Genomic DNA, 223645 nt, shown 5'->3' on the forward strand with positions numbered 1-223645 from the left:
TGCCTTCATGTGTATTTGCAGCTGTAGAATATACACTGCACCAAAGTGGCACCATACTGGATTGGAAAACTCCCTCTTGTTCTTCTCTCACACTGTGCATTTCTGTACTGTGATCTTTCTAAATATTCTGAAGTCACATGAAGGTTTGACTAGAAAAATGTGATTTTTCTTGTTGATAATCTGCAAATCCTAATCATGATGTGAATGTGAATTGTATAAGGAATTTGTATGTTCACACAGCTTCCTGGTCTATCCAGGAGAACTTCATTTGCAATAGTGTTTCTGGAGTACAACCTTATGGGCATTGTCTTAATTTTTAAAATAAATGAATGTATCATCATTGCACTAAGCATGGATTACAGAAAACTGCAGTCTTTTGAAAGACAAAGCAGGAAGCAGGGCAGTATGTACTTAGAAACAGGGACCCAGCGTTCTACTGAGTCTTAATGTAAGGAACCTCGAAGGACCAGAAATCAAGTAACTTTGAAGAGTTCTTTATTTCAATGAACTTCATGATACACAAACACGCAATGCAGATTCTGAGCTCTCCCTAGCCTGGGTGCCTCTTTTACGGGCAAAACGGCTCCTCCCCGAACTCCCAGCTAGAATTCCCATGACAGAAAAAAGGCAAGCTTCAAACATATATGATAAGCGCAGACAGCAAGGTTAACTAACACGGCTATCCTGGGCAAAGAGCCCAGGCGGAGGAATGCTCCAAGGCCAAACTGGCTGAACAGAAAAACACACCTCAAACCACAACCTTACACTTAACTGGGGGTCTGTCAAGGTCAGTATTGACTACTCTGACTGGTAAGGATGTCCAGTATCTTGGGTGGGGGTCTTTCACATCACCTCTGTTAGGTTTTGGAACCTTAAGTCAATAAATGGATTCTGAAGTATTGATCAATAGCACTTATTGAAGAGGTATCAAAGCACCATACTTGGCAAAGCCAGTTCCAATGAAGTTGGCATCCACAGTCCCCTTTATCCCCCATTGAAAGCCCCACACCTGGTTTCCCAAGAGGTTGTGAAAAACAGTCTTTAGAGCTAAGGCATCCCAAGGTCGGCAGCAGATAGCAAGAGAAAGCCACCTTGCTTCCTGCCCTATGAGATAATGGATGTAACATAGTTCTCATGGGACAGAGGTACCGAGGAAGCCTAGTTGTCTGCAAAGCACGTGAAGCCATAAAGTAAAGATCAAGGAAACAATGCACAGATGGCAGTGGATACATATAGCAGGCTGGTTACATATATCTTTCTAGTGGCATTGGTTTGTTATTTTAAGCAGTTACATGGTTCTGGGAATGCATCTCAATCACCTAGATAACATCCCCCTGACAACCTCCTATTTGGTCTTGTTAACTGGAGATACCATAGATTGGACCTGGGATCTTCTGTTTGAAAAGCAGTTGTTCTACCACTGGGCTACAGCCTGTCCCCATTCATTCTTTGTACCATGGCTCAATTAGTGTACTGCACAGAGAACTTGTATGGAAAAAGGAAAGGAAAGACCACAGGTTGTTTAATAGTCTAATGATGTGATCTCATTCTGTCCATACAACTTAATGAAGCATTTCATCTTACAGTATGAAGTATCTTATCTACAGGCTTTTGTATTTCGTCTTTTTGGTACCTAAAAGATCTGGCTTGTTATAAGCCCAAACTCTCTTGACTATGGAAATTAATTAAATAGCGAAACTTTGTACAGTATTTGATTGTCATTGGCTTATCTCTTGAAGTGGCAGGTATAAATGTATACTCAACATTCAAAAAACAATTTAATAAATTCCTATTTATGATGCTTGGATTGAAGTAGAGATATGAACTACGAGTTCTATAGCATGAAATTACACAAGTGCCATTTTGTTTATTTTATTACAACGCTTGTATCCGCCCTTCCTCTGGGTAACATAAATGCAGTTATTGTCGCCACAGTCCTGTAGAATGGCTTACGTTCAGGTAAAAGACGATCTCTCCAAGACCACCGAGAGTGTTTCATGGCTGTCTGGTTATTCCATAACAGATAATCCCAGTATAAGTTCAGCACTCTGTCCATCATAAATTTTTTGGTTTTCTACCAAGCAGAATTTTACTTTCAGACATCACCCCAAGAGCCAGTAGTGACCCAGTGCTTGCACAGGGGACTACCTTTACCTTTAGCTGTCATGCTGAATATCAGTGTAGTGTTAGTAAATGCCAATGTAGAAACAGTTTTAGCCTATCCAGGGATTTTTTATTTTATTTCTAACCTGCCCACTCTCCCACCACAATGGGAGCTTATTACTTGAAAGTCATCTGCTTGCCACGGGAGGTGGAACTCTGTAACAGAATGTGCGCTTGGTCCCACTACAACTCGCAAATCTTGCGTATGCTAACATTTAACCTCCACATCAAACGTTCTCCATTATACTAGTCAAGAATATGTGCTTATGCAGTTATCGGTCCTCACTCCACTTATCACAAAGAAAGCCCTATTGGAATCCAGTGGGATCTACTTAGGCATAAGTATGCTTAAAATGATGTTGCAAAGTGATTAGATAGACGTGGGCTATAAAATGGTCAGCACTGATTGATGTTAAAAATCCACAGATCTTGAAAGTAAGGAAGAAATTCCTGAGGGTAGTAAAATGGTTAATTATCTGCTAATTGTTTAAATGGTTAAAATGGAATGACTCAACTGTAGGGCGTTTGGAACAGACTGGTTTTAACAGAAGCCATTTTTGAAAGCTTCTTTATCTCATTTATCAGAGCTTATTAAAGGAGAGGGGACTTTAGGGGATCATTTGGTTATAGCTGATTCTCCATTAAAACCAACAAGCAGGAACCCACAAAGAATAGCAAGAGGCATCTCATTTCCTCCTCCTCTTCCTTTTTTTCCTCTTTCCCTTTCCTGAAAGCCCCCGTGGCCTGTTTCCTTTTTCCTACTTCTGTCACACATTCTTGGGTTGCCAGCCTCCAGGAGGGGCCTGGATATCTGGAATCACAGCAGATTTCCCAACCACAGAGATCAGTTCTCCTTTAGGGTGACTAGCTCCAGGGTGGGAGATTTCTCGAGATTTTGGTGTAGAGCTATGGAAGTGTGAAGTTTGGTCAGGGAAGTGATCCAGCAAGGTGTAATGTGATAAAGCTCACCCTCCAAAGTAGCTGTTTTCTCCAGGGGATCTATGTCAGTTGGAGAGCTGTTGTAATTCTGGGTGATGTATAGCCTACACCTGAAAGTTGGCAACCTCAGCTCCCATAGAGGAAATGGCTGTTTTGGAGAGTGGATTATACCCTTCTGAGGTCCTTCACCTCCTCAAAGCCCACCCTCCCAAGGTTCCACCTCCAAATCTCTAGGAATTTCCCAACCAGGAGTTGACAACCCTATCTCCTTCCCACCCAACAGCCATCCTACTTTAATCAATCCCTCTACCTTAAATTTCCCCTTCCTATCTTGGCAGCCTCTGCCTAAGAAAGTTGTGGCCCAGTTGTGTGATGCCAGCCACAAGACCAGGTCCACTTGCATGGAAGGGAATCCTTAAGCACTTGTGAAGTGGTACCTCATTTTTCACTGTATTCTCCTCCCCACTTTTTCCCTCCTCCTGGCACTCCCTATATCTTCCCCACTTTCCCTGCCTCATTCTTTCTTTGTCAACAGTTCACCCACCTTCCTTTAATCTGCCTCCAATCTTCAGCTATATATTTTATTTATTTATTTCATTTATTTCACCTTCCTCCACAATGTTGACCAAATCAACTTACATATACACCTCTCCTCATTTTATTAACATAACAACTCCGTGAGGTAGGTTAGGCTGAAAGTATGTGACTGGTCCAAAATCACCCAGTGAACTTCCACAGCAAGATGGCAATTTAAATGTGAGTTTTGCCGACCCCACTCTGAGCTTTAACTGCTACACCATACTGGCTTTCATAGAGTGACTGTTGTTGAACAGCAGCAAGGAGCCAGATCTGGCTGAGTCATGGAAGACTCAAAGTTGCTTTCAGTCATCTTCCCTCCCCACAACAGGCATCTTGTGAGGAGTAGGTAGGGCTGAGAGAGTTCTGAGAGAGTTGTGACTAGCCCAAGGTCACCCAGCAGGTGGAGGAGTGGGGAAGGAGTGGAGGAGGAGGTGGAGGAGTGGGGAATCAAACCTGGTTCTCCATATTAAGAGTCCACCGCTCTTAACTGCTACATCATGCCAGCCTAGGACGGTGGTGGCGAACCTATGGCACGGGTGCCAGAGGTGGCACTCAGAGCCCTCTCTGTGGGCACATGCAAACAGAGTCGTCCTCCCCCACACACATCTAGGCTGGCCTGGGCCGCTGGGCTCAATTATTAGCATTAAACCTAAGACCTAGTTTTGGGGAAGCAGTGTAGGTAACCCTGTTAAGCGCTGTTAAACCCCACTTTTCATGCGAAGAACTAAAGCGCAATCCTTTACCAGGGAGTAAGCTCGGTTGCTAGCAATGGGGCTTGCTTCTGAGTAAACCCTCCTAGGGTCGTAATTCACCTGTTGGAAGAGTTGCATGGTTGCTTCAAAGCAAAGCCACCGACTACCACCAAGCTTACTCCTGAGTAACGCGCGCCTTGAAGCCAACCGTTTTTTCTAAACTAAAACCTCAGTACTCAGGTTAAATTGCCATGATGGTACACTTTGGCGAAGTCAAATAGAGGTGGGTTTTGGGTTGCAAGTTGGGGTGCACTTCGGTTCCCTCGAAAAGGATTCCTTCGCATCACTGGCTTAGGATTCTTTGAGGCCTTAGCCTCCTTATGTAAAGGTTTGATTCTGCTATTTGCTTGCTTGCTATTGTATATGATATAGAGACAGAATGTCAGAATCCCAAAAACAGCAACAAACTCATGTAGAAGAACAGTAGTTTATTGGTAATGAGGATCTTACCTGGAATCAATTACCCAGGTTCCTGGAGATTCTGCCCACGAACCCCTATAGTTAAAAGCAGAGTGCACCCCCATGCGAAGCTGGGGAATCGCAGCTTCCAAAAGAAACTTTCCTGCAAATGAGATAACAGTGAAGACAGCCAGGCACTGACCTTGGGCAGCACCTGGTACAATATAGCATCACACAGAAGACAGAGAAAAGTCAGTTAGAAATGCATTTAACCCATTCCACCACCCTCAGCATCCAGAAAGCAGCAAAGGCAAATCCCGTAATAAACAGGCCTCCTGACACAGGTCATGTTAAACAAGGTCACTTTTTGAAGGGCTTGATAATGGTGGTTGCTTTTTTTTTCCTCACAGTAATGAGATAGATTCAGAAGCCTTGTTCTATCACTGAAAGAAAATGTGGGGGGAAAGTCAATTATTCATTATAATTGGTGATATGCTTGTTTTCTGTTCTTAAAAAGAGTTAAGCAAAGGTAGAGATAGCTTAGGCCTGAATAAAAGTGCTCGGGGGGGCATTTCTGATATCACTCCTTAAAATCAAATTGTAAGCAGCAGAACAAATTATTTAGATTTCAAAGCTAAGTGCCCTTGATTTTCTCTTAAATGTTTTATCACTTTGGCAGAACAATATATTTCCTGCACCTTTCCCATATACATAAATATTCACTACCTTCCTTGTCTCCATCATCAGACAGTGAGCTCAAGTCCATAAGTATATGCCACAATACCTAAGGTACTTCAGCACTCTTTATTGATTTTCTGTCATTCCATTGGAAGAGTCAGATCAGCTGTGGTGTATTTCATCTTGCCTCAGGCAAACGCTAGTAATAGCTTCAAATTTAAGGAACAAATCAATAGTGTGATTTTCCATTGTCTGCTACCTATCCTCAGCTTCTAGAATAATAATTTTCTCTTCCTCTATCACAATTTAGCCCTTAAGCTCCACAAAATATTCTCCCCTCTGCCATTTTACAACAACCTTGTGAAGTAAGTACTGCTGAGAGAGACATCCATCCTCACCATTGCCACTCATGGGAAACAGAACATTTCCATACCCAGTAAACCTGCAGTAAACCAGCTATTCTAATACTTTTCCTTGACACTGAATTATTTAGAGATGCTTGATAACCTGCCACAGAACTTTCTGGCTTTCCTTCTCATTGACCATAATGTGTCTAAAATTCAGCTATGATTTCCAGTAGGGGTCTAAGAATCTTCTTGTGGCAAATTAGGTTCATTTCTAACACACAACCTCACTGGTAAAATGTTGGGCCTACTTTTCCACATATATTAAAATGTAAATTTATGAAAATGCTTTCCTCTATATAAATATTTTCCTAAAAACAAGGCCTGTTATAGTTTCAAATGTGGCCTCAAGATTCTTGTAGCATCAAAAGCAACCAGATATTCCTGGGAAATCTCAGATATAGATTGGTGGAAGATGCTTTGTTTACCCTGATTTAATCAACTTCTGAAGTGCCTATTCTCTGTGGTTTAAACACATAAGCAAACCAAGCTTAATCTGCATTGTTGCAGCTAGCCAAAAATCCACTGCTTAGTTTTAGCATTAATCATTTACTTTTCGCAATGTTTCTTTCACAGTATTAGGCCACAACTAGAAAAGAACATTTGTGGGCACCCTCTGCTCAGATTACACAGCAATTATTTTTAAAAGGAGCATTGGATTCATGTACAATTAATTAATTAAAATATGTATATTCAAATCAAATAATTTTTATTACAATCCAAGATCAGCAACCACAAAAACAATGTTACAAATCAGTCTTACAAAATGTAGTCAATAAAGTATTGATCCATATAAAATATACATGAAAATGACAGAATTATTACAAATTAGCCATTTTCTTTTGCCTACACGTATGCTCCATTGTTCCCATCATCAAAGTGTGGTTCAAGAAAGTTTACAAAAGAAAGTGTAAATCATACTGCACAAATGTGTTTAAAATATTATAAATACAGACACAAAACTACCCAAAATTCATTGCTGCAGCACTTACACAGCTTCACAAACATTATTTCCATTCAATTTAATTGCCCTCCAAAACCTCTTCCTAAAGTAGGTGGTGATGGGACTATGGAAGATTTAAGGTGGAGGGTATTCAGGCCACAATGCATAAGTAAGGGAAAATTGATCACTCCAGATCTGAAAGTCCACCTGTAGGACACGACTGATGTTAAGCAGGGCTGAGAAGCCAATATATAATCTACTGTGCTATGTCCACATGGGGAGACAAATGTGTACTCACCACTATTGTTTAAATGGGACAAGCTATTTAACAAAATTAAATTACGTTATAGGCAAAAATTAACAAGTCAAGCACCAGCATGGTTGGATACAGTGTCTTTAGATTTCCTAGGGAGCGAAAAATGTCATGGTAGGGCATCTGGATCCAAACCAGTTAGACACTGGAAGCTAGATTCATCTTCCCCAAACTTGGCATTGAAATCACGCATTGCAAATAACATCTTACGATCCCATGTCTGACACAAAATTGAGATATAATTAGAAATAGATATAAATTGAGATATAATTAGAAATTTGGAGCCAGCATAGCTCACACTTCTATTTGAAGAGAGGGAGGAAGACATATATTAGTTAGCAGTAGGCTAAAAGAGTTCATATTCAACAAAAGGGCCTGAGCTGAATTTTCACAAACAGATAGAATCTTGACCTTGACTCCCATATTGGCAGCAAGTAAAAGAGCCAGCCCAGCCTTATACCTTTCCTTTCCACCAGATCTCAGAGCTGGAACACAATGAGTTGTAACCTGGAAAATAGATAGGAGAAGAAGACCACATTTCTTGCAAAGAAATAATGTCAAAGTTCATCAAATGGTTGCAAAAGTAAAAATAGTATCACTTTGATAAGTTCCCTCATATGTACCAATTTATCGAAGAGACAGACCTTCCTGAATCAAAACATGATTATTTGAGAGTAAGTTAATGAGACTTCCTTCTGAGTGTATACCACACTGTAACTATTATAAGATCTACTGACCATACATAAAAATCAGAGGTAAGATGAACGCTGCAACAATACCCTATCATCATTAATGCAAGGCAGGAGACAGACATTTTTAAGAGTCAAAAATGGGTTTTGTTTTCCCTTTCCCATTGCTGCTTTTGGTGAATCAGGTTTTTTAAAGAACCTTCAAAACCTGTTTGAGCAGAAGTAAAAAAAAGGGATGCATCTGTATACCATGGACAGTTCTCTTTCTTTGACCTATAAACTCTCTGCGGGGGGGAGGGGGGTCATTTATTTCTATTATATTGTGAGGGAAGAGGGAGATATTAGTGAAAATGAAAACACTTAAAAATACTTTGCTGTTATGTATGTCTGGTCAGTGGCATGCATTGAGTAGGAACATAAAAAAAACACCAGCTGCCACTTTTTTCAGCAGTGGATAATTCTCAGTGTGTGGTTTCACTGAGGCCCGCACATGCAGAATAATGCCTTTTCAATCCACTTTCAATGCACTTTGCATCTGGATTTTACTGTGTGGAATAGCAAAATTCATTTGCAAACAACTGTGAAAGTGGATTGAAAGTGAATTATTCTGCATGTGCAGAAGGGGCCTCAGACTCATTGCTTTAAAAATAGTATGTGGGGAAAATAATCTGCTACCATGTATATGCCTACCAATCCTATCTTCTTTCCATGTATTCTGATTTCAGATAATCAGTTTTTACCTTGCAGTTGTAACTATTTCGCTTGGAATAAATCTGTTAAGAGTTGGAACTGGATTGCCTGGTTTCCCAAGTGTCCACTGAAGCAAATGTTTGTCTTACAAAGTGCACTCTGGGACAAAGCAAAACTGTTTTAAATTACTATTTCTGGATTTTTGCAGCCAGACCCATCCGTTTCAATTATTATCAGGGACATACCCTCCCTATTTCCTGGTATCTATATATATATGAATCTAACAGTGTGTTTGTCCCTGATGGTCTCCCTCAGAAGCTGCTGGACGGATCGCCCCCAAATTTTCACAGGACGTTCCTCCCTATTGCGGGCAGGTAATCGGACCTTCAAATCACCGAAAGTCCATACCTGAGCCAGGTAAAACATCTTTTTCCTGGCGCACCAGGCCATGAAGCTGTTTGTGTTCAACTGTCCCCCTTAGAATGTTCGTGCAGCCTGTCTGTGGCCTGAGGGCTTGGTATGAGGGCTTAGAATGTTTGCGCAGATGACCAGAGATGAGCAGTGAAAACAGTAAATAGGTAACACTGGTAGGTAATACGAATGAAAGTGAAACACATACACACTTTGCCGTGTGAGACACCAGGTGGGGTTCCAGCTCATCCTCACACACCTCACTCTGCCCTCCCTCATATCCAACCACCACTTACCCACTTCCTCACCCATATTCGCCACAGCACTCTTTTACTAAAAGCGAGCTGGAGTTTGCCTTTTTCTTCTAAAAAAATCCACAGGGTGGGGGTGAACCAACACTACCGACTCCGCTTCTTTTGCACATGGCCCTTTACGAACCCAGGGAGCTGGCCTCCATCTGAACACCTCACCACCCTGCCTCTGCTGCCTGACTGGGATAGCCTGCTTGCCCCAGTTCTGCCTTACCCAAGCCAGGACTGTGTGTGTCAACCAGCCTTATGGACAGCGGGATTCACACTCTGGACAGTTCCGTTGTGGAATGGAAAGGGTTACCTTATACTAAAAAAACAAGACATACCATATAACAATATGAATTGAAAAGGGAAAGAGGGATTCCATTTGACCACCCCAAAAGGCTATGCTGGGGATCATTGGACCCGCATGGACATCTGTGTGGGTTGTGGACTGTGATGAGAAGGACAATTGCCACAGCAACGTGTGGCCGGGCCCGCTAGTCTTTTAGTAAAATACTATCCCAGTTTTGGCTTCTGGGGAAAATCTTTTTACAAATGCTGTTACCTGTGATTAGGTGAGCACATATGTAGCTATCCTTAGTTGCAGGATATAAGTGGATGAATCTTGATCATAGTGTATACATAGGTACATGCATCCCAGTCAATGACAAAGGAATCTGTACATTTTTATCCCACCATTCCTCTTAAGTTCAGGGCAGCATACAGTCCTCCTCCACTGCTTCATTTTATCCTCACAACAATCCTGTAAGGCAGTAAGATTGAGTGACTGAACTCAGGTCACTCCAAGATCAATGGCTGAGGGGGGAGTTGATTCCAGATTGCTCCACTCCCAATCTAACCTTATGATACATGTGCCAACGTTTCACACACTGCAGCCATTGGACATATTTTAAGTAGAATAACCTAAGTCATATTTTTTTTAACAAAGGAACAAATCATGTCTTTTTTGCCTTTACCAAATCCAGAAATAATGGTCATTAGTGTGAGAAATGGTATATTATACCAGGTCCCCATTACAAAAGAATTTTATCAAAAACCCAAATCTATTATAATAAGGTTGCTAAACCTCCAGGAGAGGCCTGGAGATCTCATGGAATTACAACTGATCTCCAGTTGACATAGATCAGTTCCTCTGGAATAAAAATAACTTCTTCTGAGGGGGGAACTCCACGGCATTATATATTATCCTGCTGAGGTGCTTCCCCTCCCCCAACCTGCCCACGTTCCACCTCTAGATCTCCATGAGCTCCTCAGCCTGGAGTTGGCAACCCTAATTAATACTGTTTGTTAAGACTAATAAAAAACACATCACTTGACATGTTGGAGAATCAAAAGCTTGCACCATGTTATTTTATTTGGTTTTCCGCCGATCCCACACTTTTTTTTTCAAATAAAGCGCCTGTGAACGAGTTGGAGAATAAAGAAAGCGCAAGAGAAGTAGTCAGATATCTTTTCCCTTGTCCGTAGCAGCCTTACATTCTTTCAGTTTTATTTTAGGCGATTTATATGTTGCCTCTCCAGATACCTGTTGTGTATCTGGACAGTATGGACGTTACACAGGCGAGCATCTTTTTATGCCCCCCCCCCCCACGCGGATGAGTTGCTGGTGGGTTTGTTTGGACCCCCCGCAACGCCATGTAGAACACGACGGGCTGAAGCAGCTCCTCCTCAGCCTCCCACAAGCAGCCGGCGACCAGGGGCTGCCGACTCCGTCTTGTTTAGGAAGCGGCCCTGTTTTTCACACCGCGCAGGCGTGCCCCCTTCTCGTTGCCGCAGCGAAGCTTGAGTGGGAGGAGGCTCGGGGCTGCCTGCCTGCCTCTGCTTCGGTCACCCGCTCAGCCCTGCGCCCCGCATCCATCCGGAGCTTGCAAAGTAGCAACAGCAGCAGGAGGTGGAGGAAAGGAAACAGCCGCCTGCCTTCTCTGCGGAAGCGAAGCGCTCGGCTTGCAAGGGCCCTTAACATCTGCCCCAGCCCTCCTCCTTGGCAGCAAAGCAGCCGCTGCTGGGCGAGCCAGGATGGCCGTTCCGCTGACCGACAGCGAGAAAAGGAAGCAGATCAGCGTGCGGGGCATCGCCGGGCTTGGCGATGTGGCCGAGATCCGCAAGAGCTTCAACCGGCATCTGCATTTCACGCTCGTCAAAGACCGGAACGTGGCCACCCCGCGGGATTATTATTTCGCTTTGGCACATACGGTCCGAGATCATTTGGTGGGACGCTGGATCCGGACGCAGCAGTATTATTATGAGAAGGACCCCAAGGTAAATGGTGCCCCCGGGGCAGGCTTACGTTTCTGCTTTCGCTCTCCACCCCCCACCCCTTGCCAAAACATACCCAGTCTCACGTATGCAAAGGCACGCAGGGCGACCTCGCCGGCTGAAAATTCCTCCTCTGGGTGTTGTTTTTCCATCTGCCGTTTCCTTTGCAGGGAAATGGTGCGCCAAAAACTTACCGGAGCGTGGCGAGCGGGAATTCCCTGCCCTGCACATACGGTCCACGCGGGAATCAATGCCAGCTCACTCCCCCCCACCCCCGGGTCCCCGGGTGCATTTTAAAGTGGCTGTGGATTTTCAGCCACGGGGATCATTGATGGGTTTACCAAATATGACTGGCCTGTCGAAAGACCTGGAATTTAGAAGAAGGAGAGGCGCAGACGGGCTGAATGAAACACTTTTGGCTGTTGCTGTTCAGTAAGGCCAATCCCATGATATTTTTTGGCCCCTCAGGCAAATTAGAATGTTTCCGCCATCTCCCTTGTGCCTTATACTAACTGTATCATACTAACACATGCACAAGTCTAGTTATCTTTGACGGAGTAGACTTGTGTTTGGGCTATACTACTTAAGGCTGGAGGTTGACTTATCATGGTTGAATGATCTTTCACACTAATCCCCGCCCCCCTCAACACATTGCAGAAAACGAACACAGCAGGGAGAAGGCTCACCTGGAAATCTCCCTGACACTTTTATTTGGAGTTAACTTTTTGTGTGTGTGAAAACAGCATTCATTTAGGCAGAAGTGGTACAGTCATGACACAGGTTTCCCATTTCATGGGAAACTAGGCCTAAGTAATCAAAAGCTGTCTGAAGTGCTACTCTGCTTTTGCTTTTAATTTCTGTCACTTTATTGGGCCTGTGTTCTTGAAAGCCTGTGGAAATCAGAAGTATATCAATTGTGTGTCTCTCCCATCATGAGGAGAGATCGCTTGACCCATAAATTTCAATGCTGCCTGTATGCACCTCACCCAAAAGTGTAAGCAGTGGCTTTCTCTCTCTAAATCATTTATTTACCGTACATGATTGCGGCAGATGCCCTGTAATGCAGGTCCCCCCAGGCCATCCTAGAAAAGAAGAGAAAAGTGATGGAACTGGTGAAGGCTTTTGTATGTCACTTTTCTTTGGAAGCACTGAGAGGTCGTAGGAGTTAGACATGTTGTTCCATACAGATTTAATTGAGGTAGGAATGCTTGTATTATGGCATGAAAATGTTTTGAAAGAAACGGTTTCCTAACAACCAAACACTTACTTTGAAAGGCCTTGAAGTACCTGAAGGCATTTCATAAGAGGAAAAGGTTACTTTGCTTGATGAGTGGATCCATTTAGTCCAGCACTCTATCTCCATAAATGGCCACCTAGATGTTCCTTGGGAACCAAGGCAGCGTAAGGCATGCTGAGGTACTAAACTATGCCTAAAAGCTCCCTAGCATTACTCCTACCAAGGTAATCTATTAATTTTCAGTATTTCTTTTGTATTTAGAGCTCCTAAACTGTAGCTTATTTAGCTTTTACATAAATTCAGGTGTGCTCAGGTAATTCACAAGCCAGGGCATGATAGAGGTAGTCAGTCTTCCCTTTGGTTGGTCCTCAACATCTGCTATACTTTGTCCCACCAAAATATCTCAGGAGATTTGTGAATTAATCTGCATTTCCTGGACTGTCTTTGTTCTAGAATGCTTCACTTGGGTCCTAGGGCTTACCTAGTTCTGTCCCCAAGGCACTTGGACCCAAACTGAAAATTCTAGAACAAAGACCGTTCAAGAAAGGGCAGATTAATTCACAAATCTTCTGAAATCTTTTGGTGGGACAGAGTATAGTCAAAGATACCTTTCCTCATGGATGTTTGGTCTTACTATCATGTGTGTTAGACACTGGTATATCTATCTGCCATAAACGTATCAGTACTATGTTTCTATCAGCATATTTTGTGGCAAAGAATTCCAAAAGTTTTTGTGCTGTATTTTTTGAGCTTACCCATTCAAACAGGTTCATTAGATGACCCTAAGTTCTGGAGAGAAAATGATTTCTCTCTTTTCATTCTTTCCATACCATCAAGGTTTATTGCCAGTTTCTCTATCTTCTTCTGCTCCACAGTAATAAGAAAACAATTCACTGTTTGGCAGGTAACTCAGAGGTTGCTACCATCATTCATCACAGTAGTGGGCAATTCCAGCAGCAGAAGAATACACTTGGGAAAAGAACCAGGTATATTGCAGGGATAATATGGGAATGCCTAAAAACTAGGTTCTATTCAGGGGCATTCCTGACATTGAAAGGTTTGATTGATAGAAGGGAAAGAGTCAGATGAGCAGGAGGTGATCATGTATATAGTTTGTATTGCAGGATTCAGCCAACAGTACATTTGCTCTTGTACTGATAAAAATGGGTTCTAAACAAAATGACACCCTACTGTGCTTCAATGCATGTAGACACGTTTCAAGGACAGAGCTCCTCTTAATTCAGTTAGAGAGAAAAAGGTACCTGTAGATGGAAAAATATCAGATTACTGAAATCACAGTTCATTGCTTCAGTGCAGAGTTTGCAAAGAAATCCTAAGATAACAACTCATATCTTGAAACATGAATTCACTTTCCTAATCCCAGGCCTGTATTTTGTACCAAGCAGCATTCATGGCCTTCAAGTGAATGAAATCTGCTTCATCGCTGATGGTTTTGAATCATTCAAATGTACTGAATTGTTGTGAGGAAAAAATTACTCCCATACTGATAGGTCTGTTAATTGCATCTGTTATTGTGTGACTACTTGTGTGTGTAATATAAAAGAGTTTAGCTCCGGCAAGAAATAAATTCTGCTCTTGGGTGTTGGGGTTTGCCCTATGAAAAAAAATTTAATAAGTGAAAAAAATTGTGCAGTGACAAAAATTAAACATCTTTCTAGAATTATAATTATGTACACAGCATTGTCCATGTATGTGGTTCTTTACAGGTTACCACTGTCACTGAAAGGAGGGGTTCCCGTTCCAAAGAGTGTTTAATCTACATTTTTAAAATGGAGAAGACAAGAGAGAAGAAGGAGTAATAAGACATAAAGATTAGCAAATACAGCACAGAGTTAGGCTCCCTTTCTGTTGGGTATGAAGAATAAAAGAGGTGCAAGGAGGTTTTTGACTGAGGAGGGATTTGGAGGGAGACAGCCACAGCTGTGGTCTGGGAAGATGGTCTGGCAACAGAGGCTGCAAAGGAGAACAAATGGACAGAAGTAGTTAAGAGAGCAAGAGGCTGTTGGATGGCTGTAGAGTTCCATGAAAAATGCCCACAGAAAAAAGCCCACAGTCATGAATTCCCACACAGAAAAAAGCCTACAGAGGAAGATTCCCCTATGGAAAAATATAACTAAAATAATATAAATTATATGATATAATAAAAATGGGCAGGAGGTGGCAGAAGCGACATGGGCAGCAGAAGAGGAGGGATGCAGCAGAAGTGGCAGCTGGGCGGCAGAAGTGATGGGGGCAGCAGAAAAAAACTGGTATTAGCAGAATGGTAAGCAAGGGGCGGCGGCAGCGGGAGGGCAGCAGAAGCAGAGAGCAAGTGGCGGCGGAGGGGGGTGGCCCAATCCCCTCGTTACACTTGAATGTGGTCTTTTCCCATGTGGACATTTTTCTGTGTGGGCATTTGTGAATGTGGGCTTTTTTCTGTGGCATTTTTCCTGTGGACTTTTCTTCTAGTCACCCTATTCAAGATATCAGAGACACAGCCCAGCAGAGAACCTTCATGCGCCTCGGATGAGAGTCTTCATAGATCTATCAATTAGCTTGTTGCATTCTGTTCTGCTGCCTCATTGCCTCTACCACCCAGAAAAAGCCCACAGGGAAAATGCCCACAGAAAAAAAAAGTCCACAATTATGAATGCCCACAAGAGTTTGCGAAGGCTTGTATGACTGCAGGGAGGATTGCCTTTCCACACACTGAAGTCAAAGGGTGTTATTTTCAGCTGTGTGAGAGTCTCCTCAGGAAAATATTTTCTTTGAAGACTAAGTATGAAACTAATATTAACATATTACACTGAAGTCTCTTGCAACATTAGCTTTTTTCCCAATTGAAGGTATGAGACTTGTTTCTGATAAGCTTGCTGCCACACTGGGGGGTGGCGGGGTGGCAGCGCCCCGGGCAAAATGGCTATATTTTGCTATATTATGTTGTTTTTATTATACTTTTTAGTTATATATTTTTATAATTTCTGTTATTTTAATTATATTTTTTCCACGTGGGCATTCATGACTGGACATTTTTCTGTGTGGGCCTTTTTCCATGTAGGCATTTTTCATGGAACTCTTGAATAGATCCTAGTCGTACAATTAAACTCTGCTTGCTGTACCCCAATATATCTGCAGAAAATTGAAGTCACTCAGATCTGGTCTTGCCGGAAAGATATGTTAAGGTCATAGTAAGATACATCAAGCGTGTCTGGTTTTCATATTATGTTCTGGAGAACTCTGTGGTTTTCCAGAAACCTATTGGGCAATCCTCAGAGCATTATTGAATGGGCACGTTTTGCTGAAAAACAGTGCACTCACTAATACCTGTCTTCTGCAGTGTGCAAGCTGCAGAGAAGTTCTGGGTGTGTTCTGGGGATCTGTTAAGGTCAGCCAGGGCTGGATTCACCTTGGCATATCCTCTGTAATATACAAGGGTTCTTTGACAGAAAAGCGTACTCAGCCACATGATTCCTTTTTAGTTCTTCTGATACTATGCCAAAGCCTGTGTGTTGTTTGCGCTTTACACTGATTTACACTTGCAGTATGCTGTAGTGAGAACCAGTATGGTGTGATGGTTTGACTGTCAAAGTAGAATCTGGGTTATCCAAGTTCAAATGTTTGCTCTGCCATGAGTGACCTTGGGACAGTCACACACACTTAGCCTAATCTGTCTGGGGAATTCAGATTAGCCTGTGCACTCCCACACACGCCAGCTGGGTGACCTTGGACTAGTGACAGTTCTTCTGAGCTCTCTCAGCCCCACCTATCTCACAGGGTGTTTGTTGTGAGGGGGGGAAGAGCAAGGAGAGTGTAAGCCCCTTTGAGTCTCCTATAGGAGAGAAAGGGGGGATATAAATCCAAACTCTTCTTTTTCTTATTCTTCTTCTAAGTCACAGGAGGATAAAATGGAGAAGAGAACAATGTAAACCACTTTGGGTTCCCAATGAGGAGAAAGGCAGAGTATAAATGAAGCAATTAAATGCCCCTTGATGCTGCATGCATCATTTGATGTATATAAACATATGAATTCTCCTTAGGTGACTGTAATGTGGATTAAAAATAGAAGCTATACTTATCTGATGTTATGAGGTAGTTAATTCTTTATGCAGGTATCAAATCTGAAGAGTTGTATTCAGAAATCAGTAAATTTGATGACTTGAAATGTTTGTCCAGCAGAAGAAAACCTTTTTTAGATTAGGGAACAGCTCCTATTACTGTTTACCAAATGAAAGTCGGTAAGATTCCACTCTTAGTGACCTCTTTGTTTGTAACAGAGGCGCATTATCTGAGAATAAATTCAGTGGAACAAAGCTATTAATATTTTTGAACTGGTGCATCTTATCGCAAGGGAACAAATATGCTACATCATTCCTCTTACAAGAGTGGTGACAGAAAAAAGAGAGAGAGGAGCGTATGTAACTACTTCACATTTTCAAAGCAAGATGGGACAGAGCTCAAGGAATTATGCTACAGTCATGTTAATTTGTTGCAATAAAAGCAACAAAAGGGTCTTGTGGTGCCTTCAAAAATTTACTGTGTTTAAATCTGTGTTCTGCCCCGAACTATGACTTCAGCCCTTTGGGACTTCGTTATGTCATTTTGTTCTCAACAACTGTTTTTCAAACTTAGGCCAAAACTGAAGATGAAAGTCTGACTAGGGCTTTAAAGGATGTTATGCGGCCCTTTGCTATCCCCTTCCCACTCTTCTTCAGGCCACGTTCCTAGCTGGTCAGCCATTTTGTTGATCTGTGGAATAAAAGATGTATATTATAGATCCCTGGTTAATATAGGAATGGCACAGTTTGTTCCTTAATCACTTCTAGATCAACTTCTGAGCCATCAGGAATAACTTTTAAATGATCGCCATTTAAATGAAGGAGGATAGACTTCTGGGAGCTACATAATTATTTTCAACAGCCTTGGCAGTTCAATGGGTGGAACCAGTCACAAAATAAACTGTTACAAAAATGATGACATTTCAGGTGTTGGGCTCAGATGAAGAAGCCTTTTCTCTGTTGTTTTCCCAAAGCAAATCATCCCGAATTGTAACGTGCCTTTTTGTGGTAGGGGATGTACAATATGTTTCCCCTAGCATAGGCAACTAGTAGCTTTGATACCTGGGTGGGGGTGGGGGGTTAAATCACTGAAAGAATTATTTCCCCTCTAGAGGAAGGGTACATTTTTGAGGGGGAGGGAATTTTAAAACTGGAATGCTGGACGCCACTCATATCTCTATTTCACTGAGATTCATTGTATAATCCTTGGAATTAAATTTTTAGTTTTTTATCGCTGCTTTTAAATGTTTAACTATTTTATATTGTTACCCTTACATGCTGTACACCACCCAGAGCCCTTCGGGGATGGGGCAGTATAAAAGCCTAATAAAATAAATAAATAAAATAAATACATTTGAAGGAGGAGGGGAAGCACATGGGTGTTGGTGCGGTTTTTCCATTCAGCACAAAGAAGTGTGCGCGTGCGTGTGCCCTTCGCACAACACAGTAAAGAAGCTAGTATGGTAACTTCAAAAGGAAGGAAAAGAGGATGAGTCTGGCAGCACTGGAGGATGGGTGAAAAACTACTTTAATTTCTTGGAGTGACTTGTCATTCCTGAATGACTTCTGTCCACTCTTGCCCCCCTTGATGTAAATCACTGCACAGCTTGAAAGGTCCCTGGGTAGCCTTGGGAAATCAACTAACAAGAAGGTGAGCGGAGGAGAAGCTGGGATTACTTTGAGCACTCACTCACAAAGTGTGGGATACAAATATATCAATAACCCTCTGTTGTTTTATGCATTCATAGGCCATTATGTGGGCAGTGGTTGATGGTGCGTTGTCAGGTTTTTAGGTGGATGACATGCACTTTCTGATCTGGCAGGCAGTAAAAAGTTGGCACTGTATTTATCTTTTTGTCTCTTGTTCCAATATCGTTTCTGAATCTAAATAGACTTCCATATAAAGTTATAGAGGATTAGCATGCAGCCTTAATCTGTTTGCTGATATACGATGGCTTAGATACAGTTAAAATGTTATGCAAAAAAATGGGGCTAATTCAGGCTACCCTTTCAAACTAATTATGCAATCAGAGAAATAGAAATGTGCCTGTAGTTCCTTCTATTCCCTCCAAATCTAATTGTTGGAGCTGATGATGACTCATCTCTGTGCGGCTCTTCTTTCACTGTGTTTCACCTTTGACAATGAAGCAACTGGAGAACAATCAGATGTGCTTTGGGTTTCTGAGACTGTCATTTAAGAACGAGATTGTGATGCCAAACTTTTAAGTGAAAAGGACACTTACAAACCAAAATAACTGGAGAAAGTGAGGAAGCCATTGTATTGCCATTCTGTTGATGATTAAGCACAGTTAAGACTGTTATAGTGTAGTGAAGGATAGTAGCTTTATGCTCATATCTGGCCAGAAAACCTTCTAAACAAATTATCTATTTATAGCAAGGAATTGCACAAGATCAGGAAACTCAGCACTTATTAGAGACATAACTTTGTAGCTTGGTTGTTTGTAAGATTCATCTGTAGAAATTGTATGTTTGTTTTTATCTCTGTATAATTTTTCTATACCTCTTTTAGCCAGAAGATACTTCACACCTAAAAAACAAAAAAAATTCCTAGAATGTATTAAAATATCTGATCAAACAATGTGCAAAAAAGCATCTTACAAACATTAGCACATGTGGTATGTGTGATCCATGTAAATGCTTGAAGAACCTCTCTCATTCCCAGTTCTCCATCTGTAGTGTGGGTGATAAGTCCTTATTTCTGTCTTAAAGTGTTGATGAAAGAATATTAGCAAGATAGGATTGTCCTATCTGAAGCAATCTCTGTCAAGCACTGTCTGTTATTATATAACCTATACCATAAACTGCTTTTGAAAGGTCCACCCCCTTTCAGGTTTAAAAACTGCAGTGCCGAACTGCATTGCATGGGACAGGAGTGGGAGGAGGTCAGGAAACACAGTTCCAAAGCCCTCTTCAGGCCACGTGGTTGTAGAAGTAGACTAAGTTTTATTAATATATATCTTTACAACAGTTTTTGTTTCCTGTTGCAGTTGCAATTTCTATAAACAGCACACAACACTTCTTCGGTGTGTCCCTGCAGTGAATCAGTACATATTTATTTGTTGGACTACTTTTAGATACTTTCCTTTGTCTCCTTAGCTACAGCAGTGCAAGCAGAGGCACGCCCCACTTTGGTCCGCTTAACAAAGCATAAGTTCATGCCAAGCAGAAGGGAAGAATGGAGAAGCTGTGACCCAACCTGTCTCTTAACAAACCCCCAAGTCTCCGTGTTCTGTTGGCACAACATTGTGCCAGGTCTAAGAATTCAGGTTACTCCATTGGCCTGTACAAGACGCCACGGACTGCCTGTGATTTGTGTGTTCTCCAGAAACGTGTTGGTGGGTACAGCTGGAACATGCAAGAACTTGAAGAGAGGGTGTGGACAACAATGCAGATGTTTGGTATCACAGCAGGGCAGGAGATGGGGCCAGATTCCAGCAACAGAGCAAAGAGTGATGTGCACCCTTGGAGAGCTGCTGAATGATCAGGGTTGGCTCTTATGCTCTTGTACTACAGTCTATTTACTTTAGAATAATCCTATTAAAAACCAGCATTTTAATCTCATTCTTCCTTTATGAATCTCAGGGCCTTGCTCTCTTTCTCCATTTTATCCTCACAGTAGAACTACAAGATAGACAAGGCTGAGAGAGCTTGATTGATCCAAGTGAGCTTGATAAGTGAGTGGACGGGCGGGATTTGGACTCGGGCCCAAGTTGACATACTAACCTGGTTGTCCTTTTGGTGAGCATGGCACAGGAGCCAAGCACTTGGAGGCTAGGAAACAGAAGGAGTATTAAAGTGGTGCATACAGCACTCAGCACTAGCCATTGAAGAGCTGCTCTGCTGGGTCCCTCTTCTAGACTTGTGACAAAAAACAGCAAAGATTGTTGGACCAGGGAAGATGGCAGGGGTGGGGGACTGGAGAGAACGGGACCCCCCCCCTTGCAGTTACGACTGGGGGAAGTTTGTTTGTTTGTTTCTTTACATCCCGCCCTTCCCAACAGGGCTCAGGTCGGCAAGTTGTTGTTTTGTGCCAATTACAAGCCTGACCAGTGTATTTCTGTACAAAGAAATGGGCATGAACAGAAATCTTACTAACTGGGTTTAAGAACACAAGGAGAGTCCTGCTGAATCACACTAATGGTCCATTTCATTTAGTGTCTTCTTTACAACAAGGGCATTGTGAGGGCAATACAGTTGTCCCTCCTGCAGTGTGAAGGTTAGGGGTGCTGCACCCCTTTAATCTGGAAAACTACACAAAATTTTACAGTGTTCCTTTGTGCATCAATGTTCCTTTGTGCAGTGAGGCAGCATGGGTCAAATAGGGCTGGGCTGGCAAGGCGGTGACTGTGGGTTTTTTTCATCGTGCTTGGGTTGAAAGGTGGAGTCAGGCGCCGACCTGTGATCATCTGAAACCGTGACGTGGAAAGTTGCAGTATGGGAGAGACAACTTTAGTCCTCTCTTGCTCTTTGTCCCTTGCAGGTGGTATTCAGAGAGATTCTGCTTCTGTATATGGAGATGTCACGGTTAATATCAGTTCATGAAATGCTTGAGCAGAGCACCTGGCTGACCAAGGGGCTACTTAATGTTTTCCTTTATATTCTGCACAGCCTGTATCACCTGAATGCTTGCGGTGCAAATACCGGGAGAGATGAAAAAATAAGGAGAGGTAGACAATGCCTCGTGAAAGAGTGTGTAAAAAATCCAGAACATGCCTAACAAGGGAGGGGGAGAGGGCAGTGAAGATGGAACAAGAAACCAAGCAGAAGAAATGCCAGAAAAACAATCTGAGCCATAATTGCATTGAGTCAAGAGTGGAGCAAGCTGCTGTAAAAGGTGGCCTTGCTTACCACTGTGATAGCCACCAAGTGTAAATCAAGCTCATGAAACATCACTGAGGTCATCAAAATGTGTGTCTGAGTAATCATGAGTGGGTGAAAACAAATAATCTCCATCTCCTTGCCGATTGCTTTCACTCCATTTATCTCTAAATGGAAAGCTAGACTGAGCGCTAATAAATATTTTAAAATTCCTTAAGTGATCTAGATCCACCAATGATTTTATTTTAATCCTCTGTGCGTGCTTGCTTGCATGTGGATTGTCCTAAAACAAGTTCCATTAAAAGAATGGCAGAGCCGGTGGAAATGAAGGCGCTGAATACATTAGTTCAGGCGCTCAGTAGGACCTTGGCCATTTTAAAATTTTATAAACAATATTAAAAAATAAAAGGAACATTATTACAGACAAAAGTAGTATGTTAAGCTTACTTACATCTAGCAACATCTAAAGCTTGCATCATCAAATATTTTGTTTAAGAATTTCAAACCTAAACAGATGTGAAAATAACAATTTTCCTTATCCTGATGACCGTTGTTCTCCCTCAGACCTTGATCTATATAGTCCAATAAGACACTCCATTTTTTTCTAAATCATGTAGGTGATCTGTTATGCATCAAAGTTGTTAACTTCACATCAGATAATGCAAAGCAGGCGGGAGATGACATGCAGGGTTTTCTATTTTTGCAGAAAAATAACATGAGGTTAGTTCTCTCCAGACTTTCAGAACCACAACAGGCATGGATTGTATGCATGAATATCCCCTGTGTTGCTAGGAAATAACCAGCAAAGGCAGTACACAGATGCTTGTCTTCCTCCACTGGGTCAGGGGTTGCAAGGAAAGAGGAAATTAGGCTTAGTGGACAGCAGGCTGCTTGGCTCATGTTCTGTGAGCTGCCTAAAGACTGTGTCTCTGCTGCCAATAGGTTTATGAAGGGAGGGGGGGATTGAGCTTTCTTGGGGATTTTTTTGGCAGGTTCCCACTTGCAGTGCATCTTTTTCATGTGCCGGTTTATAGTTTTCTTTTTGCCCAGACCTGAGCTGGTTCAAAGAACCCAAGAGGTGGATATCCAGAATTCAGGAAGCTTTGCTGCCAGAATTTCCCACCTAGGGAAGTGTTGGTGAAGCTCCCTCACCCACACTGACCTCTGTGTTACCTCGCCAGTCTCGCTGTACCATCTGGCACAGCTTTTGCACTGGTCACTATGGTATTTAGGAGCTCATCTCCAGTTAGTATATAACACCAGCCTTGATCCAAGAGTGTGTTTTCTTTGTACTAAAAACAGGAGTCCTGTGCTGACATAACTTAAATTTTACAGGCTGTATACATTATAAAGATTAGTATCATTTTTTTCTTTATTTTGCATAATTGGCTCTGCTTCGACCTGTCTTGATTCCTGTAGTTGCAGTCCCACTTTTGCTGATTGGAAACTTTACTGTCAATCCTCTGGAGGTTTTATCCTGTGTTATTCCTGTGCTTTTCAGCCATAAAGATTGGAAAGGTACATTAAAAAAAAAAGAAAGCTTGAGGCAAGTACCCCACCCAAAGCCACTTTCACTGCCTTTTCTGTTCTAATGCAAAATTGTGGAATACACTATCGCCCTTCCCTCATCTCTAGAATGAACGTGTATGATAGCATCACCACTGTTGCCGGTTGCTGTATCTGTACTGTATCAATGTGGATCAAGACAAGAAAACTTGCATTGCCTTTCAAACCTAATGACGCTTTCCCACTTCTTTCATCCTAGCGTATTTATTACCTATCTTTGGAATTCTATATGGGCCGAACACTTCAGAACACGATGGTGAACCTGGGTTTGCAGAATGCCTGTGATGAAGCAATTTATCAGGTATGCCATCCCTTAAGGCTTTGTTTGACATTGCTGCTTGTGAATTGATTTGTTCTGTTCCTGCTCCAATGCAAAAAAAAATGGTGGTAAAATGCTGGGACCTTCTCATGTTGCAGTAGGTTAATTTAGGCCTAATATTAGGAACAAAGGGTAAGAACAACAACCCAAAGGGGAATTGTGGAATCTTCACTGGAGAATGGTGCCCGATATGTGGCTGCATCCATCAGTGTGTCTTGACTGGGGAAAAATAAGTCACATGTATAAGTCACAAGAATTCAGAAAAAATTACCTTTTTTAAAAAAAATGAGCTTCTAGCCCTCATGGTGTCTGTGAACAATAACATGATGCACCTGTGTTGTAATGTGTGGTTCCAGCTGGTTTCTGAGCCTGCAGGCTACAGCACAAGGGTGGAAACTATCTTAGCATAACTTCAGGGGCCAAATACAAAGAAAAACTCTTCGGCACCTTAGAGAATTCACAGGTAGGAGCTAAACTGATCTCATGCATTGTCGAAGGCTTTAACTGATAGTAATCATATTTGCAGAATACTCAGTGTATGATTTCCTGGCACCACTGCTATGCTGCTCGTTTATGGATTTTCGTCTCTATTTCTAGTAAAATATGGGGTGTTTCCAGTTTAGCGCTGAGGTGTCAATTTCAGTTTTTATTATTACAAAATTTCTAGAACACCTATCTCAGTGGTTGCGAACCTTTGGCACTCCAGATGTTATGGACTACAATTCCCATCAGCTCCTGCCAGCATGGCCAATTGGTCATGCTGGCGGGACGTTTCAGTGCCTGTAATGTCAAGGTGCTGGAGTCTGAACAAATTACAACTCTGATTATCGAAAGAGTAAGAGGAGGAATTACAAAAGTAGCAGAAACCAAAATGATCCAAAAATGACAGATTAAAACAGATTAACAGTGCAGTCATGAAGGAGGAGCCAAAACAAGAGGCAGCACATGTGTAAATGTCACTTGTGGTGGCATAAGGTGCATCTACGCCCGTGCAGAGGCACTTATGCCAGAACCTGGTTGGTGTCCAGGGGGTGTTCCTGGGGTCTGGGGCTTGCTTTAGTCCGCTTCCAGAGCCCTTTCAGCATAGATTTACACCAGCAAAAAGATAAATGTAGCCCATGGAGCTTCATAGTGCAATTCTACAAGGGTTAGGGAAGTATCCCTGTCAGCTTGCTGATTGCAATGCGGCAAGCCTCTTCGGAGGCTGCATGGCTGCGCCTTCCATAGCCACAGTAAATTGCCCCTGCCCTTAGGATTGCACTGCCCGACATCTAATCATGTCACGGGAAGACAAAGTCATTCTAAAACTGACTGCAGTCAGTGGGAGACTGTGCAAATTCATCCTTTCTCTCTGTCCCTCTTTTTTATGTCAGCCTTTTGTTCCTTAATACCCTTCACTGTTTATTCTTGTAACTGGAGATCAAAATATAGTCGCGGAGAGCCCAGTTAATTTTTACAGCCTTCTTGGGTTTCAGTCCAACCTGTCTGAGTCGTTTATTCTAATATTATTTGCTGAAAGTAGCATGACTCATGAATTCCACTCCTTCTGGCAGAGCTGCCATAGTGTTTTCACTCTGGACAATTATCTTATAAGAGTTTGGAAAATAACATATGGCTAAGCTCACAAGCATACAGACATTTCTTGCAGGACAGGGAGAAGGGGGTAAAGCTAAGGGAGATGTTCCAGTCTAAGATGTTCATGATGGAAAAACAAAGGCAAATACGTCCATTGTCTGTGAAGCTCAATTTCATACTAATTACAAGAAATGGCAGTATGTAACTTTAAACAGCAGGATGGAGCAATGGCAATAAATGGTTGATTTTGTAACTGTTATCGTTATTATTAGGTTATTTACAGTCCACTAGCAGATATTGCTGAAAAATATCTGGAGAAAAAGGAGACAATAATCAAATTAAGTAAGCATTGCGGACCCTGTTTTAAAATGGCAGTCTTTATTTGCACTACGCGTACACATGCATTGTATGCTCATACTGGAAGTACCTGGTTTGGTAGTTGGTTCCGCCCCCTGCCCCCACCCCTGGAGAATACAGTATACAATATAGTACATAGTTACAAAGCTTTTTCCTATTGCAGTTTTATCCACAATGGATAATGTTGATGTGGTGTTAGGCCCTCATTAGGTAATGTCCTGGTTCAAATCTCGGCTCAGCCCCAAAGACTTCTGGATTATCTCGGGACAGTCATTCAGCCTAACCAGGATCAGAAGGGTTGCCCTTTCCCAAGTTCCTTGGAGTCTCATAATTATTTAAGTCTGGTAACACCTTAGAGACCAACACAATTTGGGGAGCATAAGACTTTAAGAGCAATCTGGGAGGCTAACTGATGAACTTTGACTCTTCTAAAAACTTTTTAGGAGCTACTGAGCTTGAATCTAGCTGTTCTACTGCAGACTAACACAGCTACGCAGACTAACACAGCTATTACTCTGAAACATTTCTTGTCTCTGAAAAGAAAACCGGCCAAGGGAAGTTTTCATCTCCCATAGTAGTGAAGTGTGGCTAATTTGTTTGTGTATTTAATCTGTTATTTCTCTGAACTGTGGTCTAACTTAATTCAAGAAACAAAAGCTTGCCATCCATTGGCAGAAGTCTGTTTTTAATATTTTATTTTCATTCCTGTGGCAAAAACACAACAGTAGTGAAGTAGTCTCAAAAATAAATAGGTGTGCCTGTAATGTAGCCCATGGAATCAAATTTGTTGTCAACATTTACAGTCCTTCACTGATTAATCAACTATAGCTATAGTGCTGGCCTAAGCAGTAACACCCTTATAATCACATCAACTTCAATGAATGTAGAATGTAGAAAGGTATAACTCAGTTTAGGAGAGGTCGTTAAATCCCCTGACTAAATCTATTGATTAACCTAGACTCAGCTCCAGTAAAAAGACTGAATTGTTACTAGTGTACAATAAATAGATTTCGCTAGAGGATTTTCTCAGGAATTTTGTATTTTTGGTGCTCTCCTAGGTAACAAGATAATACCGCTTGTTTTGCTTTTCACAATAGCTTGGATTGGACCTGGAAGAGCTCGAAGAGATTGAAGAAGATGCTGGCCTTGGCAATGGAGGCCTGGGGCGTCTAGCAGGTGAGTGGTGATTTTGGCAAGAATCCAGTGCTGTTTTTCTATTCAACAAGCAGAGGGTGACATGCAGAGAAAACTGAGAACTCTTAGAGCCCTGCTGATTTTATTATGTACTTGAGTGTATGTTTATGTCACTCTGATTTCACTGGAACTCAGGGAGGCTACCTTTATTCAGATCTGATATAGCAGTAAAACTTATGAGATATGAACCGGGAAAATGCTTGGTTTACAATTCATCCCCAGCCATGGGCCATTTATGTATTCACTACTTATCCTGTAGTTGTTTGCTTTACAGTGGGTTTTTTGTGGTTTTGGGTACAAATTACCCTCCTGCAAAGTGTCTGTAAGTGAACCAATCTGTAACTTAGTATCAGATTGCAAACTCTGAACTGGTCCTAAGTAGCCTGGCATTGTGTGGTGGACAGAGGACTGACTTTGGATAAAGCTCCTGTTCAAGTTAAACACCAGCTGCTGTCTCAGTTAAATCTACCTCATGGGGTTTATGTGAAGATATAATGCTAGGAAAGAATCCAATGCTGAGCTGCTACAATCAAATTGGAGTAAAATGTCCACTGAAGAGTGCACTGGAGGTGAGCAAGCATTTTCCGTTGTGGCAACAGCAGATGCCTGCCCAAGACAGATCTTCTTTCCCCATTTGCGGTAGGGTTGCTACTGAACTCAACACATCCTGTCTGCCCACAGAAGCAGCAGCAGGAACACATAGGGTGTGGGTCAGGAATGATGGTTGGGAACGGTGCAGGGCCTAGTGGAACACAGCTGCCTCTCTCCCCCCAGGCTTGCTCATGCCCTCTAGCTTCCCAGCAGGATTCCCTCTAGAGCAGGGGTAGGGAACCTGCGGCTCTCCAGATGTTCAGGAACTACAATTCCCATCAGCCCCTACCAGCATGGCCCAGTGGCCCGTGTACTGACAGAAACTGATAGGGGTGCTCAGATTCCTGTTTATCTGAAGCCACAGGTTCCCCTACTCTAAGAATCAAGGAATCTCTAGCAGTGGCTGGAGGGCCAGCCAGGGGCCCCAAATAAAGTGTAAGGAGGTGCAAGAGCTGACAGTTCTGTCCCCTGCACTAGGAGCTGGGCAAACAGCACAATCACCTGCACGATGGGCAGCAGAATCATTTTCTGTTAAATGCATAGCTTAATTATTTATACAGCCCCATTGGGCTGGTGGGGCTCTGGAGGAGAGGGCTCCAAAGGGCTCTGGGATGCCTGGCTGTTCTGGCACTTGTGATCGTGGTCCCTGGGCTTATAGCTGCCTGGCTGGTGGGGTCTTTCCCAACAGCTTCTGAAAACCGGGGGAGGAAGCAGCAGCATCTCCCTCCACTCCTCTTCTTTCTGCATTGGACAAGATTTACTGTCTAACATGTTCCCTAGATCATGTCAGTTTCATAGGGCTTCACAGGGTTCATTGCTCCAGTGATACACCTTTATTGTTAAAATGGAAGAGAAGCCCTTCTGATACTTTAAAAAAATAAATGTTTGTAAACCACCTCAGGACCTGTCAGAACAAGAGATGGATGTGCCCTAGAAATGGATAGATAGTGGCTACCATTAAACCCTAGACTACCTAATGAGGGCCTAACACCACATTACATTTTCCCCTTGGTCCTTTATGAGCTCATATGATAAAGTGTAAATTTTAAGTTCTGTGGTGGTAACTAAATCCCAGACATTCTGCCCCATGCCATTCTGCCAATCTGAACAGGCCTTGGGGGCCTTTTTTGCCCTCTGGGGATTCTGTGTGCACTAAAATGGCAGATTCCTAAGTTTCCCCCATCAGGCAAATAATGCCCTCCAGAGCTGTTTTGGATCATGAAAATTGTGGTGGTGGCGGCGGCTTAAGTATCCTTGAGTTTCAAGATTTAGCCGAAATAAGAATCTGGGTCTTCTAACTCGATACTTAATGCCAGATTGCCTGTGGTTTGAGGTCTGGTTCCCTTTGTTCTGTCCCTTCAGTATGGAAGGCCAGGCTGGCTGCAGTGTAGAGCAGGTGATGGGGAAATTACAAATTTTAGCAGTGTTCAGAGAAGGAATCCAAATCACTACTAATTATCTGTTAGTAGGTATTTGGACCCCTTCTTTGAGCCCAGCTAAAATTTACAATTTCCCCATCATAGCCCTCCTACCTGAATGGGTCAAGACCTGTGCAAAAAGGTGACCTGACAGGCAGAACAAGGTGCATACCAATCCTTATCTTGTCACCACCAATAGGTGAAATGTATTCCCAAGACGGTATTTTCAGTGCTGGTCCCCAGCTTACCCCAGGAAGTGTGCTAGGTGCCCCTCATTTACAGCCCTTTGAGAAGCTGTGAAACTGTAAGGAATTCCATAGAAGCAGAAATAAAAGGCTTTTTGGGTGTAAAAGACCGTTTATTAAGACATCTTAGAAAGCTCACGTACACGCAGTGGCAGGAATGAGACCTCCCGCCAAAAACACAGGTTATAACTCACTGCATCCCATTCCCCTCTCAGTTTCCCATGGGAGCGAGGGCCTCATCTCCCTCGGAGGAGGAATAAAGGTCTCCGTCGAAGAAGCTGGCCCGATAAGCCAGCTGTGGAATGTAGACAGTCAAAGGTCGGGAGGCTGGCCCACGTCCACATCAACACCATTGAATCCTTTACACTCCTGCCTCCCTTAAAAGACTTCTCCCCAGGTTTGTGCCGGAAAGGCCCGATGGAAAGCAAAACTGTGAGAATGAGGGGCCGAGAGCGTCAATATTTTCTGCCAGATGAGACCCATTGATTATACCCAGAGAATACCCACCCAAAAAAGAGAGACCAAATATTGCTTAGCGTTTCGCGGTGGAAAGAGTCAGGATAAAGCGTCAATCTCGTAATGCTTGTGGCCATCAATAATGAGTCGGTGGGGGGTCTCTCCTGGCCCGGGTCGTGCCAGGCATGGGAAATGGGAGCCTCCTTGAGTAAACTGGAATGGAAGACAGGATGGATGTTACTAAGAGAATTGGAGGCAAGTCCAATCGGGCAGTGACATCATTAATTACTTTAGTAATCTGAAAGGTCCCACGAATCTTTTGCCTAATTTTGAAAATTTATGCACGTCTCTGAGGTTTTTGGTGAACAAATACACCCAAGAAGCCCTGCATGCAGAGGGAAATCCGGTGCTTATCCGCTTGAAGTTTTTGGGAGTCTTTAGCCTGTTGTAGAATAGCCCTGGACCATTTTCCACCTCACGGCCGAAGAAATCCATTGTTGGAAACTCGAGGAGGATCCAATGCTTCGCCAATTGGTTGTAGCAAAGGGAAAGAGCGACCGGACACAATTTCAAAGGAGATCTTTTTTGTACTACTATGAACCACATTGTTATAGGCATTACTCTGCAAGCGGAATCAGCTCGCACCAATTGTCTTGGTGATAGTTGGTGTAACAAGCGTAAATACTGCTCCTAGGGTTCTGTTAAGTTCTCTCCGACTCACTTCGTCACTTTGAGCGTGGTAGAAGGCGGCGACCCGGCCCCCAACAACCCTAGAAAAACTTTCCAGAACTTTGAAATGAATTGGGGGCTGGAGTGGGAGATAACCTATAGCGGTGGTGTAGGCGGTAAACATGCTGAGCCGGGCAGACATGCTAACTTAGGAGCCGGAGGGGATGGAAGCACAGAGAATAAAATGGAAAAAACTGTTTAGAAAATAAGTCCACCGCCGCCGAAGACCGTGTTGCCATGACTTTCTGGCAAATCTGTAATAAAATCCATGGAGATGACTTCCCAGAGTGGAGGCCACCGGGAGAGGTTTCAGCAGACCATGGGGTTTTCCCGGAACGTTCTTGGCTTCAGCACAAACAGAGCAACCTTTAATATACGTCTCTCAATGTCCTTGCGCATCGCGCGCCACCAGAACTGACGGCGGGCCAAATGCAGAGGTTTTTTAGAAAGCCAAAATGTCCAGCCCGGCGGTATGGCAGGCCTCGAGAACCTGCTTACGGTGCGTGCCAACAATCCCCCCGCCGTAACGCCATTCTCCAAACGCGGGTGGGGGTCACCTTCCTCCGTCGAGGGCTCCAGCAGCCACGCCTCCCTCCGGTTCCGGTATTAGGAAGAGACCAGGCTGGGAATGGGAAGAGAAGGAGGGCCGGATATCTGAGATCGGGTGACAGCCAGCCCTAAGTGGGAGGGGGAGAGAACAGTCGCGTGGAATGTCGATAAAGGCAGCTCCACCCCCCTCGGGTAGGCGCATCAGCCAGTTTATTGGTTTCGGGGAAAAAGTGGACCGTGAAAGAGCGAGAAAAGAAATCGGTTGTAGGAAGTTGCGCCATGAGGACATCTTGAGGGGGGTGGAGTGGAAGGCCAAGTTCTTGTGATCCGACCAAACTTGAAAGGGGTGTTTAGCCCCCTCCAGCCGAGTGGCGCCAAGTGGAGAGTGCTACTTTGATGGCCGCAGTCTCTTTATCGAAGTTGAGGCTCAGCACCGGAGAATTTCTTGGATAAATAAGCTGCGGAACCAGCCTACCATCTTTTATTTTTCTGCAACAGGGCTGCCCCAGCTTTGTCGAAGGCATCCACGTGAACCACAAATGGGAGATCCGGATCAGGGTGCTTCAGGATAGAGTTCGGTAGTAAAAGCAGATTTTTTAAAAGCTGAAAGGCTGTCTGACATTCTTTAGACCAGGAAGGGGCCCCGGGTTTGGCAGTCAATGGATCTTTACCCTGAATGCGTAAGAGGTCTGTGAGGTGGGAAAGTCAGTTCAATGGCGAATTGGGGTATAAAGTCACGATAGAAATTAGCAAAACCCAGAAAAGATTAGATCTCCGTTCTGGTGGTCGGGGCAGGCTACTGTAGTTCCGCAGCAATCTTATCAGGATCCATCTTAGAGGCCCACCGGTGAGATCCGGTAACCCAAATAGTCAATAGAGGTTTGGTGGAAACAGCATTTCGAAAGTTTGGCAAAGAGAGGGAGTTGTTGAGCAAGCGTTTCCAATACTTCTCGAACCAACGCCTCATGTTCCTCCATGGTTTGCGAATAGATTAAAGCGTCATCTAAATACACCACTACTCCCTTGTACAATAACTCATGGAGAACTTCGTTGATCGGGGGGCCATAAAAGCTCCGGGGGCCCCACTTAACCCGAATGGCATTATTAAGTATTCAAACTGTCCAAACTTGGTGTTAAATGCAGTCAGGTGTTCATAGCCCTCAGCAATTCACGGCTCTATAGTAAGCTTCTCTCAAGTCCAACTTAATTGAAGATGAAGTGCCTTATGCGTCTAGAAGGTCCTTGATTAGCGGCAAAGGGTATTTGTTGGACAGAGAGACTGCATTGAGTCCTCGGTGTCGGTGCAGAGCCGTGAGAGCCATCTTTCTTTTTTTACAAACAATGCAGGAGCAAGCGTGTGTGTGTGTTTGGTAGCCCTTCATATGAACCAGCGAGCGAGGTTCTTGTCTAAGAAGCCGCGAAGTTCCTTCTCCTCATTGAGACTCATGCGGTAGATTCTACCTTTGGGCAGCTAAGCTGGCTGTAATGCGATTTTGCAGTCAGTGTCTCTATGGGGTGGCAGCTGATCGCATTCTTGCTCCTGAAATACTCTGGCCAAATCTTGGTAAGCGATTGGAATAATACGTTAGAATCGGGGAGCAGTTAGAGCGGGCATCGCTGATGAAGCTTGGTGTCCCAGGAGAAGCCGAGTTTTCCCCCCAATTCATGTGTTCGCGAAGTCCAGTGAATTCTAAGATCGCCTTTCTTTCCATAAATGAATTTTGGTTCATGCAGCAACGTGGCATTTTAGAACTATGGAGTGTTTGTACTGGTAGCCAGAATAAAACTAATTTTTCTCCCAATGGTGTTGAGGAGGACCGATTTCGCGTTTTGAATTGGGCCGGTCCTTAAACTCCCGAGAGGACTGCCGTCCATTTGGAGTGAATGGTATGGGCTTATGGGGGGACTTGGTCACAGACCCAGTTCACCTCTCCATACACCTGGGGCCGCATTAAGCAATGGGAGCAGCCAAGATCTACAAGGGCTGAGGCTATATCACGAGAGTATGCGCCAAGCGGGGTTGGCCAGAAGCGGCTTGGATTGTGATAGAGCTGCCTTCACTCACAGCGTCTGGAATCCGAACCCATGTCCATAGGGGGGGGGGGCTGAAGGCCACACAGCTTCCCCCACCTCTGGGTCGCCTTCAATAACTGCCTTAGAGCAGCGCCTGTTGGAAGGCGGCCCGGATGTCGCGTGGTAGTGACGGCAGCAGATGGGGTGCTTGTAGCAACCGGAGCGGTTAGCTTCTGTTTTTTCGGGCAGTTGGCGGCTAGATGACCTGGTCCTCCTTGATAGAGACACAATCCCAACCCGGCGGCGGCGGCTCGGAGGTGAAGATACCGGTAGAAGCTGACTGGAAGCAGCAGTAATGAGAAATTCGCGGTAGTGGTGCGTAGTGGCGGGTTTTGGAAATTGGCCCGGCGAAAGCGTATTCCAAGCGAGGCGCCACTTGGGATCCCAATTCGATCCAATCAGCAATAGATGCGGGGGGATCCGAATTAAAAACACCATTTCCATAGCAACTTGCCGTCGACAGCATCGAAGTATTAGCATTTCATGCCTCTCCACAGGCCACTCAGGAGGGAGTCGAGCAGCCGCCGCTGAAAATTCGCGGGCAAATTCTGCAAAACAGCGGTTGCCTTGCTGGATAGATTTGATGGTCGCGGATAGCTTCATTTTCAGCATCCGGATCTTGGAGGCGAGCCCTTAAGGCTTGGAGGAATCGCGGGCACCGTCGCGAGTATCCTCATCTTACCCAGGGTTCAAAAGAGTCACAAACCGATCGGCTGCCGCCCCATCCAGGACGGAAACCCGATGTCGCCGTATTTTACCGGCGCTCTGACCAGTATAAATCTATCATAGTCCTCCATGTGCCAGGCGCCGAGTTGCAAAGATGAAGTAGGGGAAGTTTGGAAGCGGTCCCATCGAAGCGGGCAGGTATTGGAGGCCTGTGGTATCCCCTCTCCGCGGCCCCGCCAGAAGCCGCCAAAGGCGGTGGTGTGCGTTCTTGAAGGGGCTGGAATCGGTGGAGGTGGAGGTACCAACGCCGGTGCCGCTGGCGTTAAGCGGAAGCTCGGTCCTTGGAAGGTGGCAGGACCCAACGGCGTCGCCCCTCACAAAGCGGCTGTGCCAGTGACAGCCGGAGACTCCAACTTAGGTTGTCCTGTTCTGCTGCCAGCACAGTTCCCTCTCCAAGGCAGCCAGCTCTCTCTCCTTGGGAGATCAATGCATCCCGGTCTCTTTACGAGTTTTCACGCTCTTGCTGCAGCTGTTCTCGTTCCTCTTCCCATAGCTGCCGTTCACGGGCCATTAATGCTTCTATTGGGCATCTAGCAGTCGACCCACTTCCTCATCCCAGCTCTCTTTCGATGGGAGAGGGAATAGATCAGGAAGGGAGTGCATACTCTCCGGACTCTCCCTCTTCTCCCTCTGACGCCAGGGCGTGGAATTGCCCACCGGTGGCTCCACGGGACATCACCAGATCCAGCTGCTAATCCCGGGATCACGGGGGGCCACGGTGGATTCTTGGGAAACATCACCAAAATCACGAGGGAATCCAGGAATGCGTTCAATGGACTCCCTCGTTGCCGCATGAAAGGTGAAGTCAGACCCGTCTCCTCTCCGTGACAGGCTGCACCTGAGGTTTAATAATCCACATGGAAGCGGGCAGATATCCGATCCACAGGCGCTCGATCCGTAGACAGCTGGCATTCAATAGCAAGTCCACATGATAAGCCTCCCTCGTCCCTCGTGCCCGACGGAGAAAGGGAAAACTCGTAATACGTCACGAGGGGCGGAAAGAGTTACTGAGACCCGTTCTCCCGCCGGTTCCTCCAGAAGGCTTCGGAGCCCTCTTTGGGGGCTACCGCACCTTCCACAGGAATATTCAACCTCTCCATGCCGAGACACCAGAGGTCCACTGCACTAGGAATATAGATGAACTAGGATTCCTGCCACAATGTAAGGAATTCCATAGAAGCAGAAATAAAAGGCTTTTTTGGGTGTTAAAGAGCCGTTTATTAAGACATCTTAGAAACTCCGCGTACCGCGCAGTAGCAGGAATAGGAACCTCCGCCAAAACACAGGTTATAACTCACTGCATCCCATTCCCCCTCCCGGATTCCCATGGGAACGGGGGCCTCATCTCCCTCGGAGAGATAAGGTCTCCGTCGAAGAAGCTGGCCCGTCGCCCGCGCTGTGGAATGTAGTCAAGGTCGGGCGGCTGGCCCGTACATCAACACCATTGAATCCTTTACAGAAACCTTATTTGTTCTTAAAGTTCTTTAGAGGTTTTATACTTTAACCTTATTTGTGTTAAGTCTATTTCTTGCTCTTTGTTATTTCATTCCTTTCTGCTGGGGCAGCCTCATTTGTGGCTTCAGTGCTCTTGCTGAGTTTTATTATCTGAATTGCTGCTTTTGGTTTATGTTGCTTGTGCTGCTATGTTTTATTCTATCTTTTCTAATTTGGTCTTTTGTTTTATACTTGGATACATAATTTCCTTTGATTTTTATATTGTTAGCTGCCTGGAAGGTTGATTTGTATTCAGTAGAAGAGCAGAATAAAATGTTTCTCTGGGTACTTTGCATCTTTGAGATGTGTGATATAAATGCTAAGTATAATTATTCAGTTTTATCATTGTGACTGTTTGATACCTAGGGCAAGTTTTTTATCTCTCAATCCAGTTTACAATGCAGTTATGGGATCCATGTTTTGGTCTGTTGAAAAGCCCTGTGGAAATCATGACTACATGCAGAGATGTAACTTTGTTTCATTCGGGTTCTCTCATGCATTGAACACAGCCCAGATTTAAATGTGGATGTAGAAGATGTCCTTACTTTTTTCTCAAGAGAGGAAGAACCATTAGGATGTTCAACAGTGAAATCCCAGTGATACTGCATTGTTGCCTAATCTTTGCACCGGCCCTGAAAATGGCCTAGAAGGGAAACAGCTGTGTGAACAGTGCTCCAAGTACTTTGAACGAACTAAGTTACAAATCTTCCAAAACTCTTTTTGGCTTGGATTATCCCTTCTAGGAGGTTCCTTTGAACAGAGAAACCCAGGTGGCTTGCCTTGTCTTCTCTAGTTGTATCACAATAAACTTTGCTAAAAGCCTCACACACACACACACACACACACACACACACACACCCCATCTTCTAAAGCTCTGAAGGGTTTTGTCACAAACAGACCTGTGGATCACTGAAAGCGGAATGTGGAGATTTTGTGGAATGTGGGTGGATTGGAATTACAGCTGTTTGGGCCAAAATTAATATTAATTTGATATGTTCAAATAGGGAAGTTGTCCGAGTCTGTCGTAACAAAACAACGGAGTCCATTTATGCATTGTAGAAAACCTTGATTGCTTGCTGAAACTGCATTCATTCTTTGCTGTGAGGAATCTGTAAACTAGATCTAGGGATCCGTAATGGGTCCCCGTCCTCTTCTCTGCAGACTGCCATTCTCAGAATTTTGTAGAAGCAATTAGAGTTACTCTGGTTTGATTCCAAGATGTATTGGCAATGTAGATATGTTTTAATATGTATTTACTTCAACATGACATTTACTTAAAAATCCAGTTGTGCTCAAACTGGATTCTCACAAAGTGGAAGCTACTTTCTGTCTGCTATTTTGACCTGGTACTGGCTGTCTTTTGACTCTTAAACACAATCACCTAGTCCTAGGGCAGTGGTGGCGAATCTATGGCACTCCAGATGTTCATGGACTATAATTCCCATCAGCCCCTGCCAGCATGACCAATTGGCCATGCTGGCAGCGGCTGATGGGAATACTCAGTCCATGAATTTATCTGGAAGAATACTCACCTACAGAACTACCACCACCGGACCAGTTTCGTCACTGGGTAATGGCTTCTTTTTTGCCTTTTTCGATCTACTTAACTGCCTGCTAATGAAAGTTTGGTTCATTGCCATTTCAGCTTGCTTTCTCGACTCTATGGCAACGCTAGGACTTGGGGCCTACGGCTATGGCATCCGCTATGAATTTGGCATTTTTAATCAGAAGATTGTTGATGGCTGGCAGGTATGTTTGGTGAAAGAACAATATTGTCTTAATCTGTTTCTGGCTTGGATTTCATTTTTTTCCCTAGAGATCCCATGTTCAGGTGAGAGCTGAGAAGGTAGACATTTTGCCATTGCTGTAGAAGCTGTCCAGGCAATTTGAAAAAAGACAGCCCCTTGAGAAAAAAAGACAGTCCTCTCTGGTACCTGAGGGGCACGGAGTGAAACATGCAGTGAGGGCATTTTGGAAGAAGCTATACCTGCCCAGCTGGGAACTCTACAGATTTGGCAGATGATAAAGAGACTGGGTAGTCAGTGCCTGTACAGAGATCAAAGGCCTGAGAAGTTCTATGATAACAAGCAATTTTATCCTGAGTCCATGCAGCCCAATTACTGACTGATCAAGCTGGCAGGTATTCTCCTAAGCTCACAAATCTTTTCTTGCCCTCCTACTGAAGATGATTTGAAGTAGAGATGTTTGAATCTAAATTTGGAGTTTTCTGTCTACAGAGCTGCTCAGTGGATGAGCAGAGAAGATAAACCTATAGGGCTGTGGTGGCAAACCTTTGGCACCCCGGATGTTATGGACTACAATTCCCATCAGCCCCTGCCAGCATGGCCAATTGGGAATTGTAGTCCATAACATCTGGAGTGCAAAAGGTTCGCCACCTCTGCTATAGGGTGTTCAACCAGTGTATGTCACTTACCTTGCCAGGAAATGCTGAAACTGCCCATTCTAAACAAGCAAACCCCAAAACATAACCACTGCTTAGGGGTTTCTTCCTCAAAAGATGGTCTGAAACCATACCTAGCTTCCACAACTGACTAAAGTTACTGCCTTATAACATGGGCATCAGAAAATTGTCTTACTTTAGGAGAAAATTTAAAGAGAGTTGCAGCTTGGTCCAAGGATGCCCGTGAAAGAACAGACTTGCATGCGCCCAGCACTCAGCTACCGATTTAAGCTTCGCTTTCAAGGTGGAGGCTGTGTTTGGAATTCATGATTCGAGGCCACTCGCCTGAAAATTGTCTTCAGCCATTGGCATTGCCCATATGGAACCTGCAGCTGGCTGGCAGTGCACATCTGAATCTGTCCTGCAGCATTGCTTACTTTTGGGTGGGTGAGAGGGTCATGGTAGGAATGAAACAGCAGAAATGCTCTCGTTGAGATTGGCAACATCCCACCCCTGCTGCTCCCTAAAGGTCAAGTCCCGTTCCCTGTGAAAGCTCCCTTGGAGTGCCCTATTATAGACAATGTGCAATATGCTGATAATAAACATACAAATATCAAAAAGTTTAAATTTTGAGAGAACTGAGGCAGCCACAGTTGCTTCCACCCATCCCTCACCTATCAAAACATGTCCTGAACCTATGAGAGTGGGGAGTGGATGTGAGGACTACGGAGAGGAATGGACTAGAGGAGTCATAGCTGACTTCTCTACTGTTCCTGGAGAGTTAAAAAAACTGCATTTGGTATCTAGGTTGCAGTTCAAACTGAACTGTAGCCCCTACTTTCCAACCATTGCTCCGCCTTTCTCTGTATTCCTATTCTGGCTGCCATTTTTTATTATACAGTTTGAGATACAGATTGTGTGGGGGCTGTTGTGAACATCTGAAGCACAAAACAAGTAATAGTCCACAAGGGCATCTGGCAGGGCAAGGGAAAGCATGCTTGGCTAGCCCCACAGTACATGCATTGCATTTAACACAAGGAGGAACAAGTGGAAAAAAAGTTTGTTCCATCTTCAGATGTTCTTGACATCCATTGAGGAGACTCTCCACGCAGTGGAACTTCCTTGATTAGCATCCAGGTTATAAAAGACGTTAGCCACACTTTTTACATTACCATTGACTGGTAATGGGCTGGACAAGATCTCTGTATTTTGCAGAGCTGGAAACCCTTTGTGTGAGGGTAACTTGCTAACTAAAGCACATCCTGTCTCACCTTTTCTTAAGGTAGAAGAAGCTGATGATTGGCTACGTTATGGAAATCCTTGGGAAAAAGCCCGCCCAGAGTACATGCTCCCTGTGCACTTCTATGGCCGAGTGGAACACACTCCAGATGGCGTCAAATGGGTTGATACTCAGGTACAGTATTATCGGGTTCTTTTGGGAGAAGGCACAAATTAGGAGGATGAAGCACTGCATAGTAGAATTCATTGTAGAGATGACTAGAGATGCAGACTTTGCACATCCACTGATATGTGTTACAGCAAACATAATGATCTAGTAAGTAGTAAATAACAATTGTAACAAGGCTGAAAGAGTGAATCATACTGTAAATTCTCTGGCACTATGAGCCTTTGTACATGAACCATAGAAACATTTAGGACATGCCACTGTCCTCTCCCACTTCCCAACAGCTTGTATCTTGAACACATTGTTTCTGGTCTATAATTAAAACATCACCTTTTCCAAAGTGTTGCCGTTAAGCCTGGGGTTTGACTCACCAAACAACAACCCCAGTGGAAACAATGGTATTGTGTAGGCAGGGGGCTGAGTTACCCAGACAAACCTCTGTGCAAGTTTTGTTGGTAGTGCAAAGGAATTGGCTCAAGGACAAAACAGGACATCCAAAGGGAGACTTGGATATCTCTTTAAGTCCTCAGAAGATCGAATCCTGTAATTTTTTTTCTTTGCAAGCCCAACATTCAGAACAGAGGTGTTTCCCTCTGGAGAGAAATGCACCTTACTGTGACATGCCTCTGGGGATGGCAGCCATAGATGCGAGTGAAATATTAGGAGCAAAAACTACCAGACCACAGCCACACAGTCCAGAAAACCCACAACAGCCAGTTGATTCTGGCCATGAAAGCCTTTAACAAAGCCTTTGACAAAGATGGGTATCTTTTTTCCCGCCTTTGAAGTGCTGATAACAGTGTGGGCAGGCTGGTTTTGATCAGAAAACCCATTGGGGATGGAAGATAAAACTCATTTACTCTCCCCATGCTGCCTATCTGAATTGGAGTCCTGTGTGGCTGTAATTCATCTTTGAAGAAGATACTGTGTGACCCTTATACTTCCACTGCATCTATTTTGACTCAATGGCACCTTTAAGACTGACTAAATTATTTCAATGTGATTTTCAGGAAACAAGAGAGGTCTTCATATTTCTTATCGCTTATTTATTTACTTAGGCTTATTAAGCCTTAGAGGGTTTGTAATTTGCCTTTGAACATGATAGTATTCAAGGCTTAGAATAAGTAAAATAAAATACAGTGTACAATAACAAAAGAAAGTAAACAGAGTATCTAATAAAAGCAAATCAGCTTTGTTACAGTAAGCATATAAAGACTTTGTAGTTTTATCTCTTAGTATTTAGCATTTTCTTTTAATTTAGAGTTTTCTGTTGCAATTTTGTTGAGACAGACTATAATAAAGAACCTTCTGAGTTGATATTTTAAAACCAGGCTAAAATCTATAATATTTTAATAATAGCGGTGCTGACTGTCTAAATAGACTGCCTCTAGAAAAGGGCAGAAAAACCTCATTTGGGAGCCTGGGAAGGCAGTTGCTCCCATAGCCTGAGACCCATCAAGGAGGAAATCCAATCTGCCATGACCTCTAGCCTAACAGAAGGTGGAAACATCAAAAGGCTGTCTTGAACTGGATCTTGAAGGCAGGGAATACCTATGCTAGAAGATGCTCCCTCAACATACTAGGCCTAGATGTATTCACTTCTTTCTGCTGACAGCTTTGCAACCTATATTTGGCCTACTATACCTGTTGCAGATTCCATGATAATTTTCACATATTCAGGAGTCACAGTGATTCATAACTGTTCAGACTGATTTATGTAAACTGACTCAACCGTAGGAGAAGGTAGTGTGCTGATTTTTTAAATGAGTGAACATTTTTCCCTTGACAGGTTGTGAGCTACTCATTCAACTGGGTTATGCCCTTGAGAAATTCAAGTAAGGGAAGATAAACTGAGGAAGCAACCATTCTTTGATAGAGAATAAACATTCAGAATAAACATTTATCTTGCTGAAATTTAGAGGGGTACATAACTGGATTGTGAACCTTGGTTATGTTGGTCAGTTTCCTTTCTTCCAAGTTGCTTGGAACAGTGTGTTAACCTCACAGTCCTGTAAGATACGTCAGACTTTGACAACATGACTTGCCCAAAGCTGCCCTACATTGTCTTGGCTGAGTGGACATTTGAATCTGGGTTTCCTACTTTGAAACTTATTGCACTGTCTCTCTCAAAATCTATGTATGCTGTACTTGTTTCTTTACCGCTTGCTTTCCCCCAAAATAAATACGGTCTCTTCAGGGTATGGCAGAGCTTATTTCACAACATGTCATTCTGAGTTCACTTTTGGGGTTTTAAATGTATTTGAACGGTGCACTGGCACATATCTGGATTGTTTAAAAGGTACTAGATTTGAACCAGGATGTAGCAAGTCAGCACTTGAAAAGTATTAACTCGGGTATGTCAGGAAATTTTCTCTGCTTTTTCTTGGTGTGATTTTAGCAGCCTATATCATGTTCCATTTATGCATTTGAAGTGCATTTTGAAATATAGACAAAAAACCCCAGGTAGCCATAGTGGTCCGTAGCAAAATCCAAAACCAAAAGCTATGCAATGCTTTTTCTTAAGAATAATATAACACAGCACATTGTGCAAGCTTTTGAAGGGACCACTGGAAGTTGTTACGGGATCAGAGGGAGGGAGAATAAACATTCTAGGCCACAACCATTGTGGACTTTGTGGACAGGCTGCAGAACTCATTCAGGGAAATAGTGGATTTGCCTGGTGAGAATTTAGCTCAAGCCCAGCACTTGGAGAAGGTTGGTATAAGAATTCACATCTGCAGGAGTTTAAGGAAAGCAGTTGAGTCATGGTTTTAAAACCTCACCGGGCTTACAAGCTGTCATCTGCTGAGGAAGGGCTGTTTTCAGTGAGGAGGAGGGTGGGGGAGTTGAACTTTCTGATTTCAGGTTCAGATCCAGTTGTCAAATCATTACACTATCAAATCAACATGAACAAACCCTTTTATCACACAAGATTCATGGAAGAAGAACCTGGAGAAGGGGAGAGGTCCTCTCCAGGAGGGTTGGAGAAAGGGATTTGACATGCTGACAACCAGGAAGTGAAGCTGAGGACCCAGTAACCCTAAAATTGCTGTTTATGTCGGTGTCCTGCAGAAGATTGTTTTGCAATGCCCAGTGGCTAGGTGCCCTGTGAGGAGTAACATAGAGAATCTCTGTGGAAGGAATGTTTTCAGTGTATGGAATGTTTTCTTTATATTGTGTATTGTTTTCCTAATTGATTCCTGCTTTCATCTCAGGCAGGTGGAGCTCATCTTGAAAAGCAGGCTCTTGTACAAACAAAGCTTTTCTTTTTCTTTGAGAGGGTGGTATGATGGATGGAAGGCAATGGGACAGGAGGTGCTGTAACAGCTATGGTCATGGAAGAGGACACTGACCTCTGTGCCTGGGTAGATGTGGGAAATGTCCTCTGTGGATACAGGGCAACTTTTACAACTGTTAGGGAAACCACCCCTTTGATGTATTTACATCTCTTAATTGAAGGGTCCATGTTCTGGCTGGCTTGAGTTGCAGGACTTTGCACCCAGATTGGCTATGGATCCTGTGAAGTGGTTTCTGAAAAGGGGAGCTGTCCTTTTTCTGGATGTGTGCCTTTGATATCTCTCCTTTGTTTGTCATGAAGAGTAACAGAGGGGAATGATACTGAAGAGGTTTGCAGATGCACAAGGGAGGGGGCATCACATTACTCACAAAGACCAGCTGTCCCATGGATTTTAAGCAGCTAGTTAGTAGTTTTTATTTTATTTATTTCGCTTAGTACACCCGGACGTGTTCTTATAGTACCCTGAATTTGTAACTTGTAGAAACAAAGTTGTTTAATTAGAGAGAGTCTGCATATGTCATAACCCACCTAACTTGGCTACTCGGCATGCTATAGTAATGCACCTTTGTGGCATCAACCTCAAGGGACACATGAAGAAGAGTTGGTATTTATACTCCTCTTTTCTCTACCAAAAGGAGTCTCAAAGCAGCTTACAATCACCTCCTGCCCCCAACAGGCACCTTGTAAGGTAGGTGAGGCTGAGAGAGTTCTGCGAGAACTGTGATAAGTCCAAGGTCACCCAGCAGGCTTTATATGGAGGAGTGGGGAATTAGAGTCCTCCACTTATGTGGAGGAGTGGGGCATCAAACTGGTTATCCTGAATAAAGTCTGCTGCTCTTAATCATTACACCATGCTGGCTCTCATGAGAAAAGAGGTAGGCTGGTTTTTACCTAAGGTGGTGGCAGCCACAGGAGGGGGTGGGGCAAAACAGTGCCCCCCAAAGGTGACAGAGCTAACAACACTAATTTCAGGTCAATGTAGGGAGACATTTTTGTCTCCCCTTAGGATGTTTAAATGACTCCAGTGGGCAAAGAGTGTGCCTTGGCATAATTTTGACTGTGCTGCTGCCCAGATGTATCAGGACATGTTAGTACTTTGCTGACTGACTTTTTAAGCTTGAAAAGAATGATTCATACAGTCTGTTCAGGCGAGACAGCAATTTACATCTCTGGCTGAGGAAGTGGGAGCTTCTGTTGAAACAGGGGAATATTACTGGATAACCTGACTCTTTGCTTCCAATTTAGATATAGACTTTATTGTAATCTGTTCATTTGTTTGTTGAAGTCTCTAGAAGACATTTGTGTAATAGGTGGATTCTTGCATTTGATATTGTTTCTGCTTGACTGTTTCACTGCTTTTTGTATTTTGACTTGTGTACTTTATATTAAATTATACCACACATCATCTTTACATTGTGCAAGTATATACTTGATTGTGGCCCTTACTATAGTGTTTTCTGTTCTATTTGATACTTAGATGGCCACACTATACTGTTCCATGTGTTGGATTTTGCATAACAGATACATGTGGCCATTTTAACTAAAGGTTTGGGGGGGACAGTTGAGGAGCATTGTTTAATTCAGAGTTGACTTACAAATTGGTGAATAAGCTATTTGTTCTCAGCATGCTGTTATTTTTCATTATTGCTGCCTTACCTGTTTGTCTATGAGAGTGTCCATTCCCTGATAGTCCCCACAAAAATGGATTGGGCATCCACCATTAGGATCACATGAGATTTGTGGGAAGGGAAAAACAGTGATGTCACAACAGTGAGGTGCTGGAGACAATGCAGCTTCCTTTCCAGGTCAGGGGTTGGGAGCTGCCAATCCTAGAGAAGGGACTGGTAATTCAATAGGTAATTCTTTCATTATTATAATGCTCCAGTACTGCCTTGCTTCACCTCCTGGCAAACTGCTTCACCTCCTGGCAAACTGAAATAACCCTAACCCTAACCGCTGTTTTGCCTCTCATCTGATGCATTTTCCTTTTTTCTAGGTAGTACTTGCCATGCCTTATGACACACCTGTTCCAGGATACAAGAACAATACGGTCAACACTATGAGACTGTGGTCTGCCAAAGCTCCCAATGACTTCAACCTTGAAGAGTGTAAGTGCTGCCTCCTTCTGGAATCTGCTATCTTGTTCTTTGTTTTTTATCTTTGGGAAATGTGGGTTGCCTATTGCTAGAGGAGGATTCAAAACTGGATTCAAGCAGATTGGAGGTTTGGCTTGATTTCAGAGGGTGGGTAGAATATAAACCACTCTGTATCTTTCCTGCTGATGCATTGCTTAGCATATCAGCATGCACTGAAGCAGGAACTGGTGGATTGGCCCCAAGTCATCTGCAGCAGATAGGCCCCACCCACCATGCCTGCCTTGAGTGTTTTCTTCCATCTGAATCTGCAGAACAAAAAGAGCTCTAGATTTTATGTCTCTTGTGTACAATGTATCTGTTCAAGCAGTTTCCTTCTTTCTCGCCTGATTTCTGGATAGCTGTGTAGGAAGGTTCTGTATTCATTGTTTCTTTACTAGTCAGTGTGTCCTCAAGACAACCAATATCTTGTGTTACTCCAAGATGGCTGCTAAGATGAGGAATCTTGAGGTTTTTCTGGGGCTCATGAAAATTAATGCCAGAACAAAACTGTTAGTCTTTAAGTTGCTGTAGGACTTTTGGTTGTTTGGCTGCAGCAAACTTGCAGAGCTATCTTGCAAAAATGGTAATTGGCAGTGGTGTTGCTTGACTGAAAGGATATTCTAGGTAACACAGTAGAAATATACAGTTACTGATGTTTTGCATTTATAGCGGTGGTTTGGCTGTTCTGTTCTTTCTCTTGATATAGTTAATGTCGGTGATTATATCCAGGCCGTGTTGGACAGAAACTTGGCTGAAAACATCTCCAGAGTACTATATCCAAATGATAATGTGAGTTAATGACTTATGCCACTGGAACTCTCTCCTGCTAAGAATATGCAGCCTGTTGCTGTCTCCTGCAGAGATGGCCATTTAATTTAGTTTGTTATAATATAGATCCTATATATGTACAGAGAGAGGCTTTCCTAGTTTGGTATGTTGGTTAGTTAAGAGAATATTCAAGGGAATATAGTATGTATATCTATGTATTGATCAGGGTCTCCATGTGGTGTCCATGAGCACCATCTCACCCACCAACTCCTTTTCTGGTGCCCACTAAGTGTTTTTTAGGAAGTGGGTGGGGCCAGGTAGAACTTTCACCCAGCAAAGCTTCTGATTGACACTTAAAGATTTGATTGGCTATGAGGATTTTTTAGCCATTGCTTTGACAGCAGCTGTCACCACAGCACAAAAATCTACACTTTGTTACTGTAGTTAAGCTGTGGCAGCCATTTTGTTGCTGTATCTCACCATTCTGTATTAGAATTCCAAATGTGTGCCCAGGCTCAAAAAAGTTGGGGACCTTGGTACTGATTATTTGAATTACATAAAAGAAAAAAATATCCTTGTGAATACTTTTAAGCAAATCTATTGAACTGAGCCCTTCTGATTAACTGTGAACTGATTTTATCTTGTTGGTCTGCTACTGTCATAGATAAGTCTTCAAAAATGTTTTGCTCCATGGATTAATGGGCAATTTTATCTATTGCAAGTGCACATTTTCCCAGTGATTGGTTCATTCTGCTCTACTTTTCTTGCTTTTAAAAATACTTTTCTCTTATCCGTAATCCTTTTTCTTTGAACGTAAATGGATTATTTTGTTGTATACCTTTCAATGGAATTAAGCATGACTGTTTTTACTTGGATTGGGGCCTTTGAGTGCAGCACAGAGAAAAATAAGTGAGCTTTAAGTAAGTCCCATTGATTTCCTGGTGATTTCCTGAATGGATAAGCAAGTTGTTACTTTCTTGAGGTTCTGTTCTACTTGTCCAATGGTTAACCAACATTTATTGCAGAAACCTTCAAAAAGAACTATAATTACATTCTTCCAAGTCTGTGAATTAAACATAGCTAATTGTTTTGGATAAAACTTCTATACTAAAAATGGAATTGAGGAACAGAGGCATTGGAATTTTACTGTAGTTTATGTCCAAAGTTGCATTTCTTCTAGCTATTAGTACATATTAAGTTCTCCTAGAACCTTAGGGCAGTTATGCCATCTGGAAGGGCAAATGGGGAGGTGGAAAGGTGCTGCAGAGCTCTGCAACAGCCAACTCGCTTCTGAGTACCACTTCCAGAGTTGTGTTGGCCTAATGTGAAGGCCAACATAACTAGGGGTATTCCAGGAGGTGGAGCCAACATTAGTTGACTCCCACCTGGCTTTGGCCCCAGGAATGCCAGCAGCAGGTGGCATAACTCCGTTTTGCCCTATGGAGGGCTTTGGGGTGGCTGAGAAGAGTTGTTGTTTTTTTAGTTTTCTGCCTCCTTTCATCATCAGAAAGACCTCTGAAGGCAGCAGCACTGTTTCTACTCTCTGGAGGCGGCATCATCCCCACTCTCCGGAGGTGGTGGCTTCATTCCCAGCCGCCTTGTGGATTGGGCTGTGGATTGGGCTGCCCATGATAGATAGAGATGTTCACCTATTTTCTATTTTGGAAAGCCCCTAGGTTGCTCTAAGTATTCAATAAAGAAGAATAATCATAATAATTTTGCTGTCCAGTGGGTACTGACTTCATTGCTTTGGATGCTACGAAGACTGTCATGGATTTCTACAAAAGTGTCATTTCTCTCCACATTCCTAAGTTCTTTGAAGGGAAAGAGCTGCGTTTGAAACAGGAATACTTTGTGGTAGCAGCCACTCTCCAGGATATTATACGACGATTCAAGTCTTCCAAGTTTGGCTGTCGGGACCCCGTCAGAACCTGTTTTGAAACTTTCCCTGACAAGGTGAATACTAGGGCTGAACCAAACCAGTGATGCATTCATGGTAACAGAGAATACCTCTGTTGCCAATTTCCTGCATTTTTCAAAAATGAACTAACATTTTGAAGTGGCAGTGTTGCTTCCAAATAATTCTAGGAAGCAGAACTGTGACCATTATCTTTGTTTTGATATTATTATTGTAATAATATAAATAATTGTAATTGCATTAGTAGTAATGCATCTTTATAATTCGTATGATTATTATTAAATGCACAGTTTAATTAATTATACAGCCAGATCAATTTACAACATGCTTTGCTGCTTTTTATTTGTTCACCTCAACCCCCCCCCCCCCTGAGTTTAATAACTATTCCTGTGTGATTTGTACTTCTATATTGTGTTCTCTTAGGGTCCTAAATTCCAAATTGGCCAATTGATATTAGCGAAAGTTGGGTAAACTTACTTTTTGCCCTTTTTAGTCTTTATGTTTTGTAAAAGGACTTGGATCGAGCCATAATTTTGGTAGATGGGAGGGATTTGCATCAATGATGTGGGACTTTTACTATTCTCCCCTCTTTCTGCAGCCCAAAATGTTGCTCCTCAGGGATGGATCAGAGGTCTGCAGCAAGAGGGGAGAAATTGGCAAACCCTCTCCCTTCCCCCCTTCCATTCATGGAAAGCTTCTGCTAGATTGAAGCGGATTTGTATGGTTGTACATTTCATTTTACATGAGAGTCTTCTCTTGTTCTTTTACATAATTTGGAATTTTTGGAGAGAGTGTTTTCATTTTTCTTTATAGATCTATGGAAAAGGGTGAGCACTGTTGGAAAAGTGGAAAGGGAAAAGGCTGGTTCCGTTAAGAAACAGCAGATGGGGGATGAATTGAGGTGGATTTGAATACATTGGTATCTAGGGTCCAAAGTTCCCATGAGCCAAGCTGCCTTCATGTCATGGGAATGTGGAAGAGTTTTACAATAACAGCCTATCTGTTTTGCAGGTTGCCATCCAGCTAAATGATACCCATCCTGCCCTTGCTATTCCTGAGCTCATGAGAATCCTTGTTGATGTTGAAAAAATGGATTGGGATAAGGTGAGAGGAAAAAAGGAAACAGCAGAATTACATGATATTGAAAATTAGTTCTTAGACTGTCCCAAGATTACAGATGATAGCTCAGCATAAGTACCTACAGGCTAAAGTACACATTTGGTGGAAAATATGTGACTTTAAAAGATGGATTACCACTGAACAGTTGTAAGGCAGTTGGGAGGGGCTTGAAGCAGAGAAGTATAAGCAGACATTTGTCATTCACCTCTCCCTCCCAACACACACACCTCTTCCTCTCAGTCACTTTTTTCCTAAACAGGCTCTAAAGCTAGAAATGAGAAATGCAGCCTAGTGAAGGAGTTGCTTAGCTAAACAAGTGTGATCCCAGTCAGTGCCTTCGATGGGAGAGTTTTGGTAGCTGCAAGTGAAAAAGCAGAATATGGGGGCCAAATTAGATAGAATGGACTTCCTAGATTTTTTAAATTGAACAATCCAACTGTAGAGCTGGCTGAGCCCTTTCTTCCCCTGTGCTGTTTTCCCAACTTCATGTGGTCCTCCCTACTGGGGGAACTAAACAGTCTAGATTATACACATGCTTCCCCCAGTAGGACAAGTAGCAGCCCCTGGGAGGGTCATATGAAGTCAGATACTAGCATACAGAGAGAGGGTTAAATTCTCCTCTCCCTTGTGCCCTAGCATCGATCAGAACCATATTCCTTGTAGAGACTATTTATATTTTTTGGAAAATTCATTCATGGATGTCTCAGCATCTTCTCTAATTTGGCCCTGAGTATAGTAGACAGTTTTTTTCAAAAAAAAACTATTTAGGGTGGCACACTGAGACTGTTATGCCTTTGCCATGTCACAAGCTGTATAGTGCTTTGCTGAGGCCACAAACCAACAGCTGCTTATTTGCATCTTCTGGTACCATTGAATCATGATGTGGTTGCACTTGACAGGTGGTAGATCAAGACTGGCTTAACTGGCTTGTCTATCAAAGGATACTTTGGTGGGCAAATCAGATTTAGCCAGCTGTGATCTTTTTTACTCATATTAATCCTCACATTTTTTGCCTTAGGCTTGGGAAATCACAAAACGAACCTGCGCTTATACCAACCATACGGTGCTGCCTGAAGCCCTGGAACGGTGGCCTGTCTCTATGTTTGAGAAGCTCCTGCCAAGGCACCTGGAGATCATTTTTGAGATCAACCAGAAACATCTGGATGTAAGGAGTCTGAATCGGAAAAATCGGAGTAATTAAGAGAATTGATAATGCAGGAAGCGAGCAGGGGTTGGTTGTCGGAGAATAATAATAGCCTGAATGCTGAAACAAAGGAGCCAGGGCTCAGGGCACAGCTTTATAGGGCCAGGTGGAATTCTATTGGTCCTTTGTGTCATTTGGTCCCTGCTAAATTTATTTTCTGCAAGGTCCTCCGACTGAACTGAAATAGGGACAGCATGTTCCATATAGTTCCAAGCTTATTTATTGTTTTTAGATGCTTTACAGTTATTTTTATCTGAATTGGTTTATATTTGAACATACTTGTTAGCCTTCTTGAGAACGTACTAGGTGGAAAGGTTAAATAGCCTAAATAAATACATAGGCAATTGCAGTACAAACCTCTGGCCATTTGCGATGGTAGTTCTGTAGCATAGCAGAAAATAGGCCTGGAAAATCACAACACAAACAAAATTCCATGTTGTCACAGAGATGAAGGTGCCGGGGTCCTAGAGTCTTCCTGGAGACTTACAAGAATGACCTAAACAGTTGGAGCTTAGAAGCTCCTGAGTAGCCTGATGTTACTAGGAGTAGTCAAACTTTTCATGTCAGGCATCATCTCACCTTCATTTGGATAATCCCTTGACTTTGCTGGGAACAAGTGTTACCATTTGCTTGGCTGTGGTACATTGTTACCTTGGATAGCTTGCATTCTTACCATTTATCAAAATAAATTACTTTCATAGGTTAATACCAATCATTCAGTGCATTTTGAGGAGTCTGAGATTTGCATTGTTACCACATGAGAAGAATCGTAGAGCTGGAAGAGGCCATGCGGGCCATTCTAGTCCAGCCCACTGCTAAGTGAAGAATGAGCCTAAAGCATGCCTGACAAGTGCTCGTCCAATTGCTGCTTGAGGACTGGCAAAATTCTCCTGTGTGAGCTGCACAGACATACAGATCCTGATTCTAAATCTGTTCACACTCACACATACCCCACCTAGGGCAAATGGCAGCTCTGTGGGGTCATTTTTGTTCAGAAAAATGCTGAGTGAGAAGACTCCCCCCCCTCCTTCCTGGTATATTTTTTTTCTCAAATTTAAAAGCACAAAAGTGGTAGGAATTGTTTCAGTCAGAAGGGAGAAATGGTACCATTCTTCACCTGGAAACTCTCTGAGACTAAAGGTTCCCTGAAAAGTACCCCTGGTATCTAGTTACTACTGTGCAGGATCTCCTGAGAACCTCTAGACTGACCTGCTGACACAGTAGTCTATCAGTGTAATACTAGGTCAATAACAAAATACTAAAATGAAAAGCATTTGCCCTAACTAGGCTGAACATGTTGCCTGTGCTGTATCTGGCTCCTTAGAGTATGTGCACAGTTCTTGTGACAACAAGAAGTTGAAGGAGTCCTTATTGCCCACACAACTTCCTGTGGACCCAGTTTTCACTGAAGACTGAAGACAAGGGGAAATCCGAAATGTCCCGATATTTATGCCAAATGGAATTGGACCTAAGCCAGCCTCCTTTCTAAGAATGGCAAGCAGATTTCTCCAGTCCCATGCAAATCCCCATCTTTAATGTCAGAGGCTGCTTTTGCCAATCAGAGCCATCTCACATATATGCCCAACATCAAGCACCTAGAAATGTCTCTGAACTACCATGACAAATCAATGGCCTGGTCCAAACTGGATTGTCCTTTGTCTAAAAGGAATTAAGGCTACCACGATGGTCCAATGTGGAATGGAAGTGAATAGCTCATTCTGATGGAATCTCTAAGGGTCCAAGATCCCACGCTCTCTAGGTATCATTCTTGAGCCTTACCAAGTTTTAAGAATTCTGTCACTGGAAATCCTGGGGCCTTGTATAGTTTGGTCCTGGTTTAAAAGGTTTGGGAAACTGAATGCACATCCTCAAGGCAGCTGGTTTTCTTCTTCACATTATCCTGCATTCATTGTCCCAGTATAAGATTCAGTAATGTAGCTGTGATTATCAATATTCCCCCTTGCCCCCTGATAGCACGTGGCGGCTCTTTTCCCGGGAGATATTGACCGCCTCCGAAGGATGTCTGTGGTTGAGGAAGGTGACTGCAAGAGGATCAACATGGCCCACCTGTGTGTTATTGGTTCTCATGCAATCAACGGTGTGGCCAGGATCCATTCGGAAATTGTGAAGAATTCTGTGTAAGTCCTGCTTGTTTCTCCCTTGCTTGTTTCTGGTGTAGGCCCAGCTTGGGTGTGTGAAAGCAGAAGGCAGACCAGGACTGTGGTGTTTCTCCAGGGATCTGGGAAGGAAGCTTGTTTCTCCCTTTCTCACGCATCATTATGAAATCTGTTACATTTTGCATGTTTGCTACTTTTGCTCTATAAACATGGTTCATAAATGAGAAGACCAAACAGAATTTGCACACTTGTGGTCTGCTGTGCAGCCAGCTTACCTTCCTGTCAGATGTTGTTTTTCATTGTACACTTATTTTAGCTGCTTCTGAAGTCACTGCACCCCAGGTCATAGAAGCTCCATAGCTTCTAAAACCTGTTAAAGCATGACTTCTCTGCCCCTTCTGCTTTCCCTTCGGAGGAACACAAGAAATGTTATGCTTGTTTTGGGTTTCGGGCTCCTCTCCCGCCTACAGCTCTTCTGCCTTGGATCAAAGAACAGTTTTTGTTATTTTTTCACAAAAATTGTGTGGTCCATTGCATTTGCGATAGACAACAGATGGCATTTCAAAAAGAAGCAGCAAACAACCTCCGCAGATGGAGGTTACCCAGAAAGGAGACTGAAGGAGGCTGGTGGCTAAAGTGGCAGACCAGATCTGTGTGATAGGGGGAACTTTTCTGTTGAGACTTCCCCTTGTGCAGAGGAAGCCAAGGGATAGCTCCAGTGCAAAGCACACAGCCACACCGCAGGAGGTGAGTGCATAAAAGGCCATAGTCTTTATTATAACAACAAATGATCTCTCATTCATTTTGAGTGAATTTGTAATATTGGGGTAATGTGGAAGCTTTTGAACGTTAACCTTTTCTGCATGAGTTCTTGACAACCCATCTTGCTGCCAACACATCTTGCTGCCAAATACAATTTTTTTTTGTTTAAATGCTGCTTGTTTTTTCCTCTGTTTGGTTCTGGATATGTTTTCACTATTTTTCCTCCACCATTTTCCTGAGCACTTTTACCATATTTTTCCTATCCATTTCTGAGCCAGCTTCCCTTAAGCATGAGATCATATTGATACAGTTTTTATTTCTCCTCCCCACCAAACACCTGGCCCTTATCCACGTCCCTGTATAGTCTCCCAACCTCTCCTTCAGCCATTTCTTCCTCCTCCTTGTCTTCCATTTTTGATAGGAATTGTAACTGGGTTGGAGCAGCAGTGGCATAGTGGTTAAGAGCAGGTGCATTCTAATCTGGAGGAACCAGGTTTGATTCCCCGCTCTGCTGCTTGAGCTGTGGAGGCTTATCTGGGGAATTCAGATTAGCCTGTGCACTCCCACACATGCCAGCTGGGTGACTTTGGACTAGTCACAGCTTTTTGGAGCTCTCTCAGCCCCACCCACCTCATAGAGTGTTTGTTGTGAGGGGGGAAGGGCAAGGAAATTGTAAGCCCCTTTGAGTCTCCTACAGGAGAGAAAGGGGGGATATAAATCCAAACTCCTCTTCTTCTTCTACATCACAGATGATATCCCACCACCAGTAGGAATAATATGTTTTCAGTATCAGTGTGTGGATAAATGCAACTGAAGAGACTAGGGGGGAAATAATAGGGGAATTGGAGATATGTGAAATGATTTCACAGAAAACTTTTCCAACACACAAGATTTGACGGCTGGGTAAGTGGTGCATGCAAAAAAGACCATAGTTTTGATTACACTGACAAGATGCTATGGTTAAAGCACCATGTTGCAAAACATGGTGTTTGCATGATACACAAGATTGTGTGGACTGTGCCACTTCAGGGACTGAACCACTGATGTTGAGGGGTCAGTTTTTGACTCATCCCCATGACAAACCTACCATGTCAAGGATAAGCTTTTAGTCTTTGACATGACATTTAATTTGATCCTGATAGCCTTAAATGTTACATGGCTTAATTTTTTTCAAAAATGTTTTCTTAACCCATGCATTTTAGGTTCAAAGATTTCTATGAGCTGGAGCCAGAGAAGTTTCAGAACAAGACTAATGGTATCACTCCTAGGCGGTGGCTTCTGCTATGCAACCCAGGGCTCTCTGATGTCATTGTGGAGGTGAGTCATGAGAGGCTTTTGTGCAAGAGAAGAGAACTGGGGACATGATGCTGGGAGATGAAGCATAAGCAAGCTTTCACTGGAGGCTTTACAAGTAAAAGGGCAAAAAGCACTTGTGGCTTTCACTTTGATTATTCTTTTGGTGTTGAAGTTGGATCAGATCATTATTGGGACCATGAAATTAACAGTGAAAGGATTCCTGCTTGGTTGAAACTTCCAACATGAAACTTGTTTCCCAAGATAGCCTTGTGTAAAAGTTAGCCTGCAGAAGGCCACCACCTGACCCCAGATATATGGATATAAATATAAAGGCTGGTCTGGATTAGCTAGCTAGCCAGCTTCTATAATACGTGGGCATGGTTTACAGACCAGCCCATCTTTTCTGTCTGTACTACAGCTCTGTTATTGTGTGTCTCAAGGTTATAGTGTTTTGTCTTAATGGTCCCTTTTCTGACAAGTGTTGTCCCTGGTTTTAGAATGCACTGTTTGAGAGGCGCAATAATGAGTATATACAAACCAACAATTAAGTGAACCATTAAATCAAGGATTTCTTTCTCTTAATATCACAGAGAATTGGAGAGGATTTCATAACTGATCTGAGCCAGTTGAAGAAGCTGTTGGATTTTGTCAATGATGAGGCCTTTATCAGAGATGTAGCCAAAGTTAAACAGGTAAAAGTTGAAGAGCAGAGTCAGCTGTAAATCAGTGGGAATGTAGGCTCGGATTCTTAAGGGATGATGGTGTTGGGCTTGTTGGTGCTTGACTTTCTTGTAGTACTAGCACATCTGGGTCCTTCAGATAAGGTGTGGGGAAACATGCCATTTAAAAATGGACACACTGGACAGTGACTGTTGTGTGGACACCAAAAGTTTCTGCTGGGTTCCTGGACTCTTTGCTACTATTAAGAAAGGTCATACAATAAGATTTTGTTACCTAGTTGTATGGAAGCTGTTGCAAAATATAATAGAAATAGTTGGATCCAGATTAATTTGGCAGTTTCCACCAATTTCCCCTTCCCTGCTGCAGCCCCTCCTCCTGTCATTCCTCAGGATTACCCCCCCCCCCGCCCCCAGCAGCATTTTATGGAGATCAGCAGGCTGCAGTGGGAGGGGGCTGGAAAGCTCCATTTTGCCACTGGAAATTTTTTTCTGGATCTAATCCATCATGTCTTAAAACCCCAAATTCAGAAACCTAAAAGAAAAGTGTTACCTTTTAGGTTTCTCATTTCTTAACTATTATGAAAGGATGGCAGTTTTCAATGTTTCATGGTACCAGGGCAAACTAAGTAGATGTCCCAGTTTAGCTTCTTTTAGTTGACAGCATTGAAGGTTTTTGAACGAGCATTTTCATTTGTTTGGAACCCAAGTAAGTGTAAAGGTCGCTAGAAGTATGAGAGAGACCACCACGCAGAACATCCTATCACTTCTAATCACATGCCAGAATTTTGACAAATGGCACTGATTAAAGTCAGCTCTCATATTGATACAACTGGCTACTCTTTTAATTGTGCATAATATGCAAATAAATGGTACCCTTCCAGCTCAGCATACATTCCAGATGTAGCGTTTCAGTGCTGGACAAATCCAAATTTTATAATAGATCACTATCTCCTTTTTGGGAACTAGTTGTTAAGAGCTACGGACTCTAATCTGGAGAACCAAGTTCAATTCCCCACTCCTGCACATGGAGCCGGCTGAGTGACCTTGGGCCAGTGACAGTTCTCTCAGAACTCTCTCAGCCCAGGTGAAGGTGGGCAATGGCAAATCACCTCTGAATGTTGCTTGCCTTGAAAACCCTACAGCAGGGGTAGGGAACCTGCGGCTCTCCAGATGTTCAGGAACTACAATTCCCATCAGCCCCTACCAGAATGGCCAATTGGCCATGCTGACAGAGGCTGATGGGAACTGTAGTTCCTGAACATCTGGAGAGCCGCAGGTTCCCTACCCCTGCCCTACAGCATCACCATAAGTCAGCTGTGACTTGTCAGCGAAAATAAATCTTTTTGCGTTGGTTTTCATTTTTCTTGTTATCTGTTTCATGACATTGTATTCCAGTCCTACAGACTTTAGGAAAGGAAAGTTCCTTCACTGTATCTGTGAATTACTGCGGAGGTTCACTAGTCATCCCAGTGTGATAACATTAATGTTTTCTAAAATTCTGATTTGGGGCCATTCCATGGATAACAAGATAGCGAATCCAGGATTGCCACCAAATGTATGCTTTAGAGAGCTGCATCCAATCTTGCCTTTCTGATTATTGAATTTATATGATGCATTTGTTTCCAGATACACGTTCCTGTCTTTCCTGTGTTGCATTTTTAGTATATGATTTTCATAAAATGTAGCTTTTCATAATGTGTAGAGGGGCTATAAAGAAGGCGGGCATCCGTGTGCCTTCATTCAGCTGAGCTAGAACTGGATGAGAACTCTGTTCTTGAACATAATTACCATTCCTGTGTGTTCCACGTATGGTAGAGAAGAAGAAGAGTTTGGATTTATATCCCCCCTTTCTCTCCTGTAGGAGACTCAAAGGGGCTTACAATCTCCTTGCCCTTCCCCCCTCACAACAAACACCCTGTGAGGTGGGTGGGGCGGAGAGAGCTCTGAGAAGCTGTGACTAGCCCAAGGTCACCCAGCTGTCATGTGTGGGAGTGCCCAGGCTAATCTGAATTCCCCAGATAAGCCTCCACAACTCAAGCGGCAGAGCTGGGAATCAAACCCGGTTCCTCCAGATCAGAGTGCACCTGCTCTTAGCCACTGCTCTTAGCTACTACGCCACTGCTGTTGCTAGTGTCTTAGCTAGACACAGACTTCTATACATCCAAGCTTAGATCAGACTTGTTTTTGGATTTTTTACTTATATGTCCCAGCTTGTAACATCAGTCTCTAATTCCCATTTGCTAGGAGAACAAGCTGAAGTTCTCTGCTTACTTGGAAGAACAATACAAGGTGAAGATCAACCCTTCCTCATTGTTTGATGTGCATGTCAAGAGGATTCATGAGTACAAGAGGCAGCTCCTCAATTGCCTACATATCATCACTCTCTATAACCGTGAGTATTTTAACTACCAAAGCAGTAATTTCCAGGACAAACTAGACCTATAGACATGTGACTGCCACTGAAAACAGCCATTGTGTGCCACTGAAGACAGTCACCCTTGTTCCCTCTGTAATGTTTAGAAGAACTTAACTCATGTCTTGATAGCATGGCATTCTGTTTGCCCATAGTAATCTAACAGGGCAAACAATACATGAACAGCTGTTGTCGAAAACAACAGCTATACATCTAATTCCATCTTCCTCCTTCATAGCATCTTGTAGAACTTATCTCATGCTACAGAGTTCTGAGTTTCCCCACTCCACCTCACTAGTTGCTGATGTGTTCGACAACAGCTGTTCATGTATTGTTTGCCCTGTAAGATTACTATTTTCATTGCCTGGACAACATGATCTTATTAAGGCCTTGTTCTGTAAGCATTCTGTGCGAAATGTTCAGTATGTATGCAGATTTAAAATGGCGCTCATGTCAGGTCATATCCTTAGCCTTCTGGGAAGAAGCAAAAAATATTCCATTGAAAATACAAAAACTAGATGTTCATCTATCTGTGTCTGTGTATCATCAGATGGAGCACACAGATCCTCTTAGTAGATGGAAAGTAGGGGGAAAACATGGCAGTCCTTGTATGAAGGAGGGGTTTTTTTGCTGCCAAGTCACATCTGGCTTGTGGCAACTCCTGACAGAATTTTTCAAAGCAAGAAATGTTCAGAGGTGGATTGCCATTGCCTGCCTCTGCATCATGACCCTGGTATCTCTTCCAAATACTTACCAGGGTTGACCCTGCTTAGCTTCTGAGATCTGACGAGATCAGGCTAACCTTGGCTGTACAGATCAGTATGAACAATACTGAAGATTAATTTTAGTTGGGCCCAAGTTGTCCCTTTCAATGTCTGTGTAAAGGTGCATTAGGAATAGCCTTAAAGCAGTGGACTTAAGTATGTGCTGCCAATGCACAGTACCAATTTTGTCAACTTTTAACACATCTAATAGATATCTACAAAAGTATAATAAAATCAAGTGGTGTTCTAAGTTTCCAATTCAGTAAAATTTAAAAAAACAGACAACAACTGTACCAAGATTTTTCTCAGTTTCTGGTAAGATGGCTCATGGATCTCCTCCCAGAACCTACCATAACAGAAAAGAACTTTGAGCAGATCTGTCTTGTTGGAGCCTCCAGTCAGATCCTTCCAGCAGAGGTATTTGCAGTGTGCTTTCCAAGAGTTCCTGTAAAAGAACCCTTGCTCAAAGAGCAAAGTCCAGCCAGTTTACTTCAACTAACTGCAGTATTTCAGGGTCTGTGCTCAGATACTCTGAGCATGGATGTGCATTTCTCCCTTTCACAGCAACTGCATGCTGCAACTACTGGTTACCATTGGGGTTACCTCTTCAAATTGATTATCCATACAGAAGGGCAGGGATTGTCCATAGAGAAGGGCAGATTATCGATCGAGAAAGGCTCTGCAAGAGAAAGGAGGAAATGCTGACAAATCTGAAGATTTTACAGCCAGCTGCCTTATCCATGCATGAAAATGAAAGGGACTTCCAACTTGGGAGACTTTGATAATGATGATAATGACTCCATAATGAGTCCAGAAAATCTAACAAGAGATTGAGACTGACATTTAGAAAGCAGACATGAATCTTTGCTTTGCAAGTTCTCTCAGACCACCCCACCACCTTCCTCTAAAACTGATCACTGTATATTTTCAGCTGAAAAAAATATCTCCTTTCACAGGAAACTATGCAAAGACATTGAGTCAGATAAGAGAGAGTTGCTTGCTAGTGAGTGTCTTGAAGTGCTCTGAAAGTTAATAGTTAAGTTGTGGTGTTAAACTTCATTACAAATTACGAGGTGCGTACAGTAAAGTGACAATAGAGTCTTCTGTTCCGCCTCCTCAGTTTCCTGCCTCAAACTCTGGTTTAGGCCTGTGAAGCAAGTCAGATCCCTTCTGGTTGAGTTTTGTCTGTCTCAGTGTTCTGATTTCAGTTCCTTAACACATGCAGCTTGTATTCTCCTTCCCAATTAAGAACAGAGACAATTTTTAATGGTTTTCCAGTTGTTCTTAGGGATAAATGCATCGTATATAGAACTTGCTAGTTTATTGGTCAAGATTTGTAAGTGTTTAACCAAAAGAGCGGGATCCATTTTGCTCCATTTCTTGAGGCAGTGGTCTGTATGAAACCAGGAGCTTTGCAAGAATCCAGGAGGGCATCCAGGAGTTTGGTCAGCATCTTATCTCGTTGAGGGAAAGGCTGGCCACTTGTTCTTTACCAAGAATCTAAAATGAAAAGTTGTCCTAATCTAGAAGGATGGAGATATTTTGCAGGAAGTATTCTGTTATGGTTTGAACATCTTGTGTCTGATGAATGATAGGAGATAAACCAGAGTTGCTGAAATTATTGCCTTTATCTGTGATATTCTTAGACTCGCACTGTTAACACAAATTGCTAAATCCCACTCACTGAGCTAGTTCCTTGAAGAAACTGTGACACTTGAAGGGTATGCAGTGTTGCAATGTTTGTGAATGTTTGTTCTCTGTGAAAAGGGGCCATCAGACGTTCTTAGAAATGCCTGTGTTCCTTGTCAGCTTCATCCTTACAACTGCTTTACTTTTTTCAGGTATTAGAAAAGACCCCAAAAAATCCTATGTGCCAAGAACTGTTATGATTGGAGGAAAGGTAAGATGTTTATTTCTGCTGTCCAGAAGTTATGGCAGTGTTCCCCAAATTTCAAATAGTTGACACACACTCTCTGTTCCCAGTTAAATTACAGGCGCTGCCTTACACCTGCAAAGGTTTCCTTTTAGATGTATCTATTGTGGCAGCTTGCTTTTTTAAAAAACCACCTGCCTGGCAGAGCAGAACAAACAGTTTGGTCCAGCATCAAACCTCACCAGGGTAGGACAAGATGTGATCAAGGGCAACCTTTGCAGTTTGATCCAGGAACGCTTCACCAGTATGATGCCAGTGAACAAGCCTGGGAGGAGAAACAATGGCTCTCTGGGCCCAAGTGTTTTGAGGCAGGGTAGAAGACACAGGAGAAGAGGGTGGATCTTAAGAAGTGAAGATTGGGCTATAAAAAGGAAGGAAGGGGAAATGGGAGGAGGCTGCTGGCGGGGGAAGAATACAGAAATAGGAGCAAGTTGCAGCATCGTGACTCTCCTTCTGTGTAACACAGTGTGACCCCCTGTGGTGGGTGAAGTGAACCACATCTTGATAAATAAAGTAACTGACATAAGGAAGCAGTGATTGGGCTCATGAACTCAAGGCACCATGAATTTTCATTATGATTTTTTTGCCCCCACTCATTGTGTTCCTGCATGAGTCACAGATATGGGCATGCCTCATAAGTGGGAGTCCAAAGTGATGACTCACAGGGAGATCTCTGAGGGAGGATGATTCTACTGCATTTCAACATGCAGTTACCCCATCATACCTCATGCAGAAACCCAACCGAGACTGACTGGCAGCAATCAATGCCAAAACAGTGAAATAAATGGAGGTACTATGGATACTCGCTTCTGTACAACTCATTGAAACTTTTAAGTATTTATTGCATAGCATGGCAGTGTACCCTTGCACATAATTCTGGAATGACTGATTTAAGATGATGTATCTTTGGTATTTCTAAGCATCTTTCATTTGGACAGAGGCTCCTAGGGAACATTTGTCATGGAGTTGCTCGTCTTATGAACATGAGCTTTTCCACCCACACTTTTTGAATTGACACGTCTCTTCTGCATCCAGGCTGCTCCTGGCTACCACATGGCAAAAATGATTATTAAACTGATCACATCCATTGGGGACGTTATCAATAACGATCCTTACATAGGAGACAGACTGAAAGTTATCTTCTTGGAGAACTACAGAGTGTCCCTTGCTGAGAAAGGTAAGATGGGCCTAACCCTAATTTCAGGATCTTCTATATAAGAAAGCAAGCAGTTTCTTTTGCATTACCAGCTTTCTTTCATGCATGGGAGACCTCAGAAAGCCCCTCAGAACCTATATGGGCACTCAGAGCCACGGGAAGCCAGAGGCAAGCAACGCAGTGCTCTGATCTTGCTATGAAGTCCATTGCAGTGATACGTATGTTCTTTTCTGGTCCTTCATCTCCTAGCCAAGAGCAGAAGGATGCAGCAGAAGGCACATGGAGAAGCACTTGGAGGAGGGGGGCGGGCAGGAAGAACATTGTTTCCCAGCCTCTCTCAAATGGGGAAAACCAAATGGAGAGCATGAAAGAAAAGCTTTGAAGGGGGAGAACTTGCGCGCCTTTGCTAGAGGCTGAGGTTTTGGGCTGTAGCTTGCGCTATATTAATGCAACACTGCAAAATGTTTACCGTTCTCTTTTTCACGCCATCCCAGTGATTCCAGCTGCAGACCTATCTGAACAGATCTCCACCGCTGGAACTGAGGCTTCAGGAACAGGAAATATGAAATTCATGCTGAATGGAGCCCTCACCATTGGAACCATGGATGGCGCCAATGTGGAGATGGCAGAGGAAGCCGGAGAAAAGAACCTCTTCATTTTTGGCATGCGGGTGGAGGACGTGGAGGCCATGGATAAGAAAGGGTTTGTATGAACAGCGGTGTGAGGAAGGCGCAATAGAAACAGGGCTGAGTACAGATTATTATTTCTGTGGAGTAGTAGTTTTGCCTAGTTGATAGTTGTAATTTTTTCAATCTTCCAAACTGCTTTCCCCACTTTGTATGCTCACAACAATGTTGTAAGGTAGCTTAGGCTGAGCAATAGAGCCTGGTTCTCTCCAGACCCAGTCTGACAGTAACTGCTACTCTACACTACCTCTGCTTTAGTGTTTGTAGTCATGTTTTTATTTTTTATTTATTTATTATTTAAATTTCTATACCGCCCCATCCCCAGGGGCTCTGGGCAGTGTACAACCAACTAATACAACAAATTCAGGAGCGAACAATAAATAAGCCAGCAACAATCCATAGGCTCCATCATTAAAACATACTAAAACATACTAAATATTATTAAAACAGCAGTACTCATAATAAAAGTTCTTGTTCTTGTTCCAGTAGCTTGGAAATAGTAGAAATAAAATGAAAGGAGGGATTAACTGTGAGGGAAGGGTGGTGACAATAAATCCCATTTACATCTTGTAAAATTATGTGCGTGTGTATTTATATATTTGCACATATAAACCCTGAGATCGTTTCCCAGGTTCTAGGCAGAGAAAGCTTAAGCTGTTGAAAGAAAAAAATAGATTGTAAAAGTGGGGATTATTTTGAAATAGTATAATTTTAGCATTCATCATGTATTGCATATTTTTAGAATTTCTAAATTCCTAGCTGGTATAGATAACATCAGTTTTTATTTTTCTGTTGATTTTTATGTATATCAGATCCCTCGATCTTATACTGGTCAAATCTTTTTCTAAGAACTAGTCTTGCTGCCGGCTCTTCAGCTTCTCTTGGGGGTCATCTTTAAAGCTTCCCTTGGGCCCATCAGTCCATAATCTGGGGATTTTTCTTCTCGAAGCAGAACACCCGCAGCAATTTGCATTCCTTCAAAGGATGCAGGGGTGATTTACAATGAACTGTTTTATTTTCTCCCTCAGGTACAGTGCCAAAGAATACTACGACAGGATCCCAGAGCTCAGACAAGTTATTGATCAAATTAGTAGCGGCTTCTTCTCACCCAATGATCCCGGTTGCTTCCGAGATGTTGTCAATATGCTGATGTACCATGACAGGTGAGAGCCCGCAATCCAGTGTCTTTGGGATCACTAACCTTTTCATGAATGAAACTACTTCTGAGAAATGACAAATATCTTGAGATACTCCCTTGTTCTGGCCCAAAAACAGAACATAGATTAGGAAGAACACCAGGAATGCATCTAACAGCCGAGAAGCACAGAAATAAAAATCCTATGAAATAAAAACCTTCCAAAAATCTGTAGCAGATCCTTTGACTGTCTTTGACTAGGCCTTATAAGGAGGTCATGAGCTCTCTCTATATATATATATACACTGTACACTAGTGGTAGGCCATGGCACACGTTCATAGAAGGCAGATCGATAGAATTAATGCCTTTGGGGTTTCTTTTGCAACCAATGAGCACTGCATTTGCCTTCTGCAGTGTGCCATTAAGTACACCCCTTATCACCGAGAGTGAATAGGTGTAACATGCATCTCTAAACACTGAAAACATTATATTCTGGATATGTACCAAGGAGTCGGCGATCACCAACATGTCCTGATATGAGTCAACCGTGTGTTTAGAGGTGTATGCCTTCTCTTCATGCTCTGATACTTGTCCCCTGCTGCAGTAAAGACTTCAAATATATCTGCTTCAAAACATGTACTCTGGGCCTCTGGTGAAAGATTCAGGGGATAAACTAGCCAGGATGTCAAATTCTATATTTGAAATGTTTAGTGCTAAATCTAAATGTGTTGTAATCACTCAGCAATGATAAAAAATACTTCTGTACATGATATTGGGGGCGGGGAGTCGCATCAAGTCACAGCTGATTGATGACAATCTTGCAGCGTTTTCAAGACAAGAGACATTCAGAGATGGTTTGCCATTGCCTGCCTCCACACTCCTGGTATTCCTTGGAGATCTTCCATCCAAATACTTCAGGGTCGAGGTTGAGAGTGTGTGACTGGCCCAAGATCACCCAGCAAGTTTCCATGGCACAGTGGGGATTTGAACGTGGGTTTTCCTGATCCTAGTCTGACACTTTAAACATTACACCAGGCTGGCTTTCTCTGAACATGTTAAGGGCATCAATGAAACAAAAAGTGTTGAGGCTCAGTCAGTGCAAAAGACTTTCAAGACTGCTGCCAACCACATTTTAAAGCATGTAATATATTCTTCAAATGCTCTGGCTTGGATGGCACAGACTAGCCTGATCTCATCAGATCTCAGACATTAAGCAGGATTGGTCCTGGTTAGTAATTGGATGGGAGGCCACCAAGGAGTACTGGAGTCATTATGCAGAGAAAGGCAATGGGAAACAACCCCTGTTAGTCTCTTGCCCTGAAAACACTACTGGGTTGCTACAAGTCAGCTGCAACTTGACGGCACTTTACACTCCCCCCCCCCCCAATCTTTCTCAATCTTTTCTCAAATATATCAAACTTAAAACAGCATCACAAAACAGCAAAACAGCAAAAATGCTTTCTAAGTCAAGCCTGCCTGGGCACAGAATTCTACAGAGAGGGTGCCACCGCAGAAAAGGCCCTGTTCCATATCACCATAAGTCTTACTTCTGAAGGCACCTAGAATGGAGCTTCAGTCCTAGATCTTATAGGGGAATATCCTTGGTAGTTAAGAGATACTGAAGCCTGTATTGATTAAAGCAGAACTTCTGCTTGTTAATTGCCTACAATCTTTTGTGCCTATGAGTGCATTAAGCTCAGAAGAAACAGCCTTCATCCCATTTCCTTTGTCACGTCCTTGTTTTAGGTTTAAGGTGTTTGCTGATTATGAAGCCTATATCAAGTGTCAAGGACAAGTGGACCAGTTGTTCATGGTAAGAGTTTATTTTTTCACACTGTGACTCCTTTGCTAGCTGATAAACAAAAGGGCTTCTTTGTTAAGCAGGTGGAAGACTCAGCTAAGCTTCTCATTCCATATCATACTAATATGGAAATCACTCACTGTATGGATATTTAAAGGCAGGGCTGTCTGTAAAGGACAGTGGCTGTTGTGGTCTTCCTTATATGCATTACTTCTTTCCTTAAATGGCTTCTGATGTCACAGCAGAGGTAGATGCACTGTTTTCTTTGCCTCAGGCTGTTGGCAGAGAGTGAGGCTTACCAAGAGCATCACCAAAGTGTTATGTCTTGAACCTCAAAGCAATAAACAGACTCTGTATTGTTGATCAGTAGTGTTTATTGATAGGCATTGAAGCACCCAGCTTGACAAAGCCAGTTCTGGTGAACCTGGCTTTTGCTACCCCCTTTATTCTGATGTTAGTCCCCCCATCCCATTTTCCCAAGAAATGTGAGAAAGAGTTAGTTTGGAGCTGAGGCGCCCCGAGGTCGGCAACAGATAAAGACAGAGAGCCACTTGGCATCCTGCCCCCATGAGATAACGGAAACAATCCCGGTTCTCATGAGACCAGTGTCAGGGGACAGCCTAATTATGTACTCAGTGTGTGAAGCCATAAAGTAAAGATCAAGGAAAGAATGCCCTAGAATGGCAGTGGTAACAATTACATTGAGTTTGGAATGCATCTCAATCACCTAGATACAATCCCTCAGACACAAAGTCTGTGCAGAAAACATCTACAAGTCAACTCTCCAAGCTGTTGAGCCAGACAGTTCAGGCAGCCCCATACAGTCCAGTTCAATGATCCTGAACATTCAAAGTAAATTTCAACACTGAAAAAAATTGGGTGATCCAAGAGGAAATGTAATGTTTGTTGCAGGGATTCTCAGGTGGGAGGGGCTTTATAATGCTGGGAAGTGATAGTTGTGGCAGGGGGCAGTAATGTGATGCACATTGATACAAAAAATATCCAGCTTTAATTATAGGCTAAAAGGGTCTGACCTTGCTGAGACTGACAGGGGGGAAAGGCCTAGGAGTTGTAGTAGATAACTCAATGAAAGGATCAACCTAATGTGTTGCAGTGTTGAAAAAGGCAAACTCTTGTGTCAGTAAAAGCAAGGCCACTGACCATTAAAGGATGAACGGAGGCCATGATCCCTCTGCAACATTGTTTTCAATCTTTACTTTTTCCCATAAGAATGAATGGCAGCAATTCACTTTTACAAGGGAAAGGGGTGCACCTGGGATCACCACCCGGACTGGAGGTTAAACATCCTGGCAGAGGCATACAGGATCCAAACAGTGCCCAGAGACAAAGCCTCCTCCGGGCACCCCCCAGGAGCCTCCCCAATCCCTGCTACACGGACCCTGGGAGGGCAGAATGACCTGGCCCAGGCCACCTGCAGAGTGTGTGGAGTTAGGCCTCCCTCATCCCCCCCCCTGGTCTGCCTGGAGATCAGGGAGGTGTTTCTGTCACCCTGCTTTTAGCAGGCCCAGTCCTGCCTTCAACTACGTTTTCAAGTTATGGTGATAATTTCAACAACATTCCCATGAACCTTTGCTAAATATTCAAATTAATTATTTGCATATTTAGCAAAGCCTCATGGGTATGTTGTTGAAATACTCACCATGAGTTGAAAACATTTCCCAAGGCACTATCCCACCCCCACTTGTACCAATTCTGCCAGCGGTTGGCTGAAAAAGCAGCCTGCTCTGGCTAGGCTGTTTCGGCTCCATACTTTGTCAGAGTTGCCTCCCTTGGGGAGGCTGACTCTGGTCACATGGGGGGCAATTTTGCGCCCCACACATGATCAGATGGTGTGTGCCCAGAGACATGGGTTACCCCATGTCACTGGGCAGATACACCACTGCTTCCTGGAGTCCCCCATGTTTCTGTCAAACTTTGTCACCCACCAAGTGTGTCCCAGATGGTCCTCCCCCCCCCCTTTTCTGTGTAGAATCCATTGGGAATTATGTGCTCCAGATCTTGACTTGCTTCATTCTAGAGTGTAGTGGACCCACGACAAATGGATATTATGTGTATTATGATAACCTTGCTGCTGATGTCCCCAAATATCAGACTTTCCAACACACTGCACATTTTCTTCCTAGAACCCCAGAGAGTGGACTAAAAAGGTGATCAAGAACATTGCATGCTCTGGCAAGTTTTCCAGCGACAGGACAATCACGGAATATGCCAGAGAAATCTGGGGAGTGGAGCCTTCTGCTGTGAAGATTCCCCCACCCAACATCCCCAGGGAGTAATCAGCTGCAGAGATGCATGCAGACACTCTGGGCGGCTTGCCACTGAGGAGCTTCTGCTTCCCCACAGATTTTCCGCAGATGACTTCAACGTGCATTTTACCACTTGTCAATAGTCTCATATTTATAAAAGACATGGAGGTTACTTGAAGTGAGGATGGCTGGTCCTCCAGCTGAGGGTGGTGGTGATGGGAGAAGAGATGTGGGGAAGTGTTGACCAAAATCCAGCTTACTATTGGGAGGGGGGAGGACAAGATCTGAAGCAAGGAGCTCAAATCAGATTGAGCAATTCTCTGTGTTAATGCTCACATTTAACCAATCCAGTTTATTTGCATGTGTTTTATGTCAAGAAGGTACCTAAATTTTCAGACTCTTACGTTCACCTCAAGTCCTCCTGCTTAGTAACCAAGGAGTTTCCTAAGTCTATTTGGCTGTAGTGGGTTGAATTATTCCCTCTGAATAAACAGGTGCTACCCTCTGGGGGAATGCTACCAAAAGAGAGCCCTTTTATGACACCCCCACCCACCCCCAAGTACATTTTCCCAGTTCCTTGTCATGGATTTCTGTTCCATCAGTCGTAAACCCCTGATGACCACATGTGGTTCTCATTAACCATTTCAGTGAGCAATTTGCATGCACTGTAATGAATGATGTTATTAAGAATATTTTAAAATTAATTCCTTGGAAGAGTTGGCCATGAGACATGTGAATAGCATTCAACAATGTTAGCATGAATGATGTTAATATTGTTGAATGCAGAACAGCCCATTGTGGCATTATTAATGAAAGGCTGCACACAGAATACACTGTGAAAGCACAAGGGCCTTCTCTTGGCACCATCTTTGTAAGGCCAGACCTACACCATTTATGACCCATAAAGCTGAACAGAACCCACCAGACCTGTGTTACATGATCTGCCATGTGCTTGACTATCCCAAGGTGAGCAGTAAATACGGGATGTTCATTGTGTAAGCTTCATTTGACGTGGCAACTTACAAATGGAACAGCCCTTTCAAAGTAGTCAAGGAAAGTTTATTATAGTCTCATTTCTGCTGTAGCCAGAAGTTTGACCTTGTAGCAATCCTGTCTCCATTTCCAACTCAGTAGCCTTCATGTCTCAGCATGTCTCACATTCCTACCTTAATAAAATAAAAAACTCCTGCTACTCGAAACATTTGAAGTTTTAACTTCAGGTAAACATTTGCTTTATTTTGTCTGTATTTGTTCTCCCATGTGAGCTGGTAACTGAGCAGATGACTGACATGTCAGTATATAACTGTTTGGGGAAATTTGCAATTTGGGGGAGATTTTCCCATTTGTGCCTAGACTGGCAATGTAATTTGCACTTTTTAAATGTAAAATGCCAGCATCTGAAGTGCAGGTCACATGGATCTGCTGTCCTATGAAATTCTAGAACCAGAGAGTTCATTAAAAATTGCTAAATTTTCTTTTTCAACTGTTGGGAATTACATCTCGCTAGTATTAGTTTGAGGAATTGTTGAAAAACTCATGTTTTCTTTTATTTCTTCTTAGACAAATGTCTCCAGGTGACAAATCTGTACCTGTGTTAATGGATTGCAATTATGTACATTTTGAACAGGAGGTTGGCATGCTCAGTAGAAACAACAATCACCTGTTCAGTAGGAAAGTCTTATCCACATGGGTGACCTGCATTATCAGAAATGACCATGATGATTCTGTTGGGAAGCCCACCTAAGAATTCAAATGCTCCCCTGTGTGCTGAATCTTATAAATCAATTACCATGTGTTAATAAAGAAAAAAACAACACCCAACTAGCTTTTTCAGCCATCTGACATAGCCCCATGGGTCCCCTTCTGCCATCTACAGTGCTCCATAAGTATCAGTAAAATGATGTATTTCATCCCTTTCAACTTCTGTCTTTGCATGAAAATAACTAGCAACAGGTAGAAACTAAAGGCTGGCTCATTCATACCTATGACTTCATTTCTCTGCACTTGTTTTCTGTAGTCCGCTGATGGCTGGAAATTGAGCTGAGTCAATTGAAAACTATTGCTTTTGAGGAATGACCTCTCTATGGTGTAATATTTGTCTTGGACCATTTGCAGATGTAGATCATTTGATGTTGTAATCATCCAGTGAAAAATAGGTCTGTGCAAACATAGCCAATAGACATTTGAGACAAGGGCTAGCCTTAAGCAGGTAGGCATTTCTGAAGCCACTGCTGTGTTTTGCAGAGCATTCCATTATTGTTCCACAACCACTGCAGGGCTAAGTACTGTGCTTTGTTCCAGGCAAGTCCACCTCCTCTGTCCTGATGAGTTGCACTCCATCAGTCACCTTGATCTCATAACTGACCCACAGGAGCTCCCTATGTGTCCCTTGCTTGCTCTCCTGAAGGGTTTCCCCATTCACTGCCCTGCAGCAGTTCTGTTCACATTTCTTTGCACCTACAGAGTGGTCCCTCCATTGAAGTGAATAGGGAGCCTGCGGAGGTAACGCAGCACAGACCAAGTTTGGGGTAGAGCATGTCACATGGTCTTGAATCATTTGATTAAGAACAACAACAAAGAAAGATTTTCCAGGGCACAACTGTATGTAAAATGCCAGCATCCTAAGAGCCCCCTAAGCTGTTAAACTCAATCCTTAATGTTTTACATCTGATATCTGTTCCTTTGTTTTTGTATCAGTCTTGTCTTACTGTCTGTGCAAAATTTCAGAACAAGATTTAGTGTTCTTTCTCAGTTGTCAAGAAAATGAATTATGAGAGAAAAGTGAGGGTTTTGTTTGAGCTTTAAACAACCAGGGATTACATTATTTTTTTCACCCACTCAAGGCACACGATCACTGTTGAGCATAAGCAGTCCCATAAAACTGCATATTGACAGTCCCAAAATCTCTCTGGGTTTTTGTTTTTGTTTTGCATTTTGGCTGATAATTTTTCATAGTCTTGTTGCAATGTTATTGTCTTCATTTTAGTACTGTGAGTCACTCCTACCTACAGAAGATGGCATGTTTTAAGGCAAGACATTGCAGTAGACTTAAACAAGAGAATTTCCGAATTACCAAAATACTCAACTGCTTGCAAAATAAATGTGTTCTTATCACTCAGCACTGTGGGACTTTGAGTGTGTGTGTTTATAATGTTCCTGTTATTCTTGTGTGCTTTCATCATTATTAAAACAAATTGCACATACTTCCACACGCCTCTCTCTTTATTTCTCTAGGTCCGTGTAGAATTTCAAAATTTACTGTTTTAGAAGAGTGCTATTCAAATTAAGAGGTTAGAGAAGTCGTCCTCAGACATTTTGTTTAGCTTTCACAGTATTTCTAGCCTACATTTTGGTAAATTGAGAGTGGTGTGCTGGGGGTTCCCAAGACATGTACCCAGACCCCTTCCTCCTTTGCTTCTGCAAGGGCACCACATCAAGGGCATCCAGTCACTGGCTTTCAAAAAGCCCTTGCCTGTCAGGGGCAGATCTGCATATGTTGCAGAAGATTTGGACTCTGAAGTGTGGTAGGATTCACATTCAACCTATTTTGTTTTTTGTTTAATTTTATTCTTCCCCCAAGGAATCCAAAACAATGTGACATGATTCTCCAATCACCCTTTTATCACAAAAAGTCTGAGGAAGGCTAGAAAACGAATGGCCCAAGAACAGCAAGGAAGCTTAATGGCTGACTGGGAATTTCACCCTGGCAAGTTTTCTACAGAATGCCTCATTCAGCAAACTCAAAAGAGAGGAATGCTTTTCCTGAACTTTGTATATACAGGTAGACAGCTTCATGTTTTAACGTTCCCATGCAAAGAAGGCTTCCTCTGCATAGAAAAAGCATGCCTAGGAGAAGACTACTGCTACCTTCTCCCCCATTCTGCCATCAATGTAGAGACGCCATGGCAAGCAGTAAGTAATCTACACAAATATCAATTATGAAATGCTGGACTAGTAAAGCTAAATTAGTTTCCAAAGATTTAAGCCAGTGTAGCCAGTCAGTGTTCTAGAGGTTTCCTCCATCGATCAAGTAAGAGGACTGTGGCTCAGGTAATATCTTCAAATATGGATGAGTACAAAAATTCCAATTCTTGAATTCTGTCAGAATTTAGATGAATCTTTCCAGAAAAACAACTTGTTGGGATGTTTCATTCATTTACAAAATGTACAATATATTTGTATGAAAGTATTCCTTTTGAACTGCTGGAGTGATTTCTGAAAATGTGAAGCTGAGAACTGATTTCCCCTTTGTTACCATGACCTTAATCATTATCAGTTATGTGGCACCAAAAAGCTATCCCAGCCTGCCTCTCATTATTTCAGGTAATCAGCTGCAACACCTGGAACAGCCCCTTCCCATCATTATTGCTTTGATATATTTGGAGACCCATATGAATTATTATTCCCATCATGCAGGCACTTCACTGGCTACCCATCAGTATTAGCTATCACATACAAAGCCCCTCATGTCCTTGACCCCTCACATTTGCAAGACTGCCTCTCCCTCTATGTTTCACCACAACAGTTTAGCTGATTGGAGCAGGTCTTCCACAGGTGCCAACCTGCAATTGGGCAAAATCAACAACTATGCATGTGCCTTCTCCACTGTGGCCCCTACCTTATGGAATAGCCTGTCTGAGGAGGCTTTCACTCTCCCTTCTTTCCGCAAACTTTGCAAAGCTGAACTATTCAAGAATATTAGTTATTTATTTAAGTTGCTTAGTCACTAGTAGAGAAATGGTGAAGTTTGCAGATAATACAAAATTATTCAGAATAGTGAAAACCAAAATGACTGGGAAGAGGTGCAGGAGGATCTCCACAAATTGGGTGAGTGGGCCAGAATGTGGCAGATGAAGTAATGTGATGCACATTGATACAAAAAATATCCAGCTTTAATTATAGGCTAACAGGGTCTGACCTTGCTGAGACTGACAGGGGGGAAAGGCCTAGGACTTGTAGTAGATAACTCAATGAAAGGATCAACCTAATGTGTTGCAGTGTTGAAAAAGGCAAACTCTTGTGTTGGCGATTATTAGGAAAGGGATGGAAAATAAAATGGTCGATATTATAATGCCCCGGTATAGATCTATGGTGCAGCCTCATTTGGAATACAGTGTACATTTCCAGCCACTGGATCTCAAAAAAAGACATTGCAGAGCTGGATAAAATACAGAAGACAGTTGGAGAGTTTAGCACCTTCTCTGTGAAGCAAGGCTAGGGGGACATTCTAGAGGTTTATAAAATTATGCATGGCTGTAGAGAGTTGGAAGAGTGAGACAAGGATCTATGACTGACCTTAATGAAACATCACGGGCAGAACTGCGTACCCCACTGATGCATCTCTTCTCACATCCAAATCCAAGGCATAATATTTAACTAATGTCTCTGCAGACAACCACAGCTCTCCCCACTTTCAGTAAACCTCTGAAACCCAGTGGCAGGAAGCAGTATAAACAGAAAACCTCAACTGGTATGCTCTGTTGTTGGAGCTCCAGATGAACTGGCTGACCAGTGTATCAGACAGAATGCTGGACTAGATGGACCACTGTCCAGCTGACCATCCTCAAGCAGGGCTCCTGTATTGTGCTCATGGGACCCAGATTCAGCTGTAGCTTATCTACCTGTGCAAGGATCTCTGCCCCTCACAGAGCAGCCCACACAGCCCCCCAAATCCTATTCCATGGGCAGGGTCTCTTGTCACCCAAGAACAGGATTCCAACGACATTTTTGAGCTGCTATGAGAGGTAGGTCAGTCCCTCTAGGGCAGGGGTCTGCAACCCACAGCTCCAGAGCCGCATACGGGTCTTTCAGTCTTATACTGTGGCTCTGCGTGGCCTGGAGGTTGGAGGGTGGCATGGCCGGGTCCCTCCAGAGCAACCTCCATCCCCCCCTCTGCCATCCCCACAGCCACCATCCCCCCTCTGCCCCACGGAGGAGGTGGCTGCCTGCTCCATCGGGCAGAAGGGGTTTCCCTGCCCAGTGCTGCTGCCTCCTGCAGCGTGAGAGGCGGCAGCACCTGGCAGGCCGTAGCCGCCATCCCCCCCTCTGCTCCATGCAGCAGGTGGTTGCTTACTCTGTTGGGCGGAGGGGGTTTCCCTGCCCGGTGGCCCAGCCTCCCAGCGCTGGAAGGAAAGTTGAGTGGAGGGGCCAAACCGGATGCAGCTCCTTGTGGAGCTGCCTCTCTGGCTCGGTAGATCTGTGGGGCCGTGGAAAATGGGTCCAAAGGGCTCTTTGGGTGGTAAAGATTGCCGACCCCTGCTCTAGGGCTAGAAATGTATGTGCCTGTGGAAACACTACTTTGAATCCCTTGTTTGGTCCCAGATCTGTAAAAACTGTTTTGGCCCTACCCCATTCAAAACAGCTGTGTCATACACTACTAGATATTACCCTTCAAAGAACACAACTGTAAACCTTTACGGAATATGTTGGAACCTTTAGGGGTCCCCACTGCCAGCTCTGGAGGGTGAGGTTCTAACACTCTTCAGCCAAAGCCTGAGTGTGATCCTGAAATCCTTATCGATGGAGACCCAGGCCACATTTACAGCCAAATCAGCTTTTTTCCATCTCTGCCAGGTTAAACAGTTTGCTTCCTATCTATTGGGTGCAGACTTGGTTACAGTTATCCATGTGACTGTCACCTCCAGGCTAGATTACTCTACCTTTCTCTATGCTGGCCTGCCCTTAAGGCTGCTCCAGGAACTACAATTGGTACAGAATGTGGCAGATAAGAGTACTCAGTGGAACTCCAGTGAAAGAGTATTTATTTATTTATTTATTCATTCATTCCACTTTTATACCGCCCTCCCCCAAAGGGCTCAGTACCGTATATAAGACTCGTCCTCTACCAACTGCACTAGCTACCAGTTGAATACCAAATTGTTTTCAAGGATTCAGTATTAACCTTTAAGGCCTTGAGTGGTCTGTGACCATCGTACCTTCAGGACCACATTTCCCCTTATTCCTCATGGAGGACCCTTTGGTCCTCCAACAGCAATCGCCTGGTGATCCCCGGACCCAGTGCATACAGCTGGCTTCCATCAGAGCCACGGTTCTTAAGGTCAAGGCTCCCAACTGGTAGATCTTATTGCCAGCGGACATCAGGGCTCTGCAAGAGATCCAGCAGTTCTGCAGAACGTACAAAACCAAGGTATTCCAATGTGCCTATAGCTAAAGCTGCCATGAATCCTCGTGAATTATGTTTGGCCCCATAACTCTCTTTACACTCCTCTTCACGCCCAATAAGATTTATATGACTGGGCAAAATTGAGATTTTACGTGGGCAAATGATTTGATTCCTTGCCAGCAAGGAATTTTATGAAATTTTTAAACTATTCATTATTTAAGTCATTGTTTTATGATTGTTGTTAAAAATGTGTTAGGCTTGGCCTGGGCTGGGAAGGGGGGGGTATTAAATCAAATAAATTGAATAAATAAATCTGCCACACAGTTGTCTGGCTGGCACCTAAAGTGCAAGTTCCAGGTCAAATGAGTTGGTGGAAACAACTGCTTGTAACTTGTGCCTACACTTCTCCAGAGCAAGTCACAACAGGCCCACCAACATCATTTTTCTAGGCATCCTCAAATACAAATGTCTAAGGACATAACTTCTGAGCCCTGTGATCATAAAACTTCACACAAAAAAGCCAGCACAAAGTCAGAAGTCATTTGTTTTAATAAAATTACACACTTTTAAGTAAATATCTCCATTTCAATGCATGTTACTGGTTTAATAATTGGAGTGTGTCAGAATAAACAGCACTGGTGCATGCTTTGGAATCTAATTTCTTTTTTGCATAGGAGGAGTTAACATTTCCACATCAGTTTGTACTTCTTTAATCACCAAGGTGACAGCAGCAGCATTAAGACGGAATGTACTATCTGTTTCAGCAAAAAGTCAAGAATTTCTGTCCTGTCGATGAAGTAAACAAGTGCCAGGGCCGGGGGGAAGGGGTGGGGGAGGAGGTAGGGAAGAGATAATTTTAAGTGGCACAATCAGCTCAGAGGTTTTCATGAATTAAAATCTTGGTCAGCTTCACGAAAGCAGAAAACCCCAAAGCAAAGAACAAGCTACTGTCTGCTCTGCAATTACAACAAATCTGTAAGGTAAGACTTTGATACATGCGGAACTGAGTATTCAGTATACAGATGCTATTAGCGAACAGTACCCTCTAGGTGAAGAATTCACTTCTGCACACAAGTATCTAAGACTACTATGCTTGTTATTGTACATTTGGGGAATGGCATACTACAGGGCCAATTCCACAGTGAATCTAGGGCTAATTAACAGCCACCTGCTTGGGTCCAACAGCTACAATGACTGTGATTCATTAGTACTACTTGCTTCTGATGGAAATGTCCCCAACCATCGGCCATGTATGTCTGCATAAATGGTGACTCAGAACAGTGTAAGTAGCATTGGTGGGAGTATCATCTGCCTTTGTGGAAGGTGTAACCAAAGTCGTTACACTACAAATGGCTTGGCTCCAGCCTGCAGCTGAAGAAACAAAATTGTAGGACCAGGGTCCAAAAAGAGCACTGCAGACTCTAATGCCAGGTAACTTCTCTGGTGTTATATTGAGTGAATATCATACAAGGAATTTAAATTTTTCAAGAACATTCAATTATTGACATCTGTTAACATCAGTCAAATACTAGTAAGAACATTCTCCAACAAGACCATTGAGCTAGCTGGGCATCTGGATAAAAATCCAACCTTGTGATTACTTTTATGGCTCATGGCTTCTATGAAATGAAATTAAATGCACAAATGAGTCATAAACCAATAACACCTGACACATTGAAACATAACAAAGAAGCTCCATAATTAATGTGCACTTACATGTAATATTATTAAAATGTTTATATCAAATGCAGGTCCCCTTGGTGAATTTCAGGGGCCAGAAAAACCATTCTGTGAAACTGACAAGAATGAAAAACCATCATCAATAATATTTACAGCAATGCTCACATAACTCTTGTAGCCTGATCCCTAGTTAGCATTTCAAACTGCAATCCGCTGACATTCCTGTAGCTTCTGGCAAATGTCCTTGAACAGAGGAATGTTCAGCTCATATTTAACAGATACAGACAGCAGCTCACAGGAGCAAGTAATTAAGAAGTCCAAGATAAGCAGAATAGTCTATGACTATTCATTTCACAGAAGCCATGAGCCATAGAAGTAATCATGAGGCCAGATTTTTATCCGGATGATTGGCTAGCTTGATACTCTTGTTAGAGAATGTTCTTACTAGTATTTGGTTGATGTTAACAGATGTCAATAATTGAATGTTCTTGAAAAGTTTATAACACCAGAAAAGTTATCTGGTTTTAGAGTCTGCATTACTTTTTTTGGACACTTGTCCTACAAGTTTTTGTCACTTCAGCTGCAGGCAGAAGCCGTTTGTAGAAGAAGAGTTTGGATCTATATGCTCCCTTTCTCTCCTGTAGGAGTCTCAAAGGGGCTTATGATCTCCTTTCCCTTCCCCCCTCACAACAAACACCCTGTGAGGTGGATGGGGCTGAGAGAGCTCCGAAAAGCTGTGATTAGCCCAAGGTCACCCAGCTGGCGTGTGTTGGGAGTGTACAGGCTAATCTGAATTCCCCAGATAAGCCTCCACAGCTCAAGTGATAGAGCGGGGAATCAAACCCGGTTCCTCCAGATTAGAATGCACGTGCTCTTAACCACTATGCCATTGCTGTAGCGTAATGCCTTTGGTTACTTCTGTATTACACTGCCCCCAAAGTATTATACCCTTGTGGCAGGTGTGGAAGAGAAGAGGATGGTAGAACTATGGGAGCCTGAAAGTCACATGGCAGGTGATTCAAGACCAGCTTTGCATCATCTTTAGCTACTTCTACACAACATTAAGTGAGCTAGAACTTTCCAATTTACATGGGCAAATGTATTGTTCGCTTTTAAAAAATTTGGTAAACGTGTAATGCATTGGAAAAGCTGGAAGTTACAGATATTGCCACCTGCCCAGTGACTCTAGCCACAAAGGTATCCATTTTCCCAAGTATCTAAAATGGACTCCAACAGTCCCAATAAAAGTGACCCATGATCAATTTTGTGAAATATGTGAGAAATCTGGCCAAGGCAAATCATTGTAGGGAACATGAAAAGTAGATTCAGTGTTGATCAGTAATTATAACTTTGAGGACTGCAAAGATGGCTTTCTGAACTAGGTGGAGCCTTTCTTTGTGCCTGACCTGTGCCAATGGAGGAGAACATTCAAGGCTAGTCAGGAAGTCTTCATATATCTTCAGTTCTTAAATAATAAAAAGACAAAAACAAAGCCTATGTTCAACCTTTAAGCAGAAATTATACAGTTTTAAGGAACAAGAATAAGGCTTATTTGTAGAAAGTGTTTAGTTTTCAGTACCTTTGGTTGGTTTGGATAAAGTTGAGGGCTTCATGCAATTTTTGTTTAATTGTGTTAGTATTTGCATTGTTCAAAGTGTATTGAAGGAGAAAACCTGTGTATTCCCGATGAAAAACACAAGACATCCCAAGCTAGGTTTTCTTTTTATGTTGAATTTCTTGTATTTAGAATAACTGAGAAATTCTGATCATCTATAATGCACCTGAGTATTTTTAGCAAATGGTACATATATATTTATGAGCAAAAAAACACATGATTACTAAGGATGGATATCAATTTTCTCACTCCCAAAGTGCTTATGTGTGTCTCTGATTAGAAGAGACTGGAAGACATCTTCACCACAGTGGAAAAATGAGTTCTCTTACCATCTATACTTGGGCTTAAAAAAATCCTTCTCTTTGCAAGAAAAGAAAGAAAGAAAGAAAGAAAGAAAGAAAGAAAGAAAGAAAGAAAGAAAGAAAGAAAGAAAGAAAGAAAGAAAGAAAGAAAGAAAGAAAGAAAGAAAGAAAAGAAAAGAAAAGAAAAGAAAAGAAAAGAAAGAAAGAAAGAAAGAAAGAAAGAAAGAAAGAAAGAAAGAAAGAAAGAAAGAAAGAAAGAAAGAAAGAAAGAAAGAAAGAAAGAAAGAAAGAAAGGGTCCTTCAAAATAACTGACTCCATAATTTGGAATCAATGCATTTTACATGACAGTGCATCTAACAAAAACTTGTGCATCTAACAAAAACAGTTCAGAGATGAGGGGAAGCAATCTCTAAAAGGATGTGTCTGCTTATGAGGTACAATTAAGAATTTTACTATGAAAATAGGGAAGGAACTTTGAAAGTTTGAAACCAAGGCAGTGGAGAAAGGAATACTTCCTCACAAATTATCCCTTTCAAATAGTTGCCTCATTTTAAACAATTATTTTTTCAGGAATTCTTCAATTCAATGCTTCCACAACATAAACAAAAAAAAATTCACAGAACTAAATTCTACTGAAAGAGTCTGTAATATAGGTTCGATAGGTGCACCACTGAAAGATTAAGCGTTATATTCTTGTAGATAAATCACACTTCATTTGCATTCCCAAAGGTTTCTTCATCTGAAGAAGTGTACAGTACCTCACACCTTTTTAGGAAAGTTCACAACTTTCACAAAAGTTGCCATGTCTTTCTTGTGCTTGAATTATTCAGATGCGTTTGGTTGTCTTGTCCTTGTTCTTTAAAGTAAAAACTGAAAAAAAGCTAACTATATTCTCCTTTTCTTCATACTTAACTGTTCCAAGGGCTGGGTGTCCAAGGGTATGCAATAGGACTGAAGCAAGAATCTGAGACTTATCCCACGCCTGGGTTTTTTAAAAGTGGCAATTTTTTAAAGTGACACAATTTTAACTCTATCATGCAGGTATTTCCTCAGTGACGATGATGCTCATGTTCAATTTTTCCCAGGAATTCTCTAAGAACAAGAAAAAAGAGGAAAGCGTCAGCAGTTTTTAGAGAGCCTGTGGAGAAATGGCTCCTCCCCCCCATTTCTGTTTTTTCCTCCCGTCCTCCCATCAGGTATCATAGATTTGGAGGACTTAGACATTCCAGAGGAACATCAGGAAGTGCTACCTGACCTAGGGGGAAAAGATATCTTGACCCAGCCTGACCAGGTCAAAGGAGGGTGGGTCTGGGATCTGATAAACTGCTGGGACAGGTGAGGTTTCTTCTCTCTTTCCTTCTGCTGGGGAGCAGACCTCTTGCTTTGACTGTGAAGGGTGCAGCCATTTTTGGACCATGTGCTCAGTCAGGTAATGTGAACTCTTTGAGAATTGCAACCTTCTAAGTTTTACATGCCTACCCTATGTTCAACAACTCTTGGTTAGGGTATGTTAAGAGATAGGAGCAGGGGATTTGCGTTTATATTGCCTTTGCTTTGAAAACCCTTGCTCAATCTGGTGCCCTGCTAAAAGATAACTGACTTCTATTTTTAATAAATACTTTTAAAACCTTAGATGTGGAGAACAGTTCTCTGTACCACGAATGCCCCACTGTCTCGATTGTGCTATCTAAGTAGGAGGAGAGAGAGGAAGGCTGAGCAGCTTTTCCTCAAGGATCTCCAATCTACCCTGTGGAACCCAGGAGAGGGGAACCAAGGGGAAACTGAGGCAGAGGCCTCATGGTTGGAAAGGAAGCTGGAGAATCCTGATCTTCCCCAGTGGGCAGTTCTCAAATGATCAGTTGGTGGCAGTGGTTTACCCAGAGAGAAAGCTAGCCCTCTCCAGGAAAAGTTGGCAACCCCTGGGAGAGTGCAGAGAGCCTGCTAGGCAAAGCAAGTTCATTTTGCCACAGAGCCGAACACACTGATCCTTCATCTTCATCCATTGTGCTCACACATGACCTTTCCTGTCCTGTATTTTCAGACACTGGCATCAATTGGGAGTCTTTATACTTGCATTCTCTTACATACAGGGTGACATCCCACTTTCTAAGATGGGCTCACAATACTTACTGTGGTCTCTAGTAATGCATTTGGACTGGGAAGCCGGGTTTCAAACTAGGGTTGAGAAATACCGAAAATATTCGGTAAAATTTGGATTTGACTTTATTTGGGTACAAAATTATCTGTATACCCGAATAAGCTGAATGCCATATTTGGTATACCCGAATATATTCAGATATCCCAAATAATTTGGGTCCATCTTAACTTTTTTTGTATTTTAGGTGTTTTTTAGGTTTTCAGCCTGTAGTGAGTGCATTTTTAGGCTAGTGGCACTAAAATTGCACCAGGCGACTCTCCTGATGATACCACCCAAGTTTGGTAAAGGGTTTATGGGGTCCAATTTTGTGGACCCCCCCAAAAGGGAGTGCCCTCATTGTTTCTAATAGGTAATGGGGGCTACCTCTTTGAGGGCTACCTCTTTGAGGGGGAATGGGAACTATGCTACAGCTTTATCTCTCTCATCATGTGAGATGGAGACAGGAGATTTTTTAGCACTGGAGTAGCTCCAACGGGGACATCTGGGGCGGCCCGCCCTGGGCGGGCTCCTGCCAGGTCATCTGGGGGGCGGCGGCGGCTGCTGCTGGCTGCCGGTTGTGGCTGGGCTGCTGGGCATGCCTGACCTTGCTGGGGCGGACGTGCAGCCCAAGCAGGCCTCCTTGTGGGCATGCTGAGGCTGCCTGAAGGGCGGGGAGTTCGAGGGGGCGGGCCCACAGATTGGACAGGCACCACATGTGACCTGGTGGCTAGCAAATGGCTAGCAGAGGAGCAATGGAAAGGCTGCCCTAAAGGGAGCCCTTTCCACTTCCGTGAGATATTAGCAGCCCCCAAGCGCCTGCCTGCCGGAGCCTGAAGACAAACAACAGGTCAGGTAAGCAGCAGGCACTGGCTGGCAGGCAGCCAGCCTGGCCTTGGATCTGGCCGGGCGGGCAGGGGTGGCGGCGACCCGCTGTTTGGTAGGGCTGGGGGTGGCCTGGATGACTCTCTTCCTCCCCTCGACTGCTCTGGGGGTGTTTGGTGCGCTCCGTGGCCGGCAGGGCCTTCTGCAAGGATTTTTCTCCTGTAAGAGAGCTGGAGACTTTCTTGCAAGCTCTTGTACAGGAGAAAAATCCTTGCAGAAGGCCCTGCCGGCCCTGGAGAGCGCCAAAAACATCCCCAGAGCAGCCGAGGGCAGCCCCAGCCAAGTCTTGATGGGGTGGGGCGGCGACCTGCTGTTTGGGAGGGCAGGGGGTGGCCTGGGCGACTCTCTTCCTCCCCTCGGCTGCTCTGGGGGTGTTTGGCGCGCTCCATAGCCAGCAGGGCCTTCTGCAAGGATTTTCCTCCTGTAAGAGAGCTGGAGACTTTCTTGCAAGCTCTTGTACAGGAGAAAAATCCTTGCAGAAGGCCCTACAAGCCACCAAGCACGCCAAAAACATGTTCTATAATGTGATGGTGACTTTGAGATGACCTGGTGCAAAAAAATCATTCACTGGTAGTAGTGGTGGAGGGCAGCTGCCCATACGGGGGGAGGGGGGGGCGCAAAACTCAGATTTCGTCCTGGGCTACATTTTCCCTAGCTACGCCCCTGTTTTTTGGATTTGTTTTACTCTCTCTTCTCATTGAAGAAATTCCCAGACAAAGAGAAAAGTTGAATAACGATCCACAGACCTGCTTATACTAGAAGTTGACAGATGGCAATGTGTGTGTCCAGTATAGTCACCTAGCTGTTTTAGACTCTTCACCACCCAGGACATGGTATGAGTCAGAACCCTTTTTTTTTTTCAGTAGCCCTTCAACTCTCAAAGCATCACATGTACCAGGGGAGAGAAGGAGAATGTACAATCCTCTCTTTTCAGCACTCAAACTTGGACAGATTTGCCAGAAAGCAGTTATTATTGGATCCATTCTGGAAACAGACCCTTCCTTTCCAAAGTTGTGATTCCAGTTCAAACTCCAGTGAAAACAGAACACTTCCCCATCTCTAAATGCAGTGTGAGCACAAGTCCTCAGTGATGTGTGTGATACTGAGATTTTATGATCAGCATCTAAGAGCTCCAGTATTAAGAGAGAACCTTTTAATTACCGTAATATTCGAGGTAGTTCTGGGCTCTTGTAGATATATTTATGTCTGTACCCTAGGTCTGTGTGAAATGGAATGAACTGCACTTTGTGATCACGGAAACTCCGAGATGGGGCAGCAATGCTGTAGAGCTGTAAAAAAAATGGGATAAAAAGCAAACGTAAGTCCAGGAAACACAGAGAGGTTGCCTAAGTAATCAGAACTCCTATACAAATAAATTGTTTGTTGCTACAAGTATCTTTGATTTAGTTAATTAAGTAACAATTTAAGCCATACTAGTTTCTCCCTTTACCAGAAACAATAGTGCTACAATATTACTACTTTGACCACAAGGGCTCATAAGACAGTCAGTATCAGTTAATATTCTTTAGCCATCCTTTGACCACTATTCTCATAACTGGAACCAGCTAGTAAATAGTAAAAACATACAACTTCCTCCTGCTCAGCTGATGAACAGTTATGGATTACAAGGAACCCAATCCACAGTCACAATTTCTAGAATTAAAATAATTTCAATTTATTGAATACTAATAAAGACAAAAATGCCCCAAGCGTCAAGGATTCAGCAAACTAGTCTGCTATAAAAAAGACAATTGATTATTGTTGGACAGGGATGTAGGTAAGTTCTCGAGATCAACCCCCACATTGCATGTCTGAAGCCCCCCCCCCCCCCCCGGTTGGTTTTTGCATTTTAAAGTGGTTTTTAGGTTTTGGCCTGCAGCGGGAGCAGGTTTTAGGCTAACAGCACCAAAATTTCAGGCTATCTTCAGGTGACACTCCTGATGATATCAGCCATGTTTGGTGAAGTTTCGTTCAGGGGGTCCAAAGTAATGGACCCCCAAAAGTGGTGCCCCCATCCCCCATTGTTTCCAATGGGAGCTAATAGTAGATGGGGCTACCTTTTTGAAGGTCCATATCTTTGGACCTCCTAAATCAAACTTCACCAAACCTAGGTGGTATCATCAGGATAGTCTGCTGCTGATACCACCCAGGTTTAGTGAAGGTTGGTTCAGGGGGTCCAAAGTTACTCCCAAAGGGTGTGCCTCCATCCCCCATTGTTTCCAATGGGGGCTAATAGGAGATGGGGCTACACTTTTGAGAGTCCATAACTTTGGACCCTCAAAACAAACTTCACCAAACCTGGGTGGTATCATCAGGAGAGTCTCCTAGAGATACCCTGAAAGTTTGGTGCTGCTAGCTTAACAATTGTACCCCTGACAGCAGGCACCCCCCAAATTTCCCCAGATTCTCTTTTTAAATCCACCCCCTTCGGCATGGATTTAAAGTGAGAATCTGAGGTCCTCAGTTCAAACATTGAAAGTGATGCTGTTTCAGGGTGGGGGAGAATCCACCCCAAAACACCATCACTTTCAATGTTATTTTTACTGTGGACCCCAGATTCTCCCTTTAAAATGGATTTAAAAGGAGAATCTGGGCTCCCTAATTTAAACACCGTTGAAAGTGATGATGTTTGGGGGTGGATTCCAGTGTCACAGCAGCCACCCATAGTGGGTGGGGGTGGGGGTGCACAAACCTCAGATTTTGCACAGGGCTCCATTTTCCCTAGCTATCCCACTGCCTGGAGGGGAGAGAGAAGGGACTGCCAGCTGCCAGCTGGGGAGCCCAGCCGGTGGGGGGGAGCAGGTCACAGGAGTCTGCCATCCCTTGCCTTGGAGAGCTGCTTTTTATAAGCACTGAGGCCATGGGCGTGGCTTGGAGAGGCGTGGCCACACCCCCAGGAGTGGGTGGGGGCAGGGCCTCGCCCCTGAACCCTCCCCCCATAAAAAACCAATACCTATGTCACTGTCGGAACAGGAAACTCTGTTAAAATCATGTCAGAATGAACATATAAAAGCCTGCAATTAATCATGACCTGCATGCATAACTTTGTGTAAGATGGGCCTCTTGAATGGGCAAGTCCCTGCAACGCTCCCTATTCTCCAAGGGAAAAGGCCCATCTCATCCTTCCTTTCAGAAGAAAAATGAGTAGCCCTTTTCTGTTCCAGGCTGTCCAACTTCAAATCAAGTGAGAAGCCTTCTAGCAAGAGATCAGGGCAAGTATGACTTAAATCAGATCAATTTAAATCATTGACTTAATTAAGACTAGATTTAAATCATGGTCTTCTACATAAGGACTCATTTTTTGCTGGTATAATTTTAATATTTACGAGACAAAAGGTTTCATTTTCAGGTTAGCTACTTTTTGGATGAGTTTTACAGTTCTATCAAAAATTATTGATTTGGTTATACTAGTAGAGATTCACAGGTAGATAATCACGACATTATTGTGAGGTGAACTATCTCCAATTTAATTCGAGTCACCAGGCTTTGCATTTCTTTGTTGGGGTGTTTGGATTTTGCATGCGTGCCTGTCTCACCCAAACGCAGAGCAACTTCATTAAAATATTCCCTAACTGGGTCTCTTTTATGGCCTGCTGCCATAACCATTTTCTTTTCCAGGGATAGAATAATATGATAAATCTCAGGCTATACACACAAAGATCCCAAGACTTGCGGAGTATTTTGTTCGAAAGGTTTCACTGCCATTTTTAGTGCTTGCCTCTCCCTCCTCACATTCAGCTCCTAGTGTAGATCTATTTCACTCCAAACAATGAGAGAACTTCTTGCAGCTTAGCACATAAAGTAAGGGAATTCTGTGTACATAGATTTGCAAAGGAACATCGGCATTAAGGTCTTTTTCTCAACTCTGAATGCTTATTTTATAACATTTTTGCAGTGAACCCAAGGCACTTCTTCTTTGCAGACACAAATTCACAGTTGTGAGAACTGCAAAATCAACCATCTGTGATAATATCTTCTAGATGGAAAAACTGCCATAAATAATTTTACAGAACCCCTGGAAGAGCAATGGATTCACAGAATGGATTCATAGAATTAATTTTCCAAAATTTTAAACACTGCATTATGTAGTCTCATGCTACATAATTAAAAAACAAATCCTCATTTCATTATGAATAGCCTTTGGATTATAATGTCTCTTAAATAGAAAACTATTTAAACTATCTTTAGATAGATCATTTTTCAAAAAGCATTGTTTTTTTAAAAAATCTTATTTTAATCTTCAAAAAATCATTGATTTTTATCAACCCTGCAAGAGACAATCGCGATCACTTTACAGTTCTGTGTGAATGCCCACATTGAGCGTGCCCCTTGAAGTAAATGTTCAAGTCCTTCTGAACCATGTACCTGTGCTTCCAGGCTGCTTATCTTTCTGCCTCCCTCCTTCTGTAGAACTATATCAGGTCAGTAGCCTCCATCATTGTGATATATTTAACCAATTCCTAGTATAGAACTAGGAAGGAGTTGCTTCAGAATAATTTGCACAGAGTTTTTAAAACTTGGAGTAAATATACACAGAACTTCATTTTTGCTTTTGCCTCATTCCCTGTGCAACAGATTACACCCATTTCATTCCCATTAACTTTGTACTAGTGCAGTGATGGCGAACCTTTTTGAGACCGAGTGCCCAAATTGCAACCCAAACCCCACTTATTTATCGCAAAGTGCCAACCCGGCAATTTAACCTGAATGCTGAGGTTTTAGTTTAGAAAAAAACAGTTGGCTCCCTCTTCCTCCGCCCCACCCGCTCGAGCAGGGGCCAGCCTGCTCTAGCCTCCAGCAAGTCCTGCGCGCACTGCTTTGTGCCTCTCTGGCATCATTGCCTCCTCTGCCCCCCCCCCCCCCGGGCAGCAGCCACCCAGAGCACAGGCACCAGGCTCGCCAGCCAAGTCCTCCCTGCTCACCGTCGTGCTCAGTGGCCCAGGCCAGCCTAGATGTGTGTGGGGTGTGTGTGTGTGTGTGTGATTTTCCGCCCCCCCCCCCACATGACGAACTCTATGTGTGCGTGCCCACAGAGAGGCCTCCGAGTGCCACCTCTGGCACCCGTGCCATAGGTTCGCCATCACTGTACTAGTGCAAAGGCCCTGTATGCACTTAGGCAGTAACAGGACAAAAGGCAAGAGATGCTTCAGGGCCATTAAGTTATATGTAAAGTCCTGGTGAGGGGTAATAAAAACAAGAGACAGAAAAAGAGAAAGAGAAAAACTGATTAAAACCAGACCCTGTCCATGGTGCTATCCCTGGCCCAAGGCTAAACTGTATTTCCCACATGCAAACAGATATAAACCAAACTCTGAAACCTGCAAGGAAGAGCCGCTCTTGAAAAAGGAGCCATTTTCAGAGAAGTGGGTGAGCAGTGAAAACAGGTACTCAGCACTTTCCTTGCCTACTACTCTTCTACTGCTTTAAGCAGCATGATGAAAGGAATTGCACTGAATTGTGCCTTCAGGAGTTTCCCCCCATGAACCAAAGGTATCAGGGCTGTGTTAAGTCCAGGATTATATGTAATCTGGCACACAGATGTTGATTTTCATGCAGCCCTATCCCTATAATGAGTCCTTTCCTAGTTCATTCAGGTGGGTAGGCATGGGGAACTTGTAAAGTACCTTCTTTCCAAGATGAAACGGCACAACTGGATCATCTTCAGCATGAAGAATAAGCAGAGAGCATGAAATATGCTTCACACTGTCAAAAAACCACAGCAAATATTGTTTGCATTACTTATTGAGATCTGCTAACACAATCAACATATTGCCTGAAATGAGACCGAGCCTATGTTCTCCAGCCATCATGGATGGAGCAGAAACAGAGAACCTCTTAAACCCAAGTGTCTCCAGTGTAAGCACAATTTGCAACATTTGCATTCTGGCACTGTGACAAACTTGGATTTATTTCTGGCCTTTGCCAGGCGTCTGAAGCGGGATTACACTGCTAAAACAAATGACGACCTTTCACTTAACTTGAAAAAACCCAGACTTTTAAGTAATTTATAAAAAAGCTGAGCTCTAAACACAGAGCCAGAACAGCAGGAGGAAGAAAGCAAGCAAGCAGATCACCTATTTGTGTTTGTTCCAAATGATGAGAAGTGGCACTTCCTGCACTTGTAAACAGAAGACTCTGAAGAGGAAAGATTGTCTTACGAAGCCCAGAAATACTGCTCAGTCAGTCCTGAGTGACCATTTGAAGAAGACGGGTGACGTAATTATAGCAAGCAACCAAGCAAGAGGAGCAAACACCCTCAAGTCTCACTATAAACACATCATCAGATCCATTACATAATTGCAGTGCTGATTATCAGTTACTTTAAAGACAGTTTAACCCTGTCTTTCAGGCTACTTAACAAGTTTAATGATTGATCCATTCCTCTGGCTCTCATTTTCCTCCAGTGCAAGAGAACAGCTACCATTGAATTATATGAAGGAAAATAAAAGAAGTGCTGGGGGGGGGGGGGGGCGTGGCAACATTTCCATTATGCCACTGACAAGGGCCCAATTGTATGGGCATGCCTTGTGTGTCCTCTAGAGTTCTTCTACGCTCATGGTTGATCATATAATCATCTACACAGGAAGCAGGGCATTTTCTTCAACAGTTTATCCCCCAAATAATTTGTGTACCATCAAGCACTAGCCTTGCAGAATGGAATACATTCCTTGCCTTTTCTTTTGGCTTTGCGTTTTGTTGAAAACAGTATCCCACAACTCCCTAAGGCTAAAATGTACTGAGGCAGAATGCACAGAAGTGATTCCCTCTGTGAAAAGACACACAAGCAAGTTTTCTCGACCCAGTAATATAGAAGGGGGTTATATCTTACTCCAGAAATAACTGACACATCTATATCCACAAGCATCAAGGAGAAAACATCGCAACTCCAAAATTCATTTCTCACTGGTAAGTACCTATATGTTTTGGCAGATAAGGCAGTGAAAAATAGGCAAAGAAAAGTCACAAAAGCCATGCCCAAGTTGGAATATATTTAACCACATCTATCCAGGCAGAAGGGAGAAGCCTGAATGACCGTATCACATGATGAGGTTCCCCAATGTGGGCACTCATGCCATGCTTCAGCAAAGTAAGCAGGGTCATTATGAAGGAAGAACTAGCGACTGGTTGCCTTCTTCAAATAAAGGGCTTTCCCCCCTTGGATCCTCCCCATCACTCACTGGAAAAGGACCCTGTAAACAGAACTAATGGATCAACTGTGAGGTGCTTGGGAGCACTACAAGACCACTCTTTCCCAATACTCCCCCAGTATTTAGCTTCCCTTTCCCCTATTGGTCATTGTATTCCATATGTTTAAACATGCATGTGTTACTGCCCCTCTCCCTGCTGGTATCTTCTGTATGCATTCTTCCTCTTCCTATTTTCTGTCTTTGTATGTTTGGCTCTGCCTCCTGTGGCAGAAATTTTGTAGTTGTGCATACCATTCGGACTCAAAATTCCAGAAGAGCCCACAGGCTCACAAAGGTTGGGAACTCCGATCATGTGATATGGGTTGGCATGAGAGAAGATGCAACTATCTGGGAATTTTATTGTTTTCATAATGATCTTGGCAAGATAAATGGTTAGTAGTTTCCTTGCTAGGCTTTTTCCTGGCAAAAAGAAGAAATATTAGCTTTCCTGGGATTTCTCTGCCACAAACCTCTTTCTTCTTTGTACACCAACTAGCAAAGGCCAAGTGCATTTCAGGACACATAGGCAAATGGCCCATTTTGTGTATACTCCCTAGGCATAAATTCTAACTCCTCACATAGAGAACTGGGGGGAGGGGGTCAAGGGGCAGAGTATCAACTTACTTTTCATCATTTGCAAATTTAATTCCACTAGAGGTGATCGGGTCAAGGAAAAACCAATCAAATCCTGGAAAGTACCTATATATCTGAAGAAAAACATTAACAGGTATGTGAGTGGTGGGTATAATTATTTAGAGAAAGAGTCATATTATATACCTAAATAAAATCTAATTAAACATGAGCAGCAACCACACACAATTCAAAAGGAAGATGCACTGCCAGCAACATTTCCACAAGACTACTTGCTTTGAGCGGGCTGTTTTATAGATGTAATCTAATTTTTTCTTTCCTGTTATACTCATTGTCATGACCCTCTAATGACTTAGCCAGGGTCCTGCCATATTTCTTTCTACAGAGTGCTCACAGAGCAGCCTTGAGAATTGTTTGCATTTCATCTAGCCCAGGGGTCTGCAATCTGCGGCTCTCCAGATGTTCATGAACTACAATTCCCATCAGCCCCTGTCAGCATGGCCAATTGGCCATGCTGGCGAGACTGCAATAAAGTCAGTAGTTCATGAACTACAATTCCCATCAGCCCCTGTCAGCATGGCCAATTGGCCATGCTGGCGGCATGAGCTGGATTTCTGAAGCTACAGGCCTGATCTAGCCTGTACCAGTCTGCATCTCATCTTTCCTGGTAAAGGTTCTGCAGCTGGGAAGTGGGGTATGGTAATGGGTGTCTATTTCTTGCCAGGTTCTCACTGTCTGAAGAATGTGTGGAAGTGTGTAAGTGTACCTTCCTGCTCAAGGGGAGAGTAGGGAGGGGGATGTGAGTGTAACCTGTCCATTGCAGGGGATATAATGATTTGCCTGTTTTAATGCATCCAGTTCTGACACCATAAGTCAACAGCTTTTCCACACTTGTAATCAATAAATAAGAATTCTGCGTTCAAAGTACTGATTCATTATTGGACAAGTCTGGATGATTTATGGATGATTTTAAAACAAGGATGCATATGAAGTATACTTCTCTACAGAGTGAAAAGATTCCTCAAGATCACCACCTTTACCCCAACCATTTTTTACTCTATGTTCCTTTGTGGTTTAAAATGCAAAACTAATTTGGAATTGTGAGTAAGCACACACACCCCTGAAATTACAGCAAACTCTGTTGACAGAGATGTAGCGAGGGGATCTGTGCCCAGGGCACATGTGTGCACTGCGCTCCTGCCATGCCCTGACACGCCCCCGGACCAGCATGCGCTCGGGGCAAGATGCCCCCTCCCCCCGGCATCTTGCCCCGAAATAGTGGACATCAATTATTTTGCAGAATGTTCCTAATAAATGGCATCCCTTGAAAATGAGGACTGGCAAACATTATAGAGGAAAAGAACACTACACAGATCTGGAAAATGCAACATTTCAAAAGTCTTGTTCAACAGATTGCTCATGGGCCAACAACTTCAGATACACTAGAATTCTTGGTGTAGCATGTGCATATGAGTTACTCATATATGTCAGATGTGGAAGACAAAAGTTCTAGCATACAAATCTCTACTTGCCACTGAAAAGGGATGGCTTCTTGCCTCCTCACGTATATTTGTAAAAGGAGATTCCAGTATAAGAGCATCTGGAGGAGTTTCTGAAAAACAAAATTAAGCAGATTATAATGCTGCCCATGGCAGACAGCGGCCTCTGTGCCAGGCCCACTAAAATGGCTCAGGGTTTCAAACCAGTAGTGCTTGGTGCATTGCCCCCAAAGTCAATGACATTTACACAACTCAGTAAGAAACCAGACCTACACAATCATTTGCAAACAGGGCAGACCTTCACTTTAGGAGAAACTGAATTGTAGCCCACTGTGTATTAGATATCTCATTGATATTCGTTGCAGAATCCATCTTGAGTCTCAGTGAGAAAGTGACTTTGTCTTTCTGATCCCTACATAGTGAATGAACAAAAGTATGCAATGGACCACATTTTAGGGATCAGAAATACAAAGTTGCCCAACTGTTATCAATGGGATTTAGTCTACCACCAGGTTTTTGCAATAGAGCACAATAAAACTGTATATCCAGTCATTCAGATTTGATTTAGTATATTTAGTTGCTACTAAAGTTGGATCATCTTGTCAGGACCTGACACAAAAGTGACAGCACTTTCTCAGTTATCTTGAAAGCTTCTGAGCATTTCACCACTCTCTATAGGTTTACTCCATATAGCTTAAAAGATCTAGCAGCCTAATACAGGAGCAGCCCAACCCTAATGGGTGTGTGTGTGTGTGAATGGTCACAGGGAGCAGCAGAGGGCTGTGTTGATGCATTTGCACCCTTTGCCAACACAAGGGGCACCTCTGCCGATGGAGGGGGCAGAGACACTGGTGGCCAGCCGCTGGAAGTTGGAATCACCATGGAACAATGCTAGTGTCCAGTTGGATGCTGACAAACAAGAGGGCAAGGTCTTCCTGGGGGTCTAGCCCAGACCTTCAGACTTATGCTGCAAGAAAGTGCAGCCTAAGCCATTATCAGCAATGGAGCAATTTGGTTGATGGAAGGGAGTTCAAGGTTCTCTGTGCAGCCAAAGCCCCTTTGGAGGTGGTGAGGCACACCCTCACCCTGCTGCCTCTGACTGCCGTAGCACTTCTCCCCCCCCACCACCACTGAACTATATGGCGCTGATAATATCTCTTGGGGGGGGGATTACAATTTTTAAAATGAAGAAATAACACTGCAAACTCTTACTACTGCCTTGAAAGACAGAATAAAGGTTGCAATATGAAATATTCTGATCCTGCAAAACAAATGTTTTACCTCTTTCGCAGAGACGCCTTACTAGGTTGGTTGCAACTCTAAAAAGACAGAAAGCATAAACCTAGAGTTAATCATTATTAAGAGTTAGAACATCTACCCTTAAATGATTTGACATTCCAATCCTGAGTAAGAATAAGAGCTAAGTTTGGCTTCGCACAGTGAGATTTACTTCCAACAGAGGTGGAATTCAAGATGGGCCTGGCCTCTTTAGTTATTTAAGAGAGCATACTCTTGTGCAGTTATCATCTTGGGTCTCAACCGTTTACTTATGTTAGGGATATAAAAGTCTTAGGAAAATTAATACATTTTTAAAAATTGACATTTAACCAAGAGATTCCAGTTTGGTGCTCAGAGCGCACTGGTGCTGGTCTAGAGCAGGGGTAGGGAACCTTTAACACTCAGAGCCATTTGGACCTGTTTTCCACGGGAAAAGAAAACACTTGGAGCCGCAAATAATTTTTGACATTTAAAATAAAGATAACACTGTATATATTGAGTTTTTTTACCCGCTCATTCTGAGAAGCGCATGGATGCGTCCGCCCTGCTACCTGCAGGGCGGGCAAGGATGGGGCCAGCGGCTCGGCCTCGTCGCTCCAACGGGGCGGGCGAGAGGGGAAGCCGGGCAATTGGTGTGCCCGCCCTGCTGCCTGCAGGTGAGGGCAGGAATGAAAGCCAGCGGCTCGGCCCACCCTACCCTTTCGGCCAGAGCAAATGAGAGGGGAAGCCCGCGGCGCCCAGCCCAGCCGACTGCGGGCAGTTGGTGCGCTTCGCCCTGCTGCCTGCAGAGGCGGAGGCAGGAGATGCTTAGCCGGTGGCTCGGCCTCACCGGCCACTAAGGAGAAAGCACACCAGCCTTTCGAACAGAGTGAGGCGAGAGAGGAAACCCGCTGCGCTGCTTGACAGCAGGCAATTGGTGTCCTGCCCTACTGCTTGCAGGGCCAGGCAAGGGGATAGGGCCCTGGCGGCTCGGCTCGTGGAGCCGCAGTGCAAGGGCAGAAGAGCCGCATGCGGCTCTCGAGCCGCAGGTTCCCTACCCCTGGTCTAGAGTATGGCAGAGTGATAGGGGTGGCCTCACTTCATTAGTGGCGGCTGACCTTCTCCTTGAGGTGGAATCCCGCCCCTGGGAGTGCACAGGATTGCAGCCAAAAGGCCAGGTATTGCTAGGGGACAGCAATCCACCTAATCCTATAGCAAGCTGTCACCGCTGTTGTGCAATTTAAGTTCTATATTTTAGTCTAATAATCTTAGCCTTGGGAAAAATACTGACATGAAGAATTAATATTTCCGAATGTTAACCGACAGACAAATAGGTAGGTAGGATTAAAGAACCATGAACCAAGGAAAGCAGCTGCTAGAGCTGTTCTACAAATTATTTCACAAGAGTTTATGCACCATTGTAATACATCAGGCTCACAGCTGTTCTTCAGCTTGTGAAAATGGCTGCACAGCCTACTGTACAAGCAAAACTCTCAGGATGTCATTTCACTTTTCTTGCATGATGCTCTAAGCGTGAAGAGTAAAAACAGTCCTCCTGGCAGTGAAAAATGCTTTCTACATGTCGAAGAGCAGTTTTGGGACTCTAATCTGTTATTTGTTATCTAGTGCTTCTTAGACTCTATTTAAAAGAACGCTAAGATTTAAGGTAATGGATTGGATCTAACCAGCTTTTCTGCTGGTGAAGAAGGAAGGAGGGAGTCTCTGATCACCAAAAAGGGGGTCATGGGACCTGCAATGTGGAACTGGGACTGCAGCTGGAAGGGGAACCGGCCAAGGTTGAGGGTAAAAACTGTCTGGATTCAACCCATTGTCTTCAAGAAGGTAAATATTTGAACTGCAATTTAAACGGAACAACACTTTTAAGCTCTGTATTCACCACACCATTTGTCCTTTATTTCAGACTCAAGAGAAACTCTTAAACATTTCAAAATTTGCAGTTTTTCCTTTTTGCCCTTAAAGAGAAAATAACAAAAAAGCATCACTTTTTCTCATTTTGTTTGATAGAACAAGGAACCCAATCTATCTTGATATAAAGTAACATCTAAATCAAACCTGAAAAGTCTTTTCCCTCCCCAATATTTAATTTCTGTGCTTCAGTTCACGTAGGATTTTCCTGTTTTGCTCTTCTGCAACCACTCCAATTCTTATGCAAAAACAACCAACAGCCTCAGGCTGCCTGAACTGCTTTGACCGCAAATAAAGCTCTTCTGTTTGGATACATTAGTGTGTTTGGCAGCATTCCAGGTGAACCATGCTGTCGATTGGTTCAAAAGCACATATGCACCATGGAACAAATAGATTCACTGTATTTGAATCTGAGTTCACTGGGAAAGATTCGGGAACACTCCCATTCCAGTGCAAGGAAGAAGTACAGACCAGGAAGGAATACAATAAACATTAAAGGGAAATACCTTAAATAATGTAAGTATATTAAAATCTTGTTTTGTACTCAACAGAAACATCTTCCACAACTGTCAGATGAATATACTCAAAACCCCATAATGGTCCACTGCTAACTTGTTGGTTTTTTTTAAAAAAAAACAATTAAATTGAGAACGCTACCTCCAAATCCCTGTGCTGTTCTCCCTAAGGCATTTTGCTGTCTATATGACACGTTATTTTGTAGACATCTTGTAGAACTGGTCAATCTAGAAACACTGAGTAAAGCCTGACTAGTTTGAACTGAGGTTATCTTTGAATGGAGGACAGACATATAATGTGCTAACAGTTGGGCTGCCCTTTATGATTAGATTTTGGCTGCTAAAAACACATGGGGGCCTTGTTAGGAACAAGGTGCCATAAAAAATCCACTACACACCAAGCATCTGCCCAGGCTCCCTATTCTTTTTTGAGCTCCACTGGACTGGAACTAGATTTGCAAACCAATAAAAAGCACCATCTTGGAGTTACTACCTGCAGATTAAGCTCAGGTGACAAGGGGCATCCTGGATGGTTGTTCTGCAGCTGAAGAATTCCTCTGCCCTAGAGCAGTGATGCTCAATGTGCCTGGTGTGAGGCTCCACCCCACTAAAGTTTCCTGGTGCTCCTTGTTTCTTTCCCTTCCCACTATGATTCCTGACAGGCACCAAGTGATAAAAAAAATTACATCAGACACTTTTGTCCAGCATGTTTTATGCTACAGTAATTCCAGGGAGTGGACAGAGCTCAACAGAAGGCAGGAGGAGAGAGAGAGAAGTAGAGAACCATTTTCTGTATGCCGAAAGCTCAACTGTCTGTGCATTTGGACTACCTGGTGCCTCTCTCCTGTGCCTAGCCCCTTCACTTGGTAGCAGTGTGGTTATCTGCCCTCTTTGCCCTGCTGCCTCAGTGGGGTGGCCCTGATTCCTCATCCCCACCACTATGCCAGCCTCATCACACAGAAAGAAGGGCAGTTCTACATTCCAGGGTTGGCGTAAGTGGAGACATCTCCAACTGCCACACTCCCCAAACCTCTCCGAGGCCCCCTCCTCTCCTCCCTGCTCTGAACAGCTGTAAACGAAACGTTGCTGGTTCCCCTCTTATTACCCTTTACTGCCTGATCTCAATAGCTGTTGTTGGATGCAGACGAGGGGAAAGACTTTGGGGCAACTAACTGTAACTACTGGACTACCTGGTCGCCAGAGAGGTACAAAAGGATGACGTCTGTTGTGTCGCTTGTGTGGCACAACTAGGAGGGAGAAGAGGAGAAGGACAACTGTGGGAGGGGACTGTGGCTTAATTCAGTGGATAGACTTTTAAATGGTCCTCCATGGCAAACATGTTTTGGTGGTGCCCAACAACTCACTTGCCACCCCCCTCAAATCACCAAAATGCAGCTTTCAATGCACACCCAAAAATACTCTCAAGACTCATTCAGTTTAGATAGTTGTGTAGCTGGCATCAAATCCCCTCCCAGTACAACACATGTAGATTTCCCCATATTTCTCCTTCTCCCATCAGTTTCTTTTGACCTGGAGGATGCCTGGAGTTGTGGGACTTACATGGATAAAAAGCCACATTTCTCCCAATTCCCTTGTTTCACTGTAGCCCAAATAAGGTGTTCAGTTTTTTGCTCATACAGGTCCCACAACTCCAGGCATTATCACCCTAGGGATGAAAAGATACTGCAGGATCACTCATTTAAATACTGCAGGATCACTTCCATTAAAGGTTGGTTGGAAGCAATAAAGGGTTGCTCATCCTAAACAAGAGTTTCTTCATTAGCAGACTTTCCTCTTTGCCCAAGCATTTGATTAGCCTCCTTGGAAACTCCCTCTCCAGCTGCTGGTTGGGGTGTGTGTGTGTGTGGAATGTGGGTTGGGGTTATTTTAATGTTATTTTAATTGTTGTTTTAATTGTTATACTTTATTGTTGATGCTTTATTGTGGATTTTTTTGTTTTTAACCTGCGTAAGCCACCTGCAGAGATGCAGGTATGAGGGTTATAAATTTCATAAATAAAATAAAAATGTCCCAAGCTACTCCCCAGTCAAACAGTTCTAGAATCAGTGGTTCAGGGTTAAAAGGTGAAAGACTCTGCCCCCAATACCAGATGTAGCTAAGGCACACCCCTGTCAACTAGAACCAGCCAGGAAAAGGAGTGAGGAGGAGAGGGTCCACCCACCCTGGGGAAAGGGGAGAGAGTGGGAGGGGCCCCATCATCTGGTTGAGGCCCACCCGGCCTGGGGAAAAGGGGGGAGGGTACCTGTCATCTAGTTGTGGCCCACCCAGCCTGAGGTGAAGGGTAGGGAGGGAGAATGAAAGGGAACCATCATTTGGTCATGGCACACCCACCCTAGTGGAATGGGAGGGGAATGGAGAGGGGAAAGAGGTTTTTAGTTTTTAGGCAGTGACAGAACAGGCAGAAGTGGCCAGTTTTTAGGCAGTGACAGGACAGGCAGAGCTTCCCTTGGGCAGCTAGCAAGTCATTGGTAGGCTTGTGGTTAACCAGCTTGCAAACCATGTCCCAGAACACCTGAAACAGAAGAAATTATGGGTGTTTGTGCACAAACTGCTTGCCTCGAGGGTGTTTGCTTCAAAGTGAGATTTTTCTGTGGTTTTCTGTTTACACAAGAGACTGGGCTGCAGTACTCACATAATTCTCAGGTCCATTCAGCAGACATACACTTGTCCATAATAACAGCTTTTAAGAAGGCACCTTTTACAATCACCTTACAACCATCAGCATTAGCTAATGGAGAACAAGAAACTGAAACCGAGAGCTCCACCCAGTGGGAACACACTAAATCACACAGATAATAGGGGAGGAGCAGAGTCCTTTTGCCTGCACTACTACATTTTCAAAGGATCCTTCTCTTCTTATCTAAAGCATTCCTGCCAGTCCAACAGGTACAGAAGTTTAAATCCTCCATACCTTGTTTTTCTGCAAAATCCCCCCTCTTTTTCAGGAGTCCAATAACTCAATAAATCAATCCTTTGTTCTAAAGTTAGACATAACGAGTAAAAAACACTACACCAAAAAAACCCCAATGCCCTTCTGATTGTTAGAAATGATGGCCAGAAGAGCCCATTTTGGAGGCTGCCTCCTCATCCTTTTTTTCTGGCATCTGATAGCTCAACAGACCAGTCATTTGCTCCAATGTTAGACCTGCAATGTTTAAAACACACACACACACACAAAACCCCAACGCCCTTCTGATTGTTCGCAAGTGTGGCCAGAAGTGCAGAAAAAAACTGCTGCTGGGTGAGCTGAGGAAGGCAGGAAGAAAAGCAAAACCACATTTTGCCAGCATTTAGAGACCACGTAGCTTCTCTGCTCTGCCTCTCAGTGATTTCGGTGAGGACAAAAAACAATGCATAAAGGAAGGTCTACAGCAAAGGGAAGGGAAGCTGGCTGTGAAGCAGAATGCAAGTGCATAAATGGCCACTACCGTATATCCAAGTGACCAGGAACAAAATCAGCTTTAGAGTTCTGATAACCTATTGTTCTGAGGCTACGGAGAACTACTTCACAGAGAAACATATCCCCTACAGTTCTTGAAAGCCATGATAATTAAACAAATTTAGAACAGGTTGTAATTTGTTGTGTATGTATCTTGTAAAAAGAATGTTAGCAAAACACAAAAACATCTAGGATAGCTGGGGTTATCTCTACTAAAACTTTATTTGAATATAAATTTGCTTCCTAATGTCTAGTTCACTTCTATCCCAAAAAGAGATAAGGTTTGTCTAATTTTGCCTAATTTCCAATGCACATGGAATTTTAAGAACTGTCAAAATCTAGCCTATAGTAACTCATCATGTAGAACAGATTCTGGCAGATCTTTTCAAAAAAGTATAGACAAAAATGTGCTGTAGCAAACCACATAAAATTTGGTGCTATCTAACAAAAAGTCTGCAGTGATTGTCCTTTGGCATTACACCATCATCCCCACACTATGCATTAGTCCCTTGTGCTATTCCAAAGGCCGGCCTAGTGCCATCTGGAATCTGAAGGCTTACCCAGTGCCCAAGGAGTGCCCCCATATATAAACTGGATTGTCTCCACTTCTTGCTTTTATCCAGTCAAAAACATGAAGAGCATCATAAGTTAGTCCACTTTCTGAAGGACTGCCAATTGAGTCTCCCCAGCCTGAAAGAGAAAATTATTTTATTTCAGGAATCATATTCAAAACCATTAGTCAAAATAAAGTGTCTGGGTTAAAGCTGAAAAATAATGCTGGCCCAGGAATCTAACCCAACATATCAGCTTTTAAATTGCCTCTCAACAGTTTAGACTTTGTAAAGATGCCCCTTAAAACAAAAGCACACCGCCAAAATATTTCAGCATCTTTCATTCAGTTTAGTTCCATGACAGTCTCAGCATTTTGAGGCAGGAGGGGAGGCTCATATGCTAGTGGCACCAAAATTTCAGGGTACCCTCAGAAGACACTCCTGATGATACCAGCCAAGTTTGGTAAAGTTTGGTTCAGGGGGTCCAAAGTTATGGACCCCCAAGTGAGGTGCCCCCATTCCCCATTGTTTTCAATGGGAGCTATTAGTAGATGGGGCTACCCTTTTGAGGGTCCATAACTTTGGACCCTCTGAACCAAACTTCACCAAACCTGGCTGGTCTCATCAGAAGAGTCTCTTTATGATACCAGCCAGGTTTGGGTGAAGTTTCTGGGTCAGGGGATCCAAAGTTATGTGACCCCCAAAGGGGATGTCCCCATCCCCCCATTGTTTACAATGGAAGCTAATAGAGTAGATTTTCCATTTCTGATAATATCCCTCTTAAAATCTAAGTTGGGTTACATTTGGACATACAGATGATGATGAGGAATCCAGTTTTGGAGGATTTTAACTCTTGTGTTTTAGCTTGGTTGCTGGTTGAGCTAAGGTTTTTGTACTTTTAAAGTTATTGTTGAGACCATATTGTTCTTGTTGACCCTCTTTTCCACTTACAGAGCCAGTTTACTGTTTTTCTTTGAAATAAATATTCAAAAACATTTAACCTACTGATGCCTCAATTGATGTAATTTTATTGGCATCTATTTTTATTTTTGAAATTTACCAGCAGCTGCTGCATTTCCCACCCTCGACTTATACGCGAGTCAATAAGTTTTCCCAGTTTTTTGTGGTAAAATTAGGTGCCTCGACTTATATGCGGGTCGACTTACACGCGAGTATATACGGTATGCCAATAAAGGCTTGTTGTTGTAGCTGAAAATTTGGGAAGTTTAGTTAAGGAATGGATGTTGAGGAAACCTGGTTTTGAAGGCGGAGAATGGACGAACTCTACTGAGAACAAAACGCAAAAGCACAAACCCAGCTAAAAGGATCTTACCTCGATAATCAAATGTGACTACATGATAGCCAAAAGAACTCAGAACCTGAACAAACACAAGACAAATGGTAAAATTACAAAAGGTGCTATATGATTTTTTTAAAAAGCATTTTAACACAGCCGTTTCCCCTGACCTGCTATTTTTCCATACAAGGAAAGGTTTTGTTTGTTTGTTGTTGGCAGTCATAGTGGGGAAGCATTCAGTCAACCAAATCTCCTTACCTGCAAGTTCAGGCTATGTTCCCATTTAATACATTAAGATAACCCTGAGAAAGCAGTGTGGTGTAGCAGCTGATGTGTTTGACTACGACGTGGAAGATCTGTGCCCAAACCTCCCACTCAGCACAAAGTTCAAGGGGTGACCTTGGATCAACCACTCTCTCTCAGCCTGACATACCTTACATGGCTGTTATAAGAATAAAATAGGAAGAGGGGGAAGAAGTATGTTCATAATCCTGAGCACCTTAGAAAGAGGGCATGATAAAAATGTAGAGAGTGCAAGTCAAAGATGAATGGTATGAAAGTGAACCTGTGCTTTATAGGTTTTCCTTACAGAAGACAAATAACATATATCCAGCAAGTCCGGATAGCTGAGTTATTATCAGAATTGTATACATAGTGTTCAGGCTGTCTGAATGACAATATTGTAAGCCGCCTTGAGTCACAAACAAATGAATGAATGAATGAAATTCTCACCTTGTAAAGCTCCACACGGTGTTCTCCTCCTCTATTTAAAAAATGGGAAAGTACACATTGGTTTGTGACTTTTTAAAAGTCAGACAGTTCATATTTCATGATTTCTTGAGAAACACCCTGACTTTTAACATGAATCTAACTAACTATACAGTACTAAATGTGTGGGAAACTGAAGCATGCGAGCACATGAGCATACAGAGTCAATTCTTCCTTTGGGAATAAAATTCATTTTTACCAAGATCAAACAAGTGATCCAGTTTTTAAAAATGTGGGAAACAACACAATCTCTATTTGGTGCGTACAAAAGGGAGCAGAGTTTAAAAAACAAGAAACTGCTGAAATGCCATCTATTCCAACAAGAACATTTCTTACATCACACACTGAAAACTGGCTATGAAGAAAGGCTGGATGTATCGCTGAAAGATTCCACAGCTGGAATCAACAGGCTGTTGTGGGTTTTCTGGGCTGAGTGGCAGCTGTGGTCTGGTAGTTTTTGCTCCTAATGTGTGATGTAAGAAAACAGCTGGCTTCTTCAGAGGCATGTCATGTTAGGAGAGAAACACATCTTACCTCGACATGCCTCTGAAGATGTGGCCACAGACATGGGCAAAACGTTAGGAGCAAAAACTCCTACACCTACCACAACCACATAGCCCGGAAAAACCACAACAGCCAAGAGAAACTGGACTTTTCCTGTTTCGTTCTTCCCCTTTAATATTTTAATCTAATGCAGAAACAGCCTGAGATATTTTGGTGTCTGCAGCATAAACAGTGCCTCCAAAAGGTAGTGTAAATAAACAGCTAACTAACCGACAATTTGTTGACTTTATGACATATTACATCTGTCACCTGAAATCCTAACTTGATCTAAACCCTTAGAATTGAAAAAATGATATCCTTTTTGAAGCTGACTCATTTTTAAATTTCTTACCTTGTACCTCCATTTCCATGCAAGTACAAGATTACAGGGCTATTAGAACCCAACGTATCCTCATACCACAGTTGGTCCTTTCCTTGAGCATCCTTCCATAAAGCTGCAGGAACTGTGTGCCTAGAAGCAAAACAGCAAATCAGAAATCTCATTCCTTCTCTACACATTCCATCTACAGATTTCAATGACCCAGATCACTACAAAGGAGACAAAACTAATGCATTTATGTACAAAGTTCCCTCTAAATAGAATTCTTTTGCTTCAGCACTAGGAACACAAGGGCAAGGGGCTGTTCTTCCTTGGACCACTACCCACTGTGGAACATGACTGCTCATGAGGCTGATGAATTTTCACCACAATTCCTTCTTACACGCAGTTTTCCCAGAGTGTTTACAGAAGGCCTTGTTTATTTGTTTAGGAACAGCTTTTAAATATTACAACTCTGAAGAGTTCTTTCATAGTTATGCTATTTATATGCACTCTATGGACTAGTGTTTCAAGCACAGGTCCATTTTAACAATGAAAACAGGGCTAGCCATGAAAAAGGCAGCCCTGTGTCAAATTCAAGCTCTCTCTGTAACATGCAAGATCAGGTCTCTAGATCATTACAATATGCGTTCACTCACTGTTTGCTGCTAGCAGTGTAGAGTGAGGGCAGAAAAATGCTGTTTGAAACAGCATCGAGATGGCAAGCTATGGGTAAGATATTAACTAGCTTCAGAACTCTTTATAATGTATACTCAGTTTCTATGAGCTCAGGATAACATGCCAGCTCTTCTAGGCCAGATCTTCCACAGTCAAAGCACTTGTTAGGATGAATGGATGAATTATATATGTTATTATAGCTTTCCAAGGTCTCAAGCAGTGGTCTTTCCCAGACCTTCAACCTGATATTCTCAAAACAAAAAAAATACCAGAGACTGAAGTTAGAACATAATGCTTTTAAAGCATGAGTTCTACTACTGAGCCAGATCCTCTCTCAACATGGAGAATATGCATCTAATCTCCTCTCTGGAAGCAGCCTTGATATCTGAATTACATTATAAAACAAAACACCGCAGCAGGATACAGCTACTATAGAAGCACGAGCCAATATTCCCCAGAATGAGTGTTCTCGAACACAGATAACTGAAGAGTATGGCTATTACAGACCTCCTGAAAACGTGGAAGATCATCAGCAAAAATGTATGGTACAATTAACATTATTGGACATTTTAGAGCATGTTTATTTTCACTCTTCAGTACTTCCAAATAGTACTGCATTAACTGGTTAGTCCCAGCAACTTCTCACTTCCTTTTTAATCTAAGATTATCCTTCAAAGTTTTATATCCCATTTAATTACAGTAAGTAAGCAGCTTATAAACCAAGGATATGGCTCAGTATACTTAAACTGGATCCTTTTTTTTGGTCATCAAGTTGCAGCTGTCTTCGGCAACCCCATAGGGTTTCAAGGCAAGAGGTGCTGAGAGATAATTTGCCATTGCCTGTCTCTGCCTCGTGAGCCTGATCTTTGTCGGAGGGCTCCCCTCCAAATACTAGCCAGGGTCAGGGCTGAGAGTGTGTGAGTGGCTCAAGGTCACCCAAAAAGCCTCCATGGCATGAGTGGGTATTTGAATTCGGGTTTCCCAGGTCCTAGTTCGGCATCTTACCCTCTATACCTCGCTGGCTCTCTCTCCTGTACTTATACCAAGCACCACATTGCATAGTAGTACTGTGACAGCAGTCAGAGGACTGGAAAACCAAACTGCAATGTGTAAAGGAAAAAATGGGCTATTTATTGGAAATTCCTTTCCTAATTCTTCCAGCATTAAATTCCAATTTTCAAGCAACATTATCAGAGAATTTTCCAATCACTATGTGGCCTGTATCCAGACAGACTTGAGGGTATGACAAGGTGGGAGGGAAGCAGGAAAAACACCGAGCCATCACATTTAACCAGGTTAGAGCCCGTGCAGCGGCCTATAAAATCTAAGAGGTAAAATGTCAGATTTGGAGTTTAGGAATAAGTTGGCCAATTCTACCCTTTCTTTTTATTTTCCAGATTTTCAACTGATTAGATTCAGATTAACATTTTCTTCAGCCGTAGCTCCTTCTCTTTCGCCTGTCTCTACTACTCTTATCTTTCTTTGGAAGCATCCTGACATACTTTCACCTTACAAATTTAATTAATTTATCTCAGAAAGGTGTTTTCTTTGGTGCATTTATGGATCTTCTGTGACGGATGTGGACAAGACCCTGGGTCTGTGAACGCTACTACATGTACCCTGGATTGTTGTCCATCCTGGCTGCTAAAATCATGTAATGACCATATCAACAAACCATTAGTTATTAGAATCCAGTCACTAAGTCATGACACCTTTCCTCAGTCACTCAAAGAGGGGGCTATCCATTACTTTTTAAAAATCCCTACAGAAAAAGTATGTGATTAATACTGCCTAGTCTCTATCCTAACCTTTCTGGGAAAAGTCACTGAGAAAATTATTGAACCAACTACAAATCTTCCTGGATAACTCATCTGCCCTAGACCCTTTCAGACTGGTTTCAGGCCAGGCTATGGGACAAGGAGGGTTATTCTAGCTTCAGTTGATGACCTCCATCTAACTGTAAAACAAGGCCATGCCTCTCTGTTGCTGTTATTGGATTTATTTGCAGCTTTTGTTACAATAGAACGTGCCATGTTGCTGAAACACTTGCTAAGATGCGGGACAACATTTTAACATATGATCAGCTTCTGTTTGTTCTGGTGAAAAGATGGAGGATAATTAATAAATAAGAATTTAACTGTGGGTGGTCTTGAAGGACACTTCCCTCCACCTCAAATGAGTCACGTGATAGTGCTCCTGCAAGTCACTTCAATGCACAAAAAACAGTATTTCGTGCAATCATTTTTCAAAGAAATTCACATGTATTGTCACAGTAATCCTAGTCTCTAATCTACCTTACTACTTGCAACATGCCTGCAAGTCAAAAAAATGTAATGGTGAGCATCAGACTAGGATCTGGGAGACCCAGGATCAAATCTTGAGTTTGCAAAGAAGCTCACTGGGTGACTTTGGAACAGTTCCACTCTTTCAGCCTAACCAGGAAGGAAGAACTATCTCTGTCTCTCTGAGCATTCTGGATAAAGGAGGGGGAATGGCATCACTTTTGGCAAATACATTACTCTTCCCTCACAGCTCATGGGGAATTGATTGGGGTATATGTGTGTGAGGGGAGACAACCTATTGAATTCGTAGCATGGTACAATTTGATGTAGTGCAGAGTGGTAAATTGCAGTACTGCAGTCAAAGCTCGGTCACAATCTGGGCTTGATCCTGACAGAATTCAGTTTCAAGTGAGCCTTTCATGTTCCCAAGGTAGGTAAAATGAGTACTCGGCTTCCTGAGGGTAAAATATAGACAACTGGGAAAGGCAATGGAAAACCACCCCAGAAAGTCGCCTGCCTAGTAAATGTTGTGATCATGTGACCACACCCCAGGGGTCAGTAATGACCCAGTGCTTGAACAAGGGACTACCTTTACCTTTATACAATTTCACATGGAGTTTTTGGACTGCAACTCAATCTTCCAGCAATTACGAGACACCAGCTCTTGATATAACAGGCACTATGACTAGCTATGGGAAGCTCTTCTTGGTTCAATTCAATATTCATGATTTGTGAGTATTTGGAAAAAGACATTCACTGCTGTCTCTTCCAGCTTGTAACACTGGCACACACACCCAGGGAACTGAAGCTTGCATCACCTGCTGAGGCTGAGAGCCATTCAGGAGTTCTGACACATGACCCAAAGAACCACTCCTCCGATATATAAAACTGATCACAAGAGCAAATGTGACTGCAAAATCTGTCACATAAATGACATCAACCTAAGTTTCACTTAGACAAAGTGGTTAATGTTATAGAACTTTGTGCACACACCAACAAAGTGGCTTTGTCAGCATGAACACTGACTGCAGACATGCAAAAATCTTGTTCTGTTTTAAACAGTTATGCCCTGATTCTGAAAAGGTGTTTGAAGGTAGCTTAAAAGCAATAAAAATTATAATAATCTCCAGATACAGCCAATAAATAAAACTGAAAAAGGAAACAAAACAGAAATAATGGAACAAACAAAACCCTAGACTTCAAGCACTCTCCAGAACCAAAATGCCTTGTCTTGTTGTCTGAAAGCCATTTAAAATATAGCCTTACAAAATCATCTGAGGACAGAGTTCATTCATTCATGTGCCATTGCTAAAATGTCCTGTGGTGCATAGCCAACCTACTGCAGCTCAGATGGCACAAAAACCCTTCTGAGGCACAGGAAACATTTTGGGGAAGTGACAGTTCACTCATAATGCAACTTAGTATCACAAACTGGATAAGTCAGTATTCATAATTATCTCATTTGAAATTTCAGCAGAAACATCTCTAATTACTAAGAAGTAACTTGTGGATCCAGTGTGGCATAGTGGTTTAGAGAAGGTAGATTCTTAATCTGGAGAACCAGGTTTGATTCCCCACTCCTCCTCATGAGCAGTGGAGTCTCATGAACCAGATTTATTTTTCCTCTTCTACATTCCTGCTGAGTGACCTTAGGCTCATCATAGTTCTTCGGAACATTCTCAGCCCCACTTGTCTCACAATGTGTCTGCTGTGGGGACAGGAAGGGAAGGAGATTGTATTGTTGAAGGCTTTCACGGTCGGATTCAACTGGTTGTGGTAGGTTTTCCAGGCTGTGTGGCCGTGGTCTGGTAGATCTACCACAACCACCATAACCAGGAGAGGAGAAAGAGGGGGTACATATCCAAACTCTTCTTCTTGTGAACTCTGACCTGCTTATGTATTTGGCCACAATGGGACACCTTCCTTCCATCTCCCTGAGCAGAAATTGTTGCGCTCATCCCAGACAAGTGTGTCCCAACCATGTGACCCTTTGTTTTGCCTTAGACAGAGACTCTCTTTCCATATGTCTTGGATTGGAAACCTCTACCTTTGGTCACACAGGGAGTAAATGCTCTCCTCTCTTTGGAAACTGAAACCAAACAGTGTGTTTTTTCAATAGAAGAGGACCAATTCCAGTTTTTCTATGCTTTTTTGGTGAAGGAAGTGATTCAGCCCAGGAGGTATTCATTTATTTAAAACATTTCCATGCTGCTTTTCCACCCAAATCACAGTTCTCAAATCAGGATTACCTATAACCTGAGGGCATAACACACTCAGAAGCAGCTACTGTTGTGGCAAGAAGATACTTGACTTAGAACCTCTGATGTTTTGTGGTTGGCTCTGTCCTCATAACTGTTTTCAAGTGCCACTTATAACCCTTTCTCAAAATTCCAAAAGTGCCTGCAGTGTGAACAAAGTTGGGAAACTCTATACTACAGAAATCTAGGCCATTCCATCTTAGCATGGGAAGCAGTCCTGACTTACTAAGTCTTTGCCACTTCAAGGCAGAATCTACAAATAAAATTACGGTAAAGTTTTCAATTTTGTTTCAATTTGATTTTCATACACTACTGAGCTTAGCCCAGAGAATAGTATCTTTCAAACGCTCACAGTATTCCCAGCCACAAATAATAAATGTATACAAGGAAAAGCAACATTTGCAGGAACACTCATTTAGACGCTCAAGGTTTTCCTAGTGGTTATATCAAAAGCATGTCCTTCACATGCATGATGGTGAAAAGATTCCAGCGAATGATGGGATAGACAAGTGTTCCTTACCAGGCTCCAATAGTTACACCCTCTTCTGGCTGTAGGTAGTAGTTAAAGGTGTGGTTTAAACCTTGATCCTGGGGTCTTTTCAAGTCAATGAAGTAGGGTGCCCTCACTGAAATAAAGGAATCAGAAGAAACTCGTTTTTATAGTCTGTTCACCAGCTGATTGCTCTAACCGCTATTATTCAAACATACAAAACACAACAATGGCTACCACAATAAAGCAATCACTCAGGCAAAACAAGGAGGGAAATGGCTATGAAGTACTAGACAACTAAGCGATAAGGTGGAGGGCAGGAAGATTTGTTAATGTGTGTGACAAATGAAAAGAAAAAAAGAAAAAGCAATTTGATCTAGTAAGTAGCTGTTTTCCTTAGTACGTGGTTATCCTCAAGGTATATGCTGCATATTCGGAAAAGCTTGATAAACCATTGTAATTCATTGTTCAGATTAAAAGTGCTCTAATTCCCTCCAATGGTACTCTGAAAGGACACAAAGAAACCCAAGAACACAATGTGCAATTATACAGAAGATCCTAAAACAAACAAAAACCTAGAACCATCTATAAAACAACTCTGCATTCAACCTGAAACTTCATGAAAGAGTCCATGCACATCATCTTGTTCAGCTACACAGCTTCCAGATGCAAACCCTTAAAAAGTAATAGCCGCTTTCCCGTCCCCCACCCCCACTCACCTCGTCCTCCAGCGTCTGTCTGGAGGGCTGCTGAGGGTTGCTGGAGGTCGGAGGGCAGCATGGATGGGTCCCTGCAGCCCTCCAGACCAACGCTGGCGGACGAGGTGAGTGAGGGGGACACAGAAGAGGCGGCTCCGTGCAGAGCCACCTCTTCTGTGCCAGCCTCTGTAGAGGCGGCTCTTACGCTCCGGTGCGAACAGCTCCCTCCCCTCCACCGGAATAATTTCTGCGTTTGGAGAGGCGCCCTTTCCGCTGTGCAGAAAGGGCCATTCATTCCAGATCACAAGCAGCTCTTTAAAAAAAATTGCTTGTGAAATTCTTTTAAAAATAGTGTAACTATTGCTCACCAAGTGTTTTCTGCGCAGCCATGCATGGGAACTACGAAGGCATCGGCCAGCCATGGGGTTGGACTACTAAGCCTCTAGAAGGTTTTTAGCCCCTGAGGAGTGCTCTCCCATCCTCCAGTCTCAAGCCAAGACTTTCCCACCCAAACAGTCATGTGAAGGTGGTGAGGAACACACCATTCCCTCAGTTCTCCCTTTCCTGTTGTAGAGCTTACATCCCAGGCCAATTATGCCCACAGCAGGGAAAGGAGGGAGGGATGTGTGCCTGTATAGAAGAGACTCGATGAACAACAGTTACAGGTAAGAGTAATGTTGTTTTCATTGCTGGGTCATCAGCGCAGACCCACATGGGAGATTAGCAAGCTCACTTATGAGCTAATCAGTGAAACAGATTGTAGCACTGATTTTCCCAAGGCTGCAGCACTTATGGAGTTTGCATCTAGTGTTTCAAGACTGTCAGTGAAGTCAATGAAGTAGCTGTCCTGAAGGTCAATACTGCTCAGGAATACCGCTGACAATGCCTGAGCCCTGGTAGAATGTGCTCTAACCTGGAGTAGGCAAGATCTCCTCACTGATTTATAAGACAGTTTGACAGCAGAGACAGGCCATTTGGGAATGGTTTGAGAAGTTGCTGTCTTGCCCTTGTTTGAACAAAGGAAGCATTCTTGTCTTGTATGAAGGTGGATGTGCAATGCAAGTTAAAAAGCAGTGCCTTCCAAACACTGAGTGTGTGTTATGCTTGCTCTGCAAGAGTCGGCAAACGGCAACTCCCATCTGCCCTACCCTGGCCCAGCCACAGGACCTCTGCCTTAGATGGATTTAGCTTCAACTGGCTTTGTTTCAATCACTTCACCACAGTCTCAAAGCGACTGGCCAAAACCCCTAAGGCAGTTTCTGGATGACTGTCCATCAACAGATATAGCTGCGTGTCATCAGCATATTAGTGACACCCAAGACCAAAACATATAGATGCTAAACAACATCAGAGAGAGAATCACTCCTTGCAGGATCCCCACACCACCAAGTGAGATGTGGAGATGCTCCATTGACCCACCTTGATCCAGGTGTCTCTGGAGATCATCAATGAGAGTCATCTATTCCATGACCAGCGCAGAATCGGGATTGAAATGGGTCCAATACAGAGATTGTGAGAGTTATAAGGTTATGCTGCGATCCACAAAAAACAACCTACTCATGGTTCCTGGCCCAAATGGCATTCAGCTGGCCTCAATCAGGGCTAGGATGTTTTTAGCCCTGCCCCCCAACTGGTAGAACATTCTATCTAGTGAGCCCAGGACCCTTTGGGATCTGATGCAATTCCGCAAGGCGTGTAAGACAGAGCTGGTCCACCAGGAACACGGTTGAGGCAGCTATGGCTTTTTTACATTCGAAAGGCCTCCCACTCCTCCTTTTTGTGGTTTCAATTGAGATGTTGTTCTAAGAAGTTTGCAGAATTTTAGTATTTAAGATTAGGCTGTCTAGATGCCATCTATGTTTTAAATTGTTTTTACGTATGATTTTATTGTTTCACGTTGGAAGCCATCCTGAGCCACCCAGATTTATATAAACTGAATCTTATTACATAAAAGGCTAGCTATGGTGGTGACAACTCACTTCCAGCCAATCACCATGCACACATGACTTGGGAGTAGGGCTTACAAAGAATGGGTAAAATACTAAACAAAAAATAGAAGGATGTAGAGGTAATTTACTCTCTCATGTGCTCACCCTTCTACCCCACTGCTGACCAGTTATGTCTGGGGTTTGGGGATCCACCCTCCCCAGATGCCTCCCTGGCACCACCCCTGCCCCCCTGCAACTGAACTGGGGCCAAGAGGCAAGCCAGGGATGCCTGGTATGCCAGGGAGAAGAGCCGGCTCACCAGGGAGAGGCAAGGCCATACAGCTCGGTCTGGGGGTGGAGCCGGGACCGATGCACAGCCAATGACCAGCCAGACAAGCAGGAGCTGGCACTGCAGAGTCCGGCAAGCTCCAGAGAACCGGCGGGGCCACCCCAAAGCCTAGCTTGCCTGAGGCCCCCAGATGGGGCTGGCAGCCGCTGGCATTGCCCCAGGCAATACCGGCAGTTCCCAGTGAGGTTGCTAGAGGCCCGACAAGACCCCGATCGCCTGGACGGGCAAAAGGCGGGGTCCAGGTGCCACCAGCCAACCCTGAGGCAAACGAGTCCGGATGACTTGGAGAGGGTGGGGTATGACACAGGGAAGAGGCCTGCAGTTGGCCGGTTGGGGGAAGGAAGGAGATGTAAGAAAGGGGAGGGAGAAAGAGAGAAGAGGGGGAGTTGGTGATGCAGGAGGTGGAGAAGGTGGAGACTGGAGAGAAACGGAGTTCAGAAACAGCTGAAGGAGGAGAGGGGAGTGAGGGATATGAGCAGAGGGGCAGAGGCTGCAGAAGAACTGCAAGGAGGGGGTTACACTAGAGACAGTCAGGTCGCCTAGCCAAGCTGTGGGCACGTAGACACCTCAGCACAGAAGGCCAGCAGCCCAGGCCTGAGAACAGGTTGATCAACACCCAGGTAAGGGAAGGTGGGGCTGGGGAAGTGGAGCACCACAGTTTAAACCCAATAATGGCCAAGAAATTCAGTGAAACCATGCAAAATGATGAAATGAATGAATGGCTAACAACTGGGAAGACATACTTGATTCAGAAATATCCGGCCAAAGGGACAACACCTGAAAACTGCAGGCCAATAACATGTTTACCTGTGATGTTCAAAGTGCTCACTGGCATAATAGCAGACAATATCATGGACTACTTGGAAGCTAATAACATTCTGCCAGAGGAGCAAAAAGGGAACAAGAGGAGGAGTAGGGATATGAAAGATCAATTCCTGATAAACAAAATGATAATAGAGAACTGCAAGAATCGATGAACAAATTTGCATATGGTCTGGATTGATTACAAGAAAGCATTCGATTCACTATCTCATGTTTGGATCATGAAATGCTTGGAAATAATTGGTGTCAGCAAAAACATATGAATATTCACTGAAAAAGCCATGAGACAGTGGAGAACTGAATTGACAGTCGGAAATGAAAACTATGGAACAGTCAACATGAAGCAAGGAATTTTCCAAGGTGATTCACTATCACTCTTATTGTTTAACAGCGCCATTCATTGTTTATCAGCACCATAACAGTGCTTTCAAAGAAAACAAAGTTGGGATATCAAATTGCCAAAGATTTAGAAAAAAACCTCACATTTGCTGTACATGGATGATTTGAAGCTATCTGGGAAATCAGACACAGAAATCCAATAACTAGTGAACACAGTTCGAATATTCAGCACAGATATTTCGATTGAGTTTGGCCTGGAAAAGTGTGCCACTGTGGCAATAAAGAGGGGCAAGATCACTGAGAGTGACAGAATAGAAATGTCTGATGACCAAATCATCAAGTGCAACCAAAAGGAAGTCTATAAATACCTGGGCATTTTGCATTTGGATAACATCAAGCAAGGGTGAATGAAGACTGTGGTCAGCAGAGAATACATCCAGAGGGTCAGAAAATTTTGAAATCCAATACCATCAAGGCCATCAACCCCTGGGCCATATTCATCATCAGGTACAATGTCGGAATCATCAACTGGACATAAGTTGATTTGGATGCATTGGGTAGAAAAACTCAGAAGCTCACAACGCACTATCCATGTAGCGATACTGATATACTATACCTTCCTTGGAGATCAGGTGGCAGAGGGTTACTGCAAGTAAAGCAAACAGTGGAAGAGGAGAAACATGCGATGGCCGATCATGTAAATGAAAGTCAAGAACAGGAATTGATTGAAGTGAAGAACAGACATTTACTAACCAAACAGGAGTACAGAAAAAATGTGATTAAAATGTGGACTGAAAGTTGGCACAACAAAGCATTGCATGGCCAATGTATGGAGAAAATCAAGGATAAGGTGAACAATAAAAAGACCTGGCTATGCTTAACAACTGGAACTCTGAAAAAGGAAACTGAATCACTGATTTTAGCCACTCAACAGCAGGCCAGTAGAACAAATATGATCAAGGCCAGAACAGAAAAATCCTCAGATGATGCAAAGTGAAGACTGCAAGGAAGCTGACAAAACTGTAGATCATGTAGTCAGTGGCTGCAAAGAGACCGCTCGCACTGAGTACAGACAGAGGCACAACTTAGTGGCCAAGATCATCCACTGGAATTTATGCAGGAATTAAAACATTAGGACAGCTAAAAACTGGTAGGTACAGAGAAAGTCATGGAAAATGAGGTCAAGATCTTGTGGGACTTTCGAATCCAAACAGAAAGTGTTGGCACATAATGCATCTGACATTACTGTGACTGAGGACAAGAAAGTGACTGTCATCGACACAGCTGTACCTGGTGATAGCAGGGTCATTGAAAAAGAACATGAAAAGGTCACTAAGTACCATGATTTGACAATTCAGATTCAGCGGCTATGGCACAAACCAGCTGAGGTCGTTCACATGGTAATTGGCACCCTGGGTGCCATTCCGAAAACACTAGGGCGGCATTTGAGACATCTTCAAATTGACAAAATCAACATCGGTCAGATTCAGAAGGCGGAAGGCCCTGCTGAGATCCGCATGATACATTACAACCTCCTAGGCCTCCAGGTGAGGCTCGCACTGTAATGAAAGACCAAAAACCAGTTAAAGAACATATCATATGTGGTAGAAATTTGATGTAATTCAGGATTTCTAGTTAAAAATTTATAGAAATATTAAGGGAATTCTAAAAATTAATTTGAAATTTCAGCCGAAATTACTTTTGTTAAATATGGTGGATTTTCCTATGAACAAATCATACAAAAATTTACTTTTATATATGTCACGGCAGCCAGACTTCTGATCACAAGAAACTGGAAGAAAAAAACTGCACCACTAATAATAGACTAGATACATCTACTCATCAACTTCTCTTCTCTAGACAAACTTTCAAATCTACTGAAAAAAAGTACAGACAACACTGTAAATATATGGCAACCACTTAATAAGTAATTGCAAACTAATTCTGATCATGTGCCCCCAAATATGTTAAACTATCTCTATTGTTGAAAAATGGACAATGGGATTTTATAACAGCAATATATTTAGATAACAATTTGACAAAACAGCCTTAACTGGAAGGATTTTCTTGTTTATTATAATAATAATAATTATTTCTATTTCTACTTTTTATTTTTCTTTCTCACTCTTTTTATTATAGTTTTTTCTTTCTTTTTCAACTGACATTAATATTTGTTGTGGTTTTTGGTATTGAACAAATACATTAATATATGATATAATGATGATGTTAATGGAAAGAATGACAGACTAATGTTAACGCAACTTATGTCTGGTTTTTTGCTGCAAACTAATAAACATTATTTTTGAAAAACCAGTTAAAGAACTGGCAGCTGTGATATTACACAAAATTAAATAATAATAATTTGTCAGTGCAGTTCATGACAAAGTCCTCTGCAATATTGGATGAAAGAGGGGTGACAACATGTCTAAAGGCTCTCAGCTCAATTACATTTATATTCAACACAGATTCAGACTGAGACCATTTTCCCCAAACCACAGAGTTGCCACTTTATGCAGCCCAACCACTCAGTGACACATCCGTGAAACTAAAACATGAAGGAGTGTGCCCAGATCAATAACTGGTACAGATTGGAATCACTGTTCCATCATATGAGGGATTTGATAACAACTCTTGGAATAGACAGCCTATGCCATTGAGGATCTAAGTTCAGATGCATTCTAATCTGGAGGAACCGGGTTCGATTCCCCGCTCTCCCACTTGAGCTGTGGAGGCTTATCTGGGGAATTCAGATTAGCCTGTGCATTCCTTTAAAACAATTTTTTTTGTATTGTATCATTTGAATTTTACAGTTTATAGTAATTTCCTTCTTCATACATTTTCAAACAATACTTTCCCCCCTTTTCTCCCTCCCCTCATTACTTCTTCATAGTTTTGTCACACAAACAGCAGTAAGTTCATTCTCTGTAGCCTCTTCTCCCATATTTCTTCATTGACTCGAGCTTCTTTCATCCAGTCCACGTATATTATCCATATCTTCAAAATTTCATTCTGTTTATCTTGCCACGTCTTATTTTTGGTTAATATATCGAAAATATCAAGTGTCACTTGTTACCAAATATATTCTAACCATTTCTGAAGTGTCCATTTTTGCTTTTCTTTCCAGCCCAAGGCTATTGTTGCATGTGCTGCTTTAATCATTATTTTATACATATACCTATATTGTTTATCCACCCTTCTGTCTTCCATTACACCCATGAACATTAAGTCATTACTTAAATCAATATTTATCTTCACCAGTTTCTCGATATATAACAATACAATTGTCCAAAAATTTTTTACTTCTGCACATTCTATCCACATATGGCTATAATATGCCTCTTGGTCTCCATATAGCCTGTGCATTCCCACACACGCCAGCTGGGTGACCTTGGGCTAGTCAGAGTTCTTCTGAGCTCTCTCAGGCTCACCTACCTCACAGGGTGTCTGTTGTGGGGGGGGAAGGGCAAGGAGATTGTAAGCCCCTTTGAGTCTCCTACAGGAGAGAAAGGGGGGGATATAAATCCAAACTCTTCTTCTTCTCTTCTTCTATGCATTTTGGGAGCATATGTCAAGATCTTCTCTTGCTTGTAATCTGCAGAGCCACTTACTTCGTGATGGGTCATCATTACATTCCAAATTTGCCTACCAGCAGTAGACTATGACATAGATTAGGTTGACAGAGTGTATGAATACAATCCTTTGCCAGGGATCTGCAACCTTCTACAAGCAAGGGATCAACAAAACAGCCAACATTACAAAAACCTATTTGCATATCTGAGACTATAACTGATAACCAACATGTTGATTAATACCCCATAAAGTTTCCATAGTCCAAACACTAGACTATGTTGTCAGTCCTTTACTAGGAATTGGTAAGTGGGGATCTCACAATGGCTGATTACGCCAGAAATGCTTACCTCACAACTCTTCTCTGTGCAATGGGCTTGCAGAGGTCTCTCCTCACATTTCTCTGCTTGAGAACTCTACTTCTTCTGGTTTTCTTAACTCCACCCATCAACAGCCTTAAAGGCACAGATCTGACTGATATTCTCTTCTCCCTCCTTCCCCTGCACACACACTCTCTCTCTGCTACTGCAAGACAGAGGCTTGTTTTTAAAATAGAAGCTTGTCTGAAAGAAAGTATTTAAAATGTCCTCCTTATCATCATGGAGAGCAGCAGCAGAGCAAGGGAGGTGGGGTAGAGCATGAAAGAGACCCTGCTAGTGCCGTTCAAAAGCAGACTCTGTTGTTAGTACACTGATAAATCGATACAAACATTTAAAGAAATAGGAAGGAGTTGGCAACAGTCGACAGAGAGGAGGGGGAGAAAGAAGTGTGTAAAGCTGTGTGAGAAAGTGGGAGGGTGAGACTAGGCAATCTGGCTGAGGTGGGGGCGGGGAGAGGTCCATGGCAAAGCTGTGTTCACCGGTAGATCTGCCCACTCTGGCTGTGAAGCAAAATTAAATTTGTGTCAGAAGGTGTCTCACTTGCTGCAGAGAGAATAGAAAATAAAAGTGGGGCTTGAGGAAATACGTCCATACAAGAAATCTTGCCGCGACCCACATTTGCCCCCATCATGCAGCAGATGCCTTGTGCGTAAATGGCCAATAAGTTATATATGTATATAGAAGAACCCTACACAATTTCTACTGGTGAATTAAAACAATCTGTGCAAGGTTCTTGAAGGAGAACTTTGGAGCAGTAGCCTGGAAATTCTAAATAAACAAATTCTCACTTAGATTACTGGCAACGTTCATTTCCCGCATTATTTCTGTAACACCTCTCTAAGAAGCCCTTCAATCCCACAAGAATCTTTGTTTGCCATTCCTTTTATAAACTGGTTATTTTAGCACCCTCCCCCCCAGTATACCTTAAGGATTTCAGTTTCTGTACTGAAACAGCCACATTGTTCTGTATTACACTATATTTGGATCTTGAACCACAGATTGCAGGCACATTCTACATTTCACAGGAGAGAACACGAAAAGTAGAGGTGCCAGTTTTGGCCACATGACTTCATGCAAGATGTACTTCCATTCCATGATCAAGATAAGAGAACAGGAGATCTATATTCAGATCCCACCAGACTTGCTGTAAGTCCTTTGGCAAGCTGTTCTTGGCAGGCTGCAAGGATCACCCCCCCGCCCTGCCCAATTAACTCTAAATTACCATTTATCAGTCATTATTGGTCTCATTTGCTGTTATACTCGCTGACTTTCAGTGAATTCAAACCTGATTTGAAAACAACAAATTTTTTCTCCTGACAAAGTTACTGTGAAGGTAGGTACATGAGGGAATATTAAATATTACCCAACTTGATACATAGACTGGACCAACCACAAAATACACAGGATTACTTTAATCCTTTAATAATAGGTTACTACCAACACAGTTGGTCAAAACAGATACTTATTAAATGAATTTCCTGTTCTATCCATAAGATTTGGGGCAGGATTTATTTTTTTAAATGTACCTGTTTTATTGTATAATGTAAGATACAAACCTCTATAATAGCTTTCTTTGAACTGGCATTACTTCATATCCTTAGCAGAAGAGATAAGAACACAATAGATAGAAAGAAGGAAAAGACCCTGGGTCAACTCCTCAACATTGACCCTACTACTCTAAGGCAGAGCTGCCTTACAGTAAACAAATACGGCTGCCGTTTTGCTGCCTAGGTTGGACTTAAGTGATCCTACCTAGAACCTCTGCATGTACACAGAGAGCTAATGAGTTTGTCTCTGTCACTAAGCAAATTTAATTCTGCTGGGTGGGTGGCAGTCAGACTAAACCACCACCAGAGCCAACAATGTACACTGCATTCTATAAAGGAATTAAAATTAAAATTGGTGTTTGGGTGTGCAGGTGTATGCTTGAAGTAATTTGGAGACTACGAAGGCAGTCTAAGGAGTCAAGAAATTGGAGTCAACTCAGACATTCTTATTAGAGACACAAGTACTTCATCCATATACTGTTATTACATTGTCTATAAACTGCTTGATACATATTGTGTTCTCTTCGAAATATAAATGGGGTGAGATATGGTTGCTAAATAAGACGGTCAGGATGGGATGAAGGACTTTTCCAGAGAGTCCCATTAAATATTATTTTTCATTACTGTATTTGCAGATCTATAAAAGCCAACAGGGAAATTCCAATATATCAGCAGGTATAGTATTCAGAGGAGCACAGAAGATATTACAGGACAGGGCAGCTAGAACAATAGTATCCTTTCACTAGCTGGTACTAGAACATTCCCTGTAGACACAAACAAAACAAATTCCTGATAGCATCAAGAGTTCCTTATATCAGCACTTTACAAAAAATAATAAAATACTGGAGGTTGACAAATTCAGATTCTTTGTGACACTGGACATTCAGTCTGCATGATTTTGTAAACTGATCACACAATAATTGTGTATTCTAGGTACCCAGAAGAAGTAAAGAAAGTCTATTTTCTTCTGCTCTTTAGTGAGACTGCAAAACAGAATTGTTTAGAAAGGCCTCTGGAGTAGAACGAAGGGTTTATGATAAGGTCTCTTTGGAGTTTTACGACTGGGTCTGCTGCGTGACCAAACTGATTATAGTTGGTTGATTTTATAGTAGGATGTATATTGATTGTTTGAAAAATATTTATTTTGTTTTATGTCTAGCTATGAAACACTTTGTGTCTTGACTTTGTCAAGCTAAAGGCAGGCACCTAATTATTTTGAACAGATAAACAGATGGTTCATCTAGTACTAAGTTTCACCAGGCGTGGAAGAGAAAAGGTGGAAGAGTTGCTACCACCTCATTTTGAGATGAGCTGGGTACATTTAGGCAAGATTGTTGAGGGCATGGATTAGGTGGTGACAATGGCGCATAAAACAGGTGAAAAGAACTGCACGTGAGTTGTGTTCAGAGAAGGTCTTCAGCAACATGAGGCAATTCAAAAGTCTCATATTCTACACAAGTCTGTCAAGGACAACGAGATGTACATATATGTACATCCATGTACATATATAACAAGTGGAACCATATCTGATTCCACATCAAAAGGAGTGCATGGCTTAGGGTAAATGAACATTTCCCATTGCTTCACTCCATTTTCTACTCAACCAGAAATGGTAGTGTGACACTCTTAATGTTTTTTAAGTCATCAAAACACCCTGCAATATACAGGAATGCAAACAAATTTGGGGCTTTCACATGCTTATGGGGCTATCGCATAAGCCCTGAACATACTCTGGGACACCTTTATTACCTCAAGTCACTTCACTATGGCAGCACTCGTAAAGCCTAGCCATCCCTTTCTCAGAAAGCCTGTTGTAGAAAGCATTGTCACTTCAGCAGGAAATGATAGAAGCAGAATTCGTCCCAGAACCAAGGCCAAAGAAACAAATAATACTCAAAACATTGCCTATTGGAGAAAAATAGCACCGAAGTCACTATGTAGGATTGTGATATCCAGTCATAGCTTTCCCAAATTCCACAACACAGGATATTGCATTAGTGATGAGACACATACCTGAGAATGCCAATCTCAGTGGGTGCATGAAACAACCTTCAGATGTATTAACACAGGTATGCCACTCAACTGACTGCCTACTCTTTGACCGTAGTAAAAATTTTCAAATATTACGATTAAGCCAAGAATGCCTTGGTGTAGGTGGCAGTTTATCTTTTTTAATTTCATTGCAGTATCATTAGTTAGATGTTCACCTCTAACCTAGCAGCACAGAAAAAGCATCGCTATTTGTCACCTAGATGTTCACCTCTAACCTAGAAGCACAGAAAAAGCATTGCTAATTGTCAACTGCTATTACTGTGGGCATTTCCCAATAGGGAGCAGTGGCAAAATCGTAACATTTGACTTCCTAAGACAATGTAAATTCTTTAATATTTTCAAAAGGTTCTTTCATCACTTTAACGGAGACAGCTAATTCATTTTCGAATTACCGTACGCCAATATTTGACTGGTCAATTGGCTCAAATGTCCAATGGATAGTAAAGAAACCAGTTCTGAAAACTATGCACTCCTGCTCCAATTCACTATGTTTTAGAGGCCAATTGACTGCAAGTTAAAGAATGAATGAATGAATTTAGTATACTGAATAAAAGCAGAAACTCTTACTAGATCTATACTCTTTGACAGTCATTGATGTATGAATCTTTGTTGCCAATCATTGATACAACCTACTAAGGCCAGGGAAAGTCAAACTACAAGACAGATAGGAGCGCAGCTGTGAAGAATATTAGTAGTGACATAATGACAGAACAATACAGATAATCTAGAACAGATGCAGGCCATTTCAATAAAATCAACTTTTGGGTATAGCAAGTCAGTAAATACCTTGACAACATTTGAAAATACACTCAGAAAAGGTTCTTAAGCAGTTATGAGGGGGAAATAACATTACAGATCAGAAATTAGGGAAAGAAAACAATGAAGAAAAACAATGAAGATGAGAAAGACAGTTAAGATTTTCAGTATGATTCAGAAACCAATACAGCAAATTGTTTCTGCAATTTAAAAATTGTGTGATGCATATTAATAAGAATTTCTGAATACCTGATTGCTAAAAAAAATGGTCTTGATATAGCTCAGCAAAAGCATTTGCCCAGTCATAAAAGCCAGAAAATGTTACATGAGGGCAGGTGAAATTAAAGTAATAAATTCAGTACCGTGATATATACAAGTGTGATGCTACCTTAGGAAAAGGCTCTATGAAACTCTAGTCACCTTTTTAAATTTTAAATTCAAAGGGGTGAAAGAAGAATCAAAGAAAGGTTAACCATGGGAAAATAAGTTTCGAAGCATTACTTTTGTGGTTGGAAGAATGATGACAAAGGGATACAGTCACTTTGGGACTGCACTGTAATTTCAGTTGATTTGGAACAGAGGATGGGGCAGAACATATACTGTTTGGAGGATCTCCCTTTGCATGGATAAGGGATCCTGACACTGTATTTTGTGCAGTGTGTTATGGCCTTCAGAAGGGACCCTAGTCCGTTTCTCCACTACGAGACAAAATGAGTCATTCTTCACATTCATTTAAGATGTTTGCCAAACCTCTCATTCAGAGATAACACTTCATGGAAATGGCAAGCACATCAAATAACTAACCTTTATCATAAGAACTGCCAACACCTTTGAATCTTTTTGATGAAATTCAACAGATGAAAGATTTCTAAAATCCTATTAAAAAAGAATAATCTTTTTTGTAGAAGACAATGTAGAGGCTTTGTTCCAAAAGTCAGTAACCCATTTATCAAGTTTCCACATGATTTTAAGGCAAAGCAAAAAAAACAAAAAACAAAAACACAAAAGCGAATCTTACCAAAATTTAGGAAGATGAGCTTTGCCTGAATACCAGGACAAAGTTTTACTATAAATGGAATGGCTATGTACACTCCCAACAACCAGATTACTAGCTTCCGCAATCGAAACCACATTCCATGTCTCCTGTAAAAGAGGATGGGAAAAAAATAAAGATCACACAAAGATCAAGAAAACTTTGAGCAAGTGCTCTTACAGAGTCAAGAGGATGGTGGGTACTGTTTGTGAAAAATGAGATTGCTTGGTTCAATTGTTTACATACATGAAACTACATCAATTTGCTTAAAGGTCTGATGTACAACTTATTTATTTATTAACACATCATGGTCAATTCATCTGGAAGATACTTCTAATAGTTGGCTGCATCCAGAGCTTTCCCTGCTGCGGCCTCTTAAACTCTAAAACCCCTGCTGGTTCCAGGGACACCCAGTAAAAGTGCCATGCATGATGTGAGGGCGAAAACCAGCAAAAATCGTACTCCCCACAAATACTCTACTAGCAGAGGTTTCTTTCTCCACCAGTGAAAAGTGTCCCAGATCCAACTTCATGCTTGCATAATGCGAACCTTATATATGGCACTTAACATCATAATAAAGACATTGATTTCTCAACACAGGAAGTTTACAAATTACATTCTGATAGCTAGGAAAACAGAAAGGGAGCGGCAAGAGCAATATGAGATGAAGATGAGCATGATTAGGAGAAAATGATGTTTTTCCTATTCTGCTTACATTTCAGACAAAATCAATTCTATTTCTTGAACTACTCTGAATATGTAAAGATAGGATGCACCTACATGTACATTTCAACCCTGACCTGGATGACTCAGGTTAGCTTGATCTGAAGCTAAGCAGGGTCAGCCCTGGTTAACATTTTAAATGGGAGACCACCAAGCAATGTCAGGGTTGCTATGCAGAGCAAGACAATGGCAAGCCTTTGTTAGTCTTGAAAACACCATAAGGGTTGCCATAAGTCAGCTGTGACTTGATATAACTTTACACACACACACCCCACAAACATTTCTGCAACAAAAAATGTGCTAGAGACTTTTTTAAAAAAATGAAAAGAGAGCCCAATATATATTTTAGAGTAATGGTATAGCAATATAATGACATACATTGCTGATTAAAAATGAAAAACTACCAGGGATACCTATTAATTGCCACTCTATCTTAATAGCCACAGAAGCAACAGAAAAACTACATGGACCTATGCACATATGGGAAACACCTATGTGTACATTGTAAAGTAAATATTACAAAAATACTTTAAGCCTCCACTGCCCTCTCCTCCAAAGGGAACCAATCCAAGTAAGCTACCACTGAAATTTCTTATTGTTTGGAGAAGTGGAGTACATAACTATCTACTGCCATGAAACAAAACCAATAAAATGTTGCTGATTGTAGTCAAGTGGCATCTAAGAATGAGCATGGATTCTGGCTGAATCTCTTCTAACACTAAAAAAACCTTAAAAGCTTCACAAAACATCATTTTCCAAACTATTCTCTGGAAGAAGCAAATACAGCAAAGATGAGGGGTTCTTTTTTGTTGTTGCTATAATGCAGGGTGGAAAAATCCTTCATGACAACACTACACTTTATCAGGTTAATTTAGACCAGAGTTTTTAAACTGAGGTCTGTTTACATCAGGTAAATCCAAACAATCAGAGGATAAGGTTTAGGCAACTTCATACACTGTGGGTTAAAAAAATATGAAACCAAAAATCTGCTGGAATAATCCAGAAAGGAATAAAACATCAACAGGAAAAGACTTCATTGAGAGACATATTACCCAAGCAACTTCGTTACTCAAGTAGTTCAGACAAGAACACATGATTATTAATCATAACTAGTCACTTCTGCTTTGTGTTGAATGAGAATCTAGCTTGAAATGTTTTCCTACAAGACAGCTTCTCCTAAAGAGGCTCAAACAGATATTTTAAATCAAAACAAAACATTAGAAAAACTCAGGCAGATAGATGCTCAGAACTGCTTCTCATTCTCAAACTTGGGAAATTCAATCTGGGGGAGGGACTGAGTCCCCCTCTGGAGCTAGTGTATCCCCGCACCAGCAGAAATACCCTTTCCACTGGCGCAAGCGGTAAATGCGCTGGTGCCACACAACTCTATGGCACCCAACTTATAAGCAGCCAGGTGCCACACAACTCTATAGCACCTGACTTATAAGCTGGCTCTGTCGACCAGGCTTACTGGCGCAAAACACCATGCTGGCAGGACTAGAGGTGTTCCGGGGGTGGGGCCGACATCAGTCAGTTCCAGAGCCTGATTGACTGCCTTGCACCAACAGAGCCACCCACAGAGATATATCTATATTCCCAGCTATGGGGGATTCTCCTCCTTCTTAAAAAAAACTTTTTAGGGCTTCCCACACCATGGGAAAGTCCTTTGGAGGGGGTGAGGCAGCGCCGGAATGGCACTGTCCCCGCCCACCTGACAGCTCTGGATTACGCTGTAAATATTTCAAAATCCTACTGTAAAATTAGCACATGTCTTCTAAAAACGATTGTATGTACAATTTAGAATCTACTTGTTTCACTTTTTTTTCCAGGGTAGGAAGGTCACAAGTATTGACATTGCAGAATTTAGGAACAGTCTGAGAACGTATGGCATGGAATGTTATGGTTGATTTTATTCTTATATTTCATAATGCTGTGAGCCGCCAAAAGCCTGTTGTCAGGAAAGGGTGGCCTGTAAATCAAATAAATCAAATCAAATACAGATATGCAGCACAACCCCTTGATGTCAAGAATGCAACTACAATTGACATGCTTTTTGTGACAATAAAAGGCGCTGTAGCTAACCCAAAAGGTTACACATTATATTCATAGTAGTTATACCCACATTCAATCCATAAAAACTTTATCTAATATTCCTGGATAAATATATGAAAGTGCATGTCCTTTGGATCAAGGCCTGCAAACCAAATGTCTTACAGATAACAAAGGAAGGATGTCTGAAAGGGAGAATTTATTACATTTTAAAACCTTTAGAAACTTGTTAAGAAATCCAGTCCTGGCCTCTTATCACCAGCTTCCCAAGCCACAATAAAGTACCTCAAGCAAAACCCTCTTTCACCAAAAAGAGAGTTAACTTGACTAATGGTCACATTCTGTAGCAGCACAGAAACCTCAGCTGCTAGGAGAGGTGAAGAGGTGGAAGAAACACAGTGAGGGATAGATTTAAAATGCAAACAATAACCAAATTTTATTATGGAAAGGACCCAGGGATCTTGAATGATTAAAGACCACTGTGCTAATCTATCCAGTGCTAATCTATCCAGAAATTGGCAATCAGTGCCCTGTAGTCATGCCACCTGTTTTCTCCTGGGTGGAGAGTTTGGGGGACTGACCTGCCTGTTTAGAACTGAGGGAGGAGTGCTCTCCCCACCTCCATCACATGACCATTTGGGCAGCCAACCACCCTGCTCTTGTCTCAAGATGGCACACCAAGCACTCTGAAGCTTCTGAAAGCTTACTAGTCAGTTCTCGTTGGCCAGCCTGCACCTACACAGTCCCATAAGAGATTCCACTGAAAACACAATGATGAACATGTCTTATACCCTCAGCCTCCACAGGCTTAAATACACTTTAAAAAGTCATTATAAACACAGTTTGACTAGTACTGTGAGAAAAAAATAGGTGATAATTATGAACACAATGTACACACAATTACTGGAGGCCTGAAGCCAAATATATTTGCTACACTGTGGTAATTGGGGAAAAAATGAATAAAGGTACTCATACTCATTACTGCAAGAAATTCTAGGGAATATTAATAAATGAATAAGAACAGTTACCAAAAAAATTGTAACAGGGATTGTATATACCTGAACAAAAATTAGGGTTACAGACGGCGATATTACATAAACAGAAGCAACTGGAAGAGAAGTTGAACAAAGATTTTAAATGACTGCCCTTGAAGAGGATTCAGAATGTAAACTACAACTGGCAATAGAAAGCTGAAGCAAGAAGGCTTACTGGAGGAGGTTATAAGCACCATATCACTCCAGTCTTGTGACATTTACACTCCCTGTTTGCTTCCAGGCCCAATTTAAAGTCCCATGTGGCTTTAGCATAAGCATACAACCAAAAAAAGTTCCTGGAATAATATCTAAACACATTCACAGTTCAAAATAGATACAAGCCCAGATTCTTGTCATTGTTTTCTAGTAAAAATATTATGCCAAAGAATGAAAGCAAGGTCCATGTTGTGACCAAGCAAATAAACCAGGAAATATATTAACTCACAATTTTCAACAGTTAAAAAACCAAACATCAAAAAGTGATAAGTCCATCTTTTGTTTCCCCTCAGCTGAAAAACGTGTAAATTACTACATTGAAGATTCTCAAAACTGAACTGTTAAATCAAGATTTGAAAGTTATGACTTCTACTATGGTCAGAAGAATTAATTCAGTTTTGTATACTTATTTCTAGAGGTGAAAAAAGATTGATCAAAAGCCACATGTTCAAGATCATCAGGAGATCACTACAGAATTTAAAGATGAACGATTTTATAAAGGGAATGAAGGAACTAACATCAGTGTTTCTTGATGCTGAAAAAAGCTTTTGGTGCTGTAGAGTGAAGATATCTTCATACAGTGCCTAATAAAATGGATACAGGGAAAAGCACCATTCATGGCTGTAAAGCCGAGGATTAATTTGCCCTAGGCGCGAGACAGTTCAGGCCATCTGAATAGTAACCATCCAATGGGAACATGTATTGAAGGGACTATATAAGTAATCCTCACCCGTATATAAGTAATCCTTATGCAAGTATACAAGTAATCCTTGTCCCTATATACGTAATCCTTGTTGGCTTTTGTTGCCTGCTGTCGAGAATGAGAGAGGAGCAGGCCAGAGCTTCAGAGATGCAAGAACAAGACTTACTGAGACTTGGCAGTTGAGTGACAAATTGTTTGGCTGAGTGGAGGTGAAGAGTTTTTTGTTTACTTGAATTCCATGCAGTGAAGAGTACATGTAGTGGCTGACAGTCAATGAATGGAAGGTATAGAAGTGAACCCCCTTTTTCCTTTTCCAGCTAAGCCTCCACCCACCCCCTTCCAACCATCACAACTCCCCCCCAATCTGGTTAGGGTACCAGTTGATTTCAACAGGGGCGTATCTAGCTAAAATGAAGCCTGAAGCTCACCCTGTGTGCCACCCCCTCCAGGAGAGACCCAGGAAGAAAGATCCCCACCCAGGGCACACAGACTCTGAAGTTGAGCCCAGTGGATCATGCCTCAGTGTTGCCCCACACCCAGAGGCGTGCCCCATTTAAAAGAGGGTTCTGATGAGACCCTCTCCACTGTAGGGTGGGGAAAGGCCTACTGTGTTGTTTTCTTGCTGCCTCAGGAATCCATCAGTGATCCGGCTTAGATATATCCACTCAAAAAAGCCTAAGCAATGCAGAAGAAGTAGGCTAAGGAGAAACAATGCAGTCACTTTACTGCAATGAACTGTGCCAGCATCAGGAGGAGGTCTTAGTGAATTTTGTGAGGGTGCTGAATTTAGCTGCCATTTCCTATGGAGTGACCTCTAAATTGGTGCCCATATAGTGACCTGGGGCCAGGTGGCCATTTTGTTAGCCCTCATTGGCACATCTTTATCACCCCCTCCCTGTGTAATTAAAAATCATAACATTAAATACATATTTTGATAAGTAAGGGACAGAAGAGGGACAGAAAGCGGGAGAGGGGGAGATAAAAGTAGATAAACTGGTGGGTGTGAATGAAGCAGGAAAAGGGGAGAGGCTATGGAAAGGAAAGATAAAGCAGTGGGGAATAGGAAAACGAGATACTCCCTGCTTGTAGATTCAATATTCCTACAAAAGACTTCAAGAGAAATATGTTGTAACAGATCACAGATCATGTTAACAGTTCATAGCTCAGTAATCTCTACTTCTAAGCCAATTCTACCCACAACTATTTTTCCTTAACCCCATAAAGGCACAGAAAAGAAAAACAGGAAATGAAAATTATTCTGGGAACCAGAGTTTCGAGGCAATTACCTCAAATGGTCTGGATGTCATCACAGTCACCACAATTAGTCTCTGGGTTGCAGCCCCAGTTGAATTTGAAGCCCTTTTGTACATCTATCTACCTGCAGAGTTATGGAACTGTCACTGGCTGTTATAAGTCTTTGAATGATCCCATAACTTTATTTATCCCACAACTTTGTCTCCCAGCATTTCATTGATTAGGACATAAATATATTCCATGGCATCTGCTAAATAGTGACTGACTTTGGCCTTGTTCCAGACAAAGTTAAAGAAACTCACCAATCAGATGAGGCAGCCTGATAAACCAAACAGAACTGTAACTGAAAGACCGCCTAGTCAGCCCTGGAAATCAATTTAGCACTGCTTCTACCTCACAAATTTTCTTCACTGGCCCAAACATACCTGTATATTATGCACGACTCAAGAGAAACAAAGGGGACAACTTTTATAATGCTTTTGTACCTGTGGCCAATGTTAATGCATCATAAGCAGATAGGTAATAATCATGTTCACAAGGTACATTAGAAATATTTGATAGGAGCACTCTTAGAGGAAAATGGTGGAGCAGGTCTTTTCCCATCATCCCCTAAGAGTCTTCTGCCCGAAAAATCCTAAGGACTGGGGGACCTTGCAACAAAATTCACCATAGTCTAAGTGATAAGGGGAAAGAAGGGAAAAGAGACCCTCGTTCATGCTGTTCTGCGGATGCAAGCCACCAATGGAAGAGTGAGAGGGAGGTGACTGTGCATGGTTTCCCTTTCCCCTAAAGCACAGGTGTCAAACTCGCAGCCCTTCACATGTTATGGACTACAGTTCCAATCATCCCCTACCAGAATCATCCATAACATCTGGAGGGCCGCGAGTTTGACACCTATGCCCTAAAGCATCCAGTATTTATAATGTGAGGTTCTTAGAATTGTTAAAAAAGGATTTGGGGAGCAGGCAGGGAGTTGTTTCAGAAACTACTGATCCCAGTTTTAATTTACACCACTACAAAGAGAAGAGAGACATTTCCTTTGTGAGCAAAGCAGACAGCTTGTTTCAAATCTTGTGCAAAAATTCTGAGGGATACCACAATCTCATCTCAGTGTCTAAAGCCATTAGCTCATTGTCTTGTAAAAGTAAATAGGGAGTATTAAGTCAAAAGCGGAAATAAGGCACAATTAAAAACTGGTGATTAAGTTTCTACTGTGCTCTATTCAAAGTGCTGGTTATGATCTTCCTCATCTAAAGTAGTACTTTATGTGGCACTGTTATTTGAAATAAGGTGGACATCCAAGCAAAACAGGGCTTTTTTTTTCTGTAACCATGCCTTGATAATGGAGCACATTCTCTCCCCCTGACACCCCCCACTTTTTAGCTGATGCTAAAGGTTTCCAGTGCCAGCTAGAAAACTGCTTACTAATGTAAGCTGTGTATTTTTTTAAAAATGTAAATCTGCCATTATTGTACGGTGGTATCAACCATTTATACTGGTGGAATTAGTGGTATCAGTTGTTTACACTGAATTTTAATTTTCTATCAGCTGTTCTGACCACCCATTGGTAGAGAATGTGGAATAGAAATGATATAAAGAAATTTTTCAAGAAAGAAATGATTGAAATATTTCCACAGTTATCTACTTCCTGTCACAGACTTAAGACTAAAAAAATTTAAAGCGCCAGGGTGCATGCAGAGTAAGCAACTAGGGAAAGAAGGAAACAAGCGATCTTACACCCACAGCAGAAAAATAAAACAGGAGCTCAAAAGGATGAACTTCCCACTGCTACTTAGAGTCATAGAGGTTGATGACTAACTCTGCCTTATTTCTTTATGCCACAGGGGAATACTCCCAGCAATAGAAAGGCAGCTCACAGGTACTTGCCAGTTCTTACTGGGCAAGGAAGTAATCACAACATGAAAAAAAAAAAAACTAGGTTTCCCCCTATGAAGTTGTATGTATGTGCATGTATTTTAGAGAGCTACCAAATCAGACTATCCAGGTCAAGTACTGCTTACTGGAAGAGGCTCTTCAGGTCTCAGGAGACATCTCCTCTACACAGTATCGAGGATTCTTTATTGAGAAATAAAACAAATCACACAGCCTACCACCAACCAATAATCTCTAAAAGGAACTGAGCAGTTGATGAAGCTATTTACTTCTGTTCGTGAAAACACTAAATAATTACTCCCAGTGGATATTGTGACTACTGCACTTCTGGGATGAAAAGAACAGTCAGGGAATTGGCTTCTAGTTCCTTGGCTCGTCTTATTTATTACATTTTCTCCTTCACTGTTTCCAAATAGCCGCTTCTGTATGTATGCCTATAGGGTAAAAATTCTCAAATATAAAATGAGATTTCCTCCCCACATATAAGCACATCTGCCCCTGCTGAGTCACATACAAACCCCAAAGAAATTACCCAAACAATACAAGCCTGTGGAATCTGTGAACCTTCTGGCAACTTGAGCCTGCTTGACAATTATGATCTTCCCCACAAACCTTACACTGTAAAGTTAGTATCTACCAGAGCAGAAATGTCTTGCTTCTGGCATCTCATCTATGAAACTCCCTTCCTGTAGCTATTCAGTAGCATCAGGCTTTAAGATGAAACATTTGCTTGAACTTTTTTGTACTGTTGGTGCCTGACAACATATGAACTGCCCTGGTTGTTATTTTTTAAATGCCGGTTCTGATCTCATTTGTTTTAATTGCTTTTATATTTAATAATTTGATATTTATTACTTTTCTGGTTTTTTCTTCTGGTTTCTGTTCCTTTGGGTTTCACTGCAGCTTTCACTGGCAGCCCCATCTAAGTCCACGCTGTCCTGTTGCTCCCAAAGGGGCTTCCCAGAAGTGTGGGAAGGCTTCACAAGCACCCACTGGCCTTAACAGACTTACCCACTGGCCTTAACAGACTTACACTGCCCAAAAGGGTTGCGTACATCTGATTTCCTGGCCGCTGGTGCAATGTGTCAGTTTCTCCCCCACTAATGTCAGCTCCTCCTCCACCATGCCCTCAGTCCACCCCCACTACACTGCTGGCAGGGTCATTGGTGCAGTGTCCAGCACTGCATCCTACTGCTAAGGAGGGTGGCGGCAGCCACACTGTGGTGGTTTCACCCTCCCACCAGGGCAAGTGCCCCAGAGAGGGCAAATCCACTACTGCAGCTGCCCCACCATTCCATGAGCAAACCCCCCACCTCTGGATGGGACTGTGAATTTTTTTGCCTGAATTTGTGGGTTCCTTTCCCCTTATTATGCTTTACTGCTTAAGTTACGTAAGCCACCTTGTGGAATTCAGCCAAGAATGAAGGATATAAAGATTTTTTAAAAATAAAATAAACTGTTTACATGCCACATAAGAAGAGCCCTGTTGGATCGGACCAGTGGCACATCTAGTTCAGAATCCTGTCTCACAGTGGCCAATCAATTTATCTGGAGGGACAATAGCAGCACATAACCTTCCCCTCCTCCTGGGATTGGTATTCAGAGGTCTACGTCCTCTGAATGTGAATATTCCCTTTAGTCAAGATGGTCAGTAGTAATTGACAGCCTTAGCCTCCATAATTGTCTAACCGCCTTTTAAAACCATCTACACCTGTGCTCATCACTATATAATCCTGGCAGTGAACTCCACATTTTATAGAAAAGTTTAAGTTTCAAATCATCTACCTGAGTTGCTTCACCACATGATAATTTTATAGCAGAAAGTGACATGGAGCATTAGCACAACTGTTTTGTTTTGTTTTATTGGTCATAGTAACAGAGATAGAGAGACAGACTCTTCCTCAAGAAGCTGCAGTTTAAATTTCAACAGCAAGTGAAAACTGCCGACAGGGCAAGAGAAGTGTAACCAAATACAGCTACACATGCTCAGACTTTATTTGAAGATGAGGACAAACAGGATTTTTTGTTTGTTTCCCAGAAAAGGTGAGTTTGGAAGAAAAATTTGAAAAAGGCAAATAGATAAACTTGGGCGAATGGGTCAAGTTTTTTGGTAAGGCAAGAGACTTTTTGAGCACCCTGATGGTGTTAAAATGATAGTCTCCAGTCTGTTCATCACGAGGTTCTTCAAGTTATATTGGAGATCAGCATCTTATCTGAAAAGTCAGTCATTAGTCCTGCCAGGTTTTTTTATGCTAGTTATTTCCTGCAAATCACTGTGCAATTCTGGATGTAAGAAGTTCTTTTATAGCAGTAAATAAAGGAAAGCAGAAAGTGCACAAGAAGTATAGAAACAGAATATTTAACCAGGCACAAAAGGATAATCACGTCAGTCAGTGCACAGAAATCTAGCAACAAAATATATAAGGCTTCAATACCATTTAAAAATATGTCAGCTACATTACGGAAACAATTTCACTTCAAGCACCTCCAGCAATTCAAAAAATGGAGCTCAGTGTGACCTTACCTCAAGCATAATATCAAACTGACTCAGTCACAAAGCTGAACAAGGTGCATTGCCAGCTAACTGAATGCAGACAAAAGGACGTGAAGGTCATCTTGTTAGGCATTTCCAAAGGACATGACAGACAGAAAACAGTAACTTTGTTTTTCTAACCGGAATAAGTACCAACTAAAAAAAAAAGCTGTCTTAGTAATTGAACTGCTTGCTTAAACAAGAATAAAAATACACAGATACAAAACCTAGCTACCAGTCACTTTTCCACACATTTTATAAGCTTAAAAAGGGACAAATGTTTTCAAATAGGTCTTTCAGTAAAGATGGTATGTGAAAAAACAAAGTGACTGTTGGCAGTACTTGTAAGGGTAATAATTTCATATCTTGTGCAGTGAGAAGGGTTAAACTATATAAAAACTACACCTCGATGCCAGACAGTGTAATCCCAAACAGAATTACACCATTCTAAGCACATTAACTTTAATGAACTTAGAAGGGTATAACTCTGCTTAGCACTGCACCATAAGGAACCTACTTTGTCCAAAGTATTCCAGCTTTCATTTCACAAAAAATGGCGGCATTTATGAAGACAAGTTCAATAAGTACCGCAACAAACAAAACTGAAAGACAAGGAGAAAACTGGAAAGTTTTTTAAAGTCCATTTTTTTCAAAAGTTGGTCCAAGTTTGTTTTGTGACCAAAACACACTTCTGAACATTAATATTGCGAAATGCAACACCTGTGCCAATTGTACTTTGACATCCAAGATTGGGATGATGATGCAAGTTGCACAAAATTTACATGCAGCTATAACACAGGAACTGTGGCCTTCTGATGAGATCCCTAATTGACCTTTCAATGGTAAGTCATCAAATTGGGGGGAGGAGGAGGTTCTAACATGGAAGTCCAGAGAGATCTTTTTTCTACCAAGGATGTAATTATAAAACAGCTCATATCTTGTGGAACAGGGACTGAGACAGCAGAAACAACTCTGCAAGGGCTTAATCTCTTGATGATTAATCAAACATAGGAAGACCTAGAAAATTCAAATGATATCAAATTATAATTATCAGTATTTTTTTAATCTTCAATGATCTTGTCATTGTGAACACAAACTGTGGACTGTTTCACTTGACGCATAACTGCCTGCAATAAGGAGGCAGGCTGTGCAAAGATGTTTCTGTGTATGAAGTGCTTGCTAATAGTGAAAGAAGCCTGTGCTTTTTTCTGCCCTCTACACTTTGCTGTCTGACAAACACAAAACACACAAAAATGTGATGAAAGGCTAACAGCACAATCTTCACTATCCTGGGAGTAAGCTCTACTAAACATATCAGAGCAAGATGCTGAGTAGGCAGGTTTAGGACTGTCTCCAAGAGACCCTGTATTATTTTTATATTCAGATGTAAGCCATCTTGAATACTTCAATTGAAAACCCAGGTATAAATTATCAAAATAATAACAAATGAAACAGATAGAAGGAGGAGGCACGAGAGCTACTCATATCAAATGACTTAAGAAATCCACGCTGAAAAAAGAGTGAAAAAAGACTGACTGTGGAAATGAGTTACAATAATAAATAAAGCAGTTCAGCACCCTGTTATCTATAGACGACAAGTTCCAGATAGCAGGACTGAGAAGAACCTCTTACTGATGCCCTGGAAAGTGGATGTCAGAGTAGTAGACAACTGGAAGAAGTTAAATCATAAGCTGATTCAGTGTACAGCATTTCTGTGTTCAAATGCTTTGATTAGATTAGAAGTTATTAACCTATACTAATTTAAGGCAATGTTGATAAGTTAGCACCAAGATGTCTTCCTTAAGTGAAACAAAATTACCGGTAATCATTCCTCAACCAATGTTTACCATGAAAGTCAGGAGGGCATCTCCTCATGTTCTTAATATCAAGGCAGAAATGTATGGGAGAAGGTGATCCTTTGGATACCCTGGTCCCAAGCCATGGGCTTTAAAGGGAAAAACCAAAACCTTGAATTGAGCATGGGAGTTGACCAGTAGTAATTGCTGTAGTGTGCAGGACATATGCTCCCAACAGCTAGTCCCCACCAGCAGTCTAGCTGCAGAATTCTACAGTAGCTGCAGTTTTTGAACACTCTTCAAGGGTAGCCCCAAGTAGAGCACATTGCAATAGTCTGGTTTAGGCAGACTAAGGCATGGATTGCTGTGGCTAGATTGGATGCAGTTGACGCATGGAAGTTGGGCAAGTGCAGTCACCTATCAAGCAGCATTCCCAAGCTGCAAGCCTGGCTTTTCAAAGGGATTATAACTCCATCTAAGACAGGGGAGATGTAAAATCCCTGGTCTGTCTTTCTGCTAACTCTGAGAACCTCGGCCTGGTCAAGATTGTTTCAGCTTGTTCATTCTCATCCAACCTATCACTGACTCCAAACACTGGTTAGAACCTTGTAGCATTCACATATTGACCACATCAGTCCTCATATCTCTGATGACTTTTCCCAGTTGTTTCATGTAGATATTAAATAGCATAGGGAATAAGATATAATGATATAGCATCCTGACAGGTCAATGGCTGCATGGGCAGAGCAGAATTTCCTCAACACTATCTTTTGAACTCCCCACCCTGCTGACAGGACTCAAACCACAACATAATACTTCTTAGTCTCAGTGGCAGCTCGGTAGGATACTATAGTCCCGTAGTGGCGAACCTTTGGCACTCCAGATGTTATGGACTACAATTCCCATCAGCCCCTGCCAGCATGGTCAATTGGCCATGCTGGCAGGGGCTGATGGGAATTGTAATCCATAACATCTGGAGTCCCAAAGGTTCGCCACCACTGCTATAGTCAATAGCATCAAAGGCCACTAAGAGATCCAGCAGACCTAGCAGGGCCACATTCCCCCTATTTAATTCTCAACAGAGATCAACCAAGGTGACCAAAGCTGTCTCTGTTCCAGATCCTGACCTGAAGCCAGATTAAAATGGTCCAGAAAATCAGTCTCTTCCAAGAATCCCAGGAGCAGTGAAGCCACGGTCTGCTCTAGTGCCTTGCCAACAAATGGAAGATTGCAGAATGGCTGGAAATTTTCTAAATGCTCAGGGATTTTTTTTTCAAAACAGGTCTAATCGCAGCCTCTTTGAACATGGGCAACACAACTGTCACCCTCAAGGAAGAATTTACCACTCACTCACCAACCCTCTGGCTGATTTTATCAGCCAAGATGAGCAAGGGTCCAGAACACAGGAGGAAGCTCTCACTTGTCTAAGAATCAAATCTACAGCTTCAGAATTCACAAGCTGAAAAGTATTCATATAAATCAGACAAGCAGATGCCAAAGGGTAATCTATCTGAAAGGAAAGCATTTAAATCTTGTTTGCTTACAACTCTGTAATTTGGAATATTAGGTACTACGCATTTAAAAAATGAAACAGGAACCAGACAGAGAATTAATGGCAGGAGAACAATGCTGTGATTACTATAAATAGTATGCCATCGCAATTGTTGTTTAAATTGCAAGGCAAGCTTGTTTAAGAACCTGGCTGAGAACAGTTATGAAACAACTCAGTAACTGAAGTATGTTTGAATATGTTATTACTGTGATTATATATGTAGTTACATAGAAATAAATCCAATTAATTGGTCATGTTTGTTTTCATGTAATCATTTAATGCATATTCTACAAATTCTTTTTATCCCATTGTTACACTCGTTTGGATGTGATGGTTCTGAAAGGGGCTTTGATTTCTTGCTAGAAACATAACACTTAAGTGGGCCAGCAGCAGACAGATTTAGGCATGCAGTTTAACATCTTGCTAGCCTTGCAGTTTGAACCACAAATAGTCGTTTATTTCTATTATTGATGACATCTGTTCTGCTGCCATTAAAATTGTGAATTCAATCACAGAGCTAAACTCAAATCCCTGCTCAGTTTTGAAGCTTGCTAAGAGGTCTGGACAATTCATTCTCTCTGAATCTCTTCATCAAGCCCTTGTCAGAACAATCCATAATTTTCAAGCCACTTTGTAAACTATCATACGTTATGGAAAAACAACAGAAAGAAGGGAAAGAAGTGGCAAAGAAGTGATGAATAAGCATAGAAGAAGTGGGGGAAAGAAGTGATAAAGAACTGATGAATGAGCACGAAAGATCAGATGGCAGTAGAGGAAAAGTTTAACCAATTCAATGCTGAAAAGAGACTTAACTGTGCAATCCAAAGGGGAGGCAAAGCCGCACCGGAAGCAGCAGAAGGGTTACACTAGCATTCATGCCACCAGCACTGTGGAGAGTGGCACAAACTGCTATCATTATCCAGAAGACTTCATTCACCTTTCTTAATCTAACATTTGAGATATTTTTCAAGCCAAGTAGCTATATTAGTCTGTAGCAGCAAAATGAAACCAGCACCTTAAATACTAATAAAATCTGTTCTTGCATAACAATTGTTCTGAGTCAAAGTTCATTTCATTAGAAGGATACAAGTGTAAATCTGTCAAAGTAGACTCTGACTTACAAAAGTGCGAGCTTGAATAAATGTTGTTGGTCTTTACAATGCCAAAAGATTCCTTTCTTGTGGAAGACCAACTAATAATAATACTCACTAAGAATAAAGATTGAAGAACCAACTATTCAGGCATCTGATTTCCCATTTTAATAAAAATATTATATGCTTCTTGGTTGGTCTCAACAGAAAAAAAAGACTACCCAGGGTAAGTCCCAGGGAACATCCTAATAAAACATGCACAGAATTGGGTTGAAGGCCTTTTATTCCTCTGATCATGGTTCACTGGATATCTTGCACTGGCAGGCTATCACTAAAGTAAATATATAGTATTTTCAACTCTCTATTGATGGTGAGCCCATCCCAAATTTTCCAGCAAAGGGAGTGATGATTAAGGTCAGAATAATAAATTGAGAAGGAGTGATAATACTTGTCTTGCGTGAATGTGTGCTTCTAGATCAATTTAAATTTGCTTTCAAGAGAGGCAGATTCAGGGTTGCATGAGAGAGAACGGAAAAAGTTTTTTCTCATTACTTCCCTTGGGCAACAGTGATAGTTACCGTAGGTCTGAAGATGTAAACTTTAATCCACAAAAGATTATGCTGGAGTAAAATTGTTAAAGTGACACAAGATTCAATTTGCTGCAACAGAATAACTGCAATGAAGTAAAAGCTTTATTTAGCCTGGGTTTTTTTTTCCAATCTGAGAACAGTTTATATATATATATATTACAGTTTTCTAGCAGCTTGGGAGTTCAGAAGCGTGTCAACATCCACATAAACTAGATTTTATCCAAACACACTTCAAATATACATATTTTAAGACACATACACAGAACCGTGTAAACTTAACCTGCTGTCTCCCCCAGAGCAGCTCAAATTAAAGCTCGCACATGATGTCACTGTCTTGCACACCACATCCTTGGCTTACAGCTGCAGCCTGCAATCCTAATGCACTACTATGCAAAAAGGTGCCCAGGTAAATCTGCTAGCCCGCTCTGCTCCGAAGCTGGGCATCATCCTCAGACCGGGCCTCACTGCGCCACTGGAGGCGGCTTCGCATCCCCCACCCACCCCGTCCAGCGTTACCCTCTGCTGCTGCTGCGAGGGGAAAAGGACAAAGGCAGAAAGACGCCCTTCTTGGGTTACACGAATGGCAACCACTACGGAGCTCTCGGGAGCGTTGCCATAGCGATGCCAAGGGCCGGGTGGGTGGGGAAGAAAGGGAGGCTGGCGGGCGACATCCATTTGGCCCCCGGTCGCCATGGAAACGACAAGGCCAAGAGCAAAGCGGGAGGAGGGCGAGGCCGGGTTGCTATGACAACGCAGTCTAGTGATGGGGGGCGCTCACCTGCCGAGCGGGCGCTTCATGCCGGAGTCTCCGGCGGGGCGGGCGCTGCCAGGCAGCCGCAGGCTCTGTCTCAGACTGACGCCCTTGTCCAGCTGCGGGGATGGGGAAGGAGAGGTGGAGGCCGCCGGTGCCGAAGGGGCCAAGCGCTCATGCTCCAACGTGACGGACTCGTTCCTCTTCCTCATCCCGGCAGCGCGAGCTCCGTTTGCTTGAGGGAAGACGTCCCACTCCAGTCACCGACGCTGCCTTTCCCTACATTATATCGGCCCAGCCCGGCAACCAAAAGACTAGCGGCGCCTCCCATCCGCCACCAATCAGAAGCGGCCTCGGCCACGTGACTTTTCTACAGCTGTGAGAAATGGCCAGTTTTGTTTGACCATGACAAAGATGGCCACCGCGCTGCAGACTCTCATCTCGCGTCTATGAAGGAAGCGAATGTTTTGCTCCGCCCAAGTCTTTTCGGCACAAATAACCAATTTTCCTCTCTTAAAAAACAAACAAACTTCAGCAAACAGCCATCGAAGCTTCGGGCGCTGAAGCACATGTCGCCATCTTGAATGTGGGTTAGCGGATTCAAGCGTTTGCCGACCTTACCTGCATTCCTTGGTAGTTTACAAGTGTGTTAGTGTTACTATATTAATTTCTCAGTAGTTTATTTTATTTTAGATATTTAGTCAATGTGACTTGGGCCGCCGTGTACGTTAAGACTGCAATCCTCAATTTGTAATTCCGAGTAATTTCAGAGGGACTTATTACTGAGTCGAATTGGTACCTCGGGCTCCACGAACTGCCTTATTCTCCTCTTTGCGCCCTCTGGATTCAGTGTGTTAATTAGTGAAGCCAGATCCACCTTTTATTGTGGTCTGTCTGACGTAAATAAGTGTGTAAATATGCAAAACATATGTATTTTGCAATTGGGATTAAAACTGTATGAACCTTATGACTAACAATGAAAAGCTGTCATTTACGGTACTAATTTACTAATGCTGGGGAAAGCTCTTCTTCTTTATCAGTTTAGTCATGTCGAACACTTGGATACTCTGTAAACCAGTCCCTTCCATGCTTCCCTGTTTGCCAAAACTTCTTTCAATTGGTTGATGTTCATGTCCATGTCCCTCTTAATGGTTTCCAACCAACGAGTCATTGACCTATCCCATTTCTGTTTACCACTGACCATTCTGAATAGCATCTCTTCTTCCAGTGATTTACCCTCATCACATATCCGAAGTAGGTCAGCTTCTGTCTAATGATCTTGCCCTCTACGGACATTTCTGGGTTAATATGCTCCAGGACAGTTTTGTTGGTGACTCTAGCTCAGTGGTTCTCAACCTACCCTTTAGTACAGTTCCTCATGTTGTGGTGGCCCCCAACCCTAACATTTATCCATTTTACAGATGGAGAACACTGATGCAGATAGTCTTAGGCAACCCCTGTGAAAGGGGGGTGAAAGGGGTCCCGACCCCCAGGTTGAGAAGCACTGCTCTAGCTGTCCATGTGGCTCATAAAAGTCTTCTCCAACACCACAGCTCAAGGGCATCCACTTTTCTTCCATCTGTTTTTGTCAGTATCCATGTCTCTCAACCATATATCATGATTGGGAACATGATTGCTGTTATCAGTCTTTGGTGGTGATTGAGATATCTTTGCACTTCCATAGTTGGTCCACTACTTCGGCCATAGCGCTGTGCGCCTAAAGGCTATACGCTTCCGCATCGCCCATTAATGGTTTGGGACGGGACACCATTCCCAGGGAGCCATCTCGCGACAGGCGTGGTAAGTTGCTGCAATGCAGCAGCGCCGACCTGACCTTGCTCCTCTCCCCAGGGCGGCTAAGCTCCTGGAAAACAACCTTAAAGGGTTGTTTCCAACAGCGAGCCCTTCGCATGCACAGCACCGCTTAGAACATCGTTAGCCAGCCCACTACCTTGTTCCATTTACAGATACCATCGCCGTCCCTCCCGGTTCTGGAGGTCGAGGGCAGCGGGCGGGCTTCACGGCCAGCAGGTGACGGCGAGGACAAGGTGAGTCGGATCGGGAAGAAGAGGCGTTCCATGCGGAGTCAGCCGGGCAGTCTGTCGTTTCTCTTAGAGGCCGGCCCGCGATGCTTGCATGCGAACGGGTTCACTTCACGCCGGGCGGAATTTTGCCATGGAGGTTTCCACGGCCGCGGCAGAAACGGCCAAAGGCGTTTCATACGGCCCATTAATGTAAAGCCCTGGGGGCCGGGAAATCACATGCGTCCCAGGGGCCTTCGGCTCCCGCACAGGCGATGTTGCTGCAATGCAGCAGCGCTGACCAATCCCCAGGGGCGTCAAGCCTCCCTGAAAACAATCCTTTAAAGGGTTGTTTTCCTTCAACTGTAGCGATGTTCAGCGGTCTTGGTACAGCGCCGCCAGAGATACGCTGTTTCCGATCCAACTCACCTTGTCCGCAAAATTCGTTTGCCTGCTGGCCGTCGAAGCCCATACGCTGTCCTCCGACCCCTGGAGGTCGAGGCAGCGATGGTAGCTCAACTTGACTCAACGCAAACCTGACGATGAACAAATATCGGCGAGGAAAGAAGAAATGACTCATGGGGCGCCGACGATCTGCCGACTCTCAAGAGGCGTCCGCGTCTGCATCGCGAAGCGGCCTCCGCCTTCACGCTTGGCGAATTCTTGCCAGCGTGGAAGCCCTTACGGCGATAGAAGCGGCCAAGAATCCTGAGCTCTGCTGTCGAGCCGCCATTAAGATGGATGAGGGATCCAAAGAAAATGATGCTGTCAACCACTTTTCTTTCTTCATTGTTCATTTTAATATGGACTTCTTTGTTGGCAGTGGTCATGATCTTGGTCTTTTTGATGTTTAGGTGAAGTCCCATCTTTTTGCTTTCTTCTTCTAATTTCAGTACCAGTTTCTTCAGGTCCTTCTCACTCTCAGCCAGTAGGGTTATATCATCTATATACCTCAGGTTGCTGGTGGTTCTTCTGCCGATTTTCACCCTAATATTTAAGTCCAGCTTTCTCATGATCACTTCTGCATAGAGGTTGAACAGAAAAGGAGAGAGGATGCATCCTTGTCTAGTACCCGTTTTGATCTTGAACCAGTCTCCGTCCCATACCTGGTTCGCACTGTGGCTTCTTGATTATCATAGAGTGATTTGATCAATTTGATCAGGTGTATAGCCACTCCTACTTCTCTCAATGCTTCCCAGTTGTGCTCAACACAATCAAAAGCCTTGGTGTAGTCAATGAAGCATAAATAGAGCTTCTTCTGGTACTCCCTTGCCTTTTCCATAATCCATTTTAGATTTGCAATGTGATCTCTGGTTCCTCTGCCCTTGCATAATCCATCTTGGACATCAGGAAGTTCTCGCTCAATGATGTTGCCCAAGTCCTTTGGTATGATCTTTAAAAGTATCTTGCTGGCATGGGGGATTAGGGCACTATAGGTTCTATAGTTGGCACAGTCTCTGGAGTTGCCTTTTTTTGGTAGTTGAATGAAAACTGATCTTTTCCATTCCTTTGGTCATGTGCAAGTCCTCCAGATCTTCTGATAGAATGCTGTCAGTACAGCGCTTGGGACTAGTGAAAAGCAGGGGAAAGCAGAGAACACAAATCTGTCCTCCACACCCCAGAAATATTTCTCACATAACAGAGAACTATTCTTCAAGTGTACTCAGAGTACTACTGTGTTCTATTCAATGGGACTTACTCCCGGGAAAGAATCCTTAGGATTGCAGTCTCGGTTTCCAATTATGAAATCACGCAGGACAGGACAGTAACATCTGTCCCTTCATGTCTCACCTGTCCACCTCTGCTCTGGTAGCCGCCCGAACTGTGAACGAAATCTAACGCCCCCGCTCAGTAGAGCTCTACCAACATCACCCTGGGGATTCTACACGCTGTCTCAATACCGTCAGCACAATCGCAACGGCTGGGTATGTCCCATCTCTCTTCCCGTATGACGTAAAGCTACTGAGTAGTTTCTATTGGCTGCGTCGTGGGGAGGCGCGGGTTTCGTTCGCGCGCGCCAGAGGCTACAGGGAAGTGGGTCTGTGTTGGGGAGAGGCCGAAGGTGTCGCCGTTTGGGTCGGTACCATGTTCTGTGAGAAAGCTATCGAGGTCATCCGGGAACTCCACCGCGCTAGCGACGGTCAGCTCCCTGCGTTCAATGTAAGCCTTTGGCGGCGCAGCAAGGGCTTTTTCTCAGCTTTTCTAACCTTGAGCTGGCCTGAATGGACACAACTCTGACCGGTGTATGCCTGCAATTCTGCTTTCCTCAGCTGGTCTACCCCCCTTACCGACCTGAAACCTTCGGGAATTTCGCCTTGTTCTCCTCAGCTATTTTCTTCCTGAAGATAAGTCATTCACTCCACCGGCGACATTAGTTCATTTGCTGTCTTGTGCATTTTATTCCACCTTCTTCGGGAAACGCACGAGGCTCCTATGCTCTGAGTCTGGCCGGATCAAACTTGTGATAGAGCATTTTGGAAAAGGCATATTATATTTTATTTAGATATTAATAAACAGCTAATAATCAAAGCTCAGGATAATCGATAAAGGACCTGAACAATGACACATAGTGTGAATTTATTGTTCTATGGTTATTAAGTTGGCACACCAGATGGCAACGATACATTCTAGGTGCAAGGGTCGACTCTAGGTTGACTGAAAAAGTTCACTTTAATACTAACTGAAATGCCTTTAGTGTCTAAAATACAGTTTGTAAGTGATCATACATCGCGTGAAGTGATATAATGTATGATGTGTCTTTACCAACTTGTAAACTACTTTAAAAGATAGAAACTTGTTTATGTACTTTGCTTCTTGCCTTTTAAATTGCCAAGAGTCAATTTATTTCTGCTGCAGAGAACTAAACCCTTGTATTTATTCATACCTCTCACCTCTAGAGTTTTATTGGCTAAATAACTTTACAGTTTTAGCATCTGATACTTATCACTTGCTGTATCATTTGTATCCTTCAGCAAAGTCCCTTGGAGATGTTTTGGGTTTGTTAAGCAACCACAAACATCCTGCATTTACTGGAGTGAAGAAGGGAGTACCCAGGTTGAAAGGTTTAGAGCAAGGGTCCCCAGGGAGGTGCCCATGGGCACCATCATGCTTATTGACATGGATTCCAGGGATTTAAAATCTAATAAAACAGCTATTTGTTTTTCTAAAAAGCACTCAGGCATGTGATGCAGTGGAAGACAGAATGAATGAGACTGAAACACAGAGCCAGTTTTCAACATGTAACAGTCTCAAACACAGTTATTCAGATTTTCCACTTCTAGCGTTTACTGGGTACAGATAACAAATACAGATAACAAACACATCCCATTTATACTCTTACTGATTTCCTTCAGTAGATCAGGTCACATGTAGATATTTCTTTTTAAACCTTAGATGACTATTTCAATTTTTATGAATAGAATATTTGCTTCCCTGTCTGCTTAAGATTTTTCCTTGAATTAGGCATGAGAATAGTTCAAAAGATTTGATTAAAATTGGTTCTTGTTTTTGTTGCAGGAAGATGGGATCAGACAAGTACTTGAGGAGATGAAAGCTTTATATGAACAGAACCAGGCTGATGTGTAAGTAAAGAAAATCACATGCAAAAGTTAAGACATAAAGGTACATTTATTCTGTGATAAAAGAACTGTCTTGTTTATAGCCAGCAGAAAGGTCAGGATATCTTTTAATATAATTTTCTTTGTACAAAAACGTCTTCAGTGTTCTAAGATCCTCAGTAGCTATGGATTCTGCTTTATTTTCTGTACAACCATGTGATTTTTAATGCTTTTATTTTGTTTTGTAATCTTTGCAGCATTAAAGCAAATATTTAATAAGATCCATAACATATGTAGTAAAATGCAAAGGGTAATCAAATTAAATTCCAGAATTTAAAGAACCAGTGGCTAGCTAAGCTTTTAGAATAGCCATGACTAAAACTAGACAAACGTAAAAAGGTTTATTTTGGAAAAATTCCATTGCCATAAAATGAGGCAAGCAAGAAGATGAGCACAAAATGGAAGATAGAAGAAGAGTTGGTTTTTATATTCTGCTTTTCTTTGTCTTTAAGGAGTTTCAGAGCAGCTTGCAATCACTCTCCCTTCTCCACAACAGATACTTTGTGAAATAGGTGGGACTGAGAGAGTTCTGAGAAAACTGTGACTAGCCCAGGTCTCCCAGCAGGCTTCATGTATAGGAGTGGGAGAAAAAAACTCAGTTCACCATATAAAAATCCATCGCTCATATGGAGAAGTAGGGAATCAAACCAGGTTCTCCAGATTAGAGTTTATCGTTTTTAACTGCTACATCATGCTTATTTTAAATGTGGATAATTTATTAAATAAATCTCATAGCAATTTGATAAAATAGCTGTCAAGTGCCCAATTGCTTGTCCTTCTTTTCATTACTTTTGTATTCTACTTTACAAAAAAGTATGTTTCAGGTACTAATGGTAATATCACTGATTACATAATTAGTTCCTTTCTCTATGGCTGATTCCGCATGGGCCAAAAACAGTGGTGTGAAAACAGTATAAACTCTTTTACACCGTTTTAAACCCTTTTACACCATTTTCACACTGCTGTTTTTGGTCCATGTGGAATCAGCCTATACCTCATTCCCTTCTCTTTGCCCACCAAAAGCTCTGTGAATGGAGCAGATATTCACATGACCATGTGTTTGTATGTGCAGCTCTCTGTTGCACAGTGCATAGTATCCACTGATCCTCTGTGATGATTTTAAGGATGGCTCAGGCAATTGCTGAGGAAAGGGGAAGGCAAGGGAGATCTGCCTACTTGGACTCATTTAGTTCATTGATTTGGCTCCAGCCTGGTGTATTCTTATAAAGTTTTGTGATTTTAAAGTGTATATTAATACATCATATCATTCCATTATTACTAGAAATGAAGCTAAGTCAGGACACAGTGAGTTGATTCCAACAATCAAATTCCGTCATTGTTCTCTGCTCAGAAATCGACGATGTATAGTTGCCTACTTGTAAGTTTTTCATTGTTTCTGTAACAAGGAAAATGAGACCAAAAAGTTTCCACAGCCATTTCTAGTTCCTCCAGTTCTGGGGCTAATGTATTTCAAAGTGATTGTTCTAGGTGGTTGGACTTGAGATTGCAAATGCCTTAACAGACCAGGTGATCGGGAGCAACAGCCGCAGAAGGCCATTGCGTTCACATCCTACATGTGAGCTCCCAAAGGCACCTGGTGGGCCACTGCGAGTAGCAGAGAGCTGGACTAGATGGACTTTGGTCTGATCCAGCTGGCTTGTTCTTATGTTCTTATGTTCTTATGACTTGCGGAACAGCTCCGTGTCTTAGGGCACCATCATATCATGTAAACAACTGGCATAATTTGTTTTAAAAATTAGCTTAACCTGTGTATTTATGTTTTTGTTGTTACTACTGGTGATTATTGAGTTGAACAGACACACTAAACTGTAGCATAGAGGCTTGATTGACAACTTTGATGGAAGGTGTCCTTTGTGCTGCATGAAGCCATGAGAAACACAGGCCTCTTTGGGGTCAGAAGACCACACAGACCATCAACTTGAGGGAGCAGTAGAAATAGCCCTGGCAAAGAGGAGCAAGCGTGCAGCACCATGTTTCCAAGTCAGGGACCATTGCAGGTGCTCCAACCAGTGACAGCATATGTACTGACAGCCAGCTGTGCAGCAGCTGGGTTGTTGGATCTCCCAACACACAAAAAAAGTTTTCCTCTGCACAGTATCCACTAAAGAGTAAGCTTTCAAGTCATAATAAAGTTCTGATTTTAACTCAATAAGCATTATAGGGTTAAATGGACTCTGTTTTGCATTATCAATGCATTTATTATGTGACCATCTTTATTATGCTACCATCAGGTATGACCGCTTACTTCGCATCCGAGCGCTGAGGTGGGAATATGGGAGCATCTTACCAAATGCTGTCCGATTTCATATGTCAGCTGAAGAAGTAAGCTAGTTTGTTGTACAGTACTTTCAGAAGATAAGGGAACACTCTAGAAATTTACAAATTGTATCCAGAGTGGTGTTGTCAGAACAGAACTTCCCTCTTCCACTTCAGCCCACTATGCCCCATAAAATGTTTCTCCTTGAAACTCAGGAGCCCCACAAGAACAGGATCGAGAACAGAGAAGGGGTCTATAGCAACAGAGAGAAATCAGTAAAAATTGGGCACATGCTCTTTTGCCAGAAGTGTCCTTCTGCTGGCAGAAAATTAGCTTAAACCATAGGAAGGTATAAATAGTACATTGATATTGAGTATTCCATGATCTTGTATATGCATGAAAAATTATGCCACAGGCCTAGTAGTTCAGACTAGTCCAATCTCATCAGAGCTCAGAAGCTTAACATGGGTGAGTACTTGGAGGGGAGACCACCAAGGAGGCCTGGGGCTGCTGTACCATGAAAGGCAGTGGCACACCACCTCTGCTGATCTCTTAGCTTGAAAATGGCAGTCCAAAAGACCGGGGTTAATTAGAACTTAATGGGGTTGTCATTCATCAGTTTAAACTTCCCTTGCAATTTACCTTTATGAGACACGCTGATGAGCTATCAAGAAATAGCGTTTTAATTCCTTAATTCATGAAAATGTTACATCCAATATTCTGGCATGCTGCATTTCCATATGCAGGAAGGTCTGTCATGGAGCAGCACTCTGACATTCATTTCCTCTACCTCTTTTCTGAAAAGGTACAATCCCGAGTCCTGTCCCACATGCATTTGCCGAACTCCCTTAAATTGCACATACACTTCTAATGAAAAGTGTTCCACAATTAGGTACCCTCTGTTCAAATGACAATAGCCAGGTGTCCTTCAAATTTTGTTCCAGAAAAAGTCTAGGCTTCCTCAGAATGTTGTCTGGAGCTATCAATCGTAATGGCCAAGTTTCTTTTAATAACAGCTGCCAATGCCAAACTTCTCATGCAGTATGCAGCTGCAGAGGCATGGGATGTTTTCTAAGAACTGTTTCGGTTTATGTGACAGTGAGGCCAACAGGTCTAGCCACTGTGCCAGGTGAATTCTCCAGGTGCACCCTTAAACCTGCATTTGTACATCACGAGCCTGACTGTTCACAGACCCAGCTTGTTGCAAGGCTCATATGCACCTCTTGCAATGACAAATCTTGATCGACATCTCAGGGCTTTTGTGCACTTAGCTGCTTGCAGCATGACTGTGTGCTTCACAGTGAGGTTTTCCCATGGTTTCCATTTAAAAGGGAAGTTTTCTGCTGTGAAGTGTCCCCAGCCACACTGATCCAGTCAGTCCTTTTGTCTGCCTCCCTCTTATTTGCCATGCAACCTCCCTCTAGGAAAGTTGCCTGCCATCTTTATCGATAGTTCAATAGATCATGTCAAGTTCGCTAAACCAGCAGCATGAAAATAAAAAACAGTGTGGCCAAAAGAGCTGTTGAGTGGGTGGGGGAAGATGGAGAGAGAGAATAATGCATGGCCATCTCCTTCACTTTCGTTGCGAAGGCAGTAGGGAAAGTCGAACTTTACCTGCTTTTGGGAACCATGGAGATTTCCTGATCTGCGGCATGCTGCGTTCAGGAACAGAAAAATGTGAGTGTAACTGAGAATCTGACCCAAAGGGGAGGTATACTCACTGCGAAGTAGACCACCAAGTGCATAAATTGCCTCAGTCTGGTAACCTGTGAGATGGAGATCTGTGCTTAAGCTGAGTTAACCCCCCCTCCCCCCCAAAAAAATCAACAACAAAAAGCTAGGATTTTCAATGTAGATTGAACTAGAAACCTGGTTTGGACTGATTAATATATGTGTAAGGGGTAGGCTGAACTAACTGCACTTGAGCCAAACTTCATTTGTACATTTTGAAAAACTGAAGTTAATTTTAAACCACCCTACTGCAGGAAGCTACAGCTGTACCTCAGGATTTAGGAGGCTATCTTCCTGACCATATTTCAAATAATGTGAAGTGTTTATGTTTGAATACAAAACTTGCAGAGAAGACAGTAAGCTAGAAATCAGTGAGGCACATAGTATGTACTGAAGATTTTTGTTACACATATACAATTACATGTTTACAGACATCCATTTTAAGTATTACAATAATAAAAAAACCAGTATCCAGAATAGTACCGTATTTGTTTACTAATCATTTGCTTTAGAGTGCTGATAGTTTTTAAGACTCAGCACTGATGTAACATTTCAAATTGTGATTTTGTCTTTTCATAGAATGTATAAAATGTGGGTGGGGCTATTTTTTAACAATAGCTTGCCAAGAAATGAGGGAATACTATTTGGTGATGGTCTGGTATGACCAGTCTTTTGGACTGTCTCACTTAGTATGCACATTCTTTTATTGATGCTGTATTCCAGACTCCATGGAACCATTAATTTATGCTTGGGGAGTTAAGTATCTCTGAATGTGCTGCAAGCATGAGACAATTGACATCATCTCTGGTTGGTTTGGGTACCATTTTGAGAATTTCAGTTTTACCCCATTATTTACCTTTTTCTGTTATCTTTGGCTTTAGAGTAATTTTTTCTTGACATTCTGAAAACAGTATGTAAATCCTAGATTAATTAGAGAGGCATGTTGTGTCTCTAGATGGAATGGTTCAACCAATATAAGAAGTCTTTGGCTACCTATATGAGATCATTAGGAGGAGGAGAAGGGCTGGACCTTACACAGGATATTAAACCCCCCAAAAGCTTGTATATTGAAGTAAGTAACTGAGAATTATGCTATACTTAATTCCTCTAGAGTGGGTTCTGGTTTAACTGGTGTTATGGTAAATTGTAGATGTTAAAAAGGTGTATGTGTGCCTAGATAAGACTAATTCTTTGCAGGGTTGATATATTTTGTTATCAGAAGTCTGATTATAAGAAATAATTAAAAGTTAACTTCAGATGCAGGTGCTTATTAATTTATCAAGAAATTATAAATCTTTTTTATGTTTAAAGGAAGAAAAGTCATTGTTTCAATTTCAGAGGATTAATAAGTAATATGGCAAAGGTAGCTGCTGATTTTCTCACTCAGTCCTACGTTGACATTTGGGTTCTGACAGGCTAATGGTGTTCTTCCATTCCTCCTTTCTAAGGTTCGATGTTTAAAAGACTATGGAGAATTTGAGATTGATGATGGCACGACAATTCTATTGAAGAAGAATAGCCAGGTATTTATGACATGACAAAAAAGAGACTCAAGGTTCCAGCCATGCTAGCCTGCTTCTATTTGTGCTTACAACCTCAGGTGGACTCTCCTTAGTGCCTTTTATTTGAAAGGAACTCTAGCATAGCTTAAGATCTAACTTTTCCCATTGTAGAATTATTCCTTATGAACTAGACTGAAGGATTGAGACAATTATGAAATTATTTTAGGTTGTCATAGTATTGATTCAGTTTGCATTAGATTGTCTGGACTGAACAAATATTTGTATCTGATTTACAAATGGTGACTCTTTTTTTTCCCCTCCCTCAGCATTTTTTACCCCGGTGGAAATGTGAGCAATTGATCAGGCAAGGAATTTTGGAGCATGTCCTGTCTTAATTTAATGCTCAGTAACAGTCTGCAGGAGGACTTTTTGGAGAGGTAGCCAAACACTTAACAAGTTTTAGATGGGTGCAAGCAAGATTGGTGCCAAGGAGTTCAAGCTACAGTTGTGAAAATGGCACATCTAATACTTTGTGAAGAGAAAAATGAGAGAACATGGCTAATCTAATAGCACTTTCCTGAAACAAGTGGATTTCTTTTTGTAACTTTACATAGTTCCTTCTGGGTATATTTTATATACTTCTGTACAAAAAAGAAGCAGAGAAATATTATGAACAAATGCAAATCATGATCTTTTGCTAGTGTGAAATTACAGTGTTGTATTGGTAATCCAACTTTATGTGTGATATTATGCAGATGACATTTGTTATCCTTAGAATAACTGTTGTAATGCTTAAATAAACAGGAGTCTTCTGGCACCTTAAAGACTAACAATTTTATTCTAGCATAAGCTGTTTCAGATGCAATGAGTAGTTCTCTCTATGCTGTCATTTAAGGTCCTGTAAAAAAACAAATAAATAGCACAGTCAAGAGGCCATGAAATGAACAAATAACAGGGTGAAATGTAATTATATAAAATTCCAATCTGATCATGAACAAATAGAGACCATTTACTAGTTACGCAAAGCTAGTTAATACCTGTAATACATGAGGAGTTATAGGTGCTGCTAACATGGCTATTTTTCTGGTTGCTAAAAGTAATTAAGGCTGAGTTCAACTGGAACAAGTAGATGTAAAACGCATTAACTCATGTAATTTTATGAGTGCTTTTCTGGTATTAAACTTTTTTCACTGTTAGTTTTTGTTCTGTAGGAATATCAGTGCATTAAGGCATAGATGAGTGCATGCATGATGAGGTTATTTCCCTTCTGGAAAGCTTAAGTTGCAACATGCCAGGCAGTGGCCATAAGAAAAGAAGATTCCCCTGAACTTCCACAGCCCCTAACTTTACCGAGGGCCTTTTCCCTCGGCCGCCGTCGCTGGGCGCAATTCCCAGCGCCCGGCATCCCTGGCGCGCGCCCGGACGTCCCCGCACTCTGTGCAGGGTCATCAAAAGGCGCCACAACAGCATGCGCAGGGATGCTCCTCATTGAGGGGCGGCAGCATCGGGGCACGCTTTAAGTGTGCTGTTACCGCCCCTCATTAAGGGGAGTGCCGGGGGACCCCGCGCTACTCTCCTCAAGTAGCACGGGGCTTAAGGTAAGTGGGGAAAGGCCCCGAGTTTTCTTTTCTCTCTTAAAAGAAGATCAGTATAGGGAAGAAGATGGGATTTCTCATTTTAAATTCTGTATTCTTGCAACTGCTTTAGAACTAGATCCTGAAGCTCAATGCAGCTGCAGTATATTTAAATGGTGTTTCATCATAGACAATAGATGGCAAAGGTGATTGGAGGAAGATTCCAATTATTGAGTGAAAAGTTGTTTCTCTCTGCACTGTTGCCTGGATGTCTACACAATTCCAAGTGGAGGTAATCTTGGTTCCTCTTGAGGCACTTACAAATCAAGTTGCCCACTTGCTTTTAGAGACAACATCCTCTTAGAAGATTGTAGTCAGTGCTGAAAGCCGTTTCCCCAGAACCAAACCTCTAACAGCTGCTATGTCAGAAACATGGATTATGAGCTGCTACATCTGTGGTCCCACAATATCACGTTTTAGAATTAGCATCAAAATTCTGATTTTTAAAAAATGAACTTACATAATTTTTAAAAGACAGAGTGTGTGTATAAATGTAGCTCTTTTTGAAATTTTACCACTACTTACAAAGAAATCAAAACATGGAAATAAGAGTTCTTCCACTATCAGCAAATCAGCAGGTACTAGGGTTATGCACACACAGTATGCCTTTAATAGCTTCTTAAATGTGCAGGTTTAATTTCCACAAAGCTCTCTATACTGTGTCTGTAATTCAAGCAACCTTATACTTTCATTTTGGATTCTAGGCATGCAGGCACCTGCAGCTGATACTGCAGCAGCATCCTAGGGTATGAAATTGCTACTTACATAGGGAGTTTGAACTTTCCGTACACAAGGATGCCACCCTGGCTTCACTGAGATCGTTCCTAAAGCGATACAGTAAAGTATAAAGGTGGGAAACCCCTGGAGATGCTTGGAAGTACCATGATGCCACTGGGGAAAGAAGAAAAAAACCTATTTCCCCATAACTACTTAAAAATAATAGGGTGGAATTCAACTGTGCTGTGTGCTTGTAATACAACAGAGCTTGGACCTTTTGAACTGATAAGAAGCCCGGTGCTCAAAATACAATATGATCCCAAGTTTGCCTTCCTAGACATCAAGGCTACAGAATCTTGGCACCACATTTCAACTAATTAAATTGATTAAATTATTGCTGTATCATCATGACAAGGCAGGGTTTATGACTGCAGAATAAGTCCTACTCCTATCTCACTCTGGCCTTAAGGTCACCTGGTCAGCAACAGGGTTGTATGATTGTGTTAAATCATTAGGAATGGATTTGATCAGTCAATGAGCCGTGACCACCACAAATCTGCTGCTCATAAAGGATGATTAGTTCAGCCTAGCAAAATGTGCTTCCTGGTACCTTTTTGTTTTGATTCCTTAATTCACCATTCTGGATATTGACAAGTGCGCTCTTGATGCCTAAAACTGTGGCTCCTGACACCTTGGGACTTCGCTCTTTGTGAAACTGTACAGCTGAAATTGGTAACATTTTACTTTGAATCGTACCTTTGGGGCATCTGGATTCACTGTTGATCTTCAGGAAGCAGCTGAAGATAGTTTTATTTAGGACTGCATTTGACTTGTTTAATTTATTGTCAGTCCTATCGGAGTTTTAAAATATTTGCCTTTTATTTAATGTTTTATTCACATTGTTTTACTGTGTTTTGTTATAATTGTACTTATTTTGTAAGCTGCCTTGTCTTCTGCAAGGGAGAAAGGCTAATGTTTTAATTTCTAATTCAAAAATTAGAAATGGGTCCTGCAGGGCCTTAGTCACTATCAGATCATCCCTTGTGCTATCATCACTAACTCCATTCCACTAGGGAAAGCAAATAAAAGTTACAATGTGAAACAGGCTAGCCATCAAAATCCCAGCAAAGGGATGACCCATTTCCCTTACAAAACAGATTTACTTGTCCCTTTTTTCTCCCTAACAGCAGCTGGGTAAGTTGGAAGAATTCTATCGAAGAAATGTTGCAGGGAGTGAAGGATCAGTTCTCCTTTGTCTACAGCCTTAAGCCATATCAAAAACCTCCCATTACATACACACTATTTAACTATAAACCAGCAACAGTGTTGCGTAGCAGTTGATATGAGAACAAGATCTGAGAGACCCAGATCCAAATACCCACTCTACCACGGATGCTTACTGGGTGACCTTAGGCTAGTCACATACATTCAGCTTAACCTAACTCCCAGGGTTCATGTGAGGATAAAATGGATGGAAGAGAGCAATGTAATCAGAGGTTGGTCACCAGTAGCAGAAAGGAAAGGTACTAAATAAGCCAAAGTAAACCATGCATAAGCAAACTATGACAGTGAGTCTATAGCTGATTGTTTATCTAATAGGGTCTCTTACTGTATAAGCAACATAAAGCCTAAACCAGGGGTGTAATGAGGCAAACTGTAGCCCTGGGCAAAACCTGAGTTGGATGCCCCCCCCCACCCCACCCATGGGCAGCCACTCCACCACGACCAATTTTTTTTTTGCACCCGGACATTGGTGCCTGCAGGGGGTGCATTTTTAGACATATCAGCACCACAATTTCAGCGTATCAAGAGACTGTCCTTATGCTATCCCCCAGGTTTAGTGAGGTTTGGTTCAAGGAGTCCAAATTTATGGACTCCCAAAGGGGGTGCCCCATCCCCCATTGTTTCCAATGGGAGCTAATAGGAGATGGGGGCTACAGTTTTGAGGGTCCAAAACTTTGGCCCCCCCTGAACCAAACTGCACCAAACCAGGGGAGTATCATAAGGGCAGTCTCCTGATGAGATCCTGAAAGTTTTGAGACTGTGCCTTCAGAAATGTGCCCCCCCCCCCGCCTGCAACCCCCATTGACAGCAATACAGAAAACAATGCAGAACAAAGATTCTTGGGCAAATTTCTGGGATTTTCCTGCAGGGGGTGCATTTTTGGACGTATCGGCACCAAGATTTCAGGGTATCATCTGGAGACTGTCATTATAACACCCCCCAAGTTTGGTGCAGTTTGGTTCAGGGGGGCCAAAGTTATTGACCCCATCCCCCATTCTTTGCTAAGGAGATGGGAGCTACCCTTTTGAGGGTCCATAACTCCCTGCAGGCCAAAAATGGAAAACCACTAACAATACCCAAAAATGAACCCTGCATTTTGATGCCCCCCACAAGGTGGTGACCTGGGCAGCTGCCCACCTTGCCCAATGGGCATTACACCCCTGGCCTAAACACACCACTTGTTACCCAAGAGCTCTTAGCCAATATGTTCCATAGGTATAATCTCCTGCAGTCTGAATAGCAGTCATGTCCTTTCTGGCTTGTTCTTTATGAACCCATCTGGTTCATCTACAAAGCAACAGGATTGAATAATGAGATACAGACGTCTGGATTCCTACTACAAAGATTGAGACTAATCTACATATATATAAAAAGCAAACAGTGAAACGGCTGGACGGATTGCCCTCAAATTTTCACATGACGTTCCTCCCTGTTGTGGGCAGGTATCGGACCTTCAAATTGCCAAAAGTCCATACCTGAGCCAGGTAAAACGTCTTTTTCCTGGCGACCCAGGCCATGAAGCTGGCTGTGTTTAACTGTCATCCTTAGAATGTTCGTGCAGCCTGTCTGTGGCCTGAGGGCTTGGGGTGAGGGCTTAGAATGTTCACACAGATGGCCACAGATGAGCAGTGGAAACAGTAAATAGGTAATACTGGTAGGTAATACGAGTGGAAGTGAAACACATACACACTTTGCCATGTGAGACGTCAGGTGGGGTTCCCCTCCCTCACACGCAGGTAACTCACTCTCTGTACCTCACCTACTGCTACCACACAATACACATCCAGCTCATCCTCACACACCTCACTCTGCCCTCCCTCACATCCAACCACCACTTACCCACTTCCTCACCCATATTCACCACAGCTCTCTTTTACTAAAAGCGAGCTGGAGTTTACCTTTTTCTTCTAAGAAAATCCAAGGGGTGGGGGCGAACCTCTGCTTCTTTTGCACATGGCCCTTTAAGAACCCAGAGAGCTGGCCCTCGATCCCTGAGCGCCCTCACCTACCCTGCCTCTGCTTCCTGACTGGGACAGCCTCCTTGCCCCAGTTCTGCCTTTTACCCAAGCCAGGGACTGTGTGTGCACCAACCAGCCTCATGGGACCCCAGCGGTATCTAACACTCTGGACAGTTCCAGTTGTGGGAGATAGGGAAGGGCCACTTTATACTAAAAAAACAAGACACCACCATATAACAATGGGAATTGAAAAGGGAAAGAGCGATTCCATTTGACCACCCCAAAAGGCTATGCTGCGGATCATTGGACCTGCATGGACATCTGTGTGGGTTGCGGACTGTGATGAGAAGGACAATTGCCACAGCAACGCGTGGCCAGGCCCCGCTAGTGCTCTATAAAATTGAATCAAAGCATCTCCTATGAAAGGGCTGAACTTGAGATGCACTGCAAACACATTTTTGTCTATAGCAACCAAATCTATCCTGTAAAGCAATGATGAGCAATGGCCCTCAAAACTGTATCCAGCAAATGAAAATACAGTTATTTACAAGGAAAGGAAATATTTCCAAATTTGCATGCAAATCTCAAAGGATAAGAATGCAATATTCAAGACAGTATAACCCTCGATTAACAAGCGCCTGTCTGTCCAGCCAGGGAATTAGATTGTGCAACCAGATTCCTGCCCGCAAGAACCCTGGGGAGTAAAACAAGCAATGCAAACAGGACTCAGATATCCCTCATACAAGGTCTATGGTCAAGCCAACTGCTCTTTTCTAAATTCCTTCTATGCATTAAGATCAGTGCACTATTTGAGTGGGTGCGGAGGAACGATACTTGAAAAGCAAAAGATTTTTTGGCATCTTTTCTACCAGAGTTTGTCTTTACCAGCTGAACATAAAAGGAAGATGTGGTAAATGTTTGCCTTTTTTTTTCCTGGCCATCTTCCCCTGCATAAGGACGAGAGTTAAAAGGCCATATCCATAAAATAAAAATAAACTGATGTCTAATCCAGCCATTCACACATTTATGAAAGCCAACAAGTAAGCAGTATAAATACAATTTAATTTAAAAATGTCAGGTTTTACCCGAATAAAGAATAAGTACAGCACATTCTTTCCATTTTATATCAGATCTGCCCAAACAATATAGGATGTGACTAAAGGGGTGATTGATTATATACTTGTAGAAAACTGTACATATAATACAAGCCAGTGTATAGACAAGTGAGGAAGGAGGAGATACAAAAACATTACTATAACAGTAAATATCCAGTCCTGAGACAGAATCGAAATCAAAAAAGTCTGCTTCTGGGACTTTATCCAAAAGGCACTAAAAGCTTTAGTTTTTCCATTGGAAAAAAATGGGGGGAAATGGGCACTTTATTGTCACCAATTCTTCTTGGACAGCATCTCTGCACCTTTCAACTTCTCCCTGAGAGTATTTTTCTTCTGCAAGTTGCTGTGCCTTCTGGTATAGGGGCATCCCAGATCTAGCTCTAGGAGAAACTGAGATTATCCACATGGCATGGACTTTGAGACCTGTGAAAGACTTCAACAAAACACTTCTTTTGCCAAGATTTGAAATACATAACAATTGTCTCTTCTATTGATTGTCTTTTCCAGTTTAAATAAACAGAACTAAACAGCAGATTCCTTTGTTCATTGTGATGCCAGAGTGATTTCTGTGATGATTTTGTTCAGAGATGAATTTTTTTCTTCCAGGGTGACGTTCTTCTTTTCTATGCTCTTTTGCCTCTGCTCCAAAACCTGTAAAGCTTTCATAAGCTGGGCATTTTCAACATACAGGTCTTTCAGCAACAAATTAGACTTAGCATTTTTTTCAAGCTGGAAGTACAAGCAAAAGACTTCTGTTAATGATCACTGAGTAACAGTCCGATAATGGCATTATTTCACTAGAAAGGCAGTGACTTCACAAATTACTTGAATAAATGATAAACTAAATTCCCTCTTGCAAAGAGAATGGTCTTCTGGTACTTGGTGTTTTCTGCTCGTGGCAAAACCCACGAGTCTCTAAAAATACAGAACTAGCTTCCCACCCCTACCACATTTCTCTGCTGTACCTTCTCTATCAGACAAGCACGATAGAACCCACAGCTGCAGTTATAGGATATGGGAAAGAAAAGAGCGGCTATTCCTTTTTCCTGGTTGACTACATAAAATGCATTGTGTTTAATGTACTCTGTTCCACATAAAGATGATAGTAGACTGCATATTCCTCTGCCACAGAATGAAGCATGCTGGATCTTCTTTGTTGTAGCATGCTCCATCTGGGCCCTAGTGCCTACCTAGTCCTGTTCCCGCCATCTGTTTGAAAGTAAAAATACGTTTTGGCTCTTTTAACAAAATACCATGTTTAATAATGCACAAAATAATCATTTTGACAAAGACAGTGCATAAAAATGAATGATAATTCTCATATTTGTTCAGAACTATATTCAAATGTGGAAGCATACCATTTTCTCAACCCCTGCACCTCAACTGATCAGACCATTATCTTTATGTGAAACAGAGTACAGTATGAATTACTCAAAGCTCATCTTCAAGCTAGTATTAGCCCCATAGTGATTTATCCTGTAAGAATGATTAAGCAGCAGATCTATGTGTTGATCTACATGCATGTTTTCTTCCCATGGTCAGAGCATGAAGGGGACAGGAAAATGAGTATAACACTGTTTTAATATAGAGTAAAAATGAATTTGGGAAGTCATTAGAAACCCCCACCCCACCCCCAAATACAATGCTGTACAATCTATATATATAAAAAGCAAACAGTGACTTTGTTAGTCACTCCCTAACGCCAAAATGGCTGGACGGATCGCCCCCAAATTTTCACATGATGTTCCTCCCTGTTGCAGGCAGGTAATGGGACCTTCAGATTGCCAAAAGTCCATACCTGAGCCAGGTAAAACGTCTTTTTCCTGGCGCACCAGGCTATGAAGCTGGCTGTGTTTAACTGTCACCCTTAGAATGTTCGTGCAGCCTGTCTGTCTGTGGCCTGAGGGCTTGGTCTGAGGGCTTAGAATGTTCGTGCAGATGGGCAGAGATGAGCAGTGGAAACAGTAAATAGGTAACACTAGTAGGTAATACGAGTGGAAGTGAAACACATACACACTTTGCCATGTGAGACGTCAGCTGGGGTGTCCCCCCCCTCACAGGCAGGTAACTTTCACTCTCTGTGCCTCACCCACTGCTACCACACAATACACATCCAGCTCATCCTCACACACCTCACTCTGCCCTCCCTCACATCCAACCACCACTTACCCACTTCCTCACCCATATTCACCACAGCTCTCTTTTACTAAAAGCGAGCTGGAGTTTACCTTTTTCTTCTAAGAAAATCCAAGGGGTGGGGGCGAACCTCTGCTTCTTTTGCACATGGCCCTTTAAGAACCCAGAGAGCTGGCCTCGATCTGAGCGCCTCACCACCCTGCCTCTGCTGCCTGACTGGGATAGCCTGCTTGCCCCAGTTCTGCTTTACCCAAGCCAGGACTGTGTGTGTCAACCAGCCTCATGGACAGCGGTATTCGCACTCTGGACAGTTCCGTTGTGGAATGGGAAGGGTTACCTTATACTAAAAAAACAAGACACCACCATATAACAATGGGAATTGAAAAGGGAAAGAGCGATTCCATTTGACCACCCCAAAAGGCTATGCTGCGGATCATTGGACCTGCATGGACATCTGTGTGGGTTGCGGACTGTGATGAGAAGGACAATTGCCACAGCAACGCGTGGCCGGGCCCCGCTAGTACTACTATAAAACTAAATGTTGGCTGGGGAGGGAAATGTTGGGAAAAGCAGAGGGTTGTACTTTCTTAACTGGTTTAGACGCAGACATGACAACATCAATATTTTAAGCTATCTGCAGTAAATTAGATTTTATTTTCACTGTACATTCTTTGTAAATAACAAGTGCTATACTTCTAACATTTTAATTGTTTTAGCTGTTTAATAACTGGAGTTTGTGGTTTAAAGGGGAATTGGTCACTACCAGTCTTACTTAGCTACAGCTACCAAAATTAAGGCAAGCGTTAGGCAAGCGTGATGTCAACAGCACTTTCCCATGAGATCTGGCTACACAGCTGCTTTGTATAAGTAGCTGCCCAGTTTAAACTAGCAGCTGTGTGAATATAAGTCCCACAGAAATGGCTTTTGCCTCAGCCAGTGTCATGTTTATACCAGACCAGACTGAGGGGCAATGTGGTGTTACCCCCTTTGTACAATGCTTGGCACACCAGTATCAAGGTTACAAACAGGGAAAATTCCAAGGTACCTAGCAAGATTGACGGGCCTAGACCTGGTTGCCGCCAAATATCAATGAAGTAACCAGTGTTGAGGGCTGCATTATGTTACAGGTGTGCAAAACACATACCCCCTTGCACTAACCTGCTCCTTGAGTTGGGATACTTTTTCCTGAAGCATAATTTGTGAATTCTTCATGTTCAGCTCCAGCTCCTCTATCCTTTCCTCCATTAAGCTACAGGATTTTGCATGGTCTTCCTGCAGGGAAGAAAACCAGAGACCAGGAACATTATAATCTATTTTCCAGTACACTCATTTGAGTAAGATCTTCTGCAGATGCCAACCTGCAAATGGGCAAAATCAACATCTGCCCATACATGTGCCTTCTCTGTTGTGGCCTCCAACTTGTGCAAAGAAGGAAGGCACGGTCCTGGCTTTCTGCAAATTATGCAAAACTGAATTATTTAAGAGAGCTTATCTACACAGGCAATAGAGTTTCACTGTACTAAATGATTCACAAAATTACTTAGGTAAGTAATTTGGGACTGTGGACTATGCTATTTCATTCAGCATGTTGCATTTAGCATTTATTGAAGCTAGGATTCTACTCTTATGATTTTTGTATCATTTAATGTGCTCTGTTTAGCATACTGAGGTCTGTTCCACACAGCATAATTATACTGGGTTACATTTGGTATTTAAAAATCCTGGTCTATTTTTTCCCCAGTTTCTCCCCTCGCATGAGTGCCCGTTTCTGTAAAGGAATCAAGTTAAGACCGAGAGGAAATACTCCGATTTTTTTCGGACAAGTGTTGTTGTTTTTTTACAACATAGATGCAGCATGCATGCTCAAATATTCCCGGTGTGCTGCATTTTGATTGGCTTCCCCCCACCCCCACGGCAATACTTCTGATAGGCGGATCCACAGCAACCGCTGGAAAACCAAACAGGACACATACATCCCTTTTCTCTGCTTTGGAAAGGAGCTGGTGCAGTGAACAACATGGCAAGCATGTTGTGCTATGCAAAGTAAAAACTTTTAACCAATGCTGGGCAGAGTACTATGTCCCATCCACATTTAAAGGTGTACAAGAAACCACAGCACTCACCCCCCACCCCGATATACCAAATAACATTTGACTGGTGTTTGGGGCTGTCACGGAGTGAGAGCATCCTGCCAGGCAGGTGCTTCCCCGCCCACTTCCCTAAAGGCCCTGTTGGGAACTGAATCCGGAGTTGCAGGGCTGGGCTCTCCAGGCTGTGGCTCGGCTAGCGAGCAGCGCATGGCGAGAGCTAGTGGGGAGTGCTTGTTGTTTCCTGCAAGGGCTAGCTTGCCTGGCTCCCAGAAGAGCTGCCAAAGGGCAGAAAACTTGCTTGGGGAACGTTTTGGAAAGGGCAGGCTGCAATTCAGCAGAAATGAAATTGACATGATGTAAGGCAGAGAGATCAAGCGGCAGGGTGGGAAAAAGAAATCTGTTTTGCTCCCGTGGCGTTCACACGGAAGCGATTCAATGCAGGATTTTGGGGAAAGATCTATGTTTTAGCAGTTTTTGAAAAACCTGGGATGAGGGAAATATTGCGAGACAAACTCACTTTAGCATCGGGAACCATGTGAATGTCTTGGCCAAACCGGGATATTTCCATTGCTCAACCCAGAATACATCTCAGAATACAAATTTTGTCCCTTCGTTTTTGGAGGGTGAAAAGTATAAAGCATGTTAAATTGCATGCAAGTTTATGGGTGTGGTCTGATCAGCTCATTATACAAATCACAGATGTTTGTCTCTTGAGGAATTCTTGTTACCTCAACGAAGAATGTTTAGGTAAAATAGAACTTGCCTGTTAGGACCTTCCCGCTCATCCTAGGACTGTGGAGAGGATTGCTGAACTAAAAGGCTACTTGTAGTTTCTCTCACTGCATTTTCCACCAGTATGCTTGATTCTAACCCATATTTTTCTGCATATGCAGTTCTCACATGGAAGGAAATGCCATTTGGAGTCAATGGAAACATTCAACTCCATCTAGTTTTACAATACGTCCTGACTAACAACTAGTCTGCAGGCCCATTTTAGGTTAGGGAAATGGTGTGAGGAAAAGGTTTCACAAGAATATACATGCACGCATACACTGCACCCTTGCACTGCACTGAATCCTCTGAGTTCATGGAACCACCTTCATCCAATCTGACCCATCTAGAAGAGGCACTCAACTACCTTTCTGCCCCACAGCCCATCTAGAATTCAGAGAAACCACGTACAGCTCTTCCTTACCTGATGTGTGGCTAACTGTTGTCTCATCTGCTGTGCCTGGAATTTCAGCTCTCTTTGCAACTGCCTGACCATTTCCTTTTCTCCTGTCAGCCTGTTTTGTAGCTCAGCGAGGCAGACTTTAGGCACAGAATTTTCCACCTGGCTTCTTAACACCTGCAGCTCCTGTACCTGCTGAGACTGTGCTAGGCTTAAGCTGGTGTTGGCTTCCAACAGCTGCATTGTAAAAGAAAAAGTATCACCAAACTGAAGCATGCAGAGAACTGCTTGCAAGAGGGAGTTCAGGGGAAGAGAAGCACTCAGCATACTGCAGACATGACAGAAAGTCTAGCAAGTAGCCAGGATAACGTCCCACAGAAATTTAAGATATTCCAAAACAAGATTATGAAATATATTTGAAATGTAAAGCTTATGTGCATTCCAGCAGCGATTCTTGTAGTAAACCTAAAAACCAAAGTTGGTAGAAAATACAGCTAGCTTGTTAAGAAGTAACTTAATGGCTTGCAATAGTAGAAGCCCCAAGTAGGCAGTACAAGCTATTAGTGTGCAAAACCACCTCTGAAGAATTAATTCCATCTCTTACCCGTTGCTTATTAAAAGTTGCAAGCACCAATGCCACTACCCACCCCATGCCCTCTTCTCCTCAGGAATCAGACATATTAAATATCAACATAGTTCGGGCACTTTTCTTTGACTACGAAATAAGGCCTTGAGCTCATTCTTGTTGTCCTGATCAATCTCTTAGAAATGCCAAAATGAGGGTGGTCTCAGGGAACTGCAGGCCAGTCAGATACAACACCAGCAGCACTACCCCCTACCTGATCCCGGCATTCTTCCAATTCTTCATGCAGCTGTGCCTTTGACAGTCGCAGCATCCGACATTCCTGGGTCAAATGCTCCAATTCAGCCTCCAGTTCCTGAGATTGGCTGGCCTTTTGAAAAGGGAAGCAAGAGGAGGAAGCAACATCCTTCAGTATTATGTCCTCCAAATGGTCATGTTGGGGACAATTTTACAATGGCTGCATCACTCCCCTCCGTTATGACCAACGTGAAGTCCAAATTCTATTACACAGGACGTTTCACAAGCACTCATTTTGTAATCATAAACTGTCCTCTTAAACTGTAATATTTACAGGCATAAACTGTAATATTTACAGGCATAGTCCTCTTAAACTGTAATATTTACAGGCATAATCATTGAGTCGGCCCAAAACATCACAACTTCCCTTTCATTACTGATTACTAAAAAGACACTCTTTTTAGTAATGTTTTCTCTTTCATGGCAAGGCTTTTCAAAATCTTTTAGCATGAAGGATGAGGGGGCTCTCAATTTTCCAGTAGAAAAACAGAAATTTTGGGGAGCACTAAAAAAACCCTTCGTGCTATATAGACATACAATATTTTCAACACTTTTTTGTTTAAATGTAAATAATTTTGACAACAGTTAATATGCTATAATGTATTTAAAAATAATACATTATTCAGTATTTAAAAATACAGGATTTTTAAAAAATCAGTGTTGTAAAACCCAAACATGCTTACAACAGAATTTGTTCTCTACTTTCATTTTTTATTTTTCCTACATCTCAAACAGCTGCAGTTTGCAACTCTTAAGTACTGAGTATTTTCTTACAAAAAAATGAAAAATTGTCATTTTAAAATTTTATGTTGTTAACATTAGTAAAAGTTTCCATTTGATAGAAAAGTATTACATATATTTCGATTTTCTCCAAAATTTCCACTGTTTCCCCCACTGCCTTCAAACCTTCTGGAAACTTTACATGTCTACACATAGATTCCTGCCAACTCAAGTAATGAAGTAAATATAGGATTGTTCTACAACTACCAGTCAACACATCCCAGACAGTAAACAATGAAACTGTTCCCTCCTTCCCCAAACATGGCTATCATCTAAGATTACAGGAGTCTGATTTACTGTTCTCACAGTTACTTAAGGCAGCACAGCCCTTAATCCACATTCTGGGCATTAAAATAGATATAGTACCCAAAGTTTTTGCCAAAGATTGCTGTATGTGTGTCTAGTCCACCTTTCTGCAGTGGGACATCATGGTGCTGATATGCCATTTCTGACATGGAAAGCTGCTTGTTCAGAGCAGCCTTACCTTTTCTCTAGAGATCTTTAGCTCTTGTTCCAGCAGGGCCTTCTCTCCCTGCCAGGCCAACTGTTGCTGGAGACGCTCCTTTGCCAATTCAGCAGAGGCCTCTTGAAGTTGCTTGGCAACAGCAGCTTCATGCTCTTTTTCACTCTCCAGCTCAGCCAACCTCTGATTCAGTAGATGGACTGCACTCTGATCGGCTTTTTTATTGCTGCTTAGTTCAGAGAGTTTGTGGCTCAGCTGACTAGTCCCGGCACTTAACTGGAATATCTCTTCTTTGTACTGCTTGTTCTGAAGTGAGAAGGTGCAGATTTTCAGAACTGTGGTGTTCACCATCAGAAAAAGATTTTATGGGAGAGGGCAACACAGTAAAACTTAGTCACATCAAGGGTGCCCATACCCCAAAGAACTGTTTTCCAATGGATTCCCCCCACACCCCTACACTTGCCTTCTCATATTTTAGCCCAGTGGAACATTGTTAGAGAACATTCTCACTGGAAGAGAGAGGAAGGGAAGGAAATTCCTTTTGCAGACAGGAAATAATTTTGAACGGCTGATCCACTTCACTTTTTAAAATCAGTGTGCTTTTCAGAATAACCCACCTTTGGGATAGCAAGTTCAAATGCAGATACCAAATATGCATTTGCAAAAAATGTCTTGTAATCTCCAATCCAACCTAATCATGTAGAAAGATGCTTATCATAGTAGACCATGATTTTGGTATTGGAGACCTCCACTGAACTGCAACAGTATGGACCACTTAACGGCAAGCTATCAGCAAGTACTGCAGCAGCTGGTTTTTGAAAAAAGATCTTTACCTACTTGAGTGTGTTTGGCTAACTATAGAACTAACTACACTGGATTATCTCTAGGTCTCGAAAACCAGCAGCAGTGCTGGATTAACTGCACCACGTCACAGAACAGGTCTAGCCTCACCTTCCCAGTTTCTTCTGTAACTCTTCCTACCCACCTTCCTTGCAGGGTTCCTGAAGCATATTTCCTACATTATGGAGCAGCTGGTGTCAGGAGGAGGTGAACCCTGCTCACAAAGGCTTCCCAAAGGGTCAGCCCCAACCCACATTCACAGTCCCAGACCTGCTGAACCTCTAGTTAGGCCCTACGTAAGAAAAAAAAAGGGAAAAGGAAGACGTAATTGTATTTTGGGTATTTTAAAATGCTTACCAATCGATTTAATTCTTCCATTTCACTCCTGGCCTTCTCTTTGTCCATGTTCAGTTCATCAATGTGTTTTCTGAGGAAGTTAAAAACATACAGACTTGAACATTTTATAGGGAGAATTCAAAGACCACTTCATTTTAAAGCTTACTTCTGAATCAAGATAAACTCCAGACAGGTGGCTGCATTGAACCTTAGACTCCTTTTTTGTTTCATGGAATAATATGGTTGCAACCAGAAATGCTACTCTCATATGGAAGAGGAAGTATTGATCTCAGAATGTCTTAAGACACAAAAGTAGTCAAAACTCAGCAAACCCACTACAGAAACAACTAGAAACCCAACAATATTAGGTTATCAGCAGACACAACAAAAGGGTGCCTGGTAGAAATCCACATGCTCTTTTGCATAAAGCTAATAAGATGAAAAACTGCACTAGTACCTAAAGCCATTAGCCCCAATCAATCAAGCTAGACGAAGCGCCATTAAAGTAAAAAAAAAATTGTTGCAACAATTTCCACATGGATGATTTGCCCCGCTTTCAGTGCTATTTGGAAGAGGGCTTTTTTCCCTGCTCCCCCAAAGCAAGGATGCACTTCCTGAGATTTCCTCAGGTTTTCTACAATCTTTCTCACACCTGCTTCGCTGAGAAGATATGAGAAAGATGGCAGTAAACCTGGATGGCTGCCATATGGATTGGAAAGTCTGGATTTTCCTGCCTATGAGGCTGCCATTTTCCTCCTGCCACTAGGAAGAATAGCTTTTTGCATTGTTTTTTAAATAAGCATGTAATAAGCAGGTTGTCAAACTAATTTGTTACCAAGGCCGGATAACGACATAAATGTGATTTTATTGGGCCGGATCTGAGGTGAGAATTGCCTTAGCTGGTGAGCCCCCAGGGGACCTGCCAGTCCAGATCAGAACTGGAGCTGAGGGAGGGGGGAGCTGTCTCATCTGGCAATCTCACAGCAGGTTTGCCAGTCCAGATTTTTACAGGGGTGGTGGTGGTGTGAGGCTACTTTGGCAGCCCAGAACTTCACTGGAGGAGGTGGTCAGCTCTGGGGGGTGGGGCTGCCTCAGTTGGCGAGCCCACAATGAGCTTGCCAGCCCAGATTGGCACAAGGGGGTGCCTCGTCAGGTCAGATTGGGAGCAAGGGGGTGGGCAGTCTGCACTAGCAAACCCACAGCGAACACACCAGCCTAGAACAGCACTTCATCATTATGCACATAACAGAAATTGCTGCATTGATGTACCCATGCTCTGAGACTCCGCTGTGCTACATGTCTGGTCCTTGTATTTACTGTCCAATCACGTGACCATTTTATCCCATTAGATGCCTTTTTTTGGGCAAACTTTTAGTCCTAGATTCCTTCTCTTAAGCAGAAGGCACTCCCTCTGCAAGTTCCCAGGAAAACAAAATCCCTCCAGATTCCTGACCTACCGGTGCTTTTTATTTGCTTCATCAGCATCCACCACTTGTTGCTGAAGTCTTTCCACTTTATTCTTTAGGAGCTCACTGTCTTCTAGCACCCTGTGGAGTTCCATTCTGTTCAGTTGCAGAACAGAACATTGTAAGTGTTAGAGGGTATAGAAGTATCAAGCTAACAGATTTACAGCCATGTTCAGTAGGGGTATGCATTCGGCAAAGATGAACAAAAAAACGGATGCCTTTACATAGTATCTGGCAAACCCTTATACCCAAAAAGCCAAAAAAGTAAGCTTTTTCAGGGTAGTTTTGGGGTCACAGGCTATAATTCCTTTTAAAAGGAAGAAAAACCACACCACCATATTCACGCCATTTGCTTCAAAGTTTAAATCCCCTTCCCTTCTTCTCCATTATAGCCTATGGGAAATCTTTCTGGGTCTTGGGAGGGAAGGCTGTGTTTTAAGGCAGAGGCACCAAATTTGCAGCATAGCTGGTGACTTTCCTAACAAGAATCCCCATAATCAGTAAATACTGGGTCAGGGGATCCAATCTAATGGGCCCCAATTCTTCCTCCATTTCCTCCTCAGATTTTCAGATCCATTACCTCTCCATCCAACCTCCTTCTTAACTCAAACACTAGTTGATCCTCTTCCTCATCAATGCCTAGTCCATAATGCCAATCTTCCATTGACTCAAAGTTGTGCAAATATTTTAATGGTTTAAAATAAGGCAGGCTCCACACACCCAATTTCCTTAGAACACCTTTGAACAATGCAAGACATTATGGAATGCTTTAATTAGGTCTACTTCAGAGGCTGCTGCAATAACCCTTTCAGATTTCACTGCACTACATGCTAAATATTTAGCTGTGATTATTGCCTATAAAACAATTGACTCTTGATCTGTTAAAGACTTTTGAGCCAAAAGAAAAACATTGCACCTATCTCTAACTTGTTCATCAAGTGATCTTCTGTGCAGGAACACATGGGACTGTACATGCACAGGTCTCCTGCGGAGAAGAGAATCAAGCTTTCCTTCAGGCATTCCTGTAACAACAGAGTGCTCCGTCCCCCTCCATCTCAGAGCTGTAGGTGGGACAAGGTCGTAAAGGGAGACAGCCATCCCCTCCAGTCTCCAACCGCCACCGTGGACAAGTTCCCTTAAGAGGTAAGTAAACCCCTACAGATAAGTGTCAGAGTGGTAAAGGAACAGTCCACAGCAAGGAAGGAGGGGGGGATGTGTACCTGCACACATTCTCTCAACATGGTGGTGAAAAGAGAACTTTCCCCTCCTTTCCCCTTCAACTTCATGACCGTTTCGGCAGGAAATCTTTCCACCTATGGCTCTGAGTGGGAGGAGAAGGGAGCACTCTTTTCCTATAGGAAAGTCTGAAGAAAAGCTCCTCTTCATGACAGGCCTGCCCACACACAGTGGGACTGTGCAGAAGACCACAAACATAAACAGTAAAATAAGTCACACCACATGCTAAGAAAATGGCTCTTCTTGTCAAACAACTGCTCTGGGGTTCATCTGTTAATGTTTGAAAGCACAGTTGGAGAAATGAATACACTTTGGATCTCCTGCATTGCACACAGAGTAGACAAGATGGCCAACAGGATCCCTCCCAACTCTAGGACTCTACATGCATGTGGATAATCCAATAACCAACCAGCATGGGACAGATGGTTGTCTTGGAATAGGAGTCACTGGATCTGCCCCATCATCTGTACATCTAAGGCAAGGGGAAAAGAACCACACTGAACACACAATGGTAATGTGGTCTATTAGTTGACCGAGTCTCCCCATCTAAGCTGTTTTATCTGTTACCTTCTTAGGTACCAAGGGTTCAACTACAGAACAATTCAGCTGAATTTTATGTGTACAAATAGTCAAATTAGCAACTGTGTTGGAAAGTACACACATTTAGAAATCCAAAGAGACAATGCCATCAAACCTCATTAGATGCATCTCAGTCTCGTGCTTCCTTTTCATTTCATCTTGCAATTGGTCAGTTTCCTGGGCCAGCCTCTGTCCTAACTTGGACATTTCTTTGGCATAGTACTGTTCCATCTCTGTCACCTCCTCCTCAAACCTCTTCTCAAGTTCTTGGACTGGTGTTAGTTTCTGGAGCTGCTCTTTCAAGCCATGAATTACCTCTTGGCATTTCACATTCAGCTCTTCCAGATCACTTTTCTGTTCCTCCAGTTCACTAATCTCCATCTTGAAGCCTTGTTCAATGTCTTTTCGTTCCTTCTCAAAGTTTATTTTCATTAACTCAATTTCCCTTTCATAGTAATTGACCTAGAACAGTCAAAATATTTTGAGATTGGGCAGATAAAACCCATAAGCTATTGTTTCTTAAGTCATGTTCATGTCATGTTTAAAACTGTGCTTCTAGAAATGAGGCTTTGTGTATTCCAAGAACTAGAATTATATGTATCTTGCCTTCTTGTATAAAAAGAGACTTTTCTAGAGACTGAAATTTCTCTGCCATAGAGATTTCACAACAGATGTTTTTCATCAAAAGTGGCCATGTTTCTAAAAAAGTTAAGATCAGTCAAAGCTAGTTAACATTCTGATCAGTTGCAACTATTCCCGTCTATCATACTGTCATGATTTGCAAGTATTAAATATTCACACAGTCGTATTCCACACACAGCGAAGACTAAATTTAGATTCCCTATAGAAACTGACCTGGGTTAGAGAAACAGTTATTGTGGAAAGACTATGAAGGCAGTAATCTGTAAGTCCCACTGAATAACATGGGACTCATTTCCAAGTAGCTCCCCTTGGGATTGCACCCACAGTAGTAGTGTGTTATAGTGTGAGGTAGTGGTTTAAGCAACTGAATAGGATCTGGGAGACCCAGATTCAAATCCCAACTCTATCCTGGAAGCTTGCTGGGTTACTTTGGCTCAGTCACTCTCGCTCAGCCTAGCCCAGGGGTAGGGAACCTGCGGCTCTCCAGATGTTCAGGAACTACAATTCCCATCAGCCTCTGTCAGCATGGCCAATTGGCCATGCTGGTAGGGGCTGATGGGAATTGTAGTTCCTGAACATCTGGAGAGCCGCAGGTTCCCTACCCCTGGCCTAGCATATCTCAAAGGCAGTGGTGTAGTGGCTAAGAGCAGCAGTGGTGTAGTGGCTAAGAGCAATGGCTAAGAGCAGGTGCACTCTGATCTGGAGGAACTGGGTTTGATTCCCAGCTCTGCCGCTTGAGCTGTGGAGGCTTCTCTGGGGAATTCAGATTAGCCTGTGCACTCCCACACACGCCAGCTGGGTGACCTTGGGCCAGTCACAGCTTCTCGGAGTTCTCTCAGCCCCACCTACCTCACAGGGTGTTTGTTGTGAGGGGGGAAGGGCAAGGAGATTGTAAGCCCCTTTGAGTCTCCTGCAGGAGAGAAAAGGGGGATATAAATCTAAACTCTTCTTCTTCTTCTTCTTCTTTATTTGGAGATGTAGTAAGCTGATTTACATCCCCCACTGGGAAGAAGAGCAGGGTATAACTATCCAAATGAAATTCAGACTTTTTATTCAAGAATATTTCTACCAAAGACAGTAGGTTGCATCCAGACTAAGGGGAGGTGTAATTTTTACCAACTCATCCATTCTTCTGTAGACCCCTGATTATGATCCTATATTCCATTGCTGGAGGTTCCCCGGTGGAACACCTCCCTCCAGTGGCGTAGCGCCCACAGAATGGGGGGTAATGTCCCAGGGTGGAGCAGCAATAGAGGCGTGGCCAGGCTGTCGAGGGGGCATGGCGGGGGCGTTCTGGGGCGAGGCAGGCAACGCCACAGCGGGGCGCAGGGCGTGTGCGTGCCCCGGGTGAAGTTTCCCCTCGCTCCGCCTCTGCCTCCCCCTGAAGAAGCATTTCAAGGAGACCAATGGGGTATAGAGGGAGGAAAGAGCTCTCTTCTGGTTCAGTTCAGAACTGCCTTCTGTTGAGCAGTCTGGATCCAACTCAGTTTGAGCAAGCAAAACAGAAGACTGCAAGCAGATTGTTATAAATTGTGTGCTAATTTTAAAGTTTCTTGCCCCATCAAACATCCATAATTATCCTTCACAATTTTTCAGTGCCTGCCTGTCTGTCAGTCTTTCAAAACATCTTTCTCTTTACTCACCTTGGTTTCCAGCTGTATTTTCAGATCTTGATGCTGATCTTTCAGTTCTTCTACTAGCAGCTCCATCTCTAGACTTACTGAATAGGTATCAGATACGCCTACAAGTAAAAAGAGTCTTGAAAAGAGTTTCATTTCATTCGTTTATTTAGTGAATGAGCCCAGGAGATTGAAAACATCAGAATATGAAAAAGTATCTAAAACATGAAGTTAGACTGTATAAGCAGGCCCAACCAATTGTTTCCCCAAATCTTTCTTTAAGCTTCATAATTAACATAAATCCCTTCTTGGCTGAAAAATACTATTCCATTTTTTAAAAAGAAGTTAGACTGGGCTTTATTGCAGAAGGATATGACAAAGGGAAACTTTGTCAACAATTGGATTCTCATATTTCTAAGGACCATTGGGAAGGATATTTTGAAAATTATTTAATGGCTAGTCCAGGTGAGTGTTGTAGAAGAATTTCCAATTGAAATTTTACCAAACATTAATTTCTTTTGGTCCCCTGTCAGTCCAAAAAAAATGAAGTCTTTACTTTCTGCTATAATGAATTATAAAAGAACAGAAAATATTGTTCAACCATGATGCATGTCCTGGTAAAATTTTGATTGGATTGCTGCAATTAGCTCTACATGGGGCTGCCCCTGAAGACTGTCTGGAAGTTAAAATTGGTACAGTATGCTGCAGCCAGAATATTGACTGCAGTGGGTTGTAGGGATCACATCACTCCGGTCTTGCTGCATCTACACTGGCTCCCAATTTGATTTCAGGCTCAATTCATGTTGCTTGTTCTGACCTTTAAACCTGTACATGGCTTGGGGCCAGCGAACCTTAAGGACTGCATTCTCCCATATGAACCTTCCCATCCACCCCAGTCATCTTTGGAAGCTCTGCTTCAGGTGCCCCTGCCAACTGAAACTACAAGGGCGGCAGCATGAGAAAGACTTATCATAGTGCCAAATCATTGGAACTCCCCATCCAGGAAGACTCATTTCTCTCTCTCTGACCCCTTCTGCACATGCAGAATAATACACTTTCAATCCATTTTCACAATTGTTTGCAAGTTGGTTTTGCTATTCCGCACAGTGAAATCCAGCTGAAAAGTGCATTGAAAGTGGATTGAAAGTGCATTATTCTGCATATGCGGAAGGGGCCTTAGTCACTATCTTCCACCAACTGGAAAAGACTTTGCTTTGTTTGGCATATCTTGTAACTCTTATTGCCGCCACCCCCTCCCCACCCCCTCGCCCAATTGTGTTGTAGGTATACCTATACACTTTTATTAAATTGTATGAATATTTCAACCTCATTTTAATTTTTTAATGTTTGGATGTTCCCTGCCATGAGTACCCTGTTTGGGTCAGAGGTCAGCATAGAAATGTCTTAAATGAATAAAAATAAATGCTCCTTTAGGCTTCATAATAAAATGAAACAGAAATTTTTCCTCAGAAAAAACTCCAGTGAAACTGACAGCATCCTCTAGTCATGGTGGCTGAAAGAACAGAGGAGAGTGCTCCTCCCTTCTTTCATGCTGCCTGGGGAAGCTATTTGGCCATAATCAAGAATGAGAAGGACAGGTTATTGGGCAGAGGTGCTTCTCAATTCTGGAATGGTACCCTCAGTCTCATGCTATACAAAGTACCCTCAGATCCTGAATGTACCCCAAAGCTCCTAGTAGACTACTTACAACCACCCTTTTAAAAATGTACTCAAATACATGCATGTAGGTGCACTTACCACGTTGGCCTGTAACAGGCACATGCTCATGTTCACGGAGCTGACCTTCTCTTTGCATATTGTCTTAAAATAAAAGGTTGTACAATTATTAATAGTTGTTTAACTTTTTCTTAAGTGTAGCAGAACAAAAGAGAAAGGACTTTACTGGATTCTGAGTGACTCATAGATCATTCCTATGCCTTAAACAGAATTGGACTGCAAGGACCATCGGGGGTAGAACAACATAGCAAATTGTATACTGGGCCCTTAGTTCCACAAGACACCTGGTAGTGTTGTACTTATCCACTAATTCTAACAAGGCCAATACACAGCTACCTGGCACAAAATCTTGGCAACAAGTTAATGTGGGACAAAACAGACTTCAAGACAGTATAAATGGTCACCTCACCTCTGTTTTATTTTCACAACCACCCTATGAGGTGAATTAGTCTGAGAGAGGGACTAGCTCAAGGTCACATAGTAAGTTTCATAGTTAAGCAAAGATTTGATCCAGATCTCCCCTGTCATAGTTTAATATTCTCTAGCTAAACCAGCCCACAGATATATTTGAACACTCTGTGGGAAGCCCAAAAAACAACTGAAGCAAGGTTTTTTAATCCCAGTGATAATGTGTTTTATACTGTCTGGAGCTCTTGTATAAAGCACAGAAACAACATGTTCATTATTTTATGAATAAACAAATAATCCTCAACATAAAACAGTTTATGAATTAGACAGAACATCCTACCACCTCAGACAAGACTGCAGTTCTGGGTTTCTTCACTCTAGAACCCATCTCAGACAAAGATTGTCTGAATACAAGTGAGATAGGAACAACCCTGAACAAACAGGGTTGTGTTCCTTTCCATAATGGCTAAAAAGACGTTATAATACCTAATTATTTTACTTTTTAAAAAACCCTACATTTCTTTTAAAACAGTTTTTGCAAGTCTTGCAATAACCTACCTGTAACTCGACTTCTCACACTGTCAGGGAGAAGCACTGCCCCTGATTTGTTGGCTTTCATTTTATGCCAGGCCAGATTATGCCTGTTGCTTTCCTGAAGTTGGGAATGCAGTTTTTCCACCTCCATTTGTAATTCATCATTAATGTCACGCAATTCCTGCAATCAATACAACAAAAGCAACATTAAAACTCAAATGCAGAAGTCTCTCTTCACAAGTTTATCACAGCGTAGTACAACCAGGTTTCTGCAGACTAGCTAAATAAGATGCAAATTCAATTCTGTAACACAGGAAGAATTTGACAGATGATACCTGAACTGAAGTCTATTGAACCAGTTTCACTACAGCAGTGGATACAGCAATTGTTCATCCCGTCCAGTGGGAGGGAACAGACAGTTCACAGCACTACCAAAAGCTATGATGGAAGAGTGTAGAAGCCATCTTTTATTTGAGATTTTCACAAAGGTGACTGGACAGCATCTATTACAACTATAAGAATGAGAATTTGATCTAGGATCTCCTTGTATTTCCATGACTTCACTTAGCGTAAGGTCAAATTTTCAATGGCTTCTGTCCAAATGGGTTTTAACGCTTGAAAACTTATACTACGGTATACTGGTTTATTTTTAAAAGGTGCCATATGCCTGTTTTTAAAGGTTATTTTATAGTCATGCCATCTGGACAAGGAATCTGGAGAGCAATACTACTATGGAAAAGCTTGGGATTTCTGACATTCTCAACACCCTTACAAAATTCAATTCCCGGGTTTGTTGTGAAAAAGCCATTGAACATTAAATCAATTTAAATTAGCTAAACATGCTATACAAATGTATCCTCCACTCTTTCCCAAGGTCATTTTCTTTGTACCTTTACCATCTAGCCCAGATCTGCCTTACCTTGTATTGTTTGGTTTTCCATGACCAAACACTAGTCACCCTGATCCAACCATGGCCAAACCTTGGCACTTGTAGCCCTGACATTCCTATGGAAGCCTGTCTTTCTCTACAATAGGTAGCTGTGAACAGGATAAAAACCACATTGAGGTTGGAATAAGCCACCCTAGAAATGCTCTTTGAAACAAAACTAAGCGTATTCCTGAGGGAGTCTAGTGAGAGATCATACTTCCAGAAGAGATTTTTGTTGATATTCCTTTTCATTGCTTATCCACTAAAAGAATATTATGTGCTTAACTTTTAATTAAAGCAAGTTCCTGTTACTTATTTACCAAATTTATACCCAACCTGAGGGTCACCAAGAAAGCTACTTGTGTGGAGGACAGAAGTGGGCAATCAAGATGATTCAGGAGTTATAGCACCTTTTCTATGAGAAAAGACTGAAGTATCTGGGACTCTTCAATTTAGGAGCAGGGAGAGATAACCACTAGGGAATATGGTAGAGGTTTATAAAATTATGCTTGGAATAGAGAGACTACATAATTTTTTTTGTCTCACAAAATATTAGAACTCCAGGGCGCCCAATGAAGTTAATAAGCAATAGATACAGAATGGACAAAAGGAAATATTTATTACCTCAACTGATTATTAAATTGTGCAATTCACTATCAGTGGATGTAGTGATGGCTATGGCACAGATGACTTTAAAAGGGAAATAGTCAGATTCATAGAAGTTGGATCTATTAGTACCATGGTGGCGAACCTTTGGCACTCCAGATGTTATGGACTACAATTCCCATCATGCTGGCAGGGGCTGATGGGAATTGTAGTCCATAACAACTGGAGTGCCAAAGGTTCGCCACCACTGTATTAGTGGCTACTAGCCATGGCGACTCAAACATAACTCTTGTCAGAGGCAGGAAAACTCTGAATACCAGCGCTTTTTGGCTGTTAGTAGGTAGCATAAGAATGTAAGAAGAGTCCTACCGTGTTTCCCCGAATATAAGACAGTGTCTTATATTAATTTTTGCTCCCAAAGATGCACCATGTCTTATTTTCAGGGGATGTCTTATATTTCTGTATTCTGTTCGTCAGGCATGCTTCCAAACAAAAACTTTGCTACGTCTTACTTTTGGGGGATTCCTTATATTTCGCACTTCAGCAAAACCTCTACTATGTACTATTTTTCGGGGATGTCTTATATTCGGGGAAACAGGGTACTAGATCAGATCAGTCTTGTCCAGCATCCTGTTACGTACTCTAAATGTCCAACAACAGGGCACAAAGGCTAAGACTTCTCTTGATGCTGTCTTGATGTTGGGATCCCCCCTCCCTTACATTCTCAACTTCATTTGCTGCATTCCTAATGGCTCTCCCAATCTGTGATCAGTTCTTCATTTATTTTATTTTATTTCACTGGATTTCTTACCCCACCCTTTCCTAGTCAACATCAGCCTTGGGTTTCACCATCTAGAATAGTTTTATGTCTTACCGGTAAATTTGTACACTGCACTGCTTGCCTCCCGTTTCAGATAAAGAGTGAACAAACTAAATAGAACCAGCCTTAATAAAGATCCTAGGGAGGACCCCATTGCTTACTTCAGCATCAGATATAGGTCTGGGCTCCTATGCCCCATTTGCTGGCCCTCCAGACCTACTGTGTGAAACAGGATGCTGGACTAGATTGACCCCTGGCCTAACCCAACAGGCCTCTCTGTGTGCTTTAATCACACAAAAGAACGCAGATGCTCTGACCAGTGCTGATGAATTGCTCTCTCACAACAATGTATTTGAATCAGAACAGCCTACTGGGTCCTAGCCATTCACTTGGAAGGAAGTTTGACAAAAAAACAGTATTCAACCCAAGTATAGGATCAGAATGCAAGAACATGTTCTATTGCAACAGGAAAACAAACAGAAACAAAAGCATGCACACGCAAGAAGACTGCCACTTAGATGGAGGTACACACAATATCAGAGGAAGCAGTTTTATTTACGAAGGCCTCACAGGGAGCTTGACATAGTATTTGGTTAGTCAAACCTCTATCTTGCCTCACTTCTTTTGAAACTACAAAGGTAACCATGTTTCATGAAGAGCAAGGCAAAAGAGCAGCAGCGTGCTATTTCAACACCCCTTTGCCAGGCCCACATTTGGTCCTGAGACAGCCTCCTCTTATTCCATGTCCTTTTCAAGATTGTATGTATGACATCCCCATTTCTTTAAACATTAATAAGTCTTGTAGCATAGGTGGTATACCATGTGGGATGAAATATTTACTCCAGTTAAAGCATACTGCTTAGTATTCAAAGCACCTGAGCCAGCTGCATCTACAAAATAGGGTTGGGAGAAAGTGTTGTTGGCAAAAATGTATTGAAGGTCGATGACATATGCCAACTTTACAGATGAAGGAAACACTGATAAGGGGGCTTGAGCATTAAGATGTAGTCCAAAAAGACATAAGGGAGGAGTTGTCATCATACAGTGCAGACACAAGTATTTCAGGGATTAAAAATGCTGGTCAGTACCCATGATGCAACAAGATGCCATGCAAACAGTGAGAACAGCATTCATCATGATGAAAATCCAAACCACACATGCTTGGGAATACGGAAGCGCTCACCTTCACCCTCTATGAATATGCGGCAGCACCCAAATTGGAAGTTTGGAAGAACGGGAAGAATTGAGTTGGCACCAAAACATCTGGCATAAACTAAAGGACAACTAGAAAAGTTCTTTCAGAGCTTAAGAGAACTGTTCTCCAATAAGGGCTATCTTTAGACAATTACAGTGTTACAGTTTTATCAAAGGAAAGACCAGAATCAGCATAAGGGTAAAAACATGTGCCAGGTTGCCATCCCTGGGTTTAACAGCAGCAGGGTTTTACATTAGTATTGGACAGTTTTTAATTCTGAGTTTTAATTTTCCTGTTTCTCAGTTTGGAGAAATTGCATGGCTGCCCAAGGCTCTGTAGTCCATGGAATGTACTACAATATGTTCAGGATATTTAGGAAGTTAGCTAGTGACAATCATATGCAGTTTATAAAATTCACTTTTTCTCCAAGGAGCTCAGAATGTACTGACCAGACCCCAGCCTGCCTTAACCTCCCAAACTGAATAAAATCAAGTGTTTCAAATCCATCATGCATATCTAGGGGACCGATTACTACAGTCACATCACAGTCTCTCTTAGACAGCACTTAGGATAACATGTGTAGACATTTATCCTCCCCAAAAAATAAACGCCAAAACAAAAACAAAATTCCTCCAACTTGCCCAGTCGAGCATACTCAGTAAGCTCCACACGCAGAATAAGGCCTCCCTCCAGCACACATGTAATATTTTATTTACTACAATATTTTTATTTACTACAATGCTGTGATAGAGTGGCATCTGAGGGTTTATTAGGAAGAAACTTTTATTTTATTTTTTTTACCAATTCAGGCCTTTAGGTTCTCCTCATAGTTTAGACAGGCTTCCCTCCTCCCTTTAAATTACTGTACAGAAACTAAACCCCCTCCTGCTACATGGCAGAACTTCCTTAGTCATCAGAGTATGATTCTTTTCAACCACTGTCCTCATTCCTGGCTTCCTAACTTCCATAGTTGCTTATCCCATTCCTTTCTCAGCAAGGAGCAAAGGATTCAGTATTGAAAGGTCTTGTGAACAGACACACATAAGCAGATACTCTATTTTCTAGAGTACATTTTGCAAGTTTATGTTCAAAAGAGGAGTTCGCACAGCACCCCTCTAGGCATTTCCACATTTCATTCTAGAATATCAGACCTACAAAGAGCTTCTGCTTGAAGAGGCTTAACACTTCTCAGCTTTGTGCTTCTTTGTGTTGTCTGGACAAGCACCTTATAGGAAATTACCAAAAACAAGGATAGATGCTACATGCATGGTAACATCAAGACTATAAGGCCCGCAACAGAAAGACCTTTGAATTTTAGCTGCTCATTGTAAATATATCACTAAATGGTATCACAAACTAGCAGTAGAATCCTCAGCTATTTAATTAAGAGATGAGATGCTCCAGGCCTCAACTTCACAAACTCAGAATGAGGGCTGTTCTCTCATCTGTGTCCTTGGATCTCCCTTCTGGGCCCCTCACACATGTACATACTGTGCTCTTTACAAAGCCAAGGAAAGGTCACCTACCCGACACTGTCGTTCATATTCTTTAATAATCACAGCAAAACGTTCCTCTTGATCAAAGAAGTCTATGCTTTGTGGATCCAGCATTCCCAACTAAGGTAAGAGAAGGAGATTTTAGATATACATAGATGAGGGATTGAGTGAAGTACTATGTTGAGTGAAGTACTATGAGCCCAAATGTTCAGAAATTGAAGCCTAAACTTGTAGCTTGATTCTAGAGACATTTACTTGGAAGCTATGCTGACTTCACAGACACATACTTTCAAGCAAGCAACTTCAACATGACATCTTTATTTTGTAATCAGTAACCACAGCACGGACATGAAGGCAACAGAAGCAAGACAGCATTCTATGAAGGGCTATGAAATAATCTGAGAGAACCAAATGTTGAATCACCTTCCCTTCAACAGAAGCCCAGTTCACTCTCACCTCTGCAGTTTTTACCAGGTATAGGCATCAAACTCTAAAATACTTAGGCCTAGTCACCTGAGTGAGAGAGTGAAGCCTTTTCGGATGATCTACGTTGAAGCCTGAGTGAAATGCTTGGGCACGTCAGTACATAGAAAGCTGCTTCATGCATAGACACTGTGACTGCTAGAAGGTCTGAATGGTACTAGGGGGAGAAAAGCAGAGGGACTAAACCAAATCACTTCTGGAGGAACATGGTAGATGTAAAAGCCTTTAAGGCTCCAATACATACCTGAGAATGATCAACTGGCCCTATAAAAGGCCTAAGAGATCTCTAGCACTCTGGCTCTTTGCCAACAGAGACCAGACCCTCTCAGAAGCAAAAGTAGAGGGCCAACAGCCATCCAAGCCAACTGGATCAGGTACAAACCTGACCAGGGTCAGGCACAGATCCGCTCGGCTATGCTAGATGGGCTCCATATTTTGCACCTCTATTTGAGTATCAGTTCAACAAAATTGTGAAGTCAGAATGCAAAAGAAACTGGTCAAGAAGAAGAGTTGGTTTTTATACCCCACTTTTCTCTACCTTTAAGGAATCTCAAAGAGGCTTACAATGGCTTTTCCTTCCCCTCCATGCAACAGACACCTTGTGTGGTAGGTGGCACTGAGAGAGTTCTGACAAAACTGATACTAGCCCAAGGCTTCATGTAGAGCAGCAGGGAAAACAAACTAGGTTCTTCAGATCAGAGTCGTCTGCTCTTCACCACTACACCTCACTGGCTCAGGATGGCATGTATTAATGCAGAATACTGACAACACAGGAAAGGATGTAAAATAGGAGAACTGACTGCACAGACACTGAAAATGAGACAATGGATTTGAAAAAAGGACTGAAGACACCATTTTTAAGTGCAGCAATATTTTACAAGGAATTGACAGACAGTTGGGGAGGAGCTATGGCTCAATGATAGAACCCACACTTTCATGCCCAAAATTTCAGATGTTTTCCCTGGCATCTCCAATTAATGGGATTCCAGAAAGCCTTTTCTCTGCCTAGGTCCTTGAGGCAATACTGCCAGTCACGCAATCCTGAGCTAATGAACAGACTAATGAACAGGCTAATGAACAGACTTGGCATATAGCAGTTGCATATACTCATGGTGAAATGATTAAACAAGGAAGGATGTAATCTTATGCTCCTGCTGCATGTGCACAATTTATTTAAAGACAACCTTTAATCTAATTATTAATTTAATTATTCAATTTATAAATCGGTTTCCCCCATCAAGCAGGGATCAGAGCAGTCCCTGTTACATGAAGGATCATAGTCAAAAGAATACAATGTACTGGTTTTCCCTATGTCAGTAAGTTCAAACAGCATTCATGAAGCTTTGACTACTCAATCGCAACAATTTGAAACAAGTTACCTTGTCTTTCAACATGAAATCCAGATCCTTCTGTAGTTTCAGTACTTGTTGCTCAGATTCAGAAAGCTTTTGAGCCGCTTCTGCAATTTCATTTTGTAAGCGACTGTTTTCCTTATTAAACAAGAAAAAAAAAACCAGAACACCTTTGAAAATGCATACATGGTGATCTTGAGATTCTTTGTCTTGCTGCTTTTGAGTGAGGAAGCTACAGCAGAAGACTGAATGTAGAAGGTTGACACAAGTCAAACTGCTCCACGGTATAAACTATTTAAAAGAGATCCTAGAGCTACATATCTGACCACTACACTAACAAGAAATCTAAGAATAGCTTATACTTCTATTAGATTTCAATCAATGCCTTCAGCAGTGCTTAGTGGTAGATACATACGAGTACCATTTTCTCAGCGCTTTTGTATCTGAGGAAAACAAGAGCCTGAGGATCTCTTTCATTACATACTCTCCTGTCCTTTATATTCAGAAATAAGGAAAAGGTTTTTGGAGCCAATACTACCTAGGACAGCTTTTTTGTCCGATGATGAGAAACTGATTTTCTTATTATCTGATATTGATTCCTATGTTTCTTACAAGATGGCTCTCTTTGCCCTGGCAGCTAGGAAATTACAAGCAAAGTATTTAAAGCGCTGTTTCAACTGATGTTCCAAAGTACTGGAGATTAATTTAGACTAGCTGAACAAGCTGCAAAAACATCTGACGTGGAAAGTATTTGATGGGGAATTTTAATCTAGAGATTGCGAATACAAGTAATTTATATTTTAATGTAAAACTAACTTATTGTTTTAATTTAAATTACTGTTTTAACTAAGTTACTGTTTTAACTGCATGTATCTCTGTATTGTTATAGCCAATGGCTCAAACAATAAATACTTGACTGACTGACTGACCCAAGTCATACAATCAACGAAGTGGTCAAGAACAGTCTTCCTAAATATCAGTCCTTCAGAACACAGGTGTGCAATTGGCTAGGAGTACAATTCTCCCTGCTCCACTACTATTCCACTGGCAGGGAATTCTTGGTGTAGGCACTGAGTATACATGATCCCCATCCATCTCTAAGTGAAGTAGTACAATCCCAGGAAGGCCTTTGCCAAGAATGTACTTGAGCTCTTAATCTAGTGGGCCAGGCCACAGAGAAACCCTGTGATTAGTTATATGAAAAAGCTGCTATTCCAGCAGAAGTGAAACCAGATGTGCTACTGGCAGTAGAATGTAGCTTCCCAAGAACCTAACTTCAACTTTCTAACCATTTTGACTGAAGATCATTCTTGAAACATGGTGAAATTGTAGAAGCCTGATAAAGCTGTAGAAGTGGAAGAGATTGCTCAATAGGATTTTCAGTGTAATCAGGGGCACAATGCCCTGTACAGCTTCATACCCCTTCTCATGACTAGCAAAAGTTGAATAAGTTAAAGAAAAAGTTGAAAACATTCCCATAATTTATATTTGCAGAATTCACCCAGGCCCTCCACAGAGTGCACACATGTTCCTAGTTCAAGTTGCACATCTGCCATTTTGATGACAAGCAGATGACTGCAATAGCTACCTTTATCACCAAAGTCAGCTTTTCCCTTAGGATAGACTCTTCCCCCTGAAGAGATTTTATATCAGCTTCCAACTTGTATCTCTGATGATTCACTTGATCCAAGAGCAACTCTCTCTCCATCTCTACTTCAGACTTCAGACCAGTCAGTTTTCCTCTGTAATCTTGTTCAAGGTCTCTGTATTAAACAAAAATTACAGCAGATTAAATCTAAAACTTTCACCCATGTGTCATCATAGGACAAAGTGAACAGCAAGAAAAGACAGCGTAAAGTGAACACCAAAGAAAAAAAGATCATGCCAGCACTACACGTGACTCTATTGGGACTCTTACTGGGGCCTCAAAATGATTCCTGTATAGTAATGCTTCCATGACAGATTCCATTGGTTTTCATGGCACTATTTACACCTGATCTGGCATACGCAAGTATCATATACCAAGAGAAAGAGACCACCACCTCCTACCGAAAATCTGGTTCACATACTTCAATTTACTCTGATTCTGGCACTCCATGGCACTGTGGTGATCATCCACCTCTTTTAAAAGCTGCAGGTTTCGCTTCTCTGCCTTTTCCAAATCGATTCTCGCTTTGTCTCTTTCCAAGGAGATCTGTTCCACCTGAGCTCTGCAAAGACAATGCAAGGTGATGCTCATGATTCATCAAAGTGATCTAGATGGATCTGCAGCACATTATTGTATGCAAGTCCAGTGTCTCTCTCTTCCCAGGCAGTTCAGAGCACAGGTAAAAAGAAAAAAGTTAAAATTCAAAATAATATACGCTACTCAATTTGGATTTTATGAAAGCAATGACCAACACCCTGGCATGTGCACTGCAAATATTAACCCCCTCCAGAGTCATCATCTGTTTGACCCCTTCCGCACATGCAGAATAATGCACTTTCAATCCACTTTCAATGCACTTCACAGCTATAGCAAAATGCACTTGCAAACAATTGTGAAAGTGGATTGAAAGTGCATTATTCACAATGCCTTCTGTTATGGTTTTAACAGAATGCTAGTCAGTGAAAAATATTTCAATTTACAGCTATAATAGTATATTAATAATGTAACGGTCAATTCCACTCAAAGGAATTTTAAGTGGCAACACAATAAACCAGGTCTTGATTCTATATGATTACTTCGATGACTGAAAATGGAAGTGCGAATACCTGTGTATGCTTGTACTTCAGAATAAAAAGACTCCAACACATACATTGCCACAGTTTCAACTTCCCTACATCAATCTTGTAGAGCCATCACAAAATCCTAGTGCTGGTCCAACAAACAAACATAACCATGTTATAAACCCACACCTGCTCCACACCCAAGTACTGCCTCATGGAAGCCACTTCTCTTTAGTACAATTCCACATAGTTTTGAAACAGATAGGTGTGTACAGAAGGGAATATTTCATCCACATGTATGGACCCATTATGTGGGTTTTCCAATGCAATTGCCATATCATGCATAGTTCACTTGTCAAACTCACATGACACACTGATGGCCACCAGGTTAAAACACTTTAAAAAGGCATCAGACAAAATATTTGGAGAACAGAATTTGCATATTCAAAAGGCATAATTCCTCCAAAAACCAGGTACGGGGTGACATTTTGTGCCCTGTGCTTCTGCCCATAAGCATCTGGTTGACCACTGCAAGAAAGACGAAGCTCGACTTGAACTATGTGAAACAAGCGTAATAGTTTTGTGATATTCACACATTTATGGCAATACTGGTAGCCATACCACAGGAAACAAAAGCCATGGGGCATCTGATGTTTTCCCTGACCCATCCCACCATTCCAAAGAAAAGTAATTTACTCTAGATAGTGAAGTTCATGTCTACAGGAGGCAACAGCTGCTTGCTGAATTCCACTCTTGGAAGTCATTAGTTCATCATCAAGGACCATAGACAGTTCCAACAGGTTCACCTTTTCCTCCATGTTGAAATTCAAACTCTACAAAAATTCCAAACAATTTCTCTCAATAAGGGAAACTTAAGCAAGAATCTCAATTCTCTATCAATAAATAGTCAGGTTATCAATGTTTATGTAGGCACCTCCCATAAAACTGGCATTACCGCAGCCACAGGAATTTACAATCCAATACAGGCCGAATAAAACTACAGGGAAAGGGCAAGTTTTATAAAGAGGAGGTATGAGGTAGATGATCAAATATATATACAGACATATAACTTAATTTTTGCTTTTTTATTATTAACGATGTTCCAACAAAGACTTTACAAAAGAACTGGGGTTTAAGGGCTTTGACACAGAGACTAAGGCACAAAAGGGGGAGAATGACAAAAAGTCATAAGAAGAAGGTGCCACAATGATTAAGTTACTTTAAAATGCTTACTATAGATGTTGCTCAGATTGGTCTGACGAATAACAAGGCGGTAGCAGTTCACTAGCTGGATTTTTATTGGGTGGGCTAGTGCAGGCTTATTCAGAGGGGTGAGAAGGGAACAAAACATCTTCTTTATCTCATAACATGCTCCCAGAATCTATTTTCTGTAAAAACCACTTCAGTCATGCTAACGCTAGGGACATCCAGTCACTCCCTTGAATGTTTGACTGGAAAAAGGTTGAAACACAGTTGACTTAAAAATCCCCCCACAGCTAGAACATTTAAAGTAGGTGGGAAATTACAGAATTATAGAAACCTTAAGGATCTCCTTGCAGTTTTCAACACCTTCCTGGGCCCAGATGGAGACAACCTGCTCAGGACTTGCAAAGCCATCACCATCATCAATGCTGGAGAAAAAATTCAAGCCCACACAGCCAGATAGGAAAGATGGAGTTGTGCTTCTATGTCCATCTTTGAAAATCTAGAGGAGTCAGGTGGCACAAACAACAGACAAAGGTTAGAGAGGCTTAAAAAGCAGCATGATTTTAACTAATAGAGAAAACTTTCATTGTATCCAGAAAGTACATAGCATGTTAACGACTACAAGCATCTGGATTCCAACCCTGATTGCTTCCTACCTGAGCTGACACAAATGTAACTGGGCTGCAGTTTGCAATCTGGCTAGAGGCAAATTAAAGAATTTCAAAGCTTGGTACAGTTTAAACTTGTCCCTGTATCTTCTATCCAAATCAAGCTGGGAACAACAAGTGGATTCTCCAATAATCCAACTCCAATTAGTTATAGATTGTTGTTTTCAGCAGCATCCTTTTGCCCCCTTACTTTTGAAAGCTACTTATTCTTAACCAGGTCTCCCAGGCTGCATATGCATTTTGGATGTTCCGCACCACTATTTTTCCTAGGATTTGTCCAGGACACCAAGCAGAGGAAATTATAGATTAGGACTTTATTTCTGGGATTCTGACACTGGAAAGCAAGCTCCACAAGGCACAACATTATGTTTCAAGCCACTACCTCTGAGTTATTGACCTCTGAGTTATTGTTTAAAGCCATGGTTGTTGCAGGGGGAACCAAAGTATTACTTGTTCAGGAAAAGCTTCTGGTGCAGCCTTTTGGACTCAGGTCAGAGGATGCAACCCAGTATATGTTCTGCCATGCGCTGGACTACAGGCAGAGCCTTTTAAACATACAAGCCATATTTTTATGACCCTGAATTACTGTATCATTCTACTGCTCCCCCTCGCAGTGGCGTAGTGGTTAAGAGCAGTGGTGTAGTCGTTAAGAGCAGGTGTACTCTACTCTGGAGGAACCGGGTTTGATTACCCACTCTGCCGCTTGAGCTGTGGAGGCTTATCTGGGGAATTCAGATTAGCCTGTACATTCCAACACACGCCAGCTGGGTGACCTTTAGCTAGTCACAGTTCTTCTGAGCTCTCCCAACCCCACCTACCTCACAGGATGTTTGCTGAGAGGGGGGAAGGGAAAGGAATTTGTAAGCTCCTTTGAGTCTCCTACAGGAGAGAAAGGGGGTATATAAATCCAACTCTTCTTCTTCTCCCCACTGTTTATGCCTCCAGCAGCAATTGTCTGAACTCATCTCTATAATTCCTGACCTGGCTGGTTCAAGCTAGTCCAATCTTATCAGATCTCAGAAACTGAGCAAGGTCAGCCCCGGTTAAGGAGGGCCAAGGCAGGCCACGGTCACTACAAGGAGACAGCAATGGCAAAACACCTCTGAATGCCTCTTGGCTAGAAAACTCTAAGGAGTCACCTTAAGTCAGCTGCAACTTAAGAGCACTTGCTACCACCATCATGTAGAAGTGAACATGATTCTGAATTGTGCTGTTCAAGCACAGCAGAAAAAGATAATTCATATCCCACAAATCACTCATACTGTGAGAGGCACTCCATATTGCTTTCCTTTCTATGAATTATAAAAAGTAATAATAACACCTAGCATTTTATAGCACTTATAAGCATTCAAGTATATTTTACCTTGTGGTACTCTTTACAACCACCCTGTAAGATAAGTTAGTATAACAACCACCAGAGGGGAGTGTGAGGCTTAAAGAAAATGGGTCACCTAAGGATAACTGGCAACTCCATGATGGAGGCACAATTCAAACCAGGAATTTCCTGGTTCACCATTTAGTCCATTTCCTACGGAACTATTAATCACAGTGCAAAATCACAGCAGTTCTGAGCTTGGGGGAATATTTCAAGCCATTTAAAGGCCCAATATTAATGAACAAGGCACTTCAGCAGGAGCACAAGTAACAAAACTGCTTTGTATCTGGACTGATATTGTAAGCAGCTAAAACATAATTACATGGTAGAGTGCTTAGGGTGGTGAACCACGACTTTGGAGACCTGGGTTAAATGAACACTTGGGGCTGAGCCAGACACAATAGCCTATTATGCATGCAGGGCTTACCTCATGATTCTTTTCTTTGCAGTGGATTTTTCCTGTGGTTTTCAATGCCAACTGGGGATTTTCTTACTGCAAAGCTTCCCCAGCCAAATCACCCGCCACTGCTCTTACCCACCACTTGTCTTGCTGCCTACCACCTTTTTTCTCCATTAAAAAAGTACATTCTTTGAGTGCTCTGCTGACCGAGTGTGGGAGCAACTGCTGTAAAGTAGCTGGGGGGAGGTGGGGGAAGACAGGAGGGGTGAGCAAAGCCACAATGGGCTGACCACCCACAACAGATCTTCGCTTTTTCAGCAAAGATAATGGAAAAATAGCACTTAAAGAGATTTTGGAAGCTGTGAGTCTTCTCTGATTTGCCTCACAGTGAGTTCTGGATGGGGAAAAATGTGTGTGCAACCAAGAATCTGCCCCAAAGGGAATAGACGCTCACTGTGGGGCAGACCACAAGTGCATAATAGGCCAAAAAATTTTCATTTGCTGGAACTGAATACTGAACATTCAGACCCCTAACAGAACAAATTATTCCCTCGCACCAGTTTGAATAAGAAAAATGGCAATCGAGGTGGGGGAGGGAGGGAAGCTGAACCCCCTCCTTCCCACACACCACAGTTACAATCCAAATCAGGCCCCCATGACATCTGGGAGCTTAGTTCCCAGCAACTACAACCTGTGTATTAGAGTCAGGTTGGGGGAACTCAGACCCAAATTGTAGAAAAAAATGCATGTTTAGTTTGACCCTCAGCCACAAACCTCACTGAGAAGCCTCAGGTCATTCACCTTCTCTAACTTATCTCAAGGGGTTTGTAGAAGTATCAAGTGGATAAAGGCAGAATCATATATACACCCTCAGCTCCCTGAAGACAGAGCAGGATAAAACTGGATCAACAAACTGCTTTATTCTTCCTTCACAAAATTTTGTATCTAAGCTCAAACTATACTACTCAGTTTTATCTGATAATCAGGATTCAATTGTAAACTTTTCTTTAAAAGGGGGCATCTCTCAGAAACTGTGCTTTGACTTACCTGATAGCTTTGTGACCATTTTGGTTTGAGGGGTGTGGAAGATGTTGGATAAGGAACAGGGCTGTGGCTGAACAAGCCAAGATGGAATTCCTTGAAACTTACTCTTCCATCTCCATCACAATCCAATTTATTAAACAGTTCTTCAAGTTCCTGCAGAACACCATTAAAAACAAAGCACTACCACTAAAATATGTCAAGGAACAACATTTGACACTTCGCACACAATGTAGATGTATTCGGTGTTCAGTATCTGATGTAACTGTCATGTGACCTTGGAAACAGGACAATTCATCTTATTAGATCATTCTTATTCATAACAAATATATAACCTGAATAGTCCATCTTCTCAATAATGGCCCCTTGAGTAAGTAATGTTTTTTAGTTCAGTGAAACCAGCAACTAGCCCAAGATTGGCCTCATAAGCAGCAGCCCATTAATTGTGCTGATTCAAACAGAGTAAGTCGACAAGACATTTTTAAAAAATCTGCCATTTCCTTCTTTCAAATGTTCAAAGCACTGTACGAATAAGTATGGTAAAGGCAGCATTATCTCCATATTGAAATATGGGAGACAGTCAAAGAAAATGGCTTGTCAATGTTGTTATGGAAAATATATTGATATTATCTAGAGAGTTTATGACAGTGATGGCGAACCTTTTCGAGACCGAGTGCCCAAATTGCAACCCAAAACCCACTTATTTATTGCAAAATGCCAACACGGCAATTTAACCTGAATAACCCCCTCAAACAGGGGCCAGCCTGCTGTAGCCTCCAGCAAGTCCCACATCTGCCACTCTGCACCTCTCTAGCATCTCTGCTGCCTTGCTCCCCCCCCCCGCCCCCCCGCCCAGGTAGCAGCCACCTGGAGCACAGGCACCAGGCCCACCAGCCGAGTCCTTCCTGCTCGCTGAGGTGCATGTGCATCAAGTCCAGCGGCCCAGGCCAGCCTAGATGTGTGTGGGGGGCGCGATTCACATGATGAACTCTGTGTGTGTGTGCCCACAGAGAGGGCTCTGAGTGCCACCTCTGGCACCCATGCCATAGGTTCGCCACCACTGGTTTATGACATACTTAAAATCTGCCTTACAGACTTTCTGACTCAAAGTTCCATCTCAGCTGCTATACTATACCAGTTGTGAAGATGTACTGACAGTGCCCTCTTGTTATTTCCAACAAGGAAACAACTGTCCCAATACTAGCATCACTGCTTCCTCTCACACTGTTAACTGCACCCTGGTCCTCCTGCTTAAGGAAGAGATATTTTAGCACTACTGCCCCTGTATAAATGGATATAGGAAAAAATAAGGGGAAATGGAAGATGCTTAATGGGAGCAGGCTCTCAGCATTTATTGATTTGTTTGGATTTATATCCCGCCCTATCCCCAAAGGCAAGGCAAGTCAGTAATGTCAGCATACAATATTGGGGCTGCTTAACCCACCTCTTTTTTCAGCTCTTTGAGTCCAATGTTCTTACAAACAATAGCCAGCTCTTGCTTGTCAAGATACCCACTGTTTCCTATTCCAAGATCTTCCCAGATGTCCCGAACCTGATTCTCAGTCATATCAAAATAAGATCCAGAGGTTTTTCTGGTTTTTCTGGGGCCACCATCATCATCCCAGGGGCACACTGGGCCTGTAATATTAGACTTCTACTAGTTAAACAGTCATTAGTTTGCACGTCATTAATTAGTTTGCAAGTCATCAAGAACAGCTACATCCACACAAATCCAACCATTTCACTGGAAATATGACTCAGCCCTAAAACATTTTTCAAAATTCCATTTTTAAGTGTTAACTTGTCAAGTTGATTCTTCCATTATTCATCATCCCAACATGTACCTTACAGGAATCTGGGAACTTTTTTTGGACAGATATCCCAGTAGGGGCGCAGGCGAAGGCACAGCCTTTGCACAGGCTACACCTTCCCCAATCGGCTTACCTGCTCCTGCAGGCTGCCGTTGCGTTGTGGAGGCCAGGGGACACACATCCCTGGTCAGAGCGATGGCTCTGGAGACAGGAGGCCGGGGGGGGCATGTCCCCTGGTCTCCACAACGTGATAGAAGCCAGCAGGAGCAGGTAAGCCGGTTGGGGAAGGCGGGAGGAAAATGCCACTTCTGTTGCCATTCGCACAGCAGAGGGTGGAAGGACCCACTTTTGAAAAACCTCGTTCGTGGAGCGAGATTCAAAAGTGGCATTTCCACGCCACTTGGGCGGCGCAAGCACGGCTGTGCAAACACCTCCCCAAGGACTGCATTTTTGCCATCCCTGGGGTGCTGTATTCTGCCCGTGCGGAAACAACCTCTGTGCCAAAGCTTTTGTGTATATATATCTCCTCTGCCATTTCCACTCCTTTCTTCCAAGTTATTTATCTCCCATTTGCATCTCCTCTCCATTAATAAACCTTTTACTCTGTTTAAGTTTAAAATATGCCTCAGTATTATTATTTGGTGTGCTTTATTAAGGGGTTTGCAAAAGAAGTTAAAACAACAGACATCCTTCACCTTCTGGGTAAGTTACAAGGTTGAGAAAGAGTGTTTATGCCACCATTTCTTAAGCACCTCAGTCCCTGAAGGGAAAAAAGCAAGAAAAATCTGACAAGACAGGTCAAGGAGTGGTTTAGCTGCCTGAAGAAGTTAAGAAGGTGAGGGGGTCCATCACACCCCTCTTCCTTGATATAGCGCCAGTCTGCCTACTAGGAGAGGCGCTTACCCAGAAGACAGGTCCACTGCTCCTATCCATCTTCTCACTGTACAATTTTCAAACACAATAAGCTACCCAGTTTCTCAGGCTGTAATTTAGGTCCAGATCCTATTCCCAATTCGGGGAAAGAGAGTGGCTACAGTTTTATAGATTTAAGAACTAGTGAAGTATTGATATGCTGAAGTTCACCTTCCATGATTATCATTTGACTACATGAGGGAAGGAAGTATCCATAGTCAGATCACTTGTCCATCTAGTTCAATACTGTTTATCTTGATTGATAGCAATTTTTCCAGGCCATGAGCAAAGAAAGGCCTACAGCATCTGGATCCTGAAAAAGCCCACTGAGCTTTTGCAACTCAAGCAGTTCTCCACATTAAAAAAAATAATAATAGCCTTATCCAAACATTTTCTTAAGTATGTGAATTTTTCCTACCTTGACCCTCAAATAACTCATGTAGTGGTTCTTTATTGCTTTCAGCATCTTCATCCGATTTAAGGCTCTGCAAAGCAAAGGTTTGACACTTTTTATCCAGGGTATGAAGTACAGCATTTAGGCAAAATGGCAAAAACAATGTTTGGACCAAAGTCAAGTCAAGGTGAAGGTATGAATGCCATTCTGAGAAACTGCCAAGGTCCCAGCACTCTCTCCCTATCTGCCTGGAAAGAATATTTATCTTCAATTAATGTTTCAGACACACAGGTTTTGATAATTTATTAGTATATCTTGATATTGTCAATATTTGTCAAGATGCTCAAAATTATATCACTGGTTCAAACAAAAATGGATTTATTCCCACTTTATGCCACTTACTCAAGACAGCTGAATTTGACACTCTGAAAATGTGCTACAGAATGCTGAATAAGTTTCTGTAACTTCATGGTTAACCAACAAAGGCTGGAACAGTTAGAAGAACCTCAGGTATTTAAACAGGCTGCACTTCCAAGCCACTGGGAAAAAACTTTTTTTTAAAAATCAGTTTTTTTACCCTGCCTTTCCCCATAACTTAATTGGGCTTTTATTTTTTCTGTCTAAAAATGACACTCAGTAAAAGCCAAAGAGTGAAATCCAGCCAGCTGATGAATAGTTGGTGAATGAGTCAGACGTACCTCAACACTCTCCAAGGATGCTGACCGTCTCAACTGGCTTTTAATATTTGCTTTTGCTTGCTGTTCTTGTAAATATTTGGGGGGTTCCAACTTGGTGCCCTGGAATTCTGGCTTTGTCCGGCGACCATAACACTTGGCTCCATTGGTAAACTTGGGCTTCACTTCTTCTGGAACAACTAAGAACTCAAAAAAGAGTCTACAATTAGTGCAGGCATTGAATGATGTTAGGCTGTTTCTCCCTTCCCATTCCCAATTAATTTTTTTAACCACCTAACAAGTCACTTCATAAGCTATAATAAATCAAGGACTGATTTACTTACATTGTATATTTTTATATCAAAATTAACATACAACAAATGCTTCAGAATCTGTGCAGTATTTTTGAGTTACTCTTATTTAATTGAAGGCCAACAGTTTTATGTGCAAAATGTATCCAAAGTGACCATAGCCAAGAACCACCCTGGATTTCTCACTCTTCTGCTAAGCAGCCCAGTACATGGGTGAACAAACAAAGTTAACACATCCAGGCGGCAGTGCAGAAATGCTGATATACCCACATTCTAGAAATGAACACTCATACAAACAGATTATTTTATTTGTCATTTTTTAAATGCTGGTAAGAAAGCATTTTAAACTCCTGAAGTCTCCTCTGCTACCATCTAGGGGGGGAAATCTTAGCACTGAATGGTTCACCAACAAAGATCTTGTATTATAACAGTATCTGATCCAGAGTCAAAGTTCATCATTCATTACCTCAAGACTTTCAAGAATGAGCCCAACAGGCCATCCACAATCAACTAACAAGTTTGGACCTACCATTTTGGAATCTTAGCTAACTGCTAAGTAGCAACACCATTAAGTGTGTGGTAATCTGGGTCACACAACTAGGAAGTTTGTAAGGGACTAGTGTGAAATAGCAATTAATGCACAAGGCTAGAATTGGGGAACGCTAGGTTCAAATTCCCATCCAGCCATGAAGTTTGCCAGGGATAATCATTCTCAGCATAATTTACTACAGAGCATGGCACACTTATCCTGCACTCGTTAGAAGAAGGAAACAATAAAAGTGAGACTGAAAATAGTAGTGGTAGATACTTATCTACTTCAGGCTCCCCCTGTTCTGTACCATTCCTATCACAGGATCCTCAAGACTTATAGCAATGGCATTGGGTGGCTCACTACGTAGCATCTGCATCTGCCTTAGTTTTTGCAAATAGAGGGTACCTTAATAGTCTTTTCTGACATCTGCTGCACTAGAGTAGTAACAAGAGAAGGCACCACAAAAGTTGCACCTATTCTATTACATTTTTGTCCTGTATCTCCTCCAAGGAATTCGAGCAAATTTTCTCCTCCTTTATGTCCTAGTCCAACACTTAAATCCACTGTTTTCTAAGACAAAAAATGTGTATTTTGACTTTAATAGTTCTGACAGGGCATGCCATCAATCCTTATAAGATAATTTCATTCACTTAATGTAAACTGTGCACCTATTGATACAGAACAGAGACACTGCTAGAAAAACTACCTGATGGTTAAGATGTTTTAAGATGGTTTTGCACATGAGAACATAGCTGCCATGGGCTACTTGAAGGAGCAGCAGTTATATTCCTAACAGGGAAGTACATATGGACAGATAGTAGAAGCACCAGTTGAGTAGCAGATCCATTCAGTGACATTTGTAGTGGTTAACCCACAACTTAGTGAAAGGTCAAACAGGCAACTCAACAAAGAAACTTCTACCACATCACTTTTTTAAAAACCCACCTGGCTCCAAGTAGCTGCTCTCATCATCAGAAACACCAAGATTGATGCTTGAAGACAAAATGGTCACAAAGCCTTCCTTAAATTCTTCAAAGTTAACCTGGCAGGATGACAGGCAGTGAAAAGTACCATGACAAGTCTGTTCCAGAGTGGGATGACAGCTCAGCTACTATTTCCTTTCCTGCAAGAAAAACTAAAATGGGCAGACAGGGAACAGGAAGATGCCAATCCCCAGAAGAATTCCCTTTTCATATTGTCACTCCAAAATTTACACATAGAACATCAAGTACGAAACACAAAAGAACCCATTTACCTTCTTGTGAGTGAAAAATGGAAGGCAAGAGAAAAGAGCAAGGAGAATTAGAATCCATCCCACCCAACTGAAAATTATATGCAATGCCTGGATAGTGAAGTCAGGATACTGACTGCCATAGTACATTGATAACAGAGACAGGTCTTCCATGATTCGTTAATATGTGGTGAGGTCTCATAAGGACGAATTGTATTCCCTTGATAACAACCAATCAGATACTAATTGGCTTTGGGGTGTATGGCAATTATATGTGCATAGCCTCAGATACTTGGTGCCAGTAACCAAAATATCGGACAGTAAACCAGAAAAGCCTCTTTGCCCTGCCCCCTGAAGAAGGATGTGGAACATAGAAGCCACTTCAGCCTCCAGTAACTGCAGTACAAGCAATTCTTTTTTTATATCTTTTAGAACTACAACATTGCTACTGCTAATACAGAACAGCAGTGGTGTAACCAGATCATTTCTTTTTTCAAACAGTTCATTTTGCTAACTGGATCTCCTTACAATGCTATTTTGTTTTCTCTTCAAATAAAAAAGGGGAAACATACATGAGGTCCTACAGTATCAAACTAGAATATTAAGGCAAATCACATGTTAACAAAATCAGTTTTGAATTGTAGTATATCCCACAAATCAATCTTTCTTTTTAAAGTCTTTTTATTGTTTTTTAACATTGTTTTTTAACATTGTTTTTTAACATTATTTTTAACATTGTTTTTTAACATTTATTAAACATACAAGAAAAAGAAAAAAGAAAAGTAAAATAATAAAAATAGACATGATTACATCAAAAAAGAGAGGATATTTAAATTTGATTATCTTCTGTATCCTCTTATGTATTTCTATCCAGAACTTCTTGATTTTTTTACAAGTCCACCACATATGAAAAAAGTTCCAACTTCTTCATTACATCTCCAGCAGATACCATCATGTTGTTCAATCATCTTCTTAATCATTTCAGGTGTAATATACCATCTAAAAACATTTTATACCAATTCTCCTTCAGTACCTGACTTGGAGTGAGTTTAATGTTTTTAGTCCATAATGATTCCCACTGTTGAAAAGTTATCTTTTCCCAAAAGTTTTGCATTCTTTTTATCATGCATACTTTCACTTGTTCCATTTCTGTTTCCATTTTCAGTAGAATCTTATATATTCTGCCCATCAAATGTCGTTTCTGTGTTATGATTTCTTTTTCAAAATCTGTTAAGTCGTGTAGTTTCCCATTCTGTGAACTTAATTCAGATAAAATCTGAAAGTATGTCAACCATTGTATTTTGCTTCCCTGTGTCATTTTTGTTGACCATGATTTAATTTCCCCTTGTTTGTTAATAATTTCTTTGTATATTATATTGCCATTCTTCTTCAGAGTTTCAACATCGTAGTGTGCTTTTATTGGAGATTTTTGAGGTAAAGTTGTGGGGCTGAGTCTTAAATGTGTTTTTTTCCCATATTTTGAATAATCCTTTTCTTACTACATGTGAATCTTTTTTATCAACTCTTTCTTTGAAAGTGTTCTTTCTTGCCATGAATAACTATGTATACCCGATGCAAGACCCACAGTTTCTACTTTCACCAGATTGTGAGCTGAGTTTAGTATCCGATCAGCAATCTAAGTTAGTCCAACTGCATAATAATTTAATATGATGTTTGGCAATGTTATTCCTCTTCTTTTTTTCCCCATTTTGTAATATTTTAAATCTTACTCTTGGTCTTTTATAGGTCCAGATAAATTTATTAATGTATGTTTGCCAAGTATTAAGAATCTTCTCATTAATGTATATGGGCAACATTTAAAATAGAAAATTCATCTTAGGCAAAATATTCATTCAACACTAGCTATTCTTCCTAGCCAGGACAATTTGAGTTTGGACCATCTTTGTTGATCTTCTTGAATCTTCTTCCAAGTTATCTCATAATCATCTTGAAATAAATTGTTCAGTTGGACATTTATGTTGATACCTAAGTACTTACATTTGTTGGTAGAAACATCACAACCAGTTTTCTCTTCAGTATCTTTTACTTCTTGCTTGGTTAAAAATCTTGTGATAATTTTTGCTTTAAAACGATTTATTTTAAATCCAGTGAATTGCCCATATTGTTCTATGTGATCCATCAGATGTTTTATTGAAGAATTATGATTAGGTATTGTCAGTACCATGTCATCTGCATAGCTTTTCATCTTATATTCTTTACCATATATTTTCAAACCTGTGATTTTAGGATCTTGACTGATCCTTGTTGAAAGGAATTCTAAGACTAGCATAAATAGTACTGGTGATAGTGGACATCCTTGTCTTGTTCCTTTTTCAATTTAAACCTCTTCTGTCTGGGCGCCATTGATTCAAATTCTTGCTTTTTGTCTAGTATATATCCTTTGTATCCATTCTAAAAATCTGGGGCCACAATTCAAATATTTCAGAATCTTTAGCATAAATTTCCAGGAAATATTGTCAAAAGCTTTTCTGCATCTAGAAAGATAAACACAGTCTTCTTTTTTCATATTTGAAAGTTCAAAGGCATCAATCACATATTGTATGTTATCGTTCATAAATCTTTTAGGAACAAAGCCTGTCTGATCTTCTTGAATCATCTAAAGAATGCAGTTTCTAAGTCTATTAGCACAAATGTAAGCAAATAATTTATAATGCACATTTAATAATGATATTGGGCTATATGACTGTGGTAGTTTTGGGTCATTCCCTTCTGTATATATTAAAGTCACATGAGCCTCTTCCCAAGATGGAGGAAAATTTCCCTTAATATGAAGTTCGTTCATCATTTCTTGTAGAGGCACGATTAATTTCTCTTCCATGGTTTTATAATATTCTGCCATTAAACCATCAGGACCTGGGCTTTTCCTTTTTTATGGCTTGAATTAATTCAAAGATAGATATACTTTTATCCAGCATATCCCTGTGCTCTTCTGTGAATTGTTTCATGGGTGTTTGAGCAATATAATCTCTTAATTCTTTTTCATAAATCTATCTTTTAACACTATTTCAGAAAATCTATACTTCTTTCTTTACAGAACTACAGTAAGTCAAAACAGCAGACATCTGAAGGCAAGCAAAATTTCACAGATGATGATGTCTATTGTTTCAATCATTCTTACTTTGCCAGAAATCACACTTTACTGGGCCACAAGTTACCAGCCCATTGCTATGATATAGCTGTTATTTCAGAAACAGAACATAAAACTGTATGTATGGGATGACACTGTGTAAATACAGGAACCTATGTTACAAGTTCATATTTGACTCCTACAGCAATTATCCCTGTTGCCACTTCAATGCAGCAAAAAAGACTGGATTTTTCAATCTCATGTTCACCATTGTGAACTTCTTTTAATGCTTGGGGCTGACAAGGATCATGGACTGTTAGAAAGTGCTGCAAGGTGACAGGAAAGCAACTTAGTTAGTACATGCTTTGGGGAGCATACATGAATGTTTGACAGCATTAAAGGGATTCAGAAAGCCACAGCGCCAACAGAAAGGAGGAGGAGGGACTGCGTAATTATTTTGTGAATGGAAGGGATAGGGGAGGATGGAGATAAAACAGTTTACAGAAATGCTTCTCACAGCATTCATGTGCAGAAGAATTGCAACTACTCACTCTAGCCAAGGGGTTATTTCCTAAGAGTGTTTCCAAGAGCAAGGGTAGCTGTATTTCCAGATGCAATTTACGGCATAGTTCTGTCAGCTCCTCTTTATCCAAATATCCAGCGCCTGTGGTATCACAGCTGTCGTAAACATCCTTGAGTTGGGACTCATATTTGTTCTCTCCTTCTTCCATCCCATAGTATACAGAACTCTGCCTATGAGAAGGGAAAAAGACATCTTCCAGCTAAGGCTGTCACATAATTAAGGCAGACTGTATGAGTTTAATAGTGCAACCTGTACTGGAGCTGCACTGTCAATCAAATTTTTATATGCATTAAAACAGTAGTTTGAAACAAAAAGCACATTTGTTTTTGATGGATGTGTGGCCTGCCTCATAGCAAGCATCTCAAAGAGATTCTCCTCTTTGTCAGACAGAAAGGGAACCAGTGATGGCCACCTACAGGCTTTATACAGGAGTTGCATTAAGAACAACCTTTATAAAAATGTGCTGTCCTAAAGAGCTTCTAAACTGACATCCCAATCCAGGGCCCCAGACAGTCCGGGACAGAACTGCTGCAGGGTTGCCCTGCCGCCTACAAAGGGCAGAAAAAGGCAGAAAAAGCAAAAAAAAAACACCCACCAAAAGGGTGGCATAAGTCCAGGATCCAGGCTGTGGCACAACTGCCTGCAAACCTGGAGTGGAAGCCAACTAATGTCAGGTGCACCACCGGGAACACCCCAGCCTGCCCCGCACAATGTCAGCATCAACTGGAATGCCAGCACAGTTCCGTGGTGACCCAGATTTCCTGCTTTTACTGCCATGGAGCTGAGGAGCAGCTGGTTACTGGTGGCTTTGCCCCCTCTGCTGGTGCAGGTGTGTCTTGTGCCAGTGGAAGGGGAAAATAAGTTGGTGCTCTGAAGTGCCCAACCTGGAAGCATCCTCCATCATCCAGATGTGCCAGCTCAAAATGCTGTGCTGGTGTGGACTAGGGTGTTTTCCGCATGTGAATTCACTTATATTTTAGGTGTTGTCAATTCAATTGTTTTCCACAAATTTTGTCCATAAGTTTCAATTCTAAATGTTGCTTTTGTTCAGTTTAGTCAATTTCATCTGGCCTGTATAGGAAGCAATTAATTCTGTGGGAGTACGCGATGTGGGGAATGACTACCCTAATTTTTTTTGTGTGCAGATGGTCTAGCATTGATCCAAATTATTGCATTATCTTTGATGTATGCTTAGCTCAGTGACTGGTCACTGCGACTATGTTTCTGTTTTTGATAAACTGCCCCCATTCTTCCCTGCAAATCTCTTCACATCTAGCCAAGCACAATTTTCATTACATATTGGAGAATCTCTCCGTTGCGAGTACGTTCAATGCATTTTCCCCTTTGGAGAAGTTTGCATTCAATCTTCCATTTTGCACCACAAACCAAGGCCCAATCCACCATTATGAACATCTGTATGCCCCCCCCCCCAAGAATTCCAGAGACCCAGGTATCAAGAAAAGAAAAGGCTTTTACTTCAGCAATGTTCTTGGCACTCAATCATTCATTTGCACCAGAGCTCCATCAACACTCTAACTTCAGGAAAAAATGAGAGGGGGGAATAGAGGGAGGGAAGGGAGGGGGAAATGGCTGACCAAGGGAAAGAGAAAATGGCTGAAAGGGAAGATGGGCTGCAGCAAAGAGGAGGAAATGTTCCACATGACATTGACAAAACTCAACCCATCCACACAACCTCCCTGTATCTCTGCCTGAACGTTTTCAGGATCTCTAAAGGAAATCAACAAAGCTGCTCCAATCCACCCTAAAAATGGAGGGGGGGGAGAAAATATTCAAGGGGGAGGTTGTTAGAGTAGAGAAATAAACAATGAATCATTATGATTGCATGCTTAAAAGGAAGCTAGCTCGGAAACAGATTGGGTAAAACATCATGGTAAAAGTGTTCAACAGAGAACAAATTAAAAAAAATTAACCAGAAATGTTAGAAGTCCACGTATAAATTGTGCCACTTGCCAGCAGGATACATAGAAAATTACTGAAGTGGAAAAGTCCAAAGTTAGGTGTTTTGCATTACATGAATAAACAAATGTTATAAAGAATCCATTTCTGATTAACAGAACAGAGAAAAGTAGCTTTGGATGCTTTTCAATAGTGGGTTTCCAAAAATTAGCACAAGATGTGTACTTATTTGCATGCAAATTAAAGGGCACCTAAGGGAATAACTGAGCATTTAAAACAGAACACTACTGAAGTCAGCCTGCACCTGTCCTGCAAGACTTCTTTGTTCAATAATTACAGGAAACCCCGTGGTATATTTAGAGATCTGTAGCATGCACTGTTTAAGTAGTATTTTGCTGCATCAGCCCAATATCTAATCCAGTAACCTTTGAAAGAAACTCAACCATCATAATATTATGTATTAGACAACCTACCAGAAATTACCTAATATTCTACCACTGATGGATTTCTAATAGAGAAGGCACACTGCTGCCAGCTTTAAAATGACTGCACTAATCCAGAAGAAATTTAGTCCAATTAAGAGACACATGGTATGGAATAAAACTTTATTTTGGTAGTGGTAAATCTTCTATAATCTATACATTTTTAATCAATTCTTCCTCTTCACATTTGAAATAAATCCACTTGCAGCACATGAACCGAGCAAATATTCTTGACTAGATACAACTGTAATATTTTAAGTCATCCTGAATTTACATTAATATCTTGAGGACATTAAAGAAAGTCACAGATAAGTGAAAGGGAGGAGGAGGAAGTAAAACAACAATTTCAGCATTTAATTAAACTTAAACCCCCTCCAGAAGGAAGTAGACTCCCAACCAGCACTCCAAATGACTCCCACACCAAAGAGGTTTGAGGATAATTTTCTATTCGTGTTATTTTAGGTGCTTGTTACAATTGCTCGGTGTATTCATGTTTCACAGTGACGCACAAATATAACATAAGAGCAGAATGCAGATAAAGAGCAATTTCCCCCCTGTTTGGCAATGTTACTTTCCCCCCTTGTCTCTCTCTCATTTTACCAAACAAGTTTCTTAGTTCTTCTAAAACAGAAGTCATCAGCAACTTTTAATGAAAATTATTCCAAGGCTTCTTTATTTTAGGTTTTGTTATGAATGTGGCTACCTCTTTATTTCGTTATAGTTTTATGAATGAGTCAAGCATGATGTGGTTATTACTGTTCAGAAAGGTTAACAGTAAAAGCTAATTAGAAAATGGACATCAGAATCTCCCCACAGCCTCTAAACTCCTTGAAGCATGGCCAAGGCATGTTTTTCTTTAGTATAGTCAAGAATTTCCTGTCTGCAAGTATTCCTGCCTATACAACAGCTGGCACTAATATGAGAAGATGAAGATTAGTTCTGCCTTTAAGGTAACCAATATGTGCGTGTCTACGCCAGAAATTTGTATCAGACAATCTTTAAGGTTTCAGTAACCCAAAGTTTTTTTCTCTCTCTGAAGTTATAAAAAAGCAAATCCAGAGTAAGCCGTGTAGGCACTACTAGGCAGGGGCGTACCTAGGCAAACTGGAGCCCGGGGACAAAACCTGAGTTTGGCGCCCCCCCCCCCCCCCCCGCCTGGCATATGGGCAGCCACCCTCCCCCACCATGACCAAACAATGATTTTTTGTACCAGCTCACAAAACACCTCCCACTCCCAGCAAAACATATATGGCTCTCTCCCCACCAACTCTTTTCCTAATTTCCTAATCACAACAACCCTATGAGGTAGGTTGTTAGCCTGAGAAACAACTCCAAGCCAGTGCAAGTTGGTATTAAGCATGTAAATCTCTCACAAATCACCCCCAGCAAAACATTTACCAAACAAATGTCAGCATCATCTCTCACAAAGAAACACCTCCAGGGGAATCCACCCCCCAAACAGCATCACTTTCAAAATTTGTGGGCTTTTAAATTAGGAGAGCTCAGATTTAACTTCTTTTAAATCCACCTTAAAGGGGAGAATCATGGGGGGTCCCCGGTTAAAACAAAATTGAAAGTGATGCTGTTTGGGGGTGGATTCTCCCCCACCCTGAAACAGCATCACTTTTGAGGGAGATTCAGATGAAACAAATACCATATTCGTCTGGAATCTGGGCAAATTTGGGCACATTCGGACAAAAATTGTCCAATTATGTCCTGCCCAAATATGAACAAATGCGAATGCAAGGTATTTGGGCTTTTGGGGGGTATTTTTGGTGGGTTTTTTTGCTTGCAGGGAGTGCATTTTTAAAGCTAGCAGCACCATGAGACTACCCTGATGATACCACCCAAGTTTGGTGATCTTTGGTTCTGCACTCGTTAGATGCCATCCAAAAAAGAGCTCCATGCAATCTCCTCCCCACTCCTCATTCCGAGGATCACCAGGATAAACTTTCTTTTTTCAAAATAAGTTATAGTTATAACTAATTTGCTTCTCCCCCAGATACACTATTTTCCCATGATCTCTTTTAGGAAAACAATTTTAAGAGTGTGTTTCAGTTTCACACAATAGTTTTCCATTCAAACAAAATGGTGATCGCAGTTCATTAAACCAGCATACAAAAAAGATAGCACTTCGTCTTTCAGCAACGCCAAAGCTCTTACTGGTTGCAAAATAAGATGGATGGAAAATGACCCTTTTGTTTTTCTTTCTATCCATCACGTTTCACAGGTAGTGCTGCATTGCTAAGGCTTTGCCAGTTGGTGCTGCCTCCTCCTGCCTCCTCTGTCAAGATGACATGAAGTAGGATCCAGTGGGAGAAGTAGATGGGGCTGCTGGCAAACTTCCAGTGCCCTCATCCTTCTACCCACCTTAGTGGAGCAAAGCGCTTCCTCTTCCAACTTCGCATCTCCCATAAAGCTGGTCTCGCCCCAGGGTCACATTACAGGGGAAATGAAGGGGTGGGGTTCCTCTCCTCTTGGGAAAGAGGCCACTATTAAAAGTGATCGGAACAGGAACCCCTTTTATAACGAGTCTTGAGTCTGAAACTTTTTTTCTCCTTGCTGTGCGGTCAAATAGGAAATGTTTTATTTCTCCTGCCCAAATTCACAGTTCCATGCCTCCTCTTCTAATATGGTACTTTTGATTCTCTGGCTGTCTGCCATTTTATGCTGATTCTCTGGCTGGCTGCCATTTTCTGTAGTTTCCAAAGCATGTTTTCTCATCTGCCATCATGGCTGTCTGCTGTTTCCTTCATCGATGTATAGTAATGCATTCATTATAGCCTGCCTATTAAACAAATGCGCTGTTACCATACCAACCAGGCATGGGGGGGGGGCTTCTCAGGTACCCCTGCCCACTTGCCAGCCTAAGAAGGGTGATGTTGGCATTGCAGAGATGGGAAATCCATTCTCTAGCAATAGACAGGTCAGTCTAAAACAGGGGTCTGCAACCTGCAGCTCTCCAGATGTTCATGGACTACAATTCCCATCAGCCCCTGCCAGCATGGCCAATTGGAGCAGCAGTGGCATAGGAGGTTAAGAGCTCGTGTATCTAATCTGGAGGAACCGGGTTTGATTCCCAGCTCTGCCGCCTGAGCTGTGGAGGCTTATCTGGGGAATTCAGATTAGCCTGTACACTCCCACACTGCCGGGCTGGGTGACCTTGGGCTAGTCACAGCTTCTCGGAGCTCTCTCAGCCCCACCTACCTCACAGGGTGTTTGTTGTGAGGGGGGAAGGGCAAGGAGATTGTAAGCCCCTTTGAGTCTCCTGCAGGAAGGGGGGGATATAAATCCAAACTCCTCCTCTTCCTTCTTCTACATTTTTAGCAATATAGCCAAGGAAGAATATGTTCTCAATATGAAACAATAGCCTTACTGAATAGATACTTATTTTCAGCCACAAGAAGACTCCTGATGTCATCGCATCCCTTGATTATCTTAATCCAGATACTACCTTCTGTAACTAACTTCTTTTGACCACCTTACAGTGCACTCCATTGTTTCTCAAACAATCCACCTGGACACTTCCCAGAGGTTGTCCTGACACCCCCCAAGGTGGTCCTTCATCCTATAAATCCCCCAACCTCCCAAAAAAACCCTCTGCCCAGTGCCACTGACACCTTTCCCTCTGTCACTGTGCCCAACGCATTGCACCCCACCCCAGAATGAAACGCTAGCTGTTTGATGATGAACCCTGCATCTTCTTTACTTCATGATCAGGTCGTATTATCCATATACCCCATACCCTTTTTCTATTTCAAATCTATTTTCCAACCTATCTATATCTTAGGAGCTCTGCGTGTGCATGTTTGCTGAATTGAATCAAATGCTTATGAACCCATTATCCCTACAATAAAGATAGTCAAATTTGCATTATATTGCTCTCTGTGGATTTTCTTCTGAGAGGTGATCTTCGTATACACTAGTACTAAAGATTCCTTACCCAGCCTCTTGCAACATTAATAAGCAGTCTGCTCTAAGCTAATATTCCCTGCATTATTGAGAGACTGTGTCTCCACCTTGGGTAACAGTGCTGTTTTCCCTTTTATTTTAAATGGCTGTTGGGGGTTCAATGCTTTGTCAATTCAAATGATTGAAGCTTCTTCAAAGTACAAAATCCACACAGGCCTGTTTTTTTAAGGAAATATTTTCAGTGTGAATTACCTGAAACATTTCATTTTGATGAGCTAAAACATTTTCAGAACACTTTAAAAGGCAGAATGTGGACAAAAACTCACTGAAACGATAGTTTCCAAAACATTCTGCCAATGTTTTAAATGCTTTGCGTGGAAAGGGCCCATGTTAAAGGCAGCCATAATCAGTTGGGACTTGCCTGGAGTCTATACCCATACAAAACATTTTGGGAAGCGTTAAAAACTGCTTATTTAGCAGTGCTTGAAGTGAATGCAACATACTATGAAACAACCCCAAGGCATATGCTACTACATAACCAGGAAGTCAACAGGTACACCCAAATTAGTACAAGATGAACTGGGAGATGGGGAAAAGGAAGTGGAGTGGATGTATTGTCGAAGGCTTTCACGGCCGGAATCACTTGGGTGCTGTGTGGTTTCCGGGCTGCATGGCAGCATTCTAGCAGCATTCTCTCCTGACGTTTTGCCTGCATCTCCGTGTTCTAGCAGCATTCTCTCCTGACGTTTTGCCTGCATCTGTGGCTGGCATGAGTGGAGTGGCTTTCACAGATGTACACCCTTTTAGTAAAGACTAAGAGGATCTTCTCTCCTTAGGTTTCATCCCCAAGTGACCAGTCAGCCTTTCCTGCTATTTTCACCAGCTTTTCCAGCACTATGTAAGCTCTTTTAATTCTTCCCCAGTTCACTAGGCTTTGCCTGCTCATATTGCTATCTGTCATTTTAAACAATGGTTGGCCCCTTCTGTATTCTACTTCATAAAATACATGCTTGACATCTTCTTCCATTCCTACATAGCCAGAGCACTGTAACCTGCTGTCAAATGTTCTCTATCTCTTAACTGCCACTTATAATTATCTAAACCATTTATTGAGCACTGTCACCATGTCATTTTCAAAGTGGCTTAAGTTTTTTTAAACACAAGTATTAAAACAGATTAAAGCCATCAAAACGAAGAACATGACCTAGCAGCTTTAACGTATCACTTGATCCATACAGCACCACATATAGATTTAAATGTTTATTGATTGCCTATCAACTATTCACCTTAATTTTAAAAAATGTGGGTTAGATTCAAAGATCTATGAGCAGAGAAACATATGCAGGACAAAACTTTCTCCCTGACCCCACCCCACCCCGTGCATCTTACCTAAGATCCTTTGTGTCTAGTGCCCAGTGACAATGTTGAGTCTCTGCTCAGTGAAGTGCCATTCTCCAGCTCCCCTAACCTCCCTTTCTGTATTCAACCAAGTCCATTATTTCCTGACTGCATAAACAAATATAACAAAAAACAAAGCCCAGCTTCCTCCTGCAATTGAAACTGCAAACTACAGATGTAATACCTAACTTAATGGCTATCCAGTTGGCTGCCTTGCCTCATCCTCCCACACACATACTTTAGATGATCTGACCCTCCCCCGCATTGTTTTTGAAGTGCTGCCCATATTTCCAATAAGCATGCATGGGACCATCTATTTTAAGGCACATGATTTTTTTAAGCCGGCAAACGATTCCAGGACAGGGGATTAGACATGACTGGTAACAGCTTACTAGAGCTAAGCACAACTGGCTTCTGCCAAAAATAAGCCCACGCCCACACAATCCGGGAGACAGACAGACAGGAATCTTGATTGGCACATAAAACATTCCAGGCAGCACTGCTCAAACCAAAATAAGACGAAAAGCAAGCCATAACCACTAATCATAAATAGGAAAAGCAAACAACAATTTAGAACTCAGTCCTATCTTGACACAGCTCTATGGCATCTTGCAAAAATTGTGCTACTTTCTCATTTATTTCAAGATTGGAATTATTCAAGAGAAGGAACAACTTAGCAGAATCAGGGCCAAAAAAGGGTTTAGATATTTTTCCACGAGTTTCTGAGTATAAAGGACAATAGAATGGAGAATGCTGGATAGTTTCAATTCAACCCACCTTACAATACCTGCCTGAATATACTATATTTTGATATCTGCAGAGGATTTCTGATTGCATAACATCAGATTCATAACACTGAATCTGGCCAAAGAGAAAGTTCTATGTTGGTTTGAATTTTGGAGATGGCAAACGATGTCGTGGTATGGCTTGCATTAAATGGAATTTCCAGTCTCAGAGGGGAGCAAACCTTATTGGCTACGCTATTAAGATTTTGTGCTTTGATCTCCAAACGTCTATATTTTATTTTGCAGAAGGCCATGGATGCTGAAAGGTTAAAAAGAGAGTCCATGAATATTCTGATTTTTTCCTCAACAACAGGAAGACAATTCAGGAGAAAAGAAACATTTTAACATTCCCCGGCAGGCACTGGGTGATGGTGGAAAAGAGATCATTTTCTTACCAGTTCCATCACCCCTCAGCAATCTCAGACTGAAATTAACACAGAACAAATGCTGAACAAGTACTGGCAGCAACCCAGGCAGGCAAGTCCTCACTGCCTCATTCAAAATGAACTACTAGACCAATCTGCCACATAAAGATAAAGTATTCCCCAGATCATGAACACCATCACAGAAGAACACAAAGTTCTAATACTGCCAAATTTGACCTCTCAATGGGCGTTTTCGCACACACTTTTTGTTCCAGAATAAAAGCGAACCGCATTGATTCCTTGCCTTTTTAATGTAGTTTCGCGATGCATTTCGATGGCATTTTGCATTTATGGCCCTGTAGTCAGCATCTTCCCCTTTGCTTCATGGTGAAGTCCCGTGTGTTTTTGCAGACTCACAGTGAATGCGGTGCAAATGACGAATCTAATTGAAACTTGGCGCCAAGCAGTCCTTTCAGAGGTCGGGTGAGCTTAAGCGTTCCCTTCTGCGTCACCCGTGAGGCGTTGCCTACGTTGTCACGTGGGGCCGTGGCGTGGGTGATGAAACCCCTGATTGGCCGCCGTTAACTCGGATACATCTACGTACGTTGGATGGAGGCGTGATCTGCGTCGCCGGCATTTCCTTATCGTAGCCTCGAGGTTCTTCGCAGCTCGCTAAGTACCAAGGAGTCTGGTACTGCTACCCTGGTTAGTGGAGTTGCCCTCACTGGTTGTGCCACCGCTTTGCTACAGAACTGCTTTGTGGGCATAATATCTGATGGAAGTTTACCATCCGGAGTCGCGAATGCCTCAGGACACAGAGGAGACAGAGGCTTCTTCTTCTGGTTGTGGCAGCACTACCCATGTGCCACTGGGCCGAGTCCGTGTCTGCGCGACAAGCCTTCATGCACGCCATACGGATGTGTACATGATAGTTTACCGCAGGCTTCTGCACTTTGGCGGTCAGTGGAAGCAGTGGGCGATGGGTCGCCCTAAGTTGGAGTTGGTCAGCCGCCTCAGCCCTTGTGCCGGCTTCTGGGTAAAATACTCCAAGCACGTATAGCAGGGGACGAGTAGCGGGTATAACTCATGCGTGTGGTCATCATGGAGCGATGAGGAATGGCTCAAGAACTTCCGCATGAGCAGAGGAGCGTTCCAGAGGATGCGCTGACAGCCTAGCACCAGCATTGAAATCAAAGACACCTGCGCTATGTCGCGGTGGCTAGTTGCCAGTGGAGATACGGTAGTGGGGATGGCCATTTGAGGGTATCTGGCCAGTCCCAACTCCTTCGGGATAAAGGTCTTGACAGCAGTTTGGAGTGGAGCACCACCACCGCTTCGAGGAGCTGTCCATGGCCAAGATTCCTGGCTTCTGAAGCCGTGGGAACATCCTATTCAAGAGGGTTGTCCCGGTTATGCGGATCCAGTGGAGAAAGGTAGGCTGACAGTCGGGTTGATAGTGCCACCAGTGGTAAGCAATACTCTCACTTTTTTGGAGTGGAAGTGTCTCTTGGGTCTGGTGGCCCTGAGGTACAGTTTCTGAATTTTCACAGGTTTGATTACACAGAGTCCAGGCAGTGGGGACACATGTTCCCCTTTCTTTATTTTATTCGAAATGGGCCGAGGGAGGCGACTCCCGTGGTGGGTGAAACTGCAACAACGTGTGGGATGCGCTGTCTTTCGCGCCCGTTGCCGAACCCAAAGCCGGACCGTCCAGGAATTGTGGGTATGCATATCTAATTTTGGAAGAAAAAAGGGGAGCTGTAAGAGATTAAGCTCAGGTCAGAGAGGGGCAAAATGTTGAAACATTCTGGGGCCAGTTTTGGGAGGAAGGGCTGGGAAGGAAGGTTCCACCCAGGGGCAGATATCCTCACCGTGATCAAAGATGGGGTTGAGGCCAGACAAGCGCTTCTGAATTTGTTTTCGTAATTTGAGTATCTATGGGTAAATGAAGCCCACCGACACCCACTCCCTTAAGATGGCGGTTTATTTCTAAGCCGCCTGGTAACATTGCACACACAACCATTGATAGCCACAGCTGCCATCAGTACTGGGCAACCACAGGCAGGTTTATGGGTGAATTTGATTAGCAGCAGCATCTTTTAAACTGGGGCCTGTCCTGGCAGTGCTGCGGTACCAGAATTTGGCCCATTTTAATCAGGGAGGAGCCATTCAGTGAATTGGCCTCTCCCGCCTTTCTGTATTAAAAAATAGAGAAGAGAGGAAATGAAGAAGAAAATTCAGAGCAGGATCTCTGATGAGGAGAGTAGCCTATGGCAAGGTGCATAAGCCACCCAGAGGCGTCCCATAAGCGCGACTCGTACGTGCCTCACCCTGCAGCTGTTCAGAGACACAGAGCAATGAAGTATGACACTAGTAACTGTCTGTTTTCTCCAAACAACCTCCAGGTTATCGTGCCGATTTGCCAACATAGGCTTCCCACAGTGCGTCGGAACGTTGATGTGGGTGCCACATACAGATTCTAAACCCATGGACGCCCCTCGCGGACTACATCCAACAGGAAGAGGGTGGCCTCCATTTGTTCTTATGGCTGTTTCGCGATGCACAAAGGGCAGCTGCTTGGGGTGGACATTGGTCACCCCGGTAGAAGCCAACCACGACGCACATTATTTTCAGGGGTTGCCATTTCACACAGGCCATGGACAGGGGTGCCTTCTTCCCAGTTAACCCTGTATTGTCCATTCCGCGAGCGTGGCTGTTAAACCTTAACCGCTTGGTTTTGGCGGATGGCGCATTCCCCATCGGAGGTGGCTTGTAAAACCATACCTTCATCCATCCGAATAGCGAGTAGGCGCCTGTACAACAGAAAGAATGAGCAGGGCCAGATGTATTGTTGTGGAGCGTGCCTTTGGGCGATTAAAGGGAGGTGGAAGATGCCTGGCACAAGTTGCCCATAAGGGTGGAAGGGTTAACTCCCTGGTTGCGCCACTTGTGTTGTTCTACACAACCTATCGCTAAGCCAGGAAAATCAGGACTCTCCTCGAGAGTGAATGATAGTAGGACTGGCCCCTGCTGCTCAGATGGGAAGAGCAGCAGCCCATCATAATTGACCAGGGTGGGGTCCTACTCTGAGGATCCAGCATCTGGCAGGGGAAGGCTGTGAGGAATGCCCTGGCCACCTACTCTCATGCACCGCCTGTGCATCAGTAGTCTCCCTCGTTCATGTCTTGTACCATTGGTGTGTGTGCTAATGTGCAAAAAATTTTTTTTTATTTTTTCGTAATAAAAGTTTTCCGCACTGATGAACCAATGACCTGCGCGCCTGCGGTCTCTCAATTCTACCATCCCCCCCTCTCCACTCCCACACTTGGGGCAGCATCCAGGTGAACCACCTGCTTTCAATTGCTAAAGGAATTGTCTCATGAGTTGATTAGTGGAGTTGCGGTGCACTTTTACCTTTGGGAATGAAAAAAGATCGCGGTGGTTTGTGCGGCGGAGGAATCACTCCCTGGAATTCAATGGTCCACAGGCAGAAGAAGCTCCAAGATGGGGTCCTTGACAGCCCCGACCTATAAGCGAGGCATTAAAAATTGTATTATTATGAGGTATGTGTAGGAACAGTGAGGCCTTAAAGGTAGGGACTGTGCACTGGAAGTTCATAGGGACACTGCCAGGACTCCTGCTGTTAAATATATGGATGTCTTGTTTGCTAGAACGCACTCTAACAGCAGTTTTACAACCTGCGGTGCGCTGGAGGCATGAGGGACAGGAAGTTCGGGGGTTAAACATGCAACGTCCACGTGGTTTTCCCGTTAGCTCACTCAGGACTGCCCTTCCAAAGCCTGTCTTGAACTCGTTATTATCCCCTCTACGCAATTCTATCACCCTCTCAGTAACAGCAGTGAGCACTTGGGGTCGATATGTAATGCGTCCTCACCGGGGTGTGAACTGGTGGGAAGAAGGAAGGTGGAAGTACGATGATACTGTCTGGTGATCAGCAGGGGTGAAACGCGAACCTGATGTGGAAGCGGGAGGCTCCCCGAACAGGAAGATAGCCTCCGGCCTCAGCAGGCTGCACAGGAAGGGTTTACAAACAGAACCCTACTCAGATCTGCCAAAACAAGTGGAAAGCTCCAAAAAAGAGTACTCTAAAGCTGGAGAGCGGCCTGCGGTGTTGGAGAACCAAAGCGTGCGGCTGGGAGGCCAAAGCACTACTTCCCCTCATCGCGAGGAAGGCTTGGCTACGAAGGCTGGTGGTCCCTCGAAAGCAGACGCCAATGTGAAGGGGGGTGAGTTTGGTAATTTTCCACAGCATGCTGCTCTCTTGCATTGACAAACCAGTTTCTGGTTTCAAATGCACCTCGTCCGCTTTAATCTGAGAGCACCACTGAGAACCAACCAATCAGTGAGATTGTGGAGTTTGAGCTTGAAGGAGTGTGACTTCTACTTTTAGTGCCGTTACAGAGCACTCTCGCGTGGGTCTGCCCAGGCACAACGCGATTAGAGGTGTGACTGTGTGAGCGAGCAAAATTGCAGGTAAAGCAATGAGCACCTGTGCAGCCCGGTGGATTTTGAGGTTAGCTGTAAGAGCCAGACCACACTCCCCTGGTCCGTGGTGCCACCCAGCGATGCGGGACTGGCCGGATGTGAAACCTTACCTTGTCCAATTCACAGGTTCTCATGGAGCAAACCCAAAATGTAATTATGTGGGGTTTACTTTGGCGAAGCCCTTAGCATTTAAAGGAACAATGTCACAGTCAACTTCATGAAGTGCAGTCTTCTGAGGGGTGGGCAAGTGGGAGGAAATGTGACACCCTTTGGGCATGCTTTGCAGTAGAGGGGAAGGGGCGGAGGGCAGCTAATTTCTTTCTCCCTCTTCCTTACCCACTTCCCTAGTCATGCAAATTAAAAGCGGGCATGTGAGCACCGCATTTTATCTCCCCTCCCGCACATACATGCTCTCTCAGTCTGACCTTATGGTCCTAGCTACCAAAGCGCTTGTATTTCCCAAATCATGGTGGGAGAGCGCACATTGCTTGGCGTGAAGGTGTTTCAGGCCACTCTGCCTCTCTCCCGTTGCTTACATTGCCGCTAGAAAGTTTACCCATCAGCGTGCAGAAAGGTTACACTCTTTAACCAATAGCCGGACGCTTTGAAGAAGCGACCTTATTCCCGGCCCCACCTTGAGAAACTTGATGTGTGGAGTCTAAAGGCAAAACTTTGGAACTACAAACTTGGAGAGAGTTAAGACATGGGGGAACTTGCATTCAGTTTGCCACGCCTTACCCTTGTCTGGATGGAGGCCCACGTACTGGCCTCCTGTTCAATGACAGCAGGGGCTCTGTTGAAGATGTGGGAGAGGCGCCAATTTTAAAAATTAGATGTATGTGGCTATCTAGAGCTTAAAACCGGCATCCCCATTATTCTTCAGGAGCAACCAAGCCACCACCAAAACCAAGAGGGGAGGAGAGGAGCCGGGGGGCCACCCAGGTGCAGTGCAGTGAAGATGAGGTAAGAAAGCCTACCCCAGGTGCCATGTTCTTTGGGAAGGGTGTTGCAGCTGGATGCCAGCGTTGCCCATGTTACTGAGAGTTGTGTCATGCATCTTCAAATGCTAACTGGCTCTACAATCTCTCCATGTTTCGCAAAGAAGAATGTCTAGGGACACAGAGGGGGGCTCTAACCACGGCGCAGGGCTCTGCAACAGCAGAAACCACCACGACCGCGTGCAGTTGGCACTCAGACAGAATTCATCGCTGGATGCCAACTTCGTGAGCAGCATAAGAAAACTGGGCGAGGGGGGGGGGGTTGTTTTAAAGCAGCTGATGCAGCAGGAATTTCTTCTGCATGGAGGCCCGGGATGAAAACTGGCGGTACTGAAGAAGAGCTCTGAAGGGGACACAAGCAGCAAGGAACCAGACCCAGCGCCTTGCATCATCTAAATTTTTCACTGTGTTATATCTTCCACACTCTTCAGACAGCAGGGATCTGGGCACTGAGCTGGCTGTGGTTGAGAAGGTGGATGAACAGGGAGGAGGGCGCCCAGGAGGCTCCTGGCAAAGCCGGAGGGCTGCAGAGAAGGCAGGAGCAAACCACATGGCCTTGACATCCAGCGAAACAAGCACCAAACTTCCCTAACCCATCTCCCGCGGCCCTCAGTTGTTCTGCTTGTAGCTGCCAAATGCATTGCTTAAATCACACAATAAAGAAGGCAATTACGAATTTTTCACAAATGCTTGTCAGCATAAGCGGTTTATTATAAGCTTGCTGGTTACATCTCTGCAGAAGCAGAGGGATTGTCTACTTTCCATGACCTTCCCTCTCCTGGCAACCGCAACCTGAGAGGATTACAGGGCAGATGTATAACGATTTTATAAAACATAAAAGACAAATTACCAACTCCTGATGCTTAAGCGCGACATCACTAGCCTATGCAAAGCAGGGGGGGGTCCTGCCGTGGTGGTGGCAGACAGAGAAAACAGGGGTGGGTGAATTGCGGCTTGCTGGTTACATCTCTGCAAAGCAGAGGATTGTCTACTTTCCATGACCATCCTCTCCTGGCAACCTACCACCAGCAGAGGGCAAGCAGGCACGTGTAGCCCCCTTTTAAAATATTAAACCAATTAACCTTTGATGCTTAAGCGACATCACTAGCCTTATATCGTAAAAGCGGGGGGGGGTGGTTTCTGCCGTGGTGGGGGCAGACAGAGAAACCAGGGGTGGGTGGGTCGCTGGCTGGTTACATCTCTGCAAAGCAGAGGATTGTCTGCTTCCATGACCATCCTCTCCTGCCCACCAACCACAGAGGCCAGGGACGTGTAGCCCTTTTTAAAATAGTAAAACCAACTAACCTCTGATGCTTAAACGCATTAATCAATAGCCTATGTAAAGAAGCAGGGGTTCTGCCGTGGTGGTGGCAGACAGAGAAAACAAAGGGTGGGTGCTGGGTGGGTGAATTGCAGCTGGCTGGTTACATCTCTCTGCAAAGCAGAGGAGTTGTCTACTTTCCATGACCATCCCCTCTCCCTGGCAACCTACCAGGGAGGGCAGCCATGTATGTAGCCTGTTTTAAAATGTGTATAAACAAATTTAACTCTGATGCCTAAACGCCACGTAAGCTAGCTAACCTATGTACTTAATGTAGAGGGGGGGGGGGCTTGCCCGCGGGTGGTGGTGGCAGACAGAGAAATAACAGAGGAGTCCTCACAGGTCCATTCTTACTTTGGGCTTCCTGCTGCCAGCGTTTGTGCATTGGCTTCGTGATTCTTGGCAAAGCCACCTGAGTGCGCAACACAGCTCAGAGGTCTCCCCAACCATCATCCAGGTCCTCCACCTGTGATGGAAGGCGCCCGTGCATGCACAGAGACTCAAGTGGTGTCCTCAGCCAGAGTGGGATAAGTCACCTCTGCAGCGATCTCAACGAGAGATTTGCAGCCGGACCAGCAATTTCACAAGTGGGCAGGCACTGCTGAAACTTCCGGGCAGGCAGGGTTTGTGTCTCGACCGCGGGAGCAGAGGTTTCAATAGAACCCCCTAGCACCCTGCCACTTGAGGGAGCCCATGCTGCAGCAAAGCCGTCTGAAGGGGTCTGCATTATGTCATTCCCCTAGCCGCATGGCCAGCTCCTGAAGCGATGATGACAGCTCCCTGTTTTGCTCTGCTTGGCGGCTCTGCATGAATGGCAGCCACCTCCCTTTCCCCGCCCTATCCTCGAAGCGCCTCCCCTCTCCCATTGCCTCGAACCTCCCTGCTCCACCATGGCCTTAGCAAAGTCCAGCGGAGAGCACTCCAACCTGCATTAGCACGTCGCGATAGCCCTGTCAGCAGTCATTCTCTCAGCTCTGGTGAAGTCCCGGTTCCATCATGGAGCAGGGTGTGGAGCCTGTAAGAGGACATCGTTAAGTTGAAAGAAGCAAAATTAATAGGCCAGGTGATGGAAGGAACTTTTATGAATCCACTGTATCATCTACCCTAGGCTCGCTTGATGGAGGGAGACACACTTTCTTGTTGAAGACACATGAGCAGATCCTGCATAGGCATCCCAGGGTTTGCAGATAAGCTAGATCAGAACCCCTTAGCATTCACATTGAGAATCAAGCAGTGAGAGCTCAGTGGAGCCTGGTGCAATGAGCAGCTCACTTTGCTGACATGCTGTCCTTCTCTCTTAATAGGTGCAATGGAGTGGTTGTCCTACTATGCTCTCAGAGTGCCTACCACAAAAATGCGCTGGTGTGGGGTTGGGGTTTGTGTTCAAGCACCTTCATTTGCACCAAGAACTCCCCAGCAATGGGATGGTCAAGCGACATCATTCATGTCTGGGGAGTTATTGTCTGCAAAGAGAGAGCTGCCATGAAGGAGAAAGAACATGAGGCCTACCGCTCATCACTTTCTTCCTTTTTTGGACAAGCACTAGCGCGATTGCGCCTGTAGGTGCTGTGGCTGCAGGGGTATTTGTGCCCATTGTCGTTCCAGCAGCACACCCACCCTGGCAAGAGGCGCAGACAGCGAGCAACTAACAATGCAATAGCTAAGAGTAAGCATCCCTGTTGTGGTCACCCTCACATGCCGCCAAACCTCGTGAGGGGACCATTGCTCCCTACATCGCTCTCTCCTGGCAGGAGAAACCATTGAATGTGCACTGTTGTTTTGGAACAAATTCCATCCAAGAACAGCTGTGCCCCATAACCTAGATCCCCACTTTTGGCTTGACGCGCACTGTGATGGAGGGATGTGGGTGGGAACACCACAAAGCATGGCCTTACACGCAGCAGGTATTAAACAGCCAATGAACCTACCTACTCATCTGCGACATAGGGATCGCTGGCGTCGCTGTCGTCCTCTGGAGAATTGCCTGATTTCACAGGGTGGAAACTGTTGGCTATGCGAAAAGCATTACACAAGTCTGCAGTAGCTGCGTGCAGAACCGTTGACCAAAGAGGAGAGAGGAGAATTCGAGTGATTCACTCCTGTAGTCCCACTGCACTGTGCAACAACAGCGGTACAGCGGGAATGCAAGCATTTCCCCTGCACATCCATACCTTACATGAGAAATGGGACATGAGCCCAGGGGACCACAGTTAAACCAAATCCCAAGAAATTGAAGCCGTGCAGAGTCTGGAGTGCCCCATCGCAAGAGAGGCAACAACAGAGCAAAGCGCTGCATCGGGGGGGTATCAAGGCAGAAGTATGGGAAAACTCACCCTGGGATGTAGGGGATGGGGTGGAAACCCTACAGAGGGGGGGTCACAGCGTCCTATGGTCTCCAAGTCTCTGCTCCCAACGCTGGTGGGATCCCTCGTGGCCCGGCTGTCTGGAGAAGCGGTCCGCGGCCCTCTGTCGCCTCGGGCTGATGCGGGGGGGTTGATCGTCCTGTCCCCCCAACATCTGCGCTCGAAGCTCCTCATAGAAGCGCTGGCATGCGTCCGAGGCCCCATTCCCTGAGGTGTTGTTGTGCTGTTGTATCCGGCAAAGTCCCTTTTCAAAAGTCTTTGCGCCCGTCCTGCACTCAGCGGGCGTCCTGTTGTATTCTCTTGCCCCACGGCATTTGATCTGCCACCCTCTCTAAACCGCACGTCCAAGTTGCAGTGCGAGGACTTCCAGCGAAGCCGCTGAACTTCCTCTTCCCACATCGCAATAGGTGTCCCTTCCGTCTCCTCGGCCGCCATGGTCGCCCTACCGGACCCACTTACCGAATGGCGGCGATTGTTTGTGCGCTAGCAGTTTCCTCCCCATCCCGTTAACGCAGACTCGCCGAGAAGCGTTAAGGCGCCCAGCAGTAGCAGGGCAGGAAACGAGCTAGCCGAAGTCACCGTGCTGAGCAAATATCACCGTGCTTGAAGGGGCCATTTAGCCCTCCCGATTGGGTCCGAAACGGCAAGCGCTACGAATCGAAACGGTATGAGGGGAGAAGCGAGTGGGATACAAAGTGAACAAAGAAATGTCGCAGCCAGGCGCCAGAACATACCGTCGCCTCTCCATTGGATGGATCAAATCTGCGTCCTGCACGCTGGCGTAAACCCTGCGCTGCCGCCCTGATCCACTTTACGCTCCACATTTGTTTACGCAACTAGGGCACCAAATTCTGGGGGAAACTGCGTTTTTTTTTCCCAAAAAAGTTGCACAAGCTATCGGCGACAGGAAAAAATGTGGAACAACGGCTGGAATGTGGCACAAAAAGGGGGTCGGCACACATTTCGGCTTAAGTGTGTGCGAACAGATGTGTGATACTGCGACGACCTCACATGCCAGATCTGCAACAAACAGTGTGTGCGAAAACGCCCAATGCCTAACATGGGCAAGCTGAAATATACGTTAATGTGCATAGACAAGGAGAAAATAACAAGTGAAAGTAGATCTAGAAACTTTTAAGTTTTAAAGCAAATATTCCTTACAGCTAAAGTATTTTTTCAATAAAAAAAACTCTAGTGGGGGAAAAGCTAGGCAGAGGCATAATAATTATTTCTCATTACTGAACTACTACATGAAACACAGTATATTGAGAAGCTGACTGCTCAAGCAGTACTTATAACTTCAGCAGTCAAGCTACTTACCTCAGAACATTGAAAAACATCATTTTCATTAGCATTACATGAGACAGTTGATTACTGCTTCATATTTTTCACTTCGAAAACCTTAAATACATAGCCAGAACAACATTTGCTGAAGACTGATTCCTTACAAAACCTTTCTACAACTGGACAGGTACAATTTAAGTCATCTTCCTGCCAGAAGATACAGCTTTACAAGTTTGTCTCATCTCAATATGAATTTGAATCCTGCCAGTAACTTGAATCCATGAATTTGAACCCACACTATAAACAGAGTTCTGGAGTGGGAAAAGGCCATAGGGACACCTAGTCAAATCCCTGCTCAATACAGGAAATCCAAAAGGAAGAACATCCAACAGATGGTTGTCTGGTGTCTGCTTGAAGACCCCTGGTGAGAGAGATCCCTGCCCCTGTTCAGATAACTGGTTACATTGTCAAGCCACTCTCACCTTTATGAAGCTTTTCTAATGTTCAGCTGAAACATAATCCCTTGTAGTTTAAGCCTATTAGATGTGGTCCTGCTGTCTGGAGCTGTAGAGTGTTTGCCCACTTTCATGAGACAATCCTTTAGGACTCTGAAGAACATGATCATATCTCCCACTCCCTCAGTGACATATATGCAGTTCTTTCAAACTGTCCTCATATAGCTTGGTTTCCACACCCCTGACATCTTTGTCATTCTCCTCTGAACCAATTTCAATTTGTCTTAAAGTGTGGGGCCCAAAATCACCCACAGTTCTCCAGAATTTAACACACTGATGCTATATCAGCGTGACAAAACAATTCTAAGAAGGATTTTTAAGAAACTCTTACAAACACTTAGAATTTTTAAAGTTTCATTACTGCTAGAACACATTCCTAGTTTGGAAAAAACAATGGAACAGCTTCCACAAATTGGGGGAAGCTAGGGGCTACTGATTAAGATGCAGTCCAAAAGATAAAAGAGAAGAGAATGCAAGAAAAGCCCAGCTGAGTCCACCTAGGCCAGCATCCTTTTTCACACAAAGGCCAACTAGATGCCTCCAGGAAGTCCATTAATAGGACCTGAGATAGCAATTGTCCTCCCCTAGCCTGTTCTCTTCCAGGCAACTTGTAGTGCCTCCAGGAAGTTCCACTTAGTCATCATGGCTGGACCTTGCTTCCATGAATGTCTCCCTTCAGAGTTATCTAAGCCACTGATCATCACTACAACGTTAGTAGTTACATTCTATAAAGGGATGTGTTCTGTTGTATATCCTGAATCTACTGCTCTAGTAGTCCAAAAAGAGAGCTTACATTCCAAACCCCCCCCCCCGCCCCAGTTATTTATGGTACCATCAGACATAGTTACTCTCTATCAAAATATTTCAGTTTCTATATTTAATTACATTTACCTCTCCCTACATCTCATAAGCTCAGCACAGTTCTCAACAGCCTTCCCAAATAAATTTCTGACTGCAAACGGGTCACAAACTAAACAACTATTTTTTTAGGGATAAGAGTATGGGACACACTCAGAGGTGGGTTTTACAACCCGATTCTAAGCCTGAGTCCTTAGAACAAGTCCAAGTTGAATAAAACTTACTTCCTATGAAGAGTATAACAGCCCAGAGCTCAGGTGTCTGAGGATGGTGCTGCCACCACATAGCCTTCTGAAGACTTCCAGGCGGCGTAGCAGTGAGACACTGAAAAACCCCAGCCACCTCTGAAGCCCCCATAGCCAACAACAGCATTATACCAAGGACACCAGGTTGGCATTCCTGGTTTGAAAGGACGAGTGGAAACCCACTGAAGTTGGCTCTACCTCCGGAAATGCTGCCAGCCATACCAACATCCTCCTGGACACCAACATAGCTCTGAGGGCCAGCCTTCCTTCCATGTTGGGCACCACCAAGGTCCGCCGTGCCTGCCCACCTCCCAGTTTGCCCATCCCACTAGCATGTTTACCAAGTGCACAGGTGGGGTGGGCAAACATGGTGGCACAAGCTTGCAACAGCTCTATTCACTCATTTCCTCCCCTTTGGATGGGGCTGTTAGGGAGTACAGTCTTAATATTCAATAGTTCATTATCATTTTTGTATTACAGAGATCCAGATTTAAGAGGCCAGCAACAGTAACTACCTTTGTTTCATTTTAATTAGTTCATCTTGTTCAACAGCTTTTGTGCTGTTCCTAGGACATTTTCACCCAGACACTGTTTTATCAGCCAAGGTGAATTCCTTACTGAAGAGGGATCCAGCTTCCATGAATGTCTTACAAAATACAACTTGTTTTGTTTCAGCCATGATAAAGAAGAATGAGAATATTAGCTAGTTTCCCCACAGGTTTCTTTAGACTCTGAAAACATGAAAGCCTTATAAAATGAACCAGAATCGGACCAAACATAGATCCAGGAAAAATAAAAACCTGATTGCACTTCAAATGTTGGTCATAAATTTAATATTGCTTACATTGTTAGAGATCAGTGGATCTTAACATTTAATTCACTTCTGCAACCTAAGCAGACATCATCATTGAATCTCCCTCCCAGTCAATCTACTTAATGAAGCATTTATTCTTCATCTTTTTAACTGGTTCAAAGTGGCTTCCACCCGCAACCCTAAAAACACAGAAAGCAAACAGCTATACAACTTCCTCACAAAATATCCCTCTCCAGATGAAGTATCCACAAAACATCCACTAGAAAGAATGCCCTTACATTTCTTACAAACAGAAGAAAGCATAAAGGTCCTCCACACCTACTGTGGCAAAGTAGTTCACCGTTAAGAGAAGCCAGTCTATGCTATGGCTAAACAAATATCTCAAAGGGAAGACTTGACTAGGAGACAGCATTAGGTGGATCAGAGGTGGCAAACAGGCTCATAACAAGGATATAAACAACATTCCAAAAGAGGCAATTGTATGTATTTATATAGGAATATTTATTGTATGGATACAATACATAAGATTTCAAGCATACATTCAGTGAGGCCCTTGGAGTTTATGACCCTTGACTGCTTCTTGGAGGAACAAGACATAAATGTAACAGATGAATGAACTTACTTCTAATTGTGGGGCAGACTGGAAAAAGATAGAAACAACAGACATGGATCACTGTGAAGAGCTAGCAGCTGTCTCTTGAATCTCCAAGAGTAATCTCTTTTTGTCGTCAATAAATGAGCAGCAGGAGCCAATTATATATCTGTAGGTAAGAGTTCCGATTTATTTAAGGATGAGCAGAAATTTAAGCTGCAAGAACTTGTGGCTCGAGTTCTCTAATTTTGTTCGGGGGGGGGGGGTATAATTTATAGGGCAGGCCGGCAATTTTAGAACTGATGCGAGAAGCTGTTGGCGTTGGCAAACTTTTTTTTTCCACCAAAAGAAACCAGGCAGGCAACTGGCAACATTCCCTGTGCTGTAAACACGTCCATGAGTTTCAAACTATTCATCGCCTCTGTTTTTAAGAGAAGACACCCAGGTATCTCAAGTTATACAACGCTACAAAGATAAAGGGAAAGGAGCGCAACGTTTAAGGAAACCCGCAGCCAGCTTGGAAAACTGACAATGAAAAAGAAGAAAATAAGAAGTTAGAATTGAGTTCTACCGGTTCTTTAAGGAAGATGGAGAAACAGGTGTTATGGGACTTGCAGGGTTTTGACTGTTTTTAAGAGAAAACTAAGATGAAAGAGAGCTAAACAAAAGACACCCATTCTGGCGGAGAGGGGATTCGGCGCTCTCACCAAAACCAACCCTCAACAAGTTTGCTGCCCATGAAAAACCTACCGAGGTGGCCGAAGAGCCCCCTGGGCAGTGCGGAACCCAACTCCAGCAGTACCTACCTCTCTTCCTCTCCCTCCTCCTGCCGGTTTCTACCGGTTTCTCTCCTATTCCCAAAGCAACAGCAGCCACATCCCTCCTTCGCAGCAGGCACCTCTGAGGAAACTCTCCTCCCGTCTGCAACTCCCTTTGTGTCCCGCAGCCAATTCCCGCGTGCCTGGAGGCTCCTCTCTAGCGGCGGCTGGCTGCTCCTCCCCTGATGAGGTCTCTACGCCAGCCAAGCCATCATCAACCTCGCAGGCAGCTCTGCCTTGCAGCCTCCCGTCCGACTTCTCCGTTCCCGCTCCGGGAGCAGCAGGCCAGGGTTTGTTTTTTTCCTGCCCTGGTCCTAGCAAGCACCTGGCTCCCGGCGGGTCTGCACCCCAAGGGGCGAGTGGAGCTGATCGTGCGACGCTGAGTCCTCCCCGGCTCCTGCAAGTCCGTCTTCAGGAACTGCTGGCATTCTCTGCTGGTTTGGAGGAGTCAGCAGGATTGCAGCCAGGTGCCTGCGGGGCTGGGAGAGCCAAACAAAACACGAGGCTCTGGTGGGATCAAACGCTGACCGAGAAATAACAAGCTGGCCTTTGGCTTTGTGCCGTGTCATCCTAAACATGTGGAAAGAAGTCCCACGGAGTTCAACGGTCTCAATAAGTCTGTAGCTTAACACAGCTCTTTTTTATCTAGTAACATTTATGGGCTTCCTTCACGGAATCGATTGTTATCCTTGGCTGTTTTGAAATGTTTCCGAACTGCAGAAAAACATGTGTTGACACATTAAGTGATGCAGAATCACACAGTAGGATCCTAGTTTCAGCAAGCTAAACATAGTAGTGACTACACTCTCTGATTAATTATCCTAGTAACTTTGCAACTCGTTTAAAACAATGCAACTCTGTTGCCTGTATAGAAAAGCCCTCTTCGATGATTCAAAGCCAGAAGACTGAGAGCTTTCCTGACATCCTTAGGCAGGCCTTTCTATAAAGTGGAGGCCACAACAGAGGAGGCATATGCACAATTGCTAATTTTGCACATTTGCAGGTTGGTACCTGCAGAGACCCCTATTCAGATGAGCAAACCTGACATGGGGCCTTTCCCCACTTACCTTAATCCCCCCTATGCCGAGAGCTGCTCTCAGCGCGCGGCATCCCCACGACCCCACACTCTGCGGGGGGTCATCACAAGGCGCCGTTTTAAAGAGCACCAGGGATGCCCTGCGCTGAGGGGGTGCGACAGCGGCAGCGCGGCTGTGCTGTCGCCGCCCCTGTCGTGGGGAGTGCTGGGGGACCCCGTGCTACTTTCAGAGAGTAGCTCGGGGCTTAAGGTGAGTGGGGAAAGGCCCATGGTTTACCATGGGAGTGTGAGGCAGTCTCACAGATATGAGGGTCCAAATCCGTTAATAACTTTTTCTGTGACAGCCAATACCTTAAATTGAGTCAGAAAACTGATGCACAGCCAGTGGAATGCCTGTAGAATGAGAGTAATATGCATGAAGCTCCCAATAACAACTTAATTGTTGTGTTCTGCACCAGCTGAAGTTTCAAAACTGATTTTGAGAGGGGACCAACAATAGCATTGGGTCCTGTATAACCCCAAGACTCTTAACTGAGTCAAGAAAAATCAGCTGAACTCCATCAAAAGTGGAAAGCACAATGTCCTTCAAGATCTCCATCTTCCCAGCCAGCACTACCCTTGTCTTTTCAGGGTTTACTTCCAATTTGTTCATTATCAGCCAAATTACAGCTGCAGCCAGGCAGCAATGTAGGGCCTCTATCACATCACCAGGAGACTTGGATAAGGATATATAGAGCAGATATCAATCTGCATATTGATGACAACCAACCCCAAAGTCAATAATTATTTGTTGTAAAGGCTTTTACATAGAGATTGGAAAGCACGGGGGATAGAACTGTGCCCTGTGGAACTCCACAGGTTAGGTTCAACAGATAACTGATTTCCAATGGCAACCCTCTGAGTCCAATCCATTAGCTCATATCTGACTATGCCTACATTTGGCAGAATATCAAATCCAAAGATGCAGTTCAAAAAACTCACAGATTTAATGGTTTTGCTTAAACTGTGCCACAATCTATGCAAACTGCATATTTGAGCTTAGATTGCCCACCGGCACAGTATCCACAATGGCTATGGACCTTTGGCATGCAAACTAAGCCCATGTAGCTGCTTTCCACAGGGGGCTGAACAGTTTAAACAAGAGCCAGTAAATCCCAAAGGGAAGTTTCTTGCTTTGTCAATGTTATGATAGAATATTGTGATGGTGGAACAGGATTGCAGAGAACAGATTTCAGCTTTGAATACTAACAGAATACTAACAAAACAGAGAACACTTCTGCTGCCCCTTTGCCTGCTGTGCTTGTTTTCTTTATGTGAGGACTGGGGGGCTTTTAACATAGGGATCATTTCAAAACAGGAACCTCCATGACCCGATGTAGTAATGCACTGCTGACCCAGCAGCACCGTAGTAGAACGTTGGGACGCCAACGGACCTACGGCCTTCTGGTCGCACCGCACCCCCACTCCTCATCCCCCTATGAGTCACGGGTCATGAACTGTCTGGCTCAATCACCGGGCGCAGGGACAATGGTCTTGCCCCCAGGTGAGGATTAGGCTCAGGCAGCTTACACTCCTCTCCTTGCGTAGCCAGGTGAGATCATGCATCACATGATGATGATCTCCCGACCTCCCGCCTCCAGCTCTCCAGACTCCCCGGTCCTCCCTCCTACAGCCCCCAATGGGAATAACAATAAAGGTGCCAGGAACGGCCCAGGCGGAACTTCACCGCTAGAACGGACCTCCGGTCTCCCGCTGCTGGCGATCTCCACCAGATGTTATCTCCGCGTCTCGTCTCGTTCTTACGCTGACCGCGTGGGTCGACTACAAGCTGGTGCGAACCGGGAATCACCGAACCTCCACCCTGCTCACCGTCGCCTGGGAAGGGCAGCGATACGAAGTCCGCTGGATTCGGCGCGTCAGGGACCACCGTTTGGTATAAGCCTGTCCCTCTGGTCGGCGCGTCAGAGAACTGCAGCACGTCTAGGACACTCTCTCGTCCGGCGGAACACCGGTGAGTATGGGGAGCTTGCAAAGCGGGGCCTGACAAACGCGTTGGCCGAACTGAAGCTGATTAGCGAAATCACGACAGGAGTCCCATTAAGAAGGGAGCTGCATAGGTGGTTGAGGAGATTGGAAGCTCCAGTGTCCATGGTACCCAGAGGGGGGACATTGAATCTGGAACTATGGGAAGCTTATGGGCACTCTTAGCACAGAGCCTCGCAGCGCCCGATAATGGCTGCTACTGGCGATGGAGACAATGTTTTGTCGCCATCCAGCCTGCAGACCTATGGCTCCCTTGCTGTAGGCAGCCCTCCTTTAGATCTTTCACCTTCAATTTCAACCCGGAATTTTCTCTATCCACTCCCGGCTCAGCCGCCCCTCTGCTGCTCCGCCTTCATTTTTCGAAGCCACTGCACCTCCGTCAGTATGCGTAATGGCGCGGGTTTTAAACTCATGAAGCATTATTAGCCCGCGATCTGCAGAAGAGAAACCCTGACGGAAGGCGATACCCGATATTAGCATTATGCCCGTCCATTTCACAGATACCGAAGGGGAGGGTGGCGTCATTATTGAGGTTGTCGAGGTACCGCCCTTTAAGCTATAACATCCTCACTGAGCTCCATAAGCGTGCGAGGCGTGGGAATCACTAGCCCCTACGTGAGGCATGCTGGAAGGCAATCGCGAGAATCACCTAATGGTTCGGACGACTGGAAAACCACTACGCATGCTCCCCAGAGCCCTGCACAATTTGTGATCTGACGAGTTCAACCAACAATGCATCAGCAGAGCAGCCTCTGCGCCTACACAGCAACTCAACTTTCTGGTTTCGATGCTTTCGCCAACCCCAGCGATCAGATTGTCACAACGCAGGGCCACCCTTACGGTGCAGCCTCTGAGTCGCCTATAAGGCATTAGGTCAAAGGATCCCAGCGCTGACCAGCCAACCCAGAGTTTCTCTACCATCCGGCCAAAACCCCAAAGGAGCCCTATGCGATTTGTGAACAGGCTCAGGAAGCTCAAGAGGCAGGTAGATGGCGAAGAGGCCCAGCGAGCTCCTCATGCGTACAAAGAGGCAGCTTCCGCAGTGCCCATGGGGCAATCACGGGCCCTGGGCAAAATCCTGAACTAGCCGACGCGCCCAAGGCTTGCCAGGACATGGGATCCTCCTCCGCCCACCAGGCTAGCCTCTCGCCGCCAGCACTCTCTCCACCGGCGGAGGCAGTCTCAGATGACTGCTTTAACTGCGGCAGATCTGGACACTTCCGAGAGGAGTGTAGGCAGCCCGGTGGGGGCCATACAACCCGATGGAGGTCCACACAGGAGGAGGCCACCGGAAGCCAGTTACACGTTGCCAGAAGGCTTCCACTGGAAAGCGACTGCCCGTGGAAACTCCCGCCGGTCTCCCCAGCAAGGACCAAGGAGAGTACTAGAAGGCAGACCCAAACACCAAGGCCCTGCCAAAACCACCTCTCGTGGCATCTGCTTCGCATGCACCCAGCCCATCTCCTTTAAGTTCCCCCGCGGGTTCTTGCTTCGCCCCAACCCAGTATATGAAAGCGGAGCCCATCCCTGCGGGACTGTGGGTTTAGTGCTGCAAAACCTCTCTGCGCTGAACGGGGACTGTTCATGTTAATTGATCGACTCCACGCTGGAGACCATCCATCTCCAAGTCTGGACAAACCTCCCGCAGGAGCTGCCTGCGGAGCCTTTCGCGCTCAGTTGATTCTCTTGCCCCATCGCTGCCGCTGCAGGCCAATAAAGGGCTACAAAGCCCCAGCAGCCAACATGAAGCAGCCTACACCACCATTAAGCGGTGGAAGCGTACTCGGAGCTCCGCCCATACCTGGGCTTCGCCATAGAAGGATAGTTCAAGGGAGCCTGGTGGACTTTGGCTGATGTTACCGTCATCAGAGCAGCGAGTGGCCCGACCAGTGGCCGACCGAAGACTTACCAGCACATCTGAAGGTGGGGAGACAGGCCAGCGAGCCGGGCATCCGCCCGCTCGGTCAACAGCCCAGAACTCGGCGGCAGCTCTGAAGTCCATGCTCGTTTTGAACATCCATGTCAATCTCTGGGGAAGGGACCTCATGAGTCAGGTTAAAGCGACTCTGGTCTGGGATGGGTAAAGCCGTCACAGATCATTGATCTGTCGTGCCTTCCGAAGAATTACTTTCTAATTTCCGGTAAAACTGTTCCCCTCTCCCTCCTCTTCTCTTTCTGTTTTAGGCTTCAGTAGGCGGGAGGCCAATTAACTGACTGGCCTCCTGGATTAAAATCTGGGCCGTCCTGGTACCCGCCAGCACTGCCAGGACAGGCCCCAGTTTAAAGAGGCTGCCGCTTTAAATTCACCCACAAACCAGTTTGAAGCCTCCGAGTGATGATGGCATTTATAGCACTATCATCACTTCTAAGATCTTGGCCGAGTGGTTTGTTGACGGCATCTCGGAGATAGTCGATCACAAATTTGGCATCACTCAGCTTCCTGCATTAGCCACCAAGGTCCGCGGTGGTCTGGCTCCTTGCAAGGAGCCCCCCCTCTTTTTCCTTTGTGTGTGCGAGATCTGCCTCTAATTGCCTGATTGCTTCATTCCCGGATGCACCCATCCCCCAAAGGCTTCCAAAGCCCCTTTGTGTTGCTGATTAAGCGTACATGCCCACAATCCCCAGGACCCGCCTGTTCCCTCTCCCCTGGGGCTCGGACCCGCAAGCCTTGGCACCCTGATGGCCGGCTCTGAAGCCAATTCCCACCAGGTGGCCTACCTCCTGCCACTCCCCTGTCAAACAATTAAAGAGGGTGGCCCCAGGAATTACATTAAAGCAACCTTCTGGGCTGCAAAACAAGCCTTCCTATATTTAACTCTAAACTAAAAACCAACTCAAACAAAAACCCGATCCGATCTCCGCCATCGGCTCCTAGAACTGAGCCTGGGGATGACCATAACCTGGGAAGGGGGTGTGTTTCCAGTCCCTCTTCCTACAGGTCCCTGTGGACTCCGATTAAGCCATGACAGGCCAACCCATGGAGATAGCCAGGGCTCAACCCATCGGAGATGGAACACATCTCTCTAAAGGATCCATGGCCCGGCCTCAACAGGAGCGATGCATTAAGCCAGCGTAAAGACCGAATGACGGGAGGCGTCAAGGCTGACCACCAACAAGCCCTAGAGCTGCTCGCCAGCAAGACCACCCGAGACACCCGAGAACCTCTGTGCCGCTCTCTTGCGATCATCACCGCCAACTGGTGACCCACCATCCAACTGCCTGCTCTACTTGCCTCCTGCCGATGGCGATCGGCCACCACCCTATTGACTTTCCTGAGACCAACATCTGGGAGCAGTTTGCTACCGCTGCCAACGTCTCATCTTTCTGCCTGGGCCAGTACCTGGGAGTGAGGCCTGCTAAGCTCCTGCCTGCTCCCCGTCTGCAAAGCACCGGAGACTTCCTAGCGGAGTCTGGGCTAAGCCCTTCATGAATGCCTCATCATCAGATACTCTATGGCTGGGCTAAGGGGACCCGTCGTCAAACCCTCCCGGCTGGCGCTCTCTCCCTTGTCACCAAGACTGTAAGCTAACCACGAATCTAACACCTGCGCCAGCATCACCGAGCGCAGTAAGCAG

At 43.1% G+C, this 223645-nt stretch overlaps 4 protein-coding genes across 10 annotated transcripts; 2 read left to right on the forward strand and 2 right to left on the reverse strand.

The window, feature by feature from the left end:
• Positions 1 to 10948: 10948 nt before the first annotated feature.
• Positions 10949 to 69415, forward strand: PYGB (glycogen phosphorylase B). The gene is made up of 20 exons (XM_048519609.1): positions 10949 to 11533; positions 23427 to 23528; positions 26576 to 26654; positions 36599 to 36702; positions 38637 to 38768; positions 44054 to 44165; positions 44899 to 44981; positions 46773 to 46916; positions 47890 to 47982; positions 49016 to 49162; positions 51176 to 51339; positions 53283 to 53397; positions 53967 to 54068; positions 56301 to 56448; positions 59075 to 59133; positions 60202 to 60343; positions 60817 to 61024; positions 62037 to 62171; positions 63891 to 63957; positions 66090 to 69415. Exons 1-20 carry the CDS (start codon positions 11291 to 11293, stop codon positions 66240 to 66242), a joined length of 2532 nt encoding a protein of 843 aa, XP_048375566.1. The 5' UTR covers positions 10949 to 11290; the 3' UTR covers positions 66243 to 69415.
• A 7716-nt stretch (positions 69416 to 77131) lies between these two features.
• On the reverse strand, positions 77132 to 135559 carry ABHD12 (abhydrolase domain containing 12, lysophospholipase). Its single transcript, XM_048519620.1, has 13 exons — positions 135257 to 135559; positions 119030 to 119154; positions 105604 to 105709; positions 99899 to 100018; positions 98968 to 98998; positions 98272 to 98317; positions 96948 to 97077; positions 90511 to 90548; positions 89263 to 89342; positions 87764 to 87846; positions 85577 to 85655; positions 81114 to 81241; positions 77132 to 78025 (listed from the first exon to the last, which is right to left on the reverse strand). The coding sequence occupies exons 1-13, from the start codon at positions 135439 to 135441 to the stop codon at positions 77983 to 77985; spliced, it is 1194 nt and encodes a 397-aa protein (XP_048375577.1). The 5' UTR covers positions 135442 to 135559; the 3' UTR covers positions 77132 to 77982.
• A 39-nt stretch (positions 135560 to 135598) lies between these two features.
• Positions 135599 to 147195, forward strand: GINS1 (GINS complex subunit 1). 3 transcript variants are annotated; one of them, XM_048519640.1, is made up of 7 exons: positions 135599 to 135873; positions 140767 to 140831; positions 142150 to 142245; positions 143120 to 143210; positions 145832 to 145948; positions 146325 to 146399; positions 146705 to 147195. In XM_048519640.1, exons 1-7 carry the CDS (start codon positions 135814 to 135816, stop codon positions 146771 to 146773), a joined length of 573 nt encoding a protein of 190 aa, XP_048375597.1. In that variant the 5' UTR covers positions 135599 to 135813; the 3' UTR covers positions 146774 to 147195. The 3 variants fall into 3 exon arrangements, with proteins under 3 accessions (XP_048375597.1, XP_048375606.1, XP_048375588.1); XM_048519649.1 differs by having other exon boundaries at positions 135599 to 135815; XM_048519631.1 differs by lacking the exon at positions 135599 to 135873 and adding an exon at positions 139246 to 139410.
• Positions 147196 to 153012: 5817 nt separating this feature from the next.
• On the reverse strand, positions 153013 to 217395 carry NINL (ninein like). 5 transcript variants are annotated; one of them, XM_048519670.1, is made up of 25 exons: positions 216980 to 217394; positions 193787 to 193984; positions 189862 to 189958; positions 188098 to 188273; positions 187424 to 187490; positions 185727 to 185920; positions 184289 to 184438; positions 181133 to 181297; positions 180289 to 180425; positions 178953 to 179093; positions 178472 to 178646; positions 176911 to 177021; positions 175079 to 175168; positions 173541 to 173549; positions 170028 to 170184; positions 169083 to 169145; positions 167349 to 167446; positions 165179 to 165525; positions 163240 to 163344; positions 161804 to 161873; positions 160628 to 160912; positions 159323 to 159436; positions 158508 to 158720; positions 156381 to 156494; positions 153013 to 153815 (listed from the first exon to the last, which is right to left on the reverse strand). In XM_048519670.1, the coding sequence occupies exons 2-25, from the start codon at positions 193964 to 193966 to the stop codon at positions 153630 to 153632; spliced, it is 3444 nt and encodes a 1147-aa protein (XP_048375627.1). In that variant the 5' UTR covers positions 193967 to 193984; positions 216980 to 217394; the 3' UTR covers positions 153013 to 153629. The 5 variants fall into 5 exon arrangements, with proteins under 5 accessions (XP_048375627.1, XP_048375620.1, XP_048375634.1 ...); XM_048519663.1 differs by having other exon boundaries at positions 193787 to 193988; XM_048519677.1 differs by lacking the exon at positions 216980 to 217394 and adding an exon at positions 201519 to 201730 and having other exon boundaries at positions 193787 to 193988.
• Positions 217396 to 223645: the final 6250 nt, after the last annotated feature.

This window comes from Sphaerodactylus townsendi, linkage group LG01 (genome assembly GCF_021028975.2).
Source record: "Sphaerodactylus townsendi isolate TG3544 linkage group LG01, MPM_Stown_v2.3, whole genome shotgun sequence".
Lineage (NCBI taxonomy): Eukaryota > Metazoa > Chordata > Lepidosauria > Squamata > Sphaerodactylidae > Sphaerodactylus > Sphaerodactylus townsendi.

Bases quoted from the DNA above. Each gene is read 5' to 3' on its own strand.
- PYGB (XM_048519609.1), top strand. From the start codon at position 11,291: ATGGCCGTTCCGCTGACCGACAGCGAGAAAAGGAAGCAGATCAGCGTG. The intron at 60,344-60,816 runs GTAAGATGGGCC...ACGCCATCCCAG, and splicing joins AGTGTCCCTTGCTGAGAAAG to TGATTCCAGCTGCAGACCTA. The intron at 61,025-62,036 runs GTTTGTATGAAC...TTTCTCCCTCAG, and splicing joins GAGGCCATGGATAAGAAAGG to GTACAGTGCCAAAGAATACT.
- ABHD12 (XM_048519620.1), bottom strand. From the start codon at position 135,441: ATGAGGAAGAGGAACGAGTCCGTCACGTTGGAGCATGAGCGCTTGGCC. The intron at 105,710-119,029 runs GTAAGATTCGCT...CCTTTATTTCAG, and splicing joins GCTCATCTTCCTAAATTTTG to TGAGGGCACCCTACTTCATT. The intron at 78,026-81,113 runs GTAATTAAAAGG...TCTTGTTCTTAG, and splicing joins GAACTACCTCGAATATTACG to AGAATTCCTGGGAAAAATTG.
- GINS1 (XM_048519631.1), top strand. From the start codon at position 139,336: ATGTTCTGTGAGAAAGCTATCGAGGTCATCCGGGAACTCCACCGCGCT. The intron at 139,411-140,766 runs GTAAGCCTTTGG...TTTTTGTTGCAG, and splicing joins GTCAGCTCCCTGCGTTCAAT to GAAGATGGGATCAGACAAGT. The intron at 145,949-146,324 runs GTAAGTAACTGA...CTCCTTTCTAAG, and splicing joins CCAAAAGCTTGTATATTGAA to GTTCGATGTTTAAAAGACTA.
- NINL (XM_048519670.1), bottom strand. From the start codon at position 193,966: ATGGAAGAAGGAGAGAACAAATATGAGTCCCAACTCAAGGATGTTTAC. The intron at 188,274-189,861 runs GTGGGTTTTTAA...TTGAGTTCTTAG, and splicing joins GAGCAGCTACTTGGAGCCAG to TTGTTCCAGAAGAAGTGAAG. The intron at 185,921-187,423 runs GTAGGAAAAATT...CTAATATTACAG, and splicing joins TGAGTTATTTGAGGGTCAAG to GCCCAGTGTGCCCCTGGGAT.